This window comes from Paramisgurnus dabryanus, chromosome 16 (genome assembly GCF_030506205.2).
Source record: "Paramisgurnus dabryanus chromosome 16, PD_genome_1.1, whole genome shotgun sequence".
In the NCBI taxonomy this organism is placed as follows: Eukaryota; Metazoa; Chordata; class Actinopteri; order Cypriniformes; family Cobitidae; genus Paramisgurnus; species Paramisgurnus dabryanus.
Window position 1 is genome coordinate 20,793,830 of NC_133352.1, and position 288,358 is coordinate 21,082,187.

Consider the following 288,358-nt stretch of genomic DNA (forward strand, 5'->3'; position numbering starts at 1 on the left):
GACTAGTACAGTTTAAACTAAGCTATGGTACATAAAAAAGAAAGTTAATGTTTTGAAAGGAGTTCAATGATTGAGAGTGTCGCATTGATTCCTTATTTAGTTATGCTAATAAACAGCTGGCATTTGATCTAGCACCAACAGGCAGCTGAGATTTTAAGAGAGCAGAATCAGCCATCATTACCACTGTGGTAGTTGCCATGACTACAGTTTAGCAGTGATGCAGTGACCCAAGCTCCCCTGGCTACCGGTCGCAGCCCTGAATATGAACCAAAAGAGCAATTCAAAAGTCTTGCACACACAAACAAACAAGTCAGTCGTACGTAACCAGACAACATCTGCTGCCAAACAATTAGCATGCTTCGCTTGGCTAGAGACTTACCACATTAAATGTGGCCCATTTGACACAGTCCATTTCTTCTCGAGTCAACATGATAAAGCCTAACACCAGCATAACTAAAACACAGTGATAGCATCGAAAAATGAGAAAAAAAAGTTTTACTTGTGGATAGCTGCCACTGTGCACTACAGGTTGCCAAAACAGTGAATGACTACTGCACATTGTACACAACGCTGTATTAGTGAACAAAAAGCAAGTGTTTGTAACCAAACGAAGCAAGAAACTGTTTGGCCAAAGTTTGAATCCTGTTTCCAACAGAAGGTTGAGAACTTAAAAACTGCCACCTTCTCAGAAGACCCCAAACACACATCAAAGTATAAAAAACACTGAACCAGGGGCGTAGCCACGGGTATGCCGGTGCCACCCACCTAAAAATTGATGCAGAATAATTTGTTATAGTCTCAATAATTTTTTTTTTACTAAACTTGGGCTATTGTTGTTTACTTAGAATATATATATATATAAATATTTATATTAAATTAACCCTTTTACGGCAAGTAATTGTCTTGTGGACAGAATAAAGTTTAAGATTAGCATTTCTTTTTACAACAAAACCCATCACAATGTTTTTATCCTTGAAGTGATCTTAGGCTACTGTATGATTACTAGTTGGACTGGATTGCCACCTTGAACTTGAAAGTGCAAAGCGCATCTCATCGATAGCGCACGTGCACAGCCAGAGGTTAAACGATTTTATGTTCGCGTCTTTTTGGCTAAAAATGCTCATATGCATAGATGTCTTAGTGATTTTCATAGTAAATAATTGGTTACTGCAGCCTATGTCTTAAACAAATAAATTTTTTATTGCACTCAGTCTTATAACCTCGTGAAATCTGTTATCAAAGTTAATTAAATATCAAAATAAAAGAAGAAAAGAGAATCACCCACTGCTCCTGACTGACTAACTTCTGTAACTTTGTAATATAGATTAATCCATATTTATGTTGAGCTCTGCTAGGTTATATGGTTATATGCTTATGGTTAAAGCAGTTTTCGCTCTTTGCTCCCCCTATAGGTTGGAAGCGGAATTGTCCGATACCACTAATTTAGCCTACTGCAGCAAAGCTGGCTCTGATTGGATTGTAGGTCTGCTGCAAAGCAAGTTTTTGTAGTTTTCACTCAAACTACAGGACCGCGACCCGACGGTTGGAAACTTCTTTGGTGCAGTTTTGGCCGATAGAGGGCTGCAAAGCGAATGTGAATGTGCCGTTCACCCTGTTTCGAGTGGATGAACGACTGAAACTTTTTTGAAAACGTTATTTTAAGGTAAAAAATACTCTTTGGTGTTGCTTTAATAAATTTGCACAGTAATATGACAATAAATGTGGCAAACCCAGAGTCTCTTTTCTGGCTACACTACTGCACTGAACCCAAACACTTTTTATACTCAAGTTACAACTAATCTCTAGCATATTTGTTCTTCAACTAGGAAATGATGTCAGGGTTTACTAGATGCTCTCTGGAAAACTTGACAGTGACATTCCGATGTTTGTTATTCCCAAACAACATCCTCCTAAAACTGATAACACAGCTTCATCCAGGTACGTAGATTATCCCTTGTGTATCCGAGTTTCGTATTTCTTTATAAAGACTCATGGTCTCCAGTTGATCCTACAAAAGTAGTACCTACAGCATGCATGTTACCTCCATATTAACTCATTGAGAAAGTATCTGATGTTTACACAGTCTCTATGATGAGAGATGTCCTTTTGTGAGAGACTGAGGAGGTGTTTAATGATCTTCACCACCCTCAGGTTTAGACAACCATTATAGCATCCGTCTGGAACATACACAAGCACTTCTCTTCTCCGCAGGATGCCGGGTTAAGCAATGACAGTTCTGGCTGAAGACCAAAGAGGGATTTTTCAGTAAATTACACTACCACCCAGAAGCCTAATACCATCCCAATGATAACAACTATAGGGTTGTTGACAAAGAGATGTTCTCGTGCATATAAAATGATCTGTTGTCTATACATATCTGTAGACTGTTAGTACTTCCTTTATTTGCTTTCTTCTGAGACACATGCATTCCTAAACACAGATATATGAGAAAACCAAACATGCATGAAAGACATCCGCCTGCATAAATGAATTAAAATCATCCTGCATGGAAATGAAACATTGGGTTTCTATTGCTTAGAAATCATTGTAGCCATCAATCATTCAGTATCCTTGTATGCTCTGATTGTTACGAATCTGACTATATACTGTAATCCTCGGCTAGGTTTAACAAGGTTAACGCCTTTGGCTCGCATCTTACGGTAAAACATGTGGGAAGTGTTTGCGCCGTTCAAAAACTGCAATTAACATTGTTTATGTCACAATTCCACATGCAAGTAATTCCCATAAAACATGCCATGAATCAACTCCATGACTTTAACAATGGCAAAATAATATCTGTTTTCAAACGCTCGCATGAAAACGATTAGGCACGTTGTCGATTCGTATTAGTACGCCACCGAAAGGCTTGGCAAGTTTGCAGGGTGAAACGTGCCCGCTGTGTTCTGTTGTTTTTCCTGCATTCTCCCTGTTATGAAGGTTTTTTATTGAGTATTTGGCTTTTGCTCCGGTACTTCTGCACCACATTTATCTTCTTCTGAGGCAGCTGCTGAACTGTGTCTGGCGGACAGCTCCTATTCGTTCGCTCTGATGATTAAATAGATTTTGATTTGACATGCTGCTGTGTAAACTTCCTGTGTGGCTAACCCTAAGGTCTGGCCTTGCCTGTGCAGTTACCATCCCTCCAAATTACCAAAGTAAAAAAAATGCCTGTTTAACCCTCTCATTTCTCCGAACTTCGTCTGGAACTGGCATCGGGGGTTCCTCTCATGTTCTCCATCCCTTTCTCGCACCAGCCAGATTCCAGCGACTTGTGAATATTAAACAGCAGTGACTGCAGGAATGGCTCCCAAATGGGCTGCAGATGTTGTTTGAAGGGGAGGTGAGATTGTTTTGTCTGCAAATGAAGTTGTAAGATATAGCTAGTCGACAACACTTTGCAGTGGGTTACCACTAAGGATAAGTTACCACAGCAATTCAGTGGTGTCGGATGAGGTTCACCAATACATAACCAGAGCCAAAGCTTTCAGCAAGTTTTTACAAAACCTTAGTTTGAGGGTAAGCATCTTTTCATCTGTTGGTAATCACGTTAAGCTCCATATGTTGTTGAGTTCACTTCCAACATTATCCTTGATCTTAATCCAAATATAGGGTCTGTGATAATCTCTTTAGTATACAGGATGTGTCTTGTGTCAGGTAACATTAACTACTAAAATAGTAGAGGGGTGCCAACTTATGCCAGCCACAATTTCGGAATACCAAGTCTAGTCTGTACAAGCTACATCCGCCTCCTGGTTACCTGTTTGACCTGCCAGCTTTGAGAAGAAACAGACCTGTATATGGAGTAAGATGAATGAGTAACTAGTGGAAAATCATTTCAGAGTCTGTTTAAAATCCAACGCCAGCCGTACCTCCGGGCAAATGCTGTATCAAACTCAGCGAGACATGAAAGAAAGGAAATGACTTTGAAAAATGAAGTAGGAGCATTCGAACGTTTTTTTTCCTGGGATTTAAACAATTCATGTCCTCTTTTCGCATCTACCTGTATATGATTCCATATAACGTTTCTGTTCTTACAGCATCTGTTTTTCACAACAAATTATCATTTTCAGTAAGGCTTGATTTATAGAGACCAAAAATGGAAAGATAGTTATAAATGATGTTGCCAGGCGGTTTAAAAGTACATATTTTTTATTTTTCTTGTCAAAAATGACAATCGTTTCGCTAGATAAGACCCTTATGCCTCGTTTGGGATCGTTTATAGACATTTGAAACTCCGTTGAAAAAAACTGTTAAGTGTTGAGTTAAGTATTAAATGTTGGGCTCTATTAAAGTCCATTAAAATGAGAAAAATCCTGCAATGTTTTCCTCAAAAAACATAATTTCTTCTCGACTGAACAAAGAAAGACATCAACATTATGGATGACATGGTGGTGAGTAAATTATCTGGATTTTTCTTTTAAGAAAATTGAATATTCCTTTAAGTACAAAATTAGTGTGTGAAAATAGTACATTTACAAGGTTTACTTAAACAACGTTTTCACCTGGGAAAATATGGGTAATGCATTACAGGTAAGAAAGAAAGGAAGCTGTCACTGGGGCGGTACCCTTTTATAAAATATACCTTTGTACCTAAAGAGTGCATATTAGTACATTTAATGTACATATTGGTACCAAATGTTTACATGCCTGTAGCTAAATGATAGATTTTGGGACATTTCTAAAGTGTACCCCAGTTTTGGGTGTGTGGGGTAATTTTGGACATGCTTGACTGCTATTTAGAGATCTTCATTCTGTTTATGATATGCTACAAACGTTAAGCCTTCCTTATTGTGAGTAACTGACAAGACAAAGTCCTTTCTGTAGATGGTTGCGACAGAATAAAACTACTGCCAGTTTACACTTGAATATGAGCCAAGTCTCTGTCTTAACTAAATCCATCCAGTGATTGATTCACTAGCTACACACAAAAATAAGCACTTTTTTACACTTAAGTATTTCATTTAGAATTGCCAAATCAATTCCTAAAGATATCTTTGAAGACAGATTAGGTATACTGTAGGCCACAACTCTTAAAAAACAACTTATCATTGAATAAAACACACGTTTATTAGTTTCACATGAAAATAAACTTAAATCTGGTATCGATCTCCAAATGACACAGTATAATGAATGCATCCCATAAAGTGTGTATCTTTAAAGAAGCACGCCCAGATTTTGGGAATTTAGCTTATTCACCGTATCCCCTAGAGTTAGATAAGTCCATACATAGCTTTTCTCATCTCTGTGCGTGCTGTAACTCTGTCTGACGCAGCCCCCGCTAGCTTAGCTTAGCACAAAGACTGGAAGTGAATGGCCTCAGCTAGCATACTGCTCCCAATAAGTGACAAAATAACGCGATCATTTTCCTATTTATGTGTTGTAAATCACTCCGCCCAGTAGTAGTGGTTCGCCTTCGGAGAATATAGTTCCCAGTATGTATACTGTTAAAAGATCGCTGTGTCTCATATCACCTTGTTATTTGTACACGGTGTGACTATACAAATATCACAACACATAAATAGGAAAAAGTTCGCGTTATTTTGTCACTTATTGGGAGCAGTATGCTAGCTGAGGCCATTCACTTCCAGTCTTTGTGCTAAGCTAAGCTAGCGGGGGCTGCGTCAGACAGAGTTACAGCACGCACGGAGATTAGAAAGGTATGTACTGGGCTAAATTCCCAAAATCTGGGCGTGTTCCTAATAATTTTTGGCATAATTTTGACCCATACAATGTATTGTTGGCTATTGTCGCAAATATACCCATGCTACTTATGACTGGTTTTGTGGTCCAGGGTCACAAATATAAATATTTACAAACAATAGCATGATGTTTGCTTCGTCAAAGTCTTGCTGTTAGTTTATAAGAAACCTCATTGACCTAGATGGGGTGAAAGAGTGATGGCTTCTTTCTTCAGTCTTCAACATCTTGCCGAATCCCAGCGGCCTCTGTTATTTATGTTTTCATTGTTTATTTCTTATCATGAAAAACCTTCTCAATTGACTCTCACTTTTGTATATTTACACAGTGGTTATTTTCTTTCTTTACACCCTCCCCATTTGTTTATTTGCTATAACAACACGCTCTGTCAAATTTTTAAGAAGCAGCAAACGTGAACTTTTAAAAATGAGTTTTCTCTTTGTTTATTGGTTTAGCGGGTTAGGCTGGGATGAAATGGCTGCGTGTGGCTATCAGGAGGTGATGGCCGAATTGAATCCTACAAGCTGCTCTTTAGTCAACATTACCTCAATTCCTAATCCAATTCTTCATGTCTGAGACAGTCTGACAGCCTGTTCTGTTTAGCTCAAATATCCAATAACTACCACTTTATTCAGGGTTGGATATCCATCCCCCAAGTTTGTAACAGTAAATGGGTAAACATGTCAAAAGCACCAATATGTTCAATACACATATGTTTTAATTACTTTTAAACATTTATTTTGAGGTTCTTGGACATTCTGTGTAGTCCAATAGTCGCAGGTGTGTAAACTTTTATTTGATTTTAGAATTAGCAAAGATAAAGAGAGACTTAAAATCGTTGTTTTTTTTAATAGATCTCCCTGCATTTTCACTTCTCATCAAGGACATCAGGATTAAGAGGCCAGGGGTGTCGCTGACCACTGACCTAAAACTCAGCTTTGATGAGTGACCCCACCGCCAAGTTGTCAAGGTCTGAAAGCTTGAAAGAAAGACTGACCTCTGACCTCTCAATGTCACTGCTGGCCGACAAGGGGTTAACAGCCCCTTAAAACTTCTTTAGGGTCCACTGGGGGACAAACGCACAGGATGAAAATCCCACACCAATACATCATGTCCAACACTGCCATCATCAACTAAATCATTCAGTTAATTTTTTAAAGAACAGTCGTTTCCATTGTAATCAGTTCCATTCAGCAGGTTTTTTAAATTAGGAAAATGCAAATAATGAATATACGGTGCCAAATAAAATTAACATAAAGTAGGGCGAATTGATTTAAAAATCCATTATGCATGTTTACGGATCGTTTTAATTTATCTAGTTTAATTGGTGCTATGTTCGTCATCATGCAGCAAACAATTTAGCCAATAACATCAACACAATTTTCCACACATTAGCGACGAAAGCAAGCTGGAATAACAGTCAGGACAGAGTGGAAAAACAATGAGCATCAAGCTATTCCAAAGTATCCCGCCTGACCTCCTGGGTAGGGTTGCACCAGTCGTTCGTAAGTTCTTACTTAAACTGGGACGTAAAGTCCAAACTAGAGGCTTAGTAACTACTAGCTAGTTTATAACTTACACTTTACTTAATTCGGTTGCACCACTTGTTCTTAAGGCAGAACGTAGCTAGTAGGTCGTAAGCTCTCCATAAAGTAATGCGTTGTCGCATAGAATGACGTTTATTTTCCTTAACCCAATCACAAGCCTTATAATGGGCAAGCAGGAAATAGTCTGAACAGTACGTAATTTCAAACTCATTCTTGTCTCGCCTAAACTGAAAGTTAAAAAAAGACGTTAAAGCATATGTTATCGAACTCAAAACATTACACTTTTAATTGAAAATATATATCCCACACATGGAAGAGAAAATAAACAGGAAGAAATTTTAAATCTTATTTTAATTGATGGATACACAGAAAATTAAACAGTTCTTGAAAAGTCGTTGACGAATTTGCGGCTCTTCATAATTAATACGAGCTCATCGATGTTATATAATCTGGATGACATCTTATTCCAAACGTTATTCATGGACAGGGGCTTCCGTAAATATTTAGTTACAACGTATTGTTACGTTTAAACTAAGTTTAATGGTGCAACGCAAAAACATTTAGTAGTGCGTAAGTTGTAACTTAGTGCCTATTTACGTCGTAACTAAGCTACGTTGTAACTTACGCACAGCTGGTGCAACCGGCCCCTGATCCCCTTGCTGATGTCAGTTCCCCCTTCCACTCCTCCATTGTCAAACCCCAGGAAGGGCCAGAAGCAAACCAAAAAACCTCACATGCCAGCAGCCCAGGCCCAGGGTCCCATACTTCATCAGAAGCACCCAGAAGGCTTTAGGTTGTGTGGGTAAGTATGTGTGTGTGTCAGGGGGGGTAAGGGTGATCTGGTGCCCTTGGGCAGCAAAGAATGACTAAGTACCTCAGTAGTGAAAATAAGGGCCCTGAAGACAAAGTGACTTCCTCTGGTGCTGCCCATGTTTCATGTCCACAGAATTAAAGGAGTCAGCTTGGCTGCACAGGTCACCAACACCACGGCCCTTATGGATGAGCTTCAACAGGAATTCAATGGTATGAGATAGTCATTTGTAATCTATTATTATCTTAAATGAACAGATAGGGTTATTAGCGCAGAGTACTCACATATGAGGTTCAGTATGAAGTGCATGCTGGGTAAAAATTCCACGGCACTCAACACAAGACTTCAAAGGTGCTGAAACGATACGACACCCGGCTGACAGAAGGACGATTGTGGTCTCTTTCAAGTCCATCTCCCACGAAAAGTGCAAGGCTGAACACGATGTGCGGAACATAAAGTAAAAAGACTGAATGATTTCAAAAGGCAAAGATTTATTGGTTGCATAGAAGAGACAACAAGAGTCAGTAAGCACAGTCAAACTGTTGAAGAAAAAATTAAGAAAGAAAGTGTGCAAAAAGCTAAATGAAAAGTCCATGAAAATAAAGTAAAACAATTGTTTTGAAATCTGTGCTTATCTGTAACTGAGAGCTCTTGGATGGCACATGAAATGTTGAAGGTAAAAAGTGTATCATCAGCTTGTATTTGCAGAGTGATAAGACTCGGAGAATGAACGGTCAGATTGAGAAAGGAGAGTTAATGTGTGTTTATGTATGCATGTGTATCATTGACAGGCCTATAAGCAAAATGAAACCCAATGTAGATGTGGAATTTATACATTTCCAACGCTCTTTTATGCAAAACAGGGCTGATGCTTGAAGACCTCCGGTTACCCATTGGTGACCCGTTATCAATGAGCTTGCACAAACTCCCAGATGTTTGTCTGTCAGTGAAGGTTTACATCTGCTCAGAGGGTTAAGTGTGTCCAACAGCTGTTTTCTTTTCTGATTTGTGTGGCTTATGGTTAAGGGTTGAACTGTATGTTGGTTTTAGTGTTTCTTTATGTTGGCTTCAGTCTAAAGGTGAGCATTCTCTCACTTCTTCTCTTAGATCTTACAGGCAGCTCAGTCTCTCCTCTTCTTCCACCACCAATCCCCTAAAGCAGGAGAAGAAAAATAATTAATTTAAGCTGCTTTTATTCCACCCAAAGAGTCGGATAGTTTACATGCTGGTCTTCACGCTTCATTTATTCATTCTTAAATCCAGCTTATAGAACAAAACCGAATCTAAATATCTTACTCAAATGAAGCCCTGATTTTACATTTATGCATTTTGCAGAGACTTTTATCCAAAGCGACTTACAATACATTAAAAGGTAAACATCATGGTTGCGGTTGGCAAAACAACCAACTATAGTGCCACCTATAGAGAGGCAGGGTAAAGCACAGTTCCTGTATGCCCTTTTTGTGTATGCATATCTAAGGCCCTGTCCCAAATGGCACACTCTGGACTTGTGGACTTTCTCAGAGTGATGACATCATGTAATGCAGATCTTAGGGACCCTTGACTAGAGTCGTATTTTGGGACAGACTCGAGCGTCACACTGGAAATAGGAAGAGAAGTTGCCCATCAGTGTGAACTCCTCCCATCCGTCATCTGATTGCTCTTTTGCAAGGACTTCTGTGTTGGTAAAGTGCGTGAAGCTTGCAGCAGTGTGGGCTTTGTCTGAGACTGCATCAAGGGTGCAAAGGGGGCACTGATGAGCACACTTCGTAGCGTAAAACTGACAGATGGGACACCCTACGGACTCGTAGACTTAAGGTACATTCACATTTTAAGCGACTTTGTCGCTGTGTGTCGCTCGTCTCTTTCAAAAGAATCGTTTCTAAATCTGATTGTCATAAACAAATGAGTACCGTCCACTCCAGTAACTGTAGAGAGACAAATGACGTGAACTCCACAGCTTCGTTCTAATTGGTAGTTGCACCCTAATGTCGCTCATAATTTGCATAAAGTTAAACATCTCTCAACTTTGTCGCCCGACTGGACACGCCCCATCCAGTCGCCAACGGTTACTGTCGCTCGTGTAGCCGAAAGTCGCCAAGCTTCCGTTGAAATCAATGAGATCGCGTCGCTCTGCTACTGCTGGTCGCTGCTAATGTGAATGCAGCTTAAGCGAGCATGTGCAATTTAAGGCGAAAGTCCACATGAAGTGCGCCATTTGGGACAGGGCCACAGACGCGCGCTTTACCCTGCCACTCCAAAAGTGGCACAAAGAGGCCAACCACAGTTTGCCAACCACCACAAGAAAAATATCACGCTAATGTTTAGTAGAGACACCACAAGACGCCAATATCTCACCAGGAGTCATATGGGTTCATAACTTTTGTATTGAATATATCTGCGGAACTCCGAAACCGTGTCCTTGCGTTATATGAATCACAGAGCATTGTGGTTTCTGCAAAATATCTTCTTTATTGATCTTCTGAAAATGTCACCAACATATCTGGCCTGAGGGTGAGTAGATAAACAGTAAATTTTCATTTTTGGGGTAAACTACTCCCTTATGATGATCTGGCACAGATGCTAAGATCTTAGGATGAGGTGTGTCTCGCTTTCAAAATGGTGCTGAATTTGACATTCAGAGCAGATCGTGGCAGGGACTAATTTAAAATCATCTTTCCTAGTCCATTGTTTGTAAGGAGCTGCTTGATCGCTTGACTGGACCTGTGGGGACCGGACCTTCAAAGGCATCTAAGGGAGCACCGTTGAGGTGGCATCCTGGATGCGTCATGCAACATAAATCAAGAAAAGTATTTTTCAATCCAGTGGTGCCATGAAAGGACACACTTAGGGAAACAGGAAATGACTTCACGTCTTCTGCAACTGTAAGGAGAATGCGTTTCCTGTGACACAGCTTGCCCTCAGGAATGAAGGTAGGCTACTATTTTTAGGAATGCCCTCATCTGTGCATTGTGTCACTTACGTGCTTTGAAATAACATCATTGTACACATCTGTCCTTTATAAACTGTGAAACGTATTCAAGGTGTAGAAGAGACAAAAGCACCTGAAGGTAGTGACCTTAAGTCTTTAAACTAGATAGATTTACATTAAACATCTGATGGTTTTATTCTGGTGTGAAACCTACTACTATTGCTTTACTAATAATTAAATGCACACCTCTATTTATTTATTTTCTCCAACATATTATGATATTCACCATATGTTCAGATTCAAAATATTGATAGTGCAGTATTTATTTTCCTTACATGTTTCTTTTTTATGTATGAGAAAGGTCATGGGTTTGATCTCCCGTTTGCGCAATAATAAAAGTAAGGCTTCCCTCAGGAAACTCTTAACTTATTTATCCCGGTTAGGGCTGTAACGATTATGAAATTTGGCTGACGGTTAATGTCTAATAATGTCTAATCATGAAATAATTTTCACACATTGTTGTGATTTATTCAAATTACATATTTTGCAAGGTTTACCTGGCAGTAAATACAGTATTAACACTCATAAATATAAAATAAAATATATATAAATATATTTAAATAAAAATACAAATCAAAATAAACAGAACATGCCTTAAATAATAGCCAATCCTACTAAGGTCATAGTTCAAAAATCAATTAATTACAGATCCTTAAGAATAGTATCCTTTACTTCCCTAAATTTGGAATTTGCATGTTTTACCTGGCAGTTTTTACTGCTTAGCAATGTTTTGCAGCATGTCTTTAAATGCTGTTTTTTCACTGTATTGAATGGCTTTGCAATGTATCACATTACACGGTTAGTTAAGGAGCGCCATCAGATACTGTCTCATTTATACAGGCGCTGCAGCTCCCCCTTGTGTTTTTTAGAGTGATGTGCAATAATTGCGGTGATCTGAAATCATAGCGATGAGGTCAAACAATTGCGATGAGACGATTATTTAATCAATGTGACAGCCCTAATCCCAGTACTAATTAATAAAGCTGATCATAAATCATATAATTAACATAGACACACGTACCTGTAAGCAGCAATCTCTATGTCCAGAGCCATCTTCTGTTTAAGCAGCTCTTCATTGTCTGCACTCTGCTCCTTCATCTGGAGATGCAGATCAGCCTCTTCCTCCTCAAGCTGAAAAATGTAACTCTGCCCAGAGACAGCAAACTGGTGAGATACAGTAAAGAAAGTTGCTTTCAGTGCAATATCATTTGATAGTATTTGTACCTCTAACTCGTCTATTTCCTCCAGGTATTTGGCTCTCTTGGTCTCGATTTCAGCCTCCAGCTCTTCCCCACACATCTCAAGCTCAGCCACCTCTTTCTGCAGCTCTGCAATCTTCAATGACACATATAAAGTACCAGTCAGAGGTATGGACAGATTTGACTGAATGCATGTTTTTGACATTTAAGAGCTCTTGATCAAAAGTCGACGCTTAAATGATTGTTTTTTGTTCTGAAATATAAAAAATATGTATTTATACAGCAGGTAAAATAAGTATTGAACATGTCACAATTTTTCTAAGTTAACACATTTCAAAGTGCTATTAACATGACATTTTTACCAGATGTTGGTAATAACCCATATGCAATCCACACATTCAAAGAACTCAAACAATAGATGTTCATAAATTGACACAAGTAAAAAGTATTGAACAAATGACAATCGTTTTGCTAGATAAGACCCTTATGCCTCGTTTGGGATAATTTAGAGTCCTTTGAAACTTTGTTGAAAAAAACTGTTAAGTGTTGAGTTAAGTAATAAATGTTGGGCTCTATTAAAGTCCATTAAAATGAGAAAAATCCTGCAATGTTTTCCTCAAAAAACATAATTTCTTCTCGACTGAACAAAGAAAGACATCAACATTTTGGATGACATGGTGGTGAGTAAATTATCTGGATTTTTCTTTTAAGAAAATTGACTATTCCTTTAACTTCCGGTTTATGTTTGTTTAATGGTTAAAACAGAACTCTTAAAGAAATACCTAATTGAAAATAACAAATGTTTTAGTTTCCTAAAGACGAGGGAATAAGGCGAATATGGGTTACCACTATTTGATGGGAAGTTTGGCAGCCAATCTGTAGTTAAGATTTTATACATTACATAGTACAGATTTTACACAGTAACGTTAGCTAAGTGTAGTTTTTGATATGCTTTAGCTATGATTTGAACTAAGGTAATCTACTTGTTTTTTTGCTTGTTATCAGAAATAAACTACTTTAAAAGGACTTTAGTTGTTATTGATACTTTAAAACGAAAGTTTACGTTTTTATTGCTGAAACGTCTATTGAGCCCCTCTCTCACAGAATCGTCTTTATCGATTAATGATTGGTTCTTCTAACTGGAAGGCGGGACTTCTGTCATCAAAGCGGCCATATTGAGCATTGCATTGTCCCCCTATTGCAGTGCTCAATCTTATATCCAAAATCTTTGGCAGCACCTCATGAGGCTGGTTGAGAGTCTACAGAGCTGATATGTGGCTAATTTGTGAGAGCTAAATGAAAGATAGTTTTGATTTGTATAACATTTCTTTTTATTACACAATGTGGAAAAAATAAGTATATGTAGGTGTTTCCGAATCTTTGACTGGTACTGTACGTAAACAAAACCCATGGTGGAGATGCACAATAATAGCGCAAAGCCAATCATACACAACATGCTTGATTGTGTTGTGATTAATGGGTATTTTGCTTTTTAACTACCAATTTTGAAAACATGTCTGAAACAGTTGAGATATCATGTTGCATATTTCCCTAACAACAAACACAACACAGAGAACAGTCAGCCACACCTCTGTTCATGAGTTGCAGTGCTGTGAGTAATTACTATAATCAGGTAAGTTAAACAGTCGGCTGTCAGAGATGGATGAAGATCGTGTGCTCCTTTTCTCTTTCAGGTAGATCACGGGTGGCTCCGAGCTCTATTATTAACGTGCTGATGATACTTCAACGGATGAAAATGGTTGTCGCTGTGCTCTGGGTCTTTTGGGTGAGTTTGTGAAGTCCGCCCCCCTGGAGAAAACTAGCGTGTTCGTCTTGTAACGTACAGCGTGAGCTAAACACGACCCCCGATTTTACCACCAACAGTTTGTTTAGCGTAACTTTCATACAGAGCAACTAGATCACAAGCATCCGTCATTGAGAAAGCGACAGATAAATCAGCAAACACAGATTTAAGAGGTGAGACCTGGGAAATACTGAGAGATAGAAGCCATATGAAGCGGAGCAAGCTGTCCATCACTGATCAGGGAACAGGATCCTGTGTTATGAGAGTGGGCACTGAGTCAGTTTATTTTATTAGAGGGTCTATGACCACAACCACACTAATTAGAACCAAACCTCCCTATTTGTTATTTTAAATGAAATGGTGTCAGTTGTGGCCGTCCAACGATTTCTTTAATCTGCAGAATGTAAACTGTGGCCAGCAAACAATTTCCGAATCGCTTCTTCAAACGTAAATCCTGAACGATTTCTTTTTTTTACGTTGATGTGCCGTCCCTTTTTCCTTTCTGCCTCTTAAATAAAAATAAAAAAGTTTTGTCTTCCTCCTGGAGAGGGATGCTGACAGGTGAGATTTTATTACTACAACACAGTGCGGTTTGCCGTCTCCCGAGGCACTGCAGGAATGTGAGAAGTTTATGATTGGAGAGAAAGTGCGTTGGCAGACTGTGAAATGTATTGTTCATAATGGGAGACGGCGAAGAGAAATAAACACTATTAGAGACGATACACTCCTCACATCTCCCGGTGCTATCTGCTCAGAATAAACACCCCGGGCAGTAGGAGTTCTCTTACTTTATTCCTCAGCTGTCAGTCTGACTGAAGACTGACTTTGTATTGTGAAGCACCATCGCCCATGGAACACAATCAATAGCTGCGTTTCCATTAAAGATTTGCGCAAAACTTTAGCGTAAGTTTCTTTAGTGTTTACATTAACCGATGTTACGCTATTAAAAATTTATTTTGTTGTCTCGCAAAAAGCCGTTCCAAAAACCATGGTAGCCTTCATAAGTGCAGACCGACATACGGATGATATTAAAATACTCGCTGTAGTTTGATGTCATTCGCTTGTCGGTTCTTGTGACGCCAAATGAAGTCGAACACACCGCTTCTGTCTTATTCTTGAACCTAACATACCATATTAAAGGCTGATCATTTGACTTTTTCGCCTGACCTGTACCGTATTTTCCGGACTTTAAGTCGCACTTTTTTCATAGTTTGGCTGGTCCTGCGACTTATAGTCAGGTGCGACTTATATGTCAAAATTAATTCATACTGACTAACATGCACCAAAAACACTATATGTTGCTCCTGTAGCCTACCCCTGAAAAAAACTGTTTACTGAAACATTAACTTAAAGACAATGGAAAAAGACTTAACAAACAAAATGCCCCCAAAAAGAATAATCATTTTCTAAATAAATGTGACTTATAGTCCAGTGTGACTTATATATGTTTTTTCCTCTTCATGACACATTTTTTGACTGGTGCGACTTATACTCCGGAGCGACTTATAGTCCGGAAAATACAGTAAATGTGGAAAAACCATTGCAGTTTTGTGATATATTCCTTTTCCAAATTGTCTAAAAAAAAGACCTTACAAGCGTAAAAAACATTTTTGCGATATATGGGAGTATATACGCATTTTCTGCATTTTCATTGGCTGCATTTTCAATTCGCAATTTCAATTTGCGCAATTAGAAAGGTAATGGAAACACAGCTAGAAAGCCACAAGATTTTCAATTACAGATTTGTGCAAAATCAAACTGTAAAAAAATGCTATTTTTGTCAAATCAACATATATTTTTATGTTACTTTAACTTAATAGAATTAAGTTAAACAACTTCTACTTGTTTTTATAAGTTATGTCAACTTATCACAAGTCAAAACTGCGGGGTTTTTTTTACAGAGTATGCTATATTTTCTAAATGTTGATAAAAATCTTTTGTAAAAAATGACAGCATTTCCACTTATCGAGGACAAGAAACTAAAAACTTAGTTTTATTTATCACAATGAGTCATTTCAAACATCCACTGATGTTGGTAGGTTTACTAATATCGCTCACATCCACCTCATCAGCCATTATTTTTATCCAAGGAGACGTATGAGGGTTATCCAAACATTAATGCCAAGGAAAGCCCCTCATATTTAGAAGCGGCAACGTATGATGTGTTTCTTGGAGGTAACAGTACATTATTTTAAATTATAAGAGATGTAGGAGTGTTATCCAAACATAATTGGCAAGAAAAGCCTCTTATTCTAGGGAGCAGACATGTATGAGGTGTTTGTGGGAGGTTTTAGTATATACCGCATCATCTTCAAACAATGATAATGTGACTTATGCGAATAAACTGTTTCCATTGCAGTTTTGCAATATATTACTTTTTTGAAAGCATCTCACCTGAGCATTTGCAGTTTATGCAAAATTGCTGCGTTTCCATTGGGTGCATTTTCAATTTCAATTTGCACAAGGAGAAGGGTCATGGAAACGCAGCTAGAGAGACACAGGTATGCTGTAAATGTTTAAAGGAGACTGGCTTTAACTAACTGTTTAGTTCGGTTTAATACATGCTATGTAGATTCAATAGAAATATGATTGTCACTACCCGAAATTTGTCAAGATGTGAAATCACATTATTATCTGTAATAACTCTTTATATACAGAATGTGATTGAGCTCAGTATGGCATTTTGTTTTGTATTTGGATATGGATTGCTAATCTTACAAAATAATAGAAACATCTAACCCATTGTGTGAAAACCCAGCTAAAGCTGGATTTACTACATAAATCACAAAAAATCCTGTTTTCTACATAAAATCATTTTATAAAATGTAAAAATATAACCTTGATATTTACTTGTCACATATACAATTAATCAGATTTAAAATGCACGGGTTTAAAAACTAGCTATAACTCAATACTTTATAGCTGTACAGCACTAGCCATAGTTTACATTCACTTTAAATTAAACCTGGCATATACTCTTAGTGAGGTCTCGTGGTGGGTCAGAGCTCAAGTGTGTTGTTGAGAGTAAACTCACTCACCAGGTCCTTAAGAGCATTGACGTCCATCTCTTTGGAGACATCCTTTACTTTTCCTCCAGTCAGCTTAGCCAACTGTTTCTCCTTTCCTACAGCACCAATGGTCATGGCACTCGAGGCTCTGGATTCAAACTGAAATGCAGGAGATTCAGAGTTTCAGTTTTCTTGGAGCTACTACACAGAGAAACCCAAGCAGAGTTTGACAGAGAGCAGGCTGTAAAGATGAATCACTCATTATTTACAAAAAAAGAAGAAGAGTAAATGAAGACCCATTACAGAAGCAGGTGCAACAAGGCAAAAATCAGCCTCCAATTATTGTTTGTTCCTAATCTCAATCATTACCAATTGTGAGCAGAACAACTGAGCCTTCTGCAACACTAATGAAACAAAGAAATAGTTTTGGCTTGGGTTCACCTGATGAATAGAGACAAAACTGAATTAGTGTTCTTTCAAGAGCAAATCAGTTTTCAATAGATGGGTTTCTGTGTATGTGCACTAGTTCTAGGCGATGCTCTTGGCCTGCTTGTCTTACATCCATATACAAACACACACACACACACACACACACACACACACACACACACACACACACACACACACACACACACACACACACACACACACACACACACACACACACACACACACACACACGCACACGCACACGCACACGCACACGCACACGCGCACACGCACACGCACACACACACACACACACACACAGAGCTCTCCAGCATCCTGGTGAAAAAATGCTCTCTACTCTTCTCCGGACTAAATCTACATAGGAGCCTGGGAAGAGCTCCAGAGCTCCGATTACTGCTGCGAGCTCAGCAGGGAGCAGCCACTCCTGGGGCAAACAGGGTCAGAGGGCACTGGTGCTCTAGGATGACCTTAAAAATGCCCTCTCTCCTCAATTGACACCAAGGGGACAATAGCGCTCTGTGCTAGATGCAGACAGAGCTTTCAGGACCACAAAACTTTACAAGTGTAGTGTGAAAAGGAAGGAAAAGACATGTATACCGGACACACAGAGATGTGCTAAAGAGTAAGCTCACCCTCCAAAACAATCTGACATCACAGAAGAGAAACAATCATACAGGTTTCAAATTTTGAATTAAGCTTTTAACGCTGGGATATTAAGAGTGTGTTTGTGTAGAGGCCATTCTTAGTTGTGAAACTAAGAAAATATATATGAAGAGTTTTGTTCCAAAACGCAATAAATGGCATAAAAAAAAACGAGTTACCGCCAAAATCACTATTGTATCAGGTCAATATTAAAAAGTAAATTCTTAATTTTATGCAAAATCCTATATCCGCCGTGTTATTCTGTCATCTTTTCTCCCTTTTTTCCCAAAACGAGATAAACGCCAGTCCTCCTTCTCTGCAAAATGCAGTAAATCCGCTAAACAAATCACAGCGCACCATTCCACGCATTGTAAACAACAATGGCGGCATGTTGAATACACAGGGAATCCTAGTTTTCCTCATCTACTTTGTACTTCGTGATCAACAAACAAACAAAAACAAAATAATACTTTGAAGGCATTGATAAACCTGTGGTGGTTTTCGGTGACGGGAAAGAAACGTAAGCCATACACGAGACGCACTCAGGAGACGGAAAAATGCCGGCTGTTGCTTGTTCTCACACAACAGCATCAAGCTTCTGTCATGCTAACACATTGACCCCAGGGGATCTCATGAAAATTTTTCCATTATTTTACTCGAAGCCAACGAAAATCGAGCAGGACCAAAACATTTTAGAGCTGATCGCTGTCAAAAAAGTTCAGCGACAACGTCCCAAGGATGACAGCAGCAATGAAAGTGTTCTTAATATTACAAATTAAGTGTTTTGATTAATGACATTAATGTTTTTTTTAATCAGTGTATACCACTAGTCAACTAAATGAATATAACACGGCAAAGATGAACGCACGTTTATATATTGATTAAATACATTTATAGCATTTTGAAAAAAAAAAAAACTTGTCATGGATTTATTGCATTTTGTGGAAAAATAATCGGTTTTTAAAATAAAGCTTCAAAAAAATCTAATTATGTATTGGAATTTTTTATGTTATTATAACCTAAAGATGCTATGTGAAACTTTTTAACAGAAAATAGTGGTTTTCATCTTGTCACTTTCTTGGTATAGGAAATACGCTTTTACCGAAATTAGTCAAAATAGATTTATTGTGTTTTGGAACCAAACTCTTCATTAATAGAGGAGTCCCTAAACTTAAAGGTGCAGTGTGTAGATTTTTAAGCAGCATAGCGGTGCGATTGTGAATTGCAAGCAGCGGCTCAGCCCACCGCTCATTCCTCGCTTTTCAAACACAAAAAGAAGCTTGGACAAACATGTCATTGTCTGAGAAAACATAGTGATGAAACACGCTCTGTAGATCCGTTTAAATCTACTGAAGAAACATGTCGGCCCAAAATGGTGACTTTCATGTAAGGGGAGTCACGGTGTATGTAGATAGAAATGGCTTATTCTAAAGTAATTAAATATATATATTTATTTATTTGTTAACATCATTCCAGCATCTATGGCTATAATAATGATGAGAACCGGTTAATCTATACACAAGTTGATCTATATACAAGTTGTGGAAGGACAGTTTGGCATCACATTGAACTGTGGGAGGAGACCGGAGTACCTGGAACATTTATGTATTAAATTTGAAAATACAAGAGCAATTCAGTGGACCTACAGTACTGTAAACTTGTGTATGATGTAAACCAAGTTTGTGAGAAACATCTGATAGCACAGGGAAAATCAGAGGTCAGTTTCATGCCTGTATGTACCTTTAAGCTCTTGGCCAGCTCACTGTAGTACTCCTTAATGTCCACGATAGCAGGAGTGATATCAACAGAGGGAAATTGCAGAGATACAATAGGAAAACTTTCATCTTGAGTCCTGGGCTCACTCAGGTTCTCCACCCTCTGTGGAGAAAACACAACATTTGACCTTTTGTTTTCCTCGGGTAACAATATATGCCTCTGTTAGATGGGGAAACTTTTCAAAATGAAGTTTTCATGAAAAGGGGGTGAGTGTCTCAGTTTGTTCTTTTTAACGTGAGTAATGAGAGAGCCGGAGATGTACTGATGGAGCATAAGGTCTGCAGAAAACACTGATAATTATAGCAGTCAATAAAACAAGAGGAACTTCTGTTTTCATTTCATGTGCCTGTGAGTTATGCCGCACATCCCAGGGGGAGTGTGTTAAAAATGGTACGGATTAGAGATCAGGAAAGAGAAAACGCAGGCCGGCCGAGATTTTTCTGTTTCCAGCGCTTGCGTACCCCCATATGGGAGATTCCTACATTCTTTCGCTCTGTAATTTGAGGAACTGTGTTTCCTGTTAGTCTCCATTCCCATAAACGAGTTTTCTTTATGATCTTAATTGGCAAAAGCCTCCGTTTGCCTCTTGCAAGACTGTGCCAGAACTTTTAGATACAAATTTGAGGTTATTGTCATCAATTCCCGCGTAGCCTTACCAATTTGTGCTGCCTCTCCATAGCGTCCAGCTGCTCCTCATAGATGGCCACTTGCTCTCGAAGGGCCAGGCAGTCAGTGGTAATTGCATCCACCTCCTGTGGGGGGCAGCGGAAATAAAGGTCAGTTCAAACACAAGCGCTTACCCTTCGCATCTTCCATCACAAACATCACCGGTGACATCAGGCTATCCTGATTGGGCCCACAATGCAGGGAAGATGAGATCCACACACACACACACACAACCCGTCCTCCCCCATTCAGACAAAGCAGGGCTTTATTCGGTTCATCTGGGTATCTTAAGTGCCTGATTAATTGGCGATGAATTCAATTACACAGAATGAAAGCATTTGCATTTGAATGCTGCAGTGTGATGGTGGGTCTGGGCAGCAGAGGACGCACAGAACATGCACACACACACTTCCACAGAGCCCAGAACTGGCACGGTGGCCACTGTTCCCGTTATCTCAGCGGGAACACAAGGCCGGTACTGAAGTCTAGACATTGTTTTGATGCCGATTTGCTGCATCACAAGCCGAAAGGCAGAGCTTCGCCATGGTACCCTTCTCTGAAAAGACTGCATTCCATCTGAAAGAAGTGCCATACTTTCTTACAGTATGCTATCAACCACCATCATTACAATAAGAAAATGCCACTGGCAGATGCTGTGAATAAAAAAACTAAATGATTTGGGTTTGTACTGTATAGACAAAGATGATGGGATGTTGCCATCTTAATTTACACGAATTATCCATAGGACTGCAGCTCAACTGTAACTTCATATTAACCTTCTTGACTCTATTATAAATGTACCTCCTATGTTTCTTTCTGTCTCTCAAATCCTTTCACATCATAGCTAAGCCCTTCTCCGTATTGCATCTGGGAGATATGAGAGGCTGAATGAGTGAATTATTAGGCACGGTGAAAGCTTTCCCACATCTGCTCTTTTACTGGAGACGTGCTCTGACATCTGTGTGGGGTAACAGGGTGGTTTATACAAAAAGTGGCTCGGGTTTCAGAGCGGTCGCTGGGCGGGAGTCAGCAGGGCCCGTAATCAGGACTCTCCAGAGCGGATCTGGGAGCAGCAGCTGTGTTGTGCCACTCTAGAGACTTATGGATAGCTCCACTACACCCCACCTCAACCAAAACACAAGCTAACACTGCCATCTAGTGGTAGAACATTCTTGTATGTAGACATTACGGGGCAGAATCGCAGATAGGGTTTAGCTTCTTTCAGGACTAGGCCTTAGTTATATTAGGACATTTAGCATTTTTTACAAAACATACCTTTAAAAAAAGAATACCGGTGTGCATCTCCAGTCAAAACAATGGAACTGATAAATGTTAAGCTATGTCAGTGCAAGGTGTTTTTTAATTAATGCATTTTAGTCTGTGACTAGGATAAACCCTGTCTGGGAAACTACCCCTATACAAGTTGATTTTGTTGCACAAATGCAAAGATTTATATTATAGATGGTCACATGATCGGACACATGGTTACGCGCCAGTCCAGAAGTTAACTTCCGGTTTGTGGATGTTTATCAGTCTGGTAAGTGGCTAAAGTGACCTTTGGAACAAATACCTTGCCGAAAATAAAAATGTTCCACTGTGTGAAAAGAGGTTGGGCAGCCAGGCAAGAATTTAGGGGGGGTCAACAGTATTTCAAGCATTCTGACTTATTAACACAGTTTAAGAGTTGTTTCCTCATGCTAAACATAGGCAAAGTGTCAAAAAAGCAGTTGGATGTGTTAGGGGCCAGTCACACCAATAGCGTTTATGGCAGTTGCAGGCGCCTTTTTTGAATGATATTCTATGGGCAGGGCGCGTTTGCGCGCTGTTTATGCGCGCCGAGCGCCTTGCGGTTTTTTGCCGCCTGCCGCGGACGCGTTTTTGAAGGAGCGCTGAGAGCGGAGAAGCGCCCGACGTCATTCGTGTCTTTCCATTGTCCAATCGAATGAGGGGAGAGGCGGGCCTTACGTTGTGGCGAGGGAAGTTTACAGTTGCTTTGAAGAACCGGACTCCACTCGCTCACTCTCTCCTGCGTGTTTGTGCACCTCTCATCCTTAAACAAGGTCAGAGCAAGCGTCCTCTTTTTAAAGTTTCTGCTGATATGACAGTTAACAGCAAAAGAGCGCTCACGCTTCAATATTTGATTGACAAGACAGCTGACTCGGTGGTTGCTTAGCAATATGAAAAGCCGCGTCGCACTGCTCTTTTTTTAAAAAAAGGCAGTGCGTCGCGCCTTGCGTTTGCAAGCGTTTAAAGCGCTTTTGGTGTGACTGAAGCCTTACAGAGTATTTCTGTGCCGAATGCACTTCACCAGGGTTTGTACAAGTTTCTGAAAGTTTCTTTTTTATTACAGGAACTGCTGACATTTCAGGGGTACACTTCCCCCAGAAAACCACGCCCACACGTCAATCAGCGGGAATGCGAGAGCTGAGTCACAGGCCAAGTTACAGGCATCACTTCACTCGACAGCTTTGTTTTATATAAAACTCAACAATGGCACGAAAGAAGAAGTGTGTTTTTGGATGTAAGGTGAAGAAAGCCAGCATTGGAAACAATTGTTTATCTGGGGTAGCAACTGAGTTTTGCATGTGTGTCTGTTTAACACTGGATTTCATTGAAAAGTCCCAACCGGGTCATGAGTTGCATGTAGCAAGAAAGACCCCGTTCACACTGCAAGTCTTAATGCTCAATTCGGATATTTTGCTCTGATCTGATTTTTTTGTTTGGCTGTTCACATTACCTTTTAAAATGTGCTTATAACAGATGTGACTCGCATGCGCAAACGAACAATAACAATGAGGTCACACTCAGCATGTAGTTGCGCTAAAGCTGCCGATGTTATGGAGGAAGTAAGCATTTTAGCTTTTCTTTTAAAATGTTTGTGTAATGACAGCCGTAACATTATTGAGCAGGTGCTGAGGACGAGAAGAATGAAGAGAAAGAGAGCAAAACTAGCTATTTTGGCCTTTTGCGGGTTTATGGCTGCCAATTTACTACAGAGGTCTGTGTGGATGTGCAGACGAAGCCAAGAGTAGTGGGAATGTGACGGTAGACTGACATAAAAGTCTCATCAAATCCACCTTGGTTGTTCACATTGAAAAAAAAAACTGATTTGGGTCTGATTCAGGACCACATATGGAAGTGGTCTAAATTGGATTTGAAAAAAATCAGATCTGGGCAAGGTTTGAGTGTTCACACTACTCCTGAAGAAGTCTGACGTGGTCACGAAGCATTTTAAAAGGGTATTGAAAAAGTGGTTGATGAAAGATACTGTATGACCAATGTGTTAATGTTTGCAGTGTTATTGTATATGATGTAAAGTGGACTTAGGAGAAACGTTTGTAGTCTCTGTCATCTGTGGGGTTTTGCATTATTTTTGCTAATTGCCTGTATGCTTTGATTTACAGCGAGGACCACAATGGAAATAAGCCTTAGGCTTTTTTGTGTCTATATCCTCGGCAGTTTTTTTAAGTGTATGGGATAATTGTTATTTTATCAATTTTTATGAAATTCTGTCAAATAAATTTCAATTCAATTCAATTCACTTGACCCCAAAGAAAATCAGATTTAGGCCACTTTTGCCTGCAGTCTGAACAGGGTCTAAGACTTCTGTGTTATGTTAGACATAAGCGTCTAAGTGCATATTATATAAACAACACGAACATGTAGTGAACCATAAGTTAAACTGTCAGTATTTTATAAAGTGTTGACTCGTGACTCGCTCCTCCCGCAGTTCGTAACTCCTCCTTCCAATTTTTTTCGTACGTTATCGGAAAGAATCTGTAAAGCTAATCCGTCTTTTATAAATCTGATAAAACTAAAGACTCTTCGAGATATGAAGGATGTAATACTATTCTATAGGTACTCTAGATTATCATCAGATACGCAGAAATAGTGTGCGTTATGGACACTTTAAGGATCTGTAGCTAACATTGTATAAAATCATTTGACAGTAAAGTTAGCTCAGTATAATAGTTGATACGCTTTAGCAATGGTTTGAACAAAGGTAATTTACTTGTTGTTTATTTAGCTTGCTATCAGGAATAATCTACTCTACAAGGACTCTGATTTTATAAATATTTTTGGCTTATTTTCCAGAAAGAGAAATTACATTATTTTAAAAGGCGTTTATCTGCTGTATATGTATTTTATAGGGCAGCATTAAATAAAAATGGCTTCAAAGCTCTCTTCAAACCCCACAAAACTCTCATTGTTATTTCATGGTTTTTTTTAACAACAGCCAACAACAAATTATATGGGGCAAAATGTTCAACGTTTCTTTTATGCCAAAATCATTAGGATATTATGTTAAAGGGATAGTTCAACCAAAAATGAAAATTCTGTCATCATTTTCTCATCCTCATGTTGTTCTAAACCTGTATTTTTTATTTTTTTTTGAAGAACACAAAAGAAGATATTTTGATAAATGATGGTAAGCACCAGTGGTGTAGTCTACGTGATACGCAGGACTACGCCGTATACCCACTAGAAATTGTCAAGGATTTCCGTATACCCACTAAAGATAGCGTGAGGATGCGTAACAGCATGGTTTTGTGACATTTCAAACTTTTAGTCATAATTTAGATGTGAAGCACTAACCATTATGCTACACTTGCTACTTTAGCGGGTTTAAATGGATATACATAAGCTATATATTTGATGACTTCCTGCCGAACTGCGCGATCCGATCGGCGTATGAAATCAAATTACTAGCGGCGCTAGAGTGACTGGGGCGCAGACTGCTGTGGCGCCACAAGAACCCACAGGAGAGTGACAACAAAGTAGCGCGAGAACGATTACAGTTATCATATGGAGAAATCTGCTTTGAATCGCTCTCGCAATACTTTGACATCACCAAGAGGTCTGCTTAGCGCCAAATGAAGTCGAACCTGCAGTGTAGCTGCTGACTCGCTGCTGACTTGTTTACTCACTGTAAACAAACAGTCCGTTGAGAAGTGAACGAGAGTTATCCGGAGAGTTAACAACGCACATGTGAGTAAACAACATTTAAATCATCAGTCCAGTTTAATACTTTATCTGGAGGTAAGGTTTCAAGTGCAATAAAATAAGCCCGTTTATGTCCTGATGGTTTCAGCATGCTTGTGCTTCACAGTGTTAAACTTCCCTTCTCTGTGTTCATTTATATCTACGTTCAGGATGTATATGATCTTAAACTTCTGTGAGGAAATTCATGTCTGCGTTGATGTTCAGTTCAGACTTGCAAATTAAATATCATTTTCTTCACTTGGTTTTGGTGTCTAATATTAGGGTACATGATGGTCTTGTAATAATAATTAAGTAAAAGCCTATTTTCATTTTTAGACAATGCTTGTATTATATGCAAAAAATAAGCTTTTTATATCAATGACTATGCAAATTTAATTATTAGAATTTGCTGTATTAGAGTTAATTCATGGTCATTTTAAATGTGTATTAATTAAAAACATTTACACCATTAAATTACACATGGTAATGTTATCAATAGTTATGCATGTGTTAGCCACGGATTGAAGATTGTTAACAGTTTATTTAATTTTAATTAACAGTTGAGTAAGTTTTGGCCCCGAGTTAGATGTTGATTAACACTAAACCAGTCTAAAAATCAGTCCAGTTTCCCCAGCTGTAAACCCATTGGCTGTTAAACTCTTTTTTTTCTTATAATAAACTGACATGTTGATAACACATTCAGTTTATGTGTTTATGAGTACACTTTCAGAATGCTCTGTTACATGAAGATCCATACTGTATGCATCTGTGAGTGTGGTGGTGCGTTGCGCTGGGACGAGTGAGCATAAGACTACACCACTGGTAAGCACACAGCTTTTTGTAACCATTGACTTTCATAGTAGGAATAAAAATATATGATGGAATTCAATGGGTACATCATCTGTGTACTTACCATCATTTATCAAAATATTATCTTCATCATTTATCACAATACTTCCAAACACTTCCTACTATGGAAGTCAATGGTTACAAAAAGCTGTGTGCTTACCATCATTTATCAAAATATCTTCTTTTGTGTTCATCAAAATAAAAAATTCATGTTTAGAACAACATGGGGGTGAGTAAATGATGACAGAATTTTCATTTTTGGGTGAACTATCCCTTTAAGGTCATGTTCCATGAAGATATTTTGTACATTTGCGATCATAAATATATCGAAACTTGATTTTTGTGAGTTAATAAAGTTGTCCAAATTAAATCCTTAGCAACTGCAAAGGCAATTTTCTCAATAGTTTGATTGTTTTGCACCTTCAGAATCTAGATTTTTAAATATTGCCAAATATTATACTATTTTAACAAACCATACATTAATTAAAACCTTTAATTTGGCTTTTAGATTATGTATAAATCTCAATTTCAAAATACAGTTCTGATTGTTTATTTTGTGGTTTAGGGTCACAAATAACAACTCCAGTGTTTATGCATTACCAATGAGACATCTTCCTGTTCAAGCTGGAGGAGAGTCCTTTGCTCAACAACCTCATCATATTTCATCTGCAGACACTGCAGCTCGCCCGTCAACTCCTCTGTGTCATGTAAAATCACCTCCTGATCAAAAACAGAACAGCAGGTCAAAATACACATTCAAAATTCCTGTGTTAATCAACACCGCATCAGTCGGCACGTGTAGTAGGCTACCTTTTCTTTGCGTAGTCTCTCTATCACAGCCTCCAAACTGTAGTCTCCGGGGCCTCTGATGCAGACAGCGGTGAACCTCGTCTCTGATTCCAGCCTTTTCTCAAGCCTGATGATCTGAGCTTCCAGACATTCATTCTCCTCCTCAAGACTCCGAACCTACCGCACATCACACATGCAACAGGAATACACTATATATAAATGTAGTTGTGAAATGTGGAAATTGCGAAACTTTGTGAAACGGTTGCATGGCATTACATTAAGCAGTAAAGGGCATTGCGACTGAGGACCAAGCAATTTCATGGCCTTAATAGGATTTTCTTCAAACCCTCAGGCAAATAACTGACCCCGTTAAACATTATGGAGATATGATAATTGGGCCACACACAAAGAGACCATTAGTTTCAGTATGAGCTCAACTGTAGCTTGTGTATGAGTGTGAAAATGTGACATGCGAGGAAGTTTAAGTCTCACCACATCGATAAGGACAGCCAGGCGATCATTAAGGGCGGCGATGACGGAGCGCTCGCTGACAAATCGGGCCGCACCCTCCTTGTTTAGAGTTCGAAATGCAGCAAAATCTGGCCCGGAGCATTCGCTCAATGAAACGCCAGCCCTGTCAAACATACTGAAAGCTCAATGATTATAATGGCTTGACTTTTATTTTTAAGTAAATATAAGCAAACAATGTTACAGAAAATGGGAAATGCCCTTACATGAAAGAGCTTAACTATTAACACATTCGCACATTCCAATCTGCAAGTGCAAAATGTTTAAAGTTCGAAGCAAGAAAAAATAATGAGATCATTGTTTTACATAATTCAAATGTTAATAAACAAAGCAGTGCTTATCCAAGGTTGTTCTAGTGTTTGATTTTTAACGGTCTTGCAACTATAATGTTGGTTTTACTGCAAATGAGCAATAACATTACGAACATTATGTAATCCAAAAGATTAAATGGACAAATGCTGTAAATCGGCAAAATAACTCCAGTACATCAATTCACTATCTAGACCCCCCTTTTAAAAAAAAAATTGTGGCACTGACCTGACAGCAGAGTGGGCCTGGACTCCACATCGCCCTGCAGTCTGGTTCCACTTCTGATCCTCAAACAGCTTACGGTATGAAGACACTCTTAGCATGGCCATGGCGACAACAGGGAACAGCAGGAAAGATGTGAACCACACAAGCAAGGGGTCTTTATAGATGCTGGTAATGGGAATGTCGCACACGGTTGTGGGATCTCTCACTGAACGAAAGGTTGACTAACTAGAGGAGCAGTGTCAGAAGATAAACCTTTCACATGGAGTAGAGACAATTCAGCCACAGGAACAATATCTGCGACACTCCTTTACAGAACAATGAGCACAGACAAGGAAAATACTTTGGATGAACTTTAACTTGCAATAATAAAAAAAAAAGAGTTGATGTTTTAAAAACCATGACTCTTATTTTACAAGTAACATCTTCATCAAAACACAACACATTTTCAATTAACATAAAATAGAAAAACATTACCATGGTAAAGTGTGAGAGCTCCTGTGCTTACTGTGCCCATGTCTCTGGTGGTGACATACTGTAACTTGGACCATTACTAAGGAAAACACACTAGAAAGATACAAAGCAATATGTATAGCAAGAAATAAAAGGCAAATACCTACATAGGAGGATTAGGGCAAAGCTTACATTTTTTTTTTATAAAAACATCTTGAGATTAAAGTCATAATAATGGGATATTTAACTAGTTGTTTTTGAGAAAAAAAGTCAAAATAGATAAAATGATGTGTACATGTATAATGTTATAATAATATTTTGAGAACAAAGTATAAAAAGAAAGTCGTAATATTTTGAGAATAATGCAATATTTTACATTACCATGTTTGAAGTGATGTAATCAAGCAGATCTGCAAAGCAGATACTTAATTACATACCTGCACTCAAAACAATATAAGGAAGATGTGCATTCTCGTTATATTGACATTATTCTCAAAATATTATGACTTTATTCTAGCTATATTGACTTAAAGGGATACTTCACTTTAAAATGAAAATTCTGTCATCATTTTCTCATCATCATGTTGATCTGAACCTGTATGAATTTCTTTTTGCTGATGAACACAAAAGAAGGTATTTTGATAAATGATGGTAAACACAAAGACTTCCATATTAGGGATAAAATAATATGATGGAATTTAATGGGTACCGTCAACTGTGTGCTTACCATCATATACAGTATCACAATACTTCCAAAAAAATTTTTTCTACTATGGAAGTCAGGTTATGGCTGTTTTGGTGGCAAAAGGGGTCCTACACAATATTAGACAGGTGGTCATAATGTTATGGCTGATCAGTGTATAAATTATACACATGTACATTTTCATTGATTTTATAAAAAAAATTCTTTTGTTAGTTGAAATCTTCTAAATCAGTGGTTCTCAAACTTTTTCAGCAAGCTGCCCCCCTTGTGTACGGTGCATTCCTTCACGCCCCCAAAGAAAAATTATGACACATTTATTTTAAAACGTAAAATTTTAATTAAACAAAACGTAGTAAATTATACAAAGTAGTGCTGTCGGTTAGTAGCCTTATTTTTTAAGGTTCAATTACACAGAATTCATGATGAATTAAAGTATTTTATAAAATGTCATAAAACTGGGGCCCCCCTGGCACCATCTCACGGCCCCCAGTTTGAGAACCACTGTTCTAAATCACATAGAATAGTCTTAAAGGGCACCGATTATGCAAAATCCACTTTTACAAGGTGTTTGGACATAATGTGTGCTGGCAGTGTGTGAAAATAACCACCCTACGATGAAATGGTAATCCACCCTCTCCTTGTTTTTTCTCCAGTCTCATTAGACATGTCGTTTTGATTATTTTATCAATGCGAGGTCACATTGATAAAAGCCCCACCCACTTAGAGTCCTGCAGTACCATAGTTTCCACCCTCAGTGAATTGTACTCTTTCCACTAGATATTATTGTCTCAGACTGTATTAATCAGATCTAATTTAACTGAAAGTGTTCACTGTCTGTTTGTAAGAGAGTGAGGAGCTGTAGCTCATTTGCATTTAAAGGTACAGACATTAAAAACCCAAATAGGGTCATTTTGGACATGCTATAATACATTTTCTATGGGGTATTTTGAGATGAAACTTCAGAGACACATTCAGGGCACACTTGAGACTTATATAACATCTTGTAAAAAAAAAACATAATAGGTGCCCTTTAAACATTTCTTTCACTGTCACTTCTCAACAAACCACATCATTTGAGATATTATATGTCTGTAGTGCAAATGATGTGGGATCAGATGCAAACCACATTTGACAAACTCAGTGTTAGTCACAATAGTAACTGCAACAGCAAGCATCCCTACTAAATAATCAGAGATATCGCAAAAAACATGGTCATACTGTCTTTATTCCATTGAATAAATTAAATTCCCATTTCCCCACAAATAAAACAAAGTATGTGCAAGTACCCAGCTGCAAAGTACCAGAAACAGAGAGTTCATTACAAAAAATGAATGTGCTTTACAGAAAGATGGGACAGAAAAACAAACGAACAGGCAGGGTGGGTCGTAATAACGGCACACTAGAAAACTGGCAAGAAACACAGCCATCTGAGTTTCGCCTTCAATGAGGTCTATTCCTTCCAGAAATTCCTTTCGTCATCTACTGGCATTGTATGGTGAGTGATTTCAGCCTGGAAAAGACAGCCTAGCTGAGGAATTTATTACGGCCTTTCCATATAGGAGCTTGTAAACATGATGAAAATTTAGGTAGGTCTCATTTAAGAAAGCACATAATAGGGGGCCTTAGTGGGCATGGAGCCAGGAGTGCACACAGAATGTCATTACTTAAGCGTATTTAAAAAACATGGGATAGGACATTTCCTGTCACTTTTTTGTCTCTTTTTCCTCCCAGTGTTCCAAGTGCACAGCAAAAACGTTTCCTGTTAGTTTTTGAGCATATTGCTAAATGTACTCGGGCAAGATGTCACATGAATTATGCTGAGAAATGGCTTTGGTGGTTTGTATTCTAATAACTTTTTATCTTTGGGGCGGTGATTAATATGAGTAACAGAACAAATGCGACTTCCTGTTTGTACACACTGCAGAATATAACTGCACTGGCTGGGTAACGCTAAGCCTCTGCGGTATCCAAATTCACTTTAAAGAGAAAGTTTTTTTAAAAGGAAACTTTAGCAGAATATACGGGTACTCAAGTAAGACTCCCAATGTGTACTATAGTATGAATTGAACAGGAATATTTAAATACCGGTATGTCACGAAAGTGTAAATATAGCCCGACACAAAACACCGGAAAAGGACACAAAGACTTTAAACAGACAAGCAAATTTTCCTAGTAAAAGTCAGTATGACAAGATACACTTAAATACAGTATGAAGGACCACGATTACATCATTACAAAACAAGACCGAACATTTAAAAAGTTTAAACACTCAGTTAAATGGTTTGTCTTTGTAGCACAACTTGACTAAGAAGACCTATAAAAGTCTTCAAGGAATAAAATGATCAATTTCAGTGCAGATGGCATATTTCTGATCTAAGGATGACCAAATCGAAAGAAATCTTTTTATCTAAAGATGAAACATCTAAAGATGAAAAGGACTGTGGGTTGGTAAATGGTGTTTACGGCATCAAAACGGTCTAAAAAGGAGCAAGGAAGTGATTCTAGAAAACCATTCATTATGTGACTTGTCTATTATTCTAAGGAGCACAATGTTGTATACGAGACCTATAGACATATAAATAACAACAAGTGCACACTACAACTTACAGAGTCGACTTATGATTCAGATACAACTGTAAAGATTACAAAGCAGCTGCTGTCCCAGACCTCTTCAACCGATTTGATTGTCTAAATCACCTTGAACACTTTCTTCCCTCTTTTGTAGGTCAGCTCTACATAATTATTCCTATACCTATTGTGTAAAGATGGAAAAATGACAAACAGGCATGTGGCCTGAAGCAAAGACGATTCAGTCACTGAGAGAGTGTTTTAGCTGGAAGCCAGTCTCCTTAAAATGGCTTTCTTTTAGTGTAATAAGCAAGTCTTTGAGTGTCCTTGGGTTCAGATACACATATACATATATCTGAGTCATATAAGGTAAGAAATATTAGATTTGGCATTACAGCACTCCACTCCAGTAGTCAAAACAGACAAGGTAGGGTCACATGTGGCATACATAATGCTACAGTCAAAAAGATGAGGTTCCTCTGAGTCAAAGGGTGGGTATTAATACTCACAGAGCCACACAGCCAGAACGGAGATACGTTGACACAAATCTATTCTTCTAAGGAACAGAACAGTGTAAATGTAACCGGTAGGCAGTATCTGTTGCAATTCCCAACAGTAGCCAACTTTGTGCAAGGGTGGTCCAAATACCTCAGCCATCCAGTTCAAGTCTATTTACACCAGAACCACCTGAAGACCGCTGAGAGGAGGGCGTGACACCTTAACCTCTGACCCCTTTTGTGCAATCAGCTTAGTCTTCATCACCTCCCATCAGAAACCCCAGGATGAAGTCGCTGGCTTTCTGTCGGTCGTTCGATGTCTGTCTGCTGGCAACATTTGGTGGTGGGCGAATGAGGAGGCTCGCAAAGAGTGTAGCTACATAGAGGTACAATGGAAGATCAATTAGATACTTTAGAAATGTTTTTGCAATCTGATGTCAATATAGACCCAGACTCACCTAGGAGGTTGGCGTTCAGGTTGTTGTCAATAGAGTGTTTGATTAATTCTCTCAAGAAAGCCATCAGGTAACGGAAAACGTTGCGATGGGCCCGTGGGAGCTGAGATATTAGCTGTTGTTCAGAGGGAAACAAACATTAAACCTGATGGAAATACTGCAAGTCTGTTCCACATCTCTAAAAAAGATTGATTATGGACCTAAAACTGTAAAATCTTAAATGTTATGATAATCAATGATTTTTATTATTTAAAATCTAAATGTTCTGTTAATTGCAATTTGCTTCAGCTTGGATAGGAAATAGTTCTGTCCAACTTTGACAGTTACTTGAATAGTTACTAGCCTGGCGTATAGTTCGTTTTATATGTGTACGCAGGCGTACACGCACTGTCAACGCACAGCCTTGCAAAGCATAGTTTATTTGACAGAGATGATTGACACATGCACATCGTGACAAATCGTATACCTCTCCTGGCCTACATGCTACCTACTCCTGTATGCGCATGCATGACCTACACAAAAAGTATGTGCGGTTACAAAAACCCAGCGTGGCGTGTAAAGTAGGGCTGTGAAGATTAATCGTGCAAATGCGCGTGTGCTCAGTGCATATTTTTTATTTTTCGTGTCAAAAATGACAATCGTTTCGCTAGATAAGACCATTATGCCTTGTTTGAGATCGTTAAGAGTCCTTTGAAACTCCATTGAAAAAACTGTTAAGTGTTGGGTTCCATTAAAGTTCATTAAAATTAGAAAAATCCTGAGTGTTTTCCTCAAAAAACATAATTTCCTCTCGACTGAACAAAGAAAGACATCAACATTTTGAATGACATGGTGGTAAGTAAATTATCTAGATTTTTTCCCTTTTTGAGTGGGGGGGGGGGGGTGAAAAGGTGATGTACACCTTCAAATTAATATATCTTTTGGTCTAGAAGCCTAATTTTGGTCTTGTTTTAAAGAAGACACTTTTTTTCGGAAGTTTCTGGAGGTGAAAATGTTAAAGAAATAATTTTTTTATAGCAGTTTAAATTTATTGTAATAAATAAAAATAATGCAATATAGTATTATACTCATCACAAATTAATAAATTACAGTCACTGCATTATTATTACTGCAAAAAGGGTTTAAAAAATATAAAAACAACATTCTTAGACCTTTCCAACAATATATAGTTTGTCGTGACAGATTATCATTTACACGCAAAATATTATTGTAAAAACTAACAAAAATTTCCTTTGGATTTTTAAAGGTGACATAGAATGATTGAACGGAGTATTTATCCTTGTTCTATGATGTGACATGTAGACAAAACATTTTTTGTTTGGGTCTGTAATGCCTTATAAGCTTCCTAAAAACCTCTCTCAGATAGCTCTATTAGGGTGGGGGATTTTAAACAAGTGGTTTTGCACCTATTTGGCTCCCCCTACTGGCTTAACTTGCAATCTCATTACTGATTAGCTGACTTTGCTGCCACTCAAAAAATGTAGCCAATTATTTTAAAGTGGAGGGGCAGTTAGATGCCTGTGATGTCATAAGCATCAGTTTTTCAGATTGGGCCGTTTTCTGGCTGACATTTCTAAAAGAGGAATTTCTATGAGACTGAGATGTTTAGCATGTTTAGCACTTTTTGTATGTTTGTGGGTAGACTACCATTATTCAACAAAGACAAGGTAAAAATGGTTTTCATTCTCTGTCCCCTTTAAAAAACATACACATGACAACTGTCAAAAAAAGATGTCAAGAAGATCTGCTTTGCAAAAATCTTAGAAAACAAACAAAAAGATGAATTGTAGTATGCATGCCAGGTCAGCATGATGGCATGTTACATTGCAAAGAAAAATTTCATGGCTGTTCACATAATCATTAATCTATAACAACAATAAATAAAAACGATTAAGATGGAAAAAGCATTAAGTATTCTGTTTAGACGAACAATGAGGTCAGTGACCCTGGACTATAAAATAAACATTGTTTAAATATTGTTGGAAAGTATTACAAACACCATCCTGTAGGTCATCGTTGTTGTTTTGGTTATATTCGCATATGTCTATAGACTAAGTTAATGCGCATGACGTCAGTGTTATGACAGATTCGCGTTTTTCGTAGTTTACACAGAGACAGCAAGGTGTCACTTTCAAAAAGCTTGTACTTTGAAATCCATCTTTAAAAAATCCCAAGACACTGTTGTTGTGTAAACAAACAGACAAATGCATAAAAAACTCCCAGTTTTGGTGTAAACTGCTTTTTTCCTTATATTTATTGTTTTAATCATATCAACAGATTTCTTAACTCCATACCAAACAAAGCAATTTTCTCTTTACTACCCCAATATTTTTAGAAGGCGGTGCACAGTATATTTGTGACACTACCAGTGCAGTAAGAGCTGTGTGTGTACCTGTTTGCAAAGGCGGCTGTCATGAGAACAATCAAGACAGCGCTGATAGAGCTCATAACACAGCACAGGCTCGGGCAAAGCCTCCAAGAAGATCAGCAGAGCTTCGGCAACTGAGTGATTACAGCCAGCTAACAAGCAGTCAAGGAGAACCATTGTGATGAGTGGGAATGCACATTTGAGCGACAGGAAGAAAAAGCATGTCAGTAAGAAAAAGGAAAAAAGGAAGGGAGGATAAGGAAAGTACTTTAATGATGTCTCCAGCACTATTACAGTTAAAAAAGAGGAACATTCTCAGTCTGTCAAGGGTTTCAGAGCACAGGGATGAATTGTGTGGGAGAGTCCAGCAAGCCAGAGTAATTTTTTAAATAGAGGCACTCGGTCACATTCAATAAACTGACAAACATTAGCATTTCTATGTGAAGTCTGAGAGGCTATACTTACAATCACACAGTAAAGGGGCACTCAAAATTCCAATGGTTGGGAAACCATGGTTGGTCTTTCTATATATAAAATATGTTTACATGTTTCTTTATGGGAAAGGATACGGATGGAATCAGGAATGGTGGTGTCCAAACAGTCAATAATACTTTGTAACTCGTCTTGAAGGCCAGGGGTTTGGAAAAGGTCCTCCTGTATAAAAGTTAAAAAACTAAATTAGCAGTTTTGTTGGTTAAATATTACAGAATTTAAATAAGCACTTACCTGCTGGCATGCCTTAGTGTAGAGGTGATTAACAAGCAACCAGACCTCTTTGGGAATCTTCAGAGGTTTATCGTCTGTACCACCAGTATCCAACAAGAAATTCATCCTGGATTTCTCCTAAAAAATTAAGAGCTTTGAAATATCACACTATAAAAATAATATTTTAGAAGATTATCCCACATTTACAGGGATTATTATTTAAGAAAAAACACTTTGTTTAAAGTGTTTTACATACATAACTAATCTATAAGCAGTGCTGGTTGGTGACTTCTTTTTGAAGGGCGCACGATGCGAAGTTCGTCAAAACATGTAGGTAGTCCGTCATGTCTGTGGTTCATCATTTCAAAATATGTGTTCGGCGCGTCAAATGAACATATGTGCATCATGTGTCTTGTCAAAATAAGTGCCTACTGCACACGTGTCTAAAGCAGTGGTTCTCAAACTGGGGGCCGCAAGATGGTGCCAGGGGGGCCCCAGTTTTATGAGATTTTATTAAATACATTCATTTATCATGAATTCTGTGTAATTAAACCAAAAAATAAGCCTACTAACCAACAACACTACTTTGTATAATTTAATATGTTTTGTGTAGTTAAAATGTTACATTTTAAAACTAGTTTTTGTCATTCATTTTCTTTGGGGGACCGTGAAGGAATGCACAGTACACAATGGGGGGCAGCACGCTGAAAAAGTTTGCGAACCACTGGTCTAAAGGGTTTATGATTAAAGAGACGCTCGCGTTTACCAGATACTCGCATAATCTCAGCATAATCAGAGTTAAAGGAATTTTCCATTTTCTTAAAAGAAAAATCCAGATAGTTTACTCACCACCATGTCATTCAAAATGTTGATGTCTTTCTTTGTTCAGTCCAGAAGAAATTATGTTTTTTGAGGAAAACATTCCAGGATTTTTCTCATTTTAATGGACTTTAAGAGAGCCCAACATTTAATACTTAACTCAACACTTAACAGTTTTTTCAACGGAGTTTCAAAGGACTCTAAACGATCCCAAACGAGGCATAAGGGTCTTATCTAGCAAAACGATTGTCATTTTTGACAATAAAAATAACAAATATACACTTTTAAAGCACAACTTCACGTCTAAATTCGGTCCAGCACGACCTAACGTAAATGCGTAGTGACGTAGGGAGGTCATGTGTTACATATATAAAACGCACATTTGCGGACCATTGTAAACAATAAACTGACACAAAGACATTAATTAGTATCAGTTGACATACAACAACGTAGGAACGGTCCTCGTTCTCAACACTTGTAAACACTGGGGCGGAGTTTCGCATTCGTCCTCTTTGACCTCTTGACGTCATGACGTAATGTGTGGGGTCACGTTGGGGCATCACGACCGGATTAAAACGAGAAGTTGTGCTTTAAAAGTGTATATTTGTTATATTTATTGTCAAAAATGACAATCGTTTTGCTAGATAAGACCCTTATGCCTCGTTTGGGATCATTTAGAGTCCTTTGAAACTCCGTTGAAAAAAACTGTTAAGTGTTGAGTTAAGTATTAAATGTTGGGCTCTATTAAAGTCCATTAAAATGAGAAAAATCCTGCAATGTTTTCCTCAAAAAACATAATTTCTTCTCGACTGAACAAAGAAAGACATCAACATTTTGGTGATTATCTTGCGAGTATTTCGTGAACGTGAGCGTCTCTTTTATCATAAACAGTTTCGACCCATGTGCAGCGAGCACTTATTTTGACAAGACACATGATGCACATGGTTCACATGATGCAACAAACACATATTTTGAAAACACAAGCAACACACATGACATTCCGAACGGATATTTTGAATTTGCGCCCCTCGGAAAAGCAGTCACCAGCCGCCACAGTCTACAAGATCTAAATTGAGCCACAAATAATTTCCCCAACAGTGCATGTCTCTTTCTCTCACATACCACCACAGAAATTTAAGTGGAGAAGTGAGTCATGCAATTAGTAGAAATGCAACTCAACTTTTTTAACTAATGCTGAGCTGAGCGTTTCACAGCCAAAAAGCACTCTAAATTGCAAACTTTTCTTATTTTATCATGCTGTGAGCTACTTCCTCTCTCTGGCAATCTAATATTGCTTGCTGGTTAACAGTGATCCTAGGCAGGTAAAAGAGAGGAAATTCAAGCTGTGAGATTCAAGACTCTGTGACTTTTATTAGCCTAAACTGTCAGAATGACTGAGCAATGCGGCAAGCTGAGCCGTGTGGCCAAGATTTCACCCAGTTCTGAACGACAAAGTGCTTAAGCATAGAGGAACTGGGACACACATTTAAAAACAGGACACGTCACCCTCACTCACACGGGTAGGGCTCAATAATACACCTGTCACGATGATTGATCTAATGTTTCTGTGGACAAAAGAGGGACGTTACCTTTTCCATGCAGCTATCCTCTCCCTGAGATTCATTCAGCACCAGAGTGATTGGTTGGAAGGGAACAGACAGATCAGAAAGGTGGATGGAGATGAGACAATAGAGAAACATTGCATAATCAATGAGAAGACAGAGCCAGTATTGCATAATCACATATAGGATGATTGGAATTGCAGAGTAGCAGAAAGATCAGAAAGTAACTACAGATGGTAGTTCTCTCTAAATGAAAACTATGGTAATCATGATTGAGAATATGGTGAAGAAAAGAGTTGACAGCACGGGCAGACTGAGAGTGGTTCGCATGATGACTAACTGATACTAAACAAGCTGTATCCCATAAAGACAGCCATTTAGATATTAACTTGATACTCCGCTTCCTCCTCTCTTAAAGGAGACATAATATGAGACTTTAAGATGTAAAATAAGTTTTTGGTGTCCCAAGAGTGCATATGTGAAGTTTTAGCTCAAAATACCCAACAGATAATTTATAATAGCATGTTAAAATTGCCACTTTGTAGGTAGGAGCAAAATGTGCCGTTTTGGGGGTGTGTACTTTTGACATCACAAGGGGAGCCAAATTTTAATGACCTATTTTTCCACATTCTTGCAGAGAATGGTTTACAAAAACTAAGTTACTGGGTTGTTCTTTATCACATTTTTATGTTAATAGAAGCACTGGGGACCCAATTATAGCACTTAAACATGGAAAATGTCAGATTTTCATGATGTGTCCTGTTTAGAGGGACATCCTCAAAATAGACACATGCTCAACCTGAAAGTCTTTTCTTATCTAAAATCAATTAGCCTAACCCCATTTATTTCTTAGGATCCAAACAGGGATGAATTTAGAAGCCAATTTTATTTTGTGCAACCATACTTACTCTTGTAACTACTCATTTAACAGTCTTTAAATAGGGAAAACATGTGTTTGGTGGCTTCTAAATTCATCCCTGTTTGGATCCTAAGGAATGAATGGGGCTAGGCTAAATGCTAACACATTCACGACGCACTGTACAAAGATTAAGTGCACGCATTGAAATAAGATAGGTATGTATTTGTCTAAGTTGAAGTAAGAACATAAAATATTGAAAAATTGTGGTGTTTTCCTTTAAGGGTATATAGCTAACATTAAAACTGTGTCATTTCGGTTATTATCTTGGTGAATATACAAAAAAAACTGTTATATAAAGAAAAAATAATTAAAAATGATCTCTGTAAATGTTTTACAGATTTTGCCGGGGGAATTACTGACGATGAATGTGCTGTAAACATGAGGACAACCGCCTATTCCCATGTGTCAATATTTTATCTAACCAACTGCAGCTGTGGCCTGGGCCTTACCAGATCGATGAGTTTGGTGATGGGGATTTCCCGAATGGGTTTCTTCATGCGGCACAGAGTCTCCAGAGATGTCCCGAAGCAACATGGCAGATAGTTGCCAGAGATAGTAATGAAGTAGTCCTTCCCTCGGTCCAGATGAAGCACCAGAATGTCCTCAATTATATCCTGACCGGAGTTTAGCATAGTCACAGAGTCTTTACTGACATACACTTCCAAGAAGATCTCCATTGCCTCAGCTGCAAGAAATGTGAAAATTAAAGGGATAGTTCACTTTAAAATAAAAATTCTGTCATCATTTTCTCATCCTCATGTTGTTCTAAACCTGTATGAATTTATTTTTTCTGATGAACACAAAAGATGATATTTTGAGAAATGATGGTAAACACACAGCAGATAGAGACCATTGACTTCCATAGTAGGAATAAAAAATATGATGGAATTTAATGGATACCGTCAACTGTGTGCTTACCATCATTTATCAAAATATTTTCTTCATCATTTATCACAATACTTCCAAAATATTTGTTTTCCTACTATGGATGTCAATGGTCACTATCTGCTGTGTGTTTACATCATTCCTCAAAATATCTTCTTTTGTGTTCATCAGAAAAAATAAATTCATACAGGTTTAGAACAACCCGAGTATGAGTAAATGATGACAGAATTTTCATTTTAAAGTGAACTATCCCAAAAAATACAAGGGTGAAAAGTCACATGACAGAAACACTTACTTGGGTCTAGTACCCCCTCGTTGGGTTCAGCGCGCAGCCAGGGCTTACAGTATTGAGCATCATTAAGTTTGGGTATGAAGCGGAAGGTGCACGGGACCTGCCCGTCATTAGTGATGAGAAAACTCTGACGCTGTAGCTGCCGGAATTTCACATTTTCGTAAGTGAACTACAAATGGAAAAAAAACAGGTTGACAAAAAGCTACTAACATACGAACCCATGTTGCAAATGTGTACCGATGAAATGTTGCTCTGTTTGGCTCCTTTCATTACTTACCTCTCGATGACTTAGGGACAGAGAAGGCAGGAAGTCATTTTCCATCCTGTCCATGTCTCGCACAATTTCTTCAAACACCTTCTTGTAGCGTGGATCATTTATCATCTTTACCTGCAGTACAGAGACAAAAAAATCATTAATTTGATCCTCTCAAACACTTTTACAGGAGCTTGACTGAGGTAGTGAACCTCACCCCAACACTGAAGAGGGAGCTGACAGGTTTGTGGTCACTGGTCTTTAGGTCCATGTGACTGCGGTAGTGAACCTGCTTGATATTATTCCCCCTCCACAGGATACGGTCACACCATGCAGGGATTCGACACTTTCCACTGTTTCCAAACACCAAATAAAGATAAATGCAAGGTCAATCGTATTTATTGACATTTATGCACCGAGCAAACATGTTTATCTTAAGCAACATACATTCACTCTATAATTATTTACGTATACTATACTATTTTATGAGTATGTGCATTTCTGTGAGAAACCCATGACTTTGGTGGCATTGTTAGCACCAACTGAGCTGTCACTTTAAATTAAGAATACTAATATTTACTTCAAAAAAACATATGTGACACTGGACCACAAAACCAGGGGGGGGGGGGGTTTAATGAATAAAAAAACTTTCTATTTAAAAAATCACCTTTAAAGTTGTTCAAGTGAAGACTTATCAACACACAATAATTTTTTTAATATATTTAGGGTAGGAAATAAAAAATATTTATGGAACATGATCTTTACCTAATATCCTAATGAATTTTTCTCATAAAAACATAATTTTGACCCATACAATATATTGATGGCTATTGCTACAAATATACCCTGCTTATGACTGGTTTTGTGGTCCAGGGTCCAGAATAGTTTTCAATATAGTTACACATTCTGCAGATTACTTTAAAGTTTACCTTGAGTCCCATTGATTTGATTTAGCATCATATTTGTAAGTTGGGATGAAATTAATCTCTCCTTCAATGAAATCGGTGAATGCACGTTTAGTCTTCCTCTGGATGTTAAGCTGGCAAGATGAAAAAATAGCAAAAGATGCTATAATGTGCACTTTCAAAGCAAAAAGAGAAAATAGTCTGTATTTGGCCGTCGTAAAATGTCGCTTCACATAAAAATAAAACAACGAACACAAAATATGTCTCTGTTTTGCATTTCTCTAATTTTATACTTAATTCATTTTATATTTAAATGATGATTTAGCAAAACATTTTAACAGTTTTTTATGAAAATATGGATTGAGATAGTGTTTTTCAACATGTTTTGCTCAATCTGGAATAATCTCCAAAGGTTTGTGCAAAACCTTATCAAATAATCTTGAAATCGTCCCAAGAAGCATCTTATGTGCTTAATGAAATACAGAAAATTATTTTTTTAACAGTTGACACATATATGTTTAAAATATGCTATTTCCTATCATTCCAGTGCATTTTACCCTATTAAAAGGCCCATACCTGATCATACTCCTGAAGCCTCCTTAGCTCATTGTCTGTAATAAGTCTTTTCACCTCCCCAGCATCAGGCAAACATAGCCTATAGTTGAGATCTCCAAGCCAAACCACCACACTTAAAGAAATGATAAGCATTAAATAGATTGAATATTAGCTGAGTAACACAAGTTACTGATACTGGGATGCACCGGATGACTCATTGGTCAATGACACTCACTCATGTTTGACTATACCGAAAGGTGGGTAATCCAGCAGGTGGAAGCTCATGCGGGCACAGATGTCTTTGTAGTCCTGGTTTCGACGTTCAAAGTCTTCCACATGTGCCGCCAGATGAGAGTTTACGAAGCAAAAGCTAGTATTATGAAACACAAAGCGCACAGCCACTCCTCCCTTATTCCCCTACAAAATATCAAATAACACAGGTTTTATATTACCGTATCAGTTAATATACTGTATAATGATCTAGAGAATTATTCAAATTGTGGTCATTTTGTGGTCAACAAAGACTTCCTTATATCTAAAACAAATACACGAAGAGATTTGCATCCTATAGTCAGAATGACCAGAGGCACTTCCTGATTTAAATAACAAGACACTTCCTGTTGTAACAAATATAAACACACCATTTTATTCATGAGGCCAGTTCCCACAGACTCTGCAGCCACCTCTCTTATGTGTTCCTTGTGCTGGTTTTGGACATACACCACCAGCATCATTCCCACCAGACGAATAATACGGACCTTGGGACAGAATGCAGAGCTTGATGAAAATTAAAGCGAGCATCTCGTATCTTGAAAGTCCGTTTCAGGATTATACAAGAATTACTAGAATATCGGTCTGGTTTTAGAAACAAAATTAATAACGTGTTGAATAAAAAAAACAGCACGTACCAGTCTGTATTTGGCTTTAGGGTGGAGGCTTCTCTCTACTGCATCAGCCCACAACTGTTCTTTTGATGAGTCCATATACAAAAAAGCCTCTGTGCTAAGGTCCAACTCCTGAAATCTGTCAAATAATAGTAGGGCTTGAGTACAGCAATACACTAAACACAATAAACCATAAATGGACACTCCACTATTTTTGAAAATATACTCATTTTCCAGCTCCCCTAGAGTTAAACATTTAATTTTTACCATTTTGGAATCCATTCAGCTGATCTCCGGGTCTGGTGGTACCACTTTTAGCATAGCTTAGCATAATCCATTGAATCTGATTAGACCATTAGCATCGCTCTTAAAAATAGCCAAAGAGATCCGATATTTTTCCCTTTTTAAAACTTGACTCATCTTTAGTTATATTATGTACTGAGACCGACGGAAAATTAAAAGTTGTGATTTTCTAGGCAGATATGGCTAGGAACTCTACTCTCATTCTGGCGTAATAATCAAGGACTTTGCTGACGTAACATGGCTGCAGGAGACGCAATGATATTACGAACTGCCCGAAAATAGTCCTCTTAGTTAAATTTTAATAATTTCAATTTTCCGTCCGGTTTATAATTTATTATAGCATGTTAAAATTGCCACTTCAGTAGGTGTGAGCAAAAATGTGCCATTTTTGGGTGTGTCCTTACAAATGCTAATGAGCTGATTTCTGTACGTAATGGCAGTGCCGTGGTTAGATAGTGCAGATTAAGGGGCGGTATTATCCCCTACTGACATCACAAGGGGAGCCAAATTTCAATGACCTATTTTTTCACATGCTTGCAGAGAATGGTTTAACAAAACTAAGTTACTGAGTTGTTCTTTCTCATATTTTCTAGGTTGATGAAAGAACTGGGGACCCAATTATAGCAGATGGAAAACGTCAGATTATCATGATATGTCCCCTTTAAAAAGACAAACTCATGCCAAACTCAACCCCAGACCCAAATGTAATTTTATTATTGTGAACCCAGGACAGAGAAGCTGAATGAAATGTCTCTTGTTTTGCCACTCACCCCAGTGCATATACATCTGGAGGTTCTGGGACACAACATAACCAGGGCTCAAGAGTGCTATCGGGGGACTGACCATTCACATTCCATGTGCCTGTGAAGATCCTGTAAAATACGGTGAATCAACTACTGTAAATGATTTGATTCAGTTTAACTGAAATCATAAACGTTTAGTTATCAGGCACGTGACACCTACCTGAAGTTCTGAATGTCCACATATTCTTTCTCCCTCTTGGTGAGGTGATACTTCAGCAGTCCTTCTCTTGAACCAGAGTAACTCCTCATCATGGTCTGCCTCTTGCTGTAGTTGGACGGGCTGACGAATTGATGGATGCAATATACTGTCACAAAAATGATACTAAACACAGAGACACTGTAGTTTAAGGATGTCTAATACTCACTCTGGTGGTGGCCTTTCTTTGGCAGCTGGGGCTGCTGGGAGATTAGTCGACGGTGGGTATGTGCTTTTTCGAGGTGGAAGAGGGGGCACTGGTGGAGGCTCTCGTTGCGCAACCATGCGGTTTTGTTGGTTCTTTTTTTCTTCCACTTTTAAACAATGGTTAAAATTTTCCTCAAAGCCAAAGTCTGTATCAAGCAAGAGGGAGTCTATAGACAGAACAGAGCGGCAGAATTGAATGTAGTATATCTTTCAACACCATTGATATATCTGGCAATGTTGGTAAACGTTAAAAACTGTGAATTTTTCTGCGATATGTGCGCTATATTTTTTCTTTACCTGCATTTAAGGGTTTTGCTAAAGTGCTGTTGCTGATGTTGTTTGAGGTGGATTTAGAGGTTCCTCTTTGAGGTGGGACAGGAACAGAGCCTTTGACTGGAGCAGGTACAACAGGTTCCATCTTCCTGGGCTGTGAACTTCCCTCAGCTAAAGGTAGAAAATAGGCATTCAAGAGTGATATTTCATAGAATTGGTGGCATATAGATAAAAAATTGCTAACAGATGACAAACATTCTTTACTAGCAGTGGTTTGATACAAAAACACATGGTGAGAAAGATTGCGTTTCTTACAAAACAAATGGGTATACTAATATCATATTGCAACAGGAAGTTTGCTCATAAAAGTATAGGTCCAACCACATGCCCTTATTCAAAGCAAGGTGGACATCAACTCTGTGAAATGCATTTGAATACGTATTAAAAACTGATAAGATCTTTTTTGTAAAGTTGTCCTGTAATGGGACTAGTGTTGTAGTTCTCGAGACCGGTCTCGGTATCAAGACCAATTTTAAAGGTCTTGGTCTCGTCTTGGAATCGACCACTTTTTTTACCCCGTCTCGTCTCGGTCTCAGACAAAGAGGACTCAGAATTTTATTTCAAGACCGGTCAAGACCACAACTGATGGCACATCACGAATGTATTTTTTGTCATTCATTTTATGCAGTTTATTCAGGTTTGGCATATGATGTTGCCATTGTTTAAGCATCGATTAAGTTTCTCCCAATGACAATTTTTCTAATTTTATTACTAAAAACACCTGCATTGTGTTGAGTGGATGGCAAGCCATGGAAAGACAGTTCAGATTAAATGGTCAAGTTGATTTCAGTGTTTGTTCACTTTTATTTCCTTATAGACAAAAATGAATTCCCACATATCTGCAATGCCTTTGATTATTTTATCAACATCTCTGATGACATACACACACACACACACACACACACACACACACACACACACACAGAGTGCCTAATCATATGCATATTCCACATTTTATTATAAGTGTTTTTAATGCAGTGACTTGCACTGGTCTTGGTCTCGGCCTGTCTTGGTCTTGGTCATGACTTGGTCTCGGTTTAGGTGGTCTTGGTCATGACTTGGTCTCGGTTTAGGTGGTCTTGACAACAACACTAAATGGGACTGTGGCACACTTTCATGAATGATACAATGGCCAAGTGTAATAACAACTACAAAGTTCTCTTACGACAGAACTAAAAAAAAAACTAACATAACCTAATTTAAAACAAATACTGTAGTGTGTTAAACAGTGAAAAATCAACTTGACCTCTGATTTGACTACTAAACTATGACTGTGGAAAAGTAAACCAACAGTAAGACTTGTAACACAAGATATGTGCCTGACATCAAAGTCAAATTCTTCCAGAATGAATTCATTACAGACCCTATAAATCTGGGTGTTGGTTACCCTGGTAGATAAAACACTGACTGGAGTAGTTAATTAATAACGAATGCACTTTGATGTTTGTGATTGTGTTGCTTAGGGATAATGAGATGTATCACCTTGCTGTTTGGCCTTCATGGCATGCTGAAAAAAGGTTTGAGTCTGCACATCATCTTGCAGCTCCAGCAGAAGCTCTGGAGTTTTCTCACCTCGCAGACGAAATCGTACCGTTGCTGCAGAAGAAAAGTGTACATTTTAATTAGATAGACAGACAGACAGACAAACTAACTAACTAACAAGACAGACAGACGAATTTCAACTTAACTGTGCTAACTTACCGTTAGCCGAAATGTCAATGAGAAGCGCTTCTTCAGCCTCTAAAATAAAAATTTAAAAACAGAAATAAAAGAAACAGTTAAGGCTTTAAATTGTGACAGGATTGTGAGAAAGCTGAACCAGGATACAAAAAAGACAGACTGCTGCTTCTTGGTGACAAATGCTTTTTAAATATTTGAACAAGCAAGAGCGAACACGTTTAACATTTACAAACAGAACGACTTTCCTGTTTTAGAGATCAAATGCAAGTTTGTACAAGCAGAGAAATATAACAGCAGGGGATAAATTGTATTCACACTGTTCAAATGTTCCTTAGATAAACTAGGGATGCACCAAAATGACAATTTCTGGCAAAAAAAAAACAAAAAAAACTAGGGCCTAAACTGAATTTTGAAACAGACCATGTTTAGAGCGACAAAACTAATTCTATTAATTTATATTCATTTTATGTATATTAACTAATATTAATTCTAATTTTGTATAAATTTAAAGATTCTGCATGTATTATTCAATCCAATATTTTAAAGAGCCCTTATTTTCTTTTTGTGATTTTACCATTCTTTTGGTGTGTTATGATTGGGGCACACATGATTTTCGTACATGATTATGAAGGTAATTTGATGATAACAACTGATCATGCCTAGTCTTTTCCAGTTGTGCTCAGTTTTTGTTTAAAATCACAGACAAAAATCATTAATGCAAGAAACACTCTTTATGTGTGTTGAGTCTAATCTTGGAATGGTTAAGCAAGTCCTTAGGTGTGTCCCTAGCTTAAGTGTGTGTGTGTTAGTTAATGTTAATGATCTGCAAAGTTACAAATCCCAAAGTATACGATGACGTTATCATTTCCAATTGAAATCTCTTTTCTTGGACTACAATGAAGGCAAGGATTGTAGGCAACAGTTTACTTCCTCAGCCTGTTGATGTGGACTCGATGCACTTTATCATAATTCTGCCTGTTTCTGACTCACAGCCTGTAAGTTTATAGCCTATGTTTTATAATTTTAAAGAATTTACTATTGACCAATCAAACCATCATTCAAACCTGAATTTTGAGCAGTGTAAACTAGAGCTTATCTCTACGATCATAAATGCAGACATGGTTTTATGTTTTAGTATCTCTTGAAATCCAACTTTGATTGATCATCATTAGATCATGAGACTTTAGCCTAAGTTTAACACACAGGATAAAACATAATCACTCTGTTGTGAAAATGTTTACGTAATGTAAAAGAAACAATTTCACAAGGTCTCAGTCGAAATTTCAGTGCATCCCTGCTACAACTACTGTACTTAACAGTCAATAAGGAGCTTACCTCGAACTATCTGAAAATGGTTATTGATGGGGATGGACAGCTGGGGGACTGGACTTAATACAATTGAATCAGGGTTTGCCAGAATATTCAACCTAAAAGCAAGAGATCCATTCACAAATTGTCACTTAAGAGCATACAACAATAACAAATCTTATTGTTCTATAACTTTTTATACAGCTTTATACTGTTGCTATTTCTAAAATTATTTACCACAGTATGATTGTCTTGTAGTGAGCCAGACATCTCTACTTTAATTCTGAACTTACAAGATTGCAAAACAGGTACAACCCCAATGGTCACGTAATGGGTTTAGCATATCCCAAAATAAGTATATTTTTTCACCATGGTCCAGCATAATCTTAAAAATTGTGGAATGCAAAGAAAGGAGAAATACTCATGGAAATGCAGCAGGCTAAATGCACACTGGTAATTGCAGACCATATTTCACTCCCAGTACCAACTCCAGGGCATCATGTTCCTTTCAAAATGGTGATACGTCCATTTCACTTCATGGAAAATTAGATTATAGTGGATTATTGGAAAAACCTTTATATTTTCCTTCCTAAGTGTGCTGTGCCAAACGTATGGAGGCAAGACTAGAACCCCTCTGTGCTGCCAGCAAGCCCGATCTCTCTCAGTCTTAAAAGACTATAATTGCTGTAATGGATGCTGTTGCCAGGAAACACAGCACTCATGAACGAGTGAAATTTGGCCTAGACTTACTAAGAAATCTCAAATTCAATTGATAAGAATAACAGCCCATTGTAGGGATGATGATTATAATCTGCTCATTCCAAGAATATCTCCTTGCTGAGGTCAAAATGCATTCATTGCCGCATTACGTTTCATAACACCTTAACACAGCGGTTAAAACCATTGTGTACTGTAGCTCAAGCACTCCACATTCCCCCTAAATACAGTATCTGTTTCACTTAATGAAATATTATACATATTGGTTGGCTTCCTATAGCTGTCATCAACTGATGAATATTTTTTTTCGAGACATTATAAACAAATTCTGCTCTTCTATTTTTTTGTTAAACATAATGTATCTGAATGCAGAAGATCACTCTTACAATAGTTCAAAAGAAAAACCGTTAAAGTACATCTAAAATAATTTTGAGAAAATCCTCTCTCATGCAGAGCAGGTTTACCAACCATATGCTTAAAAAGTATAGTTCACCCAAAAATGAAAACTCTTATTATGTCACTAACCTTTATAATTGTATTTGATCTGATGAACACAAAGCAAAATATTTGAGAAATGTTTGTAACCAAACCACTCAGAGGCCCTATTGACTTCCATAGTAGGTAAAAAGAATACTATGGAGGTGAATGGGGCTCATGATCGGTTACAAACATGACTCAAAATATCTCTCTTTGTAATCATCAGAAATAAAGACATGTATACAGGTTTGTAACAACATGAAAGTGATAAAATTATAACAGAATTTAAATATTATTGTGAACCATCCCTTTAACGCTTATTGTTCAAGGAAAACACCACAGTTTTTCAATATTTTACTATGTTCTTACCTCAACTTAGACAAATAAATACATACCTCTTTTTTTAATGCGTGCACTTAATCTTTGTACAGCGCATCCTAAATGTGTTAGCATTTAGCCTAGCCCCATTCATTCCTTGGGATCCAAACAGGGATGAATTTAAAAGCCACCAAACACTTCCATGTTTTCCCTATTTATAGACTGTTACATGAGTAGTTACACGTTTAAGTATGGTGGCACAAAATAAAACGTGGCGTTTTTTTTAAACGGATAAAAAATGAGAACTATATTGTATGGCGGAAGAGCACTTAGTTTGCATCACTTCGACCTTGGGCGCAGTAATATTAACGGAAGTTTGGGCGAGAGGAAGAGAAGTCGTGATGATGTTATTGCGCGCTGAGGTCGACGTGCTGCAAATAAGACCTTGTTCACACTGTCAGTCCAAGTCCGATTTTGGTGCATATCCGTTTGAAATCCAATCACATTTAGAATGTGTGAACGGCCAAAAACGGCATGAAATACGTTTTTTTCTAATACGTTTTAGGCTACATCCAGAGGTGGTTTAGAATCCATTTCAAATTGCATTTCCGGACATCCATTTTAGTCTGACCGCATTTGTGTAGCTTTTTGGTTACGTCACATAAACACAACCCCAGCGCAAACTTTAGAAAAGTCCATTTCTGACTAAAATGACAGGGGTGTTTGGGAAAGTCCATGTATTGGGGAATATATTTTCTACAACATCAAACATTGAGGCAGATTGTCGTGCCAGGACAACGTCATTGCCATAGAACAGATGTTAGTTAGAACAGTGCATAGTGCAGATAATCCGAAACATGGTAGAACGCTACAGGAGGCACAGATCAGATCTGAACAGTTGTGATACACAATATAGACAGTGAGTCTGTCAAAACGAATATGCACCGAATTTGGGCTGAAAGTGTGAACAAGTTATGAGTGCTCTTCCTCCATACAATATAGTTCTCACTTTTGATCCGCTTAAAAAAAAACATGTTTTATTTTGTGCCACCATACTTACTTGTATCTTAATCTGGCAAAATGCTAACACAGATTAGTGCATGCATTGAAAAAAGATAGGCATGTATTAACTCGTCTAAGCTGAGGTAATAACATAGTAAGATATTGAAAATGGGTGGCGTTTTCCTTTAAGAGACCCTTTCATTACATAAGGACTCGAATAATGCTTGTGATCTTTTTATAACCCCTGAGTGTTTCTGTGCTTCGAGCTAAGCTCAGTGTTTACATTTAAAGCAGTTTGTATGCTCATGTGATGCTTATTCGGCTCTAGGACACTCGTGTGGAATGCAAGATAATGTGCAGCGTGCTGGCATCCACCACAACTTCTCTAACACACACAGACTTTTCACATACACAAATGCGCACACACACAGAATAAGTCACACTGAATGCATGAATGCCTAAACATTATCTGATTACAGAGTCTTTCACAGAGCCTTCTCACATCTATAGCAACCAGCAGGCAATTTATAATAGTCATGACTTTAAAACACCCGGAGTGCTGTCGCATCTCAGGACCGGAACTGAGAATCGGATCAACATCAGATAGTAACAAAAGTATCGGTGAGAATGTGATCAGGTGGATCAAAGCATCATGTAAAATGTAGAAAATATCAGCCTGTTAAAAGGCAGCTGCACTCTTAAGACAGCAATGCTGCTTAGACAACTAGTCTATGCACTTGGGTTTGGCTGCTATTCATGTTGATAATCATCAAGGTAGCAACATAGCAGTTAACCACAATATTACAGACAAAAACTGCAATATGTTCAGTACTGTCCTACAAAGGCAAAAGCCCTTAACTCGCTACACCTTTGTAGGGCAGATAAGAGATTGGGAGTTGTGTTATTTTGACAACTAAATCACATTATTTGAAGGACTTAATTTGTGTAACTAATTATGCCCTATACATGATTAGCAAAGCAAAATAAAAGTGGTGTAGTATATCACATATTACCTACAATTCCTGGAAAATAAGTGCAGTGTCAATCATAGAAATAAGAGTATACAGTACTCACTTGAACTGTCCAGAACACTCTAACAGAGATAGGAGTCTTGCTTCTTTTTGTCCACCTCGAAGCTCATGCCCTTTAACAGTCTGAAAAATCACTGTCAAGGATTAAAATGAATAGCTAGAGGAAGAAAGAAGAGAAAAGGATGGCATTGGCACATCCTAAAGCGTCGCACCTCCCCTCTCTCTGTCGCCTCTCTCACACACACCAAAGTAACAGCTCTTTACAATTTCAAGAGAAAACCGGAAATAATTATGGTGCTGTAAGATAAAACCGAAATGTAGTTCAGTGTAAAGATCAATACTGTAGCTTTGTGCTATTTTCTGTATACCGTAATCTAATCTGCAACAGTTTCCGTAGCATCTGTCATACATAGTCTCTGTTTATACACATCATATCTATGGACTCACACGTCACATCATAACACACATGAGCGCACGCATAACTTCTAAGAAATCCCACAGCAACAACCCAGTCTGTTTGCATAACAAGCCTACGATGAGACTCAACAATACACGTATGTCTAAATTTACCTGAAAGCGGACTGAAAACACAGAGATAAACAGCAAACGTTAATTCTGTTCAGCCTCTTTAAAACACTGACATGCATTTACCCCTACAGCGATGCTAACAAGACGTTGCTAAATGGATTTTAAAAAGTCAACTACTGCTATGATGCCCTTCACAAAATTAAATTAACTCCCAAACTCCCAAAAGAAGGATACAGCCACACATTTGTCCTCAGAAATCCCGAGTGAAGACTCCATCATAAATTCTGTCAGGCGGCTAGCTAACAGGCTAAACTCAGTGTTTTCTTATGACAGACTCCACCCATTCACAGCGCGTGCTGGCCTTCCGGCAAGGTCGTGAGACAGACTGTTCTCCTCTCTTGTATAAATAACCGAGCGATGTTTGCGCTTTTTAGAACTGGATTACGAACGATAAATTTAATAAACGCTCACTAACGTCTTCGAAGTAGTGTCACGATGAAGAAGACAAATTAGGGGGCGAGCCGGTGTGGGTTCATTTAGCTCTAGAATGAGGTCATGGGTCCGTAAAAAAATGACAACTATCTAGTATGTGAATTTGTGGTTAAGCGGTGATTGTTGCTATGGTTTTTTCCCGTCGCGTCATGAAATTGGCGATAATATCTCAAACGGTATTCCGATATGTTGCGAAACATCACCGGCGGCCATGTATGCGTTTCGAGGTCATCATCAGTGCGCTTTTCAGTTCTGCCATGGACGTCAATGATGCGCAGCTTTTGCGCATACTCTATGTCAAGCAGCTTTGTAGTTGATCTGTGTCCTTTTATTATGCTGTCATTAGCTTATTTGTTCACCTGAGACATTTCTTTAAAGCGCCATTAAGATTGGAATGTTAAAAGAATGGCTTGATAAGTAGCTCAGTATATTTCCTTAACACATCTAAAGAATTAAAATACATTCCACTCCTTTAAAGGCGACTTTTTTAAGATGTAAAATAAATCACCCCACATAGGATTTATTATAACATGTAAATATTGCCACTTTGTAGGTGTGAGCAATTTTTTTTTTTAATTTTTGGGTGTGTCCTTTTAAATGCAAATAAAATTCTTATGAAATGCAAACACTGATCGCCATAATGGTGGTTTGTTGAAATGTAAACTTAATTGTGCTTTCACTTGTTTTCTTTCTCTCTGTACTCAATGGCAGTGCTGTGGTTGGACAGTGCTGATTAAGGTGCGGTATTATTATAATTTGACATCACAAGGGGAGCCAAATTTCAATGACCTATTTTTGCACGTGCTTGCAGCAAATGGTTTACCAAAACTATATAACTGGGTTGTTCTTTTTCAGATTTTCAAGGTTGATTGAAGCACTGGGAATGCAATTATTGCACTTAAACATGGAAAAAGTCAGATTTTCATGATTTGTCCCCTTTAATAATCATTACAATCACTGCATTGTGCATTAATCATGGATATATAGGTACACAAAGTCTCCTCAGAAAACATACAGCAAGTAACAAAGTATATTTGTACATATTGACAATTCTCAGTTCGCAGTTAAGATCTGGGAAATCAGATCACATTTTTTGTGATAGATTTGCTGCCATGCGTTTTACTCATGTTAAACAGTTATATTAATGTTTGTTTTAATAGGTTAATGAACACAATAATGCTATTCTTACACATACATAAACATCATTCAGATAAACAGAACAACTTCAAGAAGGGGACGATGTCTTGAGTTTGTGCATGGCATAAGGGCTGGAGTTGATGTGGGGCCAAATGTCTCCATTTGAAATATCTGGTTTCTCCTCTCTCCTGTCGTCCATGACCACCGTCATAACCATCTCTGGGTTAAACACATCTGCTGTTCTGTACGAATGTGTGAGGTGGCGAAAGGAAGAGGGCAGGGGGGCATCATCATCATCATAATCATCTATTAGTCCTCCTCTTGACCTGTGGGAGCGCTTGAGCTCATCCAGCTCAGAGACCAGATCCTTCAGATCCCTCATTAAGGTGGATTTGAGACCAAACAAACACAGCAAGAACAGCAAACCGGCACATATACCAGAGACAAAGTATAGAGCCACCTTCTCAGGCAGACCTAGGATGGAAAATATGAAAAATAAATCTTTCAATAGTGGACCATAAACATTTAAAATCAATCATACATTCTACAATAAAGAAAATAAAGGGTTAAATTAAAAAGCAATATACTACCATGATTAGTAAAATGGCTGTTGCTGACTGCTGATGTTAGCAAATCATGCAAATAATGATATTAGAACTGACATATCAGAAATATTCTCAATGCAGATTACACATCTAACATACCCTGGATCTGTGAAAAGATTTCCAGAGAGTTGGTGAAAATGTTTTGTGGCCTGTACACACCGGGGCCAGTGTACCACCCACCTGTGAAGTGGGAAGAGGGGCTTTGATCCAGCAGTCAGCAGGACCATTATCAATGATGAAACCAGTCAAAGGTTTGGACACACATAACTCTACTTATGCTTGTCAAGATCTTAAAATCTTTTATTTAAAAGCTTATGCATAAATAAAGAGGGACATGATTTGAAGTGAAGTGACAAACAGTGCCCAGCATGTAAGGGGAGTTCATGACAGGCACGGATTAACGCACGGGCCTACTGGGCACTTGCCCAGGGCACTGGGCCAGTAGGGGGCCCTGTCAAATTGACTGTGTCTATTATTTTCAAATAAATATTTTAATTTTAATTTTATGTAAAATTGTGTTAAATATTGAAGAATAATGTAGGTTTTTTTGCAGTTGCAAAGTATTAACTAGTAAATAAATCAAATAAATAATTTTAATGTATTGCTGCGCTGTTGAGAGAGACATATAGAGGCGAGTGAAAAGCATTGCGTAATATAAAAGTCACGCGTAGAAGATGGTTACTCAAAAACCAAAACAAAAATGAGTTTAAAACCACAACCAAGTGGATCAGTCATAAGAAAGCACAAAAGGACAGCTTTTCCTCACCCTGCCAGTCAGCAACTGTGAAGGAGAACGTTAATTTTCTCTAATGGCAAGAGTAAAAAACGGAACAAATGTGTCAAGGACGTATAAATTCACTGTCTTTAGGGGCTGGACACACAAAGCTTTTACGCCCGCGGCCAGCGTATGTTTTCAATTGATTCTTATGGAAACTCTGCGTTTTTCAAATAAGCAAGCAGCTAGCGGGTTTTTTCCGCGCTGAAAACCGGCACTCTTGTTTTTTTCCGCACTCAGCGCTGAGAGTTCAAAAATATTCAACTTTGAGTGAAATCTCCGCTCGTCAATGTCAGTTCTCACACGGCCGTCCAATTACAGCGGAGGAGGGGCGGGACATTATCACAGCAACCAACCGGCTTACAGCTGAAGTATCACAGCTACCAAAGCGCTCGGCTGAAAAACAGCTGGCATTCGGCGTCCTCAAGGCATTTTCAGCCGCGTTTAAAAGTTTTGGTGTTTCCAGCCCCTAAATGCCTGTGGTGAACGACTGTTACACATGAAATGTAATGAAATGTCTGCTAAATGTAGAAATGTAAAATATTTATGGAATCTTCTCTTGTGATATGATTTGGAGAGGTCAGAATCTTTTTGATTGAGTATGTTGTACAGTATGTTGTATGTTGACAGATACTGGTAAGATATAAATAAACCAATTTGTGGTGTGAAAGTACAGAATATTGTGTGCATTCTGTCCCCGTGTATTAGTGCCATTGTTAATCCTGTAAGATGGGGCATACAGGCAGAGGCGAACCAACACTTGAGCCCTGTGCATACAGGTGCAACGATGTTGCCCAAAAAATTGGTAAAGGGGGGCCTTTGAGACATCCGTGCCCAGGGCACATCATCGCCATAATCCGTCCCTGGTTCATGAAGTCCATTTTAATGACATTACGATATTCTAAAATGTGGAAAATTGTAGTAATAAAGAATACTAAAGTATGTGTGTCTAAATATTGACTGGAAGTGATCATATTTTCACATGTAAATATGGATACTCACACATTGAATAATAGGGGTGTGCATTGGCACTGTCCTCACAATTCAATTCAATTCAATTACGATTCACCAGGGAACGATTCAATTCAATTCGATTCTACGATGCATTGCGATGCATCAGAATTCTACTGTACACAACAAGGCAAATTTTTAATAAGTCAAGTAGTAAACTCAAGTGCAACTATTCTCAACAAAAAAGAAAGCTGACCAGGGCTCGCAAAATTTTAAAATCCCTGGTAGCCCTTTGGGCAGACAGTCTTTAATTTTTGGTAGCCTGAAATGAATATAAGTAGCCAGAATAAAAAAATACACTGTTTAATGTAGAATATTGATAAATCCTGGATTTCCATGTAAGCCAAATATTCCTGCCCATCCCAGCTAACAATTTGGTTCCCAAAACGTTCCCCTATTTTTCAAGGTTTTTGGTTAGCCAGGGATGTTTTCTTTAAGAACATAAACATTCCCCTAATGTTATTTTTAGGTTATTTTACTGTTCCCCTAACGTTAGAATAATTTAATTGTTATATTACTGAAATATTATATGAATGTATTATAATACAGGTTATTTTTTATAAAAAATACCACATCACACATTGTATTTAGATAACATGGTATTTTATCAAATATATAAACAACCAGTGACTTTAACACAATATAGAAGACTTAAAGCAGATATTTATTAAAAAGGAATAAACATAATTCCCTTTATGTTCCCCTAATGTTAGACTCTGAGGTAAAACGAAATGACAAACACACATTCTATTCACTTTAGGTAAACATATCTTACCACTGCTGTTTAGTCACCTATCAGCTTGTAACATCATACTCTCAATAGCCTAGACGTAAATCAATCAAACATATTTTCCTTCTCACATATTTAAGTTACTAACTGAAGAAAGAAAAAAAATACGATAAAACAATGTTAGTCTATGAGGTAAAAATGAAATGACGTTATTTTATTAAATGACTTGAGTTCGCGTAAGCAGGTGCTCGTGAAGAATCTAGCCGGTAGAAGCGCGTGCAGAGGGTCGCGCGCATATATCAGACGTGCACATTAGAGGATGAGTTTATTTATGCTTTCACTTCATTTCCTGACAGTTTCACTTGGTACGTGAGGATAATGACTGACAAGAGGACACCGAAATACATACACTATAATTACCAAACTAAATCTGAGACAAAGCAAAAACATTAAAATATTATTTCCTCCCCAAGATAGCCCGACGGGCAGGGTGAGATACATTTTGGTAGCCCGACAGGAATTCACAATAGAAACGAGACGTCGGCTAGCGATTTTGCGAGCCCTGCCCGAGATGAGAATTTTACACACAGCAAAATAGAATCCGAAATGTGCCCATAATGTCCACTTTCCATGGAAAAGGGTGCGTTTTTATTTACCCGTCTATCACGGTCATCTCCAGAAAATAAACAGTGACATAATCGATTATGGCATTTGCTGCATCGATGCTGAATCGTGCATGCGCGCATTGCGATGCATTGCCGAATCGATTATTGTTGACACCCCTATTGAATAAGGTGCAGTTATTTGGTTAAAGTGTTTTAAAAGACAATGAAAAGCAATGAAGAGGTTCTAGACCAAGAACACCTTTTCCTTACCATGTGTATAGTCAGAGATCAAGAAGGGATCTAGGTTTCCACGTCCAACATCTTCCAGTAGATACCTTGGTACTATGTGGACAAATTTTTGTATTATTTCTGGTAGATATTATCCTGGTGGTAACATATACCATTAAAAGATACTATCTCAGCATAAATGTATGTCTAGTTGTAGCATCTCTAAACATCTTAACTGACCACACGTAAAGGAGACACGCAGGTGCTTTCTGGTGCCAGGGAAGCAGGGGTCTCCAAAACTCTGAGCATCAGCAATCACAGAGCAGTTTGTCCTACCGTGACACTTCCTCGACACCCTTCTCAAAGCTGACGGGGACAAGCACTCTAACAAAAACAAGCGTTATGCCACATCAATTATTTTATACAAAAAATTATTGTTGCAGGCAAAATGTCAGATGGGGTAAAATCTTTGCGTGTGAGGGAGAGCTCCCTCACTACCTCCCACACTTTCGTGCGCCTCACGCGCTACCTCCCACACCTCACGCGCTACCTCACACACCTCACACGCTACCTCACACACCTCACACGCTACCTCCCACACCTCACACGCTACCTCCCACACCTCACGCGTTACCTCCCACACCTCACACGCTACCTCCCACACCTCACGCTCTACCTCCCACACCTCACGCTCTACCTCCCACACCTCACACGCTACGTCCCACACCTCACGCGCTACATCACACACCTCACACATCTCATGGGCTATCTCCCACATCTCCCGCGCTACCTCTTGCGAAAATTAACCATGGTTATATTGTGGTAAAAGTGTAGTAACCATGTTTTTTTGGTTTATTGATTACTATCAGCAAAACCATGGTTTTACTACACTAACTATGGTTTTACTATGGTTTTTAAAAAAAAAACATGATTGTCAAAACCATTGTTATTTTGGAGTTACTATGGTTTTACTACAGTAACCATGTTTTTTTGGTTTTAACTGTAGTAAAACCATGGTTAATTTTCGTACCTCCCACACCTCACGCGCTACATCACACACCTCACACATCTCATGGGCTATCTCCCACATCTCCCGCGCTACCTCTTGCGAAAATTAACCATGGTTATATTGTGGTAAAAGTGTAGTAACCATGTTTTTTTTTGGTGTATTTATTACTATCAGCAAAACCATGGTTTTACTACACTAAAAGATTTTAATTTTAACTGTAGTAAAACCATGGTTAATTTTCGTACCTCCCACACCTCAGGCGCTACCTCACACACCTCACACACCTCCCTCGCTTCCTCCCACACCTCACGCGCTACCTCTTACAAAAATTAACCATGGTTATATTGTGGTAAAAGTGTAGTAACCATGTTTTTTTGGTGTATTGATTACTATCAGCAAAACTATGGTTTTACTACACTAACTATGGTTTTACTATGGTTTTTAAAAAAACATGATTGTCAAAACCATTGTTATTTTGGAGTTACTATGGTTTTACTACAGTAACCATGTTCTTTTGGTTTTAACTGTAGTAAAACCATGGTTAATTTTCGTACCTCCCACACCTCACGCGCTACATCACACACCTCACACATCTCATGGGCTATCTCCCACATCTCCCGCGCTACCTCCCACACCTCACACACCTCCCTCAATACCTCCCACACCTCCCACGCTACCTCCCACACCTCCCACGCTACCTCACACGCTACCTCACGCGCTACCTCACACACCTCACACACCTCACACGCTACCTCCCACACCTCACGCGCTACATCACACACCTCACACACCTCCCTCGCTACCTCACACACCTCACGCGCTACCTCACACACCTCCCTCGCTACCTCCCACACATCACGCGCTACCTCACACACCTCACGCGCTACCTCACACACCTCACGCCCTACCTCACACACCTCCCACACCTCACACACTACCTAACACACCTCACACGCTACCTCACACACCTCACACACTCCCTCGCTACCTCCCACACCTCCCACACCTCACGTGCTACCTCACACACCTCCCACACCTCACACACTACCTCCCACACCTCACACGCTACCTCACACACCTCCCTCGCTACCTCCCACACCTCCCACGCTACCTCACACACCTCACACACCTCCCTCGCTACCTCACACACCTCCCTTGCTACCTCACACACCTTCCTCGCTACCTCCCACACCTCACGCGCTACCTCCCACACCTCACGCGCTACCTCACACACCTCACGCGCTACCTCACACACCTCCCACTCCTCACGTGCTACCTCTCACACCTCACGCGCTACCTCACACACCTCACACATATCATGGGCTACCTCCCACATCTCCCTCGCTACCTTACACACCTCCCACATATCATGGGCTATCTCCCACATCTCCCTCGCTACCTCACACACCTCCCACATCTCATGGGCTACCTCCCACACCTCCCACATCTCCCTCGCTACCTCACACACCTCCCACATATCATGGGCTATCTTCCACATCTCCCTCGCTACCTCACACACCTCCCACATCTCATGGGCTATCTCCCACATCTCCCTCGCTACCTACCACACCTCACGCACCACCTTCCACACTCTCACGCGCTTTCTCTGTGTGTTAAGTCGGTATTATTGATGGTTGTTAGGCTGTTTCTGTTGCATTCTGTCAAAAAAAAATTTTGCTCTTGATGTGAGGCTTGTTTTATTATTATTTATTCATGACTTATATTGGTTTATGAAAGTTCAGACACGCGTGCAACCAAGTATGTTAGAGATGGCCATTTGTAAATAATTTACAGAAGATAAATTGCATTTTGTTGTCCAAGTACTTGGGAGGCCACCTACCGGCAATACTTTAAGATTAGCGAGGTGTGGAGGCTTCCATGTTTCCAAATATTGTTTAACCCATTTGTGCCTGATTCTGCGCCCCGAAACATTACATTTAATGCTGGTGCACGCAGCATCAGATGCAAATGTGCTAAATGAATTAAAATTAAATGAATTAAAATAAAATATATTTTAGCCATAAGATACTTAGTCTACCCACTAAAATAAGATGAACCAAATAAAATGAGAAAATATTTATTTTATTTTATTCATAGCTCAAACAAATGTATAAATGGCGTATGACATCAAGCTTACGGTACTTTGATGTCACATGTAAGACGGCCTATAAGCAAAATGAACCCCATCTAAACACATATCATCACCCAGAACTGGGAAGAGAGCGGGCTTATTAGACATGAGAGAGACTAATTAATATGTTAGCTTGAATTGGAATAAGCAATGTCCACACCGCAATATCCTTTACATAATAATGTTCATTTAATGAAGAATTCGCAGGTTTACAAAGTTGAACTGCAGGGTAAAATAATGGCTATGGCTTTGAATACTTTTACAACTATGGTAAGAAACAAAGATCCTGTAAAATAAGTAAAATACTGAACCATCATATTTCTTCACAATCTGCTCCAGCAGAAAAAAATATATCATTATACTTATTCAACAGCCATCACAAAAAGCGCAAACAATAAATAATTGCTAACTAATGTAGTGCACAAATTATTTTTTATAGACCTTTTGCGTGTTTGCAAACAGAGATGACGTTTTTTGTGGCCGGAGCCCAACTGGTGACAGCTCCGCAATAGGGGTGTTTTAGCGTTAAACTGTTATTTTTATGGATCCTGTGTTCTGTAGGAGTATGTTTCCCCTATATTTCTCTTAAGTGTAATGTTTCTTATAACGTTTTCATCAAGTTACATTTATTTTTTAAATAAATTAAAAGTTTAAATGGCTTGGCTACTGATGTGTGCATGTATGTAATGTATATGTATTGTTCTTTATTGGTAAATCAATTATTTTTACAGTATGAATCGCTGAAGTACTTATAAGAGCAGTACTATCATGTATTCTGTATAATATCATTTATTAAATATTTCATCATTTCCTGTTTTCAATTTCTTCCTTATATGTTTAGCCTACGTGTTTGTTCTAAAACTATTATGTTTACATACAAATTAATTTGTATAGGCCTGTTTATATATTATTAACACTTTACATCGTGTGTGTGTGTGTGTGTGTGTGTGTGTGTGTGTGTGTGTGTGTGTGTGTGTGTGTGTGTGTGTGTGTGTGTGTACCTGGTAATTATCACGTTGCGGGGACCAATTGTCCCCACAAAGATAGGAATACCAGTGTTTTTGTGACCTTGTGGAGACATTTTGATGTCCCCATGAGGAAACTAGCTTATAAATCAAACAACATGATGTTTCTTGAAAATGTGAAGTAGCAGAAGGGTTTCTGTGATGGTTGGGGTTAGGGAATGGGGTAGGTAAGGGGAATAGACAATGGCGGAACTAGAATTTTTTTATTGGGGTGGCCAGGGGGTGGCCAAAGCTACTTTAGGGGGTCCATAGACCATAAAAGAAAATGACGTGTAACCATGTATCAAGAAAGCATAAATGATCGCATTAGATGTAAACATAATAAGGGTGAATTTTAAATTTTTCTACTGTATTTCTTACATCTGATTTACTGTCTGTTAAAGGGATTCACCCAAAAATGAAAATTCTGTCATTTACTCACCCTTATGTTGTTCTAAACCTGTATTTTATTTTAATTAATACAAAAGAAGATATTTTGATAAATGATGGTAAGCACACAATTAATGGTGTATATCCATTGAATTCCATCATGTTGTTTTTATTCCTACTATGGAAGTCAATGGTTACAGCTGTGTGCATACCATCATTTATCAAAATATCTTCTTTTGTGTTCATCAGAAAAAAATAAATTCGTACAGGTTTAGAACAACATAAGGATGTAAAAATTATGACAGAATTTTCATTTTGTGAACTATCACTTTAATGAAGCAAAAGATCAGGAAATCTAAACTCCATGATAAACCTTAAACTTACTTCAGATAGCAGAGCTCAACACAAAGGATGTTTGGATTAATCTTTATTTACGAAGATACAGAAGATGCAAAAGTTTTCTTTTTTCTTTTGATATTTAATTAACTTTAATGACAGAGAGACTTCAACAGGTTAGGCTAAGACCGAATGCAATAAAATGTTTATTCGTTTAAGACGTACAGTAACCAAATGTTTACTATGAAAATCACCAAGACAGCTATTTTGACATATGAGCATTTGTCCGTTTAAGCCAAAAAGACGCGAACATGAAGTCGTTTATGCTCTGCCTGTGCAGGCGCACTATCGGATATGCGCGTCGCGCTTTCAAGTTCAATGTGGCAATCCAGTCGAATTAACAATCATACAGTAGCATATACAGATCAAGTCAAGAATGAAAACATGGTGCTGGGTTTTGTTGTAATAAGAATTGGCAATCTTAGACTTTATTCAGTCCACAAGAAAATTACCACACTTCCAGCATATACAGTGAAATCATGTAGTATTAGCAATGTACGACTTCACTTACATCATTTTAAAGAGATTCCAAGCATTATGTAGACATGACATTTATCTTTTGATGGTATGAAAAGTATTCGTTAAGTTACAGTAATTTTTCTGACGCGTTTTTAAAAAGGCGTCACTGATGGAGAGATAACAGAATGCGCATTATGTATATTTTCTTAATTTTGTGAAAAGCACAACATGTTTTTATAGACACACAAAAAAATGACACTTTAACGTTTTAAATGATGTATAAATCATATCTGTATGTCCAAAATCAGCAGAGTAATCCAAGTCTCTTTGCGCAGTGATTGAAAAATAAAGAGTTTGCGCCGCGAACACAGGGAGGGTTAATATTCATAATGTTTGTTTTTAACATTGTGCTGCGCTGCCGCACGTCGAAAATAAACATAGCGATTAAGTGAAAGTAGCGCATTAAATTTGGGGTGGCACACGGGGGTGGCCAGTGACATGTCAAGGGTGTCTGCCACCCTGGACACCCCTCTGGCTCCGCCACTGGGAATAGAATATACAGTTTTTACAGTATAAAATGCATTACGTCTATGGAATGTCCCCACAAAACATGGAAACCAGAATGTGTGTGTGTGTGTGTGTGTGCGTGCGTGCGTGCGTGCGTGCGTGCGTGCGTGCGTGCGTGCGTGTGCTATGTTTATATATTTATTAGTAACGTTAAACATCATAATTTAGAACAAACAGGAAGAAGACATAGGCTAAGATAGAAGGTAAAAAGAAGTAATAGAAAACGAAAAAAATATGAAAACTTTAATAAATAGTAACATTATTGATATTATGGACTCATTCGAAACTTTAATCTTTCTAAATAAATTATAAACGTAACGTGATGAAAACGCTATAAGAGACAGAGGGAACAGACTTCGACAGAACAACAGATATCTTCTCTAATTATTTTCTATTCAAATTATTTAAAGATTTTCAGATGATTTCATCACTCCAGTCTGTCCGGTTGAGGGCTTATTGCAACCATAAACACCTACGTTTATCTTCAAATGGTGTCTTCGACGACGGTATACTATAAAAATGAAGGTCATCTTCCCGCGGACGGTCCGCGCGGTAGCCGACGACCGCGGTCCGCATACGCGAACATTTCTAGGCAACATGATCTCACAAAAATCCGTGAAATAGTCACGCATTATTTTGCTCAGTTTTGCGTGACATTGTCACGTATTTCCACCATATTACGTGCCCCTGACACGACTTGCTTTTCCGTGACAGTTTCACGTATTGGTTACTCAACTGTTTTTCCTATTTTTAAACAATTTTCGCTTCGGTTTGGGGTTAGATTTGCTGTTTGCATTAGGATGTCACTTAATGTATTGGTTTATAAAAAAAATTTGTATGCTTTTTAAACCATCGTCGCCTGACGTTGGGGTTAGAGTTGGGTTTGGGTAAGGATGTCATTTTATGTAACAGAAGGTTGTTCTAACCCCAAACCGAAGCTACAATTGTAAGAAAATAGGAAAAACAGTTGAGTAACCAATACGTGAAACTGTCACGGAAAAGAAGTCGTGTCAGGGGCACGTAATATGGTGGAAATACGTGACAATGTCACGCAAAACTGAGCAAAATAATGCGTGACTATTTCACGTATTTTGTGAGATCAGTATACCTATAGCGAGGGAGCTCCCCCTGACACGCGTGAGGTGTGGGAGGTAGCGAGGGAGATGTGAGAGGTAGCGAGTGAGCTTCCCCTGACACGCATAAGATGTGTGAGGTAGCGAGGGAGATATGGGAGAGGGCGCGTGAGGTGTGGGAGGTGTGTGAGGTAGCGTGTGAGGTGTGTGAGGTAGCGTGTGAGGTGTGGGAGGTAGCGTGTGAGGTGTGGGAGGTAGCGTGTGAGGTGTGTGAGGTAGCGTGTGAGGTGTGGGAGGTAGCGTGTGAGGTGTGGGAGGTAGCGTGTGAGGTGTGGGAGGTAGCGTGTGAGGTGTGGGAGGTAGCGCGTGAGGCGCACGAAAGTGTGGGAGGTAGTGAGGGAGCTCTCCCTCACACGCAAAGATTTAACCCGCTCTCCAAAATGTTGTGGCTCTGCTGTTGTAGCACACATTGTCCACCAGATGGAGGAAGTGTATTTAGTTTCAAACCTATGTCAGGCAGTGTGATGGCCTCTTGGGGGCACTCAATGTTGTTTTCATGCTCCAGGTGTCCAAAAATGGCTGAATAGATGGCCAGAACCGTGTTATTCTTACATGCCAGCTTCAGTCTCTCATTTTCACACACTGTTTTGGAACGATGATGCTCTTTAAAAAAAAAGAAAACACGTCTTTTTTATTTTTACACTTGTTACAGTATTATAAGACCCAAGCATAAATACAGTTCTCACCTGGCTTACACTTATAGGTGACAATAATATACTTGGTGGTTTCCGGGCAAGGATCTTCACCAAACACGGGGCTTACGACAGGTATCTGACACACCCTTTGATCCTGGCACTCAGACATCACCTTCTACACATAAACACACAGTCTGTCTGCTGAAATTCATAATAAACTTCATAATATAGATTATGTCTATCAGTGAGATACCTGAATGGCTGTGGTTGATGTACAGTCTGTACTTTCCACTGTCAGATTTGGGTTTGCATGTGGACATAGATACTGACTCGGAACACGGCGTCCATAAAATGCAGAGATGACAGCGATGGATGTTCTAGCAGGGCATCTGACGGACAGCGTGTCTCCATCACAAGCATGGGCAGTGTGGTTCTTCAGGATCTTGTGGAGGTAATCTAAACAGAACCGAAGATGATTTATGCAGACATCTCTCGTTTGCATAGTGCAACTAATTCAATACACTGCAATGCATTTGTAAATGACCAAACCAGCTTCATAAGTTATCTATCAAGGTCTGCTTTGCAACGCAGAAAGTTTCTTCCACATGTAGAAGAATCTTATGTTGCTAAATTTGTTTTGAGGCTCAACCTTGGCAAATACAAATCTGTTTTGTCAACATAAAAAATTAATCTATTGTTTAAAAGTAAGACCACTGAAAGTGAAACTATTATACACTTTTTTTGTTATATTTTTGTCATTTTATTAGACAAGTGCAGTAAGAGAAAAGAGTAGAGGTCAGGGACAGCCATGTAGTCAGAGGAAATGTCCCTAACAGGATCTGTGAGAAGTTTTCCTGTTTACATTACAAGGCAGATTTGGTATTGAAATCCTATGAAGTGGACATTTAATTCTCTTGAATATTCTTCACTTTACTTCCAAAACTGGTTTCTGTCCTGCTATGTTTTACCATGCACTACCGTCACTGTACAATATCCAATAAATACAATAAATGTGCACATTCAAAGGGAAAAAACTGGATCAGTAACAATTGTTATGTCAGGCCTTCCTCACCTCCACCCTCTCATAGGTTAGGCCATGCTGCATTTGTGTAGCTCTCTGTTAGGCAGTGCCAGGCACAGATACACACAACACAGACACAAACACAATGAGCTATTCTTACCTAATTTTGACATAAAGCAAAATAATAATATAATAATATAAATAATAAGCATGACTAAACCGAAAAGCCAGTATTCATAAGAGATATAGATTCAACATTACTGACTCTTTGCATAAAAACTTTACACTTTTAGAGCTTTAGCAGCATTGCTAAGAAATGTTTGTTTTTTGGCACAGAATAGGTTTATGTTCATAATAGCCTTGTATTTCCAAATGGTTTGTAATTGGACGATGGAGAAGGATGGCCAGTTTTTGACCCCAACAACTCTCTAGAGTTACATTAAAGGCAAAATTCCAAACAATTTCTTTCCTATGCTCCAAGACAGCAGTGCTACAAGCTGAATTTCCACATCACAACAACATGGAACAGAGGAAAACACTCACCGGAGAAATCTGGAGCAGATGAAACATAGTATGTGTTGACAGATATGACGAGAAAGAGGAAACACCAGGACAAACTAGAGCTCCATGGAGTCTGCATAGTGCACGACACACATTACAAACCGCGGTGATTTTATAACTAGGAGAGGTTGTTTGTTTACTGCCCTCTGACTTGTGAACAGGAGAAAGACTCAATAGTGACATTGTTTTGTGGAGAACAAGCCTTCTTTCATCAACACTGATACTGACGAACATTTGTGTCATTGCACTAATTAGATGGTTTAAATGGTTTACTATTTTTTTTCAAAGGTGAGAAAGTTCACACCTAAAAACAAACGGTGCTAAATAGCACTAAAAGTGGTTCTTGGCTCGTAATCATAGAGCAACCATTTTTAGTGCTATATAGCACCTATGAAGCACCTATGACGAACCATACATGGGTCATATAGCACCACTATAGCACCACAATATGGTTCTACATAGCACAATATGGTTCTACACAGGTGCTACGTAGGTATTTCATCTGTGATATATGGCACTTAAAGGGACATTACACTTTTTTGGAAATATGCAAATTTTCCAGCTCCACTCGAGTTAAACATTTCATTCTTACTGTTTTGGAATCCATTCAGCTGATCTCCAGGTCTGGCGCTAGCACTTTTAGCATAGCCTAGCACAATCCATTGAATCTGATTAGACCATTAGCATCACACCAAAGAACCAAAGAGTTTCAATATTTTCCCCAAAAATAGTCCCCTGCCATTGAAAGTAACCATGGGGACTACTTTTGGGCAGTGTGTAATATTACTACTCCTGCTGCAGCCATGCTACAGCAGCAAAGTCACTGATTATTACACCAGAATGAGAGTATAGTTCCTAGCCATATCAGTCTAGAAAAATCACAACTTTTACTTTTCTGTCGGTCTTAGTACACAATGTAACTACAGAAGAGTCAAGTTTTAAATAGGAAAAATATTGAAACTCTTTGGTTAATTTTAGCGCGATGCTAATGGTCTAATCAGATTCAATGGATTGTGCTAAGCTATGCTAAAAGTGCTAGCGCCAGACCCTGAGATCAGCTGAATGGATTTCAAAACGGTAAGAATCAAATGTTAAACTTCTGGGGGAGTTGGAAAATCAGCATATTTTCAAAAAAAGTGGAGTGTCCCTTTAATGTGGTTCCTCTATGATTATGAGCCAAGAACCAGTTTTAGTGCTGTTTAGCACCGTTTGTTTTTACAGTGTATATTTACCCTATAAGCAAAGAGGATGTTTTCATATTTTTATAGCTGTTGGTGGCAAAACAAGGTTTATATTTAATAACCAAACATATAAGTTGTGGAAAACAGTGTGTGTAAAATCAGTGGAGCTTTCTCCAAAGCCTGGATAATACTCACAGCAATACTCAGTAAATAAAAAAACAGGCACTATACGTTTTTCCTCCCGATTTTGCTCCATTCATGTTCAATTAGAAAAAGAATAAATTAATTTTGTTGACCCTTACAATTTTGTTTCCTTTGCTTGTGTCGAGGTACGATGACAGTGGTCAGCCCCTGGCCTATAGTCAACATTTAGGATCCTGTTTGTAGAGATAAAGCCAGGATTTTCCAAGCTGTGTTCCCAGCTGCTGAATGTCCTTTAGATAGCCTATCATCTTAAGATAAGTGTTTCCTCTCTTAGCGCGAGGAAAAGAGAGGTCACCGGTTTAAACTGAATCACATTTCCCAAAAAATTAGAAGAACTATGTTGTCATAGCGACTGAATATAGCTGGTATATATGGTGTCTGTTCACTAGCTGTACTAAGGAGAGTACGGTTTATTATCTGTGATAAGATGAAACCAAATCCAATATTAAGGATGCCTGGTGTAAATATGGAGGATACATTGTGCTTCTTAGTGTAGCTTTCTCAGCAGTTTGGCAACACAAACATCCTCCTTAAGTTTAGAAAAGATCCATTCTAATTTAAAACAGCTATACTACCAGATTTGGAGCTGGTTGTTATAAGGAATGCTTGGGAAACAAACTGAAGCAATACACTGGCATAGACAGACAAAATGCTATGGTAGTGATGGCCTTATTTGTTCTGTGGTTATGGTTGCCACATCAGATTGGCAGTAACTGCTTTTGTACAGCACATCACATCTCCATGGTGATTTTTTTATTCAGAGCTAGGTCTTGTGAGGTGGCGCAGTGTTGCTCAGTATTGCTGGCTATTATTTTAAAGAGAACGAGAAGCTAGTTTGTATTGAAAGACTGTGTGGACTGTGTTACTCATAGTATCCTGCTGGCTCAGGGAGGAGGGAGTACACAGTATAAACTGGCATTGCTTATTTCCTGTGTTGGCCGAAGTGGAACTCACTTAATTTCCAGGGTTTGTTAGGAGTTACTATTTTAAACGTTTTGTTTTGGAATCACTATCTCCTTCATAATGTTGAATAGACACTTTATAAAGTCATACGTAACGTACAGTCTCTATAGTTTATACGTTTGGCAGAATATGTGTTCTTTTTACGGTAACCATATAGTCATTTTGTAAATTCCCCAGCATGATGCAATAAATCCCCCTTAAAACAACATCTGCGTGTTTAGTGAGGAAATGAAACTCTTGGCCGTTAAAAAAAAAAAGGATGGAAAGAAATACAACAATTCACTGCTATTGTCATTTCTGTTTTAACATTGCAATTTGGTTTAATGTTTAATGTTGGTGAGTATTATGAATATTAAACGTTTCCATAGTAACATGTTTAATTATAACAATAAGCCATGATATGACATAATTGTTTCCCTGTGAGTCAAACAGTGACTGAACATGGAATGAGGGTAAGTAACTATTTGTTTAAAGATTATCAAGAATGACCACTTATCCACACCCTGATTTATTTTTCACAAACACACAACTACTCACACACACGAGATACATGGGATTTACTTTCCTACTCTCCCTCAACTAAAATCAAAAGTGATATCAGACTCGGGTGTTTTAGGAAGTCCCTTAAGTTCCAGTGAAGCTGATAAATTGAAAGAATAAAATGAGTCAGAATTTGAAACCCAACCTCTCAATTATAGCAAAGTACAAGAAGTATGTGATCTCAAATGTAAAGGCATTTGATATATTCCTGATAACAGAGAACATAGCGATTCATACAATGTCAAATGAAGATAAACAAGATTCCATGGTTTATATCGCCTCTCCCATTATGTCTGCATTGCCAAATGATGTTGGAAAGGAGCCCATTGTGATTGAACACATTAAACACAGGGAGGAAAGTTTGTGTGAGGTCATAAATATGAGCAGAGATTTACACACCTGTGTGTTAGTTGTAATAGTCGGAATGAATGGAATGTGGCCCCTGTTTTATGTATGCCATAACCCTGTGACGTTTCTCCCAAGTGGAAATAAGTGTTGGATAAAATGAAAAGCTATTTTGGAGCACCCTGTCACAGCTTGGCAGCACAGTTATATAGTCAGGGACCACGCCCATTTTCTGTAGCCTCCCTCCCTTCTCGCTTAAAGTCTGTTGCCTGAGGGAGACAGCAGACATCAGGGCTGAAACTAACTTTCATCAGGGACAACGTACGGACGTTACAGCTGTTTACATCCATTATTTGAGGAATCTCTTAGCCTTGTGGATTATTTTTCAAGAGATTTGGACTAACTTTAAAATAATGGCACTCAGGCAAGACTCAGATAGAGAAGCAAGCATTGAGCTCTTCATAAAGGTTAGTTGTTTAACTTTTAAAAGTTGAGATGGTCAGAAACATACATTAATTATGTCTAATAAGTAATTTTTGTAAATATTTTACTTCTGGAAGTGTTTTGCCTCTTATTTTAAAGTGTTTATATTTATTGTATAGTACAGTAATATAATATGTTAAAAAATGACAAATCTGTTTTTATTTTCAGTTTTTGTACTATTGAAAATAGCCAGTTAGTAAAAAGTAGATGTATAATTTGTGTGTTTAAAGGTGCTCTGAAAAAACCTTGAACAAGATTTACTCTGTAAAAAGTAAAAGTTGGAACAAAACAAACAAACAAAAAAATATTTAATTGGTAACGCCTAAAAATGTATGTTTTAAAAATTTTCTCACTTTAAGTGAAACATTTAAGTTGAATTTTTTTGATATTTTATGTAAACCAATTTAAAACTTTTAAAAACATTTTCACTATTAATTTCCCCTTAAAGTTTATAAAACTTAATTTTAAAAGTTTTTTAAGTAGAGCAGCTTTCACTTTTGCAGTGTATCACTGCTACCAAGAAAGCTCTGTTAAGGGCACCACAAATCAGAGGTTTACATGGGTGTCAAGTCAACTCAGTTAACACATTAAGTATTTAAGACCAAATAATACGGTTGATGTGTAACTGTGTCCCTCATACGCTGTTCTTTATCACAGTAAACACACAGACAGGACTGAGGCCATCTTATCAATACACATGCACACATACAAAACAAGACTGGGAGCTGTCGTCATACAAGCAAGGACACACGCAAGCCAGTTTTTTGTTTGCTTTAAACCACAAAAAAACATTCAGTGTACTTAAGCTGTACTTTCTATTAGTGTCCCGTGGGAATCGAACTTGATGTTGTCAGTGCTCTGCTTATTGAGCAACAGGAATTGTTTGAAAGAAATTAAAGTTGTTGACTTGGTCTTATATTAATTGCAGTTTGCTTTATCCCTTTTCTTTGGAACCTATACAAATCATCAAAGCTACGTAGGTGGTCACCAATTACTGGAGAAGTTATTTATGTTAGCTGTTTGTGTTCTTATTTAAAAAAGATGCTCATTATGGGCGGTGGAGACATTGTTTAGATCTGTTATCTCCCTGTTCAAGACAATTCCAGCTTTTCCTCTTTTTGGATCAAGCTCTCGAATCGCCCCGACCCCACACCCATACAACACATACAATCTATTTATATCCTTTTCTTTTTGAGGGGAGTGACACACTTAGTTAAAAATAAAAGATTTAATGTTATTGTAATAGACTTGAAAGAAATCCACAGTGTATGTTTTTATGTCCAGTGTCTGGTCTGTAATGATGACCACGTATTGCTCGTATTTGTCTCCAGGCCGGCCACGATGGTGAGAACGTGGGGAATTGTCCGTTTTGCCAGAGACTCTTCATGGTTCTTTGGCTGAAAGGAGTCAAGTTCACAGTAACCACAGTTGATATGAGGAAGTAAGTGCCCCCTCATGTTCTCTTATGACTTTTATCTGCTAAACCATGATTTTCACAATAAGGCTGCAATAGAAAGGAATTTCACAGAGAAGTGTAATCCTGTCTGTATAAACAAGGTTAAAGTCTCAATGAAATTATGAAATTGATTTCATATTGTTTTTAATCATTTACATGACCTTACTCAGTCAATAGTGGGACATTCCACTTTTTTTGAAAATATGCTTATTTTTCAGCTCCTGTAGAGTTAAACATTTGATTTTTACCGTTTTGAAATCCATTCAGCTGATTTCCGGGTCTGGCGCTAGCACTTTTAGCATAGCTTAGCACAATCCATTGAATCTGATTAGACCATTAGCATCGCGCTAAAAATTAACCAAAGAGTTTTGATATTTTTCCTGTTTAAAACTTGATTCTTCTGTAGTTACATTGTGTACTAAGACAGATGGAAAATTAAAAGCTGCGATGTTTTAGGGCAGATATGGCTATGAACTATCCTTTCCGAAAATAGTCCCCTGTTATTGATAAAAGGGGACTTTTTCAGGCAGTGCGTAATATCACTACGCCTGCTGCAGCCATGTTACATCAGCAAAGTCCTAGATTATTACGCCAGAATGAGAGTATAGTTCCTAGCCATATCTGCCTCGAAAATCACAACTTTTAAGTTTCCAATGGTCTTAGTACACAATGTAACTACAGAAGAGTCAAGTTTTAAATAGGAAAAATATCGAAACTCTTTGGTTATTTTTTTGCGCAATGCTAATGGTCTAATTAGGATTGTGCTAAGCTATGCTAAAATTGCTAGCGCCAGACCCGGAGATCAGCTGAATGGATTCCAAAACGGTAAGAATCAAATGTTTAACTATAGGGGAGCCGGAAAATGAGCCTATTTTCAAAAAAAGTTGAGTGTCCCTTTAAAGATATCAAGGTTATATTACATCATGTAAGTAAATTTTATGTAAATCACAAAATGACTTTCAAAGGCAGAGTCATAAATAGCATAACCTGTAAAACCCTGAGGCATGACTTTGATAGGACTCACTTTGATAATAAAAACTCTTCTGTTTAAACTCTTGCCAATGCAAAAACATCAACCCTTTAAACAACCAGACACTCCCATATCCGTGTGCTTTCCTAAATAAGTTTAATACATCATTAATCGCTGGAGGTCTCATTCAGAGACACTATATTGAATAAATGATTTCATATTTGACCAAGTCCACACCCTGTGGTTTACACTCCCTCTGTTCTGCTCCACCCTGTGTTGTTTAGGAAGCCAGAGGAGCTGAAGGATTTAGCTCCAGGTACCAATCCCCCTTTTCTCCTGTACAATGGCACACTGAAGACTGACTTTATTAAGATTGAAGAGTTCCTGGAGGCAACCCTCGCCCCTCCCCGGTACTGTATATGTTTTATGTTACCTCATATAATGCTATAACAAACATGACTTAACCTAAACCATAACTTTATATTTCAAAAGAACCTAATACTCTATTATTCTATTGTTCTGTCATGGCGGCAATCAACATAATGTTTCATTAACATCTGACACACTGAAATCCTTTGATATTGCTGTAATAAATCATTAATATCAACCTAAAAGATAAATTTTCTAATGCAAAATTAGTAATTAGTTTAACATATTTTAGAATAAGGCCACATTTTCATATAGCGGTAACAATATAAACAAACAGCTTTTGTGGACCAAACTTATCTTCAAGTAGACATCTGTATAGAGTCATTAACAACAACATAGATTATTTTTGAAAACAAGCTGAATAAATAACCAGTAAATTACCTAGTTTAAAACATAGCTGAAGCATATCAACCATTACACTGAGCTTACATTACTGTGTAAAATAAATGTATACAATGTAGATTCTTAAATTCTTGCCAGGCTGTCAAATCCACACAGCGGTGATCCATGATCACTGCCTGCCCTCTTCTTTTGGAAACCATAACATCTTTATTTTCCACACTAAGTATTTGTTTCAGAAGTCAGTTTAATCACTAGCCAGATGCATAACCTCGGCAACATGCGTGCATCCGATGAAACCGTTTATATAATGGGTCTCCAATCCTGTTCCTAGAAGGCACCTGTCCTGCAGATTACAGTTCTAACCTAAATCAAACACACCTGAACCTGCTATTCAAGTTGTTCAGGGCTATCTTAAAATTAGATGCAGGTGTGTTGGACAGGTGCCCTCCAGGAACAACGTTGGAGACCCATGGTTTATATGCTGTGCTGTATGATGTTATAATTTTAAGGCATTTTTTTAAAGGCCATTTTTTTCAGTACAATGTTGGATGTATGATTATTGGCTATAAACATTATTTTCATTCTCTTTTATTCAATCAGCTATCCTCATCTCAGCCCTCGCTACAAAGAGTCATTTGATGTTGGCGCTGACATTTTTGCCAAGTTCTCTGCATTCATCAAGAACAGTTCAAACAATGCTTGTGAGTTTCATTATCAATGCATGCTTTCACAAAAGAATTGTCTGAACAGCTAAATATTAAACAATGATGTGAAATGACATTGCCGCAGTAGTATTTGCTTATGTGATAATATTTGATTTTTTTATTTAATTTCTCAGTCCATGAAAAAGCTTTACTGAGAGAGTTTAAGCGACTGGATGATTATCTGAACACACCTCTTCAGGATGAACTGGACCAGAACATCTCTGTTTCCAAAAGAAAGTTCCTCGATGGAAACCGCTTGACGTTGGCAGACTGTAATCTGTTACCAAAGCTACATGTCATCAAGGTGGGACACAAATCTAAATAAGAAAAAAAGGCATCCGCACACTGAACTCACAAAAAATATATAGATTTATTAAATTGAAGTAACGTTTCGAGCTACCGCCCTTCTTCAGACTTCCAAACACAAATCTAAAACATCTTTGTAGTTTGTAAGCAGTGGGGTTGAGCTCATTTTGAACAGGACTGAACTGGTATTGTAATTTTAATTTAATTTCAGTCACTGTTATTATATTGACTTTGAACTGAGGTGCCAAACAGGAGGCTAAATTTTCATTTGAATTTAAATGTTATGAAGTAAAGATAAATTGAATGTTTTAAGACATTCACATAATTCACTTACTGCTGTAAGTAGACTTTTTCAAGAAAACAATCTGGTATACATTTTGTGATGATGTTGACTTAAAAAAAATGCTGGGTTATTTTCAACCCAGCTTTGGGTCAAAAAGGGACAAACCTAGTCGTTGCATTAAATTCTCCCAGGAAATGTAATATTTGACCCAACAATGGGTTGAAACATCTTACTGGGTTGAAAATTAACCAGCATTTTACAGAGTAAAATCTCCAGGTTTCGACAGTAATAAACTTCATAATCATTTTAAAAATCAGGCAAAATTTGTTTCCTCTATTTGTCATTCCAATTCATCATCCTGCAGGGTGTAGTCAACTTAAGCCAATACTAAAAGTCAGAAATTTGCCCAACCCTGGTGTACAAACACTCATACAAACATAAGTATATGTGATTAGAAGATATATATATATGGAAATGTATATGTGCAATAATAAAATCCTCTGTCTTTGTCTCTGCCTAGGTTGCAGCTAAAAAGTATCGTAACTTTGATATTCCTGCTCAGTTCACTGGAGTCTGGCGTTATCTGCAGAGCGCATATGAGAGAGAGGAGTTCAGTCAAACCTGCCCAGCTGACATTGAAATTGAGAAAACATATCTGACTGTGGCCAAGAGGACGTGAACTTCCAAACAGAATATTTAAAACACACACTTTTAACTACATTTAAACAAACATGAATCCCAGATTCATCTTATGGGCTTTGGAGGAGGCCATATAAAAATATTTAAATATTGTAAATAGTTTGTATATGGACAAGTGTATAGTCATTTGCATATAGATGAAAGAAACGGAAAGATTAAAAAAACATTACAATAAAATGCCCTATTCAAACAGGACTAGTTTTTTAAAAAGATTTTTGAGTTGCTGTTCTCAGTGTGTATCACTAATCTTTTCTACATCTGGGGCTTTCAGACAGGTGGTCATGAAGTCATTTCTTGATTTTTTTTATTTTTATTTATTTAAAGCTACTTTAAATTTACAAATTTAGCATGATCTTGTAGAACTGGAACTTACAATCTTTCTAACATTGTAAATAGAGAAACAAACCTGAAGCTGATAATAATACAGGGACCAATCTTAGCAGTTTACGTGATTTTGCTGCTGGTTTTATTTTTTAAACATTCATGCAGGAGACAGCCAAGAGACGAACAGGGTTAAAATCACCAAGTATTTCTGTGATAAACATATTTCTTTAACCTCTTTGGGATAACTAGTCCTGTCTAAATAGAGCTAATGATATCATACAGTTTAGCAATGCCTATGATCCCAAAACCCATTAGACAAAATATAGACTACTTTTGATTGACAGCTACTGTTCCTTTAAGTGTTTAAAGCTTTTTGGGTTATTTTTGCCTATTCACCTATTTGTATTTTTAATGGTGTATCATGTTTTGTGCATAATGTAAATATGTATTTTATATCCATAGGGTATCCATTCGGTTATCTGTAATGCATATCTAAAAATATGTATGTTGATCAGTGCAGTGGATAAGTCACACATACAGATTTCCACATTAATGGTTGTTTCATTTAAAGGGTTATAGTGTAATACGGATGCAAAATTGCAAAAGCTCACCATTTATTAAAGTATATGGTTGTTTAAGAAAGAGATTACACTGCTTTCTTTCAAATTTTAAATAAAATTGATATACTGCTACTATATTTGTTGTGTCGATGTTTTGAATGAAGAATGTGCAAGGTGATGACGAATCTACTGACACCATAAAAAATACACTGAACCCTTACAGATAGTCTGCCCTATCCAGACTGTATTTATTTTACAATTGCAGTTCTAGATCATTTTATGAGTTTCATTTAAGATAAAAAATACATTTGTATTCCAGTTTACATACTATATATAAACAATATACACAATTTCAAATGTCAGTTTCACAGAAATATTATGAGGGAATAAACATAGATTTTAGATGTTTGTACAGAAGGGCTATGGTAGGCTGGTCCTTTTTTCATCTGTGCGGGTAAAATCCTAGTTTGTTACACAATACTTCCAGAAACAGGCTGGAAAGAAAAAAAAGGACAAGCTATTGTTTCACTTTGACAGTTTATGCTGCTGAATACACATCTATATGCATTTTTGTTTTTTTGTTATTGGTAAAGCAGAAAGCTAGTTTTAGCAAAGGCGTAGGTTTGATTCTGAGAAAAAGACATAAACTGATCAAATGTATTCCTGAATACAGGTTTGGATATAAAGGTTTTCCAAGAAAATAAATGATAGAAAATCTCTTAGATGCTCACCTCTTTTATTGTTTTTGGGCAAGTTTTGTTGAGATCGTACAAAGCCTTGAGAACGCAGGTTATTGGCTGCTGCTAGTTTCAAGATGACAGCTTTAAAATCATCCACCTAAAGACACATTAACATTCCTTTGAGTCATAATATAGTTTTTGAAGATATTGAATATTGGATAATTTAATTCCAAAAATCATACATTTATTACAAAGAGTGAGATCCTACCATGTTATTAATTTTCTCTTGCTGTAAGCTTTCTTTTGCATCTGAAAAGAAAGAACAAAACATTTATTTGGCTGCCAGTAAGACTGAAAATTGTTGCCAAAACAAATGATGTAATTAACTACTTAAAGCCCAAGGGTCTTTTTACCTTGCTGCAGCAGGACCGGAAGAACATTTTTGATGTCTCTTTGTTCTGTTAAGTCATTACTCTGACCCACATCAACCTCTGCAACCAGTTTCTGAAGCAGATCTGCAAACAAAAAGAAAGAAAGAAACATTGCTTTTTCAAATCCTTCACATATTGCACTTTAACATCTTTAGAATTAGCAATAGAATGCTATTATGCAATCAACTCAACTGTTGACATTATTTCGAACAAAATATTAAAGTGTCATTTTTATACAATCATGATCATGTAAAAACACAATGTTTACCTTCATGCCCCGGCAGCGTGGCATCTGAGTAAAGAGGTAATGCATGAATTCTCCTTGCAGAGCAAACCACAGCCAAAACGTAGAGCAGTGCCAGTGACAACATGCTGACAGGTCCTTGGGTGTCTCAAATCTTGACTTGCTGTTCGCCGGCCAGGATCTTCACTTTTATATGTTCTGAGGCCATCTATCCTGAAGGGATCAATACTTCTCATGTCACCCCATCCCAGTGTTAATGGTTTTGACGTGATGGTACTCTCGTCATAGACACAATTAAGGTTGCGCTGTCAATTCAGTAAAAGCCTATCTCTGCTTGCACAGAGAGGCCTAACAAATGTTTACTCTTCACTACCCATCAGTGACAACTCCACAACCTCAGATTCTTTGTCACATAGCTCACATTGCACACTTCATTTGCCAAATGTTTTATTCATTTTGATCTGAAGATAGGTCTGATGTTATATTGTTTCCTTTTTTTTCAGTTAATTTAGCCAGTACACCTAATGTGCATTTTTGTGGCACATTGGTTCCTCTTTTGGATGGAACATGTAAACATCATTTATTTTTTAAGAGTTTTGTTAATATTCATGACAAATTAGCTTTTCTTTCTGAAGATACCAACATTCAAACCTGGTTAGACATTCAAAGGAGCTCATGAATAATTATGAAGGCTTCTTACGCACTAGATGACGTGCAACCTGGGACATTGCTATTGGTTTCTTTCTTTCTGCATTTATCAAAGTGAAAGGTGTATAATACGATAAAAGGTTTGGTGACAAATACTAAAAAAAAACAACACAGCCATGTGATGGATTATGTCGTCTCTGAGTTTCTGAAATTGCAGTTGGAAGTATTAGATCCTATGAGCATCTCTCATCTTCCAATCTTTGATGAAACATTGTGTCCAAAAAAGAATGAAACAGAAGAAGAACATAATTTCACTTTGTGTGCACTTTTGAGAAAAGCAAAGTTTGGCCGGTGTGCAATAGATGTGCAGTATATATAAAACATATTATGTTACTTATACTTTAAGATAGAACTCTTAATACATGTCACAATTACTTTATATTTTTAAAAAAGTGATATGTCTCCTAATAAATGTAAGAATACTAAATATCAGTTCCCAAATGAATAGCACTCCTGCCTATGTTTCCCATGTGATTTAAAATAAACTCTTGTCATTACAGAAAATGAAAGTTTTGTGTAACACTTTCATATTCCCTAGAGAGGAAGAATGCAAATAAACCACTAGACATGTGATATTGGGGATATTGCACAAACCTTCTTTTATTGCACTCAACAACTTACAAATATCATTAAGAATACTGACAGAACTTTAACAAATGATGAGCTAGTAATAATAAGTTGCGTAAATAGGATTTCTAAAATGAAAATAAAACATTAAATTATCCTCATAATAAGATTCAAACTCATTTAATATTTATTTCTCACACCAATTAAATCAACACATATTTTTTATTATAAATGGTTATGATGAAAAATATAATATGCATTAAATTGGACAATTTTGGTAAAAAGAAATGAAATGGGTTGGGTTTGCATTTATTAAAAAAATTGGAAATATGAGAGGATTATTGGTTCTGGACATCTATAATTCAATTTATGTTTAAAGTTTAATAAAAGAGTGAACATTTTTAATATGAAAATGTAGCAGAACCGAAACATAAGAATGTCTCAAAAAAAAAAAAAAAAAATCTCAAAGGTCAAACATAACTAAATGTAATGGTAACACTTTACAATAAGGTTCATTAGTTAACTACATTAGTTAACATGAACTAATAATGAATTGCACTTATACAGCATTTATTAATCTTTGTTAATGTTAATTTCAACAAAAACTAAAATCTTGTTAACATTAGTTAATGAACTAACATGAACAAACAATGGCAACACTTTACAATAAGGTTGCATTTGTTAACAACTAGTTAATGCATTAGCTAACATGAACTAACAGTGCAATAATACAGCATTTATTAATATTAGTTTATGTTAATTTTGGCATATACTTATACAAAATCATTGTAACCTTGTAACATTAATGAATGCACCATGTACTGACATAAATAATTGTATTGACACTAACATTAACAAGAATTCATACATGATGAAAAACTATATTGTTCATTGTTTGTTCAGGTTAGTTAATGCATTTGCTAATGTTAAGTTATACAACCTTATTGTAAAGTGTTACCAATAATAATAAGAACAAAACACTAATTTAGATTCAAATTAAATGTATAATATTTACTGGAAAGAGCAAGTGAAGTAAGATGAGTTTGTTTTGCAAGCACATTAGGTGTCATTTTGTGACATATTAAATAAAATATAAAGGCCTGTTTATAATAAACGTGTCATGAATAATGGACAGCAATATTTCTACATTACTAAAGAGCATGGGGCACAAAAATCAACATTGTTATAACTACATATCAAACTGTGTAAGACACTTCTAAGTGGCACTTTATATAAAACTATGTGTGTTTGATAAGTAAACACCTACCAAATACGATTGGTATTTTTGGTTAATCAGTAATACTAGAACAATTTTAACTTTAAAATACCAATATATTTTATTTTTTTAAGGAAAACACAAAAGAATGTCCAATTCCTCTTAAATAAACTCATCAAATCCTAAAGCACTACTTTTACAAACCTAAAGTCAAAAATAAATAAGGCAAAATAAAGTATATCGAGACAGCTCTGTGTCACAAGAGTTAACTCTTTTTTAAGTACTATTAACACTTTTGCAATATCATAATTTATGTTCATAACATGCTTGCAGTGACTTCAGAATAGAAATATGTCAAATGTGACTCAGGAAGTGTCCTGTGTGCTGTAAACATTGATTTCACCTTGTATAAATTCATCACATCTTGTATCTGAAATTGATTTTCAATCTCGGTAGGTTAAGTAGAAATGTTTCAGAGGTACAGTAAGCAACAGTCTCATTGGGTTTGGCAGCACTGTCAAGCAGATGATTGACTCAAAGCATAACTAACTTGCTTTTAACCCACCAGACTCAACTAAGTGGTCAATGTAATGTTCACCAGCCTTCCCTTATCCACAGCTGAAATAACTGCTACTAATAAGGCAGTGACTGGGGATTAAACATGTGGGTCTAGATCTATGCTACAATTGGCCAAAATAAAAAAGTGACATCTAGAGCCTCTCAAAGCAGATGGAGCAGAGCAGAAAGATGGAATACAGGAATATAAGCCCAAATCCTAACCTTCGGTCCAACCTCCAGTGGTTCAGATGTACGCTCAGTACCTGTACAGGTGTGGAGAGATAGACAACAGGCAACGTGAGAGGTTGTCCACAACATAAGCCAATGATAACCATACATGTCAAAATCTTATTTTAAAAATTTTAACTTACAGTGAGAAAAACAGAAGCAAGAAGTAAGATCACTGAGTATACCAACCCCTTACTGTTAATAAAGACCTGAGGGAAATATATTCAGATTTTATTGTCATTGTATGAACATTCAACAAAATTATAAGATAATATGCAATGGAAATTCAAATATGTAAGAATTTGCCATCCAAACAGTGTATATACAAAAATTCTATACAATCCATTAAAAAACAGAAATAAAGAAATTGCAAGTTAACTCACCATTGACCCATAATCAACCACTAATGTACGCAAAGCCCATGGAAAACCAAGGCCCAGCAGAATATCAAAGATGTTGCTACCAATAGAGTTGGACACGGCCATGTCTCCCATACCTGCACAAACAGACACACTTGTTCGTTTGACCAATCGAGAGTTTAGTATGCTGTTAAGACGATGACCAGTAACATGTATGTCAAGAAATCAAAAAGTGGGGTGTTTTGGGCACCTTGACGAGCAACTATGAGACTAGCCATGCAGTCTGGGACACTGGTGCCTGCTGCTAAAAATGTAATACCCATGACAACATCTGGAATGTCCAATGTAAAACTGATAATGGTGACCTGAAACAGGACAATTTATATAAGTTATGGAGTACGCAACTGCAATTGACAACTCCAATGTTGTGTAGATTATTGGCACGTGGCACTGATTCGGGTGAACTTACCATCCACACCATGAGGTAGGAGAAGACGGCAATCCAGAGTGTTGAGACCACAAAAGTAACCATGAACCAGCGCTCCCAGCGAGGCAAAGCGCAGTTGGGCACAGTGTAGTACAGCAGGAAGCCTAATGGCCATGAAAACAACCACTTCACTTGCTCCCAGCGCCCCTCTGTGGACAAATATACTGTATGTCATTACCTCATTTCATTCCATGTCCTTTATCACCATCTTATGGACAAAGGCAGTAAGACACACATACAAATGGCAAATTTCTATGCATTTTTTTGGCACCTTTAAGAATAAAAGGAACTGGATCAATTAAATGGGATGCTGAAAAGCAAAGATTCTGCAGGACCTGGTTTTTTTATGAAGATCAGTAAACAGATATGGCTTATACTGGGTACACAACAAAATATTTTTTACATCTTACGAGATTTTCAAAATGTGATAGACCACAAACATGAGGATAAAAAAATCCTAGATTTAACCGTTTAGCTCCTATAGTGTGTGGCGTGCCATGATGTGTCAAAGACAGTACACCAGTACAGATTTTCAACCAGAGTCTTGACTGTGAACACAGGAAAATTTTGCAAAACTTCACAATAAGCATGGCGGACAATATGCAGAAATTTCAATGATAGTGTTTGGGATGATTTTCACAAAAAGTTCAAGGAAATAAAGAAAAGGCTTTGGGTGAAGTCGGGGAGACAGCGGGAACATGGTCTGTACAAGTTCACTTTGCATCAGCTTCACTTTGTGCGCAATCTCGCTTTCTGATTGGATATCGTTTAGTTTTTAACGTGATAATCTCAAGAGCATGCGTGCGTTTGTCCTCGGGGTTCCCCTCACACAACAGGATTTCAGATCGTAAATATTAAACATGTTTATTATTTACGATTCGCAATCGCGGCGGCTGCAACTTTCTTCCGATCAGGTTCGGACACTCTTAAAGATACAATATGTATAATCCGCCACTAGATGGCGCCAGATCAAAATATTAACACTGACATCGATAAATGATGCTCTGAAGCAGCGTGGAATGATGGGATGTGTTGTCTTTAACTCAACTGCTGATGGCCATCAATCAGACGGGAACGAGAAGTCTTGTTAACGGCTGAGGTAAAGTAATCAAGTTTTGTAAATGTTGCATTTTATTTCATTATGTAAGGTTTCATGTAATGTTCAAAACAAAATTGTTAAGTCATAGATGTTACAGTATTAGTCCAATTTGATGCTGTGTTAACCCAGCACAGAATTAAGTGTTCAGATTACCAAAACAAGCGAGTAGCCTGACAGACGCATACTTCCACATTTGTCCACAACACTGTTGTCATGTGGTTTTTACGTCAGTAAAGGCGGTAACAAAGAGGCTGTTTACACTTGGCATTAACACGCGTTTTCGTCGATCGGATCACAAGTGGACGACGTTAATGCCAGGTGTAAACGGTGTTCAAAATGTTTTGAACGCGTCCACTTTCGACCACTTTCAACCACATCCAGAGGTAGTCAAAACCACTTTCGATCGGATCGCTTTGGAGCTGCGGAACGCAATGTGGTTGAATGTGTTCGAACAGCCACACGCGACCGCCTTCTCTCCGCCCATTTATCTAATCTGAGGTATTAAACACAAATTTTATGTCTTTTTTTACTTCTGGCGTGAACATACGGTGAACAGCGCTATTTTTAGCCTTTCATTGATAAAACTACTGCAGGTGTTCTTCGTAGTTTCATTTTGAAAGCGTGAAAGTTGCGCGATCCTATTTCATCAATTGCGCTGAAAATTCAGAGAAAGCTCTTACATACACACGTACAAAACTCTGTGCAGCATGTGTACTTGCTAAACAAGCAGTGGACTCCGACATAATATTAGTTTGCGTCCATATAAACTCATAATTACTCCCGCTCGCATTTGAATGACAGCAGAGAGACTCGCCCCCTCTCAGTGTTCAGGACAGAAGCGGTCGAAAGTGGACAAAAGAGACGGATTTAAATACCAGGTGTAAACGTAATGTGTCTCTCTCGTCCACTTGTGATCCGATCGATGAAACCACATCTTAATACCAAGTGTAAACAGCCCCAAAGGGTCACGTGGATATTAACGTCATTGACTGGCGACGGCACTGCCCCGTGTCACTGTTTAGAATGCAAATTTTCTCACGATTTACAAGTAGTTGAAAACATTATTGATATTGTTAGTATTCAGCTGGACAAAATATATAACACTGTACTAGTGGTTTTTGGGTATTTTACTGCAAATATCTTACAAATTGTACACCCCTCTTTACACCAAGGGAAAATCTGATAAGATAATCTGTAGAACCATCAAGATAATTGGGACATAGCTAGGATTGTCGTAAGGGGGGAAATCGGAAAAAAATCAGCCTGATTATCTTTTGGTGTTTGCCTAGCATCAGGACAAACAAGAAACCTCTTATTTGTCTCACGTGAAATAACTTGTTCAAGGTATGAATTGCCTAAATAAAAAATAAACGTATTTTTTAAAAGTCCTTTTAAAAGTCGTTGTATTGTTTTCCCCGTATTTTCAACTAAAAATATTTTATTATATCATGTGGGTCCTTGAATGTAAAAAACCAGCTTTAAATCCCCTTACAATGAACTTGCCAATGATTCTTGAACAAATACATTATGCAAATAAAAAGACATATGACATTTGTTTCATTTCTTTTAAACGTCCACTATGTTTCTTTAAAGCTTGCCAGATGTTCACTAACAGCAAATGATTTGGTTGCTCAGAAAGATGAAGGTTAATTTGATTGCAGGCTGGGAGAGTCAGAAGAGATTTGAGAGCACTCATCACTTTACTTTAATCATTACACTTTAGTGCATGAATATAAAACGCATGGCCCCATTATCTAGAAATGGCTCTCAGACTAATGGATAATGACTCTTAAGGGGCTAAATATTAGCACCATTCTTCCAACCAGGACATGGACAACAACAGAAGACCATGAACCGTAATAAACTCAAACAGTGGTGTTCTGAATATTCTTTCTTTCTCTCTTTATTCTTCACGCCATTCCAGCATATATTCATGGTGAGAACTGATGAATCCACACACAAATTGATCTGAATATTTAAAATAACAATTAAATACAATATTTTGGTATAAATATATCCACTAGAGGTGGGAATTCTGATTCTGTTACGAAATATGCCTGCTCTCACCTGAAAACTAAAAGTAAGCACGTTGTTGTCAGTGGCTGTGTGATTGAGCATGATCCACTTTTATATTGTGCTATAGTGCACATTTGTGTTGATATTAAGCATTTATTTCCTTAAGTAAATGATGAAGAGCGTGGTTTGGGTGTTTAAAGATTACGGACTGTTGAATGTATCATGTGCATGTATATGCAGATGTATATCAGACTGCATGACACTTATACGTAATACGCACATGCATTTGGCAGACACTTTTATCCAAAGGGACTTACAGTGCATTACATCTATGAATTTCTTTTTATCAGTATGTGTGTTCCCTGGGATCAAAGCACCAAATGTTGTCCTGACAATAAATAATACATTAGAAAAACGGAGTATGGATTTTTCTCAATCCAGAAACCTCTTATAAACCTAAAATAGTCATCATGCTTCACTAAATGAATTTCTCTACCCACCTGGAATTGTAAGAGGTCTGAAGGGCTGTTCTTCATCTACGTCCTCGTCCTCTTCCTCATCCTCTTTAGGCTGTGTGTCCTCTGTGTTCCCTATCCTCTCTAGTTCCCCTCCTGGACCTCTCTGCCTGGGTTCCTCAAGAGGCTGTGTTTCACTTTCAAGGGCCCCTCCATTCTCCAGACCCCAAGGAACCCCTTCTGTTCCTGGACCATCTAGTCCAGGTGTGTCTCCTGCTCCACTGCCACTGCTATCTCCAGGGCTCCTGTTTCTAATCAGCCTCTGCCTCTGTGGATGTGACAAATGTATAGTACTTTTGCATAGTCTTAGGCCACCATGCCACCAATAAATGTGTTGTTGTTTCTTTATTAGAATACAACCAGAAAATACAGGAACTTTTTATGCAGCATTAACTCTTTCCCCGCCAGCATTTTTAAGAAAGCTGCAAGCCAGCCCAGCTTTTTATATGATTTTCACAAAAGTTTAATGCCTTTCAGAAGGACTTTTTGTGAAGGACTTTTGATTGATTCAGAGGAATGATCAAAACATACACAGGGATCTTCCTATTTACTTTAAGGGGATACTTCTGTGTTTTATAAGCTGGGTAAAAGCACCACCTGGTGGATAATATTGGAAATACAGATTGCTGGAAAAACTAGTCATTGGCAGGGAAGCGTTTTCTCTTAATTGTTATTTTTTTATATAATTTGTTATAATAAAGTTTTGTTAACTCGTCAATGGCAGGGAAAGAGATAAGAGAAGTAGAATAAGTAGAAGAAAATTGTGTTTTTTTTACATTTTATGTAAATATTTCCTGTATTTTCTATTTGTATCTTAATAAAGAGAGTGGAAAATAAATATAGATGATCATTAAAACTGCATAAACAAAAAATCTGGTGGTGGCCCAAGACTTTTCCACAATACTGTACAGCTGAATGATGAGACCCACTGTAAAGCCCTTCAAACGTATGAGATTCGGTTAGTAGTGGATGAGAATTAAAGAGAAGTCAAGCTTGCTGAACATATTGCAAAAGCGCAGCTGATCAGAGTCCCTCAAACTGACATGCAAGAGCTGCATCAAGCCAACAAGCACGTCATGTGAATAATTTAAAATGACATAAAGCATTTGCCAAAACAAACAACAAAAAGCTAAAAGAAAAGAGGGTTTGTATTAAAAATTATATCAGCTGTAGTGTTTGAGGATGCCTAAACATTAAGCATAGATACACTAGATGTCACCTTGGGGTTCTAAGCATGCGTCAAAACCGCCGCCATCTTGGAACAGTGGTCTTATCATAGGAAGTAGCTACATGTAGGTGAAGCTGCTATCTCCACCTGTACTTCGAATTCATGGACGATGCTGGACTTTTGTGCTGCGTATGGATGTTAGGCCTACTAGCACTATGCATTATAGTTAGAAAAAGTAAATTTTCTTAATATTGAAACTTTAATTTTTTCTGGACTCAATGCTAAATACATGTCTGACTGTTGAAATGAACCAAAAGAAAACCAAGAAATTTGCGTTCATGACTATTTATGGTGATTTTATTTCCGTTACACCATTGCCTACAATGACACTGATATGGGGTTCCCCTGTTTCAAGATGGTGGCTCTAGTTGACGCATTCGGTCCAATGAACTGCCGTAGCCAAGGCGACATCTAGTGTACATATCTATGAATATTAAGAAGAAAAAAATAATTCTTTAGATCTGACAGAAAGCCATAAATGAGACCTTTAAAGGGACACTTCGCTTTTTTAAAAAATATGCTTATTTTCCAGCTCCCCTAGAGTTAAACTTTTGATTGTTACCTTTTTGGAATACATTCAGCCGATTTCTGGATCAGGCAGTACCGCTTTTAGCATAGCTTAGCATAATCTATTGAATCTAATTAGACCATTAGCATTGCGCTAAAAAAGAAGCATAATGAAGCTATGATAGACACCACAATACAAACACGTCATCTTCTGAGACAACGTAGTAACAAAACACACTCTATGAAACAGTGTGTCCATTTAGGGCTACTGTAGAAACATGGCGGTGACTGCCATGTAAGGGGACCCGTGGTGTACTGTATGTAGATAAAACGGCTAATTCTAAGGTAATAAAAACAATATAGTTAATTATGTAAGGTCTTTATGCACCACTAATAATACAGTTATGTATATTATATTGCATTTATGCCAAGAGATCCTTCTAAAAGTCCCACATTGCACCTTTAACAAATAGCATTTAATCTAATAAACTATGTTAATTCTGTCTTGCTAAAGAACTGTAGCCGTGTCCCATCCTGCCATGTGCAGAGCAGAAAGCGTGCGAGCATCCAGCCAGTACCTCAGTGATGAGCATGCGTCCGGCCATGCTAAGGCGAGTGCGGGGGGAGAAGTGGGGCGTGATCATGACACGGAGGCTTGCCTCTGAGAAAGAGAACTGGTGAGGGTGTAGACTCATCAACTCATCCACCATCACCACCGGGGAGTCCTGGCCACCCGCATTCTGACCTAAGAGAACCGTGTTAGTTTGTGAGGCCGTCGAACAACCACACCCTCCACCCACACAAGCATACCTTTCTTCAAGAGGATCATAGAGGTGTCACAGTGCGCGCTTGCCTCTCCTACCGACACATCTCTCCGGAGACTGCTTACCAAACATGGCTGACCCGGGATGCCAAATCGTTGCTCCACCCAGCCCCAAATCTGACTGTTAAACCTTTACACACATACATACGTACAAATATTAAAGAGTCATTAACTTTTCTGGCACATCTGATTGGTCACATTTAAAGTACTTACTTCATTATCAGGATGTAAACACCATACATTGATATGAGGAGTATTGTCTCCCACCTGCAACAGTGATGTTAAATGATAAGATAATACTGCTGTTATATGATCATAGTATTTTGTTTGGGATAATGTACAACCAGCCGGTTGATATTGCAGAATAAATCATAGTTTATTTGCACTAACAACAGTCTGGATGCACATTATCCTGATTATTACAAAACTGCCACATGAGTAGATTTACGGATATGAGATATTGATTTACAACATATCTTATTCGATCATTGTTAGACATGGAAATTAGATATTTTTAATGCATATTTATAATAATTACTTTATTTGTAAGTATTAAATTGCACCATAAAGATGACCGCTGTTAAATAAAATATGATAGTACTATATTACTTTTTGGATTTAGATTTTCGGCACACTTACCAGACTACTTTTTCATCATATATGATCTGAAAGTAAAAAGACAAACAGACAATTTCCATAACTAGCTGTCATTACAAATGCAAAATACAAACAATGGCATGCTGTTTTAAATTGGTGAATTCAATAAACAGAAGCATCTGGTGTTTTAGTTCAAATACATAAGTACCCATGTCAAATCTGCAACCAATTAAATCAGGTGCTATCTGCAGTGGAACAGCATTGCACCATATAAATACATTTTTAATATAAAATGCAACTTATTATAGACTGTACCTTGTTTTACAAAACTCTCCACTCTCCAAGCTCCACTTGCCTGGTGCAATATCAGTGTTGCCAACTTTGGCTTTGTAGCTGTAGTAAGATTTAAGTGTTTTTTTTTGTGTGTGTGGGGGGTACATTTCACCTGTAACTGTTATGATCACCCCATCATTGCTTTAATATACATTTTAATTTTGCTAATGTACAAATCTTTTCCAAGGATTTTCCAACTTGCCCCAAATTTGCTCGATGGGGATAAGATCCGGACATTGAGGAGATCAGTAAGGAAAATGACCTAAATCTCCTCGCCAACACTATATGCTTGGAATAGAGCCATCATAAGGAGATTTATGAACACCTTGTTGAAACAGCCACGAAGACTTAAGGTAGTTTTAAGAATTAAGAAAGCAGGCAAATAGGGTCCAACCCGGTACAGCCCGGTGCAAGGTATACCTAATAAAGTGGCAGGTAAGTGTGCATTGCACTATTAAAAGGTATAAAATGTTTGGTATAAATGCTGTTCATTCAGCACATTCATGTGTGTTTGCGATGTTAATTGATCTGCACAATTTCTAATTTGGCACAACAAAGAAAAAAAGTGTGTAGTTTGAATTTAGTCTTACCAGAATCAAGGCCAGCACAGAGAGGATGTAGTATATAGAGTCACGAAAGAGCGGCCACCAGGTCAGAGAAATTGTCTATGAAACAGAAACAATGAAAAATCAGAAGAAAATTTGGAATGAGGATGAAAGTTTTATGTATTTTATGTATTTATTTTGTATTTACTATACATAATGTTAAGGCTGTTTAAGTTAGAAAGCATATTACCTGTCCTGAAAATATGCCACATACACCAATAATGACCAGGATGTTGAAAACAGCTGACCCCACAATAGTTCCCAACCCGAGATCTCCCTTGGTAATGAACACACCTTAAATAGATGTAAAACCCATTATTGACCAATTACTGATAAAATACACTGCTAAAGGTAATTTACTAACCAATCAAAGATGTGAAAAGCTCGGGGGCGGAGCTGCCCGCGGCCATAAAGGTGGCACCAGCAACATCTTCACTAAGATGCAAGTTCTGCAAATACAAACAGTAGCTCAGAATACAGCCTGAAGAGTCTCAGTTTAAGTTAATTCCTGACATAAATAATGAGTTATCTCACCTCACTGATTTTTTCCAGAGAGGGTACAAAGTAGACATCACAGACAATAGCAAGAGCATAGAACATGTAAACTGCCTGTGTCACAAGAAACACATATGAGATAGTTTAATATCAGTGTCAAAACAGTATTTAACTTACCCAAAAGATAATCTGATGAACAATCAATCATCCTATCGTATATCATTATAAAAAGAGAGAATTGAGGAAATTACACCAATGAAAAAAATGAGAGTAGAAGAAATTGCACTCCTATTAAATGCACAACTAACAGTCATTTTAAATGTATGGAGTTTTAATATAATTTGATAATGCCAACTATATTTATCATACTCCCTACTTACACAAAACACATGCAGGAGAACTGCTCCATGTCTCCTCTGTGTCTTAGTGAAGATGTCTTGAGGAAATTCATTGATAGCTGGATGGATAAGTTTGCAGAGACAGGGTTAGAATAAATTTTCAAAAATACATGTAGGAATTATGCAATTTATAGAGGAAAAGCTAACAACAAGTGAAGCACACAGAAACCTATATTCAGGCCCGGATTAACAGAGTGAAGTGCCCCAGGGTGACCAAATTTCAAGTGCCCCCCTCCCAAAAAAATTATACATTTTATATATATATATATATATATATATATATATATATATATATGAACTCTAGTCATTCAGGGCTCCAGAATAACTTTTTTTATGAAAATGTTTGGAGTGCCAGCAGAAAATTTAGGGCACACCTTAAATCAGCCTGCAATGCAATTATTCACATTTTGTAACGCATAGTAACATAAAACGATATACGCGTCGCGCCATGCAAATGAGCGTTTAAAACCTGATTGCGCATTCCGTAGTTTTGTCACGGGTGCCGCACATGTGCGAGTACTTGTAAAAAAAAAAAACATTTTGGCCGCAGTCTGGAGCCCTTGGTGCCCCCCATTGCCTGGTGCCCCAGGGCACTCGTCCAATCCCGTCTATGGATAATCCGGCTCTGCCAATATTCATATGCAACATTAATAGTTCTGCTCATAGTGTCGGATCTATATTATACATTTTCCAATATTTTGATAATGCATTTGAGTGATATCATCAAACAGTCAGACATCTTTAATTTCTAAGCACTGTTGCACTTTAAACACTTTATTCTGTGCCCAAAACTTTATAAACTTCTCCGAACCAATACCAGTGTGCGCCGGATCCTTAGCATGACGAGTTTGGCGTTGTAACGCGTCTTTGTTTTTAAAGATGCAGATCATTTTCTTCAGTCCGAAGTAAAAACATAGCGGGCATCTTCCCTTAAACAGTAAATTACTGGTGATCCCGATTATTTTTAAAGTTTTAAATCTGCAGAAGCCTGCTCTGGCCCAAGGTATTTGGCTGTCCAGAAAAGCCAGGCCTTAAGCTCCAACAAAGCACCAGTGAAGCACGATCATGCCCGGAAGTGACAATGCAAACGCGACAGGCCTCGGCAGGCACTGGCACGCCCGCTTGAGGCCCGATAGTGCAAACACGGCTATTGGCCCCAAGTTGACACCTAGGGTGCCAAACCGTAGTGAGTGAAACCTAAGCAAAGCACTTTTTGTCATGCTTTTCACTTCATTGCCCGAGCACTTATATATAAATGTGCCCCATTTAACTCAGGGTTGTTAAGAGACTTTTGTCTTTGGTAACTAAGTGGCAATTGAATTGACTGGCCTAAAGCTAATCTGTTATAGTGCAGAGAGGCCAGGAAGAGTGAGTTTGGTTAAATCAGAAGACTGGTGATACTTCACTATACGGCTCTTTGAGATGCAATCAGCATCAATACTGCTTTAACTACAACGGCCCAAATGTATTAAAACAGCAATGAAATAAACCGACATTGGAGGAAATCACACCCCTTTATAAGCACAAATTAATAACAACATTTAAAAACCTGATCCCAGTAATCTTTTTATAATGTATAGAGTTTTATATAATTTGATAATGTCAAATTTTTTATGCAATTTTCCTAAATTATATACTTAATGGTTTTTGATTGTTCTGAGCTATAGTGGTACATTATTACATTATTAATGCATAACTGAAACAAACAGCTGCTGAGTAAGGTTTAAGATTAAATTTCCCATGGACTCGCTTATTGAATTTAACAAAACAAATCATAAGGATTTATAAAATGTATATATCATAAAAATATTATAAACAATAATATTAATCTTACACTCTAACTTCGGCTGGGTTAATAAATAAACCTATGCCGGGTTGTTTCAATGCAATGCTGAGTTGGTTGGGTTGTGAACTTATAGTTGGGTTAACAACAGCCCAGCATAGGTTTATTTATAACCCAACATGTGTTCAGTCCAATATTTACCCAGCATTTGGTTAAAAATAACCCAGAAGAATTAAGAATGTTATGATATGCCTCGAAAAGATAAAGATGATTGACCGGTAGGCTAATTTTTAGTACATGTTTGAGGAGAAAATAGGCATATGATGGATCTCCCTAAAGCACCACATTTTGAATGCCTAAAACAGACTATCAGCAGTTCTGAAATTAGGGATTCCGTTGCTTAGTAACACAAGCCTCAAAGGGGGCTTGACTATGAAGAGGGCACCTGTCTGCATCATTTCACAAAATGAAGAGGCAGGAAAATAGATGGCAAGATATGTGATGAGAGAGATTGAAAGGAACGAAACTGCTCAATTATACTCACCAGCTCTTGGTGTGCTTGATGTCTGATTCTCTTCTATGTTCTGCTGGGATAGCTTACGCCGAGCCCAGATAATGTCAGAGTCCTCTTTGGAATGAGCTGAAAAATGCATAACACAAAACACTGTTATCCAAATTAACATACAGTGCCTTTAAGCAATATTTTCACTGGGAATCAAACCCACAATGCTTTTCAACACTAATGCAATGCATTGACCAATCAAGCTTTATAGGCCTACTGTATATGCTAAATGCATTCATACAGCAGGCACATTTATCCAAAGTGTCTTCACAAGTGACTATTTTTGTGTTCCTTTTAATTCATATTAAACCACCATTAAAACATTGATCAAAATGTCATAGTTACACCATATAAATCTATCACACTTCAAACTATTTAAAAATAGGCACAAGATTGAGGCAATCAGAATGCTCCCTCCCCTTCATTCAAGTTCCCATGGAAACCTGATCTAAAAGCAGTGATTAATGAGTGGTGTGGAACTGGATGTGAGCCTGGAGAGGGTGTGGTTCACCCAAGTACCAAATGACAAAGATAGTTTGCATTTGCATATGCAAACTAATCAGTTCCAAATATAACTGCAATAGGGTGACTGCCTCCTTATTAGCATATGTTGACAAAGACTCTCTTTTTAAAGGCACAATATGTAAGATTTTTGCATTAAAATATCCAAAAACTACTGGCACCAGTCTTATATATTTTGCTCATATGTTGTGTACTTACAGTATCCCAAATGTTTTGAACAATGTTTGAATCTAGAGAATTTGCTGTTCTTTCCCAGGTTATACTTTTTTCATGCAGCTCTGCGCAAACCAATTGGCTTATGACATTATAGAATCGTGGGCAATCCGAAAGCAGTACTATCGAGTCGCTCTCAATAGTTGTCATACGCCGTATGCATAAGTATACTCGAAACATCCAGTGCGCCAATCTGTTGATATTTTTATCAAACCACCCTGTAAGCTTGCGTAAAAACATGTTGTTATTAGAGATGCACCGATATGAAATTTTCCACCAATATCGATAGCCGATTATTCAGACTGATATCTGCCGATACCGATAGTTTGGTAGCTATATTAACTTGCATTAAAGGAAGGGTGCATGATCTCTAAAAGCCAATGTTGACATTTGAAATCACCTAAACAAACACACCTCTAACCCAATAGAATCTGGACCTTATTTTGATAGACCCGCCCCACACAAACGCAAACCAGGCAACGATGTTGGTTAGTGGACACGCCCCTTACTGCTGATTGGCTACAAGTGTGTTTTGGTAGTCGGCCCGACTTCCTTTTCCAAAGTGTTTTTCAAAAATCAGGCAACCCGTCTTTAACTAAATTCTGAAAATTAAATGTATTAAATGTTATTCATTCATGTAATGACCATTAAACGAGTGATTTTCTTAACATTTTGTATACACAGAGTTTAAATTCATTGCATTTTTCTGTTCTCTTTGGATTGACAGGATATATTGGCCATGACTATTGGCTGTTGTTAAACTATCGGCCATAAAAATTGCTTTCATCAACTGATACTGATTATTGGCTAATATATCGGTGCATCTCTAAAACCTTAATTTCATTGCATCATCCTTGAACATGATTTGTGAGTTCCGTCAAACCAGCGATTTTTGCTTTGTATGGCAACCTCTAGTGGCCAAATCTACATATTGTGCTTTAAAGAAAATGAGAATGATAAAGCATTCTACAAAGCATAAATAAAAATCATGATCAAATATTTAATTTTTTCAACCTCTGTGCAAAGTGGCCTGTTGGAAAAATCTAAAACTGTAAAAGTGTTGTTCATCCCAGTTTTTACACAGAAACAGATCTCCATCCATGTCCTGCTGGCTTCTGAAACGTCTGTAGATATTTTTCTAAATCTGCATAATAATTGACATGCTGATGTTATTGAAGTAACTGAATTTACTAAAATTCACACTTCAGTTGTTGACTCCACTGGTACACTGTTTAAAATTCAGAGTCATCCTCCCAGAGGAACTCATTACTCACACAGGCAAAAGCTAGAGAAGTTAAAGGCACGGAGAAGAGATCAAATTATAACCAACAAACAAGAACAATGACACAAAAAATAGGGCACGTTGTCTGTTATTTTTTTAGCTTTAGCTTTTCAACAGAATGTTTGAGACATGTCAACTATATCAAAGTATATGCTGATATCATTCTAGATGCATGCCCTTATTACTTCACATCCTGCTCATTCAAGTGTCATAAAAAGCCATTTTAAGCCTTTAACTGCTCCACATAAGCTCCTAAAATACACTTAAAGGTTGGCATCTCTAAAAATGTAATACAACTACAGCAATATTCTCTGATGTCTGAGGAACTTTAAAACCCCTGCTGATCTCAACCCTTCAGACTGACGATGAGTAACAGTGAATGCCTGGGACACAAGTGTGGCGTCCAGGTAACAATGGTATTGGGGTTTTGACGAGGTCACAGTCGAATATGTCAGACTGAGGCTACTGTCACAGTGATGCCCTTTAGAGACAGGCAATTATGTGACTGACATGGTTGGCCACCCCCGTGGTTTATTTAGTCCCTGCTGCTCCATCAGTGCTGCTTTTTGTGTTTAAGTGTGAAGATCGAGGTGAGATGCAGAAGTTGAGCAATGATTGACATAAAGTTGAGTAATGATTGAGATTCAAAAGGTAATTAATGATTGAGATGGAGTTGAGCAATGAGATGGAGTGAGAAATTATTGAGATGAAACAGTTAGTTAATGATTGAGATGAAACAGTTAATTAATGATTGAGATGGATTTGAGTAATAATTGAGATGAAAAAGGTAATTAATGATTGGGATGGAATTGAGCAATGATTGAGATAAAGTTGAACAATGAATGAGATGGAGTGAGCAATGATTGAGATGAAACAGTTAATGATTGAGATGAAACAGTTAATTAATGATTGAGATGGAGTTGAGCAATGATTGATATAAAAATATTAAGGAATGATTTAAATAAATTGGCGCAATGATTGAGATAAAGTTGAGTAATAATTGAGATGAAAATATAATTAATGATTGTGATGGAGTTGAGCAATGATTGAGATAAAGTTGAGCAATGACTGAGATAAAGTTGAGCAATGATTGAGAGGGAGTGAGCTATGATAAAAAATATTAAAGGGGCCATGGCATGAAAATGAGACTTTTTCCATGTTTAAGTGCTATAATTGTGTCCCCAGTGCTTCTATCAACCTACGAAATGTGAAAAAGATCAACCCAGTAACTTAGTTTTGGTAAACCATTCTCTACAAGCACATACAAAAATAGGTCGTTGAAATTTGGCACTCTTTATGATGTCATAAGGAGCTCTTATTAGAATAATACTGCCCCCTTAATCTGCACCATCCAACCACAGCACTGCCATTTAGTGTAGAGAAAAAGAGAGAGAAAAAATTATTGACAGCACATTTGAGTTTCAATTGCAACAAACCACCATCATTGTGATCAGTGTTTGCACTTCATCAGCTCATTTGCATTTTAAAGGACACACCCAAAATGGCACATTTTTGCACACACCAACAACGTGTCAATTTTAACATGTTATAATAAATTATCTATATGGTATTTTGAGCTAAAACTTCACGTATGTGCTCTGGGGACACAAAAGATCTATTTGACATCTTAAAAAAGTGTTGTGCCATGGCCCCTTTAAGGAATGATTTAAATAAATTTGAGCAATGATTGAGATAAAGTTGAGTAATAATTAAGATGAAAAATGTAATTAAAGATTGTGATGGAGTTGAGCAATGATTGAGATAAAGTTGAGCAATGATTGAGATGGAGTGAGCAATGATTGAGATGAAACAGTTAGTTAATGATAGAGATGGAGTGGAGTAATAATTGAGATGAAAAAGGTAATTAATGATTGGGATGGAGTTGAGCAATGATTGAGATAAAGTTGAGCAATGATTGAGATAAAGTTGAGCAATGATTTAGATGGAGTGAGCAATGATTGAGATGAAACAGTTAGTTAATGATTGAGATGAAACAGTTAATTAATGATTGAGATGGAGTTGAGCAATGATTGATATAAAAAATATTAAGGAATGATTTAAATAAATTTGAGCAATGATTGAGATAAAGTTGAGTAATAATTGAGATGAAAATGTAATTAATTATTGTGATGGAGTTGAGCAATGATTGATATAAAGTTGAGCAATGATTGAGATAAAGTTGAGAAATGATTGAGAGGGAGTGAGCAATGATTGATATAAAGTGAGAAATGATTGAGATAAAGTTGAGCAATGATTGTGATGGAGTTGAGCAATGATTGAGATAAAGTTGGGCAATGATTGATATAAAAATATTAATGAATGATTGAAATAAAGTTTAGTAATGATTGAGATGAAGTTGAGTAATGATTGAGATAAAGTTTAGTAATGATTAAGATGGAACAGTTAATCAAATATTGGGATGAAAAAGTTAATTAATGATTGAGATGTAGTTGAGCAATGATTGAGATGAAACAGTTAATTAATTATTAAGATTGAGTTGAGCAATAATTGAGATCAATGGTTAATTAATGATCGAGATCGAACTGTTAATTAATGATTGAGATAGAGTTGAGCAATGATTGAGATAAAAAATTATTGAATGATTGAGATAAAGTTGAGCAATAGTTGAGATAAAGTTTAGTAATGACTAGATGGTGTGAGCAGTGATGGAGATGAAACGGTTAATTAAAGATTGGAATGAAAAAGTTATTTAATAATTGAGATGTAGTTGAGCAATGATTGAGCTCAAACAATGAATTAATTATTAAGATGAAACGGTTAATTAATGATTGAGATGGAGTTGAGCATGATTCAGATGAAAAAGTGAATAAATTATTGAGATGCAGTTGAATAAAGATTGAAATGGGGACTCTGATTAAAGATTGAGATTAACTAGTTGAACAGTAATTGATGTGAAGTTGAGGAATGACTGAGACTGACGTAAGTAATGAGATTAAATAGATTTTTACCGTAATTTCAGTTAGCGCATTAATATGAAATCAATCTCAATGACACAGACAGTGAAAATACACTCCATTAATAGAGCATTGATGTACATCATTTACCACGGTTATATGGTAAATAACGTACTAAGATATAAACATCGATGTACAAAATGTACAAAATGTGTGCAATACAGTTGAGCTCATGAATAAACACACCTGTTACATGAAGAATTTGAGTAAAGCCGTAGATTGCGATGAGCCCGACAGCACATATAAAGAGCCGATAGAAGAGCCGCTGCCGTCTGGTTGTCAACACCGCCTTCATCCCTCCACCACACACCTCTCAAAACATATCCAGAAGACCTCTTCTTTTGTTCACACCACCTTTATTCAGCGCTTTCTTTTCAACATACGGCGGCGTCGCTTGTTTGGATTCATCCATACGTTTATCGTCCGAGCATCCTATCGCTTCTTCATCAAACCCACGCTTCCATCTTTCACTTACAAATATTTACCGCATAAGCTACAACAAAAACCCCTTAAATTCTCGGCGAGCACGAATATAACAAATGTTTTCACATATTGTCCCAGTTAATAAGCATTCAGATCACATCCACCTCCATCTGTCTCTCTCTCTCTCCCTCTCTCCTCACGATGCTCGTCTCCGTCACCGAGGGTGTTTCCCAGACTCACTATTGCGCCCTCATGCAAGCTATACAGTAAACAAATTGACATTATAGCTGTGGATCTTAAACTTTTGACTTCAGCCCATTGTCCACAACAGTTCTTATGATCACTCACAATTTCAACCTAATTCGAATATTCTAGAAATCGGAAGAACTAGAAAGATGTATTCGTTTGTAACAACCAAACACTAAACACCTTGAAACATCTTTGTTGTCTTGTTTTGACTTATTTTAAGTTATTTTAAAGTACCCTTGAAGGCTTGTTGAGGGCACCAGACTCATATATAAATTAGCCAAGTTTAAAGTGTCTTCTGAAAAAGTAGCCTGCAAATATATTTGTACACTTAAGCTACGTCTAAAATGAAAATAAATGCTATTATATTGTATTATTGTATTAGATGGCAAGATATTCAAAAATCGCAGTTGTCATTTATCTGGTAGCCTTCTAAGCAGAATATTTCAAAACAAAACTTTCTTTAGGTTTTAAAGGTGCATTATGTAACTTTTAGGATCTCAATACAGAAGTGATTTAAACTGCAATTCATCGACTGGCCGCTAGAGACTGGCTTCAAAAGGGAGTCAATTACCATAGACCTCAATGTTAAAATACCCAACTTTACAGTAGAAAATAATATGTTTACAGCTTGGAACAATAATTGTTTTGGGTCTGTAAAGCTAATTTTGCCCTTCATGACAACTGTGAGGGGGGTGAATTTTTTGTAACCCATCCGTTTAAATTATATTAAGCCTTAAAGTTCTGCGTAATTAAGGGCGTGGACACTTGAGTGACTGTTGAACAGCCACTGCTGTCACTAGAGTCGAGCTAGGGGGGCGTGGTTTCAGCAACCTCAGCTCCAATTCACAATCTCACCACCAGATGCCACTAAAAATCTACACAATGGACCTTTGAATGTATACTTATAAAAGGGGAGGGGGCACCTATTATGCAAAATCCACAACATGTTTGGACATAAATGTGTGTTGGCAGTGTGTAACAACAACCCTACAATGGAAAAAATACACACATTCCTTTTTTTAACATATTGTAGCACTAATGCAGCTAAATATACAATTGTTTTCAGAGGAATCAGATTTATCCCAAACGCGCTTATCTTCTGTTGGTAAGGGAGTGAGAGCAATAGCTCATTAGCATTTAAAGGTACACACATGAAAACATGCAAATTCACTGTAAAAAGGGAAAAGTTGGATCAACTTAAAAAATTACCTCTATTGGTAACATAAATACATACACTAGATTTCGCCTTGGCTAGGGCAGTTCATTGAACCGAATGCATCAAATGGAGCTGCCATCTTGAAACAGGGGAGCCCTGCATCAGCGTCATTGTAGGCAAAGGTGTAACGGAAATAAAATCACCATATATCATCATGAATGCGATTTTCTAGGGTTTTTTTTTTTGTTCGTTCAAATGGTCAGACAAGTATTAAGCATTGAGTCCACAGAAAATGTAAAGTTTTTATATTAAGAAAATCTACTTTTTCTAAATATAATGCATAGTGCTAGTAAGCCTAACATCCATCCACAGCACTAAAGTCCAGCATTGTCCATGAATTCGAAGTACAGGTGGAGACAGCACCATTACCTAGCTAATTCCTATGATAAGACCACTGTTCCAAGATGGCGGCGGTTTTGACGCATCCATAGAATCCCAAGGGGACATCTTGTGTATATCTATGAATTGGTAACACCTAAAATTTTTTTACTTTTTTTTCTTAAATCTCACTTAAATTTTTTTGTTGTTACCAATTAAAAAAACTTTTTAAGTTGAACCAACTTTTCACTTTTTACAGTGTAGGGACATTTTGGACATGCTTTTGGACAATTGATCTGTGAGGTCATTTGAGCAGAAACTTTACAGACACATTCTAGGCACACTTGAGACATATATTACAGTTTGTAAAAATGGGCATAATATGTGTCCTTTAAAGAAAAAGTATTTCTGTTAGATTTACATAATCACAAATAATGTTGTTAACTTGCTTAACCCTGTGGTTAAAGGTCCCATTTTCCTGACCCCATTTTTCAAACTTTAGTCATTGTGTAATGTTGTTGTTAGAGCATAAATAATACCTACAAAATTATAAAGCTTAAAGTTCAATGCCAAGCAATACATTTTCTTTAACAGAATTACCTTTTCAAAGCCTACAGCGAACGGCCGGTTTGGACTATAGCCCTCTATTTCTAGGTTAAATGACGTCAAAATAAGAGTTTCTGACTAACCTCCGCCCACAGGAATACGTTATTTGCCAAAGCTCAAACGGCTCTGCTAAGCTTAGTTACTGTCAATTCACAACACATTAAAAAATACACCAGCCCGTTTTGAGGACAGTGAAAACAGCACCATAAGAGATAAGTAAATTATGTGAAAAATACTGTGTTTTTTTACACACGAAAGATGAACACATGTTATTTTGCGCACCATAAACACCATAAATAGCTTCAAAAACACAGAAAAAAAATGGACATTTTAAGGTAATTTCAACATTGCTAACAAAACAAATTTTTCTATTGGTTTTACATTTTTGAATCTATCAATTCAATATGAGGCTTTAGGGTTTATACCCTTTCCTTGATTGCATCTTATAAACAATTTTCCAGCCTACATTAAGCTTTTCCTGCATAGACATGAATGAAGTGTTCAAAATTAAATGAAACAAAGTGAGGTTACATATAAACATTTAAATAAAAACAATATTGTGTTTCAAAATTGAAATTAAATATTTTTAATTGTATAATCCATAGACAGCTTGGCATATAACATTCACATTTGTTTGAACATAGTATTTGGCACATGAACAACTGTTAAAAAAAAGAAAAAAAGAAAGAAAGCACATGGAGTGTAAAAAAGTGTAATTCAAAAATATTTGAAGTAAATATTTTTGTGGAACCATTGCAAAGATTGCACAAGTGAACATATTATAATTGCAGCACACATACTTTACATGAATCAAATCAAATTAACATCCATTAAAACCATTAAGACAGCAGAAGTAAGAAAAACTAGTGTGAAGTTAATATACAAATCCATTTAAAGTCCATTTTTTGCTGGTTTCATCAGATTGAAGGAGAGCTGGTAATTGTTTGATGGAAGCACAGCATGCAACCACTGCTTCACTCTCAACAACATGCCACCCATATCAGCTGGGCCAATAAATTCAAATGACAATAAGAAAATCAGTGCACGCTTTTTACTTCTTGGGCTCTACTGAACCAGTTAGCTCATAGTTTATGCCATCTCCAGGCAATGGGGAAGGAATCAACGGACAGAGCCAGCAGATGTACCAGTTTTTGCCCATGCATTCTCTGATGTTGGCCAGTATTCCCAGGCTGTAAGGCCGGCGTGTTGAATACCACTCACGTGTGGTCTGGCCCTTCAGCATCAGAATCACATGAAAGAAGAGGAAAGCAGCAACAAGTAGAAAGCCCACTACGCAAGTGTCGGCAATGAATGCAAAAGCAAAGGCCCGTGTTGTCACTTGTCCTGTAAAAGGAGAAATTAAGACATTTAGAGGCATTTGTGATTTTTTTTAAAGGGGTCATATTATTTAAAGGGGTCATATAAATATGACCACATAAGAGGATTAACAAATAATAATAACAGATAAAATTGTCCAGGATTTTCCCCAATCCTGGCCCTTGGGTACCCCCTGCCAGAATGTTTTGGATGTCTCCTTATTTAACACACCTTATTAACTCAACAGCTTGTTAGGAAAACATGTTAACGCAGTGGTCACCAACCCTGGCCCTGAAAATGTGGGCTGCGTCCGAAACCGGCTACTTCCATACTATAGTAGGTGAAAAGATGTAGGCGAGGTGAGTAGTATGTCCAAATGCATAATTTGTTAACTAGTTAACTACTAACTTGTTATGATATGCATCGACATATGTCGCGTGATGTATCAACATGGCAGGTGTACGTCCAAATTCATTCATACTATCCATATTCATACAATATAGAACACACTGTTTTAATGCTCGATGAGTCATCTCATTCAGTACCTACTGTACAGTATGCGATTTTGGACACAGCCCTACCCTCCTGCATACCGTTCTGAAAGGAGGCTGATGAGTTGAATCGGATGTTTTAAAGAAAAAGACATCTACTGGGAGGGGGAACTCGTGGACCAGGATTTGAAAGCACTGCCTTAAAGGGGACATTTCACAAGACTTTGTAAAATAAATCTTTCGTGTCCCCAGAGTACATATGTGAAGTTCTAGCTCAAAATACCATTAAGATAATTTATTATAACATGTTAAAATTGCCACTTTTTAGGTGTGTCCTTTTAAATGCAAATGGCCTGATCTATTCAATAAATAGCAGTGCAGTGATTGGACAGTGCAGATTAAGGGGTGGTATTATTATGATAAGATCCCCTTCTGATATCACAAGGGGAGCCAAATTTTAATGACCTACTTTTTCCACATGCTTGCAGAGAATAGATTACCAAAACTAAGTTACTGGGTTTATCCTTATCACATTTTTTATAATGCTTCCACACTGCCGAGATGTTTGCTGTATTAATAAAACATTCAGCAAACTATGAACCAGGGGGCGTATTACAGAAAAGTCCTAACTTTAAAATCTTATCTTAACTGTTTGGTAACCATGGTAATTTCAGTTAGGACCTCATTTAAGACAAAAGCTATTACAGAATGATGTTCCTAAATGCATTATCTTATCTTAACTGCAGATAGGAAAGTGGTATTACAGAAGCATCCTAACTTGACAAAAAATCCTAAAAACAGTCTTAACTTTAGGGTAACCTCACAGGTGTCCTAACTTAAAACTTTAATGAGAGCCAGCTGAAACAATCACATTATGATAGAGCTGCGGGAGAATGACATTACATTTTTAACAAAGTGGAGGATGAAAAACATCAATGTTTGTTTTTGGATTACTCTTTGAATGTTTTTTACCTTCACACATTCACATAATCACAATGTTTCCACTAGTTGAGCGATCTTTCAATTTCTGTCATCCCTCATTATTAAAAAACAGTTATCTTATCCGTGAACACTTGATGGGATTAAAGTGAATACAGTACACACTTGACTCAGAATCTATTTCTTGTCATGTCTCTATCAAATGTTGAAATGTACAATAGTATCCTAGCACTTAGGAAGAATAATTTTTTTAATTTTTGTAAGTCACATTAGCTTAATGTTTAAATTGAACGGTAACTGATAGATGATGTGCTAAAACACTAATACAAAAAACACAGACTATGATGACTATGAATTTAATAAAATGTATTTTTCTGGCCCATTGAAATTAAAAGGACAATTCTTTCGTTTACTGTAGCAGCAGCTCACGCATTGCTGGTTGCTTGGTAACAGACATGACAGTAGATAGCCGAACAGGATTAAGCGATTTGGGATTTCCTAACTAGAGATGAGATAAGATTTGGTGAAATAAGATGAGAATCCTAAATCAATTTAAGATTTGCTTCTGTAATATGAATTTGTGAAAAATCTTAACTTAACACATCATATCTTAAGTTAAGACCTAAGATAGAAAGTTTCTGTAATACCCCCCCTGGACCACAAAACCAGTCATAGGAGTACAATTTTAAATTTATACTCATCACTAATGCTGACAAAATATTGATGTATGGTTTGTTAGGATGGGACAATATTTGGCCAAGATACACATATATGAAAATCTAAAATCTGAGGGTGCAAAAAATCAAAATATTGAGAAAATCGCCTTTAAAGTTGTCAAAATGACATCCTTAGCAACACAGATTACTAATGATAATACATTCTTCATTCACTGAAACACAATTCTGCTTGTCCACATTCTTTGCGCACTGAAACGCAAATCTACACACCCACATACTTAAAGTCCTTAAACACACACAATTCTGTGCATTTATATTCACTAAAATTAATTAGCAACATACAGCCATGGAAAAATTAAGAGATCACATTATTTTTAGATCAGTTTATAGGTATGTGTTTAAGTTACACTACTGACAACATTTCTGACAAATTCCTAATAAAAATAATATTTTTATTTGCAGACTCGAACCGAACAAACTACCGAAAGTTGCAATGTTTTCAGATCTTGAGTTTATATTCATATTTAAACACCACAGTGCTAATATTTTACATCTTGCATGTGTCTTGACATGCTCTCGGTTTTTGGGTGGGTGATGTTGCGTCACTCCAGAGCTTTGCTTTTGTTGGATTGTTCAACAGACACTGGATTTGATGCAGAAATGATGGATGACTACAAGCAAAACTGGAGTGGTCTCTACATTTTCCATGGCTTTATATATATTAAAGCTAAATAATTAAAGGGCTCAGATTGTCGTATATGTATGTAGAGGGCACTAAGGAAAAATTTTGGGAAACCACTAGTTTGATCTAACCTGAGGAGGCATAAAAAGCTAATGTTCTACAAACTCCCTCCGATATCCCTTTGGGTCACTACTGCATAAATCAAATCAACATATGAACTATCACATCTTGTGAAAGGTAAAAAGTGTATTACATTTTAATAAAATACTTGCACTTTATATATGGTTTGGAAAAATAGTATTCCGTCATCATTTTTCAGCAAAAAATCAATTTAGAAATATGCTCGTGGTGGCCCTTATAATACCTACCAGCAGAGTAGATTTGATCTTTTAAATGAAATTTGTTTGTTGCACTTTGAAGACTCCTAACTAAATTCCCTCTTTGATCAATGACAATTCAATTTCTCCAGGGCAGACACAGGGCAGAGTACAGAATGGACATTTTCATTAAGAACCTGTTACTTACCAGAGACAAGCATCAGCCAAGGCACCAGCAAAAGCATGACACTGTGAAAGGTGACACCCTCCTTGAGGATAACAATGAAGACTTCAGCATTCATCACCACTGCATAGAGCAGCCCTGCCCACATGAAGAGCAAACAGGTCAGGAAATACCGGTAATTGCGGAAACCGACGCACTGGCCAAAAAACACGCAGTGGTGATCCCGGCGCAGAACACACACGTTGCAGTCATAGCAGTGTGAGCATCGTGGAGGAGTGTGCGTCTCGCAGGTATAACAGTACCTGTGGAAAAAAAAAAGAGTAAAATATAACTGATACTTGTTTATAGGGATGACAACATTTCACTTAGTGACTCACGTAGATTAAAGAACATACATATAAATGACAGGTCTCCAAGCAAAACAGACCAATTACCTCCACCCCTGACCCAAAACATCTCCTCCAAGAAACACTCCACGGATACTTGGATTAGTTTTCATGAATAAGGAAGCATTCCAGGATATATTTCCAAACATGAAGAGCTGGGCGAAGAGGTGCATGGCCTTCCATGTGGTGGACCAGTCAGTCTTCTCTTGAGTTTGTTCAAGGGGAGCCTCGACCAAAACCAGATAGCAGAGCTCCGCAGTGATGGAGAACACCAGGACAGCGTTCAAAAAGATAGGCAGACGGCTGCTGGCCGAATCCAACTTATTCCAAACTCTACTCATAAACCCAACCATGTTTTTACCTCTAACTCACCTGCTACAACCCGTTCAACCTGTACACTACCAGAAATTGAGGCACTCGATTCACGTTCGCTCGATTATAAAACAGAGAGATCGCCAACGGAGAGAAATTCTACGGAAGCCTGATAGTTAAACGACATTTATACAGACTGAAACTAATAGAATCCATATTCTACTGTAATCCATACGACACGGATAACAGTTACCACACGATACGAACGCGCAGGTACTATGACAGCAGCTATCGATTAGTAATTATAAAAGTACGTGATTTTATCTTTATTTGACAGCGACTTATCAGTCTATGGCTTGGTTTATATCTATATTAACGCACTCCTGCCTGCTTTTAACGAAGGACTGCTGGTGGCTATCATAACAACACTTGGCACGCGACACTTTTGTGTTGCACCTGAAACTGTCCCTCTGTCACAAGCGTCGAATTACAATGGTTCCATGTGGGATTACAATGGTTTTCGTTGGTATTATGTGCACGTTTACATTACTAGAAACGTGTCGGTGTTCAGATATCAAAAGAAAAAATAGTTTAGAGTATTAAAATGTCTGTATATAATGTTGCTTGAATTTGACTTGCCTTTTCAAAGATTTGACTGCTTGGGAATATTTTGCGTTCTGTAGGCTAATCTACCTTGTAAAATAATCAATGGTTGTATATACTGTCAAACTGTAGAAGCAATAAAGTGTTCTTTCAATATAATATCGATTTTCTTCTGGCCACCCTTTTTCTTTCTGAGTGCATTCTCAAACAATAATCCCTATAATCTCATAATCCACATTGGTGGTGGCTTCTGCATGTGAGAGTTTGCCTTTCAGAGCGATTTAACATGGCATCTTTTATAAAGAGCGAGGAGCAGCGCAGTGACTTTTATAAAATTTGGGCATACGAGAATCTACAATTCAAGTAAGTGCTCTTGTGATTATTTGTAGGCCTGCTTTCGCGAAATTGTTATTTGTCCTATGTTGCTTAGTTGAATTCACCTGTTTGCGCTATATTCCAAAGAACAGCTTAAGTTTAGTGATGGCGAGACTGCTTGCCGTTGACATGATATAGTAAATTGAATTGTAAGTGATCGATCAATAATGCTATTCATTTGTAGCTATTCCGATAAAGACCGGAAGAGGGCAGCATTTTCAAGCGTTGTCTAAATCAGTGGGTGAATTTTAAACCTGCATTTAAAATTTTTTTTTTTTAATGTTACAGTCCCCGAGTGAGGATGAAACTTCAGACTGATCTTCAGTCACAACAGCAAAATCATCGTCTGTAAGACTGGATACATTTTTTTCCTTCTATCTTTCTTTCTTTCTTTCTTTCTTTCTTTCTTTCTTTCTTTCTTTCTTTCTTTCTTTCTTTCTTTTTATACATTTCTTGAATTAAAATGTATTCAGGATGACATTGTGTTTAACAACAGTAATTGTTTGTTGGGATGTAGCAGTAGGGCTGCCTGGCTCCAGGCTCGCTGGTTGGAGATCAGTGAGCAGGAGCACTGGGCTCAACTCCACAACCAAAAGCTGATGCTGGATTTTCAAAGAGCACAAGACACACTGGATGACATGGTGGCCCGTACCGAAGCCATGAACACTATACGGGTCAGCAATTACACGACACTTTCCAGCAGTGCATTTGAGCAATACATATTTTTTATTCATACATGCATGACTGTAGTTTTGCAAGCCTCAGTTGACATACAGGAACAGTGTTATTATTGATGAATAAAATGTTCCTTTGCTCTTCAAAAGGTTCAGTATGAAAGGTATCTGAAAGAGAACTTCCCACGATGGCAACAAAAGCTAAAAGACACACACGTTTCTGAACATTCCAAGGTGCTTTTTAGTGAAAGGAAATATTTTTTTACAACGTATCATGGCTTTATAGTGTGAAGCTGACATCTAGGAACAAATTGTATAGAAAATTTAAAGGGATAGTTCACCTTAAAATGAAAATTTGTCATCATTTACTCATCTTCATGTTGTTCTAAACCTGTATGAATTTCTTATTTTCTGATGAACACAAAAGAAGATATTTTGAGAAATGATGGTAAAAACACAGCAGATAGTGACCATTGACTTCCATAGTAGGAAAAAATAGTTTGGAAGTATTGTGATAAATGATAAAGAAAATATTCAGATAAATGATGGTAAGCACACAGTTGACGGTACCCATTAAATTCCATCATATTTTTATTTTATTCCTACTATGGAAGTCAATGGTCATACTATCTGCTGTGTGTTTAACATCATTTCTCAAAATATCTTCTTTTGTGTTCATCAGAGAAAAAGAATTTCATTCAGGTTTGTAACAACATGTGGATGACTAAATTATGACAGAATTTTTATTTTAAGGTGAACTCTCCCTTATAGTTTGAAAATATGAAAATACTCTCATTCTGTATTCACTCTCATGTTGTAACAAACCTGTATAATTCTCTTTGTTGTGATGAACACGAAGGAAGATATTTTGAGGAAAGTTTGTAACCAAATTTACTTCCATAGTATTATTTTTCCTACTATGGAAGTGAATGGGGCTTATGATCGGTTTGGTTACGCACATTCCTCAAAATAGCTTCCTTCATGTTAATCAGAAAATATACGTTTTTACAGGTTTGAAACAACATGAGAGTGAGAAAATGAGAACATGTTTGGGTGAACTATCCCTTTAAGGTGTCTAACTTTTTTTTAAAGTTATATGTCTAAGCAACTAAAAACCTATGTTCAGCAGATTGAGGAAGACCAAGATATAAAGGCTGACATTTCATCCCACCCTGTCATCTCCAAATCTCCATACCAATCTCAGTTTCCTAGTCAAACTCACCAGATAGGTAAAGGTATGACCTTTAGTATTTCAAGTGTTTACCATTCTACGTTGTAATAATGTAATATCAGTTCATTTAGTATGTCACTGATCTGTTCCCTTTCTGTTTAGAAATCAGGCAAAATGCTGCAAAATGCAAACAAGACCATCTATACCTTCCTGCCACGTGGTTAACTGACCCACAGCCTTTAATTTCAGGACTCCAGCAAAGCAATATCCCAAAAGATCACAAAAACCTTCATAACATTAAAGCACTGAATCATCTTTTCACCTTTAGTTCTCCAAGTGATTCACACCATCAGTCGCACTCCCCAGTCCAGCAGAAGCCACCGTCCATAGATCATACATGGCAAAACCCATGGGTTGGTGTAAGGCAAGGGCTTACAGGTCACTTCACTCCTGCTGGTGCTTCCTGGCCACGACTTCCTGTGATAAACCCAGTGCCATGGGGAATGATGGATGTGCCCGATTCAGGTGGGGAAAAAATCCAGTGCAGTGAAACAGACCAGGAAAATCCAACAAAAGAAATGTTGAACCCACCAAAGGAGAGCAAGCAGAGACTAAAACACAAGAGGAGGGGAGGAGAGTGTGATCAGCCTCCTGAGCTGGACGGTAGACCAGGTTAGTTGTTTTGTTAAATGTAGTGACTTCAGATTGATAGTTTTAATTAAACAGTTGAGGAGTATTAGGTTTGCATAATGCATTTATCCAAAGCCGCTTATACTGAGTATACATTTTTATCAGTCCATGTATTTCCTAGGAATAAATTCCATGACTTTGGTGTTTTTACGTTAATGCTTTACCAATTGAGCTACAGAAATGTTGTATTGTATTTTGTTTAAAGGTCTGTTTGCTTTTTGCTCATCTACAGTACATCTGTTAAAAGACCACAAAGCCAGTGAAGACAGCTCTGTGTCCTTTGAAGCTCTCAAAGTCTCGGGTTGTGGGATAAAGCAAAGGAGAAAGAAAAGAAGAGATGGGACACAATCACACCTTGCAGCAAATGAGCAGGAATCACAGTGGTAAGACAGAGAAACCTAATAAAACTATCTTTTTGGACATTGCAGACAGAATATTTCATTTATATTTTACTGTATTTCTTGAGAAATGACAAATTATCTCTATTTCCCATCAATCTCTTTTAGTTCTTCCACTTTGTCACAAGATGCCCTCCTGTCAGCTCCGGGTGGCCATACTGACCCAAAAAGAAGTGTAAACCATCTGAAACCATCTGCGGGAGCTAAGATGGATACCAGCAAAGAATCCATTAATACAGGGACCGATATTGATGGAGTGATACAAGATGAAGAAGAAAAGGAAGAAAGTAGTAGCCAAGAAAAACCTGTAAGTCATCCAAGCTCAGACAAAACAGATGGAACTGAAGTACTCAACCAGAAACACAGCACAGAGGAAGAAGATACTGATGAATGTGCTAATGATGATCTCATCCTAGAAGAGAAAATTAGTGCAGATGAAAGTGAGGAAGAGGAAGGCAGTGAAGATGAGGAGGAACCAGGATTGGATGAAGCACAAGGAAGTGAAGAAGAGGGGAGTGAGAGAGTAGTAAGGAGCAGAGAGGATCTCAGTGATGAAGAAGAGAGAGAGAAAGAAGGAGATATTTCAAGCAACATACCAGATTCAGACAGTGAAGAGGGAGGAGAGAAAACTCAGGAAGAAATTGAAGAGAACAGTTCACAAGATCAGAATGAAAGTGAAGAAGAAGAGAGTGACAAAATTGTTCATGTTCAGATTCATAACAGCAGGTATCTGCCTACAGTACATCGATGCAGATAGCTTTACCATTCATATTACTGAATATTCATTCACTCATCAACGTACTGTTTTTCTCAGTCTTAAGGAGTTGCAGGCAGCTGATGAGACTGAAGAGGAAGAGGTTTACAATCAAGAAATTGAAGATGACGATGATGAAGATGATGAGACTAAGCAAGCATATCTCTGGTCAAAATACCCCTTAAATAATCAAACAAAATATCATGATGATGATGATGATGATGATGAAGATATTGAAAATGTTCTTAAGCCACAAGTCAACTCCCAAATACACCGGTATTTTTTTTGTTTGATTTCTTCATGCATGTCATTCTTAATAAATTGTATAAATATTGCTCATGATTGCTTTTATCTTATTTACTCATGTCATGTAGGGAGGATGATGTTGAGGAGACCAAGCAAACAAATGGACCAAATGGTAACTTTAATTTTTTAATTAAAAGGTGAATTGGACTGCAATAAGTAATTTGGCCTGCTTTTAATCATTGACATACCAAAATTCATCCTTGTTAAAGACCAACAAAGCTTAGTTGCTCGTTCATTACTGGTTAAGTAGGATTTCAATCTGACATATAATGAAAATTGTGTATTGTCTAGATCCGTTGGGTAATTTTTAACTCAATAATGTGACAAAATATTGATTCTCATTTGGTTTTGCATCAGCAGATTGGATGTTAAATCTCAACCCAATAGAGCACTCAAAGTAACTTAGATTTTCTTTAAACTTTATGTAATGGTTTTCAAGATGTCAGACATTTTCATAATTTAGCCAGATATAGAAAGCTTTGTATAAACAAACTCTCAGATTCTATTATTTCTTTCTATTTCTATTATTGTCTTTTTAAAAATCAGATACATATCTTTTTAATGTTACAGACAGTGTATGTTTCTGCACAGATTTACTATCTGATTCAAGTGAGGAAGATACACCAAAGAAGACTAAAAATGAGCCGGCGGATTCAGACGATGAGTTTGATCACTTCTACGATTAAACCAGAAACTAGAACATAAATGGGGAACAAAGTAACACAACCTTGAATGAATGCAGCAGACAGAAGCCGCAATCGTTCTGCGCTTTTAGAAAATGGGTAAGGTGCACACCCTAAACAACAGCCGCAAAGAGACGAGAGAGGCACAAGGCTGAGCAATGAATAGAGGAATCAGATTACAAAGGGATGAAAGAGGAAGAAAGGGATAAATAGATGCTGGGTGTCCCTCGTCTGTTTTTTTGTGTTATTTGCTGGTAGCTTATCTGACTGTCCTGAAAGAATCGTACCACTGTCACTGTGCAAACACAGGTGGATTGCCTCGCCTGATGGACGCAGAGATGAAGAGAGAATAATAGAGGAGATTAATAGAAAAGTGCGGAGGATGGCATTAAATGAATGGCTTCATATGAATAGCACGTTATGTATAGCTGAAATAGTGTCAGTTTAATTTAATTAAAAAATTATATTTTAAAGTTCGCCTTGAATTCAGCGGCATTCATTTAAATGTAGCATGAGTTTGAATGCTTTCTCATTCAGATAGGGAGCGTGGCCTAAAGGGAGGGGGGTGACTGGGGGTTCAGGCAAAGATGGGAAGCCAAGGGAAGGAGTACAGGCCTGTCACTGCCTCTGAGTGATGGCTATTTGAACAGGCATATTTACCCGAACCCTTGTGAAAGGAGATGGAGGGAGAGCAGCGGAGCCGTGCAGGCACAGACAGGCAATAAAAAGCTGGCTACTGTGTAAACAACATGGCCCGGTCTGTTCGGCCGCTGCCATGCCAACACGGCAACCTCCACTCTCTAACCAATCACACGCAGACTTTTTGACAAGTGGAACAAAACCCCCATCAGATGTGGCAGGTGGATGAAAAAAAACTAAGCTGTCTGACAAAATGTATGTAAAATATTTATTGTTGAAATGAAATGCGGGGTAGTCTTAAATTGTCTAAATCTAAAATTGCAATTTTCCTCATTTTGATTACTGTTGCTTTTATTATCTAAGCAAGAGACCACATTAAATAATAAAAGAATATGCATTAGTCATACTGCAGAATTGCAAAAACGTGAATAATGTTAAAACGGTACATGCCTTAAATATACATATTGCATTAATGAAAGAAAATAAATGCTTTTGGCGACAATAAATAATTGAGAAATAATTAAATGCAATTAAATTAGCATAAAGTCATCCTGTAAAATAGTTTATAGAGTAATAGACACAAACTTACTTTTCAATAACCACCACAGTGTCTGACACACACAGCTGGTCTACTGATGTTCCCAGACAGCATCTTCACACCCACACATTTCAATTTACACCCTCTTATTGCTTGGGACTGAATACACATTTACCATGACTCATATAGTTAAGGTCATGATTGCTCCTTTATACAAGTGAACCGCAGATTGGGTGTTTCAACCCATGACTGGGTAAAGTATGGACCAACCTTTGTGTTTAACATAACATATGCTGCGTTGTCCATGGCTTCAATCCATGCTTGGGTCAAATATGGACATTTATTTAATTAATTTAATCCAGCGTTTAAATTGTGTTTGTTTATATTTTACTCAACTACGGATGGATTGCAACAACCCAATACACTGACTTATACAGTAATATGTGCTATATATAACAAATCATATTGTTCCAGTCAGAACCCAAAAAGCTCATGAACTCCCCGCGTCTCACCTTCTCTCTGAATCTTGGACACACACTGAGGGGTCTATGGCTTCTGCTCAGATCGCTGTGGGTGTCCCTGTGTCCCATTGTGGAAAAGACACAGCTTTGTGGAGGTCCACCATTAAGACCAGTGTCTTCCTATTGTTCTCATACTCTCAAACACAATCCTGCTTACCCGGGAATCAAAGGTTAGGCTAGGAGGGATGGAGGGGGTCGCAACCTTTTCTACTGCTAACATTCATCCCAGTAAGACACGAACCATACCAAACAGTCACAATCTCAACTGGACACTATACCCTTCTGAAGAAAACAAGCTTGGTATCTTGGTCATGCATGTTTAGGGATGTATTTAAATGCATTTTAATATTTTTATTGTTTACAATGAGCCATATCTCACAATCTAGAGATTAGGAGCATTAAGCATTCACATTGATTTCAATCTTTCACATGACCGTACTCAGACAGTATGAAAGATATCAAGGTTATTTTCACATAATGTTTTTTTTACAATATGCAGTAATGATGATTTTATGTACAAAACAGTAAATCACAAAAAATACTCTATCTGTGTTTTCACTGGAGTTTTGTACTATTCTCTTATGTCAATTTTTATTGATGGTTCCTAAGGGTGATGTTAAACTAGTTTTCTGTGTGGTTGTCTTGTTCAGGTTAGTGTGAGGAATGTCAAGCCAGGAAGTGATGTTTATCTTTCACAATGTGAGCAGGACAATGCCTGATTCTTCTCTCTTGAGGAATTTAAGAAATAAATAAAACCACATTACACAAACGCAAACGTTTTTAGATATGTAAAATTTTACTTAAGATTTATAGCTTGAAAAAAGACAACATATTATAAGACCTCCAAATCAAAATTATCCAAAACATTTGAATAAAATGAAAGAAATTCTTTAGCATCATACTGTATAACAGATACTTGTCCAGCTACGGGACTTCCGTCAACTACTATATACAACAAAATAAAAGTATCTAAATGCAGGCAAAGCTTTTGCTGTTTATCAGCCTATAGCATTTAGTTTATCAGGTGGAACTCAGAAGAGGGGCAGGACACATACTAAATCCAGAGTAATACATAGAGTCTCCAACATATGAGGACTCCTCTCTTCCTCTGTAATAGCCGAGGTTGTGAGGATGGGAATTTGAGTAAACTGGATAACTCACAGGGGACTCACAGTACTGAAAGTCCATAAGTCGTGGGACAGTGATGGGATGTTGAATGGCTGCCTCGCTCTGCAAGCTGCTTTCCATAGAGTTAGAGGGCAATGGGCTGGAGGCGGGCATTGTTGGGAAAGGTACACTTAGAGGTGGCAGGTGTGTTGTGATCTCTGTAGGCTGGGGATGGAATGGCGTGTGTGATTGAGTTAGATGCTGAGGAAGATGAGGTGGAGAAGGTGCTTTGGGGACAGGATAGGAAGCTGGTACGCTTGAATGCAGTGGCGTGGAGTCGATCGGCGGTGCAGGCGACTTGCAGGAGGCTGATGACTTTGTTTCCACCTTCTTTCTCTTCCCTTCCTCTTTCGCAACTTCTCCGTCTGACTTCTTCAAAGCATTTTTGCCGGTTGTCGGTGATGTCGACTTCTGACACTTAAAGCGTTTCTGGCGACGCATATAGCAGCCGTTCTCAAACATGTTACCTGAATCTGGGTGTAGCGCCCAGTATGAGCCTTTTCCTGGTGAGTCTGGAGATCTTGGTACGCGCACGAAGCAGTCGTTGAACGAGAGGGAGTGACGGATGGAGTTCTGCCACCGCTGTTGATTTTGTCTATAATATGGAAAAAGTTGCCTTATCCAGTCGTAGATCTCATTCAGAGTCAGCCTTTTCGACGGTGACTGCTGGATAGCCATGCAAATAAGAGATATGTAGGAATAAGGAGGCTTGGCGTGGCTTAAGGTCCGCCTGTAAACTGATTTCAGGGCTGGAAACTCAGAGTCACTGGATTCGCCCTCATTATATCCTTTGGGGTTCGGCGGAGGCAGCATGCCGACGGGACTACCAAGCCTGCTTGTGTCTCCCCCAGCTGCTGAATCAGTCTGGGGACCATAACTCTGGAAGTGATGCTCTGGAGGGGCAAATCCTCTGGGCCTTAATGACAGGCTGTCCGACCCATAGTAAACCTGAAAAGATGAAAAATCATCTTTTAGTGAACAAGGTCAAGCTCATAAAAGGTGAACATGCATTTGTTTTTTTTATATAAGCTGATTCCTTCCGTGCAGCCCAGTCTCATGAAATTTCGTTTACGTGGCATTGTCACGTATTGGTTACTCAACTGTTATGTCCTATTTTCTTACCATTGTCGCTTCGGTTTAGGGTTAGATTTACAAAAAATTAGATCCTTACCCAAACCCAACTCTAACCTATAATGCCAGGCGACAATTGTTTAAAAATAAAAAAATATCAAAAAATAAATCCGATTTTTTTATAAACCAATACTTAAAGTGACATCCTAACGCAAACACCAAATCTAACCCTAAACCTAAGGGACAATGGTAAGCAAATAGGAAAAAGCAGTCGAGTAACCAATATGTGACAATGACATGTAAACAGAAATGCGTGCTACGATCACGAAAAAACACAGAAATTCATGACAATATAACAAAAAAAAGAATCAAAAAGTTATGTGATTATATCAGGGAATTTCGTGAGACTGGGTAGCAGTGTGCTAACTCTTATAAATTGGTGTACAGAATGGTATTCTGTAAATTCATCTTATGTAAAAAAAAAACTAGTATACTTTAGGATTTACTATGGTTAACTGTGGTAAATTGTACTATACTATATATTATAACAAGAGTTTTGTTAATATATACTGTAGCATTAGTATTAACTAGTGAAAGGATAAAAAGTACTTAATACTATTCGTAGACCTTAATAATAACTATGGTAAAACACTATAGAATCTATGATTTTTTAAATTATATTTTACTATAGTAAATTATAGTAATATATTTACTATATAATATGTAGTAAATACTAAAGAATACTTATTAAATTAATTTTTGTGTGGGGTGTAATGTGGGTCATGTAAGCACATGTAAAAAATAAGTACACTTCAATAAAGTATTTAAAGTGGTCTAGTTTCGCACACTAATTTTTATACTAAAAAATTCTTTGGTACTTCTTAAGATAATCTTGAGATTATCTAAGTGTACTCAACTGTGCTCTTTTGGGACACTATGAATATGAAATAAATGTATTTAAAAATGTATTTAGGTACCACTTGTTGAACTCATCGATCTTTGTATGAAAGATGAGTTCAAGTTTATTACAAGAAACTAATTTTTTTTTTTTAAATACAGAGATAGTATGTTAAAAGCACATTTTAGTTAATTATGGTGTTTTAAAAAAGCACAGATAAGTAGCATACACTTAGAAGAGTACTAAAGAGTTTTTAGTATATTAAGTACAAAATTAGTGCGTGAAAATAGAGCACTTTATCGAAATGTTGAAAGTATTTGATGACAGCCCAGATGAAAATAGACTGTAGCCTATAGCCTACCGTAGTAGTGCATTTTAGGCTACTATAGTATAGTATATTAATTATATTATAGTAAAATATAATTAGAATAGTATAGGCTACTACTGTAGTAATCTGTAAAATTAACTATAGTAAATTGATCAAATGTTGTAAGTGGCATACATTAATATTTAGCCTACAATTGAGGTTTAAAAGCACTACAGTATCCGTACATTTTACTAGGCTACAGTTTACTGAAGTAAATGCTAATGTTTTTTTATGTGGGATGCGCTCATTTCGTATTTTTTGGTATTAGCATTATTATTTAATAAATATAAATATTAACCCTAAAATATTATTATTATTTTTACTTAAAGCGTGCATCAGTTGAACTAAACATCGGCGTCGACAGCTCCTCTTTGATTCCTTTATTTCATCAGCAAACCTTGCCTTTGGGTAACGCCATGTAAATGTATTCTGACCACCCACCCAGCCGATAACCCCATTATCCGGCTAGTCCGGCTATTCTTCTCATCCTTGTTTTGTCTCTTTTTAAGTCACTCACCGTCCGCCTTTTCTCTATCTCATGGCAGAGGGTGTAACAGAGGGCTGTTTGGGGGCGCGACTGCTATTTCTCACACGATGGACATCGTTCATAATAATTCGACCCTTTCAAGTCGGAACCCCGCATTCGTGTATCAGAGGCCGAAACGCCCCTCTGGTTATGAGCCCGTGCTGGGCTGATAGTCAGTTATACATGAGTGTCAAAGTGCGAGACATACAACACAATCACAGAGTCAATCAATTAACTACCGACAGACCACACACAAATAAACGCGTGATACAGATTAAAGAGAGAGGTTTAAACCGATCATCCATTTCAAAGCTATACTATTTTACTCAAAATATTTGTTCTGTCATCACCTGCCTTGTTTTAGGTTCAGGAAGAAATAAGATTAGAAGTGAAACGAAGGGTTTGATTATTTTACTGTTAACCCTTGCGAAAATACGGTTTAGTCTACCAATTAAACTTGCAATTAAACTATAAAACCATAACATTTACCATCGTCTCACTGCAGTAAAAATAGTTGATGTGATATTTTTAGTTAAACGATTGTAATATATTATGAATCTGCCAATAGTTGCTACACTTAAACTCTAAATATTAATTTTCTTAAGGTAGCCTATACGTCCTTTACAGTACATAATAATTACGGTCTTATATTGAAGATCTTTAAAGAAAGTCACATTTAATCTATAAAGTTTTGTTCTAGGCCTATTTGGTATCTCTTTATGTATCATTTCTAGTCATTAATTATAATATAAATTAACAACAGTAAAATAAAATGTTTTTTTTAGTAACATACCTCATTGGAGTAATATGACATCCACTGATCGTTTCTCTCCCGTTTCACTTCGTCAATCATGTCTTCTGCTTCAGCTATAGACTATAAATATTCAATCCAAAATCAATTCCAGTGTTGATTGAATACTATTACAAGTTAACTAAATATGAGTGTTTGAAAGGCCAATAGCAGTGTGAAGGAAAAGCTTGTAAGTAAAGTTTGTAAAGTGTGCTGCAGCACACAGATTGAGTTACATATAATGTGTGTGTGTGTTGATCTCCCGCCCTCTGTCCAGCCTCCTGCCTGCCCACCTCCTGCCTTCTGCACATTACAACTAACACACTTTACAAAACTTCAATAAAACCATAATGGGTGACATTTTTACAAACTTTCAAATGCTTTCATTCCCCCAAAGTGTATTGTTGATTTCAAAACAAACTTAAAATATTAAACACAATAAGTAGGCCTACTTTTTTCTTATAATAAAAATAACAGTGTTTCAGTGGCTTGACATTTTATATTTTTGGGGACTATTACAATTCTTTCTTTCTTATATATGTTTAAAGCAAATTCATGACCTATATAATCTTATTTTTGTGCATTTCTTTTTTTGATGTATGTTGGCATTGTGTCTCATTCAAGGGTTATAGCTCATTTCTCTCTCTTTCATTCCTACCACATCTCCGTTCTCTCTATTGTGAGAGACAGCTGTTTGGCGGATTGGGGGTGTTGGGTGTCATTTTTATTGATGGAAAGCAAACATTTACTCTGTGTGCCATTTAAAAGCACCTCCCTCCTCTGCCTGTCCCGGACTATCAGCCATACATCCTGCTTAGCCAATCAGAGGCCTCAAGAAACACTCCTTGTATTTAAAGACAGAATTTTATGAGAGAATTATACTGATATGTTGCCAATAAAGTAACCTAAGTATTCATAATATCCAACTCAATGTGATACAAACAAAAGGAGGAATTACTTTTAACAAGCTTACTGTATGTTTAGCAGAGTTTCTTAATTTTCCAGCTGTGCCATCAATGCCAGGTGAAGGAAATGTTTATTTAGTGTTAAGTGCTGTCTGTTGCATTAGACGAACTGCTCTTAAACTCAAGACAATTAATTACATCCTATTCAGAAACTACAAGGTGAGAAAAAAGACAGGAACCTCCTGATTAAATCACCAATTGGGCATTAACACATTAGGATCTAAAGAAAAACTTTGAAACTAAAGATGAAATGATATTTGAAGCCAATGTAGAGGGATTTTTTTTCAAAATAATTCACCAAAAGAATGCATTTTAGTTAGGGTTAAACTTTAGTTTAAAAAAACTTAATATGAAACATAAAAACTTGAAGATGCACTTTTGTTGTATATATAAAATGTTTAACCGTTTAACATAAAAGCTTAATAAACTAATAAAATTATCAAGTTTTTAAACCAGGAAATTCAGTAAATCAGTCAATTGTAGTTAATCTTTTTTATTTCATGGAAATACAACATAATTATAATTCCTGTTCAGGACAATCTGTTGTACATTATTACTTTTCTCCTTTTGTTTTGTTTTTAACATGAACACTTGTACAACAATGTGAACAAAAAAAAATCCATGTCACAAATAGATCCATGATGACAATAAATTACACCTGTCATGCTTTGAGTTTTTAAAACAGCACTTTTTTAAATCTCAGAACATTTTTCAATCATTATTCCCATATTAACCCATTTCCAACAGCAAGAAAATCAACCTTTATGCATAAATAGATTACTGTAAAGTACCCCTTAAATTAAGCAGAATTTTAAAAACAGATTAAATCCAATCTTAAAACTCTAGGAAACAAAATAAAAGGTATAATAGAATAAAATGAGCAGTCATGAGGTTACATTTACAACAGCCACATAAATTACAAAACGTATAAGTGAACATTAGCCAATCTAACACTGCTGAAGCAAAAGGCTGGGTAAGATACATACTGAATTTAATTTAGAGGTTTTAAAAACTGATGGTGAGACATTGTTCCTTTTTCTCTTATTGTTGTTCAGTGTAATGCAGTATTACTGCGGTCTTTTACAACTAAAAAGTGAATAAACAGATCACATCACAATTCCAGTTATTAGTACTTTAGAATGGTGAACTGCTTCACGACTTTATGCACTAGTTTAGAAAATAGCCCAAACAGACTGAAAATGAACCAGCAGAAAAGTGAGGTTACTTTTCATTAGTTGAGGCAAATACTGGTACCAGTACATTACAGTAGAGAATAAAATAAGATTACACGCAATTTCCGTAAAATTTACAATGAAAAACGGACATTACAAATGCAAAGAACTGTAAACTAGTGCTGTAATACAATAAAGAGGAAAAACTGATTGCTGTAAACAATTCTGGGCGTAAAAAATTTAAAGAGGAAATAAGTATGGACATTATTACGTCCGTAAATGTACCATTCTATTTTTTTGGTAGGTTTACAATAAACAATATTATAGAATTTGGAGAGATGTGATTTGTGAGGAACATGCAAATCTTATTTAATAAAATGAAATGTATGGGCATGTAGTAAAAAAACTAAACTGACATTAAACATGTTTTCTCTTAATAGTTATTCATAATTAAAAGTAATTTATATATTTTTTTAAACTAGCACTTCAACGTTCCTCTGGTGAACTAGAAGAAATCTTGATAGTCCTAAATCTCTGAAACTGGTTCACTTCCAGTCTCTTCCAAACCTTAAAGGGAATGTTGAAACTGAAAATGGCAAAATAACATTCAGTAAAGACTGAGCAATCTACTTTTTTGTTTAACCATGGGTCAGGACTAGAGGTATGTCACCTATATAAATAAAGCAGTAAAGACCCTGCACACTACAATCGAGACAATATCACACCAGAGGAAGAATGGAACTGTTGGGGTCAAATAAAGTTTATTTAACATGTGGTGGCCAGAGACTGATGTATAGGAGGCTGAAAGCAGCGCACATGCTCCACAGTAGAACTGTCTGTCTCCACAGCCTTCATGTACTTGTTGAGGATGGCAAAGATCTCGTTGTTCAGTATCTGATACTTTCTGATGCGATCTGCCATCTTTTTCAGGGGCTGAGGGGTTTAAATATTACACATCACACATTAAACGCAAAGCTTAAAACCACATAAGACAATACAAAGCCTCACATACTGAATCAAAGTCTGTGTAACACCACAGAAAGAATGTTATTAACCACACAGCCAAATTTAAATGATGAAAAAACTGGCAAGATTCTGTGCACTCAAATGCTGGGGGCGGGTCAGTGCTGAAACCACGCCCACTTGCAGAAAACTCAATACCGCTGCAACCTGAATGGATGCTTGTAATTGTGTTAGGGGTGGGGATGGAGAAAAACTGTTAAACCATCAAACTACACATTTCAGTACTACATAGTTGTGTAATGTGTTTCAGCAGTACATTTCTAACATTCTCTGATGGTACATTACACAGACTTTAATAGTTTATGCGATTTTGGATGCATGCAGTCTTTAAATAGATAAAAAAAAAGATAATTACCACGTTCTTGATGATCTCATCCTTGCCGTCCTGCCTCTGGACTTTCAGGAGGTGGTAGCAGAAATCGAAGAGGTCAAAGCGGCGCTGCTGCCCTAACAGCACAATGATGGCACAGCCGGCCCAGTTCAGACCATCACCAAAGCACTGCCTGTACACAAACAGCCAAAATATTCCAGTGTTTATCTAGTAACACACAGACCTCTTCAGATATATACATAGATTTGTCTGTTTCTGTTAGATTGGCAGGTATAAGCTTGGCCATTATATCCCTAACCGCTGCACCACCACTGGTAGTTGGTCTATAACCACCATAATGGTACAGCATAAAACTGCTACCATTACAGCTCTATGGGCTATATTTGTTAGTAGTAAAAAGCCAAGCTGACGGTATGTTAGAATGATGTTAACATACTCTGCAGTGAACTCGTGTGTTCCAACAGGGATGCAGTACACAAACTGCATGGCGCTCCAGAGGCGATGAAACTCCATGCATTCGTCCACGTGCATGACGCCATTGGTTGGGGGAGGACCTCTCCACACGTTGTCTTGTAAGAAACTGCGAATGCGTGTCAGGATGACCTCAAACATGGACAGGCCGCAGCACAGCCGCTCTTTTGTCAACAGGTCTCCCTCCCGTGCGATAGCAATTTGCTAGGAAAAACATGTGATAAAAACAATGGATTTTTAATTAGGCTAATTCAACCTTTCTAACATTAACAAATAAATATTTATACTTGTTCCAGCTCCCCTAGAGTTAAACTTTAGATTTTTACTGTTTTGGAATTCATTCAGCCGATCTCCGGGTCTGACAGTACCACTTTTAGCATAGCTTAGCATAATCCATTGAATCTGATTAGACCATTAGCATCAGCTCAAAAATGACCAAAGAGTTCAAGGACTTTGCTGGCGTTCCATGGGTGCAGCAGGCACAATGATATTACGCAGCACCCGAAAATAGTCCCCTAGGTAACTTTCAAAAGCAGGGCACTATTTTCAGGCACTGCGTAATATCATTGCTCCTGCTGCACCTATGGTACAGCAGCAAAGTCCTTGATTATTACACCAGAATGAGAGTATAGTTCCTAGTCATATCTGTCTAGAAAATCACAACTTTACATTTTCCGTCGGGCTTACAGTAGTACACAATGTAACTACAGAAGAGACAAGTTTTAAATATGAAAAATATCAAACCTCTTTGGTAATATTTTAGCACGATGCTAATGGTCTAATCAGATTCAATGGATTGTGCTAAGCTATGCTAAAAGTGGTACCGCCACACGTGGAGATCAGCTGAATGAATTCCAAAACTGTAAAAATCAAATGATTATCTCTAGAGGAGGAATGTCCCTTTAAATGTCCCCAAAAAAAGTGGAATGTCCCTTTAAATGAACCAATCATGAGTGGCTTTTAAACATAGACTACATATTAGATACAATTATAGGATGCAAAAAGCTTGAAGTTAAAGAAATGAATAAAACGGACTTATATTACTTTATAAAAATGTATTTTAATATCCAGAGTCATGTGACATGTTTAATGCTCTTAATAACAAAACGACCATTAGGGGAGATTCAAAGTCTCACCTGTGGGGTTCCAAGTCTTTCAATGAGAGGCACCAGGTGTAGAGGAGCATATTTGGCCTCGAGCCTCTTCATTCTCACCTCCAGTCTCTCTCCCTCTGTAAAGTTCACACAGTACAGCAAGTTCAGCTATTACACGTTCTTCACCAGAAAGCACTTAAGAGAAGATTGGTGTATGTGTATGTATTTATTTGTGAATGTAAGTGTTTTTCACCCTTAATGTAGACACGGGGGAGGATGTTCTGGAACGGGGCAGCATGAAGCAAGTCACAAACTTCTTCCTGTGACTGTGTTTAAAACAAACAGCGTGAAAACATATTGAGCATTAAATGAATAACTTTCACACACTGCTAAATGAAATCTTTCACAAAACAAACACTTCACGAATCAGTGTGAAAATAAGTTAGTCGTAATACACTTAAATCGATTTTAGATGGGATTATATTTATGTGGAATGTATGTTAACTGAGATGCCTTAACTCAAATAGATAAACTAAATGTGTTATATATTGTATGTTGTTTATTAATTCTTAACCCTATTGCAGCCTCTATGGCTATTAATATGGCAAAAAACGATTAATCTACTGTATACAGGATTTGGGAAAGGACAATTTGGCATCTCCAAATTTACCAAACTGGTGTGTTTTTGGAGTGTGAGAGGAAACCGGAATACCCGGACTAAACCCACGCTGACACAGGGACAACTTGCAAACTTCACACAGTAAGGCCACCTGACCAAGCCAAGGCTCAAACCGGGGACCTTCTTGCTGTGAAGCAACAGTACTACGCCCCTGGGATATCCCCAAGAATGAATTGGGACCACTGATGGCTCTGATGCACTGCTTTAGCACCTAATTCACTATATGTAAACAAACATGTCCAAAAATAGCACTGAATGCTATTGCCGATCTACTTTTCTGGTAATGGACAGAATCGCTTCCCAATGACAATCTAGGCACATCATCTCTTTTTTTTAAAACACATCAAGTGCGCATGATAAATCCCTGCTTCTAGATACATCCAGTTATAAAGCTCTGATGGAAAATTGTATAAATAAAATACAATTTACAGCAACTGTGCTGAAAAATATCAATTAATAAAAAATCACAGCACAGAATTAGTGCATTTATCATCCGGCTACACTGAACTGCAAGTGGTTAGTGAATAAAAGAAGTTGTGTAGGAAATAAAATTGTGTTTTTGAAACTCTGGAACTTAGTATAAAATAAAATGAGAAAGTTGCTGAAAATGCAATTTAAAATTCAAACATCATATTTCAATGGCCTTCAAATCAATGCAGTACACAAAGAATAGCAAAAATCACATCATTCACAATAATAAAACAAGCACCAAACGACATCCAGAGAAGAATAAGATGACGACCAGAAGAGTTTCCTGACAGAAAAGATGTTAATGAGATCAGCGTGCAATGATCATCCGACACATTCACTATGTTTCAGATAGAGACCCATAAAGAAACACCGGTGAGAAACAGGCATCAGGAATAAAGTCAGAAGAAGAGAGGTGTATGAAAGCAGAAGTGCACCAGCACAGGACATCACAGGCAGCCAGAGAGAAGACGTGAATGCCATGAAAACAAGGAAGACAACGCTTTTAAAAGAAACAATTTGATTTAAAATGTAAAATATTGTCATCATTTACTCACTCTCAAGTCATTCCCAACCTGTAGGACTCCATGACTGAAGACTACTACTTTGGAAATGATGCGAGGGTGAATAAATAATTAAGAAAATTAAAAAAGAGCTCATAAAAACACAGTCCACCCAAAAATGAAAACTCTCTCAAATCAAATTGTGTTGTTTTTTGTGAAACTAAACTAAATACATAATGAACTAATTTTTATTTTGGGGGTGAACTGTTTGTTTAATATTAATGCAATGTGTGGATTCCAGCCATTGACAGCTTTTATTACTGAGTATTGAGATCTCAGTGAACACTAACATCCTTGAATCCATGGCAGAACACGGCAGAAAAGTGACTGAAGAAAAGTATAGAAACCAGGCGTTCAGTCGTTCTGTGGTTTGGTTATATGAATGAGGCCTAATTCCTTACCACCTGTTGTTGTTGCCAGCGTGTAATGAGAAATAAAGTTGCTTTTAGAGGGAAGATGGCAGCTGTGTACTTTACCAACACATTCATTACTATACAATCACACACATTTAACGCAATCACAGTCAGACACACATTTTTTTTAATGCAGCTGATTAGCAAAGCCAGGCTAAAGGTTCACCATGTTCACTTTCATGAAAAGCACAACATTTTTTTACTAATAGTATTATTTCATAAAAGCAATTCATTGAATAGAATTACCCAATGATTTACTCACCCTGAAGCAATCTGAGATACATATGTCCATCATCTTTCATACAAGCATTCTTCCGATCATTAATTAGAATGGCCAAGTCGCGTTTCATATTGACAGATGAATACGCTCAGTTTATTAAATAGCCTACGTCTTAGTTTATTAAATAAGCTTAGTTTATTTAATATTAATTATACATTTATTAAATGTCTCTTGCAAACTATGAAGGGACAATGAATCAATACACTGACATGGTAATGCTAGACAGATACTTTGTTTGCACAGTCCTACCGTAATTTTGTCACACCTGGACGTGCTGAGCTTCGATGAAACTTCACGAGACCAGCGAGATGCTTCCACAGGGCGGGAGATACGCGGCGTGATTGACAGCTTTGACACCAAATGGATATACGTACCAGATGACATGATTTCACAACTTTTCATTGGCCATTTAGATATGTAAAGCATACTGTATACGGAAATGAACCTGGACATTCAATCCGTCGAAAAATCTCAAAATACATGGATTCATCGGACAGCGACGATATGCATCTTGGATTGCTTAAGGGTCACTACATCATGGGGCTATTTTGATGTTTGTCTGTAGTACCACTTTAACTACACAAACACTTAATATACTAAGTCATATTAAGTAAGTCAGATACAGAGAGAGATAGATAAGAAAAGAAAGAAAGACAGACTGAAGAGAAAAAGAGGATTTTACCAGAGCTTGCTCGATGAGCAGACAGAAGAGGATGGCGTTTCCCACCTCCCTCAAACTCTGAAACACATCTGTCTTCAATTCAGCATATTCAATGATGTCCTTCAGCTGATGGTGAAAGAACTCCAAGATTCCTGCCGGAAAATTATTTAATATCAGACATAAATGTGACCCTGTCTGTGAAAACCAGACTAATGTCTCAAAAATGATTTTAACCATTTCAATCTTTGACATGACTTTACTCAGTCAATAATAAGATATCAAGGTTATATTTTCACAAAATGTTCTTTACATTATGAAGATGATTTTATGTAAAAAAACAGTAAATCATTAAGAGGCTGTTTACACCTGGTATTAAAGTGCCCGTATTATGAAAAACTAACTTTTTCTGGGTTTTGGGGTGTTATTTTGTGTCTCTGATGCTCCCACATGCATACAAACTTGGAAAAAAATCCATCCATGCTGTTTTGAGTGAGATACAGGTTTCTGAATGTCCTCTGCCTTGAGTCTCAGATTGCGCGAGTTAAAACTCAGCTCCGTTGTGACGTAACAAAAAGTTTCGTCACATTCAGTTTGAATTTTCCCGCCCACCACCCCACTCGCAGGTCTCCACCCACCAGGTAGCTAGAGAGCATAGAGCAGTCACTTGAATGAGACCCTCTGTGCTGTTATCATGTCTCACGGAAATAACAGCGCTATTTGGATATTATGGATTATACTCTCGCCTACTTTTAAAAACAAAGTTTTAACGCGTGATTATTGGAACCCGGAGTAATCTTATATACAGTGTGTTACGACGCAAACAGTCCTCAGATTGTAGGCGATAAGACCTTCATGCGAAATCTGATGTAAACAACAGACTATGTATCTATATTTCACGGATTATACGCATTTGTGGACAAAAATGGTAATTGGATGTATTTTATTGGACTTTCATGGATCATTCACACATCTGAAACAGACTGGATTCGATTCGCGATCGCGTTGTATCATCACAAAAGGTACGTTAAGTCACGTTATATTTTGTATGTTGTCATCTTCTGTCACAAAAAAATACTACATTTATGATGCTAGAGCTAAAAGCTTTTTGCCAAACTAACCGAGACCGTACGCCCCGGCTTTTCTGACGAGGCGAGCCTCTAATAACTTTACGTTCCGCAGAGATATATACACGGTCCGGACCTCCCGCTAGCTTCTAGCAATTAGCACGCGGTCCACAAGCAGTATACATCCCCCGCCGGGTCTTAATTTCTGTAATTTGCGAAAATAATGCGTTTGAAAATGTTTATAACGGGAATATGTTAGTATTGTCCAGGGAAAACGAGTGTATTGTTCAGACTGCTACATCACAATTTACGCTGGAATCTTTGTGTGTCATGATGAGTTTGACACACCGAGACCGGGCCTTACCGCCCCGGCTTTTCTGACGAGGCTAACCCCCGAACGGTCCGGACCTCCCGCTAGCTTCTAGCAATTAGCACGCGGTCCACAAGCAGTATACATCCCCCGCCGGGTCTTAATTTCTGTAATTTGCGAAAATAATGCGTTCTAAAATGTTTTATAATGGGAATATGTTAGCATTGTCCAGGGAAAACGAGTTTATTGTTGTGACTGCTAACGTAACATCACAATTTACTCTGGAATCATTGTGTGTCATGAGTTTCTTCTCCTGTAGTGTACTTATTAGTGAAACTTTTCTGCATGATTTGTCTGTTGGCAACATAAACCGTTAATAATAATAATATATAAAATAATAACACAGTATGGTCTGTACTGCTCACGATACCACTGAGCATGCGCACGGGCACATGACGTTAGTAGTGGGGCGTGATCAAAGGAGCAGCAGCTCATAAATATGTAAGACTAGCTCAAAACGGCACAATCTGAACTGCCCTGAAACAGAGGCTACTAGAGATGGGTAACAATCTTTTCCTACAAGCTATTTCGAGCAAACAACTTTTGAAACATGCTTTATGGAACTCATACACCTATATAACTTGTGGAAAAGCAGTCATAAGATGGGCACTTTAAAATGCGTTTTGGTCGATCGGATCACTTCATTGATAAAACTGAAACGGCTGCTTTTTTTATTTTGCAAGCGTGTGAAATTTGCTTGAGCTTATTGCATCAAGTGCTCAGAAATATCAGAGAAAGCTCTTAATATACATGTACAAAACTCTGTGCAGCATTTTTACTTACATCACAAGCAGCAGACTTTTACATAATATTAGTTTAAATCCATAATTTCTTCAGCTCGTGTTTAAACGAAAGCAGAGGGACTTGGTCACAGTCTCCACAGACCATCCCCTCAAAGTAATCAGGGCAGACACGATGGAAAGTGGACAAAAGATACGGATTAATATACCAGGGGTAAACGTGAATGTGTCTCTCCGTCCACTTGTGATTTGTTTAACATAAACGCATCTTAATACCAGGTGTGAACAGCTCCCAAAAAATTACTTTAGTTGGGTTTTCATAAGCAGGGTCACAAATATGCGACAAAAACAGTAGCAATTAGGGATGGGTCTGGATGGTCAACACATCGTGTGAAATGATAATGAAAAATGAAAGATTTAGTGACATTGAATGGTTGGCTGTTTGAAATAGGCTTATATCTGTGATGTGCAAATCTCACCTGGTGAGCCATACTCATGACGGGGGAGACGACAGATCTTGGGCATCACCTCTATAAGTGTCTTCACATACTGCAGGATGGTACCCTGCAACTGGACGGGGGTGAAAATGAGATACACATTGAAATGTATACCTGGAATACACAATGCAATTATATTTTATGGCAATGAGTTATTGTAGAGAGAGAGAGAAAAGGGGAAAATACCAAGCTCTTGACAATCTTGAGAAGTTCCTCCATCACTACAGCGATGCCCTGGTAACCCAGAAGACGACAGATTGTTTTGAAGTGTGGAGGGCCCACAAAGTTCCTGTAGGAACTGTAGATGTGGGAGTAAGCAATGTTCAGAGGCTGAAAAAGAAGAAAGGGTTTTTAATATACATAACTATGTACCATTATGTCTTCGGTTAAATATCTTAGGGTGTCGCTTACAGACCTTTGAGCCATACAAGTAGTAAGGCTGGACATTGGCCGGTTTGTCTCTCTGAGGCTCCTGGGTAAACGGAATGGCTGTCCGCACAAACCTGTTTCATGACGGACATTTTTACTGTTTGTCAAATCTATACAATAAACCACAAGTATCCTGCATCTGCAATACAAAGTGCACTGACCGGTTGGTGGAGCCGTTGTAACAGTAGTTTGGCAAGAAGTCAAAGTTCAGTTCCCAGAAGACGTGCAGCGTAATGCGTCCATATGGAGCGGACACATTGTGGTTTGCTTCACGGAACATGGCGTCAAAACTGTCCAGTGTCATGTGCTTACATAGTAGACGATGAGTCAACCTGTTGATTTCCAGCAGCCACTCAAGCTCCTGTAACACACAAACAAACCGAAACACAATGGGTCTCATTCAATAATTATTGCATACTTATACGCAAATTTGAACTTCTCATGGAAACAAGTTGAAAGCAATACATGATATTCTAACTGGATGGTAAGAAACCAAAGAAAAGTATCAGCATCTCACCACTATGGAGGTGAGGTCCTCGCTCTCGAAGCGGCTAATAGCCTGATCCAGAGATTTGTACATGGCTGCTGAGATCCTCTGAGTTATCAATCTGTTCAGGTCAATGGAGCGACCCAGGAGCTGTAACACACAAACAACAATCCAGATTTACAGCCTCCTAAACATTAAAAAAAGACAAATACATCACAGACTAAAATGAAATTTTCTAGTTTGTTGTGTTGATTTAGATTCTGATTGGTGGAGCTGTCACACCTGCACATGTCTCTGTTTGAGCAGTGTCTCATAGCGGTTTGATGGCGGGTACGGGATGATCACGCCATAGTTCTTACACTCAGCACGGAAGCGTTTGTCTAGGAGGACACTGTGAAACAGATACACATCCACACAATGAGATTTCTTTTCAGAGATTCACAAATATAACTAGCAAACTATTTCATTGTCTTGGCCTCTACAATTAAACTTAGATTCAGTATTGACTTTAAAGAGCATTGAGACAGGGATAATGTTACCTTCCAGCCATTGCTTTGTAGTAGGCAAATATCTGATCGGCTAATTTGTAGACAAACTGATCGAAACACAGGTTGACCTATATGAAAATGAGAGAAAAATTCAGTTTGGTTGTGAGTGAACAGCGTATTGCATTCGTAACGAGTGGATGAATCTGTGAAACTTTACCTCAGCCTCGATCTCATCATAGAGGAACTGCTTCTTAAACTTGGTGAGGGCATAATACCCACTGTCATTATAAAGGTCCAATGGATACAACACATATCTAAGGCAACAACAACACAAAAATCTGTCAGAAATTCTACAAGCTAACAAAACATGTAAAACATAGCCTGAGTATTAAAAAAAAATGCTTTAAAATAATACAAATATTTTATCCTTAAGTTACTCTGTCTACCTATTACAATATTAAAGGAATAGTCTACCCTTTTACCATATTAAACTATGTTATTATCTCAACCTAGACGAATGAATACATACCTATCTTTTTTCAATGCGTGCACTGTACAGCGTGTTGTGAATGTGTTAGCATTTAGCCTAGCCCCATTTATTTCTATGGTACCAAAAAAAAGTTTTAGTTTGTGGCACCATACTTACTGGTATAACTCCTCATGTAACAGTCTTTAAATAGGGAAAACACGGAAGTGTTTGGTGGCTTCCCTGTTTGGTACCAAAGGAATGAATGGGGCTAGGCTAAATGCTAACACATTCATAACACGCTGTACAGAGCACGCATTGAAAAAAGATAGGTATGTATTAATTCGTCTAAGTTGAGGTAATAACATAGTTTAATATGGCAAAAGGGTAGACTATTCCTTTAAGATAAGACAAATAAAATATGAATTCTTTATATATATATTTATATTATATTATATTATATTTCATTAATAGCTCAGACAAAATCATATTTGGCTCTGGTCTGTGGGGGCAGTGCCCCCCTGGTCACCCCCTTAAACTCCACCTATGTGAAAGACTCAATTAACCAACGTTCATTTTGGCATGAAGAGATAGTTCACCAAAAACTGAATATTCGGTTGTCATTTTTAAAAATTCTTGACTAATATAATTTTGTCTCATTCACTAATAACTGCGTACGTTTTTCGTATTTATACACACACTTGAACTTCTCATGAAAACTTATTCACGACACGTGCGTATGCACATGAATTTGTTCTTATACTTGTTCTTCCTTTAGTGAATTTGGAGTGTTTTACATAAGCGGCATCGTGCACAAGGTTGGTAATTTGCATAAAACATGCCCAAACAAGCTCCATATAAGGGCTTTCCGCAGCGCAAAAGAGCTCGAAAATAAATCCGTGATCATATTTAATATTGGTAAAGTTCCGTTTTGCTTTGCATTTTTTATTTGGGTTTTGCTGTCGCTGGATGAAGCCAATGCTGTCCACCGACCAGAGTAATATTAAATAAGTATTGGATGTGTTAACAAATATGGCATTTAATTAATATGACAAATGCATCTGTATCTAAAATAAAACTGACAGAAGATCAAGTGATTGACGTTTGGACTTCTCATTACATTTACATGACGTTTACATCAGGCATTAAGCAGACGCTTTCATATAGAGATTTAAAAAGTGAGGAAGGAAATCGTGACGATTTGTCATTTCGTGCATCTTCTTTATCTGTGTAGAAAAAAAGTAGGCTATAATAATATAATATATATAATAGGGGTGTAACGGTACGCAAAAATCACGGTTCGGTGCGAACCCCGGTTTTGAAGCCACGGTTCGGTTCATTTTCGGTACAGTAAGGGAAAAATGCAAACATTAAACTGCAGGTTGTTTATTACTATAAACTTTTTTTTACAATTTGTTTACACTTTTTTTTAAACAGTTTTTATTAAAATATAACATATAAAATATATATAAAATGAAAAAATAATAAATAAAATACTACTGCAAAGTTCTTTTTTACATTATTTTATAACAGAAGGTAACTCTTTTCTTAACCTTCTCTTAAACTTTTTGTACTAAAACCTTGAACTAACAAATTCAATTCCTGAATACATTAATGAACTATAAGCCTACATTTTTGCCACCAAAAATTTTCTGTTTTGATTTATTTTGGATTGTTTAACTCACAGTATTGATTTGGCTATGTACCATCTCTGTATAAAAAATAATATTACTGCTCTATGTGTAACTGCATAGCAAGCAACATGATGATATACTTATTATACACTCATTTTGAGATTAGTGAGCTGCATACATAGCCATCTTTGATCTTTTGCACGTTTATCCTAATCTTTGCTTGTGTCGTCAATGTAAGCTGCCTGTGACTTTACTAACGAACCCCTCCGTAGCTGAGTAACAGCTGAGTAAGCCCGGGTTACAGCTCTTCTCTGTCCCGACCAGCTGATCGCATTGTGACAATGATATGATTGACGTGATGTGCAGATGAAAAATCTGATCACGCATTCCTTATTCTCGCTGTCACAGAAAGCGCGTCTCATGAATGCGTAGCAACGAAAGACGTGCATCCTCTCACGCACTTTTGAAAGAACAAAGCAGCGCGTTGACACGCGTTTAACATGCGCTTTTAGATATGACACGTAAACGTTTACACCAATAATCAAACGGATATACAACTAAGTAAATAAAAATCTTTCTGCGGGCCGAATTATGTTATATGTTTGACAGAAGACTTGCGCTGAACGCGGAGACTTCCGCCACTTAATATGTTCGTGCGGAAACGCACGTATTATGTTCCGCACAGGCGCACACAAAATGCATTCGGCCTTTCGGTGCACGCGTGCACCGTGCCGAAAGCCCTGAACCGAAACGGTCCGGTTCGAATACACGTACCGTTACACCCCTAATATATAATAACAATAATATAGATCATGTATAATAATATATAATACAGAAAATATTATGTAAAATATAATCATGTACATTTTATATATCAACATTATTATAAACATTATAGCTATAGCCTAGTATTTGATTATAGCGTACGTGATTATTGTATTCGAGTGGTTTATGGTTTTCTTGAATTTTTGCGTAAATTTAAAGACATTTTGATACGAAAGTTTCTGTTGAATCGCGATTTGTTTATGAAAATATCCGAACGCACATCTCAAGCACTAATTTGTGCATACGCATGCTTAATAAATGAGACCTATTGTCTTCTATTGGCTTGACTAGACGTGATACACAATAGAAATACATAACGCACATACAGCACATGTTCACGCTGCTATGCTTTCCATACAATGAATGTGAATTAAGACATTAACTTTCTGCCTAACATCTCTTTTTGTGTTCCACTGAAGAAAGTTAAAACAACATGGGGGTATTTTTGGTGAACACTCCATTAATGTCTATTATAAGCTTTGCATTTGCATGGCACATACTCCATCATGGAGGGTTCTTTGGTCTCCAGAATATGGTCTGTGAGGATCCATGGCATGGACATCTCAATGGGGAACTGAATGCGACGGCCCATGGTAAGTTCTAAGAAAAACTCACGGAACCAGAGTTGGGACAAATCACAGCACTGCTGCAGGGCCTCTGACAGAAGAAATGAGGAAAAATGATGACATCATCTTTTATAGCAATAAAACTGAGAAAAAAAGCCTTTTAAATATGAAAATACTAATTATAGGATGAAAATTTATCTTACCACTGAAGTTTAGGAGATGTGTGAAGAAGAACGACTGCTTGTGGAAGTCTTCAATGGCCTGAACGATGGGGCCATCTAAACTGCTGCGAAGAGTTTTCTTAGAGCCACTTTTGTCAGCAATAAGGGACTCCAGCATGGTGCGAACCATGTACAGCTACAGGACAGAGGGGAGTCAAACAATAACACTTTAAAAACAAACTATGATTTTCAGCAATCAATATGTGAGTGGTCAAAATATTGCTTTCTGTTAAATAATATTGAATAAACAGAACAAAACTAACCTGTGTGCTTGAGGGGCCAACGGCACGGCGGGGTACTTTGATATCGAAGCCTCCTTTGGGGTCCTTCTCTCCCCTGAGACAGGGATCATTGGGCGGTTCTCTTGCCCCTTCCCAATCACAGATAGTTTTACGGATGGCCTGTAGAACACTAGGGGAAAATGAATGGAGATACAGTTAGTACCCCTAATGTCATAAAAATGTACATGGAGGACAGCAACAAGTTTTAAAATCTCCCCCTCTTTACATTACCTAATGAGGACGTTCTTTTTCTTGCGTACCGCCTGTCTAAGCGGTTCTCTCAGGGTCATTTGTGCAAAATCCTGCAGGGCGGAGTAGATGGTGTGCCTGATGGCCTGGTTAAACACGCTCTCCATCCGTCCCATCAGAACTTGAAGACCCTTGATCATAGCAATGACCTCCACCAAGGCAAACTTCTCCTCACTGGTGTAATTGTAGCGCGTAGCACGTTCATACTCTTCAGCTGTGCCAGGACAGTCTTTATTACAGAACTTATCGGTGGGATGGACCAGTTTCCAAGAATACTACAGAAAAAGGAAGAATGCTGAAGCGCGATCGAAGAAAGATGAAACTGAAGAATACAGCTCATACAACCTCACACGTACCACTTCCATGACGTGTGTGCTCCACTTGGACAGAAGTTGCAGACCCCTGAGTGCCAGGTCAAAGAGTTCCCTATATTCCTCATCAGACTTCTGACTGTCCAGCCCGGAGCCGGTCACCACCTCACTGTTGCTATAGCGTGCCAGCTCAGATATGAAGCGAATGTGGTCTTCTCTGATCTGCACCATCTGCTCACACAGGTTGTACTGAGGACTGATACTGCTTTGAGTGCAGGTCCACCTGAGAGATCAAAGACATATGCATCAAGTAAACTGATTTGAAGACAACACACTTTTGGCTACAAAGGTTTGTGGTTAATATGGATGCAAGCTCAAATGATTTATTTTTATTAACTCTTCAAGTAATGCTAACTAGAGAAACATAATCATCTGGAAATAAATATGCACGTGGTCACGTGAAGATTTATTTCCTCCTTTTTCCGACCTTTACTAGCGGATTTAATGATTTCTATAAAGTACTCACTTTGACTTGTTCTCCTCATAGTGTGCACTTGTTTCTATGTATCGTGAAAGTTCGATCTGCATGTCTCCGAACAGGGGCACAACCTGAAGCTTTGGGAAAACCCAAGCAAAGTTAAGAATTCAGAGATTATAACAGACACAAAAAACAATACTTTGCCGTCTGCACCTTAAAGAATTTGTCGATTTTGCTGAGGTTTATCCTTTTCTTTGCATCCAGCTTGTAGATGTTGCTGACATTTCCATCCATCAAGTACAGGCCAAAACCCATAACCTAAAGCAAAGATTCACAACTTTATTTTAAAGAAAGTCCTTTAGTTGAGTCGAAAGACCTTGAAGCTCACATACCTTTAGCAGCATGTGTTTCTCGCTGGGGGTTAGATACATTTTGTTCTCATAGTAATCCACACAGATGTTGACAATGTCAGCCAGCAGCTCCTCATATCCCGGGATAACCTCCAGCTGCTGGTGCAGACACTGGACAAACAACACGCAAAACATGACACGCGAATGTTCGAGCACGACACCAGTAAAGCAAAGGTGTAAAGGACACAATTTTTAAATACTTCACTGTGATTAAAGATTAACATACCTGCGTAATTCTGTTGTGGTTGGCTAAAAACATAGAAAGGTTTTGGGACTCCTGGATGGACTGTGGGTCAGCCATCTTTCTTAAGAATTGAGCGGCTCTGTAAAGAGGAAAGTATGTGATCACACAGTAGTTAAGTATGTATGTAAGACTGCTGCATTGCTTATTTTGATCAAGCAATACCTTTTGTAAGCAGAGTGGTCATTTTTAACACTGCACTTCATGTTTTTTAGTTCGTCCAGCACGGCAAACATGTTGATGAACTTTCCTAAAGTGAGCAGGTAGGCCTCGGACACAAAGTCCTTCCTGCGTTCGGCATGACACAGTCTCTTTACCTCGCTGCAGAAACGCTCGATGGCCTTGCGCTAGAAGAGAGCAATATAGCTGTTAACACTATGCACAAGGATTTTCAATTAATATTGTCAATATTAAAAAATTAATATTCAAATCAGTACTTTCTTTGAAATATTAGTCTTGTTCTATCATAGATTTAATCAGTCCCTCCAGTTTTTATTCACGTTTTGCAATCCTGCATAATTTATTTCATCTCAAAATATTAGCAAAAATTTTAAAGGTCTCATATTTTTAATATTAAATGATATAAAATTCTATCATTATACAAAGTAGACAACTTTTCTGGCTTTATTTTACTAAAGCACATTAACAATCTATCTCTTCAGAATGAGGCACCCCACGTCCCACAATTAACAGTCAATCACCATGTCTGAGTACATATCACTACATTATCTCTTCTTTAATTCTAAAGTTTCTAATTGTAAGCTAGTAAAATGTTAAGCTAATAAATGAATTATTTTCACGTAAAAAAAACTGTGTAAAAACCTGTGTGGCGCATCTGCCGTCTCACATAAATGCTAAAAACTGGGGGAGGCGATATCATCCTGTAAATGCATTACAATTTACAAATTTTTTTACTGCATTTGGTACTCCTTTCAGGCTTTGCACTGTAGTAAACCCACAGTTTAGGTAAAAAAAGAATGTTTTGGACTTTTGTGCATTACTGTAGGTCAATTAGTTTTAAACTTTTTAAAGAGCACCTATTTAATTGTTAAAAACAACATTATTTTGTGTATTTGGTATAATACAATGTGTTTGCGTGGTTTATGGTTAAAAAAAAACACATTATTTTTCAAACACTGCGCATTTTTGTAGCTCCAGATTTCACTCTCTTCCTAAAATGCGCGGATTTATAAAAGCTCTGTGTTCCTGATTGGCCAGCTAATCTGTACGTTGTGATTGGTCTGAATACCCTAGACCAGGGGTGGGGAACCCTGGTCCTGGAGGGCCACTGTCCTGCAGAGTTTAGCTCCAACCCTAATTAAACACACCTGAAGAATCTAATTAAAGTCTTCAGGATTAAATGAAAATGAAATTCAGCTGTGTTTGGTTAGGGTTGGAACTAAACTGTGCAGGACAGTAGCCCTCCAGGACCCAGGGTTCCCCACTCCTGCCCTAGACGTCAGCTGGAAATGTCAGTCTTTACTACATCACCAATCCCAGGAAGTAAACCTACAATTTATCAAGAAAAGAGATTTACGTTGGAAACAATAACTGGTGTGATCGTTTACTTTAGGTTATACCACAGTTTATTTTAGGTTATACCACAGGTCTGCTGAATGCTTGATACTGATTGGCTGAGAAATGTTCCATGGGTGTTGATTGTTTTTCAGTAAACCGCACACTTGACCTGTCAAATGTCTTAAGAATAGGCACCAGAGCAATGTTTGTGGTAACCGTGGTATAAGCGGAATAATTGACTCCGGTCCTTTGAATTATTCGAAAATAATGCACACCCGGGGTTTAACAATGTAGCATTACCACCTTGGGTGTGCATTACTTTATTATTATTCAATGGCCCGTCGTCTATTATTCCTTACGTTTGTACCTTTTGCATATCGTTAACATGTACTAATACACTTACACACCAAAGGAAATGTAAAATCAGTTTAAACAGCTGAAGAGGTTAATTATTTTAATAACATTTTTCTTAAATCATCATGCGACTCAGTTTTAAAAACAACTGTGTGACAGCTATACATGTCAATAATAAAAAAAAAACAACAACATAAAAATCTGCATCTTGAAGTTGTATTTATTTGTCATATTTTCATTTTGTTTCTCTGTTCTTATTTTATCACTGACTGTTTACTTAATTATTTAATTACTTGAGAACTTCCTAATATTAGGTAAGCATTGGTATCCATTATTTGAGTAAAAAAAATTCTCCCAAATTAGAAATTATTGCAAAAATCACAAAAAAGTCACAAAATCCTGGAGGGACTGCCTAATATTGCTATATCAATTATATTCAATTTATGAGTGATACCATGTACCAATTAATAGTTATTTGCTGAGGTGAAGTGTACATTAAAAATCAAAACTAAGGATTGTATTTTTTTTATTGATAATTTCTAATAGTTTTAATAATTAATTAAAGAGTCAGCTCATTCTTACCTGGAAGTACATGAACTTCATGAGCTTGGTGACTTCAGGCTCCAGCACCTCCACAGTCTTCTCATAAATCTCCACTCGGTTTGGCTGCTCATTGCACTTCACCTGAGATACACAAGAGGGCGTCAGCAAAAGCTCTGAATAATGCAACTGGATAATTTCCTTGTAGTAAATCTAATCATATTATTGTACAATGTACATGCCACTTTTACCAGTGTATATTAAAGAATAAACAGACCACTAAATCTGGTTAACATTCTCCTCAGAAATGAAGCAAATCAACTATTTATCTTATAAGATGACTTATACAGTTTTTGAAAATGACTTGAAATTCGATAAATCTATACATGTGTAACCCAAGAGACTTTAGCAAATCAAATTATGTTCTCATAGAGATCCTCTTCCACAAAATCTCATTTGCTATAACACAGTTACATTTCCTTACAATTATCATCTCAGACATGATAAATGCGTGTGTACCTGAGGAATAGCTCTGGAGCAGCTCCTCCAGGTGTAAAGCATGACAGCATATTCATGTCCCTCCTCCAGCATCTCATTCTGGGAAGACACAACATGTTGTAAACTTACAGTAACACTACAACACAACAACTACATGAATTATGTGAAACAGTGGCAGAAATACAATAGTATATGACTGTACGCAACCAGCAACCCATTAGAGGCTTATTCGCACAATTTTGCCATTACAACCACATTACTGACTTGCATTTTCTGAAGAATAAAAAGAATTTGAGAGGGAGGAAACACATCAAAGCTACATCCCATTTTAACTAACAAAGATATTACAACTGATAGGTATCAGGATACATGGGTTGCGGTGAAATGTGTTGCAATACTGTAAAATGGTGCGCTATATTGGGATATTTCCTATTTTAGTAATAGACTTGGATATACTTTTAGAAAAGCTGTCATTGAGAACACACTATCATATGCAAACCGTAGCAAAAAAATTGTGGTGCGCGCCTATGCTAGTACTTCCTGTCACTGTTTAAGTTCAGAGATAAGAAGATACAATGCTATCTAGTGGTCGTGATCTAATGGTCGTAAACACCAGATGAGACAACTGCAATGAATCTTGTATGATTTCATTTTAAACATATCGATACTGCATTTGATACAGTACTGACAAACAAAATATCATGATACTTACATATATCAATATTTTCGTATTCCTCTAATAAACACACACTTTTACTGTAGCATAAGGTGTAGCATACTAGTTTACTTCTATTTTAATGTGGCAAGATTACACGACAACTATAAATAGAGTTCAGTTAGCCTAGTGAATCATATTTAGGAAATGATACACTAGGCTAACCATAGACTATTTACAGTCTGTTTGCAGACAGAAGAATTGTTACATACTAGGTAAGGGGCATTTAGACTCACAGCATATCTAAACACTCCCTTACCTGAGGTAAAATACTGTAACTAATGCTTTAAGCACTTTAATTTATAATGAAATGTGAGTGTAAAACATTGATGTGCTTGCTAATGCTTCAACTGATGATAGCTGAAGCAAACAGGACCTGCTATCCATCAGGACTTCTCTATTTAACTGAGCAAAGTAAAGTTCTGTTTGACAGTCCGAGCACATGCCAACTGAGCTGTGTGAGGAAGAGGTGGAGGAACTGCCTGCAAAACCCCCACAGAAACAAAACAAAAAACCAACAAACATAAACAATGCTTTCTTTGTTAAAGGGGTGTTTGTCCTCTTGCCTGTACTAAAACAGAATTGAAACTTCTGATATGGAACCCAACAGCATGCCAGTTTCATAAAGCGACCCTTAAATATTAATTACACATTTTTGCTGTTTTTGATTATTGTAGTTATGGATCGACATTCAAGGTAATTCACACTAAAAGGATGCTTTTTTAAAATAATTAAAATGACTTAAATCTGAAAATGTACTTCCGCCCTCTTGTGGCGATCCTTCTTTGATGACATCAGCAAGATGGCTTGGGTGGAACATCTGTTAACCCCGCACCTTCCAACTGTCAGTCTGCTACGAGTTGCATTTCAGAATGAAACAGCTACTCTTCTATATCCAATCAAATCACAGTGGAAAACACACGCCACGCCCACAATTTTCCTTGTGCTATATTAAGTTTCACTTGGAAATACGTCACAACACGGAAGTTAATCGCGACTCGGTTCACGGGGACTTAAATGTCTTGAAAATTGTTCAGGAAAATTGAATAACATTGAATATATATATTTAATATTTATATATAATCAATGTATGTACTTGATTTTCAAAGAATTACATAGTATGCAAGAAAAAAACATGATTTTCCATAGTTCCATTTAAAACAAAAAACTAAAAAATGCATTGTATAAATTTGTATGCATTGTACAGTATGTAAAAGCTTTACCCCGAGAAAAAGAGTGCCTCCTATTGATAATTTAGACTTTGTGAGCTCATTTAAACATTGCTGTGAGTGACTGAATAAACCCCAGCAATCACAACAAATGACTGCCTCTCTGTGCTTCCCAGTGTCCTACTAAAGATTTCAGTAAGAACCATAAAGAGCAGTTTTGTTTCAATGTTATAATGCAACATCCTTTCATTATTGCGGCCGTGGTCACATGACCTCCTATCTAAATGTGCTTATTTACATAGTCATCCTTCTACTTACCATGCTGGAGTGCACAGTGGCCTGTTCAATGTAGCGGGCAATACCAGTGACAAACGCATTTCTGTCCTCAAAGTTGGTGTCAAAGTTTGCCTGGCAACAGAGAGAAGATCAGTGAATTTTACAACAAACAAGAACCCTACATCTTCAACTTCAAACATTAAAATCCATTACAGGAAAACAGCACAGTTTATCAATATTTTACTATGTTCTTACTTTAACTTAGACAAATTAATACATACCTCTTTTTTCAATGCGTCACTTTAATCTTTGTAAAGCGCCTTGTGAATGTCTTAGCATTTAGCCTAGCCCCATTAATTCCTATGGCTCCAAACAGGGATGAATTTAGAAGCCACCAAACACTTCAATATTTTCCCTATTTAAAGACGGTTACATGAGTATTTACACAAGTAAGTATGGTGGCACAAAATAAAACTTTTGTTTGGAGCCATAGGAATGAATGGGGCTAGGCTAAATGCTAACACATTCAAGAAGCGCTGTACAAAGATTAAAAGTGCACGCATTGAAAAAAGATAGGTATGTATTAATTCATCTAAGTTGAGGTAAGAACATAGTAAAATATTGATAAACCGTGGTGTTTTCCTTTAACTAAATGGGATAATGGGCTGTACCTGGTACATGATGGAAGAAGGTGGAGGTTCGATGCATGGCTGCTGGTCTGGGAGGGGTAGCTCCTCCAGCAGGTCCACATTGGACAGCGCATCCTCCAAGGTCACGTGGGTTGTCATGGCGACACAGGTTCACTCACAAAGCAGCCCAATCTGAAAGACACAGAGAAAGTTAACTTTCAGCCAAAATTACTGGATTTACCAAGATTAAGCGGTACTATAACTATGAATAGGGGACACTCCAGTAAAAAAACAACAACCATGAATCGATAAAGCAGTGGTTCTTAAACTTTTTTTGCGTGTAGCCCTCCTTGTTTCATCCCTTTTCAGCCCCCGAAGAAAATTCATGACATAACATATTCAACTATACAATTTAGAGCAGTTAGTTAGTAGCCTTATTTTTCAGGTGCCTGGAGGCACCATCTTGCAGCCCCCTGCCCCCAGATCGAGAACAATGCCCTAAAGAGACTTTGTTGGCCCCACCATCAAACCAGAATGATGCACTGGGCACATACAGTCATTCTATGAAACAACACACTTTGGCTGGCATTTGAAAAGGCAAATGTCATGACCTTAAAAATTTTTTTCTTGTTTAAGTCTTCTACTCATTCACTGGTGGGATTTAATTAATCTCAAAACGCTGATGTGACTGCCAGCATATACCAAGAAAAAGTAATTAAACCTTAAAAAATAATTTTTTATAAAAAAATATTTTAAATAATTACTTCAAAAATAAACACACATTTAATGTTTACTTAACTGCACGTTCAAACCGTCCAGAGCAGGTAGCATAAAATAAAATTAGCCTCTGCAGGCACTTTTCAGCCATCTGTCTAAGGAGGCGGCTGTATTACTTTAAAGCTTCACAAAGAAGCAGAGAAACATGCCGCCCATTAGACCATTACACCTGACACATACTAGAAGTCGTGGTCACTGTGTGGTTAAACAGTTCAAATTTTGAAACACATATACAAACTGGAAGTGTGTAACGTGTGAATGACATGAAGAAAAAAAATGACGACATACCATAAAGCCTATTCAATGTGCAAACAAAATGTTGACATCCTAGAAACATAACCAAAACCAATGTTATTTATGTAGCATCACACAAAAGCTTAAAAGTCGGAGGGTGGATATTCAATCTGGAATCGCATGATGGAATAACAGCCTCAGATCTCTCTGAGTAATGCAATGGACAAATGTGTTAAGGCAAATATTTAAAAAAAATAGTTCATACATGACACCCAATGGGCTTCATGTGCCGCCATATTTAAACCTATATTGTCTGTTTACATTACACGTGTCGTAACAAATCGCTTAAAGATCAAAATATGAATCTTTTTTTCACTAAGGAAGACATTTATTAACCCACTGGGTTATATGTAAATTACTTTAATGATGGATGGATGCACTCTAGGAGCTTTGAAATGTTGAAACCATGGAAGAGCCAGGCTATTATTTAATATAACTCTGGTTGCGTTTGGCTAAAGAAAGAAGACATAAACATTTTGGATGACATGGAGGTATGGGGTCACAGCTCAGTTGCATAAAAGCCCATAAGTTAAGAAAACCCTTATCTATCCACCCTATTGTTGATGTAAAAAATGTGGGCACCGCCATCTTTGAGCTCCATTGCCACTGCTTAATTTCATCCTCACCCTGGTTCAAACATCAGGTGTAGTAAATATTTACAATAACTGTATAAATCATTGTCTTATGTGTGCTCCCACTACACTAGGGTGACCATACATGCCATTCTTCCCGGACCCGTCCTGGCCAGGATTTCGGGTTCGTCTTCTGAAAGTTATATTTGTCGACGGCATACGATATAGAGGATTATTATTATTATATTACAGAAAAGCAACAGTTAAATTTTAAGGTAAGAATGAAACTACGATTGTTTGTCTTATGTTTTTAACTGAATGGCGTATGGGGTAAACAAATACGACTTCCGGAAGACGCACCGAAATCCTGGCCAGGACGCGTCCGGGAAGAATGGCACGTATGGTCACCCTAACTACACTGTTTTCTACTGGCTGGCTATTGAAACAGACGTCACGCACAAAGAAGGGAAATATGTCACATCACTTACTTTTGCGTTCGAAAATAAGGTGGATAAGGGTAAAGGGTACCCTTAATGAAACACAGGTTGCAAGAAAAAACCTAGGCTGTCAATAAGTAATAAGTATCAAGGGGCAACCTTCCGTTCGCTCTGATGAAGCCAATACGGAAGTGACTTAAACTGCAATTCATCGATTGGCTGCTAGAGGCTGGCTCCACAAGGGAGTAAATTCCCATAGACCTCCATGTTAAAATGCCCAATTTTACTGCAAAAAATAATATGTATACAGTCTGGTATTAAAAGTGTTTTTGGTCTATATAGCACATTTTTCCCTTCAAGACAATTGTGATGGCGTGAATTTTTTTTAAACGTATCTGTTTAAATTACATTAAGCCTTCTGCAAAATTAAGGGCGTGGCCACTTGAGTAACGGGTGAACTGCCTCTGCAGTCACTACTGTCAAACTAGGCGAGCGTGGTTTTAGTGTCCAGCCACTTCAGCTTTACCCACGTCCCGCCTCTTTACCCATTTTTGGATATCCATGAGTGATGCATGGTGACAAGATGGCGACAGCAAGCCCTGCCAACTATTGGCTTCAACAAAGCTCTTCACAAACCTATGGGTGATGTCAAGAATACTACGTCCATATTTTTTATTTACCCTTTAATGCTAAAGTATTCACTTAAGTTCTGTTATGTGTTGCTACAAAGCTCTAGTACCCACTTTACCTTAAAAAGTGGACCATAACAAATTGACTTCTAGTGGAAAAACATGTATGTTCATTTCTCTTGTCTACATGTCACTAACAAATGTATTCCTATACGCTCTGCAGCAATTTAACAAAACTGATCTGTCTATTATTATTGTACAAAGGGTGGGGTTTCCTGTCAGTTTTATTTATGTCATCCAATTATTTTCACTTAAGCAGAAGTAAATAAAACCCCAACAAGAAGCTTTGAAGAGAACAAGTTTTTTTTATTCACCCCACAAAAGTTATTAAGGTTTAGCCATGAAAGTAAAATTATACTGCCTCTCCTAAATTAAGGTACAGCCCACATGCAGGTCACTGTGCCTTATTAAACACAGAGAGCTTGCATCCGACCAATATAAATAAAGAGGATGTACTCTAAGCCCTGGGGTTTCTGTACATTTTAATGGGTGAAAGGACTCACCACGTGATTCACCCAGTATGGTGAAACATGTTCAGACTGATAAGCAATCTGAGCTGAATCATTGTCATTCAAAAGGGGGACTCGTCCATGACACCAGTATACTCCACGAAAGTCTGTGTGTAGTAAAGAAAACGAAAGAGTTGGAATGGATGGTGATGCTAAAGTAAATTTTCCCACATTAACTAATCCCCAGCACAAAGTGTGGTAGGTTAACTGATCACATTCCTGTATGTTAGCTGGGCATAATTAAAATGTAATCACCGTTGACATAAATGCCTGGGCAAACCTGGTTTTGTCCAGTAGTTCAAACATATTTTGAGATTGAAACTAGTGGTTAAATGTTTCTTTTTTATGGCGCTACAGATAATGAAGAAGCAGTGTGGCAGAAGTACTTGAAAAATATCTACATGTACTGTGGAAATGACACCTCACTAAATTATTTGAATAAAATCTTGCTGCACAACAGATGCAGTTGTGTGTAATTTTACTGTCTGGCTTTACATCAGAGTGTCTTTTCATTACAAACAAAACATTTAAGGAACAGAACTATTTATTGGTTGAGAAATATTACATATTATGCATGCTTAAATATTACAAATATCAGCCGTATACATATTGGTCTTTTTACTATTTGAAACTTTTATCAGTGACCAAGGCTAACGTTCAGTTATGTATCTTTATTTCTAGGGGGAAATGCAGACTCTCTGCATGCTGCTATTTTTTTCACGTCAAGAAACAGAAACAAGTCTGAGACATAACAATTTAAACAGCCTTTTGTTCCTAGAACATTACTGTAAAATTGTAATGTTGACAGTAAAATTGGCAGAAAGGATTGGCATGCTGTGTGAACAAGACACAGAAACAAATGCCGTAAGGGGTGTGCCATAGGACGCGCGTAATCGCAACATGAAGTTATGGTTCAGCTCTTTAAAACAATGGATTTCCATGCAGATTAATGTTCATGACAAGAAATGTCTGCAAACTGGACTGAAGCAGAGATCAGGGAGCTCGTCACTATTCATGCTGAAGCTGAGATCATTCAGCAGCATAAAAGAATAGCGCGTGTCATGAGTTTATCAAAAACACAAATGCACCCACGTCATCGCAACAAGAAATATCGTTCTTCAAACCAGGGGTTTTAACCCAGGAGAACCCAAGAAGATTTTGGGTAGCAGCAATTACAGGGCTCCAGACTAACTTTTTTCACTAGGAGCAGAGTGGCCCCCAACTGAACATTTTAGGGCGCAACCAGAAAATTTAGAGACACACACCGTAAATCAACATGCTAACCAAATATTCACATTTTTACTCATTTCCACTGTTTTCCTAATAAATACTTTCATGATAAATGCCGAAAGTACAATGTGCTGTTTCAAAATCAGTGTCACATCACAAAAAAAAGTTAAATTTACCGGTCGGCGGTCGCACATGGATGTAAAATTCAGTGGCACACTCTCAAATTTTAGTGGCAAAATGCCACCATTTGGTGGCAGTCTTTGGCACTGAATTAACATTGGCCAAATTTGACCCTATGGAATGTACATGCAAAATGTCTGCAAACTGGAATGAAGCAGAGATCTTGGAGCTTGTCAAATATCTAATAACTCTGAAGCTGAGATCATTCACCACTACTAGAACTCCTTCATAATCTTATCATAAACAAAAATACACTTGCGTGGTTTATGGAAAAAGAAATAACAGATAATAAGCGAACTTCAGACACTGCGGAGAAAAAACCTATCAAGTGCAGGACTTTAAACATGCCACGTGTCTTTACGGGATCTTTACAGCATCTGTGTGAATGCATGCACAGATTCCAGAAAATCATTGTCAGTGTGAATTAATCAAAAATCAAATCAATAAATTTTTCGTAATGTCTGTGAGAAAAGGGCTTAAGTGAGACATCTTACTCCACCCTCCCCTAAGCCTAGAGGGCTCATTATCATTGTGCGTAGGTCCTACGCCATAGCCTCGACACCGTAGGCTACGTGTCGGTTTTCATATATACTTCTGCGTCGTTGTCAGCGTCAACGTGCAGTTACACAAGTAGACCACTCGTAAGCAGTATCCACGCTTGTAACCCACAGTAGCAGTGCAACAGCCAAAGAAGAAGCAGCTTGGCAAGTTAACCCACAAACGAAGAAGAAAAAGCAGCTTGTTGTGTAAGATTTGAGAAGACCAGCAGTGATGGAGGTAAACAGACAGCGACTTTTGTTGCAGTTTGAGTTTAATCACTCCTCAACTTGGATGCCCATAAAGAAATGCGGCCCAGATTTTTTTACTTGATGAGAGGGGTTCTAGTGAACCAATCACAGCGCTTGCGGTCCTGTGCCAGGTAAAACATACATTTCCAAAACAGCAATTCCAAATTTATGCAAATGAAGGATGCTATTCTTCTGTAAGAATCTGAATTGATTTTTTGCAGCCAGTACATAATATGACCTTAGTAGGGTTGACTAATATTTAAAGGAACACGCCCACATTTTGGGAATTTAACTTATTCACTGTATCCCCCAGAGTAAGATAAGTCCATACATACCTTTCTCATCTCCGTGCGTGCTGTAACTCTGTCTGACCCAGTCCCCGCTAGCTTAGCTTAGCACAAAGACTGGAAGTGAATGGCTCCAGCTAGCACGCATGGAGAAGAGACTTATCTAACTCTGGGGGATATGGTAAATCAGCTAAATTCCCAAAATATGGGCGTGTTCCTTTAAAACCTGTTCAGGTATAGTCAGTTTTTTTTCAGACACTTTATTGTGTTTATTTCTTATGAAGAATTTTCATTTTTTTCAACAATATATTCATTAAATAATTAATTTTAAATATGTAGTTAGTATGTGTATTAATATTTACTGCCAAGTAACCTTGCACAAATTTAATTAAAATAATCACAGCAATGTGTGAAAATTATTTAATAACCAAACCAAAACAATTATGAGAATTACATTTCAAAGCAATAAAACAGACAATTAATCGCCATAATCGTCAAAGTCTTAAAACAGGCAAATAATCATCATAATCGTCACTATTTATTAGACAATTAACCGTCAGCCAAATTTTATAATCGTGACAGCGCTACTTAGAACAGACGCGTTGTTAAAATTTTGTTGAAGTGCGCGTTAAACTACACAGCTTTACACACAGCCTACAGTATGCATAACCAACAGCGTACTAGAATCTATGGATGACTATAAATTACAATGACCTACAATCATTAAACAGATAGCCGGGTCATGTGATCCTACAGCTCAGTTAGTGAAGCATTGCATTAGCAGTGTAAGAGTCGTGGGTTCGATTCCAAGGGAACATACATATTGAGTAAATGTATAGCCTAAAAGCCCTGAAAGTTGCTTTGGATAAAAGTGTCTGTCAAATGAATGTAAATGAATGAATGAATGTAACATGTAATTGATAACTTATTTGACTAAAAGAATCTCCTCTGCAACACTGTAAAGATGGCTCTGTAGTACATATACATCATTCATTTAAGAGTGATATGTAAAAAAACAGTTATGCATAATTATGCATGCATCATTTTTATCAGCAGTTGATCCACTCTCATTTTGTGCCTAAATACTGTGTTTTTTGTGTTATATTATTTGATACATTTACTAGCACAGACCACAGATATTGTTCTAAAACCTCTCAGTTGTATTCAGGAAACCAGTGGTTCCTTGTTCCTTTCAAAAGGTACAGGTGCACATTCACAGACTGGCTTTACGAGACTTGATACATGATGAAATGTTTTTTTTCTCTGTGGTTTAAAACAATAAATAAGGTTTACATACTACATACTAAACTGTACATTATCGTGGCCATTTTAACGAATGCTTCACATATTCTACAGCGTCAATGAGAACATGAGCAAAATTTTCCATGCATTAATGGAATAAATAAAACAAGTAATGTAATGTTTCACACACCCACAACAGTGCAACTATTTATTACCAGAAACGTCAAAAACGCTTCGGTCGGCTATAACCTAGCAACAGCCCACAATCACTGGACGACAGCACGCGCGACAGCTCGAAAAAATAGAGTGAAAAAATAAATACATAAAAATGACAAAAACCTATTTTCAAGTTGTAATTTGCATACCCATCAATGACATGACAAAATGCCCGTTAAGTGATATAATCACGCGCTAATGTAAACAAATGAAGATAATGCGCGTTGGATTACATAGGATGTGTGAGCGCATACTCGTCTCCCCCTCACCCCACCCATTTAACGGAGAGATGCTATAAACACCCTCCATCAAAAATACAACAAATTACAACGATAAGTGTAAAACGCTCACAAGGGCCGTTAGTTATAAACATATATGCACATCGTTTATTCGCTGTTGTCTGAGCATCACAATTCACGCGTAGGAAATAACGTTACACGCGCAGGTCCGTACCATCACCATCATCATCATCTCTCACACAGCGTCGAGCGAGCGCTCTTATCTCTGTAATTGACGGATAGATTCACATGTACTTGCCTGCTACTTGCATGTCCGCTCCTACAATAACGGACGGTCAAAGCAAAGCGAAACAACCCGTATGAAATAACGTTTGCTCGGTGTAGTAGAAATGATGCTGTAGGTTCGGTCTCTATCCGCTAATCCACCCCACACAAAGAGCAGAAAATGGCTGCAAGTGCATGTTCTTAAAGCGACAGGCACCCATTAAAATAACATCTATGAAGTGAATCATCCGTTCACATACTGCATTTCTATTATTGTTCGAGTCAATGAGTAATTTTAGTATGATTATGAACAAAGTGGTTTAGAATAGTATGCAGTTTAATGCGTATTATTCAGTGATGCATGATTAAAAATGGACATTTATTTACAGCTACAGTCTTGACACAGTGCATTGTGGTCGATTGAAATTATAATAGATGTTTATATATAGGATAAATCCTGGTTTGTTTCTATCAGTTTAAAAGGTCATCTTTAATTCTGTGGACACATTGACTACATATTAGGCTTTGGGTTGCTCACTGGCCCCAGGCTGGATATACATGCTGGAGTTTGTACATGTTGTCATAGTGACCAGTGAAGGCATTTGTGTTATTATGCAACAAAGTCCATACTGATGGGTTATACAGTCACTGCATCTGGCTAGTCTTTGATTGTAAATAAAAACTGTCTGTTTTGGTTGTTCTCTGAAATATTAATCAAACCAACAATTTAGATCAAATATACAATTGTGAGTTTATTAGTAACTTCATTAGTAACATTTAGTATTAAAAGTGCCTAAAATCGTGTGCAAAAATAAAAGTAGGCCTACTAATAGTCAAAAAAGTAATGTTTTGTTGAAAACACTTATAGCACTAAACAAACATTTTCAGATTTCTCATAAGCATGGCTCATGTGTGCCTCCTAAGGGCCAAATGTAATCAGAACAAGTTAAGCATGTGTGTGAACAGGAAATGTAGCATTCAGGGACAACCTAAAATGAAATAAGTGATTTAACAAAACAAATCTGAAAAATAAATAAATAAAATATGCAAATAAATACAATATGTTATTTGTACAATATACAATATTTTCATAGTTTCATAACAGGTAAAGATGAGCATGTGAATGGGATCGAGATTCTTATTCAAGGCAGGACAGCTGGTGCAGGAGAAGAGCGAAGGAGGGTCGATCCTCAGGTTTCTGTTAAACAAATATTTTTATGTTTATGTTGCTTGGGCAGAAATGACAGTAATGAGAAATGAATAAACAGATCAGGTAATAGAAACATCAGCTGCTGCGAGGAATTACAGGAGTAACTAAACAAGGAGTTGAAAGTTTATAAAATCAATAGCTCCTTTAACTATGATAATAAGATACACCAAAAACAAAAAAAATTAAAATACCTTAAACCAAAAAGCTTGTTATATCCTACACTATTAGTTGAAATTAACCTTAGGATCAGTTGTTTTGATACCCAAAGAAATCTATTTGGGCCGCTATAAATAACATCACATACTGTAAACATAAACCTATTCTAGAAAGATGACCACACTATCAGAAATAAGGTACCAAAAAGTTACAAAACTATTGGTGGGGTGGTACCCTCAAAGGTTAATTTTTGTACCTTTATGGGTATACAACACATTGAAATGTTGTACCTTTTGGGGTACAATATTATACCCTAAGGACCTATTGTATACTATAAGCAATAATTTTGTAGGCCTACTAGTTATATTTAGGGATACGAAACAGTTAACTGTACATTTAAAGGTACACAGTAGATCCTTAAGATAAAGTAATGTACCCAAGAAGGTACACCATTGTATTATGTTTAGTTTACCTGTAAAGGTACAAAACGGAGCCTTAGGGTACCACCCCAGCGACAGAAAAGGTACAGTTTTGTACTACCTTTTTTTCTGACAGTGCAGCATCCTTAAAGGAAAACACCACCATTTTTTATATTTTACTATGTTCTTACCTCAACTTAGACGAATTAATACATACCTATCTTTTATCAATGCATGCACTTAATCTTTGTTCAGCACTTCTCGAATGTGTTAGCATTTATCCTAGCCCCATTCATTCCTTAGGATCCAAACAGGGATGAATTTAAAAGCCACCTAACACTTCCATGTATTCACTATTTAAAGACTGTTACATGAGTAGTTACACGAGTAAGTAGGTGGCACAAAATAAAATGTGGCGATTTTGAAATGGATAAAAAATGAGAACTATATTGTATGGTGGAAGAGCACTTAGTTTGCAGCACTTTGACCTTGGTGCGCAGTAACATCATTACTCCTGACTACTTCCCCTCTCGTTCAAACTTCTGTCAACATTACTGCCCCGAGGTCGAAGTGCTGCAAACTAAGTGCTCTTCCGCCATACAATATAGGTTTTCATTTTTTATCCATCAAAATCGCCACGTTTTATTTTGTGTTACCATATTTACACGTGTAACTACTCATCTAACAGTCTTTAAATTGGGAAAACATGGAAGTGTTTGGTGGCTTCTAAATTCATCCCTGTTTGGATCCAAAGGAATGAATGGGGCTAGGCTAAATGCTAACCATTCACGACGTGCTGTACAAAGATTAAGGGCACGCATTGAAAATAAAAAGGTATGTTTTAATTTGTCTAAATTGAGGTAAGAACATAGTAAAATATTGCAAAATGGTGGTGTGTTCCTTTAAAACATTCTTCAGATTAGTATTTCTCAGTAAAACCACCTTTTTGGGTGATGACATATAGATATTATTCAGCAGTTATTACTCTTGCTCATAATAAACAATGCCACACAAGCAAGAGAGGTATATGAGTGACCACATATCAGCAGGGAAACCTGCGTTCTAGCAGTTTCAATGTGTTATGATGTCAAATCTATTTAGTCTATTTAGTGCTTACTCACCTCTTTCCAGCTCCACTCCATTAACTCGTAGACACTCTTTGGGCAGAGGCGGGGTCTCTGGAGCCGTAATCCTTTATTTAGGTCCTCTACGACCTCCGCATTGCTACGTTTATCATGAGGTGTACGTCCCTCACTGTACACCTCCCACATGAGCACACCTGGAACAAACAGACATGTGTCGATACATATTGGGTGTTTCCAACTGCTTGAGGTTTGTTTGGTTCTATTTTCAAAAATATGGACTCACCAAATGACCACACATCTGATTTGCTGCTATACTTGCTGAATCTAATCACCTCTGGAGCGGACCACTTGACTGGAAATTTGCTCCCATAAGAACTGGTGTATTGGTCATCTAAGACAAACCTGCAGATGGGAACGTTGGATTACAAGAAAGGTCCATAAAAGTAGGGAAATGCAATTTTCGGAAATGCACTATAATGTGTACCTGGTCATTCCGAAATCTGATATCTTCACTACATGATCTTCAGAAACCAGGCAGTTTCTTGCAGCCTATAATACATCAAGATTTTTTAACAAATGCCAAAAAAATGAAATAAAGCAATGTTTCGTTAAAGAAAAGGAAAAGTTACGTTTCACTTAAGCATATGCTTACCAAGTCTCTGTGGATGAAATTGGAGCCCTCCAGGTAAACCATGCCCTCACTTACGTCCAAACACATTTTCAGCAGGTCTTCCTGTGAAAGCTTGCCTTTTTTGGCACGCAGGAAGTCTGTCAAGCAGCCATTTTCCATGAATTCAAATACCAGATACAGAGGCTGTGCGACCACCCCGAACAACTGTACTAGTTTAGAATGAGACAATTGCCTGTGGAGGAAGTCCATGATAAAGCTATAAATTAATACTTTTACTGAAAATTATTTGTTGATAGCTTTTGAAATATTTTGCAGTAATGCGTTTGCCATTAATCAATTAAGACAACATCAGCACACCTGCAAAAACAACCTGTCCCTATGAAAAAGAGGTCAAACAAATCCGTTGAATCACATAAAAAGTTGCAATCACACTATCAATACTTCCCTTATTAAAAAATTACCTACGGTTCTTTTTTGTGCTAAGAGTGTAATAACCATGGTATGACCAATTTGGTGTATTGACTTCTGTTAGCAAAACCATGGTTATTTTGTGGTTTTACTACAGTAGCCATGTTTTTTTTTTTGTTTCAACTGTAGTAAAACCATAGTTAATTTTGGTAATTGTTGCTCAATATATTTATTTAGAAACACAAGCAACGTTTCAATCCACTGAACTTTATCAGGCATATGACGTGTTTGCAGATTCTCAGCATTCCACATGTTTTGACAAGGTCTTTGTATTACCAACAGCACGAGTTACTTACATCATAACATCCGCTTCCTCTTTAAATTCTTCCTCTGACATGAAACCCTCACGGACGGTCTTAACAGCCACCTGTCGTTCATTCCAGAAGCCCCTCCAAACCAAGCCAAACTGCCCGCTGCCCACCTCCTCACTTAAACTTAATTCATCTGGATGAATCTCCCACTTCTCTGTAAGACATGTATTGACATAGTACGTTTATCTAAATACTTCTGGAAAAATGATAGGATTCATTGTTCTAATGCGTATAGATCTACTGTACACTACCTGAATTCAACTCATTTGTTTTTGATGAGTTTTGAGCATTTCTGGAGACACAGTGCCTCAGTCTGCTTATCAAACCTGTCACATGAACATGAAAAACAGACTTGAATATAGCAATGTAGCAATTTAGGGCAGACAAAACGTAAGATCTATAACATCTTACCTGCTGCATTGTGTTGGTGATAGCGAATAAGCTCTGGTATATTTGAGAACAGATATTTCTCAGCTAAGTAATACTTGGTAATTTCACCGTCTTTCTTCACTCTGACCTGGTAGTGCTTAACCTGGGGGTATTTATTTCCATCTGACCTGTAGATGAGTGACGTTAATCAAAGGTGTCAGTGCAACAATATTAAAAGAGTTCATTTGGAAAAATATATGTGATGAAAGTGGTTATTGTAATATTAATTTTATTACCCTGCAACTCTGGCAAATATCGAGACTGTGTATCCTCCAGCGTGTTTAGAGTCACGAACAATGAATCCTCCATCCTTGTTCTAAAAAATATAATGTCATTATTATAAAACAAACATGTTTCATTTTGTTATAAGAGATAAACTACATTAGAGCATTTGCTGCTGTGGAAGACGCAATGCTGCTGTAAAGTGTAGCAAAGGTGAGACATTGACCTGACTCAAAGCTCTCACATGCACATCTGAGTTGACTTAAAACAACATGAAAGACAGTCATGACAGGAAACACAGCAGCCACATTCTGGTTTAAAGGCTGTAGATTTTAGTTTCAGCGTTTGCCTGCACATGTCTGCAAATGTGGCTCTTGCAGGTCTGCACAGAACCCAAACTTTCTGCAAGCCCAAAACTGTGAAAATGTATTAAACATGAAGGTTTTGACTAAGTGTTTGAGCCTTTTCAACTGACACAAACATTAATGAAGACGTAGTTTATGGTTAGCATAAAAACATATAATGCTTATATGAATCTGTGTTGCTGCACCTCTTCCAATAGTAAATTCTCAGCCTCTGTCCGAGTTATGTCCTTATCGTACCACCTGGATTACAAAACAAAGCATAAAAAACAGAAAAAAAACATTAATGTGTATTTTTGTAAATACAGAAAATATACATCATTTTATATATAATATAGTTCAGGGTATATGGAGGAGAACTTACTCAAATCTCTTAATATCGACCTTTTCTGCAATATATATGCAAGGTACTGACCCAACATTTCTATAATAGAAGAAAACATCAAGAACATTAAAAAAAAATAATTTCCATTTAGTTAAATGTTGCTATCATTTGTTTTTATTAATTTCTGTATAGTTTAGTGTGATCAAAATAATTGTTCCTATCTAACAATCACAGAGAAAAGATACAAAAGCTGTTACTGAGATGGTACCTTTAAAAAAAATTATTATTATGTACCATTTAGGTGCAGATACATACATTCGATACCAATATATACATTGGAGCTGCTTATAGGTATAACGGTGTAATTTTTGAAGGGGTACCGCCCTAGTGACAGCTTTAGTGCCATACTGAGAGTATAATGATTCTTTAATTCAGAAGCTTATCTCTGTATGATCTTAAAGCTGGTTTGACGTAACATCCACATAACATTTATGCATTTGGCAGGCGCTTATATACAAAGTGATGTACAGTGTATTCAAGCTATGCATTTTAGCAGTACTGTAAGTGTATTCCCTTGACCTGCTAATGCAATGCTATACCAATACCAACACTACAGAATCTCTACAGGGCAGGACCTCTGCATATGCGAGCTACAGTAAAATCCAATTTACATGTACAGTAACAATGTAGAATGTAAATTATGAGACACAAAATCACATAAAACGTATTCCGATGATTTATATCTAGCTGTATTTTTGGCCACATCAAATGTTAAGTTTCACCATGGAAAGATTCCTCACTTTTACAGGGAATCATGAATGCGAAAAATGTTTTCTGAGTTTTTACCCATTTTTGTCTCTTACAGTCCACCAGTTTGGTTCTGAGCTATCAACAATAATATACTCTTCATCTTTGTGAAGCGGGAGGTCTGTCTCTTCATCAGGGGTAAAATTCTTCAGAGCCACCACAATCCTTTCTTCTGAATCTGATGATCGTCTCTACGGTAAACACAGGCAGATCAACAGAGTATCTTACTAAAACACTGCATTCTAAATTAACATTCTTACTGTTCATGTTTCTTTAGCCTATAACAACAGCAAGATTTTAATTCAAAATCTTTCCGAAGTCTAACATCTAAGGCTAAAATTTTTCCAAAGTCTCACATCTAGGCCTAAAATATGAAACAAATCAAGTAAGAAAATAATAGTAAACATGACAGAATGACGTACCGCTGGATCTGGAGTTGGTGGAAGAGGTTTGGCTGTGGAATAAAATGCAATATGTTATAAGATGACAATACGAAAATTCATTTTATAAATGTTTTAGACACAGATTACACTAGACTAGACTCATTGCCACATTGCACTGTTCAAAAAAGTTATTTGTAGTAAAGAAAAAATCTTTAAAAGGTATTAAATAAATGTTTAGTCTAAGAACCTTTGACCGAGTGGTTATTTAAGGAACCAAAAATGTTTTTTCTATGGCATTGCCGTGAAGAACCTTTTGTGGCACCTTTACTTTTAAGAGTGCATAAAGGTTATATTTTAAAGAATGCACTTTAAAGAATGCAATATACATTATGTAGGACGATTTTATGTAGAAAATAGCAGATTACAAATGTATTACTTTTTTGTAAATTGTGTATATTGTGTATTATGTAAATACATTACATATCTGTATACTCATATTTCTGTACAACTGTACTTTTGTCTGTATACGTCTGTTCAATTTCCTTATCATTGCATTTTGAGTATTATGCTTTATACCAGTAGTTCTCAAACTTTTTCGGCGCGCGGACCCCCTTGTGAACGATGCATCCCCTCGCGCCCCCCAAAGAAAATGTTTGACATAAAACATTCTAAAACGTACAATTTTAATTTAACAAAACATATTAAATTATACATTGCTGTTGGTTAGTAGCCTTATTGTTCTAAGGTTTAATTATAGAGAATTCATGATAAATTAATGTATTATATAAAATGTCATAAAACTGGGACCATCTCGCGGCCCCCCAGGGGACCACCCGCCAGTTTGAGAACCACTGCTCCATTTTCTGTGAAAGTAAAAGAGTTTGCACCTCCATTTGGATAATATTCACAGCATCCCGCTGCCTGCTTTTCTGATTGATGACAACATCTCCATTTCCCTTCTACCCAGAAATCAGGATGGTACTTCATAAATAAGTTGTTATTCTGTGTCGCTTTATTGCATAAAGAAATAACATGATAAAATATTAATAATTTTACTTTGACACACGGACAACAAAATACAAATAACAAAATAAGACCATATTTTTACTTCCTACCAACAACAAAAAATGTACTTCTCTTTATTCTCTTTCTGTTCTCTTTTCATTTAAAATGTATTGCTTTCTATAACAGCTTCTCACCTTCTTTCAAAGCTCTGACCCATTTTAACCTGCAGTCATTATTTGGAGCAAACACATACAGATAATAGCTATCATGGGCGACCTGTCAAAACAAATGAATAAACAAACTGTGTTTGCGATATAAAAACATAGCACAAATACAACAAAAAAACTAATATGGTTGCATATTTTGTGTTTATAAGAAACACTGATTGATCTCACAATAATCACAATATAAAGAGTTTGGTTCCAAAACGAGATAACTCGAGATTGATAATATCAATCAAACTGCAGTTGGTTTGTTTTGATTTAAGCCTTCATAACTAAATAAATACAGCTAAGTAGCACCATAAAACACAACAAAAACATGATAACATAATAATAAACATGTTTTGACAAAAACAATTGTGAACCAAACTCTTCATATATCACTATCACAATATTGACAGACAGTTTTTTGTAGGAAAATGTTCGTTCTCACCTGGAAAGGGTACTTGTATTCACATGGTATGGGAACATCACTGCGTACAATCTCCACACACTTGATATGAGACAGCTCAATGCAACCTTTTTGAGTTAGCTTTTTCTAAGTGATTAGAGAAACACATGACATTTTCTTTTATTCTTTGACACATCACCGTTATATATTTTATTTAGTACTTTTTGCCTATAATAAAAAAGTTGACAAGTTTCAATACAGCTCAGGAAAAAGATTTCTACATGTATTGCAGTCATACAATTCCAGTGTCTGTTGAATAAGGTCAACAGCAGCATGCACGACTGACATAGCATCCCAAAATCAAAGTAAATTCTTTAAATATTCATTTTTGTACTCTTGTAAAACTTTTGAATTGTGTTCTTTCAAAATTAATATGAACTTGCTTTCTTTGCAGTATGAAAACATCTTTTATGCCCTTTTTTTACATGTCTGTCCAGTTTTCATTTTCCGCAAATAAATGCAAATGAAAAACAATATTTTTAATTGGAATTTGGGGGGAAATTTTGTAGTTTATAGAATGAAACACAAATTATAATTTTACAAATATACTTATAAATAGTAAATTGAGAAAACATTTAAATAATATTTTCCAAGAGCTTATACCTACCCCAGGACGTTGCTCGAAGTATGTCAGATCCTGTGTGTTTAACACAAAGATTCTTTCTTTGTAGTTGCATGGTGAAGTTCTTCTTTTTTGTTGTGATTTCTTGTACAAGGTTTCCTTTAGGATGACTCTTGGATACATGATAATATTTGGATATTTAACTACCACATGGATGGTTGACTCATGCCGAAGTTCATGATAGGTGACAATCACTAGTTATTCACCAGCAGAATTTACACTGCTGTATAAAGTACAGGTTTCCGGAGTTGATACATTGGGTAAACCACTTCCTGAGGTAGACTGCATAAAAACTATCATGCAATCACATGCGCGCGCACAGACACACACATTCAGACACACATAGACAGACACACACACACACACACACACACACGCACACATACTCTCTCTCTCTCTCTCTCTCTCTCTCTCTCTCTCTCTCTCTCTCTCTCTCTCTTTCACTTTCTTATTAAAATATTTTGCTTTATTAATTTAAATAAATTTCTTTCTGCAGATATTGCCAAAGCATTGCAAAAAATAAAACTAAATAAAATGCATGCCAATGTAATTCAAGATAACTTATTTCATAACAATAAAAATAATCATCATTATTAGGCTACATATCAGAAAGTTTTAACCAACAATATTTATATTTACATGGAAAGGAGAAATTCTGACCATTTCTTACAGTAAATTTCGCGAAAATCTGTAACTAATACAACCTGGAAAATTAATCCTATCAGAACTAAAATAATTTTTTTGGAGAAATATCTGTGGAGAGTAAAATTCGTTAACCACAAACATTAATAGAACAACCGCATTTATGTGATTATAAATGTCATATAAAAAGTAACCTAATTACTGTACACGCCTGCTTAAACATAGCAAACGAAAGTATTTGTTTTAGTCTTGCGTGGGGGTTGAAAGGAGTTGCGAAAATACGTCAAGAAAAATTACATTTTCCAACACATGTACACCCATTTTTTTTTTTTTTTTTGAGAAATCTTTGATTTGTTTCCTGCTTAAACTGCATTTTTAAGTGAAATGACGTCATATGATACGCGTTGTTTTGAACCCACCCTAATCTGTCTTTGGCCAATGACGGTCCTCGTTGTTAAGGGACTGTCTACCAATCAAATTCTTTCATCTTTTGACCTGAGTGAGATAGGATTCGAGACATGCAAGACGATTCGTTCGTCTTGCATATGTTTACTGAAAATCTTATAACGTAGCCCACATTACTTACTATTAATAAAGGTGGTCGTTTCGGTAGGTATTACTTTGTTAAATATTACAGGAAATACATCCGTATTGTCAAGCGTTTTGTGAATCTGTATCGTTACCTTACTTAACATTTAGCATATAGCTTTGTCGTGAATGCTGTCTGATACTTCTAAACAAAAATTGTTAATAAAGCAATTTTTATTTTAGCTTGATAACCGCGTGTCTATAGATTTTCACTATGTTTGATATACAGTTGCGCATTCCGGGAAAGTTATGTATTTACAGTTAGGTTTTCTAGTATTGTTTTACCAATTCACATTTTTTTTAAAGCACGTTATTTTTCCTACAAAGTTTTTGTGTTTTAGCTAGACTATCAATAGTAAATAATGTTGTTATCTAATAGATGATAACTTTTCTCCTTAGATATCAAAAATGGGGGAGCCACAGCAGGTCAGTGCTCTTCCACCTCCACCTATGCAGTACATCAAAGAGTACACTGATGAGAATGTGCGAAAAGGGCTGGCCCCCAAACCTCCACCTCCCATTCGAGACAGTTACATGATGTTTGGTAACCATTTCCAGTGTGATGATCTCATTATTCGACCTTTGGAGAGCCAGGGCATTGAGCGTCTACACCCAATGCAGTTTGACCATAAAAGAGAGCTGAAGAAATTAAACATGTCCATTTTGGTGAACTTTCTCGACCTTCTGGACATCCTCATCAAAAGCCCTGGCAGCATTAAACGAGAGGAAAAGCTTGAGGACATGAAACTTCTTTTTGTCCATATGCATCATCTCATTAACGAGTACCGGCCGCACCAGGCCAGGGAGACACTTCGGGTCATGATGGAGGTACAGAAGAGACAAAGGCTGGAGACAGCTGAGCGTTTCCAGAAGCACCTTGAGCGGGTGGTGGAGATGATCCAGGGGTGTCTTGCTTCACTGCCTGATGATTTGCCACAGCCAAACAGCTCTAGTGTGATGGAAGCTGGTGGTGCAGGCTCTGCTGGTGCATCTAGACTAAAAACCGAGCCTATGGATGTAGATGACGCAGGAGTTAGTTGCATGGTTGTGCAAACGGACAAAAATGTGCCCTCAAAGCGGGACAAAGTGTGTGATAAGGATGCTGCAATGTGCAGTATTATTGATGAAATGACTTGAGGTGTCTGGGGATATTTGTTTTGTTTGTTTTTATGGTCTTTGGGAAAATGCCAGTTCTTCTTTGTTACAAAACTAACTTTGCATAGGCAGCCCACAAAGACCAACCATGGACATTAGTACTGTTTACACAGTTGTAAGCTTATAGTCAAAGTAAATGTTAAATAAAGAAAAGTGTGACCTACTTTTTATTTTCATGTTTGTATCACTGTGCTATTTTATTTCATAAAATAAGTTAAGCATAAAGAGACATATTTTTGCTACATTTTTCATTAGGTCAGATTTTATGTATTTTTGTGGATAGTATGATCATATCAGAAAGAGTTCGGACATGATATGAACAAGTTATACATGTTAGGGTGTTCAGAAATAATGACATAGTACCAGCATTTAGGGAAATATAAAGGGGTTGCTTTAAGTTAAGTCAATATTTAAAATATAAAAAAATGTGGGAACAATGTGGGTCCCTGAGCGACTTTTAGTGTTGAATCTAGATGTCGTAGAATCAATTAAGACTTGTGGGGGCGGTTTCCCAGACAGGGAATAGAGTAGTCCTAGACTAAATTAAATGTAAGAGCTGTCCAAACTGAAAACAACTTGCACTGACTTATTTAAAAATACATCAGATCCCTTTGTTTTGCCTCAAAATGCACACATGTAATGTTTTTAGTAAGGCATGTTTGTTAAAACTAATTTAATTTCCTAATTAAACTACGGCCTAGTTCTGGCTTAAGCTAATCTCTGTCTGGTAAACCACCCCGTAAAGTTTGTTTTTACCATTGTTTCATTGAACACACTAAAAATATTTCATTAAAATTACTGGGACATACTTGCTTATAACTAGGTTATACAAATTGTTGATAATTTGCATGCCACACCTCTCCACAACCTGCAGGTTTTATATGACTCATCATTAAAACTGTTTTGTTATGTGACATTGTTATGTCACATTTTTTTCTGATGGAAATTAGTTAGAGGAAATGCAAACCTTATAAAACCTTTTCTGCTCTTACGAAACCGCTTGCTAGTGCACTTTAGCTTGTAACACATGTTGTATCCAAATGTACTTTTACATCCTTGTTATGTATATACTTATGTATACATGAAAGGGCAGCAGTCACAATGCCTCTCCATACACAATGTCATTGTCATGTGCCTTGCCCAGTGCATAAATCATTTTACACAACAGTATGTCGGTAAGGGTGGGGCTGATATCAAAAAGCGGTGTTACAAAACATAAGGAAGGGCAAAGGTAATTTAATGCACGTTTGCATAGAGTGAAATGTAATGCCTAATTTGAAAGCAAATCATGGTTGGAAATGAGTTACACGATTGTAGTCCCTAGTGTTTAGGGTAACTGCTGTAATAACAATGGCTTGGCCAAGGCTGTTAGTGAACAGTGGTCTAAAAGCTGAATAAAGTGAAATTAGACAAGGTCGTGCACTGGATGCATGCATTTTATAAAGCTGACCTCAAGAGCCTTCAAATACTGAAAAAAACAAAGCAAGATTTGTTTTCACTTAAATACTATATATAGATACTATTAAAGAACATTAAACTCCTATTAACACACGAAACGATTTGCTTTGTAGGCGTACAGCGTAATCTAAGTGCACAATATTCCTTGTTATGAAACGCAGCGTTCGCTGTTTCACAACAGGGTGGAGCGGCCAATGAGAAGCCTCTCTGCGTGTCACGTGCTTTTATTTATGTAACGCAATGGTGTCAGAAGCGAACCCAGTGTTATCCAATGCATGCAAAACCCAGTCTGAGATGTAGGTATTAAGAGAAGCAAAACAGATATATTGTCTGGTCTTTAAAACAGACCGGTCTTTTGTCTTTGCCCTTGCGTTAATGGAGTTTGGGGAAACCAGCACAGCCAAACCGACGGGAGACTAAAGCGGAGTGAACCATCCATCATGCACGAAAAGGGAAAACCTTACTCTCAAAACAAAGACTGAGACATGCTTGGCAATGGATTAACATAGATATTAAATTAATTGTCAGAGGGAATCGAAAAATATCGTTATCGGCATTATTTATAAAATATGTTAAATGAAAGAGCCGTCGCGTGATGTTAACTTTTGAAATCATGTCACTTTACACGTACAAAGATTAAAGCTATTTATTTCTTGAAAAACCGTCAACTTTCAGCAGGAAGCTGTCACCGCATAAAAACACAAGCATGGATCTGCTGGAGTGTCCCATTTGTCTGTTCCTTATGTGCGAGCCCGTGACCATGATTTGCGGTCACTCGTTCTGCAGGAGATGCACGGATGCGTTCCTGCCGTCACGATGTCCCACGTGCAAAGAGCGATTAAAACAAAAGGATGCGAAAAACATCAGAAACAACGTCCTGCTCTTCAGCGTCATTGAGAAATGTTGCCCAGAAGAAACCAAAGTGAAGTGCCACATCCAGGAGAAGTTGAAAACGAGCGAGTTTACGGAAGCGCTGCGCATCGCGGATGAAAGGATAGAGAATGGTAAGGATAAACACCTTACACAAACCCTTTGATGTCTGCCCGAAAAATATACATAGTGCTACTGGAACCGCGTTTTGTTTCAGCCACTGGACGCATATGCCCAGACTATGGTTGTGTCTTAGAACCTATGCGTTGCCTACATACTAGGCAGGATCTTGGGCATTGCTGGGGCTTGCTGACTAGGGAAGCCCATGTGATGCCCTTAAATGATGTCTGTGTAGGCAGCTCACCATAAGTTCTTGTTCTTATTTGCATGGAATGTTAACAACAACATCCCTTCATTTCGTTTGTACTCAGTTTCTGTTGAAACAGACTGTGAACATAAGTTAAAAGATTTGGTTAATTTTAACATTAACTCCTATGGTTTGAATTAAATAAGAATTAATTAAGTGCATGGGGTGTAGTTTAACTCATAAAAAAAATCACAGAAGAGATCTCAAATGGAAACTTTTGCTTAAGTCTTATATATTAGGCACCTCTCCTGAGAAAAAGACAAGACACAAAAGAGTCATGAGCTCAAGTCTTCAATCAAATTTTTTTATTGAATATATAACTGGAACACAGTTTACATTAATTTTACAGCTTCATACTCTTAATGCATTTTAACAACTGCCCCATTACTCTATTTTTGTTTCTTCCAAGCAATTTTATGAGAGACATTTAAGATTAAGTTTATACTTAAAGTAAACACAGCTGAGATCTCCATTAAACTTTCTGAGCTATCAAAGAGCAGTACTGTTTTCCTCTGGGAAGTGGCAAGTCAGTTCAGCATCTCACTGTGTAGGAAATGCATCAGAATGATGATGTAATAACACCAAATGCATGTTTTGAATTGAACCCCAAACCCTTTCTAACCTATAAACACATACTGGCACAGATAATAATAATGAAAACAAGCTCCTAGTGGCCAGCTTTAAAACCATATGGAGGGGAGAAGCTTGAGATCTGAAAGCAGTACTAGATGTTCCAGTACTAGTAGTAATTTACCAAAGCGTAGGCTTGTTGAAGACAGATATAGTTTTTGTGATCCACCTACTCAGACATCAGCTGTATCTGTTTGTGAAAGCAAGAGTGATTTCATAAGCTTAGGTCTGTTAAAGGGTTAATTAACAAAGAAAGTGGGTTAAAACATGTTGGGAGAAGATAGGCTAATACTTGAATTACGCTCAGATTTATTTAACAAAGATACATAAAGGACCCGCAGGGCAGACATTGGTGAAATAACAGGTCCCTCTATATACAAATGAGATTTTTAATTATATAAAGCACTGTAGGAAAATGTATGTATGTCAGTTGGAATTAATGTGTTCCCCCATTTTGATAACTGTTCTGCGTTTGTCTGATCTTGTTTTCTGTTTTTGCTAATACTGGGATTCTTCTCACAAACATATAGCATTGCTCTAAACAGTAATTTTGTCATTTTGTCCTTTGCTTATGTATCATTTTACACTCAATGAATGCGTGCCATTATCTGTCTTGTAAGATAAACATTCAGAGGCAGAACAGAGGCTTCTGTCAACTCCTTGAATTCAAGTAGAGGTGTACGCTGAGTGTTCTGCCCCAAATGCACCTTCCTGTCTTGTGTAACCAAGGATCTGACATAATCTGCTTTTATTGGCAATGGTCCTGGTCCTTATGTACCTTCTGAATTGCATAAATGCAAATTGTATCTGTTTATTCTTTCTAGGAATGTAACATTTCCAGTTACTGACTCACGTCTTTGTCCTCATGTTTGATTGATCGTATTCACCTCTTCCATTGTTTAACTATGCATAACTGTTTTGTTATGCACCAACCACATTATATAACAGTTAAGTATATGTTAATACTCTAGAATCGAGAGGTTGATAGAAGGTCTAATATTAACGTGCAGTAAAATAAATCACGTGAAAGTGATCGTGAAATTATATATTATTTATTAAAAATGATTATGTAATTTCTGTTGCTCCTTTTTTATGCTAAACACAGAAAATCTGTTTGAAATAAGTGGGGAAAAACACCTTTGTAATTGTACATATCTTGCCAGCCCCTGATGATGTGAGCCTGAAGGTATGGCGGGTCGAAGCCTGCATGGGCCTCCGCCGCTTTTCTGATGCCCTCCGTGACCTGGATGACCTCTGCTGTGTGCGACCTAACTGGACTGAGGTGAGGGATGTTTGTCTGACTGTGTGGTTCATTAATATTGTCTACAGCCAACACTGATTACTGTTACAGTGATCCAAATATGTGATCCTTGGATAAAGCGTCTGCCTAAATGTAAATGTTTAGGGTTGGTGTTGCCTGCACCTGCTATCTGCTCTCTGCTCTGTGTCAGTTTCACTTTTGCTTCCATTATGATTCATACTCATGTGATTCATGACTGACATATAGTTACATAGTAATGGTGTGTTGACTGGTATGGGCAGGGTACACTGTGATGTTTGCCATGGCTCCCAAAATAGGAGAAATACTCTTTAAATGTTTATTGCTTATAATTTTAAGAATTAAATGTCATGATTCTTTATGTCTGATAAGTCATAGTTGGTTTTCTAATTATATTGGTGCTTGAATAATCACTGTTTGTAATCTGTGTTTTTAGGGTTTCTTTCATAAAGGGAATGTGCTTCTTGAGATGGGCAGACAGACTGAAGCTCTCATCCAGTTTTACCATTGCCTGAAACAGCAACCTGACTTCACCCCTGCTAAACAACAGATTAAGACGGTGGGTCTTAGAAAGAGTTATCACACTTTATGTAGTCTCACTTTAAAATTGTTCTGCATGGCTCTGTGTCCCACTCACTTTTCTGTGATTGACAGCCTACTTTTTGCTAGCTTGCTACTACTGCAGTTTTAGCACAAATACAGCTGCTCAAGACGTTTAGGCACATAGTGTGTTTATTTATGTCACAGATACCCAAACAATCTCACAAGGACAACAATAAAAGTTTTTACCCATAAATGAAGCATATATAAATATATAACTAGCGAACACAGACATATCGTTCTCAGCTAGTACAAACAGCGCAATGTTTTTATTCTTTTAAACAGATAATTGCATGCTTAATAATGCACTTACTGCCACTTACGATAAACACAGATTATTAATAATTATTAATACAATACCTGCATCTTTCTAACTCATATGCTGTTGTGTATACTATATATAGTGTTATCAATACACATCCGTATTGCGCAAAGGAAAACACCACAGCTTTTTCAATATTTTACTCTGTTCTTACCTCAACTTAGACTAAATAATACTTACCTATCATTTTTCAATGCGTGCCCTTAATCTTTGTACAGCGCGTCTTGAATGTGTTAGCATTTAGCCTAGCACCATTCATTCCTTAGGATCCAAACAGGGATGACTTTAGAAGCCACCAAAACCTTACAGGTTTTCACGATTTATAGACTGTGACTTCAGTAATTACATGTGTAAGTATGGTGGCACAAAACGTGGGGATTTTATAAGCGGATAAAAATGAGAACTATATTGTATGGGGAAGGAGCACTTACAGTAGTTCTTAGTTCACATTTGACCTCGGCATGCAGTAACATCATCACTCCTGACTACTCCCCCTCTCGCTCGATTCTCCATCAATATTATTGCACCTGAGGTCGAAGTGATGCAAACTAAGTGCTCTTCCTTCATACAATATAGTTTTAATTTTTATCTGCTTAAAATGTGTGTAGTACAGTCTTTAAATAGGGAAAACATGGAAGTGTTTGGTGGCTTCTAAATTCATCCCTGTTTGGATCCTAAGGAATGAATGGGGCTAGGCTAAATGCTAACACATTTACAATGCGCTGTACAAAGATAAAGTGCATGCTTTGGAAAAAGATAGCTATGTATTAATTTGTCCAAGTTGAAAAACGGCGGTGTTTTCCTTTAAAAACTTGATGAATTGATCATAACCATTTGCAAAATAGTATTTAAATGAAACGCGTTACTTACAGTTTCCTGGTTGTGTTTAGTCTGTTAGCATATAGGTCAGTACGGATATGTAGATCCGTAAAAAAAAAAAAAATCCATTTCACAGTGACATCGGGATCCTTCAGAAGCATTGCAAAGATGCTCATTTTCCACAGCCAGCAATAGCACAATATTTGGCAGACATCGCAAACTTAATGTTATTACAATCTTATCATGATTGTACAACTACAACGACTCCTTCAGATCCCTTTGAGTTGCTCCTCTGACTGAACACCAGTGGTACATCTGTCAATGTACGTCACTAATCCAGCCATTTTTCTTTTTTTCCACATAGAACATTACATAAATGCTTTCACAATTAAAAAGGAAGGTGTTTAAATTGATAAAACTTGCAGGATGTACAGTATTAATGATACCAATACATGCTGTAAGTCAAAAGACCAAGGCACATTTGATCACTAATGTTATGATTCCTTTAATAATTTATAAATGATGTTTTACATAACTCCTTCATTAATCTATGTGCAGATCTTGGAAGCAGAAGGCATGGCTGTACCAGAAGAAGTTCCACGTATCCTGCATGTTGTGTCTGAGTACCTGCAAGAGCCCTGTCCTATCACCAGCTCTGTGAGCCCCTCATGCACAGATGGCCTGCGCTACCTCCACAACACCTCTGAAACTGATTCTGACCAAGTGAGATGTGGTTACAACACTAGTGCTATTGTCTTGAAAACTAGAGCACATTTGAAACGTTGAAAAACTGTGTTGAAATGATAAATAATTGGTATATGTTTTTGTTCACTGCCTATTCATTGTCCAGAATGCAACTAAATTAAAGCACGTCACCAGTGGTGAGTGCTGTCTGAGCCTGTGTCAGGCAGTGTCCTTCCTTCCTACTGCTGAGGATGATGAAGAGCTGATGATGAAGAGCGAGGAAAAACATAACACAGGCAATGCAATAAATGACATGTGCATTTAATGTTACTGTATACTTGATTTGTAATTATTATTATTATTGAATCTAATTATTATTTTAATTAATAATTATAAAAGCATATTGCGTAATATTACAATGACATAACTCAATACTATGTTTTCAAGTCGTAGACATAGTTTTAAAGTAAGTCATTATGAGCATGCATTTCTTCTCATACTTGTATTTTTTGTAGGCAAGTGCAGTGTGGATAGAGAGTCCTGCCTCAGTATTCTGACCATGGCTGATTTTGAGTGCCCTCTCTGCATCAGGTCTGTAGGAATTTAAAATATGTCCTGCTTTTTTACCCTTTTCATATTTGTGTGATATACATTGCAAGTAGTTTGACACATCATTTCCTAATTTTAAAATTGCCCTTATATCCCGCTAAATATCTTAAAGATTGTTCTATGAGCCAGTGACCACACCCTGTGGACACACCTTCTGCAAAAACTGCATAGAGAGAAGTCTGGACCATAACCTACGCTGTCCACTTTGCAAACAACCATTGCAAGAGGTACTTCTAAAACAAAGACATTGCGATTATCTCATTGCGATAACAGATCATTATTAAAGTTTACAGAAAAATTGCAAACATTAAAGTTGTATATCTCAACTTATCATTTCCTATTTACAGTATTTTAAGAACAGGAAATACAACCCCACGGTGCTTTTGCAGGAGATCACATCCCGCCTCTTCACTCAGCAACTTGCTGAGAGGAAACAGGTGCATGAGACCGAGATGGCAGAGCTCTCGAAGTATGCTACCCCTTGTCATTTTTAACAAACCAAATAAATGTTTTTACCATTGTACTGCAATTACAAAGCACCATTAGTAGGCACTATAATACAACATGTCCAAAGTGTTTTTCTGCTTTATAAAATTGCATACGGTATTCAAATAGAAACAGTAATTAAGAAGACATGTATAAAGTGTATAAGCAGGACTACTATTAATTTTGTACCTCTTATCTGTAGTTTGACCAAGGACATCCCAATCTTTGTGTGCACGGTGGCATATCCTGGCATACCATGTCCTCTGCACATCTTTGAGCCTCGATACCGTCTAATGATGCGTCGATGCATGGAGACGGGCACCAAGAAGTTTGGCATGTGCAGCTATGAGCATGGCAAAGGGTACATATTAAAAACTTCAGGGGTCAGGGGGTTATGCTTTCTAGTGTGCCATTACTGTCACACACTAAGTCGTACACTGTGCTTAAAGGCGGGGTGCATGATCCCTGAAAGCCAATGTTGACATTTGAAAGCACTTAAACAAACACGCCTCTACCCCAATAGAATCTGGACCTTCTTTTGATAGACCCGCCCCACAGATACGCAACCCAAGGAACGATGTCGTTTAGAAGACGTGCCACTTACTGCTGATTGGTGTGTTTTGGTTCTCGGCCCGACTCCCTTTTCCGAAGTGTTTCACAAAAAATCACGCACCCCGCCTTTAACTCTTGGATATCTTTGCTTTAAACATCACATTTAACTTAGATTTGTTATTTACTGTAGAAGAAGGGCTATCACCGCATTTTATCTAGTGATCCTAGACTATTAAGAAAATGAGTTACTCATATTTTAATGCCAGAAACTTTCACAGCTTTGCAGATTATGGCTGCATGTTAGAGATTCTGGATCTGGATCTGCTTCCTGATGGCCGCTCATATGTGGATACAGTGGGAAGGAGTCGCTTCCGGGTGCTCAGAAGAGGAAAAAGAGATGGATACCACACTGCAGATATAGAGTACATGGAGGACCATAAGGTCAGAGGTCACACACGGCTAAAATTCAAACTGAAATGTAAACATATGATCAATAACAGCAGATCTGAAGCTAAATATGGACGCAAGATATTCATGATGTAAAAAACAAGTCTTTGTTGTAATACAAAAGCAACCAAGACTATAAAGAGCTGCATGGATGACATATTTTTGTAGGCCAACCTAGAAGTGAGCTTCATATTGCTTCCCTCGACATAAAAAGTCAGTGGGATTTACGATTGGGTTTGGGATTGTCAAAAAAATAAGCTCTGTGATCAACGTTTTGTCCATCAAGATAACCTTAAAAATGTAACGAAATTTGAAGTCTAAATGCATTTACTACAAATTAAAAGTTAACCTAAACCTAACCGGGCATGGCGGAAGTGAGGTCTTTGGAATCCATGAATATAAGCTTGACGATTTACAGCAACAGCGACGAGAGGAAGGTTTCTGCAGAACAAAAAGTGGCGTTTCCCAATTTTGGGGCGTTTTCAAACTGAAATAGGTGTTAAAAAATAATGATGTATTGCTTTCAGGGCTTTCATACTTTTTTGATTGGATGGTTAAAATGTCTAATCCCAGTTTGAAAATGGCCCAAAATCGGGAAATGCCCCTTTTTTGTTTCGCAGAGACCTATACCTCACAGTGACTGTTGACAACTGAAAGTTGGGGCATGTTCAGCTACATGGCAAAGTTGAGAATAGTTCAACTTTATGCAAATTATGACTTTCGGGGGTGACAACCAATTAAGGTGAAGGAGTGGAGTTCACGTCATTCGTATTTTACTGAGAGGAGGCTTAAAGAGTAACTAACCCCCTGGTCAGAGCCTGACTCCACCCACTGCAATATTTGAAAAATGCAAGAAAAGTGAGCAGATCCCAACGGAGATAGAGGGGATGAACTAAGTGTGTGGTGAGATCGTAACAATGGCGTGGTGAGCTTGAACCTGCTTACGTCACGAGTTATTTCTTGGACCCAACATCCAATAGGAAAATTCAACTGCAGTAGCCACCGTTCAACCTGAAGAGGGCAGCACTTAGACGTTTTTACACCATATATTGTAGTATTGAAACACTTTATATCCAAATGTCAAAAAACTTACTAAAATCAATGAACAGCACTAATAAAGCATCATTCTTACAGATCATTAACTAAAAAAAGTTGGTTTAGCGTTTAGTTACTCTTTAAGGGCCGTTCACATTATAACCACAACTATAACGTTAACTATATTAGCCTCCACAATCCACATCACTGAACGATAACTTTTTGCTTATTCGCTCACGCACGCAACACTGGCAAATAATTACTTGCCTTTAATGGCATTAACTAATATTGCATATTTCTGGTAATAAAAACTTTTGCAATGGTTAACATGTCTCTGAATATGTCAATTTGCTGTTCTTGTTGCACTTACATAGCAGGTAACCAGCAGATGTCCTCAACACGCTGCGTTTCGCGTTACTCTATATAGTGAATCTAATTGTTGTGTAATCTAATATCTTACCTTTTGGCGTAGTCAATGTAGTAGAAAAAAAAGGATTATGTTGCTCAGAAAGTGATATCATTCATTGTATAATACATCATCCTTGCAACTCTCTATTGTCTATTTTGGCGATTGTTGTTACGATTACTCTTGAATATGGGTTACACCAGACGTATTTCATTCCAGTACTTAATTCCTGAGAACTTTATAAGATACAGTCATTAAAAAAGGTTCAGACAGTCATTGCAATTAAATTAGCATTAATGAACTATTAATGCTTTAGGCAAGTTGATCTAAGCAACGGTAGTTAATGTTAAAACATTTTAATTTTCTTCGTTTTCCCCTTTGGTTATCTGTCTTCCCCCTCAAAAAAAAAAAAAAAACGGTGTCAAGATAGAGCATTTAAAGAAAAGTGCGTTTGCATGATTCATGAGAGTGTTTATTATTGCCTTCACAAACTGAAGCCCATTTGTGTGATAGATTGCTCGTTTCATTATATTTGAAACCCTTTGTTAGTACTTTAAATTTTTGACGTCAACTAAACACTTAACGATCATTAGTGTTAATTATAAATGCATTCAGCAAACATTAGGAAGTCGAAAGTGTGATTAATCGCATGCAAGTAAACTGTTTATGCGAGCATTATTTGGTCCTCTGGTAATGCATGAGACAAAGTGGAGGAGGCAGAAGCTAAATCACAACTGTATGGGATCGTAAAACTTCAGACTGCATGTTTTTCCGCTTTAGGTGGAAGGTGCAGAGCTGGAATTACTGCAGCATCTCCATGACAGCGTGTATCAGCAAGCGAGGGAGTGGTACCACCGTCTCAACAGTCGCATTCAAGAGCAGATCAGCCACCAGTACGGCATGATGCCCGAGAAAGACGACGACATTCAGGTCGGGACACATGCACAGAATCTTACATTTATTATCAGTAAAACATCTACACATTCCGAATAGTAATATCCTTATGAATCTGAATGTGTTTTTGTTCATTGCAGGGGTCTGCAAATGGACCAGCCTGGTGCTGGTGGCTGCTGTCTGTGCTGCAATTAGATCCGTCCTATCAGACTACGGTTCTGTCTCTTAATTCCCTCAAGGACAGACTAGGTCATCTACGTATTGTACTAGAATACTTCTCTCAAGGCTAACACAGAGACATTATAGGCTCATATCGCTTTGTCATCACGTCCATGTGCAGTACCATGGAAGATATGAACTGGTTTTTACTGTAAGTTTTGTTTGAACTTGAAACCTCTCGCAACAAAACTTGATCACTGATCATAATACTTAAAATTTCTCATGCTTGGTTATGCAATACATTGCAAGACTATGGCGTGGCATCTAGTTATGGATAGTTTGGTATATAATGTAAATTAATGTATTTTTTATGGGCTGTACAGCTACTGAATTAGTCATCTTAACTAATTCCTGCTACTTGAGTTAAGAACCAACCAATCAAAGACAGAACAGCTGTTTATTGGTTCACGCTGTTTGGTTGATTAAATGTGACAATGGATGCCAAATACAGCAGCTGATGCAGTTCATACCAACAGCTAGTTTTGTTGAGGAATACATGTGAGATTTAAATGTGCCAGTGCTGTTAGGGCCCTGGCCAGAATTTTAAAACATGCAGCTCGCATTTGTGGCCGGAAGCCAAGCGGTTTACTACGCAAGATCGATGGACGAATAGGAGCTCTATGACTATGCATGAATGAAACGCTCTCACTACTCAATCGTGTCACGATTTCAGCCACGATCATTTGTTTCGGTAGACCTTGGAATTTGATGTCGATTATATAGCTAGCAATAATTATAACAGTATTTCTCAGTAATATAAGAAACTAATACCACAATAGAAATGAAAGAAAATAGACTTTTTGTTGCAATTTTGTAAATTAATTCATAATTCTGCTTTGTTTTTCTCAGTGTTAAATATGTTTTAAGCTTGCTGGCATGATATAGAATATAGGCAGAGAGGCAGAGATTAAAGCAGTAAGTTATTTGTTTAAAACCATAGATACATTAGTCTTATAAAACTGATTTTGATTTTGTTCTCTGAAGCAATGTTAAGGTTTAAGCTGGTGTGCATGTAAGTTAATAAGCCTCATGGTTAAACAGTGTATCTCTAAACTTCTCAATGCCAGTGATATTGGACTGTTTTTTGTGATTGTGCCTTGTGTTTAGCCTTAATCTGGTTTCAGATGCTTTCTTAAGGATTTGAGGATTCATGCTCTTCTTTTTTTCTCACTGTTTTAGTGCTGGATTATGATGGATGTTAATGCTATGATGTTACTCACTCCTATGTATCTTAGCTTAATACTCAATGTCCAACAAGGTTTAACAGGCATTCAACCACACTATTCATTCATTAATTCAAAAGTCTAATATTTGATTTTGTGTACTGTTCTGATTTTGTACTTGTTATATTGTTTTATTTTATTTGTTTTAAACCGGTCACTAATGACAGGAAGTTTATTTGCACCCATACTTTAAATTCAGTGTTGAAATGTTTATTAACATCTACTTTTGGTAGGAACAGCAATTAGCGCATTTACATACATTTAGAGATTCTCAGACCAATGGGTAAGGATTATATATTTTTCTTCACATTAGAGAATGCTGTGATACAGACAGATTTGTATGCAATTCATGTAAATCTTTATGAGAGGTACTCAGCTAAGATTCAGTAATTGAAACAATAGAAACTTCCTTTCATGCTCAGGATACAGGACTCCAAACTCACATACAATGGTTTCTTAGACATATAAGAACTGTTGCTGTTTTTGTCAATAGATGTTTCAAACATGTGTATTAGTTGCATAACTGACATCATGAAATGTCAGCTTAGGGAAAGATTGCAAATGTTGTTTTGTTGCTTTGCAATCTTGGAGAGAAACTTTATTCTTAAGTCTTATAAATAAGGAGGTGGGTGGTACTATAGCCACCGGTTGACCAGTCTAAGAATAGGCTATTAGGAGAAACTTAGGTTAGGTTTATTTGATAAATATAGATTAGTCAAATTAATATCCCAGGCTATACAATGTATTGTTAATGATTTATTTTTTTAAATTAAGAGGCAAAATACATTCTGTCCAATAAGTTTTGCTTGCACTTGAAATGAATGGTGAACTTTCATGAGAAGTATTTCTATTTTTCGGTCACTTATTTTTATAAAAACCGAGTTGTTGAAATGACGTCTAACTATTGACCCAATATAGTCTGGCTATGAGTAACCCACTTCTACAATAAATAACCTTGAATTTGGTTACATTTTTGCCTAAATAACTTGAAGATGTATGATATTCCAACATGTAACAAAGTCAACAGGTTGTCAAGGTGTTTGCTTTCATTTCTTTTACATGATTTAAATCATCTACACTGTAAAAAAAATCCGTAGAAATTGCAGCTGGGTTGCCGGTAATTTACCGTATATTTAAATGTATGTTATTTACTGGCAATATTTTGTTCAAAGTTGAATGAACATTTAACATTTACAAGTCTTTGTCTTTACAGAGTAAAACTAAAAAAACAGCATCAAGCAAAACGTTCTGGGAAACAAAATCTGAAGCAAAAAACAGAAAAAGGTTGATGATGACTTCTGGTTCCCAGAATGCTTTGCATGAGGCTGTTATTGTATAGTTTTATTCTGTAAAGATAAAGACTTGTTAATATTTAACATTTATTTAACTTTGAACTAACTCTTGCCAGTAAATAACATAAATTTAAATCTACGGTAAATTACCGGCAACCCAGCTGCAATAACATTGTAATTTCTACAGATTTTTTTTACAGTGTACTCTTGGGCCATGGTTAGACATCTATTAGACTTTCACTGGCAAATTTAGCCTTGTTTTAGCCAAAAATGCTTGCTGGATAATGTCATGTATTGCTGTGTTTGTATTTAGGGCAGGCATAGCCAAACTTTTTATAATTTTGCCACTTTTAATTTTTTTTTCTGCTTATAAACTATACAATAGAATAAAGGTGAACAATATATTACTAGAAGTATCTCTCAGTGCGTGTACCTACTTAACTGTGCGTGTATATTACAGGCAACCACTAGATGGCGTCATACAATCACCAAACATTGTGTTTTATGATATCATTTTAGCATACGCCAATAGATGTTTATTGGTATTTTTCTGAAACCGCTAAAATTGTGGTATTTTTTTCTTTAAATATCACAATGATTCAAGTGTAGAATCAAAATTAAACTTATAAGAATAAAATGGCATAACAAATTATGTTGTACATGTCTGCATGGTCTATACACTCACCTAAAGAATTATTAGGAACACCATACTAATACTGTGTTTGACCCCCCTTTCGCCTTCAGAACTGCCTTAATTCTACGTGGCATTGATTCAACAAGGTGCTGAAAGCATTCTTTAGAAATGTTGGCCCATATTGATAGGATAGCATCTTGCAGTTGTTGGAGATTTGTGGGATGCACATCCAGGGCACGAAGCTCCCGTTTTACCACATCCCAAAGATGCTCTATTGGGTTGAGATCTGGTGACTGTGGGGGGCATTTTATTACAGTAACTCATTGTCATGTTCAAGAAACCAATTTGAAATGATTCGAGCTTTGTGACATGGTGCATTATCCTGCTGGAAGTAGCCATCAGAGGATGGGTACATGGTGGTCTTAAAGTTATGGACATGGTCAGAAACAATGCTCAGGTAGGCCGTGGCATTTAAACGATGCCCAATTGGCACTAAGGGGCCTAAAGTGTGCCAAGAAAACATCCCCCACACCATTACACTACCACCAACAGCCTGCACAGTGGTAACAATGCATGATGGATCCATCTTCTCATTCTGTTTACGCCAAATTCTGACTCTACCATCTGAATGACTCAACAGAATCGAGACCAGGCAACATTTTTCCAGTCTTCAACTCTCCAATTTTGGTGAGCTCGTGCAAATTGTACACTGTCAGAAATAAAGGTACAAAACTGTACCTTTTCTGTCACTGGGGCTGTACCCTAAGTTTCCGTTTGGTATCTTTACAGGAATACAAAACAGAATGCAATTTTGGGTAGATTACCGTACATTAAGGACCCTACATTGTTAGAAAAAAGTCAAAATATGTACCCTAACTGGGGCAGCACCCTTTAAAAAGGCAATTGTATGGACCATTAGGTACAGATACGGTAAAAATTTAGCATCAATATGTACTTTTGAGATACTGATATGAATTTTTCAGGTACTAATAAGCTTTCTTTGGTCCCAGAATGTACTTCTGAGGTAATTAAATGAAATCCTTATGTGCAAAGCTGTACTTTTTGAAAGGGTACAGCCCCAGTGACAGAAAAGGTACAGTTTCGTACCTTTATTTCTGAGAGCTTCTTTTTCCTATTTGTAGTGGAGATGAGTGGTACCCGGTGGGGTCTTCTGCTGTTGTAGCCCATCCGCCTCAAGGTTGTGCGTGTTATAGCTTCACAAATGCTTTGCTGCATACCTCGGTTGTAACGAGTGGTTATTTCAGTCAAAGTTGCTCTTCTATCAGCTTGAATCAGTCGGCCCATTCTCCTCTGACCTCTAGCATCAACAAGGCATTTTCGCCCACAGGACTGCCGCATACTGGATGTTTTCCCTTTTCACACCATTCTTTGTAAACCCTAGAAATGGTTGTGCGTGTAAATCCCAGTAACTGAGCAGATTGTGAAATACTCAGACCGGCCCGTCTGGCACCAACAACTATCCCAATTAAAATTGGTTAAATCACCTTTCTTTCCCATTCTGACATTCAGTTTTGAGTTCAGGAGATTGTCTTGACCAGGACCGCACCCCTAAATGCATTGAAGCAACTGCCATGTGATTGGTTGATTAGATCATTGCATTAATGAGAAATTGAACAGGTGTTCCTAATAATCCTTTAGGTGAGTGTATATAAAATACAGTAGTAACTAAAAGGAGAACATTGAACTCATTTCTGGAGTCCCATTTACCTGGAAAAAAGAAGATTTAGGATTGAAAAGATTCACTGTAAAACAAAAGTTTTGCACAATTGCGGAATCCATGCCAGATGGAGTAAATAGTGTCATTAAAGTAAATAAATAGGCTACTGAAGTCCATGTTACTTTGGCTTTAAACTCAATTGGGAAAAAGTATTTCATAATTAATAGATATCAGACTCCCTACACTGTTTTGATTGCATGCATTAATAGTTGTAAAGTATGCCCTTTACTGCTGTTATATCATGATCACTTCATAATTATAACTTTTGCATATAGGCCTACATTTTTTTCTGAACTTTGTGCTTACAAGTTTAGCTGAGGCAACTGTAAGTCATAATTTATTAATCATATCAGTAAGCCAGCTACACGGGTCTTATGCAAATACGTTTAAATGTCGAAGTGACTTGAAGTGTATGAATCGCTCAATGTGAACATCAAAGCCCATTACAAATACATGCAGGAAAGCAGAACGCTAAGCTAAACTGATCCATCACCCAACTTCAACACTCCTACTTATTGCATATTGTGAGTGAGGATGACAGGACAGCTATTTTGCCGTTATAAAAAACCTGCTGCATGCGCGTGCTATCCTGAAAACGTGAATCAAACAAATACCAAAGCAAGATAATTGAGGATTAAATATATAAATTGCGTGCTGTTGGACCGATGTGTTTGTAAGGCACTTCATAGGCACCACAGGGACATGAAAGAAGTTGTGGGTTAGTTTTGGTCTGCTTCAGGCATGGTTCTGGTATCCTTTAGGCTAGCAGCTTAATGCTGGGTACACACCAAAATATTTTTTAATCTTATAAGATTTTCAAAATGTGATGGACCACAAACATGAGGATAAAAAAATCCTAGATTTAACCGTTTTGCTTCTATAGTGTGTGGTGTGCTATGATGTGTTAAAGATTGGGAATTGTTTCATTTCAAGTGATAATTTCAAGAGCATGTGCGCATTTATCCTCGGGGTTCCCCCACACATCAGGATTTCTGATTGTAAATATTAAACATGTTTAATATTTACGATTCGCGATCCAACGTTCTTCCGATCAGGATCTTTTGGTGTGTCCCCAGCTTAAGGGCCATTGAGGGGTGGTGTTCGTGGCGGTATGTGGGCCTGAATTCAACCAGATAAGGCCTATAACCAATTTGCTATCTGTGTTCCCTACTGCAACACTTACTTAATAAAATCTTGTAATCGTGTTAAATAACCGTGATTAAGATTTTTACAAAAATAACCGTGATTAAGATTTTTACAAAAATAACCGTGATTATGATTTTGCCCATAACCGAGCAGCCCTTTCGCTATGTGCGGATGAAATCCACATGATGTGATATGTGGTAAGTTGGAGTGCTTTTTTAAAATAGTGGCAATTAGTTTAGAATTACAATGTTATTTTCAGACTGTAATTTTCTTTATCAGGTCACAGGGATTATGCCCATGCCACTAATCGCCTTTCAAACAAATGCCTTTGTGTTACCATAGAAACCACCCCCGAGAAGAGGAAGCGGCAAAATATGATTTATTTTAGGTTTTACATAAAGGCTGCTTTCAAAATCTCGGAAATTTCTGAAATTCTGCTTTTGGATGCAGCATTCCAAGGCAGGAAGGCTTCAAGGCACGTCCAAATCCAATGTTTGCTTTACTTCCTGACACCTGAGATACCTTCATCCAGTGGTGTAGTGCAGGGTATACGCAGGTATAAGGAGTATACCCACTTCTTTATTAGATGGCATGCCCACTTCTAAATTCTAAAGATTAATGAATAATATTATTTTCACAATTATCCTTATGCTGAGGAGTCAAGCAGAAGAAGTTTAGTGACAGTACTGACCTATTTTAAAGTTTACTTAATATGCAAGACTAGTAACTGTTTATAACACAGGGCATTCAACCTTAGCTGGGTCGCTTAAAAAAATTGGTATTATAAATAAAGGGTTGCATTTTTGATTGCACTTTAAGCGAGAATTTTGTATTGTAGTTTTCAAATATAATTTTGACACATTATAATCCATAAACAAGACAATAATCACTTACTGTATATATCAGAACATGTATAACACTTTGCTTTACTTCCTGGAATTTGATGAGAATCTAAAGTGTAGAATGATGTCACGAAATCATGAGTGACTGTAAGTTTTTAATGCTCATATATCTAATTAAATTTTGGAGCACACATATGAATATCACTAAGGCTATCATATCAAAAACTTACATTTTGTTATTGCACTATAAAAGGATATCATATCTACTTATATTTTTGTTACTTTAACAAATTAAGTTAAGCAATTTCAACTTGTTTTCCTAAGTTAAGTCAACTTCTCACAACTTTAGGAAGTAGGTTGAATTGACTTTAAAAAAACTTTTACAAAAAACTTGCATTTGCTTACAGTCAGTGATTCACAATGTCGAATGCAAATACTTAGAGAGATAAATGGAAAAATATGAGAAGTTTCCAAACATGTCTATTTGTCTCCTCTCTTTCGTGGCTCCCTTTGTAGGGATTATTGAACGTATTGTAGAGCTGGGGCTGATAAAGCAACCTTGTTTCAAACCAACCTAATCCCCCTTTGTAAATAGACAGATAACGCCAAAAACGGTGCATTGCAAAAGAGTAAAAGTAAACATATCAGAGGTACTTCAAGTCTCACGGCGCATTCCGTAACGAGTGAACGCAAACAGCACGCGTCCGCAGAGACACAGATTACTGTGAGAAGTGACACGAGGAGACAGTAATCCTTAACCTCTCAAGCCTCTTGTGCTGGAAACAGCTAATACATCAGAAACATGTACTAAAGAAACATGTTCTTGGCATTTAATGAAATGCCAAGTGATTGCTTGCGGTGTTATAAACCTCATCAGTCCTGAGAAAGGAACTTTATAAATAAATAATGTATTAATATATTAATTGCTGCACATTAAATAATAAAAATGTCTCTTTTCTTTAAAGATCAGCTAATATTGACTGTACGCTTGATTTAAGTATATGTGATATGCAATATTCTATTACACTGTATTTCAGATCATATTTGCTGTTTAATGCATGAACTGCAACAAGATTTATATAGACACTATCAGTGGCGTAGCAAGTCAGTGCCAGGCCCATATGCAAAACAAATTTTACTGGCCCCCTTAAGCCAAAGCCCCCCCCTACCTTGCCCATTGGCACTGTTTACTGTGGCGCGCAGGTCTGTTAACAACATATACTTTTAATAAGGTAGTCAAATATTTTTACTTTACTTTTTTACTTTAAAGGGTAGATTTAAATAAAGAAAAACAAAACGTTTTGGGTAGTTTTTGACTCGTGACTAACCTCTCTGCCTTCTCTTTTCTCTATAAGGCCCCACTTTTATGTTTATATTTGTCCATCCTTAATGTTCATGTAGATAGCCGCTGTAGTAACCTCTCACACTGTGTGTTCATTTTTTTGGCACGCCGATGCGTCATGTAAAAAATGATGGCGTAGTGGTCTACGGTAGCAGCGGAGTGTAAAAAAAAATTATAAACGCAAACAAGAAATGACGGAGAAATTAGACATTACGGAGTAAGAAATCACTACACATGATATGCATACAAAAATATATTTATTGCGGCCACAAATAAAATGTAAATTGAAAAAAAAAATGTTTTATTAAAAGCTGGGGGGGGGCCCAGGGCCGGGCCTCCTGTTGGCCTGGGCCCATTTGCACGTGCATACCCATGCCCAGACGCTATGCCACTGGACACTATACTATACTTGTAATAAGACACTATACTATACTGTGATCCAAAAGCCTAGCAATCCAACGGCCCTGATTGTGTGAATACAAAAACACAATGTTAAATACATTCAGAGTTCTTAACCCTCCACTTCATGTTGGCAAAAGACGATTTGGTATGAGCAAGTGACACCAGTCACCATTTAAACCAACTCCAGCAAAGCATTCAGGTAGAATGGGAAAACCCAGATGATAACATTCACATTCAGCTCAGATAAAAAGTCCACCTCATTTCATTACAGACATGACCCTTGATCTTTATTATTAAAGCTCTAGCACAATTATAGCACCTTTCTGCAATAATAGCTCTACTGCAACACAAATGCCTTAGTTTGAGCCAGAGAAAATCATACAAAAGAAAGTCAACCTTCCTAGTATAGTAGAGATTTTCCTTCTCCGGCTTTATAAACTTCAATACTTTGAACACACTGTATTCTTTTTGACAGGTATTAAGAGTGAATGTGGTTGATAAGGATGATGTTCACGTTCTGCCTTTATTCTCCACAACCCTGCAGATCAGCAGTCTCTTGGCCTCCCCAGCTTGTGCACAGAGATCTGAGTCTCAGAAAAGAAGCCAGGTATCAGCAGCTAATAAAAAAAATATTGACTGTCATAAAAGCCTCTCTTTTGAAATCCGTCCCCCGCTTACAACATAGTACACGCTGAGGTCTCTATTATATATTATGCCAAGTGTTCTTGAGATTCCTTATATTGGGTTACTGTAACTCGGAGAATGAAAGGAAATTAGTTTTGTTAGATGATGTGGAATTGTATTGGGTTATTGGAAAGTCTCATGATGTCTTTGCATTATGATTAATTCTACTCAACAAAAGTACATTTAAGAAATGTGTCATATAAGGAAGCCTTTTTGAGTATCTCTGTTTTAACAGTAAAAATAAATTACCTTGTTTCTCATTCACTGAGTGTGCAGTAGACATGTGCACTTTTGCCTGCGAAAGAGGGGTATTGTTATGTACAGTATGTTATGAGTTATGAATGGCGTTTAGTGTTGTGCAATAAATCATTATTCCACAAAATATTGTTACAAATAAATAAATAAATTGTCCTAGTGTTGTAGTAATACAGACCGGTCTTAAGACCATTTTTGATGCAACTGGCAGTTTTTACTTAAAGACCCCAATGTTAAAATGCCCCACTTTATAGCAGAAATTAATATGTTTACAGCCTGGTACAAAGAGTATTGTTGGTCTATATAGCTAATTTTGCACTTCATGACAACTGTGAGGGGGTGATTTTTTGTAACTCATCCGTTTAAATTATATTAAGCCTTAAAGTTCTGCATAATTAGGGGCGTGGCCACTTGAGTGGCGGGTGAACTGCAACTGCTGCCACTAGAGTCAAGCTTAGCGGGTGTAGTTTCAGCTTCACCCACCCCACCTTTTTACCCATTTTTGGTTATCCATTGGTGATGCGGGGCCAATACTGGCTTCAAAAAAGCTCTTCACAAACCTATGGGTGACGGCACGGACACTACATATGTTTAAAATTCATCAATGCATCTTTGAGCATCATACTAGCATATAGAAACGTTTACCTGTCAAAGTATGCTGTAGCATTAAACAGCTTGATTGCAACTCTACACCATTACCTCATTTAAAATACGAGGATCTATGAATATGCGCATTAGTCCCCGCCTCCACTTTTTCACACCACCTTGAACGAATGAGCAGATGGATCCATCATGCCTTGTTACCACTGTGCAGGCTGCTGCTGGTGGTGTAATGGTGTGGGAGATGTTTTATTTGCACACTTTAGGCCCCTTAGTGCCAATTGAGCATTGTTTAAATGCCACTGCCTACCTGAGCATTGTTTCTGACCATGTCCATCACTTTATGACCATCATGTACCCATGCTCTGATGGCTACTTCCAGCAGGATAATGCACCATGTCACAAAGCTTGAATCATTTCAAATTGGTTTCTTGAACATGACAATGAGTTCACTGTACTAAAATGGCCCCCACAGTCACCAGATCTCAACCCAATAGAGCATCTTTAGGAAATGGTGGAACGAGAGCTTCGTGCCCTGGATGTGTATCCCACAAATCTCCATCAACTGCAAGTTGCTATCCTATCCAAATGGCCAACATTTCTAAAGAATGGTTTCAGCACCTTGTTGAATCAATGCCACGTAGAATTAAGGCAGTTCTGAAGGCAAAAGGGGGGTCAAACACAGTATTAGTATGGTGTTCCTAATAATCCTTTAGGTGAGTGTATAAACAACAATAAATACATGTTTTTCCCCACTTAATAATGTCTATTAAGTTCATGCGTAAAGTATTAAAACTAATATTCATACAAATTTAAGCAATAATGAGAACATAAACAAGAAAAAATTAGAGACAGGACTGACCAAAAAGATTAAATTAAGAATCACAAACCTATTTCAAGTCCAATATAACAACACTATCAGCCAGTGCAACTTAAACAAAAAATACTGTAAAAATTAAAATGACTACTATAAATATGCAAGATATCTTAATTCTTTTCGCTGGACACACACATATGACCAGATTGATATATCACACCTGGCAGCGAGTGAGAACAGAAGCTGATAAACACTCTCATTTGGCTGAAAGCCCGAGTGGCCTTTTTGCTCTGACTGATGAAAACATGCTCGTCTATTCTCATCAGTGCCCCAATGAGCTCCCGATATTCTTTTGACTGAGTATCGTCATGGAGACAGACCTGCCAGCATCCACTGGGTTTCAATGTAAGTGGTATGCAGTCATCATTCCCTAAACAGATTACTCTCATCAGTCAAACATGTTTGCTTTGTTTCCACCAGAATTGGAAAAGCTACCTAAAACACAGCAAATGGAGCTATTCATGCTGTCTGATATTACCAGATAGATACAGAATGTGTTGTTGTAAATACTGTCATGGGTAATGAAACACAAAGCTGTAAATGTACAGTTGTCTCACCATTATCATGCCACTGTCTGACATTGTGGTCATGCTGTCAGCACACTGAACTTTTAACATTCACTGAATCTTTCAAAGACTCTTCTTTGTATGCCATCCTTCCTAAAAACCCCTTTCAACACCTTCATTTTTAAAAGTGTATGTGATCTCACAGATTCTCTGCATCTAAAGATGTGAACAGCACTGGGACATTGCAGAAACGCATACAGTATGAGGCTTCTCTGTGTGAACAGATCCATAAATAATGCATACAGCAAGACATCTGTGGAATTGCTCAGATGAACAGTCTTTTTTAGTATGCAGGATACATCATTTTATCTACAGTATGTCGCAAGGACATATGCATGCATTTTTGTATTTTATATGCATAATTAGGAGTGTCATGTTAGTGTGTTTAGTGTTACGCATATGCATGCTTCTGCCTCTGCGTGCTTCCAGAGAAAATTCTCATCTGCAAAGCCCCAGGCTGATGTGTCTCCCTGATACTTTGCATACTGTCCCATGCTGTGCATGTGAGACTGAGAAAAAACCTCATTGGCTGCTGAACTGCTGAAAGATTGATCCACTGCTATGATTCCATACGAGTAGCAAATCTGCACAGGAAGACCAACAGCATTAACAGATTGTAACAGATGTAATTTAGTAATAATGGGACTTATAGATTTGTGCACCATACAGAGTCACAACTGCCGGTGGTGATCTATTTTAATGCATATTATTTACATACATTTATCCTGTTTTTCGTTCCACTGAAGTGCCTTGATCTCTTAAGTTAGGGAGCGGTCCAAAAAAGCTATACACAAAGCTTTATGTGCTTAATCTGTGGAACAACATAACCGCAAAACACCTTTTTGATGTTCCATATTCATGACAATTTGTCAGAGTGCACTGTATGTGGTGGGAAAACAGCTCCAAGCTGTGTCTGAGTGCTGCGTCTTTGGCTCACAAATCTGCTAAAGGATGCACTACATAAGCATTTTCACTGATATTAGCATGGATTGTTGCAAAAACAGATTTGATTGACATTGATTTATCTGGATCATACCTAACTTCTAGATGAGAGCCTGTTTGAAAGTCATTTGATTGACGTCTTCGCCTTTTGCTGCACTGTGATTGACATATTTAACTCTTCTTGCACTGTTCTTGGTGCACTGTGAATGGCTTTTTAAACTCTTTAAATAGGGACATTTTACAAAACGTTTTTTAAGATGTCAAATAAATCTTTAGTGTCCCCAGAGTACGTATATGAAGTTTTAGATCAAAATACCCCACATATAATTTATTATAACATGTTAAAATTATGTGAGCAAAAACATGTGCATTTTTTGGGTGTGTCTTAATGAGTTAATCTCTGCAAAAAATGAAAGTGCTGTGGTTTTGTAGTGCAGATTAAAGGGTGGTATTATCTCCTTCTGACATCACAAGGGGGGCCAAATTTCAATGACCTATTTTTCACATGCTTGCATAGAAGTTTTTCATTTTCACATTTTCTAGGTTGATAGAAGCACTGGGTACCCAATTTTAGCACTTAAACATGGAAAAATATTTTGTGTGAAAAGAATTTATGTCCCCTTTAACTGCTTTCAAATTGCTCTCGTGGTACTTCGATGTCATCCACCTGTCTGTTCTTGTTTTTAATGCCCTTTAAAATCTATAAAGCAATTAATTAAAACAAGAATAATCTTGAAAACAAGTATAAACTGTTTCATTGGACGAATGCACATTATCATGGTATGGTTACGCGCCTGGACTGAAGTGAACTTTTGTTCTGCATTTATTTATTTTTGTTTATTTATTGGTCTGGCTAGTGGCTAAACTGGTCTCTGAAACAAATACCTTTTCAAAAATAAAGTGTTTGAGTTTGCTAAAGACAAAGGGAAACGACGAACATGGATCACAACTGCGTGGAGAGGTTTGGCAGTCAGGCAAGAATTCAAGGACTTGTAGCTAATATTGTTATACATTATAAATATTGTATTTAATATTACACAGTAACGTTATCTCAGTATAATAGTTGATACACATTAGATATGATAACGAATGTGATTTATCTGTCATTTATTTCCCTTGTTATCAAAAATAAACTACTGTTAAAGGACTCTTGTTACTGAATCTATGTGGAAGTCTACCAGAAGTTGCATTTAGTCCACAAAGCCTTTTGTTTATGATGTTGCTGCTGAAACTAGTCTAGTTAAATCAGTATACTGAACATAGCCTATGTTTTGTAAATTACAAGATTCTGAGTAAAAAAACATTTTATTATTTAACTGATGAAAATAAATTACATTAAAAACACACAAATTTCCCAATTTTATAAGAAAACTTGAAGGTGTATTAAAGCTGGTGGCCTGTGATTACCTTTTAATGAGAAAATGACTGGGGGAGAGCGATAAGGAAAGTTCAAGCTAAGAAGTCCTTGGTGGGATTAGAATAATCATCAAAAATGCCATGTCTTTAAAAAAAATCACAATAATACATAGCAGCCCGGTACACATTCGCTCTCTGCAGCCGGGCCATTTGCATTCCAGTGCAATGGTCCAGTGGATGCCTGTGAATATAAAATGTGTTCTTTTTTAAAGAGCCACCGGGCAATAAATTGAGGTAGGGAAAAGAATAATGTACCTGCAAAGAGCGCTATAGTGACAAGAAATAAGCTAGATTTAAATGTCAAAAATGTCCAACAAGACTAATTATGTGTTTGGTTATAACTACATTTAGTTTAAAGGGGACATATCATGAAAATGTGACTTTTTCCTTGTTTAAGTGCTATTATTGGGGCCCCAGTGCTTTTATCAACCTATAAAATGTGATAAAAAATCAACCCAGTGACTTAATTTTGGTAAACTATTCTCTGCAAGCATGTGAAAAAATAGGACAATGAAATTTGGTTCTCCTTGTGATGTCAGAAGGGGATAATACCGCCCCTTAATCTGCACTATCTAACCACGACACTGCCATTTAGTACAGAGATCAGCTCATTTGCATTTAAAAGGACACATTTTTGCTCACACCTACAAAGTGGCAATTTTAACATGCTATAATAAATTATCTATATGATATTTTGAGCTAAAACTTAACATACGTACTCTGGATACACCAAAGAATTATTTAACATATTAAAAAAGTCTTGTGAAATGTCCCCTTTAACTCTGGGATGTGTTAATTTACTTTACATTTGTAGAATGTTGTGCCAAAATATAAAACTCTGAAACATCAAATTAAAAACATGTTCTGTGGCAATGAAAAAGGAGTCTCTTATAAAGTATAGTGAAAAAAAACTATAACTTTCCATGTTCAGCAAAGACATTTAGACATCGTATCAAACTTAACTGATGATAAAAAATTAGGTGAACTTTGGAGTTCAAGTCAGGTCTGAATCAGGCGGCTGGGTTTGATCCCATGAGCAGTGATCTGTGTAGTGCAGGAGTAGCCAATGGTGCAGTGCTGTCTTGCTAAACATGTGCTTGATTCTCATTGCTGCTTGGTGTTTTTAGAGATCAGGAAGTGGAAAAGCTTGTTCTGCTGTGTCCCACTCAAAACCCTTAGAGGAAATCAGATTGTTGCTTCTTGTGAAAAGCTTTCCTGAGAACTTTTTAATGGAACCTTAACCTGCAAGTCCAATTCCAGGACTACTAGTAGATCAGCTGAATGACTTACTTTTCTACCTAAATGTATCCCAATGCATTAAAGAAAAACATATCTATTCAACCACATTTTCTCATTGTTCATTTCTGCCAAACAGCAGAAATTTTTCTAAGACCATTTTAACGGTGTTTTGGAGCACATCTAACATGACAAGCCCAACCTACACAGAGATCAGATTATGTGTCTGTGCCATAAAGAATCATGACATTCAGAATATTATTAAACTTCAATAGACTCACATCAAGGTTCACCGATCACTCTTGCCAGTGCTGAATCCATTATTCAAGGTTAGGAATGCTGTTTACAGAAATGAAAATGTGTGCATGTATAATACATTCACATTACAGTCAAAGTACAAAGTACGCTTTGAGAATATCAGGAAGGTACCAATAAATTATATATGAGATAGGCCTTTACTACGATTAGACACATTTCTTTCAACATGCCAATTATAAAACATTTTTAAAAACAGATTTTCAGTAATGTGTCCCCCACCCCCTCCAGATTTTGTAAAATTACACAACTGTGTGAGTCAGTCAATGCATTGGATGGTCATGCATGTATAGAGATGTGGCATAAAGGAAGCAAGTAGACAGACTAGACTAAATCAGCTAGATTCCAATGAAATCAAGTCACAATAAAAAAAAAAAGCTTTTTTTTAGCTTTTTGTGAATCTGTGAGCATTAAAGTTATGTATGAACCGAAACTTAGTTACTGGTAACTGGTGTCATGAACATGAAGGAGATGTTATGTTTGCGTTAGGATGTCGCTTTAAGTATTTGTTCATACCTTTTTTTCATTATTTATGTATTATATTTTATGATTTTTAAACCATTGTTTCCTGGCGTTAGGGTTAGAGTTGGGTTTGGGTAAGGATGTAATTTTACGTAAATCTAACACTAAATGGTAAGAAAATAGGACAAAACAAAAAAAAGGGCGGAAAACCGTGTCAGTGTCAAGCAAAAGACTTACAAATTTATGTGACTATAGGTACGTCATTTTGTGATACTAGGTTGGTTCATGACACGTGTCATGTCATGATTATAAAGTTGTCATGCCAGTCATATGCAAACCACTTCAAGTAAAGTGTTAACCTCTTACTTTTGCTAATACGGATCAGCAATTTTTGACATCATTCTGAATTCCAAACTATGAGGAAATCTAAACACTATTGGTTATTTTAAAAGGGGGAGGAGCCCAGCAATACATCCCCCAACTTCCTGTTGCTATATGCATTTCAAGGCACTACAACAGGTCTTTATTGTGTTACTTATAGAGTTACTATATAATTATACATATTACTTATAAAAGAGAAGTGCCTATGGGGAAAGAAAAAATATTGTGTGTGTTTGTGTGTGTAATGTATGTGCAATGTATGTGCTTGCATATGTCTTCTGCAGTGTGTGCTGTATGGTTTTACTTATAAGCATTGTCAAAGTTGTATTCTTATCAAAACATCACAACTGCTGGCACCCTGAATAGGTGACTGGTTTGACTATTGAAGTGTCATGAAAAAATGCCCAAAAGTCAGAAAATATGCACTTATTAATTAAGTTGTGAAATCTTGAAAGCAACCCAAGTCTAAAAGTCTTACCCAAACAAAAATTGCATAGTGGCATGCTTAAAAGTTTTAATTAAGGAACAAAACATGAGAAATATCAAGCTCCATAAAGTGCAGCAAACAAAAACCTGCCTTCAAGTGGGAGGCCTTCACAGATGTTATTTCCTTGTGATGTCCTCAGTCGCTTTTGTAACAGACTGTAGGTCAGGTTAAGCTGTCCAGCTTGGCTGTTTCCTGTTTCTCTCTCAACGGTGACAAGCAAGGCTCTGCTGTGACTCTGTAATCCATTCATCCGTCATTCCGTCTCACTGCATGTGCGCCGCCATACATCTCCCCGCTCCCTGCGTTGCTCATTTAACTTCACCATCCATCTTACCCCTGTGACTTTCCGCTTTATACACAATAGCAACACTTCACCCATGGTGGACGAGCTCGCAGAGAGAGAAAGAGACAGTGTGCCTTCATTTTAACTTTGGGTTCACAGCCTAGCGTTTCATTCATTTATTTCCCTTTAGAGAGGAAATGTGGATGAGATCAAAAGCTGTCCTTTAACATAGTTGCAATGAAACAGCCAAGGGCATCATTGAAGGACAGAATTGAAATCTTGAGTGCTTCAGTGTGGTTCCTATGCATTAGTGGTGTTGCAGAAGGATAAAGGAAGGGGATCTGTTTATGTCATTGAGCCTGATTAACGGGATTTACTTCTCTGCACAGACCGCAGAACAGTGGGAGCCGCTAATGTGCCAACAGAAAAATTTACATCTCTCTTTTTTATCTATGTGTGTGTGTGTACAGTAAGCCTTTTATTTAAGTAATGTCTAAATATAAAATATTAAGTTCAAACTTGTACAGCCAATTTAAATGTAAACTTTAAGATTAAACTGCATTAACCTCCTAAGACCTGGTGGGTCCACATACGTGGACATCATATTTTTTTGTTGTTTGCACCATAATACTTAATTCTGTGGATAACACTTTACTTGAAGGGGTGTTCATAAGACTGACATGACACCTTCATAATCATGACATGACACGTGTCATGAACATGAAGAAGATTTTATGCACGTTTATGACAACTGTCATTAAGTGTCATTCGTTTAATTATGTAATTTTTAATGCAACGATGAACCAATACATCATAACTTGTCATAACAACATGACATTACCAAGACAACATAACTGACCACTTTTTACCAGTGATACAAATTAATAAGTGTTTATTAACAGTGTTAATACTCTGTCAATTAGTTTTATTGCAGCGTCATGAATATTTTTCTTGACCTCAACTACAGTGGTACAAATATAATTTGTCATTAAAATGTCATTAAGTGTTAATACTCTGTCAAATAGTTTTATAACAGCGTCATGAATATTTTCAGTTCATAATGTTTCCTCCAGATGTAAGAGAAATAAAATTAATAAGAATGAATATTATATTAAAATATAATAATAATATTAGTAATAATAATAATTAAAATTGATAAAATTATATTTTATTGCATTTCAAGACTGATTAACCTAAAATTAAATGAAAACAGTACAATAATGGGTTAATACATGCAGCATTGGGTCCATAGCGCTGCAAAAACAGTTAATAACATTAAATTATTTCATTAAATTTTCCGTTCGCTTTTTCTTTTATGTCAGAAAATTTCAGAAGCCTTTGTGTGAGGAAGAACAAGTTCTGTTAGTTGTCAGTTTTTTATATATTGTGCAAATACATAAAGTTAAGTATAATCTTTTGACATGTCTGTTGCATTTTGTTAAGGTATTTAAAATTATTTGACATAGTATTGCTACCCAGTCTCATGAAATTACGTAACTACACTCACATCATTTTTTTATTCTTTTTTGTGATACTGTCACGAATTTCAGCATTTTTTTTGTGATCATATCACAAATTTCTGTTTATGTGTCATTGTCAAGTAATGTCAACTGCTTTTTCCTATTTTCAAACCATTATTGCTTCGGTTTAGGGTTAGATTTGGTGTTTGCATAGGGTGTCACTTTAAGTATTGGTATATAATATTTTTTTCTGATTTTTTTTTATATTTTTGGATTTTTAAACCATTGTCAACTGGCGTAAGGGTTAGTGATGGGTATGCACTCTAAAAAATGCTGAGTTGTTTTTAACCCAGGTCTGGGTCACTATTTGACAGAACAGATTGCTGGGTTAAAATAACCCAACTGCTGGGTTGTTGTCAATCAGCAACAACCCAGCAGGTTGTTTCAACAATGATGTCATTTTATGTAAATGTAACCCTTAACCGAAGCGACAATGGTAAGAAAATAGGAAAAAACAGTTGAGTAACCAATAGGTGACAATGATAAACAGAAATTTGTGATATGATCATGAAAAAATGCGAAATTTGTGACAGTCTCACAAAAAAGAATAAAAAAATTATGTGACTATAGGTACGTAATTTCGTGAGACTGGCTGATTTAAATTTTTTAATTTTTTTGGTTATTACATTTATTGGTTCTTCCTAACTCCAAATAGCTGGAAGAAATCTAAAATGCAAGCCAAACCAAAGCTAGGTCTTAGGTGGTTAAAATTTAAAGAAGCAGTCTCACCCCATGGCGTCAATATTTGACGACACTTGACCATGCGTCATATGTTGACGCGGAGGGTATACCTTTCGCGTCATTTTTTGACGAACTGGGGACTTCAATACTATTAAGTCCGTTGCATTCTCTTTCCTATTTTCTTACCATTTTCGCGTCGGTTTAGGGTTAGATTTACATAATGACATCCCTACCCAAACCTAACTCTAACCCCAATGCCAGGTGACAACTGTTTAATTTCGTGTACCTAACTCTAACCCCAACGCCAGGTGACAACTGTTTAATTTCGCGTACACTGTTTAATTTTGCGTAATCTAACCCTAAATCGACGCGAAAATGGTAAGAAAATAGGAAAGAGAATGCAACGGACGTAATAGTATTGAAGTCCCCAGTTCGTCAAAAAATGACGCGAAAGGTATACCCTCCGCGTCAACATATTGTCGCATGGTCAAGTGTCGTCAAATATTGACGCCATGGGGTGAGACTGTGTTACTTTTTTACAGTGTACCTTGATACACCTGTTTGTTCTTTAGGACCCATAGAATTGCAGATTGTGGATCTCTTCCTTATTTAACAAACCTAATACAATCATTAATTAATCAGCAGAGAGCTCTACAATCCCTTTATAGTTGTAAGGGAAACAACGCTGTGATGTGTTGCCACAAATCGGAAGTTGGGCTGGATACAGGAGGTACTGGGACCTCTGCTTTGATAGAAACAGCTGTGATTGAGGGGGTTATGATATGATTGTGCAGCCTGAAGATCAACAGGCTGATGGGAAATAATTCAATACACAGGGAGGAGTGGCAGAAGAATAGCAAAGAAAGAGCGTAGGTTTGTGGCAAACAGTGGCAGGTGTCACGGATCCTCTTATGCCGTCACGCGCCCACATCTTGTCTTCATTATGTATGCTGCTCAGGCCCACACAATCACATCACACATTACAATGCAATAGTCATAGTGTGAGCAATCAAACAGAGTAGACATACTGCTTTTTTACACAGATTCAAAATGGAGACTGTCTTATACTTTGCCTGCCTGCAGACCCACACTTTTAAAATAGGGCAAGTGCTCAGATGAAGAATATATGTTATTCTTTACCATGTTTTTTTATGCATAGCAGGAAACAACTTTACTTTTGCCAGCAGCATTAACACAACATTATAAATGTTTTCAGAGGCCTAAAGGAAAAATCTTATAGAAAGGACTGATGTTCTGTGAAGATCAAAGAGTGTAAACAGGTTAATTTTCCCCTGTGAAATGGTGGATAACCACAATGCTGGAAATGTCACATCTGACACTTCAGAGCATGCCAGCTTACTTAACTCCTAATGATTATCCTTACGGAAAAAAAAGGAAAAAAGTTACAATAGGGATTTTGGCACTTACTGTAGATGTTTATATAAATGATATCAGATATATCCGTCTGTATTGGTAGTTTCTTTCTGACAGATGTATCATCTGTTTAATGTAGTAATAATTTGTTTGGCATCAGGCCGAACAAAAAAATGAGAAAATAAACACCTGTTTCTTGTTTCCACATTTTGTTAACCTCCATAATTACAACCACAGGGCATCCCAATTAAATCTTTCCATTGTCGCTGCAGGAATGCTTAAATTGACAAAGATTAAAGAATTATTATTTCCTAAAATCAACAGGGTTTGAGGCAACATTAGCTGACTAAAATCTGTGTATTTTTGTGCGAGATGCACATAGGTTATAAAAAAACTCAGTCTCACTGAGTTGCGTATAAATAATTGTGAAATACATACGGCAAATTCCAATTTGGCGTGCATATGATACGCCAGTCGTTCCCATTCACTTAAACGGCGCAACTTTTTTGTTGTTTTATTTATTGGTTTATTTTTTTGCTATTTTTTACCATTTTCGCTTGGGTTTACTGTTTCTTATATAAAAATGACATCCTAACCCAATTCTAAGCCCAACTCCAAGCGACCATGGCTAAATATAGACAAACACATGGAGAAACCTGTATATTAAAAAACCTCCTTAAGCAAACCTGAAATCTAACCCTAAACCCAAGCGAAAATGGTTTAAAAACATAAAAAATTTGAGAAACCAATAAATAAAACGACCAAAAAAGATGCGCAAATTGGAATTTGGCATACGTATTGCACAATTTTCACACTTTGTGCTATTTATATGCACCTACATGAGACTGGGTATAAAAATACAACAAATCAAGCTCTGGAAGTGTACGGTTGGAAACACCAATAAAGAGATGGCCTTTTGTTAAGTAATAACTATTAACTAATAATTAGGGGTACTGCAAGGTGGTGGTGAAAAAGCAACATGATCTCATGGAAAGTCATGTAATTGTCATACATTTTTTTATGAATTTATTTGTGTCCATGGCACGTAATTCAGCTTTTTTTGTGCTTTGAGCATGAATGTCTTTTTCGTTTCACTAGCACGAATTTCGGTCACACTTTATTTTACAGCATCACCGTTACAGTGTAATTATACATTTAAGTACTAAGTAATAATCATTAACAACATGTAAGGGTTGGGGTTAGGATTAGGGTTTGGTTTAGGGTTAACTATGCCTAATTAACTGTTATTACTATGATAATTACATGTAACATGTATAACAAAGACACTGTAAAATAAAGTGTTACCCAAATTTCTATAAATAGATTTTCGTGTCCGTGGCACGACTTTCTTTTTCGCGTCATTTTATGTATAGTTTTCTCCTTTTCTTTCCTATTTTTAAATCATTGTTGCTTGGGATTGGGGTTAGATTTGGGGTTTGGGTTAGGATGTACTTTTATGTATTGGTTTCTATATGTTTTTATTCAGCTTTTAAAACCATTCTCGCCTGGAGTTGGGGTTAGGATGTCTAAAAATGTAACAGAAAGTGATTCTAACCCCAACCCCAAGTGACAATGGTAAAAAAAAAGGAAAAACTATGAGAAAACAATACATAAAATGACACAAAAAAAGAAAGTCGTGGCACGGACACAAAAAACATTTATAGAAATTTGTGCAAGTGACACGATAAATACATCCGTGCTCAAAGCACATAAAAAAGCTGAATTTTGTGCCATGGACATGAATAAAATAATCAAATTTTTCTGAACTATAACATGATTTCTGTGAAATCAGTCTGTGAAAAAGTCAAGGCACAATGATGATAAAAATATATATTACTTTTACTAGAAACTTAAACACAGGTACATACACAGAAGAATAGCATAACAACACAACACAACATTAATGTAACAAGCACTGACAAAGGAATAGAAATAAGGAAGGGGTAAAAATACAGAAATAATGAGTGAACTAAACAAGACACAGCTGTGAAACAATAAAAAACATGGAAAAAGGGGAATGAGAAAGATAATCAACACGATAAACTAGACACAAGAAACTAAAGCTAAACTGTGACAGCTACACTGTCAGAAATAAATGGTGAAAAATAGTTCCTATAGCTGTCACTGTGGCAGTACCCTTTAAAAAGAACTTAATTATGCAAAATGTAATTTTTGCTATAATTTAGAAAAACAAATTGAAATGGTTAAACTTAATTTGTTAAGAGTAACATAAAAATATATGTATATATTATAAAATTTTGTACAGTTTAATGTATCCTTGTACAGATATGTATACATTTGGTACTAATATGTACCTCTGGGGTACTAAAATGAACATTTTAGGTGCAAAGGTGTAGTTTTTGAAAGGGTACCGCCCACTTGACAGCTAGGGACAATATTTTCTTACAGTGTATATATAATGTGATTAACAATTAAAGCAAAAACCGAGCTCTACTGTATATTACAGTGGTTAAAAAAAGTTTTATTTTGTTTATTCATTATTGACTGAACATATTTTCCAATATTTTTTTTCAATCACATCTCCCTTATCAACAGAAAAACCCTAAAGTAAAACGAACCAACAAAAAAGTCCCAAATTAAACAGTCAAGACTGTACTTGTCAAGAAGTAGATGAGTACAAATAATAAACTCTGCATTAAAAGATTCCCAAAATAAGACATATTGTACTAACATTGTTATAGCAGAAACACAAAACCCCCCCAACCAGATTTCTCTCTCCAAACAAAAAAATCGACATCCTTATCAGAGTGAATATCCATGTCACGTTACATTGCCTCAGCATGTGTAAAACACAGATTCAATCAACTCTTCAAAATCTCACAGCGGTATAAATGTTGAACGTCCCACTTGAACTTTACAAATCTTTTACTGCTTATAAAATACTGCTCTCACACGAGTTCATAAATGACTGCCATGGTCTGTGCCTAATAAAACGTGTTGTGAAACTGTAAAGGAAAGTCAGAGAAATATGGCGACTTGTGTTGAGTTTGTGAGTAACAATGGCAGTGTGCAGAAGAAGGCTGAATAGACAGAGCTGGAAGCCATGTTTTGAAAGCCAGCAGTGATAAAGTCTAGAGCTCGAAAGGTCAACTTTACCCCAGGAACCGATCAATGATATCTCCACAAACATCATCTCATGAAGAACTATGCTGCACAGTGTGTATACAGGACAGACAAGCTTATATTTCACCAGTATTTATATTCTGTAGTCATTCTGTTCTGAAAACGTATATTTAAGTATCACACAGAACCTTCACATTTTGTTTTTACACAGAAATCAGCTGGATGTATAGTGTTAAACAGCTAAACAGTCCTATTGGTAGCCTCATTAGCAAATGATCAAAATAATTTTGAATACAGAAATATGTAAATTGTGTGTACCAGCCAAACACGGGCAGATCCATAAACCATGTAAACGAATCATCATTGTAACAATATTAAAGAATATCTTCTCAAAATGTATTCACAATGGCTTTACTTCAGAGTTCTGGTGCTTTGTGCTGGGGACAAACTACTAAATAAAATACATATAACTAAGGCGCCCATAATGGAGGGTAAATCTGAGGCGTCCTCCCTGGGAGAGCTCCCAATGAAGTGATCAAACGGGTGGTGGATTACTCCCAAATCTCCGATTTCAGATGAGGTATGATGCCTGAAACGAGGCGTAGCAGCTATGCAAGGTCTTTGAGGTGGGAAATCACAGAGCAAGATAACTAAGTTCAGCTATGCTCTACTGATCGACAACAAATCAAACTTATCCCTCACGCAGATTCAGATTTACATCAGAGTATTTACACTATCAACAGATTGTTAAATGAGCTGATATGTTACTTGAAATATTCAGTATGCAGAGTGATAGGTTTTAAAGGTAGAATTCACCCAAAAATCTGTTAACTTTTTGCTTTTGAAGAATAATAAAATGTGTTTCTTACACAATGCTATTATATGGCTTCACAATGCAAATAGGTTTTATGCACAGCTGCACTTCTTCCTGAACTTCAGCCAGCTCATTGTTTCCTGTCTGCCATTATTGTACAAACTGATTAATCCAGGTGTGCCTGACCTCAGTAGTCACAACAACAATAATCAGACACACCTGGATTAATCAGTTTGTCCAATAATGGCAGACAGGAAACAAGGAGCTGGCTGAAGTTCAGGAAGTAGTGCAGCTGGGCATAAAGCCTATTATATTATGCAAATTACATGGATCATGTGACATTTGTGTTAATTTAGTAACAGGCCTTTTTCACAGTCATTAAATTCTTCAAAAATGTTTTGATTTGGGGTGAGTAAATTGTGACAGAATTTAAATTTTTGGGTGAACATTTCCTTTAAAGTTGTCTTTCGGTATGGACACTGGATCTATAAAAATTAATAAAATTTTACCAATTTGCAAAAAACTAATTAGCTTATTTAAACGCTTTTTTAGCGAGCACGGAAATTATATATTTGTCATTTTATTTGTGCAAAAACATCTCTGTGCGATCTAATCTTTGTGAAGAAAATCAAGTAAGAGACAACATTGCTGAACACTGATATAAACTGAAATATTGCACACTCAGACAGAAGTAAACAGGTTTATAATATTGGCACGGCTCAAGCGAGTGTCAAATCAGACACAAGACTTGTCATTTTGTCTTTTTTTAAATTTATGACACAAACGAACATCTTTTTTTCCAAAAAAGTCCCACGGGCTTGTTATTGCAGCACATCTTTTTCCCTTTTTTAATGTTTTGTTTTTTTAAAAAAGAGTTTTATTGGTGGCTGTCCACTAAGAAGTCTTATAGAGTGCATTTTGGCAGTACTGTGCGTCTGTTGCGGGCAGACAGACATGAGGGCAGACGGCAGGTGAACGGGAGGTCCATGCGTTACATGTGACGCGTGGCGCTCTGTCGAGCCGGTCACATGCCAGAGGCTCCCAGGCCCATGCTGGCCGCGTGGCTCATGCACGGCAGCGTCTGCACAGCTTTGGGGAAGTCATGTGTGACGATCCGCCCGTTCTCCCCCCCGCTGCCGTTCCCGCTCATCCTGGTCAGGGTGGAGCAGCGCATGGCGTCGTTGATGGATTGCTGGGATGGAGACACAACAGTGTTAGACAGAATATGGAAATATGTGCAGAAGAGTTTAACAGATACTTAGTTTTAGTAGAAGACATTAAAAGATGATTTAAGCATCTACCTAATGGAGTATGCACATATAATGATTTGTTATGTTATGACTGGATAATTAGTTTTAGAAAAAGCTTTGTTATTTATCCTTTATGCTGAGTTTGTACAACTTTTATGTGCCTTGGCTACATAATGTATTTGTATTGGTACGGTTCTACTGGGTTACAACATAGCAGTTTACAAAGCCAATAAAGGTAAACAACACGTAATAGCTTGGATAAATATTAGTTTTTGCGTGAAAAAGGTTTTTTAGATTATAAAAATGTGAACTGCAAAGAGCCTTTTGTAGTATACTATTATTTTTAAATGTATGCTTGTCTGACTTGTTAGTCTATTTGGTGCACTTTAATAATACATTTCTAAAAATGATGCAACTCTGGAAACTATTCGATACTAACTAGTATTATGAAACAACAACACCATTTAGTGCAATGTTAGCTCACTATTGCAATTAAAAAAGCCTAACCACTTGAATGCCATATTAACCATAATTTTTTATGCATTTTGTTTAAAAACGACTTGTTAATTAAAATCAATTTTACATTAAAGCTTCTGTATTTTAGTCACATGCTGTTGTGTTGTCAACTTTAATTGCTCTGCTGAAGCTGTTGTGTTGCGCCCTGCAGGACCACCATATTAAGGCCCTCAAAACCGAGCTGACACTGTAAAGCATCTCTGACACGTGGGGAGACAATAAACTGATTTGATAAGCATGTAACACAAGATTAATTTTCTCTGGCGGCGTGGAAGTCCAGAGAGAAATGTCACTGTTTAATTGCATCTATTGTGAAGAGTACCTCACTATTGTAGTCACACCCCGTGGATTTGATTTCAGGGCTAATGACATACCCCTTTTAATCGCTTTTTCCAATCTGGGAACAATTTCATTGAGGATACACATTAATGCGCTGGGAGGTTATAGGGAGGTAGACTACTTGTCTAAGCTGTAAGCAAATCTATCTTAATCTGTACCGTTACATGGTTAACTTCTCCCCGTGCTGCAACCTTGTCGTGGTGGAGAGGCTAGCGTGCTTCTATGATCCTGAGAGCTATGCTGGAGGGAGCCTACGGCTCCTGGTAGGTTCAACCATGCCAGACTGGTTTTGGGTGAGGAGTGAGACGAAAGGCAGCACCTGGCCCTCCAAGTTGGGGGTTGGGCGTGGCGCTAACAACGCCACCTCGTAAAAAAACCTACTGTTACAGAAACTACAATGAGCAATCCTACTAACATCAGGCCCATAGTAGTCCCTGGCCACCCAAACTTTTCGGATGGCAGTATGACCACCCCTGATGAAATCCCAAGGGAAGTCAGGAGTGCGAAAGAGGGCCTACTAGGGCCTAAAACCAAGATCCGCATTGGAGCATGGAATGTCCGAACCATGTGGGAGACCAGCAAGACAGCACAAGTCCTCAGTGAGATGAAAAGATACCACCTGGACATCTTGGGGATAAGCGAGAGTCACTGGATAGGCTCTGGTCGTCAAGTCCTACATGAAGGGTCTGTCATCCTCCATTCTGGCCACGAGAACACCCATACACATGGTGTAGCCATCCTAATCTCCAAGGAAAAGGCCAAAACCCTGCTAGAGTGGGAACCAGTAAGTGAAAGACTGATACGAGTACGCCTCAACTCAAAGTTCTGTAAACTCACCATCTTACAATGCTATGCTCCAACCAATGAGGCAGAGGAAGAGGTCAAAGTAGATTGGTATGAACAATTGCAAACGGCGGTTTCAAAAGTACCCCAACATGACGTTCTTCTCCTAACTGGTGACATGAATGCCAAAGTGGGAACCAACAATTTCAACAATGAGAGGGCAATGGGTAGACATGGATGTGGCGATAGAAACAACAATGGAGAACGTCTTGTTGATTTCTGCATGAGCAACAACCTGGTCATCGGCGGCACCATCTTCCCACACAAAAACATCCATAAGCTCACATGGCAGTCACCTGATGGTAGGACCACCAACCAAATTGACCACATCATCATTAATGGTAAATGGCGCCGGTCACTGCAAGATGTTAGAGCTTACCGGGGTGCAGATGCCTATAGCGACCACCACCTAATCGCTGCCACTATTAAACTCAAGTTGAAGAAGCCAAACCCACAAGGCCATCAGCAGAGGAAACTGGACATTTCAAAACTTCAGTACCCAAAGGAAAATAAGGAGTTTGTGTTGCAACTTAGAAACCGCTTCAGCACGTTAGAGGTTCCCTCTGAAATGGAAGAAGAACCCACCATAAACAGCAAATGGAATGCTATCCAAACCATATACTTTGAAACAGCACAAAAAGTATTGGGCTATAAGCAGAAAGGGGCCAAAGAATGGATCTCCGCTAACACTTGGCTGAAAGTCGAAGAGAGGAAACAGCTGAAGGCAAAGATGCTAAACACCAAGTCCCAACGACTCCTCGAGAAAACCAACATGTCCTATAAAAACAAGGACAGAGAGGTGAAGAGGAGTGCCAGAAAAGACAAAAGGGTCTTTGTTGAACACCTGGCAAATGAAGCCGAGAAAGCTGCAACCAATGGAAACCTGCGCACTGTATACAAAATCACAAAGCGACTCTGCGGCAGATGCACAAACCAAACTACCCATGTCTGGGACAAAAATGGGAACATCTGTACATCAGAGAGTGAACAAGCAGCCAGATGGGTTCAACACTTTCAGGAAATACTCAACCTCCCTGAGCCTGAACAATCAGCCAATATCACAACAACAGAAGAAATCTTGGAAATCAACACCAACCCCCCTGACTCTGCTGAGGTTAAAGCTGCCATCCAAACCCTGAAGAACGGCAAGGCATGTGGAATAGATGCTATTCATGCTGAGATGCTCAAGGCTGACATTTCAACATCAACACGAGTGCTGACGGACCTATTCCAAAACATCTGGAACAGTAACACCATCCCTGAAGACTGGTCCAAAGGTCTTATTGTCAAAATCCCTAAGAAAGGCAACATTAAGAACTGCCACAACTGGCGTGGAATCACTCTTCTATCTATCCCAAGCAAGGTGTTCTGCAGAGTCCTTTTTAACCGGATGGAGACAGCCATTGACAACAGGATTAGACAGGAGCAAGCAGGCTTCAGGAAGGGAAGAGGATGTATGGACCAGATATTTACTCTGCGTAACATCATAGAGCAGTGCTTGGAATGGAATACACCCCTTTATATCAACTTCGTGGACTTCAGGAAGGCCTTCGACAGTGTCCACCGAAACACCCTCTGGGAGATACTGCACTCCTATGGAATCCCATCAAAGATCATCTCAGTCATAAAAACATTCTATGAACATTTTAAGTGTAGTGTCATTATGGGAAATGACCTCTCTGAGTGGTTTTCCGTGCAGTCCGGAGTGAGACAGGGGTGCATAATCTCCCCTATCCTCTTCCTAATCGCCATAGACTGGATTACAACCAACACCATAGCAGACAGACCCAGAGGCATCCAGTGGACTCTATTCTCCCAGCTAGAAGATCTTGACTTTGCTGATGATCTTGCTCTCCTATCAACCAACCAATACAACATGCAGGCCAAAACTGATAGGTTAAACCACTTTGCCAGGCAAGTTGGGCTCAGTATTAACACCTCCAAAACAAAAGTGATGTGCGTCAATTCCATCCCCACAGCACCCATCCTTGTTAATGAGGAACCACTTGAGTTTGTGGAAGAGTTCACCTATCTGGGCAGTCTCATCAGCAAGGACAGCGGGGCATCCAATGATATTAAAGCAAGGCTGGGGAAGGCTCAGGGTGCCTTCTCCCAACTCCGATCTATATGGAGATCAAAACAATATAGCCTTAAAACGAAGATGCTCCTATATAACTGCAATGTAAAGTCTGTTCTGCTGTATGGTTCAGAGAGTTGGCAAGTTATCAAAGCTGATATGAGGAGAATTGAAGTGTTCCACAATGGATGCCTTCGGCGAATATGCCAGATATTTTGGCCTAATAAGATCTCCAACAACGATCTGTACAAGAAAACGGGAAGCCAGAGCATCACCAAGGAGATTACACACAGACGCCTAAGATGGCTAGGACATGTGTTGAGGATGGAGCAGGACAGCATCCCAAAAATTGCCCTAAGATGGACACCATCTGGCAAAAGAAAACCTGGGAGACCCAAAACCACCTGGCGCAGAACTGTGACAAAAGAGCTAGAACACATGAACCTGTCATGGGGAAAGGCTCAACATGCTGCCAGGGATCGAATGCAATGGAGAGGGCTCATTGAAGCCTTATGTCCCATAGGGGACGAAGAGAAATGATGATGATGATGACATGGTTAACTGGTTACAAAGCGTGCTTTTGGCTAACTGGCTGTGATAATGATCACAAGAATAATGACATATATCTGGTCAGATATATTTTATAAGATGTATTGTTACGTGACACTTTAAATTAATAACATATTAGCAAAAGTACATTAGGTAAGGAGTGACACTGGCCATATTTTATCAAGCAGATGAGTTGACTGATGGTGTGTTAGCATCAGTCTAGACAGACTATTTTTGGAGTTATGGTGAAAAACAGAGACCTGCAGTGTCTCGGGGGAACACTTGCTCTGCCTTATGAATGAACAGAGAGACGATGTGTGTAAAGAAAACTCTAGTTTGTGGACAGAGCAGCTGAGAGAGAGAGAGAGAGAGAGAGAGAGAGAGAGAGAGAGAGAGAGAGAGAGAGAGAGAGAGAGAGAGAGAGAGAGAGAGAGAGAGAGAGAGAGAGAGAGAGAGAGAGAGAGAGAGAGAGAGAGAGAGAGAGAGAGAGAGAGAGAGAGACATGGGCATCGCTAGGCCATTTTTTGGGGAGCTTTAGCCTTCTACTCAGCCACCCTAAATGTTTTGCTATTACTGTAGCTTAATATACTGTACACAAATCTGTGATCTCTCCAGTCCCCTTTAAATTTCATATTTCAAATGTCATTTCATGTACCCAGGGTGTGATTTGTGAAAAGATGGGGGGTTCAAATATTTGTATTTATGGAAAAAAATATTCTTGTAACTGTTGAAATAAAATATGTATGTAAGCAGTCCTAATCACACCCGCCCTGAACAAGATTCAAACCGCTGTGATCTGGCATGAAAGTTGGACGCTCTAACAAGAAGGTTAAAGGCCATGAGCTCTAACGTCTGTCTCTCGAGCACTTTTTGAGGTTGGGAAGTGAGGTTTACTTTTACTGCACTGACTATCTTCCTTCTTTATGCTTTGCATCAAACATGCAAAAACACTTGTTTTTAATTGTATTATTTAATATAAAAAAATGCAATGCACAATGTACTCTCATTATAACAATAAATATGCTATACAACAGCAGAAGCAGAAGCGCTAATAGTAATACTCCATTCCTAATTTTACTGTTGTTGGCACTATTGCGTGGCAGCCTTTTTTTCTTTATTTTAGACCATTTATATGTCCGTTTGATGACCATTAATCATGGGGGAGCGAAATATAAAGGGATATAAAGACCAGGGATGGGGATAATCCCTGCCATCCCCCCAGAAAATCACACCCTGGTTGTACCCATCTATGCAATACAGTGGAATACTCCAATAATGCTTGTATATAACCCTACACTAGTAGTCAATCTATTTTTACTATAAAAAAGGGGGCTGAGCTCCCAAAAATGAAATCCTAGAATCGCCCCTGGAGAGAGAATTATAGTGGAAGAGAGATAAGGGCTTTTCATACTTCAGTACACTTAACCCTGGGTTCATTTAAAAGGAAGTTAGTTTATGAAAATTATAAAATTTTTGTGAACTACAAAAATGCAAATTTGTGTAAATGGTGATTTCATGTGCATGCATGACACGTGTTCAGACTTAATCCCGCATTACGTGTACCCATGGCCCTAAGCAGCACTGCTGCCCCTGGGTTAAGGATTTCAGTATTAAAAGCTCAAAACAGAAAAGGAGAAAAGAACGATAGTAAGAGTAAAGAATTAAAGAGAGAAAATCGCTGACAGTGGGCAGCAAGCTTTGGGTCTGTGGCAACGGTTAGATGGGGGGCAGGTTAGGCTGCTACGCGAGCGAGATGTGGCCTAGCTCTTGCGCTACTTGAGGCTCCTACCCTAGAGTGCTTTATATCTTAACAGTGTCGGCCCCGTACAGGCCGTAACTCTGCAGCTCAGTGTAGCTGCTGTCTAACGCAGGGCAGTAAAAGGCCTGAGCGGCCCGCGCGGACACCTTCATTCTGCGGGACTCTGTTCTCGACTTGTAGCAAAACTCCACCAGCGCCACCAGCATGGCCAGACCCAGACCACCGATCAGAATGTAGAAGACCCCAGCCACATTGCTGAGGCTAAGAGCACTGGTCTTGTCCTGTGGAAGGAGAAGCAATGATAAGACTTTAGTGGACAGGTAGACAAAAACGCACCATTTTTATATACATGAAATCATATACAGTAGGCGTATGAATAAACAGTTAATATATTAAAAGCAAAACTGTCTTGCTGAAAGTTTTAAATGGCAAAAAGTTTGAGCTTGGTGTGTAGCATTCATAATTATTTGCTAAAATCGATACCCAAAACTTAAAATTCATGTATAATTTACTCATACTCATGTTGTTTAAATCCTGTATGAATTCCTATGGAACACAAAAGGAGAAGAACTGATTGTTTTTATCATGAAATAAAAGTGATTATGAATGGTGACTAGCTGTCAGGATCCTGTCTTGTCATAGTTTCTAGCTCCTTGTGACAGGGTTCTGGCAGTACCATGTTTTATGTTAAGGCACTTGGCTTTGTTTATCTGACCATGTGCCTTGCCTGTCTTGTCTAACCCCGCCCCCTTGTCTCCTTGTTAATCACCTAATGATTGTTTGATTCATGTCACCTGTTCCCTCTTGATTTGCTCCCCCATTTAAGGCCCTTGTGTTTGCTGTCCTGTGCTCGTTCGTTTTGTACTTATCCTGTGTGTTGATTCTTATTAAATCTAGTCTAGTATTCTGTCAAGTAAGTGCACTTCCTTGTGAAGTTTATTGTTTAGTCTAGTTTTTTTGGTGTTTTGTTTCCCTAGTGTGTTTTGCCCCCTCGTGGGTTTTGTTTTCTCATTTCTGTTATAATAAAGGTTTCTGTTCTACTGTCTGCGCCTGGGTTCGTCTCCTGTTCCTGATAGAACGAACGAGCCACTAAGAACCCAGCAGACAGTATGGACCCAGCTGAGCGAGCCGCCACGCTTACCGCTTATTCGGTCTCCGCCAGAGGGAGGCCGATGTTTTGCGGAGGATTTCAGGCAGGCAGCGAAAGACACTCTCTTCACCCAGGATGAGCTAAAGGTCATCCTCAATCGATCGGCGCCCCCTGTCTCGGCTGTCCAGCCCGCTGCGGCGCCCCCTGTCTCGGCTGTCTAGCCCGCTGCGGCGCCCCCTGTCTTGGCTGTCCAGCCCGCTGCGGCGCCCCCTGTCTCGCCTCCATTGTCTATTGCTGCATCTCCTGCACCCTCATCACCCTGCCACTCAACCTGGTCCTCAGCTTCTATGTCCTCCCTGAACTCTCTTCCCTACCCATTCAGCCCTGGACTTCCCCTGCCTGTTTCTTCTCCGACTCCTCCTCTGCCCTGGAACCCCGCCTTGTTTCCTTCCATTCCCCCCATCATTTCAGGTCCTGCCCTACCACAACCTGCTATCCCTGTCATGCCCTGGCCCCAGATGGTGGCCCCCCCTGAGACTATCCCATCTCGTTTACCCTCCACCAAGCCTGCCCGGACTCCTCGCCTCAAGCCCTCAACACCCCCTGGACCTAAGACTGTCCCGCCCATTCCCACCCTGTCTGGACCTCCCCCCATGAACTCTGTTCCCCCCCCCTCCCCTGTTTGTTGTTTTTATGTAACTCCAACCCATTTGTTCTGTTGTATTGTTTACCATTGTTGTTAGTTGTCATGTTTTGTTGGTTCTTGTCTCTGTCTCAATCTTGTCTTATGTCTAGGGTGTTCCCTTGAGGGACGCCAGGTGTCGTCCCTTGGGGGACGCCAGGTGTCGTCCCTTGGGGGACGCCAGGTGTCGTCCCTTGGGGGAGGGGTACTGTCAGGATCCTGTCTTGTCATAGTTTCTAGCTCCTTGTGACAGGGTTCTGGCAGTACCATGTTTTATGTTAAGGCACTTGGCTTTGTTTATCTGGCCATGTGCCTTGCCTGTCTTGTCTAACCCCGCCCCCTTGTCTCCTTGTTAATCACCTAATGATTGTTTGATTCATGTCACCTGTTCCCTCTTGATTTGCTCCCCCATTTAAGGCCCTTGTGTTTGCTGTCCTGTGCTCGTTCGTTTTGTACTTATCCTGTGTGTTGATTCTTATTAAATCTAGTCTCGTATTCTGTCAAGTAAGTGTAGTTCCTTGTGAAGTTTATTGTTTAGTCTAGTTTGTTTGGTGTTTTGTTTCCCTAGTGTGTTTTGCCCCCTCGTGGGTTTTGTTTTCTCATTTCTGTTATAATAAAGGTTTCTGTTATACTGTCTGCGCCTGGGTTCGTCTCCTGTTCCTGACACTAGCTGTCAGAGTCTGGAATGGGGTCCTCTTATTTGGCAAAACATGAGTGTAAGTAAATAATAACACAATTTCAATTTTTTTATTTATTCTATGATTTATATTTCTCAAACATGGCCTCTAAGTACAGTATAATTTCATTTAAGTTTTAATAACAATTTAAAATGTAAAATTCGGATAAAATTATATTCATAAAACAACAGTGATAATCTATGATCTACTTCGAATGCCACCCAATTATTCATGGTAATTTTAGAAATAAAATGTATCACACCTTTAAACTTAGGAACATGCATTGGTGCACTAACACAAGCAGACACTCTGACTGACTATGTATTTAACCCGTTAATTCAAGTTACTACATCACAAGATGTTTAAACAACTGCGGTCCAAAATCTATATTAGTGATTGGCAATCATGTGGACCATGGCATGAATTTAAAGAATTTTGGATTTGTAGTACTTTGTACTCAAGCCTCATTCAGATAGCCAGCGACTTTCTCGCTGTGTGTCGCCCATCTCTTTCAAATGAGGCGTTTCTAAATCTGGTAGACATAAACAAATGAGTACCGTCCACTCCAGTAACTGACAAGAGAATGATGAGGTGAACTCCACTGCTTCGCTCCCATTGGTAATTCGCTTATCATTTGCATAAAGTTAAACTTTTCTTAACTTTCTCGGGTCGCTGGACACGCCCATACAGTCGCCAACTGTCACTTTAGCTTGTGTCACCGGAAGTCGTGTAGCTTCCATTCAAATGAATGAGATCGTGTCGCCCTGCTACTGCTCGTCGCTGGCTGTCTGAATATGTGTGTTACAAATACCGAACCGAATCGCTGGGTTACAAATTACTCAATGCTAGGTTGTTTCAACCCAACTGCTGGGTTCTTACTTTAACTCTAGTATAGTAAAGGACTGGAATTTGCAAGTTGTCTAGGACACAGAATCACTAAAATGTTTCACAGTGTCTTATAGTGTGCAACATTACGGGATGGTTTCCCGAACAGGGCATATATTGTATTTTTTGTAAAAACTACTTAAATGTCCTAATATAACTTAAGGCCTAGTCCTGGATTAATCTAAACCCTGTCCAGGAAACCACCCCTACATGTTTTTAAAATTATTCAAAGCTTTCCCTAAGAATCAGACTGTACTACTTGGCATCTTGGCATACACCCTGGCTCACCTTGATGTTAATGAAATAAATAATTCATGAATAAATGATTCTTTTGTCTCAGAGCTCTTCAGTGAATGGCCGGTCTTCAGAATTTCTTAAGTGTGTTCCATGGAAGTTCACGTAAACAAGGACATAATTTATTTATAAATTTTTTGCTTAGCTATTTCTTTTATTTTATTAAGAGGGTATAAAAACAGGGTGCCTAAACTGATAAGATGGTTCTCTTTGAAAAGGCAAATGGTCATTGTCTATTAGTGCCAGGTGGGTTTAGTGTTTTGGGGTGTGGCGGCCAGGGCATATGACAGTACAGTCAGCTGTCCACTGGGTTTGCATCCAAATACATGCACACTCCAAAGGCAGACAGGAGGGAGAACACAGAGGCTGAGGACCAAGAGAAGGGCTGCTCTCTTACTGACAGTCAAAACAATGTGACCAATCTCTCTCCAGAGTTTCATTTGTACTACCAGGCTATTTTAAAGTGTGAGGAAGTGTATCATGGAGCGAGTCATTCAACCTCAAAGAGTTTTTATCCTGGTGCCAGCCATAATACTATTTACACTATTAAAAAAATAAAAGCATATAAAAGCATGAAATAATTATGAAATAAAATATGCAAAAATTTAAAAATCAGGTACACACGACAATATTACCACTATTCATGATACTATCGTATTTATACACTTACCAGTACACTCTCAGAAAAAAGTACCTTTTCAAAAAGTAGACTTTTGTACGTAAGAGGTTCATATAGGGACCTCTTAGGTAGACTTGCTGTAACATACCTGTACCTAAATATTAAGACCTTTTTAAAAGGTACCGTCCCAGTGACAACTTTTGTAAGTTTTAGAAGAAAGTGTACAATAAACTTCTGTGTATTTCTGCACCTGTGACACCGCAACAACGAGTGCCAATGTTTGAAATAGCATACTTATATATAATACTATCATAAAATAATAATTAAAATGTATAATATTTAAAATATTAATATTGATTCTAATTCATAATAATAAAAATATTTATCAATTTTTCTAATATAATTATAAATATGATTAAATGCAATTTTTACAGTATGTACACCGTTCATATGCCCTTTATGATTATCTGACAATTGTGTGGCAGTTATTTAAAGATCACGTTCTTTCTGATCCCATTTTTTAAACCCTAGTTAGTGTGTAATGTTGCTATAATAGCATAAATAATACCTGTAAAATGATAAAGCTCAAAGTTCCCTGCCAGGCGATATATTTTCTTTAACAGAATTAGCCTTTCAAAGCCTACAGCGAACGGACGGTTTGGACTACAGCCCTCTACTTCCTGCTTTAATGACGTCACTAGAACAGTTTTCTGACTAAACTCCGCCCACAGGAATACGTCAGTCGCCAGCTAAGCTAACGGCAAGCTAAGCTGCTATCGAATAACAACACACTAAACAAACTACACAATCAGAACTCGTATTTCTGAAGGAGGCACTTCACAGAACAAGGAAGACATCAGCCCGTGTTTAGGACAGTGAAAACAGCGCTATACAAATAAGTAAATTGTGTGAAAAATACTGCGTTTTTAACACATTAAACATAAACACGTTATATTGCGCACTGTAAACACAAGCAAAGCTTCAAAACACAGAAAGAACGGGAGCTTTAAACTATCTTTTAGGTAGGACATTTCAAGTGTGCTATCAAAACGAAAATCATCAGCCTTAAGAAATTCATTAAATGAAATCATCTATATAAATGATCTACAAACATCCATTAATGGATCTCAATCAGGCAGATCTATTGCCTTATAAAGTGCAATGAGATGGAAATAAAGCCCTGGAGAGAGAGTAAGAGTTGCCCGTATAGGACGTCTAACTAAACCTACTGTAAGGGTGCTGGGGAGACTAAACTGAGGGGAACAGAACAGGACCAAATGTGTGAACTGACCTTTCTTCCGGAGTCCTTGCTTCCACACTCCCCCTTATCGTACCACCATTTGTTTTTCAGTTTGTCTAAGACGGCTTGCTCATTGAGCTTCAACACCGCTAGGTTAACTGGGATTCTTCAACCAGGGAAATAACATAAATAACATTATCAATGTTATTTTATGTTATTCATGCACATTAAATACATTCCCATTAATATCAACTCAACTGTTCTGTTTCTTTGCTTTAATTGACTACACAAACACACACACATCAGAAACATGTTGGTAGTTCATTGTAAAAGTGATATAGATTAATACTCCATCTAGCGATGCTGCCTTGCTCCCTGCTGCGAGATGTGTATTATTATCACTTTGGGTAACCGGCAGGCCGCAAGCACTCCACTCAAAATAACGTAAACAGGAAAAAAAACATAATTTGCATAATTTGATAAAAACTTTTGGGACATTTACAGACCAAATATAACACCAGATTGTTTTTGATCTAATTCATTTAGAGTTTGTCTGGAGTGTTTGGTCAGCTTGAGTTGCCGGTTACCCCCCATGGTAGAGATGGTTTTACCCGTTGGGTTTGTCACATTGGGGCTGACCTTGGAATCACCTCCTCCGCTGCCACACTCTCCTTTGTCGTACCACCATTTGTTTTTCAATTTGTCCAACAGGCCTTGCTCATTCAGTTTTAACACTGCCAGGTTTACTGGGTTTCTTGAAACGATAACGAAATAGTTTGGTCAGTGTCGGCCCGGATAGGCCGTTTGAGAGACAGCGTGATGGGAGAACAGACTCAGACGGATTTAAACACAACACCCACTGCTTTATGTAGGCTGGAATGTTAAATGCATGATGCAGTGGTTTCGATCTGAGTCTGAGTCATTGGTTCAGTATGTTAATATGTTTTAATGGAGAGCGATGCTTTTGTTAGTGGCTTTTGTGAAAGGCAGGTTTTATAAAGCCAGTAGCGGGACCCCTACAGATAAGAGGAAGATGACCTTAGATGTGTTTCTGCTTCATCTCTTTAGGGATGATGTCACAAGGGTCACTCTATAGAACAGGTGCCTTTATGTTTAAACAATGACTTTAACACTGAATAGTTGATGTTAGCCTTTGGCTTGAGTTTATAAATGTTTTTTTCTGTGTTTACTGTCTCTATATTTATGCTGCCAGAAATATCAACATTACATTTTCTATCTAGAAAAAAACTTGCAGTTGCATGACCTTGAGCATGAGGCTTGTAATGGGAATATAATAACCCTGTTACTTTTACCCTGTTAAATTCTTGTCTCAATATATATTGAAATGTAGTAATTTAGAAATGTAATACACCTGATAAAATACTAAGTAGTACATTTTTGCACCGAGCAAGGTCATTTTAGTACCTATTGTACCAGATGTAAGTTGAACATATTAGGACTTTTTAAAAGGTAATGCAAGTTTTATATATTGTTAGCAACACATATCATACATGCCTAGTAATATCTAATAGCAAAAAGCACATCTGAAGCATCTCTCTTTCTATCTCAGGTCTTGCACGCCGTGTAAAGTTCACAGGCACAAACGCACATTTCCCCACGACGGATACTATCGGCATCGTGAGCAAATGCCGTCTGATGCTCTGCACGTGTAGAGAGCGATTGACTGGCTTGATAAAATCCCAGAATTCTTTCTAATCCCAGAAGTTCCAGACAGAAAGAAATCAGAGAGTATTTCAGGAATGAGGAACAGACGATTACATTCAGTTTGATGAACATTTTCTTCAGGAGGTGGCAGTGCTTTTGGTGAGATGATTTTATTGACTAAACACAGATGGAAAGAGATAAAAGGGCAGAGACATCAATCTTGAGGGCCGTTGCATCATGACTGCAAAACAAACTGATTTAAGGTATCAGCCCGAGATAAGACAAGGCAAATGTGGAGAAGCTGTCAAAATGCACCGAAACAACCTAATTATTTTGCAAGTCAGTTAAATGAACCTACACATCACAAAGACAGAAGTAAAAAGCTCAATTAACATCTTTAGTCTATTAAAGTTCATTAAAGTTCATTAAAGCAAAATGAGGCTAGCAGACCATAACGTCCTGAGCTCTTAAAATCATCTGTATTATAGACTTTAATCAGAATCACTTAAAGGGATAGTTCACCCAAAATGAAATTTGATGATAAATATTAACTGTGTGCTTACTATCATTTATCAAAATATCTTCTTTTGAGGTTTAGAACAACATGAGGTTGAGTAAATGATGACAAAATTGTCATTTATTTGGGTGAACTATCCCTTTAAGGGGCGTTCACACTATGGACGATAACTATAACTATAGTTTTAAAAATTGTTCTTATTAATCGTCACTGTAAATGCAAAAAACCCCCCAGCATATTTACATTTCAATAACATGTAAACAATTGGAGGCACATGATAATTAACAAAATTTTAACTTAATCATTTGGTGGTGTGGGTGCCAATATAGACAGTTAGCGTTATGGTTAACTCTTTCCTCGCCACTGACGACTTATCTCGTCAATTAAGAGAAAACATTTGCATAAAAACGTGTTCCTGATGAGGTTTTATGTTAATCTGTAATACTGTGATTATCCACTAAAAGGGACACTTATCCAATTTATAAAAAACTGAAGCAAATTTTTTTTATTAATTTGATAATCATTCTGAATCTGATTTCTAACAAAATTCTCAAACAAAAATGCAATTATTTCAGCTTTTTGATGTGTTTTTTTAAGAAACTCTTAAATTCCCATATTTAAGAGTTTTTAAGCAGAGAATAAAATATAAATATGAAAAAAAATATTTTGTTTGTTTGTTTATTGTTTGTTTGAAAGCAGAGGGTCTGTTCTTTCATTTGATATGTTTGTATGTTTATATATTTTTAGAAGAACATTTTCCTGAAAGGCATTTCGTGAAACTATTGTGAAAATCACAAAAAATGCTGGCGGGCAACTTTTAAAAAAATGGCTGGTTGGGAAGGAGTTAAAGTGTGAACGGCCCTTTAGATTTCAAATTTATTGATGACAGATAAGGATGTTATTGTTCATTTTGACAACTGCACCATGTTCAACATCATAACCAGAGTATACAGTATATATACATACAATAATATGAATGTAAGTGACTGATTCTTAAAGCAAAGACTCCCTTAATGTTTTACAGTATTTCCACGTACTGCATTTATAGATTAAGTTACTGCTAATGCACATATATTTGGTTTTACAGACACTTACGCTGTAAAATGTACTTAAAAAGCTGCAATGCGTGTGAAGTTGAAATCACTTTTGTTAATTGCATTAAAAGTACACATATTTGTTCGAAAACAAAAAGGTATCACTTCATCTTGAAATCGATGAACATCTTAGAGGAGCAGCACATCACAGTTATTTCTTCTGTATCAAGCTGTGGATTCCCACAACCCTATGTTAAACTTTCACTACATGTAAATGCAGGCCAATAAGGGAGTCGCTTGCTCTCAAAATCATTTTGAAATGAGGGCCCAGCAAAGTGAATATTGGCTACCCAGTTGGCGACTCGACAGAAAGCGAAAACAAATTTGCAAATTCATTTGCAATTCTCCTTAACTCTCGCTGTCACAGCGATGGCTACCTGGTATGGAATTTAATTCGAGCCCTAGGTGGCAAGATTGAAGTCAGTCACATACATCATGTATGCGATGTCTCTCTCCAACTCCTTCCATGCTCCCCGTGTTCGCTTTGCTATAAGGTGACCCAAAAAAAAACGACAATTGCTATGAGGTCGTTTCCCCAAGGAGCTTATCTTATTAGAGGGAGATGGAGTTATTGAGGTTATTTCAACAGCTCCAAATTGCCCTTGCGAGGCCCTTTTCATCGCAATGAATGTAATTCCATGAGGGCTGTGGTGTATGAGCCAGATGGGTACAGTACGTTTAAGTGCAATAAATGTGACATTAATGATGGTAGCATACAATAGAAATAAAACCATTCACCATATATCGCAAAGATCATAGAAGGAACAGGTTAATGTCGACATTCATCTCAGAAGTGGCTTGCATGAGAATAACAACTGATTGGCCAATTTCTGTCACGTATAAGTCACTTGGGAAGAAGCTTTTGTAATTCATAAGGAAGATGGGGGTAAAATTAGTACCCAGTAAGCCTATATCTTCAAAAAGCCTGGAGTGAATGATGTCTGCACCGTCTCAATAGGTTGTGCTAAGCAGCAGTTCTGTTTTAATGAAAGGACCGCAACACGTGCGTACCCTAGAGAGCTTCTGAAGAGGACACGTCATTTTAATGCTATTTCTTATGCAAGCACTTCTGTTGGAGTGTGCTAAAAACCCCTTCAAGCGACATGAGGTACACAGGACGTTCAACAGTTTCACACACGCCATGTACACCTACACACCAGCAGGTTCGGTTACAACAGAAGCTAACTAATGCAGTACGCTTACCCTCGCCCTGGATATTATGACTTGCATTATGTGCAAAAACTGAAATCTTTTGATTATTTTTCTTAAAGGAATAGTCAGCTAAAAAAAGTCAGATTCTTTTGTGGTCTAGTTCCTGTAGCGCAATTGGTATAACGTGAGTCACTTTGGATAAAAGTGTGCCAAATGCATATGTAAATGTTGTAGCAATAGATGTCCCCTTTCATTATATATATATGGAAAGCAGCTTGGATATTTTATGGAAACATCTATTGTTGTGTCCTGAGACAGATTATGGGTTTGGAAAAGATTGTGTAAACACCGCCAGAATTACATTTTTGGAAGAGGCACCCTTTTAACTAAAAGATTTTACACTTATGCATTTGGCAGACGCTTTGTCTAAAGAGACTTACAGTTGGTATATTCTTGGGATTGATCCCATTAACTTTTACATAATGCTCTACAGGAACACTGTAGCTCAAATTAGATAAAATCATATTTTTAGTTATCCAAGGTATTGTACTGTTATTAGCCTCTACCACCACTAAACCATCATCAGAACTGAGCAGTGCTGAATTCACACAGGCAGCATGCATTGGACAGCTGTCTTTACCTAAGCGGAGATCCTTTGGGGGTGGCGATGCCGTAGCCCTTGGAATCCAAGTTCCCTCCGACCTTCATGGTGTCGCAGGGTTTGCGCTGCTCGATGTACTCGTTCATGGTTGACTCCAGCAGGTAGGCGTACTTGCCCTTGGACTTCCTCACTCGGATCACTCCCTCATCTGTGGTTTTCACAAATACTGAGGGGTCTGCTGACTTCATGTAGGACCACATCTTCTCAAACACGGCAATCTTTGACCTCTAAAATGGAGAAAGTAATTAAGTATCTTGCATTTACAAAGTATTAATAACATTAAACATAACTTTTAGTTCCCTTTAAATAACAAAATAAATATTGCGCCATTGATTTTATACTTTACACCAGGTTTTCGTTGGTCAATGGTGTAGTCTATTTTAGTTGCCTCAACGTGCCAACAAAGTGCATCCAAACAAACCAAATTTTTTATAACAGCACGCCCATGGGCACAAAAATGGTTACAAATGCATTTGCTATTTAAATAACTTGGCACAGGACTTGAAAGTGATAACTGTGTCGGGCTGAGCAAAAAACATGTGCCTCGCGCCTTGCGCTGCATTTCGCCAAGTGTATGCTAGGGCCCTAAGAGTCTAAATAGGACTTATCCTGAACATTCTGACATCATGTCGATTCAAGCCTACAGTATATGGCTTTCTGTGGAACTCAAAAGCAATTAATAGATAAGTTGATGCTTTCAATGCAGTTGCAATAAATGCTTCTGAAGCTTTCAAGCTAAAAAAATTTGAACATTCATTAAGTTCATTAAACTTTTGAGGTATATTTAGATTTCTATTTAAAGTTTTTTATGCTTAAATTGTTTTTCTTTAAAGCTGCTTTGGAAACATGCAAAATTGAAATAAATACATTTTTAAACTTTTATTTTTCGGCTATGCTTTTAAGGATTTATATCACGCATATCACAACAAATTTTACAACACATGTTTTTTCTCTTGAAATTTGTATGTTTACAGACATTTTTTGAAAACATGTTTTATCAATATTTTGACAAAATATTTTGACCGGCTCTTCATCGGTGGTCCTATATCGTACAGTGAGAAATGTTCAAAGATGGCCTTTTCCCGGTCTTGCATCCAAAGATAGCCTATGATAGTTTTCTGACAGTGTCAGAAATTCTGCATTATCAACACACAGTGTGTTTGCTGCTACAACCTGTGCACTTGTATTTGTTTACCACTAGCGCATGCGGTCGACGTTGTGCTAACGTTTGACGCAGGCGCTGAAGCTTCCGTGTCATCATTGTACAGTCTACATGCTTGTCGTACCAAACTTTAAATAATCCATGTGGCAAAGTGTGTTAAATTAATGATCTCATAGGAGTGCAAAAATCCTGCAGTGTATTCCGAGCTTTGGTGCACTTGCGCTGTGATCTTTACATATTTAAAATACTATATAATATATAAAATAAATATAATAGACTCAACGTTATCTTAAAATATCATAAAACATTAAATCTCCTAATTTCCCCTCATTCATGCCTTCTCTTACCCTGAAAAACTCTTTGGTGGAACCAGCGTCTAGAGTACCATAAGCAATCTCAGTCTGTTTAGCCAGATCCTCTGCGCTCTCAATGGGTGACACCATTCTTTCTACTGTCAGAAAAGCTGCTAGGTTGGCAGTGTATGAGGAGATGATGATTAAGGTGAAGAACCACCACACGCCACCCACGATACGGCCGGAGAGAGACCTGTGAAACAAAAACATGCAGGTGTAAATGCCCACACATACAGTAAGTGATGCATGACTAGAAGTATGTTGACACCCCCTGCTAATAACCAAGCTGAGCTACGGCCTATAAATCTAGTAAACACAAAGCTGAATGCTATGTCATATAGATTTTACAGAAATACGTGCTTTCAATTTCTGAACCCAGATCTGAACACCTTTGGGATGAATTAGTATGCCAACTGTGAGCCAGACCCCATGATCTCGCCGATGCTCCTGCATCTGAATAGGAACAATTCTCCAAATCCCCAAAGCTATGTTCCAACATCAAGTGGAAAGCATTCCCAGTAGGGAGAGCCGTTTTATTATTAATGCAAATGTTTTTAAAATAAAATGCATGTGGATGTGCTTTTTGATGCCAGTGCACACATACTTTTAGTCATGTATTGCATTGGCAAATGCAGTGAATAATGCAAATCCATGATGCTAATATATTCCAGAGAAACGAATGAAAATCATATAAACCCCGACATGCTCAAATGAAGATCTTTTATGAGCTTATCAAGTGTAACCTTTAACAAAACACTCTCACTCACACACAGACGATCACTCAACATTTCCTAACCACATTATGAATGCAGGACTGTGTTGTGCTTCTCCATGCACGCATTGATGCTTACAGTGGTCTGAGGTCTGGTGCGTCTCCATTTCGCCTGTAACTCTTACAAATGTGCAGAGAGGAGATAAGAGCCATGACAATGCAACTCAGCAGTAGTGCATTAATCTCCCGTTTAGAAAGTTGCCAGTTTGTTCAATGAACATATGCATATTAAATGCTTGGGATTAATGGTGATGAGTGCACTCTGTAATTGCACCTTACAAAAATGTAAAAAATCCCCCAAGGATACGTCTCATTTAAGTGAACCCAAGCAATACACAATCCAAAACAATGTTTGCGAGATAGTAGCTGTTCAGTCTGTGCGGTGACACAGGCAATGCTGCTCTGTAAAAACACATGAATAAAACAAACAATAATCGTTTAAGCTGCGAGGGAGGTGATGAAAGTATGACAGGGTCGCAACAAACAGAAATAATAAAAGGTGTGAACTTGAGAAGACTTTGAATGTGCAGAGATTGTCAAAGGGAAAAATGTATACGTTTAAGAGAAAATTAGATTTCATTCCTCCGAGGTTGCACCGAGATATCTCTGGTCACAAATTCCAATTTCACAAGGTTATAAAAAGGAAACATAACTCTACCCCTGGCCCGAACATCACGTGAGAAGAATATTTTTCAGACAGCCAGACCTTTGGGATAGTCCCTAATCCTGTGGCCTAAATGCAGCTCAGACAAGCATATGAGATGAGTTTAAGGTCTCTCAGGTGGTCCTGTACAGGATCTACCTGGAGGACTACAAGCATAAACAAAACCAATGCCGCTCTCCACTGAGTTCCTGGCAGCCGGGTGTTTAATCCTATCTCTCTGCTGGTATAAGGGCCGGGGTTAATTACAGTATGTATGTGGCAAATCCACTTTGATGTGGAGCAAGGCCAGGATAACAAACAGGAGATTCATTCAAAAACCTGTTGACGAATAAGAAACATTCTCATTTGTTTTGTTTAAAGTTTTTTATATTCATAATGTATTTGTATGTACTTTCATTGGCTTAAATGTGTTTCTTGATGGTCCAGCGCGTATGCCTACTGGCTTTGTACAAATCTCTGTAATAGCTATGTAAGCACCTAATGAAGGATGGAAAATGTATTTGCTGAATGGTTTAATGCACAGCGGTATTATAATCTAATGATCCTGGTAAATCAATATCCAGTGTGAGCAAAGCAACATCATAAAAATGATTTACAATGGGACTTGTGCTGTGCATTGTGTTGTGTTAATGCTAAATTCATATGATAAAGATGCTGAAAATGGACCGTGTCTCTTTTGAGAAGTATCATAATTCATGGTAGTTAAGTATTGTACACTTTAAATACACTACACACATTCAGCAAAAATAACATTCAAACAGTCAATATATATATGGTTGTTAAAAAATTATAGTAATTATTATTGCAATAAAATTGACTATATTTTTTGTAGCATTTACAATTGTATATATTTTATTGTTTATATTTGTCTGTTTGATGATAATTATTTGTAAGCTATTTTGCTAAATAACAATGAACACCAAAACACCCAAATAAATTCCAACCAATGCTCTAGTAAAATACAAAAATTGTAACGCCAAGTTTAAGGAAATAATCTAACTATCTATAACTCATTTTATTCATTTAAGGGAAAGCTTATATAAAATTAACCATGTCGACTTTTTCCTAAGTAGCTTACATCGTAGTTAACTTTTATTGACAGATATTGGTTGACCTGTATATTAAAATCCCTGGCAAAATGTGTGCAAGTGGCTCAGGTGGCAGGAATCTCAAGGGATCGCCGCTCAGTGAGCTGATATTGTTTGACAGCTTTTGCTTGGCACCGCTTGAGCTGTGTGAATCTGACACAGTGATCCCATTTCTGTTCGCATGTCTAAATCTCCCCATCTACAAATCTGTGCTGCTGCTCTCACTAACTCAAAAATCGATATTTTTTACATTCTACATGCAATCTTAAAAATTAAGGTGCTTTACGATGCCATTAAATAATATTTTCTGTCTGAATGGTTCTTTAAAGCACCAACATCAGAAGAACCTTTCACAAAAGGTTCTTTAAGGTGAAAATTGTTCTTCAGATTATAAAAATGTATAAAGAAATGATTCTTTAAAGAACTTTTGACTTAATTGTTCTTTGTGGAACCCAAAAAAAAAGGTTCTTCTATGGCATTGCTGTGAAGAACCATTCAAACAACTTTATTTTTAAGAGTGTATATGGAATGAGACGCTTACACAGATGCTATTTTTATAAATGACTGCAGTTAAATACTATTTAAAACCTGTGAAAAATGTCACTTATGTCAGCACTATTTTTCATGCATACAATCGAGAAATTGTTTGGAGTTGTGTATAGTTGGATTTATGTATAATTAAAATATCATAAATCTTACAATTTCACGGACACATGCTCAGCACAGTCTCTTATTCAGGGATATATTGCTGAAACAGAACAACAATCATCTTGCATTGTATAACTTAAAGGCATCATCTGTCTTCTCCATTGCGCTGTTCAAGATTCACTACTGAAGGTGGCCCAGATATCTTTGACTACTATTGGCCCTTCCTGCAAACACGCACGCACGCACACACGCGCGCGCGCACACACGCGCGCGCGCACACACACACACACACCCTAACCCTGACCATCACAGAATCCTTTCTGCTACTACATTTTCAATAAACATCATTCTGTTTGATTTATAAGCTTGTTTCCTCATTGGGACCTCAAAATGTCCCCACAAGGTCACAAAAACACTGGTATTCCTATCTTTGTGGGGACAATTGGTTCCCACAATGTGATAATTACCAGGAACACACACACACACACACACACACACACACACACACACACACACACACACACACACACACACACACACACATTATGCGATATCTAATGTTCAAAAAACATGATAACACCCTTTAATAAATCTTGGCAACCAATCACTGAAATGACATTTATGCATTAATTTGTTATATAAAAAGGTTGTGAGACACTAAACACTGTAAGGAAAAATAAACCGGTAAGACACACGCACACACACACATGCATGCACACACACACAAGCTGATGATGATGGCACTCAGTCAGCAGTGCTCTCACACTGTGAACTGTGCCACTCTAGAGGAAACACCCATGTCTTTTAGCGTTGCCATGGCAGCACACTGCTCTCAGAACAGGCGACTGAGATGGATTTTGTCACCATCACTTCTCTGTCGCCTCTGAACTGTCTGAATCCAGCATTCCAACACAGTTTTCTCTTTTAATCTGTCTATGTTATTGCATTTCTGATTCCCCTCCTGTTACGTGTGACAAAATAAGACGCCAGAGAGTCGCTCATGCTTCTCAATCACCTGGTTCTCTTTACTAATCAAAAGGTGCAACCGGAAATCCTTTTTACCATCACCATGACATACGTTATCTACAAACACTTCCGGTGGTCACAATACATAATTAAATCACATATCACAACATCCTTCTTTTTTTTTTTTTTTAATTAACACATCACAATTTCATCAATATTTAACATTAATAAAGTCACAACATTTCAAACAATCCAGTATCACTAATCAATCACCAATATGCAAATAACAAAACTACATTTCAGCAATAAGTCTTTGTGGCTTTGCAACAATTCTACCACTTCGAGTTTTGAATTGACCAGTACATGAACTTGCAGTCTCTTTATCATCCAACACAGCCCTTGTCTCATGGCAGTCATTAATTAAACTCTGATCCACATCCTCAGTCTTTGCTTTGTATTCTCCTGTCTTGGACATTAGATATTTCCTATTCCTTCTATACAATTGTCCATCAGGTGTCTCCACAACATAAGACCTTGGTTGCTCAGCCAGAGCAGTAACTTGTGCTGGATTCCACACACCATTTTGCCATACTCTGACATTTTCTCCTACTGTTAGTTTTTGCAGCTGTTTTGTTCCAAAGTCAAACTTTTTCTTCTGCTTTTTCTGACGATTTTCCAATGACTCTTTCACTGAAGCTGTAACTGTTTTAGGATTAAGTAATACAGTTGGTGCTGGTAACCTAGTTCTCACTCTCCGACCCATTAGCAATTGTGCAGGGGAGACTCCTATGGTTTCCAAAGGTGTGTTTCTCAGATTTAACAATGAAATGTATGGATCTCTCTCATCTGCTTCAGTCTTTTTTAACATCCGTTTCACAGTTTGTACAGCCCTTTCAACCATTCCATTTGATTGAGCATGATAAGGGCTTGTTGTTTTATGCTGAAACTCCCATTCTTTAGAGAACATGCGAAACTCTTGTGAAGCAAATTGTGGTCCATTATCAGAAATTAATACCTCAGGAATCCCATACCTTGCAAACTGTGACTTCAGCAATTTGATGACAGTCAGACTTCTGGTATCATTCTTGAGCAAATCAACTTCAATAAACTTTGAGAAATAATCCACCATGATCAAATACTCTTTCTTATTATATGTGAATAAATCAACTCCAATCTTCTGCCAAGGCCTATCTGGCACACTATGAGGCTGTAGTGGCTCTTTAGTCTGAAACCTTCTATGCGCACTGCATACTTCACAATGACTTACCATGTCTTCAATACTCTTAGACATTCCAGGCCAAAAGAGTACCTCTCTTGCTCTTCTTCTACAACTTTCGATACCTAAATGACTTTCATGGATCCGATGTAACATGTCAGTTCTCATTGAAGCAGGAACAATAATTTGCTCTCCCTTGAAAAGAATACCATCAACAGCAGAAATTTCTTCTCTGTAATTCCAGTAATTTTGAATTTCTCTAGGGACTTTCTTCATTTTGCTTGGCCAACCATTCTGTACAACTCTCAACAACTTCATCAATGTGGCATCCTTTTCTGTTTCTCTCTGAAATTCTGTTAACTTCTTTTCAGACACAGACACATTTGTGAGCAGCATATGTACCTGAGCTTCTGTGATGTCCTCTTTCTCTGAAGTTTCAGTTTCTGCCAAACATGCTCTTGACAGAGCATCAGCGACATGCATTTCCTTTCCCGGACGGAACTTAACATTCAACTGATACTTTTGCAGTCTCATGAGTAGTCTTTGGATTCTAGCTGGTGCTCTGTTAAGTGGTTTCTTCATTATTATCTCAAGTGGCTTGTGATCTGTCTGAACTTCAATCTCTCGGCCATAAACAAATTGATGAAATCGTTCTACACCAAACACTATTGCAAGCATTTCTTTTTCAATTTGAGCATAGCGTTGTTCTGTCACAGTCAATGCACGAGAAGCATATGCTACAGGCTTATCCTCTTGAAGCAAGACTGCTCCTAGACCACTTTTAGAGGCATCTACAGAAACAATTACTGGTAGACTCACATCATAATAGCGGAGTACTGGAGTTTCTGTTAACATCAATTTTAACTTCTCAAATGCCTGTTGATGTTCATCTTTCCACTGCCACTCAACTTCATCTCTTAAAAGATCACGTAGAACAGTCGTATGCTGTGACAAATTTGGTACAAATTTTGCAAGAAATGTCACCATCCCAAGAAACCGAGACACATCTTTTTTACACTCTGGAACTGGCATTTTTCTTACTGCTTCTAGTTTAGCCATATCAGGTTTCAGTCCATCCTTTGTTATAATATGACCTAGATACTTTATTTCATCCAGACAAATCTTGCATTTGTCCTTGTTTAGTCTGAAATTCTTGACACGTGCTCTTTCTAACACTTGTCTTAGCCTGTCGTCATGCTGCTCTTTTGTTTCAGCCCACACAAGGATGTCATCAATATACGTTTCAACTCCATCAATACCTTCAAATAACTGCTGTACCTTTTTGTGGAACACTTCTGAAGCTGAGTTAATTCCAAAAGGAAGACGAAGGAAACGATAACGTCCAAATGGTGTATTAAAAGTACAAAGACGAGAGCTAGCATCATCCAGTTTAATTTGCCAAAAGCCTGAGCTTGCGTCAAGCACTGAAAAATATTTAGCTTTGGGCAATCTACATGTGATCTCATCAACAGTTGGCAATTGATAATGCTCTCTCATCACTGCTGCATTAAGGTCACGAGGGTCTAAACAGATCCGCAGACTGCCATTAGGCTTCTCCACTATCACAAAAGGATTCACCCATTTCGTGGGCTCTTCAACTTTCTTTATCACTTTCATTCTTTCCATTCTTTCAAGCTCAGCTTTAAGCCTTTCTCTCATGGCAACTGGTATTTTTCTTGGTGGGTGTACCTTTGGAGTAACGTTTTCATCCACTCTGATAGAATGTTCTCCTTCTAAACACCCCATGCCTTCAAACACGTCTGCATACTCTGTGAATATGTCCATGTCATTAATCATCATTACTCTCTGTACAAGATTTAATTCTTCACATGTTTGAATCCCCAATACTGGCTTTACTTCTCTCTTTGTCACAACAAATCTGACAACCAGTGGCATAGTCTTATATTTCACTGCCAAGTCACACTGACCTTTCACTGAGATCTTCTCTCCTGTGTATGTAGACAGTTTAACATTTGAGTTCCTTAACATTCTTCTTTTGCCCATTTTTTCTAACAGGCTATAGGGAATGACATTTGCTTGTGCACCTGTATCAAGCTTAAAATTCACACAGGTTTTTTCTATTTCTAAATCAGTTGTCCATTCTTCTTTAAGTGATGCTTTTGTGTGCTTCAGTGACTGTGCTTGTACTATTCCCACAAATAAGTCATCACATAATTCTGTGACGTTTCCTGCAACAGCATGCACTTTCTTAGACCTGCACATCTTTGCAAAATGATTCATTTTGTCACAATTTCTACACTGTTTGCCAAACGCAGGACAACTACGTGGTAAATGTTCTATTCCACATCTTTTACATTTAAAACTTGCTTTCTCTGTTTTGGCCTTTGTTTTCCACTCATTCTTACACGATTGTTTTTTGCTTCACTGCATCAATGTGTCTGCTCTCAGTCATAGTGAGTTGCGCTTTTTTCTCCTCATGCATTTGTTGCATCTGTGCTTTCGTCGTTTCCGACGCGATACATATTTGCACACACTTTTCAAGAGTTGCTTCACTTTCTCTTAAAAGTCTCTCTCTTAAAGAGTCTAAGTTAATTCCACAGACAAGCCTGTCTCTTATAAGAGATTCCTCCAACTCTCCAAACTCACATGATTTAGCTTTTCTCCTCAGCTCTGTTACATATTGACTGATCGACATTTCTCCTTGTACACACGTAAAAAACTTGTATCTCTCATATGTAATGTTCTTTTTTGGATTACAGTATGTCTCAAACTGCTCCATTATTTTCACCAAGTTATATCTCTCATCATCATTTTCAAAAGTAAAAGTGTTATAAACTTCAACTGCATCTTCACCCGCAACATGAAGAAAAAGGGATGATTGCACTTTTGTAGTTCTCGTGGCATAGCCACTTGCCACTGAATATAATTCAAACCTTTGTCGAAATCTTCTCCAGTTTTCTGATAGGTTCCCTTGACGCAAATCAAGTCCTGCAGGAGGTTTTAATCCATCCATAATGCGAATTTTAAATCCGTCTTTTACTCTTCCACTTCTGACACCATGTTACGTGTGACAAAATAAGACGCCAGAGAGTCGCTCATGCTTCTCAATCACCTGGTTCTCTTTACTAATCAAAAGGTGCAACCGGAAATCCTTTTTACCATCACCATGACATACGTTATCTACAAACACTTCCGGTGGTCACAATACATAATTAAATCACATATCACAACACCTCCTAAACTTCCTCTGAACTGTCTTTACTCATCCATGTCACTCTCATTGTTCAAACTTTCTCATTTCCCACATATCTGGTCTTTCAACTTCACTTTTTGGTAGTCCATTCTGTGTAACTTTGATATAGTATATCATGCATTATGCAGTCATATTGCCATCATAACATAATCAGTTTTATGTTCTCATACAAAAAAAATACAAGGACGATTGTACTACACTACTGTATACTTAGACACTACCGATGCATGCTGATCTGACATACTTCATCACTGTGACTCCTGAGTCGGCTCTTTAAAATACCAAAAGTGCACTCGACAACAACATGCATCCGGATATGTGCCCATTTATAACACTCTTATCCATCATTTGATGAATAATGGCTGCCATGATCCATATTCTTGCCATGAATAGATGTGTAAGAATAAGTAAACATCTTTCTTAGGTTAAATTCCATCCTCATTTACACATTTTGCAAACAAGGCGCATTGTATTGTGTCGAAAAAATTTACAAAAATGCAAACCTATAACAAAGTAAAAGCACAGTTCAGTTGGTAAAGCCTTGCATTAGCAATGCAAAAGTTGTGGGTCTGATTCCAAAAGTGGACGTGTACTGATGACTGAACCCAGCTAGGAATTTTGCCTTCGAAAGACGTCCAAACACAGCCCAGACATCTAGGCTAAAATAAGGCAAAATTTGGGCTGACAGTGAAAATTCAATAGACGTCTAACCATAACTCCCCAAATGAAATATAATAAATAAATAAATAAATGTAACCAAACACCTCATAATCACTGTTGACTTAAAATATGGAATATTATAAACCTTGCAAGTAATTTTGGCTTAAAAAGACGTGTAATCAAATTCAAGTTTATTTTGTCTGTACAGTGGGTTACTCATAGCCAGACTATGTCTGGTCTATAGTTAACTTAGATGGTGAAATGACAGCTATTGCTTGCCAGGAATGTACAGCGAGTGGCTTTTGTTAAAAATATCGGCTTAATGCATACAATATATGCTAAAGTCATAATGTCTGTAAACATGGTATCGAATATATAATCATTTGAATATCTAAAACAAACAAACAAACAAACAAACAAACAAACAAGAACAGGAATACAGAATTGCTCATTTCATGTGATAAGTAGTGTTTGTTTAGCAAACCGAAATGTGAGAAAGATCATGAATGCTTAACTAAATATCCAGACACTGGACACCGACTCAGGCAGTTTCTCCAAACACACAATCACTGTAGAAGCCCACAGAGAAAACACAGAGAGGATTGCAAAACAAAGTGTAAGTGGAGACCTCGAGGGACCGTTTCACGAAAGATAATTTAAATGAAAACTGTTGCTGCTTGCATTTCTATGCTAATTTTTTACTTTAAAAGGCTGGCTGCACAAAGCAATAAGAGAACACAAAAGTTATATTCCATCCAAAAGATGTGAGCTAAATGACATAAAAGAAGTAAACAGATTTAGAAAGACAAAGAAAAATTTGAAACGTCATAGAAAGCAAGCAAGTGCCTGAACCTTACAACTTAAATTGCATGCTGAGTTTAAAACATCCATCTAAATTTGCCACACAACTGTTGCCACGACAGGTATAATGCAGGGAAAAATGTCATTTCTCCAACATAGCCTGAGTTATAATATATGACAGCACCTAATTTATTACAGAATTTTGATTGTTGTGCTGTAAAATTGTTGCACATGTCAAACGTGATTTATTTCTGCCTAGCAGTGTTTTGTAGTGTGCTACAGTTCGCTAGAACATAACACTCACACAAAAACACAAATGTGTCAAAAACACAAAACCATCTGAAACTGACAAGCAGAGCATTTTTTATCCTCTTCATAAGTTAATAACTGGAGTAGGTGTGCGGTGGGCTGCCAAAGTACTTGTGTGTGCGTTGAGGTACACTAATGATAGTAGATAACTTCTGATATACCATTGTGGGAAGGGCACTGGGGGAGAAATGGACAAGATCCCTTTTCTGTGAGAGCCATTATTAGTATAACAGCCATGAGATGCAGAACAGGAACATGCTCCATCAACCACTCAACAACTTGACGAGTTCTGCTTTTAGCAAAGATCAGGTTAACCCACTCGCTGTGTGACTCAGGATTTAATGTAGCTTGGGTCGAACTGTCTTTTACCTAGCACAGTTTTGTGGTTTCCATTTCAAGGGCATGAAAGGGAGCCTGTCCATATTGGGGATAATGGCTTGAATTTAAGCGAGCTTCTAAGAAGAAAAGCCCTGTGCACACCAAAACAATATTGATAATTGTGTTACTGTGTTAGCTGATAAATGATAAAACAATGACAGCCAAACAAATTCAAAGGACTCGCACATTTAAAATGTAAAACTGCAGCATGTGAACATACAATAAACAATTGCAATACAACTAAGAAATAATGTTACAATAACTTACGATTGAGTTATTGTTCATTGGTGTGGTAATCGCTACAGTTATCGTTTTTAAAGTCCGATATTATTTGTGTGGAAAAAATATATTAACCACACAAATTTGAATGATTAAAAAATGCTAAATAAATAAAATAAGTTAATCAAATAAAAGGCAGGATTCTCTGCTCTCAAACAATGGGGTGTGTCCGCTGTCAGTGCTTAAACCACACCCACTCGCTGGAAAGCTGCCACCTCAACTTTCAAATACCGCTGCAACTTGAATGGATGCTTACAATTGTGTTAGAGGCGAGTCCATTCTCGGTGGCTCCACTGCATCATCAAGCCACCGCTTTAGCCCCACCCAAATAATCCTAAACATAGAAATTTGGAAACATTTTTAATGATCTAACTTCACACTGCCGCAGGCAAGTGGCCGGAAGTCACTTATTTTCAATGAGAGCCGGCAGGGAGATCTGGCGAGCCTCATCACAAGGAATACATATCATTTCTATTTATAATGTGTTTAAAAACAATTCTCTGTAATGAATTTACAAAGACATTAAAGTCCCTCCCTGTAAAGTCAAATATAACAAATTGATCTGAGTTTGTCACACCGCAAAAAATGTGTTATTAACCACCCAGCCAAATTTGAATGCTGGAAAAAAACGGCAGGTAAATAAAATAAGTTATCAAAATCTTGAAAAAAATAGGCAGTGTTCTCTGCTTTCAAGTGATGGGGGCGTGTCCGCTGTCAGCGCTTAAACCACGCCCACTCATGAAATAGCTGATGTCCCTCTTAAAAACTTTTTAATATAGCTACAACCTAAATGAATGCTTGCGATTGTGTTAGGGGCCGGGCCAAGTGCGGTGGCTCAAGTGCGCAACTGATGTAATGCCCAAATAGTAATGAACACAGAAAGGATAAAAAAACTGTTTATTCATCTAACTTCACACTGCCGACCAAAGGGGGTCAAAGTTGCCGGAAGTAACTTATTTTAAATGAGCACCAGCACGGCGCGTCTTGGACGGTGAGAGCGTCAAGGAAATTTGAAATCAGGTTAACTTTATGGTAATGAGCTGTGGCACGGTTTTGCGGTCAAGAGCATCCACTAAACTTTTTCAATAGCGTCGTTGGTAGGGCAGCCAGAGCGTTTTTTGATGTGAACGTACAGTAACTCTAAAATTCAGTACTTCATAGTTTATAGTCTTTTTGCCGTGTTTCAGCAATACATTTCTAACATTTATAATGTGTTTAGAAATCATTTTCAAGATTGTCTTTACAGAGACTTTAGTAAATTAATTTATGTCAAATACAGGAACAATTACGAAATAAATGAATTCCATTCGCGAGTCAAAAAAGATGAGACAAAATGGGATTAGAATAGAAGAATAGCCGATATGAAATTCACAGGGCCCACCTGTGTGAGGTGATAAACATTATCTAGAGTGGCTTGCATAAATTAGGCCTGATGGGGAGGTTTGAGTGACAGGTCTGACATTTGAGCAGGGCTTTTTCCCAAGAATAAATAGCACATAAAGGGCCAAACCACAGTCTGAATGTTGCCATACAGAGGGAATACCGGTTACAATTTAGCCTATCAGTGTTCATTGGGTAGGAAGGGGCAAGCGTGTAAATTCATGTGCAGATAATAACAAATAGATGGGAGTCTGAGATGTGTACGATAAAGAAGTAAAACATTATTACTGCTACTGCTCTCTCTCTCTCTCTCTCTCTCTCTCTCTCTCTCTCTCTCTCTCTCTCTCCTATTCACTAATTAATTTATATTACACAGGCAGCCAGTGTGCTCTATCCAGTCAACAGAAACATGTTTGGTCATACTGCAGTGCACATAAGGTGACGTGTTATACACAGTAATACAAGTTCACCCGCAATGCGGACATGTCATCTACAACCCGTCCTTACTTGTTTATGAAACAAGGTATAATCACTACAAGATTGTGGATTCGGCTCTGCAGAGTCTGAGTCACAGAGAGACATGACAGAAAGAAATGACACTGTCTAATTAAAATACTCTGAAGTTTCTCCGTACCTCATCACAGGAAACCACTGGCGCTCTCATTCACACTATTGACATTTCAGCTATCACTGGTTAGACAGAACCATCAATTCATACAGGAACTCAAATACATTCAGGGAAAGACACATAGACAGATCTAGACATGAGCACAAAAAAGGTGTTGAGATATATAACCTATGATTGGCTCATCACATTTCATATTCGTAATGAATCCCTGCCAACATGCTCATTTGAAATTATGCTTTTGGTTGTAATTGTCCTTTCCGAAAAAAGAAAGGGTGCAATTATTGCTTTGTTGATAGAATAAAATGACACCAGAAAGCTGTGGTGCAAATTTACTGTTGCGTCTAAATTATTACTGCCTACATAGGCAGCTGCCTTCTTAGAATCTAAACCAGGGGTCTCCAAACTTTTTGTGAACAAGGGATACCACAATGGATAAAACAATCTGGAGGGCTACTTTTTTGATAGTCTACTCAAAACTTAATTTATTTTACTTGTTGATATGTTTTATCATTGTTTAAACTGTTAACATATAAAAAGATTTAATAAATAAACATTAAAATTGAGGATTTAATATAATGTGCTTTGGCGGGCAACTCACAGACTGTCAGGTCCCTGCGGGCACCATGGAGATCACGCCTACTTTTCAAGATCTAATCAATTCGCAGTGGAAAAACACAAGACTCTATTTTTCTCATTAAGTATTTTGTTTCACTTGGAAATAATCAGTGGCAACTCGTGACTTCTCATCCAAGGGGCGCAAATTCAAAATATGTGTTCGGAGTGTCATGTGTGTTTCTCGTGTTTTCAAAATATGTGTTTGTTGCGTCATGTGATCCATGTGCATCACGTGTTTTGTCAAAATAAGTGCCTGCTGCATACGCGTCAAAACCGTTTATGATAAAAGACACAGGCACGTTCACAAAATACACGCAAGACACTCCCTTAACAGTAAACTCTGATTAGGCATGAGATTATGCAAGTATCTGGCAAACGCGAGCGTCTCTTTTATCATAAAAGACTTGAATATGAGTCTGAAGTTTCATTTAATACTGTAGCAAAACCAAAAATCTGGATATCCATCTCAGGGTTCCCACACCTTACTTAACTTCAAATTCAAGTACTTTTCAAGGACTTTCCAGGTCCAATACCCTCAAATTCAAGGACTAAATATGGGGACACATTTCAAGTGAGAGCAAGGTTACATTGTGTTATCTTTTAAGATACATTGTTACAGTTCCCTTTTGAGGGAACTCATGCTGCGTCACTGCGGTGACACTTTCAATATGCCTCCAAGGGTAAGTGCGTCTAAATGTGTATATCAAATTCAACCAATGGTGAGGCTTAATATCAAAGACAGGGTGACGCGGGAGCCAGGAAGTATAACGTTATCTAAAATATATTGCCAAAGAGGGTGTAACAGGGAAGCAGGAAGTATGGCAAGGGAGACGCAGCATCTCGTTCCCTTCTCAGGGAACAAAAGACGTTTTCATGTGTCAAACACAACTATGCAAAAAAGCATTTTGGTATGAATCAACATTCGCATACAGAAGATATAAGCATTTAAAGCGAACATTTTAGCATGTGTGCTTAAAAAGTCTAGAATTTTTATGATAATAACCTACACTACACAGGGAATAATAGTTTTTTTTCCAGAAAACTACTTGCATAAAATAGATTCAAGCACTTTCAATGACCTGTATCTTTGTACGTATATTTTCAAAAACTTCCCAGGGCCTTGAATTTTTTTCTCCAGATTCACAAACTATCAAGGATTTCAAGGACCCGTGGCAACCCTGCCATCTGTAGCTTGAAGCACCTGCTTTTAGTTTGACATCATCCAGCTCAAAAGTCTTAGAAATGTCAAGCATCTGTAAAATAATGTTGTAGCTCAACCGAGATGCGGTAGTTCCCACAGGTGAGGGGATGGTCAGGTGTTGACATTTTTCTGCACTACTCCTCTGCCTGTGCCCTTGGACCCACAACTATTCACCTCATGTTGCCAACAGACACCCTGCCCCATTAATTAGGTTTAAAATTGGTGACCTTTGAGAGTCCAGCAGCGGTGTAGAGAGACACTTCATCTCTGCCTCTGTGCACCAGCGCTGAGTGGAAGACTCCAATGTAGCATTCACGCAAACTTAATCAGATTTCCGAAGAGCTGCACATGAGAAATTACCAAACTAAATCAGTAATCTCCAGAGCGCTACATAACAGCAGTACTGCTGAGAAATCACTAGACCCTGAGCATTTAAGAAAGATTTTGAGATCTTGAGCAAGAGAATCTATATAATGAATTGAAGTGATCTGAGTATTTGTAGTGATGAATAGAAAGAAAAAATCTGTGTGCGAAAGTACGAAATCCTGTACACTTTGGTATGAAAACCCAACCTCAAAATGTTCATTGGAATAAATAATAACAGTATGCTCTTTCTTCAACTGGTGTCACTGAAATAAAGTCTAGGCTTCAACAATACAGTATATACAGAGTGCAATTATGCATGTGTCAGTGTTGTTCAATTTAATATGACACAAATTTGCAATGCAAATTGGAATTGCGTCTGGGGTTTTTAGCTAAACTCCTTTCATACACACAAACACATGCACACACATTTCAACATCTTCCCCTTCAATATATCATCCATCAAAATCCAGTGTTCACATTAAATCTAATTAATCCTGGATCATTTCAAGTGCACGTCACATTTTTTCCAAGTCAATCATGCTAATGCAGGATATTACATGTCATACTGTTTTCAAGAGTTTTCTTTAAACTTCATGGAACAATGGGGGACCATCATCTACTGGCACATCATTAGGCAACTAATTTTAGGCAACACAGCATTCCAATCCTTAAAGGTCACGTTCTTTCTGATCCCATTTTTTAAACCCTAGTTAGTGTGCAATGTTGGTATAATAGCATAAATAATATCTGTAAAATGATAAAGCTCAAAGTTCACTGCCAGGCGATATATTTTCTTTAACAGAATTCGCCTTTCAAAGCCTGCAGCGAACGGCCGGTTTGGACTACAGTCCTCTACTTCCTGCTTTAATGACATCACTAGAATAGTTTTGACTAAACTCCGCCCACAGGAATACGTCAGTCGCCAGCTAAGCTAACGGCAAGCTAAGCTGCTATCAAATCACAACACACTAAACAAACTACACAATCAGAATTCTATACATATTTCTGAAGGAGGGATTCATAGAACAAGGAGGACATCAGCCAGTTTTGAGAACAGTGAAAACAGCGCTTTTTACATGAAACATCAACACATGTTATATTGGCAACTGTAAACACAATCAAAGCTTCAAAAACACAAAAAGAACAGGACCTTTAAACATTTTAAACACAAAGCGCCATCTTACCTGGGGGAGATATCACAGCCCTGCTGCATGAACGCTCCCAATGAGAACCACAGACTGTTAAAGATGCCAAACTCATTGGTCTGCTCCTGACTCTGCTGGTTCTGGTTCTGTTGACTCTGACCAGGTTGGGCAGACGATGACGATGGCTGGTTAGGGTTCTGCTCAGCACTTTCCTCATAGTCCTCCGCGTGCCACTCGTATGGACTAAAGCGGCTGACCAGGAAGAGCACCACGCTCACGCCGATGTAGGCAAACACAATACACATCCAGATCTCATAGGCCAGAGGGTCCAGGAAGGAGAATACACCAGGCTTGGACTTGGTAGGCTTCTTGATCATAATGGAGATGCCCAGACTCATGAATGGCTTGGAGAAGTCAATAACTTCCTCTCGTACCAGGGTAATGGTAAGGGGAGCCACAGCTACATCAGCTTTCTACGGGGAGACATTTGATTTTATATAAAACCTTGTGCATAGTATTAGCAACTCCAAGATCATGGGTTCAATATGCTGTAAACGCAGTGTATCATCTAACATATTTTTAAAGTTTGCATAAAAGCATGCAAAAGAATAAATAAGGTTAAACAAAAAATGTTGCATATATTACATTTTTTTTCTAATTTGCACACTAATACTTTCTATGTGGACAACGGAAATGGTTTTGAGCGGGTAAAATTGTTTTTGTGAGAATGTACAATAAATACATTGTGGATTTATTGTGGAAACTTCTTTTGACTTGCATTTTTATTGAGATAGATATAAAGCCTTCTGGTCACAATTATTAGACCTCCACATCATTTTAAATTAGGTTTGTTTATTCTGTATGTTACATTTCAGCAGTAGGAGGCTGATAAATATACAAACAAGCCTTAAGCATGTAGTTAACAAAAACCTATAGAGTTCTTATAGCATTCCCCCAAATGCAGTCATATCTCACGTAACAAACAAATAATATGTAGCACTTACGCCATAGACAAGCTCTCCCACCATCCCATTCCACATCTTGGTGTCAGGATCTCTGGCTCCATATTTTCCATCAGCCACTATCTTGAGTTTGTATTGGTATCCTACGTGCTTGGCGATCTCTGCTGCCAGCTCCACACAGTAACCTTCATACTTTTCATTTCCGTTAAACTGCTCGTGGTTCTTCTTAAGCATAACATAAGGTGATTCCTAGGCAGAACACACAGATCGGCAGGTTACAGTGGGCATGTGATGCACAATGCATAGGCTATTAATTAAAAATGCTTTATTCTGATTGGTTGAGAAATGTTCCACAGGTGTTGATTATTTGTCTATAAAACGCACACCTAACCTGTCAAATTAAAAACACTGTGTCGTGCCCCATTACCACCTTGGGTGTAAATTACTTTCGAATAATTCGTTTAGTCATCTTAACTAATAATTTAGTTATATTAACTGACTAAATGTTCTTTATTCTGAGAAAAGTTTAAGTAAATGTGCGATAGTGTCATGTATATACTATATGCATGCTATATGCTTAAGTTTATATTTAGTTTATAATTAAATTTATTTTTTTCTTTCTGTGATTTCTTTTTTTCATCTAAAAGTGCTTTGAAACAATGTGACGTTGTAAAAAAGCGGTATACAGTATACTGTAAATAAATTTGATGAATTTCAGGTGGTAATACAATTTACTCATATAATGATATAATTCTTACAGTATTGCAACACATCGCATATGAATATGCTTAGAAAGAAATGATCCAAACAGACCAGAAACATTACAAACTGGCTTGAATTTAACACTATTAAATTATTTAAATAACATTATGAAATGATTACTAATCACATTCATAGTTTGTATTTGAATTTATTGAAAGGATAGCCCCTTGCGATGTAACATCTCATTTTCAAGGGGGTTCCAAAAACACAAATAGACTAATACAACACAAAACACAACAACCTTACAAAACAAACACACACTACATATGTACAAAACAATAATAATGAAATAAAAATGCTCAACCTGTCCCCCACACCCAGAAACCAGGGTTGACAAAAACTTTGCATCATACGTCAGTAACATCAACATAAGACAGATTTATGACAAAAAATCCTGGAATCATCATAATAAATAAATAAATAATATTATATAAATAATAATAATAATAATAAATAGATAAATAAATAAATAAACAAATCAAAAACACAAACAAGTTATTTTAAGATAAGAAAATAACAAAAGCCTAAAGCTAACCTAAAGTTAAAAACAATCATACAGACCATTATATTTGCATTTATTTTAGATAGATGGAATAATGGAAATGGCTTGTGTATATTTGCAGCATGTCAAAAATAGAATACGTCAACTGAAGGCGCATGCCAGTGTGACATGACAATATAACCTTCCAGTGACGACAGTTTCAATGTATATAACGTCATAGTCTTGATTTGCCTTGATTTTAACTGTCATGCACATCTACTATACTGATGATGTGAAGATTCAGCTGACTTAAATCACTTTTCAAGACATTGAGAGCTGGGTAAGAAATGTTTGATGAAGCAGAAAGGAAATAGCGGTTTGTTACTAAGAACACTGTGAACTTGACAGGTTTATTTCTAGATGGCTTTTTTGCGCATCATGGACAGACAGGCAATCAATTGGGTAGAAAGTGTTGGGTGATTGTATTCGTGGATGGTCTGTAATATGAGTTAGACGTTGAATTGTGATATTTCAGAAAGATTGGACATCCTGAGAAGATTACTGCACACACGGCACCTGAGGCCCTGCTGACAACATAAGACTTCTTTTACAATGAGCGCACAATGAACAAATAACATAAAAGCGTAGAGAGCAGGGAAAGAGGAAAAACGGCGAAGCACTAATTAAAAAATAAATGCAGATTTCCATAAAGTACAATAGACTGTTGTACTTTTCTAGACAGTTTTACTGTGTCATATCTGCAAATGCACAACATTGGCTGCAGTTCATCTTAAAAACAAGCCCGAGCTGTATATACCGCACTTTCTGCTAACACAGACCTCCGAGATGGCCGACATGCTGTTTTTCTGAGAAATCATTCTTTAGAGCACCTGTGGTTATGTGACTATTCCCTGCTTTTTTGATAAACAGTCTACGTAGGACAAACAACACAGTCCAGACTATTTCCTGCAATCCATCCCTCTCCCTTGAGAGCGCTTAGCCCCTAACCCACACCGTCGATCCATTACAGGCTCTTTTCTATCACCCATTCCCCCCACGTCGCTCCATCAGGAGCCCGTCCACACACTCTGCCCTTTCTACGACTGGGAAAGAGAAGGGCATTGCACATATCAAAGGTTAATAAATCCCCTCTGAAGCCTAACTTGCGACAGAATTTATAAAACGCATGCTAAGCCCAAGGATCTCTGCTAAACGAGGGTAGGGAGAAAAGTGAAATTAATCTTTTGTCCACCGCTGGCAATTCAATCCCAGGTTTCTCTTTAAGTAGATGAAACACAGTGGCTAGAGGAGCAGAAACGTCTCATTGACAGAGCACAAGAAAGCTGTTGTGCATTTATCCGCAAACTATAGGATTAACTTGATGAACACATGGAGGTGATGTATCAGTCGACTGAGGACGTTCAAACAAAACAAACCAAAAAAGCAGCAGCTTCATTTTTCTGTTTTAATGAGATGCTGGAAACCTGGGTTGTGTTTGTACTCTTGTACTTTTTATAGTACCTTGTACAGCATGTAACTTTACATCTAAATTTAAAAAGGAAAAGAAAGAGCTCTTTAAATTCTCAATTTGATAAAGTCATTTTTAACATCTGATAAATAAAGCATGCAGACGTGTAGTATAAACACATTTCTGGACATACTATATCCATCAACCTGTGATTTCCACAATCTATGAAATAGCATTCATAAAATAATGAAAGGGATAGTTCACCCAAAAATGAAAATTCTGTCATCATTTTCTCATCCTCGTGTTGATCTAAACCTGTATGAATTTCTTTTTTCTGATAAACACAAAAGAAGGTAATTTGATAAATGATGGTAAGTACACAGATGCCGTATCCATTGACTTCCATAATAGGAAAACAAATATTATGGAAGTATTGTGGTAAATGATGAAAAATATAATTTAATAAATGATGGTAAGCAAACAGTTGACAGTAACCGCTGAATTCCATCGTATTTGTTTTTCCTACTATGGAAGTCAATGGTTACGATCAGTTGTGTGCTTACCATCATTTATCAAAATATCTTCTTTTGTGTTCATCAGAAAAAAGAAACTCCTACAGGTTTAGATCAACATGAGGATGAGAAAATGATGACCTATGAATGATCCCTTTTAAGTGACGTTACTTAGCCTGCTAGCTAACAAAGTCTTTTGGCAGCAAGTATACTCAAATACAGCAAGTAATCTCATATTATAGCCTCCCTAAGATGAATTGCTTTATTGTTTTCCTCACAATAAAGTTGCTTTAGCGTCCGCTAAATGCCTAAATGTAATGTAAATGTTAGACACCATCTAATTTGATGTACTGCTTTGTGCATACTGTGTAGCAGGAAAGAATACACATTCAGATGAAACAAACCAGTAACCAGCATGAATTATGTAAGGAAGACATACCAATATAGTGGTTACAATATATGTGCGGTTCTGCAGTCCGTAAGTCTCATTACTGCCGGGCATGAAGGCTGCCGTGCTCACAAATTTCTCATCCTCGTTCCAGTAACCCACCTGAGAATAGATGAAATCAGGAATCTGAGAACCACCAAACACCTTCTGAGATAATTCCCCAGTAGATGTAACACAAGATACGGTGCCAATTTAGTTAGCTTAAAAGTAGATTGGATTGATAAAGTGATGGCTATACTAGAACATCTAATAGCCTCGGTTTCCTACGTGGAAAAACTAAGCCATCACATAATCTCGGTTAAACGAGTGGATCATTAGTTCGAGCCATACTGTAGATATCTATACTGTAGATGAAGCATAGAAACGATCGCTGCACAGCTACATATGCATTGTGAAACTGGACTTAGCAGCTATGTGTCTGAAACTGTTGAATGTGATTTCTATTTACATAAATATCTATTGTCCGAGCTGGTGTGATAGAGTAGACATGGGGGCTAATTTGCATATTCATAGGTCCGCATATACTAAATAAGGAAAGAGTGACATTCAAGCTGTTTTAAAGCATAAAGAAATTACTTTCATAGAAAAACACTTTTACATTATTATGACTACTCAAAGTTTTAAGTGATAAAATTAGCGACTACAGGGGGGGACTGTAAGTACTTACTTTTTTTGGTCCTGTTGATCTGAGTTCCATCACGCTGACAGTGTAGTTTGTCCGTCGTCCTTTCTCATTAAATTGAATGTGTCCGGTTAAACCTTCGATCCGAACCTAGGTTAAAAGCACCATGAAGATGTCTTTATTCACACAAACAAGTGACAAAGTCCATGAACTGTTTCATAGCAAAAGTCCCTGAAATCAACAGGTCATATGATGCCTTTTCATGTTTTGTTTTGAATTTTTAACAATGTAAAATAAATATTTTATGACCCCAGAGTACGTATGTGATTTTTTTAGCTTTAAATACCATAAAGATAATTTATTATAACAAGTTAAAATTGCCACTTTGTAGGTGTGGGCAAAAACGTGCTGTTTTAGGGTGTGTCTTTTTAAATGCAAATGAGTTTATCTCTGCACTAAATGGCAGTGCCGTGGTTGTATAGTGCAGGTTAAGGGGTAGTATTATCCCCTTCTGACATCACAAGGGGAGCCAGATTTCAATTACCTATTTTTTCACAAGGTTGCAGAGAATGGTTTATCAAAAGTTGCTGGATTGGTCTTTTTCTAGGTTGATAGAAGCACTGGGGACCCAATTATAGCACTTAAACGTGGGAAAAGTCAGATTTTCATGAAATTTCCCATTTCAAAGTTGTTTGTGCATATTCATGAATATCAGTCATGTGACCTTTTACATCATCCGCTCTTTTTCCAGCTTCCTGCCGCCATCTTGAGTACCTACCGAGTACCAGTAGGCTACTGACAAGCGTTAGCTAGTTTGCTACGATTTACGGATTTCTTTTCTTTTAATGTCTATGATTCTTACGTATAGAGTAAATGGCTACGAAAGACAACATTTCGCATCACGACTGTCATAAAAAGAAATGCTACTTTAAAAAATATCATTGTTCGGGTGTGATTCCTACTCGAACCCTGATGCATTCTTCCAGCCGCTGTCCGCTGCTACCGAATCACCACTATTTTTACAACACTAAGAAGGCGCGACACAACATGACACTTTGCTCGAAGTATCACCTGGATCACCTAAAAAAACATTCGGAGATCGATACATCTTAACTGGCAAGATGGCGGCGAGCGGACACCAAAACAGCCAAAGTCAGTTGTTCAAAACCTTCTTTTTAGTAAACTCTGTGTACACAAACAATGTTCTCAATACTCAAGTTCTCATGTAGAGACACAGGTGATATTTCGAGCAAAGTTTCATGTTGTGTCGAGCCTTTTTAGTGTTGTAAAAATAGCGATTTTGATGCTCACAACATACTGAAGGCATTGCTTCTAGTTCTTTTGCGACCACTTCAGGTACTCAAAATGGCGGAAGACACGTTTGAGATGTGAGTGACGTCAGCTGATATTCATGAATAGAAGATCCATAAAGATGCAAAAATGAAAGTCTCAAACCCAAAGATATATTCTTTGGCATATGATGAACTTTGTAAAAATCGATGCGTTTTAGAAAAAGGCGGGGGATAGAGGAGCAACAATGTGCGTTGTGTGGAAAATAACATATTTTGAACCTTAAACTGCGTAAACACATTGCATTACACCAAAACACACAAAATAAAATTCATTTTTTAAGCAACATCATATGACCCCTTTAAAGAAACACTATGTAGTTTCCATGTAAAAATGACTTACAGCTCCCCCGTGTGGTTGAAAAGCGCAACAGTGCCTGTTATCAGACACTCTTCTGCAGGCAGGGGGAGGGGCTGTGTGCTCTACCCTCCACCGCCACTTTCAGAGTGTGCTTGTAGCAGCTAGGAGGCTGCTCAGGTTGCAGCAATAGTACAATTTGTCCAGTTAAAAGTTGTTCTATCACTGAAATAATTTTAGAGACATTATTTAAAGGTAAAAAAACTACATAGTGTTGCTTTAAAGTCAGGGTGCTATGTTCTATGTCAGCAATAGGCTTGCATATTAACCTTATATGTACATAGAAAAATGCTATCTTTCTTTCTTTCTTTCCTATTTTCTTTCTTTCGCCTTAAGGACTGCTCCTCAGGGGGTTGTGTGTCTCTCACAGTGCCTCTTCTGTGTGTACAGTACTGGATGTCTCCCAGGCCGAATGACAGAGTTAATTGACCGAGTTGAACATCAATCTCCACGGCCTCCCTGCAGATGGACCAAATTCCCTCAGTCCAGCGCGCATCAGACTCTCATCAGACGCAGCCGTAAGCAATTGTGAGAGATTCTGCTTCTGCGAGCGGAACACTATACAGCTTAATGCATTGGCACCTCACACTTTTAATTAAGTTTTTTATGGAAGGAATTGGAATGCATGATCTGAATTTGCGTAGGCTTCACAAACAGAGTGCGTTTCTACAGATTTCCAATAAGTCACATTAGCTTTGCGCTAACAAATACCTTCTCTACCTCGCCTGCCAAGTTGGATCTTCTACGCTTATTCGTACACAGGGCAAACACCTTCCTGAGGGTAAGGCAACAAAGCCAGGTGTTCTTTTCTTCATGTATCGCTTTGTAAATATAACTTGTCATGTGCTGTTATGACCAGCATAAATGTTTATTGCCAACTGGCTTGGTTTATTATCTCCCGTGTCACATTTGATTGTGATGGTCTCTTTGGTGAATCAATGTGAACTTTAGGAGACATAAAGATGTAATTTGCTTATTGGCCTTTCATCAAAACAGATTAGAAGCAACGTCAGTCTTGCAGAAAAAGAAGTTTATACTCGTGAACATAAGTGTGTTTGTTGAAAAATGTGTGTGTCTTTGTGCGATCCCTAAAGGGTAGGTTACCTGCTGAAGTGCTCTCTGGATATCAATGCCTTGTCCCCAAGGTGCCGGCGGGTTGGCCAGACATTCACCAGCATTTCCACGGCGAGAAATGTCTATCCTCTGCCTGCGGAGATTCTGGAAGGCTGTGGACATCACTTTGACACCATCGTATGTAAGCGCTCCAGTGTACTGCACAATGAAAGCAAAGTGGATGCACAGAGATAAATGACAAGCTATATTATACAGTATATTTTGTGTGTTTGTCTAAATGAAAACTCATAAGCCGACTAAATAGAGTACCTCAGACAGAGAAGAACAAGCTTTTTGTATATTAGATTTTGAGGTAATTCAATTGCGCTCCTGGCAAATGTTGTAGTGATTTATTGTACAACTACCTAATTGCATATAGTTGTTAAATGGCTTCACTGAATTCTTTCTTTTAGGAATTTCCTTACACGATTAGTGAATGATTTAATGTAGTGCATTGAGTTTCTCACCTTCAATCCTCGCTTGGGAATTTTAGCGTCTTTGTTATCAAAGTCCATCCATTGCTGCACTATCCTACTGACGTTTGGATTGGCATAATTCACCAACTGAAATCCTGTTACATTAGCCTCACCTTTCTTGAACTCTGTCAGCTCAATATCTAGAAATCCCTAAAGGACCACAGAGAACAAGTTAGTTAGTAGAAGTGACATGCTGGGTATCATTCACTTATCATTGCAGCAAAGTGAACAGCTGCATATGAATCTGTATGAATCTAAATAATAACTAACTAACTAACACTGTACACGTACAGAACAACATCATACTTTTAACCACACTTACTGTATGAGCATGCACGCATGTTGTGTTTACATGGTAAGAAGAAATGATTTTAACCAAATGGTAGTCATTATAGTCAAGCCACCAACTTAAACGCTAGAGATAATATATGGTAATAAATTCTCAAACAGTAAATGGAGGTTGAATTTTCCGCAAAGGGAGTAATTTTTACATTAATGGTCAGCTGCAGTGAGAAGCGCATGAGGTCAGGTCTGAAGAGTGCCGGCAAATGTAATGCAGGATTTTAAACTATAACAGAAAGAATGGTTGGCACAATCACTTAATAAAAAGGCTAATCCTATCATCCTCTGAGACTCCATATCCAAAGGAAATCGGCTGTTATCCGATGTGAGGACGAGAAATGGAGAGACTGGAGCATAAAAACAGAAGCGGATCTTGAGAAGTTTGTAGTTTTGTCTTTGATCTTGAAAGCTCAATTTACTGTAGCAACCCACAATGGATTTAGCTGAGGAAAGATGCATTTAGATGCTTTTAAAGTGACTTATAGCGCATTCAAGCTATACATTTTTCCTGTATGTGCCTTCCCTGAGAAACAAACCTATGACCTTTTGTGCTGTTAATGCAATACTCTACCAACTGAGCTAGTACAGAAACTACTTTAGATGCTCTTAAGTGTGCAGGAGCCCACCCAAGCCGTGCACCTGACAACACTGCAGACACAATTACATCTGTGAAAGCACGGAAAATGAATGTGAATGTTTCATTTATGATTTCATCTTCATTTTGTGTTTTTCTCACCTAGTAAAAATTTAATAAACATGTGAGGGTGCTGAAGGTTTGCCTGTGAATGACAAAGTATGTATGCCTGTGCACTTGGGAATTTAGTGTAACAGCCTTTGTCAGGTTGTTAGTGTCTTTGATACTTTATTTTTAACATGCTTGGTCCCACAGCGACTGTAACGTGTGTCTGTGTCTCTTTAAGAACATCTGCTCCATAGGGCCAAAAAACTTTTTAAGAGGCGTTTTTTTATCTATGTAGCAATGTTAATTAATACAGACTTATTAAAGGTAGGGTAACACATTTTGAAAAATGCTAACGGTAGCCGCCTAGCAATGAAATCCCGATCCCACCCTCAAGTCAAATCGCTCTCCAAAGTCACGCCTCTTTCCAAACACATGAACACGCACAGATCAGACGGTCACGTCTCATGTCTCATTCACCAGTGAGAAAACTTTGCAGTACAAAGTGAATAACACTTCCAAAATAACCAACATAAACAACTGGTTTACATCAGAATTAGTTTAAGCACACATTCGATTGTGTAGACGTAGTAACTATATCGTTATGCTAATCCGGAAAACGAACACAAATTTCATAAGCAACACAACGTTTCATCAAAGTAGAATATCTGAATCCATCTCAATACAAACATATCGCGTACCTACCTTACCAAAATAAACAGTGCAACGACCCTTTCAGACCCTTTGCCTCCTGTAGCTGTTTGCATCTCGTGGTAAAGCAGTAAAGTTACAGATGTTAATTTGGGTTTTTGCTCTTGCTGATCCAGGCAGTTTTTGCTGTTGTTGTTATAAAAGATGCATTTAGTTTTGTTGCTCCTGTGTAGGTTGTCAATTCAGCAGAAAAGTTTGCTGTTCTCGCTGTTTACAGACAGAGCGCACGTGAACGCGCCGATGACGTATGGTATCTGCGTGGACTCGCTGCGCGGTGGGAATTCAAATTACTCTTACGTATGAGGGACATAAAAGGAAACGTCCGTTCGGACCGAAATCTATGATTTGTTGAACATTTTTTGGTCCTACGCCTTTCACAGATGACATACATTTTTACAAATACATTTAAACAACTTAACACAGTGATTGCTATCAGAATGTGAGGAGACTTTTAACCAGCATAACTAAAAATGTTTCAGGATCAAATCTGTTACCCTACCTTTAATACAATATAAAAATATAAATATAGAAACCAATTTGAAATGATTCGAGCTTTGTGACATGGTGCATTATGCTGTTGGAAATAGCAATCAGAGGAGGGGTACATGGTGGTCATAAAGGGATGGACATGGTCAGAAACAATGCTCAGGTAGGCCGTGGCATTTAAAGGGGCCTAAAGTGTGCCGAGAAAACATCCCCACACCACATCACCACCACCAGCCTGCACAGTGGTAACAAGGCATGATGGATTCATGTTTTCATTCTGTTTATGCCAAATTCTGGCTCTACCATCTGAAAGTCTCAACAGAAATCGAGACTCATCAGACCAGGCAACATTTTTCCTGTCTTCAACTGTCCGATTTTGGTGAGCTTGTGCAAATTGTAGCCTATTTTTCCTATTTGTAGTGGAGATGAGTGGTCTTCTGCTGATGTAGCCCATCCGCCTCAAGGTTGTGCGTGTTGTGGCTTCACAAATGCTTTGCTGCATACCTCGAGTGGTTATTTCACTCAAAGTTGCTCTTTAATAAATGGTTATGCTTGAAAATGCCAGTGACTGAGCAGATTAATTAACCTTTCTTTCCCATTCTGACATTCAGTTTGGAGTTCAGGAGATTGTCTTGACCAGGACCACACCCCTAAATGCATTGAAGCAACTGCCATGTGATTGGATGATTAGATAATTGCATTATTGAGAAATTTAACAGGTGTTCCTAATAATCCTTTAGGTGAGTGTATATATAGATTATATTTGGGTTTCCTGGGTTTTCCGACTGACTGAAACTCTTTCAGTCTTAAAGTCCAGCTTGGTCACCTAAGTATACTTAATTACTAATGATAAATTATTTTAAATGTGTTCCTTTAGTTCCTGAGCATTGTGTAAGGAGCACAAAAAGTCATGTGTTTGAACCCAGGCAACACACATACTGATAAAATACACTTTGGATGAAATGTTTTTAAATCTGATGACGACCTTTGGTTGCTTCTGAAGTATAACAAAGCTTTCTGATCGTAAGTGTGACCCAGTCCTTCTGATTCATTGCCGCTGACCTCATCCACACACCCTGTGAATGAGCAATGCTGCACCAGAACCAATCTTGTAAAATGAACCCTGGCAGAGTGATCATACCGAAGGGCTTCATTCTGTTTTCGGCTAACTACATTATACAGCTCATCACATGGTTACTTACAAAGTAAGTAAATAGACAGGAAATATTGATTTGAGTTGATGTTCTTTCATCATGTGAGAAAAAAAGTCCTCAGATCGCTGACAGAGACATGAGCTAGCACACTGTGAGATAATGGTTGCCAGGGACAATAATCAATATATGGTTTAGCAGTCATCATCTATCTACCAATATCTGATCAAAGGATGGCATGTTTAGACCAATCAGAATCAAATATTCCAATACAATCTAATGGCAATTCAAACATAATTCATGAATTGGCTAAAATTCATACAACCACATTCGTGCGTTTTTGTATGATTTGCTTTCGTCCCTGTGACATTGGAATTAGGGGTGGGGTTTTAGCAACATGATCTCATGGAAATCCGTGTTACAGTCATGGAAAATTTGATCAATTTATCTTTGTCCATGTCACGGAATTCAGCTTTTTTCCATGATGGGAGCACAAATGTCTTTTCCGTGTCACTTCCATGGACTTCTCTTGTCATTTCATGTATTGTTTTCTCATAGTTTTTTCCTATTTTCAAATCATTGTTACTTGGGGTTAGATTTGGGATTAGGATGTACTTTTATGAATTGGTTTCTACATGTTTTTCTTCCGCTTTTAAAACTATTTTCGCCTGGAGTAAGGGTTAGAGTTTGGGTTAGGATGTCTAAAAATTTAACAGAAAGTGATTCTAACCCCAACGCTAAGCGACAATGGTAAGAAAATAGGAAAAAACTATGAGAAAACAATACATAAAATGTCACGAGAAATCCGTGGGAGTGACATGGAAAAAAACACCCGTGCTCCCGTCACAGAAAAAAGCTGAATTCAATGACATGGACACGGATAGTGATCAAACACGGATTTTCGTGAGATCAGGTTGGGTTTATTATTGTTTTTAAAAAATTTTTTTTTACATATTTGTACAACTTATTCCATACAAATTCATTCAGTTAGCCAACTCGTAAAATACGTAAAAATTAATGTGAGGTCCAGTTGCAATTTTTACAGAAATACAGCAGCCTATTTAATACAAATACAATATCAAGACAATTCATAAATATTGGTGGCTAGAATAATTTGTATTTTACTTTTGTTTGGATTTACTTTTGTCCCAGTGACAATTTTGTACGATTCACTTCCAGTCATTCCAGAAAAGCATAGTTTTTTTTAATTCTTGATCTTACGGCATGTTTTCTTAAAAAATGTGATGCACTTTTTGCGGAACTTGCAAAAATTGCGGGAACTTGCAAAAACTCTTAGCAGCTTTTGCAGCTTTTCAATGATGTTCACGTCACATAATCATGTCACTTCATAACGTTCCCATGGCAACAGGGGAAATGGCTGCGCTTGTGTGAGATAAATGCAAAAAATGTTAACTTTCTGCTAAGATATGTGATTTTTGCTACGAAAATGTGAGGATTATGAAATCCTATTTTCCACACGGAAATCTGAAATTTATGCTGCGAAAGTGCGGCGTATTTGAAAAAATGCACCCCCCACATAAATATGCAGACTTTGGCTGATTATGCGTTAAATCATGTGATCGTAAAATACTTCAAATTTCCTGTGAGATCAGGTTGACAATAATGTCCATAATTTAACCACAAAAATAGCTCAACGTCTCCTGTAATGTTAAACGAATGCTGCTGTAACTGTAGGTGAAACCCTATCACATGACAGGCCTCTAGGCTAAAGTGTCAATTCACAACATCATCACTCTTTATGGTGAGAGGGAACAATGCAATCAGAGATACTTAAGACTTTCTGCATCACTGCATGCACATAAATACCCAGTGCAACTAAATGTCATGATGTGAGTGCCATGGGAATCTCTCTGTAATCCACATTTTTCTTTCATTGAAGATTACTACAGCCTTTGAAAGCAATCAAGAGCTCATTCAACAAACAAAAGAGCTTTTATATAAAATTAAAGGAAAATGTACAAGAAAGTACAAAATACAGAAAAAAAGCTTTCACTGATTTTGAAAAGCAAAACGGTTCTAAAGGCACTAATCAGATTCTCATATCAGAAACATAAAGCGTCTATAAACAAATAAAAATAATGATAGACTCTGTTAAATGTTTTCATCCATCATTTTTGACCAAATGGAACTTCTGAATCTGGAAATATAAGCCCAGATTCAAATTCAAAACCTTCATATCGTCACCATCGCTCAATATTATGGATCACATGGACTAACCACTAGCCTCATTTCAAAACTCACCGCCAATGGTGTGCTAGGGTGTGTGGGTTTTTAAATGCTTCACTTCATCTGCATCACTGATCTGAAATTGAACTGGGGTCTGCATAGCAGGGAAACACAGATAAAGTAGCCCAGTAAACAGTGCAGCCGAAGACATGTCTGTCTGATTTAGGAATCTAACCAACAGAGAGAGAAACGGGCCAACAGACAGTCATGTCAGATGCCTCTGATTACAGTGGCTGATTTCTGAAGCACGTCTAGGACTGATTGGCTGAATAGTCATACTTTTTTGGTCAAAAGTGTGGTATTTTGGCATTGCTACCCATGTAGATTTTCTGCTCTCATAGCAACAGTGACATCCTTGGAAATGTCTTGGCAATGCTTCACTGATAATGCCTTTAATTTGTATGTGCCTTATGGTGTTGTTTATGGGATTTTGACAGATTTGGTGCTTTAAATCTAATCTGAGGGATTTTGACCCTTGTAAACCATATCATTTATATTACAATTTAGGTAAAGACACCAGGACATTCTTAAATGACATCAGTCAAGCACAAGGCTTGTGAACTGGTGTCAAAGTAGGAGTAGGGCGTATGCAATATGTTTCCCAGAAAACCGTAGTGTTAAATCATTTCATTTTCCTTTCGATTCTTTCCTAAAGATGAAAGTTCCCTGTCATCTACCGTATTTTCCGGACTATAATCCGGGGTTTTTTATAATTTGGCTGGTGCTGCGTCTTATAGTCAGGTGCGCCTTGTAAGTCAGTATGAATTAATTTTGACATTTATGAGGCAAGAGACAACAGCCCTGTCTACAGCCGCGAGAGTCCGCTATATGCTGCTCCTGTATTTATATAATTCAATAAATTCAGTGATGTGGAATGACGAGTGTGCGAACTTCATGCTTGTATGCGACATGTAGTACACTGTGACAAATATGTTATTTCGTCTCAATGACACACTCCGGAAAATATGGTATATCAGAAACATTTTCCTCTCAAAATGTCTTATACTATACATTGCCCATCCAAAAAAAGTCACCACCTGGATTTATCTAAGCAAATAGATAAGAGCCGCCCTGTATCCTGCAGTTGGTCAGGTCTAGGTTTAGCAACGTTATGTGCCCAAATAATGAGGTCAGCTAAATACCTGAATATATTGAATGATGAGGTTATTCCATAAATAGATTTTTTGCTTCCCTAAAGGCACGGGAATATTCCAAGATGACAATGCCAGGATTCATCGGGCTCAAATTATGAGTGGTTCAGGGAACACAAGACATAATTTTCACACATGAATTACCCACCACAGAGTCCAGACCTCAACCTCATTGAGAATCTTTGGAATATGCTGGGAAAGACTTTGCGCAGCGGTCCGACTCTCCCATTATCAATACAAAATCTTGGCGGAAATAAATGTTGTGAGATTGCAGAAGCTTATCGAAACGATGCCACGGCAAATACGTGCCGCAATCAAAGCTAAAGGCGGTCCAATGAATTATTACAGTGTGTGCTTTTTTGGGACAGGCAGTGTATTTACTCCAGAAGTTCAAATGTGCTATTAATATGAAATATAAGTAACAGATAAGTAAAATAGCACCACAATTCTGATGTTAAATAATGTTTACAATATAACATCTTATATCTGCAGCTTTCAACTAAAGTAGAGAGTCAATATGTTAACACCCAATGGTCGTTTAAAACACCGGTGGCTATCGTGAGGTGAGAAAGAAAGCTCCTAATGTATCTGCTCTAGCAGGTGCCCATATCTCTTGACCGAGTGGATAGAGTTGTATCTTTTTACGCTCTGTGTCCCTGTAAATGTGGTGCAGTGAGCTGATGTTACTATAGAAACTAGCCTTCACTCAAAAGCCTTGGACACAGAGGAAGAAAGCTGACACAGACATTCGTTTAGAAACGCGTGCACACGTGTTCGCACATGCGGCGTAAATAAAATTGAGACCCGGTGGTAGGACACTGGCAGTAATTTGCTCACAGTTCCTAAAATCCGGCCATTATGGAAATAGCAAACAGTTGCAAATCTTTATTGCTTTGCAAGCTTTATCATTTATCATTTACAATTACATCTAACAAACCGACCAGACTGCTTTCATTTAAAATCCTCTGCAGTGCACCATCCGCAAGCACACCTCAGAATATTAATGCTGCGATTATCATCATTTCTGTTTAAATCAATTCGTCTTTCTGTTCTCATACTTACAGTGTACCAACAGACAGAAACTGCAGGAATCATTTGTAGTTAATCACAATCTGTTCACCAGGAAGCATTTATATATCATCTAATCGCTAGTTTGTAACTTATTATTACACAGTGGTGAAAAAATGCCCTGTAATATCATAAGTAGTTGTGACATTTACAAATCTAATTCTTCATTCATGCAATCTAACATATCATGGTGTTTTACTATAGTGATGTTTGGTTTAGCTTACCAAGTTGGCTAGGATGTAATGGTAACTCTTCACATTCTTGCCCTGCTCAACAATCTGGAACAGAAAGAAGAAAAGGCGACATTAGATGAAAAAAGAAACTTCTTCATACCATGTTTTATATTCATTGAAACATTTATCACATATCCTGAAATAAAGATCTGAATCTGACTTTGATCAATCTTCAAGTTCATTTTGGTGTAATGCGAGAGGGTGTCGATTTTTTTACAATGTGCATGGCGGTAGTTTTTTTTAAAGAAAAGTTAAAAAAGGTGAAGGAAAAGACACTTTAAACTTGCTACTCTACAGGTTAACTTAGCAGTCAAATGGTTCTGAATTAAATTTCTCAAATATTGGGCCAGTAAATACATTTAAAGACTTTTCTGACACTTCTGATGATCTTCAAACGGTCTTTCTTCTGCTCTGACAGAAATGTGCACCCTGTCACTTCTTATGTCCATCACGTTCCATAATAAACAAATAGAAAAATGCACAAAACTTGGGATATGGGTTAAAAAAAAATTACTGGAGTCAGCAATTCTTTACATTTACGCATTTCTCAGAAGAAGTGAATTATATTGCATTCACGCTATAAATTTGATCAGTGTGTGTTCCTTAGAAAATCAAACCCAAAATATTTTGGGCACTAACGCAATGATCTATCAGTTGAGCTATAGGAACACAATTATCTTGAACATAAAATTGACAAATTTATAAATGACAAATAAATGGAATGTAGAAAACAAGTCCAAACAAAAATACCAGAGCAAGTAATAAAAATGTAACACAATAAAAAAACATTTGCTGTAAAAAATTCAAAAGCTTTCTTTAAACCTAGAATGATTGTTATAATCTTCTAAGTGGAACAAAAAAGTTCCCTTAAAGGGATAGTTCACCCCAAAATTCTGTCATTATTACTCACCTTTGATAATTGACGGTACCCATTGCATTCCATAGTCGGTAAAACAAATACTATAAAAGTCAATAGGTACCGTCAACTGCGTGCCTACCATGGTATATCGAAATATCGTCTTTCAAAATATCATCTTACAAACTCATACAGGTTTAGAACAGCATGAGGGTAAATAAATGATTTTGGGGTGAACTATCCCTTCTTACCGCAAAATAATCACACACATATTTGAGCTTAATGATGCAACGCAGCAAAGGTATTACATCTAAAAGCATTAATAATATCAAAAAGAAAATATAGAATATTACTATTAAAGACAAAAAAATGCACACAGTACATATAAAGAAAACTCATATAGTACAATGTTGTGTTGTACTCCCATGTTACAATATTCAGACAAACAATCTTCATATTCATAATGAGCTGATTGCCTAAAACAAAACATTACATGTTTGTTTATTTTTCATATGACAAAACAAAACAATTTCAACACATGTATTGTGAAAAAAATGTGTAATGGGGGTTCCTGACAATTCCCACCTGCATTTATTTCAGAATAGTGTAAACTTTCACAGCAATCATCAATTAAATCAGCAGGCTGATAGTGTGTATCAGTGTGTGTTTGTGTGTTGTGTTGGCAGAAGGATGGGTGTGGGGAAAAATGAGACACGCTGAGGCTGGTGAAAGATTAAAATGCTGTCTTTGGGGAAACCCTAATGCAGTGGTCTCCAACATGGTGCACTAGATTGCCCGGTGGGTTGAGTCACCCACCAAAGCACATTCTACAGCTTTATTTTAATATTTATTTGTATATGTTACTTTTCTGTATGTTAACACTTTAAACAATGCTAAAACAAATCAACAAATAAAATAAAGAAGTAAAAGTAAATTAGACTATAGCAGAAAAGTAGACTACCTGTATATCAAAAAAGTAGCCCTTGCTCACAAAAAGGTTGGAGACCCCTCCTGCTCTAATGACTACTGAACCAACATCATAATAAAACCAACCAAAGACACTAAATATCAATATCATATTTACATTCCCTCATCTTTCAGCACCATTTAGAATCAAAATGGCTATGTTTATGCAGCAAGACAGAGAGAAGAATGAAGATCTATGATGTGGGTTTCTTTTTGTGTTTATATAGAGATAACAAAGCTTTTTTAGCTGCAGAGAGGACAACCGTGGTGAAAAATAATGACTCATATGCTGATGGCGGAGGAACACATTAGCACTCTTCTAAGTAAGGGTGGGCGATAATGGCAAAACAATCCGATAACGATAACAGACGGTATTTTGAATCCTGTGTTTGTGAAAGACTTATATTGTTCTTGCTCCCTCTAACATTTTTAATAGGATTAATGTTGATAGGTTAATAGGTTAATGTTAAAAGAGGAAAACAAAAGGGAAACTGGTCTTTATTATTAACTGAAGCATTCAGGTAAAACATTACAAAGCACAGCTCTGCTATAAAGTAAAACATGCACCATACAAGAACAAAAATATGACATTGTAATACAAGTTAGCAAATGCAAACCTCTGTCAAAAACAGCAAGCACGGCTTCACATAAGTTGAGTTTGTCTATCAGCAAGGCTAAACTTCAAACTTCAAACTTTTTGCTTTTTCCGATGAAACTTTAAAACGTTAAATGTTTTCTGAGAAAATTTTAGCTGTAAATATTACAAAACAAAATCTAAAATAATGACTTCTATGAAATGAATTCTATACAAAATCTTGCACAACCCTACGTCTCTTTAACCTGTGTGGATGAATATAAGCAAGCATGTGTGTGTGTGTAGTGTCAATGGGTGCCCAAGCTATTATGTCTTCCCTGGGTTCATTTATATTAATGTGTATATTTGTGTACAAGTATTGAATGCAAACTTTACTGTAGCATGTGGACATGACAGACAGTAGCTTTATTTATTAATGGTGCCACCGAAGGGTTCTCCTCAGGCAGGACAGCCACAGGCAGGAACATTTGTGGCAAGGACAAAACATGGCCTTCTTTTTTATTACAAACGTTATACTGCAGAAAAGTTGAAGACTCCATAAAAAGGTCCATGTGTTATGGCTTGGAGGTCATTTGTATGCTAATGTACTTCCAGAAGTTGATAACATAAACTTCCAACAGATAAGCGAACAGATAATGCTGACTGACAGACCTTAATGCACTGCAATGGTAGGAAACACATCCACATAGAAGAAACAACAGCATGCGCTGTAAATAACAGACACCAGATGCAGAAACGTGATGCAAATACTAACAACACTATCAAATATAGAAACTCACTGCAAATACTCAACACAACCATATGCAATGCACTTACAACATTAGTAAATACAGAAACATGCTGCAAATATTCACAACATAACCGAATGCAGACAACAGAAGTATATCTCCTTATTTACAAAACTATTTTAAGCTATTTGCCTAGAACACAATTATTACAGCCCACAGATAGCAAGTGGTATAGGGGGAAATTTGTTTAAAAGAGCTTGTGTACTTTTCTAGCTATCATAACAGCAGTAATTCATCAAATGATGGAGAGGATATATAATCAAGAAAACATCCAGACATACATTGTACTGTAGACAATCACACTTAATGCATTTTAAAGAGCTTATTTCAGTGTCTGTACAGAGTCTTTAAAGTCACAGTAGTCTGCTGTATCTAGCACTAATTTTGTAAGTGCGCTTACCTTAATTAACCTGGCACAAGAAAAAATGCAGACAGCGTATGCAAATAACCAGCAACCACTCATTCTTAGTGAATGTCGCTCTTTTATATTTGATCTTATCTCATTAATCATCTGCATAGCCACTGGTTGTAAATGAGCATGAAAGTGGGGGAGATTTCGACAGTGTTCTTTTATGGCGCATTTGGTGAACGCATGGTGATGGATGATTGCTTTCAGAGAGGAAAACTTAGCGTAGACATTCATTGCAAATTGCCAAAAAAACTGCAGGCACCACGCTATCAATAACACCACACAACTTGTCGAGGGTCTTCCATTTAGGCCAAGACATAGAGAAAAAAGAGTTGAACATTAATTACAGTTGCGAAGTGATTCCTCCTGCAGGCAGTGGAGACAGGAAAAGCGGTGCGTCTCCATGGCGCTGATGCCAACTCCAAATGTCAACCCAATGTTATTTATCTGCTCTGTCCTTGGAGCTCTGTGCACAAGAAAGCTGTACTGGGGTCTGTCGCACTGGCCACTCCATCTGATAAGGGTGGCCGAAGGCGGCGTCTGGCCGTTCAGGACCTGAATTGCATTTTAAGTTGTTTTCTCGGCCTGCTGGTGTTTACCAGTAAATTTTCATAATGGCATGGATATTAGCAGAATTAAATATGACTAACACACTAGCTGTTTGCCTTAAGTAAAAGACACATTTTGGTCATTTTAGGAGACTGAAGGGGAGAACATTTGGAATATAAAATATGGCACATTTGACAGCTTGCAGGACCATAATAAGAAAGATGAGAGGCAATTACCTTTTTCAATATGGAGGTGAGTCTCTCCAGTTCACAGTCGATGATGATTTGGCCCTCCTTCCTTTTGTCCAGGTCCTGGAACACTTTGAGGAAAGATGCCTCTGTCATTGTCTCCACATTCACAGAGGTCACCAGCCAGTTACGCTCGGCTGCTGTGTCCAAAACCTTCTGCAGAACTGACAGTCCTTGAATACAAATGTGAAAAATGCAAAAACATTTCATTACAGGAACGCTATAACATTCCAGGACACACATGTGAAGGTAATGATGCAATAAATGAAAATTTGTTGGACAAATATCTGGAAATTACTAGCTTGTAAAATGCTTACTCTTATTTTTTTTAGTATTTACACTTGTTATTCTTCCATTTACATTCATACTAGCCTTGAAAAACCAAACCATTACAAAATTAAATAAATATTATGGGGCGTTTTCCCAGACAGGGTTTACGTTAATCCAGCGGTCTTATTTATATTAGGTAATTTAAAAAGAATTTACAAACATACCTTAAAAAAACACTACAGGTGTGCATCTTGAGACAAAACAATGTCACCGATATATATCGAAATGAGTCAGTACAAGTTTTTTTTTTATTAAAGCAGCTCAAACATGCATTTTGGTCTGAGACTAGGATAAGCCTTCCCCTATTGTATAAATTACAGTGCAATTACTGTAAAAAGCCTACAGTTATCTGGTAAATAAAACAAATATGGCTAAAAAACTGCAATGCATCCATATGTAAAAGTAATGTATTCCAATAACAGAGTATAAGGACAAAAACTGGTATGTAAAAGCTACAATAGTTCATTAAGAATTAACAACACACAACAGAATCCAAACAGTGTTAAGGACTAAAGTATTGACGCTCTGTTATCTCCATCCACCTCTGACCATCTGAATGTCACTTTATTGGCTGTGAATTCAGAAAAACCTGCCTGAAAGATACCGAACAGTAGACAAAGAGTGAGATTCATCAACATTGCTTGCAAACAGGAAATGGGTTTCGATTAGTAAAGGCATTGATCTTAGCATCATGGTAGATGTGCACAACCCCAAAAGACCAATCAGTGAATTCCCTCAGACTCCAATTCAAATCACTTAAGATAAAAAAACATGCTCTTAGTATCATCTTGAGCATCAATAGCTTAGGTTTACTAAGCCCTGTTGAAATGCATTCTGGGATTGCCTAGTACAACTGCTTTAGAATATGCTGAAAAGAATATGAAAAATTCATTTATGAATCCCAAGTAACTAATGCCGATCTGAGAGCAGAAAACAGATTATGACAGAGTTTATTTGTTATTCCTGAAACATTAAACGTGCCGGCTGAAAACAATATATTCACAATGTAGAAGCCTCACCCCAGTTTACGACAATGAAATGAAGAGTTTGTTTCCAAATACGCCTTTGTTTTAAGTAGTTATCACCGAAATCATTATTGTATCAGGTCAGTATTTAAAAGTAAATTCTTAATTTTACGCAAAATCCGATATCTGCTGTGTTATTCTGTTATATTTTCCCCTTTTTCCCAAAACGCGATAAACGCCAGTCCTCCTTCTCTGCAGAATGCAATAAATCCACTCAACAAATCACAGCGCACCATTCCAAGCATTGTAGACAATAATGGCAGCGCATTGAATACACACGGAATCCTAGTTTTCCTCATTTACTTTGTACTTCACGATCAACAAACAAACAAAAACAAAATAATACTTTGATGGCATTGTGGTGGTTTTCTGTGGCGGTGAAGAAACGTAAGCTATCAAAATCGAATAATTTATGTGAGAGGCACTCGGGTGAAGGAAAAGTGCTGACTGTTGCTCGTTCTCAGACGGCAGGATCAAACTTCAGTCATGTTAACAAATTGACCCCAGGGGATCTCATGAAAACCTTCTATTATTTTACGCAAAGTCAGCTGATCGCTGTCAAAAAAGTGTCGACGTCCCAAGATGACAGCAGCAATGATTAATGCCGTTTTTTTTTAAATCAGTGTACCACTAGTCAACTAAATGAATATAACATGGCAAAGATGACTGCACATTTATATATTGATTCAATAGATTTATTGCATTTTGCAGAATTTTTTTTTATAATAAATCTTTGAATGTTAATGTTTAATGTAATGTTATTATAACCTAAAGATGCTATGTGAACGTTTGTAACAGAAAATAGTGGTTTTCATCTTGTCACTTTCTTGGTATAGAAAACACATTTTTACCAAAATTTGTTTTAATTTATTTCGTTTTGGAACCAAACTCTTCATATTTAACCCAGCCAAGAAGAGGAACCTCTTATTGAGACTTAACTTTAACCTTTAATTTGTGGCTTGAAAAGCAAAATAAAAGTTGAAAAACTGTAGTAAAAATGTTTGATATTAGTGTTTTTAAACCACAAAATTTACTACAATTTATCAGTGGTGAAAAGTCTGTGCACAACAACGTAGGTTGGTAAACTTTTGAAACAGAGCGACAGTGTCTAGATAACACCATATTCAACTTTTCTCTCACATAAAAAGCAAATAGTTTTGAAGGATCCTACTGTATGATACCATGACATGATAACAGTTGAGAGCACAAGCGTGCATGATTGCACTTGTTATGTTGCCAGTGAGAGCAGCTTATACTCCTTGTGTTCTCAGTGTATCAGCACCATTGCCAGCTCCTTCAAAGTCATCAGAACCCCTCTAAACACTCCACTGCTTTTAACGGCAATCTATGCTTTTTGCTATGCGAGTGCTTCGCTGAACAATTTAGCCTAAGTTTATCCAGTAACTTCACAAAGCCGAACTTCTGCTTTTTATGTGCACAGTCAACACCCCATCAAACACTAACAGTGGGAGTCTATTGCCTCCTGGAATCAGATCCGACAACCAAAGCTCGACGGGCTCCACAAAAATACATAAATAACTCCCCGGTGAGCATTTATATGGCGAATTGTTGATGAAATGTTTAATGGACTTATTCGGGTTTGTTTTATGTGAAATATAAAAGCGCACTTGAATTTTACTGCCTTTTTTGGAAGCAACACCACCCAGCTGTTGCATGAGCTGCAATTAAAAGAGAGCAACAACAAGGATACATGTTTTATAAGTTATAAAGATGTTGAGTCATACAGCAGAGATAACAAGAATACATATTTGATTTATGTGCTGGGATGGACAACAAAATACATCACTAAGAGCTGGACCATTGCCAGAACTGCAATATATATCAGCGACTGCACACTTACAGTAGAAAGTTTAATAAGTAAGTCCAACTGGACATACATATTGAAAATAAGATATTAAGAGCACTCTGTACCTGGGTGTTTCTTCAAAGCAGGACATTTTGCCATCTCTACAGTAAATATACATTCTTACAAAACAACGTTTGGCTATGTATACTGTGTTAAACTTGATAAGACTATTTTCAGTGCATTTATGTATTGCTGTTCTTGTGTTGCTATACTTGCTTCTATTGTTTATCTCATTTGTAAGTCGCTTTGGACAAAAGCGTCTGTTAAATGACTAAATGTACAAACCTATATACATTTATCTGTTTTTGATGAACATGAAGAAAAATATTTTGAAGAATGTTTTGTAACTAAACCGTTTGTGAGCCCCATTTACTTTCATAGTATTCTTTTTCCTACTATGGAAGTGAATATGGTTCACAAACGATTTGGTTACAAAAACTCCTCAAAATATCTTCCTTTGTGTTTATCAGTACAAAGAAATTTACACAAGTTTGTAACAACATGAGAGTGAGTAAATGATGACATTTTTCTTTAATGTGAGTTACTGACATGAGCCTCATGAGATGTGCTGTGAAACAGCCAATAAGAGCAGAGCTCAACATTATTATTCATGACCTTTCCAAGTAAGGTAATAATAGACCATTTAATTCTGGGGACCAATTCTAGGGTTGTATGTGGACATATAAAACCGTTTCTGGATCATTTTTGCAATTAACCCATTCCCCGCCAGTGTTTTTTAAGCACTTTGTGGTGATGTGAAGTTCCTTTCAGAAAGTTCTCTTCTATAAATATTAGGGCTGTCAAAAGATTAATCGTGATTAATCACATACAAATTAAAAGTTGTATGTGCACACACATAAATTATGCAAAAAACCCTTTTATTTTGTATGCAATTAATTGTGATTAATCTTTTTATAGCCCTAATAAATATATAAGCATACAATATATCAAATGAAAGAACAGACCCTCTGCTTTCAAACAAACGAAAAACATTTCATCCTATCTTTATTTGTTGTCTTTTTATCACCTCTCAAATATGGGTAGATTTCTTAAAATACATTTTTGAGCAAGAAGCTGAAATAATAGCATTTTTATAATACATTTTGTTAGAGATCAGATTAAAAAATGATCAAAACATACACAGAGTTTTAACTATTTTTGAAATAGCTGATGCTGTCGCTTTTGGGTAAGTCGGTAAGCGGATAATAGCGGAATTATATATTACTGTAAAAACTCGTCAGGGAAGCATCATTGGCAGGAAAACGTTTTCTCTTAATTGACAAGATATCTCGTCAATGGCGGGGAAAGAGTTAATGAACTCTACTGTACCTACTATGTAGATATCAGAGAACATATTAAAATATTGAATTAGTGCATACTTTGGCACGTTTATGACTAAATGACAGTTTTTGAAATAACATTTTTGAACACTGACAAAATGAATGATTGATTGGACATGACACACAACTGTTATATTTAAATCACAAATTATATTTACTTTTATAAAATAAGACAAAAATGTATGACTTTGTATAGTTTGACATTAAAAGAATGAGTTCAGGGCAAATATGTAAAGAATCCTTTCATAAAAGACATAAACAAATTATAAAGACATGAAAAACAATTTTAGTATTAATGTGACCTTCAAATAACAAAAACCTATTTATTTAAAATTAAAATGAACCATGGGACCCAAAAAGTACACCTACCTAAAATAATCAATTCAAATATAGCTGGATTTCAAAGTAAAGGAAGAAAATATTGATGACGGTGTTGAGGAGGAATATTGATTTCCACCTCTGCTTGGGTGCCTCCATTTTGAACACTTGACCTTTGACCCCTCTGCATCTGAGCTAGTTTTGCTTCATGTTTGACTTAATGTGTGTACAGCTGGACCACTTTATGACTGCAGGGTGATTTGACATTAAGAAGCTCACATTCTCAGCATGCTGAACAAATGGCTCACGATGCACACTGAGAACAGAGCCAGCGGGGAAGGTCGCCTCTTTTTAGCCCCATTCTTACTCGTCTGGGGTGGTATGATGCCAACGGAGTACTACGCTAAAATGAAAAACAGCAAGATGCATTAAAAATCAAGTCATGAGGTAATGGGGACAATTCTATTTTTATGGGAAGCTCGCGGTGAGCCATCGGTGTGGACGGGTTCACATATAGGCTACATGCGCTCTCATACAGTACGTACCCTTAAAAGGCTTAAAATAACCCCATAGACAGTGCCGAGCTGTATCTAGGCAACAAGAGGCTGGTGATATGGATTCCTGCAGTTTGGTTCCTCTCAGTCACAGAGTTAATGATCCTACAATCTAAACCCAGAGCCCTCAGCACTTCCACATGATAAAACCATCAGCATGACACCCGTGGCACGCATATAGGCATGCATCAAACCTGTTGTGTGCGCAGACCAATGACAGAACTGGCAAGCGCAATGAAAAAGGAGAGGCGGAAAAAGAAAAGAAATAGGACAGGTGATGCCCAAAGCATTGTGGGTAACTGCATTCCACCAAATGACTTAAATAACCTGTAATATTCAGATTGCATCATGTTTCCATCACGGTTGAGACGAACGTCTGTGACAGATGGTGACACATTATGAGGATATTGCATGCAGTCAGGAAGAATAGCACACCTGGTGGAGACAGGTGTGCCAGATTCTGCCTGCCTGGAAAGCAGCATAGGTTGCCCATGACTATGAGTAGATCTTGGATATTCAGGCACACATTAACAGATCAGTTGTTTTTTGTTTTTTTATAGAAATGTAGTTTATCATTACAGTACTCCGATTTATTCACATCTCCTCCAAATGTTTATTAAGTGGCTTAAAATTCATTTTGCTGTACAGCCAGATTTACACTTTCTAAATGACGGCAAAACAAAAATATTCATGGTTTGCACTGGTTACAACAGCCTCATTTTGGCAGATTTCCATGAAGAAATATGCACAAATGAGCTTCCAAGTGCAAAGAGAAATGCATCTACTCAGATGACAACAGCTCAGCCTAGTGACACACAACCAGTCAGCCCTCTCATGAGTCACATCTATATCTGTCACTGCACACCAACAAGTTCGCAAACAGACTGAGAACAAAAGCTGACACAATCCGCACACCAGCAACGTGGGGTAAACACTGAGATTTTCGAAACCAACTAAACATAATCAAAATGGAATTAAAAGACTTCACGGCTAAGATCATGAAAAGCGAGTCTCACCAGAGTCTGAGCTGTACATGTAGACGAACGTGGTCCACTTGTAGTACTCAATAACACCCACCAAGGCGTCTTGCAGTTCGGGTCTCAGCTGGATGACGAACTGGTTGGAGTTTTCCATGGGGAAACTGGGCGTCACAAAGCAGACGTGCAGCGCGCCACAGAACGACATCAGCATGTTTACGGTCTTCCTGTCATACACACCGATGATAGCATAGACTCCTTTGGCGAACTGTGAACAGACTGGAGAAGAAAACAAGACTTACAATACAATAAAGGGTCTGATTCATAAATCATCAGTAAGTTTGCACTTAAATTTTGACTTAAATTGGGCGCACATTCTCCCTTTTGCAGACCAACATCAATATTAAGCAAAACAAAACAGAATAAATGTATGTGTGTAGGCACCGGTTTCATGCAAGGACCTTTTCTGCAAATACAGTACATGTAATAATGCTTGTATTAAATTATAAGTGATTGAGACAGACTTGGTGTTACTTTTATAACTTGTTGCCAAGCTGTTATTATTTCCGTACCTATCAATGGACAGAAAATGGTCACAGACAGACTTTGTGAAGGTACAGATAATCGATGAATACAAAGTCTCGCTGACATTTACCAAACAGCGGGGCACTTTTCAATTTCTCGTTCCCTGCACATTGAATATCTTTTATTTCTCCTGTTCTCCCTCTCCTTTGGTGGTAAAATGGCCCCCATCTGTTTTGAACTGGGTTTCAAAGGCAGGTTTCCCTGTTTATTTATTTCAATGGTGCATCACACTCTGTTGTGCTATCTTTGCCCTGGCCGAGATCTTTTTTTACTGCAGCTTTGGGCCTTACGTTTCAATGCTGCAGCTAAACAGATTGAAGTTGCAGTCTGTTCACTGCCCAAGGCCCAAATCCCAGCAGGGGCAGCCTGAGGGGTGCAGGGGAGCATGAGCGATAGGCATGGCCATCACCCAAACTGCCTGTCCCACTACGCAACAGCCAACAAGTAGCGGAGAGTGCCAGCTCCTCAAGAGTGTGTGGGTCTATGTATGACCGCTGGCCTATACATGCACAGTGACAAGTTTTTTGTGGATGTTCGTGTCTCAAATATGATAACCAAGAGGATTTTTTTTTGCTTAGATGTTGCCCAGGAGATTTTTATGGAGTTTAGTTCAGATTAGTACCAATTAGTTAGATATTAATAAAAATAGAAACAAATGAGACAATTAATAAAAAACATAAAGAGTATGGATGTTATATATTGGTAAAACAATCTGGATTTGGGTAAAATTGATGAAAAATGTTAAGTTTATTAAAATCTTCAAAAATTTTGACATTTGAGTGCAGACTTGCAAATCTTAGATTGTAGTATTGCTAAGTTCTCTTCTGAAACTAATGGAGACATTTGTGAGATTTCTGTAAGGTTGGATCAGTGGCCTCCAGCCAGACCTTAAATCTTTTGTGAAAGCATGTACGGCTTTATTTAGTAGTTTAAAATATAAATGTTTCTTTACAAAACCCATCGCATTATCTCAAAAGACATGTTATAACTTTATGGATTAGTTTTTGATGGATGGATGCACTTTCGGAGCATTAACACTATCTGATATTGCCATTATAAAGCTGAAAAGATCAACAGTAGGATGTTATTAAAAATAACATCTCAATGTTTGGCTGAAAGAAGAAAGACATATAACCCTAGGACGGCTTGAGGGTGAGTAAAATTTGGGCAAATTTTGATGTTTTAGGTAACCACATATTTTATTACTTTAAGCAAAAGTATCAATTTGCTCACCATTTGATGTCTAGGAACTTGTTCACACCCAATATTTAGATGCATTTTGGCGATCAGATCACAAGTGGACGACGCTACATACAGGTATTAATGACCACATTCAGAGGTAATCGAAAGCGCATTCAACCAGATTGCTTTTTGTTCGAGCATCCACAAAAGGCCGCCTACTCTCTGCCTATTATATTACAGCCCAGTCTCACGGAATTTTGTTGTATAGTCACATAATTTTTTTTTCTTTTTTCGTGATATCATCACGAATTTCCGCGTAACTATAAACTATAAAATAAAAAATTACGTGACTATATCACAAAACCTCCTGAGACTGGGTAGCAGCCTATGTGTACTGAGCAAAATGTTTTTAAATCGGACATAACTTTTAGCGCAAACCCACGGTGTTCAACGTGATCTTTAGGCTTTCATTGATACAACTCAAGGGGCTGCTCTCTACCTCTTCCAGTTTGGCAAGTTGTGCAAGCTTATTTGATCAATTGCTCTGAAATATCAGAGTAAGCTCTTACATAGCAGTGGACTATATTGACCGAATATTAGTGCGTGTCAATTTAAACCCGTCATTTCTCCCGCTTGCATTTAAACGAAATTAGAGGGTCTCGCCCACAGACCACCCCTCAAAGTAATCAGGACAGAAGAGGTTGAACAAAGACAAAAGAGACGGATTAAAGCACCAGGTGTAAACGTGAAAGTGCCTCTCTAGATCAAAAATAGGCTATTCTCTCGGTTTAAACAGCCCTAGAAGAAATAATATAGAGCTATCTGTGAGTTTTCTTTCTTATGGAAACATAAGTGTTTATCCAGCTGGTAGAGCATGGTGCTTGCAAGGTCATGGGTTTGATTTCAAAATAATACACAAACTAATAAAATGTACCTTATATAGACTTTACAGTAAGTAGCTTTGGAAAGTGTCAAATCTAAACATGAATCTACCTAGACATATTATAAGAATCAACAACCTGTTTCCATCTTATAACGTTTCTTAATATAACTAGAACATTGTGTAATATCCAGACTGACACGCTAATTTAAAGTGTTCTCTCTGCACTGTACAGAGGAAATTCACAGACTCTGTGCTAAGCAATAATGAATACGACACTTCTAACAGGCGCTGCAGTGAGCTCTGAGGTAATATTGGGGATGTTCTTATCACACAGCTCTGGTTTCTGTGTGACTGATGACTTGCACATTAATTCTGTCTGGGCTGAGCTTTGTGGACCCAGGGAGACAGAAAGACAGAAAGAGGAGTGAACGTGGGGGACAGCATCCCTCTGTGTTAGCTATTACCGAAGACATATGGCGCATTGAATCAAGCTCCTCAAAGTACCATATGTGCTTGTCTTAAATGGTTTCACATAGTTTACCTTTTTGGCAATACGTACCATGTTAATAATCAAAGCTTGTTTAGCTACAACGCATTATTGAACTTTAAAGCTCGGTACCAGACATTAGAGAAACATTAATTAACTTTATTTTATATAGTTTAGCACATGCCTTCATGACTTACAGTTAAGGTAATATTTGTTACATCTATATTTTTAGTATGAGACTGAATACAGCCTTATTACATTTCTCAATGCAAAAAAATTATCATGTAGCTCCGCCCACAGACACTTCTCAGTTCAAAATCCCAATGTACTGTATAGGACACATCAGCGATTTTCTGAATGTAACACAGCATTTTCATATTCAGTGTGGACAAACAAACTGCTTATTGCTGTATTCACATCTGGTCAGAACACTACATGACAAATCCTTTTCACACACATACTGTTAGTGTTTATGTTTATTTCCCTCTGTGTTAATATGATCAGTTTTAAAATGTATGTTATGGTTTGTCAAATTTTAGGCATGTTTTTATCTAAAATAAAAGTACACTCAAAGGTCACATTAGTATCTTATAGTCCTTTTCCATTGCATTGTACCCCACGGTGTGGTTTAGCTTACTTTTGGGGGCTTTTTTACGTAGTACCCGATACTTTTTTTAGTACCACCTCGGTTGGGGTGCCACCCGAGCCGAGCTAATACCAAACGTGACGTAAAAACACTGTTGACCACTAATTGGTCTGAGAGAATTGTCACTACTAGGCCTGCACGATGTGAGGAAAAGTTGCGATGTGCGATGACATTGTTTAATGTTGCGATGACGATGTGAGTTGCAATAAATATTTTATATTTTTTCATGTTTTAGGGGCCATTCACACGTCGCGCCTAAAAATGCGTAGGTTATTGTCACATGACCTGCACGCTGCGCTTGTGTCATTCTGAAAAGTTAAAATGTTTTTGAAATACCTGGAAATAACGAGCGCGTCGCACCGCGTGCAAGTCGCATACATTTGAAATAATGAACTTGAGCGTGCAGTAGACGCAATATGTGAATCACCGCTTCCACAGTACCTGTGTTTGCAGCGTCATCTCTCCTAAATCCAAAATAATTCCATGATATAGTTCCATGAAGTGCTGTTCCTTTTCACCACAAGGTCTTCGTCTGACAACACATTTTCCTCACTCTTCTCTCCTTTCTCGCCATCGTTTTTGCTAACAGGCACAGCGACACAACTGACACCTCACAAATCAATCTGAGCGTAGCTGACTTGGGGGTTCCCCTGATTGGCCTAATAGCATGAACGCGCAAACCATCCATGAGTCCCAAACTGCCTACTTCCATACTATATAGTATGCAAAGAGTACGAGAAGTAGTGCTTTTCGCCTACTATATAGTATGGAAGTATGCGGTTTGGGACGCAGGGCATGTCTTCAGGACTAAACGTGATAGGTCAAACGTTTATAACATGCGCTTACCGTTTTCCCTTCATTCAGCGCGTCAAGGCTGTCTGTTGCGATGTGTTTATCGCGTGAGTTCATATCGTGATGACGATGAAAAATCGATGTATCGTTCAGCTCTAGTCACTACCAGCGTCATCACTATAATGTAAAAGATTAGCTTTACCTTCATGCTAGCTTGCGCTGTCTCGAGCAAACATGTTGTCATCTTTACTCTGCTATAAGTTCCCAAACTCCCTTTAGAGATGAAAATATCAACGGGTTCAGAATCAGGAACACCATACCAATTTTATCCAGACTTGCAGTTTGTGGAGGCACATTCGCGACGCGCACGTCTGTATATATGCCTAAATGCAACTTAAATGAGGCTCAGCGGAGCGCGTCGACTGACGCCACCGGTGTTTGTACAAAAACGCCAATGTGCAAACATCTATTTGTGGTGATTAATTTTAAATTTGTGGCAGACTGAGAAATAAATGAATGAATGGGAATGTACAACAACACTCTCACATGATGTCACAGCAGTGGGCAGCGCAAATATAAAGACACGCCTATAATCCCTCCCACTCCGAAGTGTTACTAAGCTCAGTGGAAAAGCTAACCAAGCCAAAGTGTAGGTGAGCTGACCCGACCTAACCCAAACCAAACCGTGGGGTACTATGCAATGGAAAAGCGCTATTAGAGGTACATATCTGTACCAAATTAAGCCCTTTATATACCATCCCAGTGACAACTTTTGCACCTTTATTTCTGTATGACACAGAAATGAGCATTGGGACTTTTCACGGTTATTTCAATTACCTTGTCAAATACACTTCACCTTGACTAATCTGAGCAAAGCTAATCAGAGCCAAAATAGCAAAATGACAAGCAAATTGGTTTTTAATCAGTAACTCATTTGCAAAACATTTTAATGGAAATTATTTGCCACACGGCTGCCGCTGCTTTCCCTGTGTGTAATAATGTGGCAGCAGATTGGAGCGTGTAACTCTCTCTCGCTCACATCTGCTTCCCTGTTTTGAGAAGTTCCTCCTGACAGGGAGCACATGGTCATGTCACCCGGCACTCTAATGACAGGAACACACTGGTCGCCTGCAGTGGTTTGTGTTACCCTGAGTGGAGACGTAAAAGCGATCCTGCCACCTCTGGCCGACCTGTGCTCTCCGGCCGTACTAAAGATCCTGACAGCATCTGTCCTTCCTGGCACAATCTCACAAACAGATCTCGGTGGGCCTTACAAAACCAGGATATTAAGGTAGGGAAGACTGACGAACTTGTTGCAGTGAATGTTCAGGGTGAGCGGCTAAACTGATGTAATTAAATGCTGTGAAAGGGTTAGTATGAAAAAGATTTTTTAACTCTATAGAGGGTATTGTTACATTTTCACTGTCACGCTGTCTGTAGCTGAAACTATCCATCAGTGGCGGGGGCGCTAATTCAAAATAAGTGTTCGGAGTGTCATGTGAACCATGTGCTTCACGTGTTTAGTCAAAAGTGCCTGCTGCACACGCGTCAAAACCGTTTATGATAAAGAGACGCTCCCGTAACAGTAAACTCTGATTACGCATGAGATTCTGCAAGTATCTGGCAAATGCGAGCGTCTCTTTTATAAAAAACCTTTAGCAGGCACTTATTTTGACAAGACACGTGATGCACATAGGATCACTCGACGCGCAGTACACATATTTTGAAATTACGAACCACACACATGACGGTCTACATACATGTTGTGACGAACTTCGCTTCGGGCGCCCTCGAATAAAGAAGTCACCGGCCGCCACTGCTATCCATCCATTTGGATTGTTATACTGTAAACTTTAAAGAATGCTTTCAATTGTTTCAAAACATATTTGGGTAAAATATGGACAAACCCAGCCTTTGGGTTATAAATAACCCTATGCAGACCTCGTTGTGTGATTGGTTGGATTACATGACAATGTTTCTCCTGAATTTAAATAAACGTATAAATAAAATAAAAAATCCCACAACAATTAAAATATTCTCTCGCATTTTTCCAATCAAAAGATTTGCTTTCAAACATTTAAATTTGACATGAGAGGAATTTTTCACTTTCAAATTCTGAAGGCAACAATAGGATTGACATGTATACATAACTAGGGGGTGAAGAACCAGGGGAAATCCTTTGAAGCAGGACTACTCGTTTTTCTTTCCAGTGTCTCTGTATGTGCTCAGCCAAAAATTACATCAGTTCCACCTAATATGTGTGAGACTAGTCTATTTAAATGACGGCGTGTCTGAGAGATTTCTTGCCAGGCGGTGCTACAGAGTAAACCCCCTTTAAACTGCAGTCTGAGAGCAGGTAGACTCCCTCAGGAGCATTGCGGACTCTAAATAGCCATTTCCTTCTCAATCTGTTTCGTTCACTCTCTTTCTCTCTCCCTTTTTCCCAGTCCTCAAATCAACCTGAGGATTATCTAGAGCCATGTGCTGTTGATGCCGACAGCATGTCTGCATATGGAAAAACTGAACAGTCGTGCAGTGAAGTGGATTTTAAAGGACAGTGGAGCTCCACCTCTACCATCCACAGCCTTGGCTTTAATGAGCTGTTCTGCTCTCTTCTTCGGCCTGTAGAGCTCTGTTTGAACACACATGCACATCATACCCTTAGGCACACTCTGACGTAAACACAAGCTACATGCTTCAGTTAAAATACAAAACACGCACATACACACTTAAAACAATTCGGCTACTACACAGTCCGCTCTCATGCACTGCTACACACAAGCAAATGTACAACTGCAAGAGTAATTACACACAGACAAGCTAAATAAGACCTTGTCTCACTGCCTCACTCTCTCTTTTTTGTCTGACACACCAAACCCGTCCATACTCATTGCTGGGAGTTACACATCATTACCCTACACACTGGAGCGTATGGCTGTTGATGCTTAAGGGGAGATGCTGTAATAATCACTCCTGTATTCTGCTGTATCTGTACCTTAAGAGGACAGTTTCAGGTCAGCTATACATAATGTGTTATTTCCAAGAAATTCAACCTTTTTTAAATGTAAGCATAATGCAGTAGCCAAGATAAAGCCTTTCATTTGTTGCATCTTAATATCTCATACTAATTTCATGTAACTGTCTGATTGTTTACTAAATAGCACTGAAAAGAACTAGACATTGCTTCATCTTTAATCTAGAGTGTGCCAACCTGATCTCACGAATTTCCGTGGCATAGTGACGGAATTTTTTGCTCATTCTTCTGTGGCATTTTCACGGATCTCCACATTTTTCCGTGACCCTGCCACAGACTTTCTTTTCCGTGGCATTCTCACGGATTGGTTACTCAACTGTTTTGTGTCCTATTTTCTTACCATTTTCGCTTTGGTTTAGGGTTAGATTTACATAAAATGACATCCCTACCCAAACCCAACTCTAACCCCAACGCCAGGCGACAATTGTTAAAGTTTAGAAAATATAAAAGAATACATCAGAAAAAAATAGTAAAAACCAATACTTTAAGTGACATACTAATGCAAACACCAAATCTAACCCTAAACCAAAGCGACAATGGTTTGAAAATAGGAAAAAGCAGTTGAGTAACCAATCCGTGAGAATGCCACGGAAAAGAAAGTCAGAAAAATGTGGGGATCCTTGAGAATGCCACGGTAAAATGGGCAAAAAATTCTGTAACTATCCCACGGGACTTTGTGAGATCACGTTGGTGTGCCACAATGGTCAAATCAACAACTAGCTAGTTGATTACAAAGACTAATTAATCTCAATTTGTTGTTATATGGTACTGTGCCAAAGTCTTATGCTGGATTCAGACTAAACATGAATGGAGCGCCAAATTCGCCTCTACCGCGTCTAGTTTGTCGCTTGAACATTCTGAATGCATTCGCGCGTCTAGAGCGAAATAGACGCACGTAAAAAGCAAGCGTTTAAAGCAAAATTGACACAAAATATCAGTCGTTCCCCCATGTTGAATGAATGATTCCGGGTGGGCCTGCAGCCACAGCAGCAAGCAGGCTCCTGATTGGTTGACGCCAAAGTTCAAATTTTTTGGGCGTCAGATGGCAATTCGCGTAATTTGCCTGTCAATTCGCATCATTTGCACGAACTAGATGCGCGAAAGAGGCAAATTCGTGTCTACCAGGCCTCGCTAAATGCCCTTACTGTGGGTTCACACCAGATGCGAGTTCAACGATTTGCGCAAGTAGATTACATACAAAGTCAATGCAAAGACGCGTTCAGAGGCGTCCTTGCGATGCGATTGACGCGATATAGGCGGTGTGTTTGCCGCAAAAACACACGCTATTCACCTCAAACGCGTCTTCGCCCAAGTTGAAAATATTCACACAAAATATTCACACAAAGTTAAATCCTGCAAGTAATCTAGATCGAGTAATGCGATGCCCAGTATTTGGTGTGTATGTAGCATTATTCATACCCTTATTCGTACCTTTAGACGTGACTTACCATTGAAATTATTTGCGTTTGGTGTAAACGCAGCATTAGGCTTCCATGCCACGATTAGATTTGCTGTTTATGCAGTAATGACCGTATATAATTTTTTTTTGGCACTTTATTAGATTACAACCAAAAATGACAATACATATGTATGCAGTATTAAAGAAAGAACAAAATTATAAGCTTAAGTGTCAAGTATTTGTGACCACCCATTACACTTGAAAAAACACGTAGGCTATTTTAAACCTAAATAAAATTAAAGCTTTATTTCTAATTGTAATTCTTAAAAGAGTTGTCTTAGTGCCAGGAGAGGTCAATACTGACTTTTGCCTGAAGAAGCCATGTTGTCATTTAATTTTTTTTTTACATTTTATGTACATATTTCCTGTATTTTCTGTGTGTATCTTAATAAAGCGAGCAAAAATTAAATATGTATGATCATTAAAACGTTGCTAAAACAAGAAAGCTAGTGGTGGCCCAAGGCACTTGCACAATACTGTACAGTATATTGTTTGACAGGTTTTTTTAAAGATATTTTAAGCAGTGTTAAATTACTGTGCAGCATAGCTGTTAGACATTTCATACAATAAAATCCTTGCAGAAGTGTTATGTCTGTAAATATATCCCCGCACTGCTACAGACACACATATTCATCTTGAAACACCTGCATACTTCTCTATTCCACAGCACACTTTCTTGCTGTTTAAGAATGAAAGAATGCTGCCTTAGTAAACAACCTTTAACAAAAGTGTCCAATTTGGGTCAGGCGAAACTACATTAACTCTAATTATAGGGCTTCTGGTTAAGACCAATTACTCCACAAATCATTAAATTAAACCAAGCTAGTCGATTTTAAAATATGTAATTTTTAGACTTAAACTATAATATAAGTACAATTAAGCAACAGGAAATGCAAGGCTGTACTACAGTATATTATGAATATAGTCACGACTAATAGGCAAAGTTAATATCATGAGGTCAAATGAACGTTGTTTTTATTTTCACAAAGATCATTTAATCCTTACATTTGAAGAAGTGTTCTTGACATCAACGGCAACAAGAGTAATAAAGTACACATAAGTGTGATTTATAATAAATTATACACAACTGCTGACTTAACAGCATCTCAAACCAGAACAACCATCGATTTTACAGAATAATCTCTAGTTTAACATACATATTTGTCATAACAAAATAACACCTTCTATTTGGCATGTGCAAAACAGCATGGTGAAAAATCTTTCCATTGTGTTTAACAGTCATGTTTTAAGCCTGTATCCTGACAAGCCTTTCAGGGCAGAAATGACTGTTATCATTCCTACACCAGGAGAACAAACCAATTTAGTAAAAGCCAGAGGCTACCTCAGAAAAATGTTCCTGTTTCTATTACCCAAACGCAACAAATAGCCCGAGTACCGCATCTCATTTTGCCCATCATGTCTGTTGCAATAAAAGCACATAACATATGGACAGTTTAAGCTTTTGTGTGATGTTTGTGTCACTTTATGAAAACAACTAAATTGGCCTGCCTCGTGGCTGACATTAGGAGTTACTGCTGTGGTCCTAAAGCTCTATTTAAAAGCCGCATGAACATTTGAACTACTGAATTGCTAAGCTGTCTGTAACAGTCATCTCTTTTCATGTCTATGAATCAAACTTTGCATAGTACCTATCCATCTAGATTTAGCTTTGTTTAATATGGCGTGACAAGCTATGCCTCTCCCTGTGGCTGAAGGGAATAGTTAAAGCTCATTAAATAAGCTCGAAATATTAATCATTATCTGTATAAGCGTATATTTTGCTTCAAAAGATACAGTATATAAATCACAGGATTTGGATTACTTTAATGATGGATGGATGATGATATCATATTTTCGTTTGTGTTCAACTGATTCAGAAAGTCGTTTATCCAGGATGTGAGTAAATCATGAGAGATTTTTCATATTTGTATGAACTATTCCTTTAATGATAATGATATACAGAGCTATGAGTACTTGATACTGAAGACCATAAATATGTCTCACTGCAGTAAAAGTGATTCAGCGTTGGGTGGGCAGAGGCCCTCAGGTGCACAGAGTGCTACTATGTCCAAATGAGGATTCAATCCTTCAGAATGACTCATTCTCACAACCTGAGTGTAAGAGCGCAACATGGATAAATATAGAAGAAGAATAAACGCCACCTCAATGGTCACACATGCTGGCTGGCACAACTGTGTGCTCACACCACAACATATCCAACACAAACCCATTCACATGTGTGCTTAATGTGATGTTTTCGGATCAGCATTCTTTGCTGCTTGTGAAAAATAGTCATAGGGCCCTATTTTAACGATCTGAAACGCAAGTGCGAAGCGCAAAGCGCATGTGACTTTGTGGGCGGATCTTGGGCTGTTGCTATTTTCCCGGCGGGAGAAATAACTCTTGCGCCAGGCGCAAATCAATAAGGGGTTGGTCTGAAGTTGGTTCATTATTCATAGGTGTGGTTTGGGCGTAACGTCAAATAAACCAATCAGAACGCTATCCAACATTCCCTTTAAATGCAAGGGCACAAGTTCCATGGCGGGTTGCTATTATTATGACGGATTAACCAGGCACACGCCAGGAGCGGTTCACAGCCAAGGCGACCGACGTTCTTGTAAGAGCAGTCAAAGACAGAGAAGATGTTTTGTATGGGGATGGGAGAAACCCACCCAAATCAGCGTCGATTAAACAGGCGTCAGAGGAAATAGCCACAATTGTCTCATCAGCTGGCATCCCCATCGTTGCGCCAAGCGCTACAATGATGTCAGGAGACGGGGGAATCCCAAGCTTGCCAGCATAAATCGGGCACGCCGTGTAACGGGAGGTGGATCTGCCTCTACACAGAACCTGACGCCAGCAGAGGACATCGCTGCGTCCACCCTCACCGCTGAAAGGGTTTGGGGGCTTTGAAATCGGACCCAAGAAACGCAAGCAAGGTTCACCCCCAAAGTATACTTACAAATCAAGTTCATATACATTAAGGTTTCTTATGAAAACATTTTAATTATTCTTTACATAAAATAAACGCAATACAGCCACACATCAAACTTATGAAAATATTTTAATCGTTATTTGCATGAGAATTTTTTAACGCAGCCACACAATAAATAAAAACTATCACCACAATGCTCACCACTATGATTCCCCTTATCTCATGTGTTAATATTTTTTATTGTAACAATTTATGATTTGCAAAAATAACTGTTGCATCTGTGTAGATTAGATAAGCAAAGTGTGTGCGCGTTGTGCACGCTATACATTATGGTCAAGCATGCGTCCTTAAAATAGCATAATGAACCACGCGCAACGTGCCACTGACTTTAGACTAGTTTTTTTTTGGTCAGTGGCGCAATTGTTTTTTGAAACTGCAAAATAGCATCAGGGATGGTTTGCGCCGCAACACGCCTCCTTTTTTGTGCTGAACCGCCCAGGGAGCGCAAGTTCATTCCCTAGTTTGCCGACGTGCGTATGTGGAGGGAAAAACCCGCTGTGCGCCGGTGCAAAATACGAATGATACATGCGTCACTGACAAAGTCAATTGCGCTGGGTGCAACATAGGGCCCATAATGTTAGTCTTACAAAATGGTAACAAAGATAGCTTATAAACCAAAAAATTTTATTATCCTGCAGATTTTCCAGCTAAATTAAAAATGTTTACAGTGCTTATAGGAGGTCTGGAGGATAAAAGGTGCACAGGTGTTCCTGCAGCTCAGTTGGTTGAGCATTGCATTAGCAGTGCAAAGGTCAAGGGTACATATTCATAAAATGCAAAGATTGCACTGTAACTCGTTTTGGATTGAAGTGATTATGCATAAATGTAAATAAAAGAAACAATATCTGCAGTAACAAACCTACTAGACCACATATGCATGTCTTTACGCACACCACCTTATTGCATGTGTAAGAACAAATCATGGTGGATTTCCCAAATGATATCACTCTTCCTCTTCAACTGAATTCTATTAGACTCAATCCAAAGGTCAGATCTTTAAGTAGAGCAGAGTATAAGGGCAGGTGGAAACTCAAGACTCGGGTTGTGGTGTGTAGGGTCTGAAGGTCACACTTCCAAACAGTGCTAATAGTGCTGTGAGGTTGTGGCTGCTTTTCTCTGCATGTGTCCTCATCCAGACAGAGAAAGGACAAAGCCTCGTCCTAGTCCTAGACATCAGTGACCCACATTTGTTTAAGTTATGCTGGTAAGGAAAACAGAGCCAGACATCAGGTGAAGTGGAACGAGGCTGACCTTTTTCATTATTTCGCACTCTTTGTTTCGGTAGTGTAACAGAAACAATGGCGTCTTTGTGTCTAATTAAAGAAGAATAGAAAAAAATCATCCCATAATTGACCAACCCTCATACCACCCTAGGTGTATATAATATTCTTTCTTCACACAATCAGAGTTATATTAAATATTATTATGTCTCTTCCCAGCTTCGTAATGCATTGCATTGTGCCCATCTCTTTTAGAGAAATCATGACAACATATTGTGCCTCCATGATTATAGTTCTTTACATATTGACCATCAACCAACACACAAAGTGAAAAATCACTAAATAAGCTCAGATATGTTTACAAACTAAATAATGAACGGGTGTGCTTTTTGGACAAAATTCAATGCATAACAAAACGGGAAAGATCTAGCATTTTTGATTGTGTTCTCTTGAAGAAAGAAAGAGTGCCATGAGGGTGAGCAAATTATGGGATCATTTTCATAATTGATAAACTCAGACCCTATCCAGTCCATCGACAAGCCATCCCTTGAAACGGCATGCCCACCCTGCTGTCTACCTAATGTAAAACCATGCCTCCTCTCTGAGGCTGTTTATACCTGGTATTAGGATGCTTTTTTGTAGATCGAATCACAAGATCAAAACGCATCTTAATACCAGATGTAATTAGCCTCTCTGACTCTCTTTGTACACTTCCTTTTTCATTTTTTGGAGGGGGGAGCCGCAGCCTAGTGGTTAGAGAGTCGGCTTGTAACCAAATGGTTGTCAGTTTGAGTCTCATGGTGGCAGCTTGGGACTGAGGTGCACTTGAGCAAGGCCCTTAAACCCCAGTTGCATCCTGGGTTATAAATGGCTGCTTAATGATTAGTAATTATGAAAAAGCACGTAGATGTGTTGTCTGTTGTTTATTATCTTTGTGTTCATTTCCAGCAACATTTTTTTTTCTTTTATACAATTCTTATCTCTTATATTTATTAAGCAAGCTCAAAACATTATGAATTAGTGACTAAATTAATGCCAACTACACCAGCTGTCATTGAAATTAATTAGTCTTAACATTTTTTTAGATCCTTATCTTATACTTCAACCATTTATCATACCTACTGTATACTTTCCTTACCATACTATATTATTTTTAAGGGTGTCATGATTTCGATTTTAAATCGAAATCGATCGAAATTAGGTCACAGCCTCGAACTTCGAATTAAAAAATGGGATCGTCGATGCTGCCACACCCACATGTCATGTCCGGTCGGGTTGCCAAGCGGGGAAAAACTATCAGAGATTTATATTTTAAACACGAGGGATGTATTGCTACAACTTCCTTGAAATGCATATCATAAACAGGATTACTACCTAGTGATCTGACTTCGGGCAGAGCGCAGCTCTATGCACGTGCACGAGAGTGAGAGAGGCGCCAAGATGCAGCGGGTTATATTTAAACAAAAGGGATAGTTTGCCTCAGCTCGCATGAAACGCATAAAACTGAACAAATACGTAAGTATTACTACTTTAGTTTATGTTTAGACTTCGAACAGATGCGAGAGCGCGTGCACGTGAGACAGAGAGAAGCGCAGCTGCTTATGACGTGCTGGATTTATTTCAGATGTTAGGAGTCCAAGATGCGCATTAAGTCCATGTCTTGCGTAAAGTGAAGCCCACAAACCCCCATGCGAGGAAAAGCACGTAATGTGCATGTTAATGTGAAACTATAATAATAATAAAAATAATAAATAAATAATAATAACATAGCATTTTTATCTTTCAAAAAAAGGGAAAAAACATCGAGAATCAAATTGAATCAAATGGTTGTCTTAGAATCAAAAATGTAATCGAATTGAGAATTTGGAGAATCGTGACACCCCTAATTATATTTCAACATGGGTAATAGACTCGAGTCCATCGTTACAATACATCTTCAGAAGCAAAAGTATCTGAAGGGGTTTTAATAAATTAAAAAAATGTGGTAATGGGAGCCAAAACAGAGGCAAGTGTCCTCATTAAGATGGGAAGCTCAGGCTAATATGGGACATACGCCCAATGAAGCATATTGGACTGCTTCCACAATTACTATGGTACTATATGATGCTGTTGGGGACATTTTAAACTATATTACAATATAAACACAATGCTTTATCAGCCGTGTTTCTTTTACAATCCATGACTTTGTTATTTCAATTCAATAATCAAAGAACAAACGTTTTACCACCTATATTCTCTTTGTTCAAGTTGAACAAAACAGTACTGTAATACACAGTTGTCATGTCTTTAAGAATGAACAGACAAGAAGAGACGATATGCCGTCTTTGTCTCTCATTAACGCAAAGGACTGGGCGAGATGAGAGAGTCTTCGTTTGTCTCTCAGACTGAACATGACAGCTCCTCTCTTATCCTCTATTCTGCAGAAGTACAGCCCTCACCGGATCCTTTCGTTCAATCCACACCAGCACCGGCAGCTACAATACACCAGAGATCAGAACCCAGAATTGACAAACCACCACACGTTCACGGTTCACCTATCAGCCCGATTCACCTCTCGAACTACAAAGTTGCTAGTTTGTGGAGCTGGCATGAGATAATGTTAAAAGACGGATCTGTGTTTTCTACATGGCCTCGGTCACCAATTAGCAGACGGTGGCACATCTTTGTTGATTATAATAGGATCCATTTATGTGTGAGGTGTGGACATGATGTAATTGAACGTTGTTTGTGGTTCCTAAGCAACAGATGTGCATATCCTAGCATGTCACAAAAGCTTTAAGTGTGGTTCATTCAGAATTTGTACAGTAACCTTATACTTAAATGTTACATGCGAATCCTACATGTTCAGAATTTTGTGTAACTGGACCTCACTTGAACTGAACATCCCCACTCATTTAGATGAGTGCTTGTTCTCCAATTGTGCCGAATATGGCGTGGAGACCCTCAATAAAACAAGCTGTTCTGGGCGCATTATAAAGCTGTGAAAGCTGAGGGTTATCCCTTCCCCCTCAGTCTCCTGTTACACAATAATATGAAGCCAACTCTCCCCACACACAATCCAATGAAGGGAACACTACCGTCGTGCTGCCTGTACACATTTTACTGTGACTGCATTACATGCAGGAAGACATGGTGCAGAGGTTATTATTTTCTTCTCAATGCCAAGCTCTGAAAGACATCAGAGGTTTATGACAGAAACGGCTGCCGTTTTCTGAATCTCTCTAATGCGTGTTTACAGCTTTTCTCCTTTGCTTCATATCAGATGCAAAAGTGCAAACTTAAAAAAAAATTTGACTCTTCAATGGTAGCAGAGCTCATGTTTCATTTACAAACTGCATTTAGAAACTTTACTCCATATAGATCAAACAAATGCAACTGTAAATACTCTTTTAATACTTTTTTAGTTCTTTATATTTAAGTGTGCTAATATTCTTTTGGCTTGGAGGTTATATGGTTGTATAAGAACACACACTTTTCTTCTTAAGATCTTTAAGCAGGCTCTTGAGAGTCTTTGCATGAAGGAATCGGTGAGCATCTCGTATTGATTGTGGAGCCTTTGCATGGGGTCTTTCTATTGATCAGCTTCTAATTCTCAGGGATCAAATAAAGGAGTCCACCATTAGCTGTGGGGACTTCAAATGCCAGCCAGACGCTTGGGGGTCACTGAATAAATTGCAGTTCTACACAAAACACCTTCAAATAGGCACATTCTTTTGAAATTGAAAGTGAATAAAAAAACGTGTCTAAATATATAAATAAAATAAAATGTGCTGGTGTGATTTGGATTAAACCTTCTTTTAAAGGTGACACAGAATGATTGAACGGGGTATTTATCCTTGTTCTGTGATGTGAACTCAATTTTGGTTGGGTCTGTAATGCCTTAGAAGCTTCTTGAAAACCTCTCTAAGAAAGCTTTATTAGGGTGGGGGACTTTAAACGCATGGTTATACACCTATTTAGTGACCCTTCGGGCTTAACTGGCAACCTTATTATGAAATGCAACCACTTGACGCTGATTGGCTGCCTTTGCTGCCACTAAAAAGAATGTAAACTTATTTTACAGATAGAAGATCACACCTTGGATTGCCTTGAACTTCGCGACCACTGTGACAATTTACTTCCCATTGAAGGCGAGAGGCCGGATGTATGCAAATTATTTTGAAGGAGAGGGAATTGAATGAGAGTGGGGGGTGAGATGCATTTTACGTAATATGTATCTGTTGTTCAGAGTGGGCCATTTTCTGGTCTACATTTCTAAAGGAGAAATTTCTATGAATCGGAGATGTTCAGAATGTCTAGCACTTTTCGTATGTTTGTGAATGCCGAAACGTTTTTTCATTCTCTGTCACCTTAAGATAAATGTATGAGGCAAGAAAATAAACAATACTGTTGTACATCCTGAGATAAAACAATGGCACTAATAAATGTTTAAGAGCACCAATGGTCGATTTACGATTTTACATTTCCTTTGGTGAGTAAGTGTATTAGTACTTGTTTACAATATGCAAAAGGTACAAACCTTTGTGTAAATCTCTTTTCTTGGACTACACCAAACGCACATATTGTAGGCGACAGTTTACTTCCTGGGATTGGTTACATAATAAAGACCGACATCATAATTCTCATAATTCCTCCCGCTTGGACTCACAAGCCTGTAAGTTAACTCCTGTTAGCAACTGAATCTTTCAAACATGGTAAGGAGCTTTACATTTCCTCTGGCTGACGTCAGAGGTATTCAGGCCAATCACAACGTACAGATTAGTTGGCCAATCAGGGACAGTTTTGTACAAAATTCGTGCTTTTCAGGAAGTCAGGGAAATCTGGAGCTACAACAATGTCCAGTATGTGGAAAATAATTTGTTTTTTGAACCATAAACTAAGCGAACACATTGTAATATACCAAAAACACAAAATAACGTTGTTTTTAGCAATGAAATAGGTGCTCTTTAAGATATGTCAGTGTACAGTAAAATGTTAATAAATTAAGCCCCATACTAAACATTAAATCATCAATTCAATCAAACTTACTGGGGCAATTCACTAAACAATTGCTCTAGTTACATGTACTAATGTCTAAGCATATAAGCTTTTTGATGCAAAACATTAAAGCTTTTATATAACGGTTACTATAAAATGCATATTATTTGCAAACATCTGCAAGATTTGCATGGAGTAGCCCATGTCTATTTACAGAAAAGAGGCAGTAATCTGAATTTCACTTACAAGAAATGTTTGCATTCATTTTTTATTTAGCAAGTCAGCAGTTATTCATCAAATGCATTATAATCAGGCATATATTTAGTGGAGCAAACTTGCTGCATTAAAAATAGCTAATTCTGATGCTAGGATTGCAGTGCCTTGGATTGAGAGCTGCTGTACATTCCCAGCCAAAAATGCCAATTGTGTGAAAACGGCACTGTTATGTGCAAATTCAGTATAATACAGAATTATTGATGTACTGGAGTAATCACCACATTTACATTTCTTTAGTAAATCAGCTGCCATCATCATGAGATAAACTAAGCAATCGTCAGGTGCAATTTATTCTTTCAAAACACATATAATTGTTAACAACAGCAGCACACACTATATTCTACGCTTTCCAATCTTCATTAAAAAAAATTCTGCTTTCCTAGGTGCCACATCTCATTTATTTAACCTTTGCACCACACATCCCCCACTGGTTTGCCCTAGCAGGTGCCGATGAGGATGGTTGCTTTAAGGATTGAGGCCACACAAGAGGGGAAACAGCTGAGGGTAAGTTTCCTCAGGCGTCTCCGGACACACATTCAGTTTCTGGCACAAGAGGCCATTCAGCATTAGACAGAGTCAGGGCCTTCACAGCACTACTCTCACAGCTCACTGCGCAAGGGCCGCCCATTCACCACGCAACAAATCAGAGCAAGTCAAGACACTTTCGATTAACCAGGACACGCTGCTGCCTCATTTAAATATATCTGAGCTTCACAATGGGTTAGTGAATAACAAATTTCATATCTAGAGAGAAACGGAAAAGGAAGTGAGAAAAATGCCATCGTAGGATAATGAGCATGTTGAGAGAATAACATACAATTGATAGGAATTGAAAATGTGCATGCCCTCCAGTAAAATCTCATGGCAACACTCCAGCCCTTACAAAATCAGTGGATGTAGTTTAATTATTGTTGGAAAAATTCCACAATTTATGCTTGTATCTGGATGATAACATTCATTTTGATTCTTCAATTGTTTTCAGCTTGATTGATCTGCCTTAGGGCTGGGAAGTTGGGAACGCATGATGCACTGATGGATGAACAGTCTGTCCTGACAAACCATCAATGAATACTTCGAGCTGGATGAGACAGAGTTTTATGCATAACTCAAAATGTACAACTGAGGAAAAAGAAATGTTGGTGTGCATTTCTTTGATGTGCTCTCTCAGTGGTATTAAAGTATAAATACGCTCAAGTGTCTAGTTGGTGTCTGTTTGAATAATTGAAATAGTCTTTGTTACCCTGTCAAACTAAGAGTACGTGAAAAAGGGGGAGAAATCATACACTAAAAACAACGCAATATAAATCTTGTTGTTTTAAACAAAACCAAAGACTCAAAAACGTGCTTTTATTCTAAGGTTTTGATGTTGTGTTCTTTCTAATGAAAACATGCTGCCATGATTTGCGCTTTTAACCTGCGCGCTCATCTGAACTGCGCTTTCAGACTAAAACGTAAATGTACCCTCGTTAACCGTGCCTAAAACCCCAAAAGGCGCAACATTTTGCACATCTCCCGGAAAACTCGATAGTACTGAATAATACATAATCAGCAATGTGAAGACAACAGAAGCGGTCTCGTGATTAATAGCGCGCATTCGCTACGACATACAATAGCGCGCAATTAGGTCTGTAACGATTTCACATATATAAAAAGACGTACGACGTTAAGATGACAATTAGGTTATTTTCCTCGGATCGGTCACATTCAAGAATATTCCGGACACACTGAGCGTTCACCTCTGAGGAAGATGATGATTCAGACGAAGGCTTCTGATTCAATTTGTTAATATAACCTCCGGAGAAGCGCTTCACTTTCAAAACTAATTTAATAGTGGCTTTATTAGCCCTTCAATAAAAGATAGGCGACACAATTCAATTTAAAATAGCCCATAAGATTACCTCGATGTATGCGCAACAGGAAGATAGAAACTTTCACATCCAGACTTCTTTACTCATTTATTTCTTATGTGCATAAAAGCAACAGTAATCCATAGAGGATGCGTACGTACGTTCCTACACTGTAAAATGAACTGTACTTACAGGCATATGTCATGGAAAAGCTATTGCCCAGTTTGACCATATCCACTTGAGGAACCAGTTTAGGGATTTCCTGGTGATGCGAGAGCGCAAACCGAAACACCTCATATTCATGTGATTCGGTTGGGAATAACCCTCCTGTGGGAAAAGAAAAATCCCACAATCCATTAATTACCTCACTGGGTTTTCTGGTCAAACAGGTAAATATATACTAAAAATCTAAAACAATACTCATTCACATAAATTTGAATCACATTCGCTTTTCCCGAACGCAACACTGTGGACATCTTCCTTGACTTTGTCGTTCACTCACCTATGTTGATATTACTTGGGAAACTGGACGCAAGGCACAATCCCAGGAAACTGGTGCAGAGCAATGTGAGGCTTCGCTGCATATTTCCTTTTGCATGAGCGAAGAACAAGAAAACCAAATCCCAAGCATGGGTATACGCGTAGTTTATAATACGTCTTCTTTCTTCTGCTGGATGCTCTCACACTATCAGTACATCGGCGAGTGAGCGGTGTGGATTACAGGTGCACCTCTTTGCGCGTGCTGTCCTCGCTGGCGCTGCGTCCTCGTGTGTTGTGTTCAGATCGGCTCCTGCACGCGCTCCACTTCCTCTATGATCCGCGAGAGCGAGTGAGGGACTCCGTAACTGCATTCACTCAGCGAAGGCTGCTACACCATCACGTTCGCCACTAGACAATTACATGGCACGATCAGACAGCAGTATGTTTCATACTCTAACAGTGCGTCATGCGATGACGAAACCCGTAACAAACACAAGAGTAGCTATAGCAGAAAACTTTACTAATCGATACTGTGGATTATCAACTTTATCACCTACTCTTTAGTATAGAATATATTTTATTGTCCCATTTTTATTTGTCTTGAACTCACACAATACAACAATACACAAAAAGATAAGAAATCACTACAAATTAATTTCATTATTTAATGCTTTAGGCTACAAAACAAAACAAAATGTCTCAAAGTCTGCCTGTATACAAGTCAATGAAAAGTGAATGTGCATAACTTTAAAATATAAAGATTTTCAATTTGGTGACTTGTGCCGGATTAATCCTGAAAGCTTGTGGTCAAATCACAGCTTTTGCACCTTTTCTGACCGTGCATTTTAGACACACACTGAATTTAAATGGTAAAATGTAAACATACAGCAGAAAAACTGCCATACTCTGCACTTGGTAAACCATTTTCAATGGGCAATTTGATTTGGTTTACTAAAATCTATAAACTTGGTGTTAAAATTATGGCAGGGTCAGACAATGAAAATAATCTTTTAAGATGTTGCAGGGAAATCACTACCACTTACAGCTACACAGACACTTAGAGAGGGAGAGACAGTGAGATAGAAAGAGAGAGAGAGAGAGAGAGAGAGAAAGAGAGAGAGAGAGAGAGCAATGACAAGTTTAGTGCTCTCGGCTGATTCAGAACAACAGTGGGTTATTTATAATCCACTGCACTTTTAGTGTGATAAAGATTACCTGCCGGAAACCACTGCGGGAAACAACATGCCAGTCACTGTCACCGAATAACCACAGTAATTCTTAAACATGAGCACTTCAAATCTCTATATAGATAGAAGTTTTATAGCCTACATTGCTCTTTCAGGTGAAATTATTACATGTCTGAGGCTACAGCGATATTTTGGTATTAAAAAAATACTGCCATACACACCTCATTGTAGTGTACCAACTTTTTTTGTCTTAAAATTGTGTCTGTAACAATAATAAACTGGTCTTTTGTCTTTCTTGTTGATAAGCTCTATGACAAAACCCCTCATTGGTTTTTGCAGCAAACCTATCTCTGAATCAGGAATTTGACATGGTTCAGTAAACCTCTCATTTGTAGGCGGGCTTAAATGCCAACCACGTTATTGTAGAGTCTCTTTGTAAAGTTCCATGCTTGTTTATGAAAAGGGTAAAGTAAATCCCGCCTTTAACACAATTAGGATTAAGGATAAGCTCATTTATCAGACCCAGGCAATTTCTCTTGTCTGGATAAGGTAAAATTAGCTTTTTTGCATTTTGGTCTCAAACAGAGGACCCTATTAGCATATTTTCACTGACAATAACATTTAGGCAATTAAATGGGTGAGGGGGTGAGAAATAAGTGTTTTTCTACTGTCTTTAATTTAACACACACACGGTACACAAAAGTACACAAAAAAAATGATAAATATCCTCCACCTTTGCCACCTTTAAATTGAGAGAAATCTTCTGAGACATCAATATCACAAAATTAAAGAGAATGTTGAAGAACCTACCATCATTTACAAAATGTGAATAAGAGGGGATCATTTATTATGAACTGAGTTCAAGAGGAAGACCCACATACAAATGAGTTGAGATGAAACATGTGGGCTGCAATCAGCCAACTTCTTACAATGAAGCTCAATTACTCATTTGAAAGTGAAAAGGTGAGAAAGCCTTTCTCATTAAACCTGTATCATATTCAACCCAAAGACCTCTATTAGACATCAAGGCAAAAGGAGTAAGTATTAGAGACTCAGGAAATGAGTAGCACACATTACGTAAGATGTTTTGATTGTTGCACACACTGCTGGTTTTCTCTGTAAATAATGCACTCTCCACGTTTCACTCTTGCCCACATAATTAATGATTTGCATTATAGTGCCTGCTGTCAAAGATCTCAAATGGTTAATTCCAGCATATGTTTCCTCCATATGCATTATGAACAGGATACTGATTCTTGGAATCATCTTCCATTTACATATTTTACCTCAGTCTGTAATACTGTATCTTGTTTCACAGTTAGATTTGCATTAGCGAATAAACAACATGCCCATACCACTAATCATGTAAATATGCATATGTAGGATAACACAAAGACAAAAAATATATGCTCCTATGCCAGTCATTATCTTTATACAGTAGCTCTCATTGTTGTAAAAAATGGTAAAAAAAAAGGTCCCTATCGGTCACTGGGGCAGTACCATTTATAAGGTCCTAATATGTACCATTCAGGTACATTTGGTACCAATATGTGCCTGAAGTACTAAAATGAAATCTTTAGGTGCAAAGGTATACTAGCTAGGGACCATTATTTGACATTTTTTTCAGACAGTGCATGTGGATATTTACATGAACACTTTAGCAGACACAAATTTTTCAGGGTAGACGAGAACTGGGACAAAAGTAACAATGCGATTACATTTGCATTCCAAACTATGACAGCATCTTTTGAATGCAACCCTTGACAGAGCTGACAAATATCACATTATTTCGTCATCGTACTCTCAGAAGTAAAGGTACAAAACTGTACCTTTTCTGTCACTGTGGCTGTACCCTTTCAAAAAGTACAGCTTTGCACCTAAGGATTTCATTTTAGTACCTCAGAAGTACATGCTGGGACAAAAGAGAGCTTATTAGTACCTGAAAAATACATATTAGTATCTCAAAGGTACATATTACTAAATGTTTACATATATGTACTTTATGGTCCATACAATTACCTTTTAAAGGGTGCTGCCCCACTGACAGCTAGGGTACATATTTTGACTTTTTTCTAACTATGTAGGTCCTTAAGTTAAGGTAGTCTACCCAAAATTGTATTCTGTTTTGTATTCATGAAAAGGTACCAAACGGAAACTTAGGGTACAGCCCTGACAGAAAAGGTACAGTTTTGTACCTCTATTTCTGACAGTGTAGCTGTTGTGTCTTTCGTTACAATATTGATCAATCTAGAGGTTATTTAGTGCTCTAACACATCCTGACTTCTCTGAGTTGTTCAAAATAAAAGTAAATCGGGTTTACATGGCAGGAGTTTCACTTTTTACTTTTGTCCCGCTGCTAACACTGTTGCATTATTTTGAATATGTATATTATTTCAATTTGATTCAATTTAAATTTAATAGTGCTCATACTGTTGTAACATTTTTTTATTCTCAAAAGTTCAAGTTTGTACTTTCGGGTTGCTTATGAAACATTTGATGAAACTGAAATTTAAAATAAAAATGTGATTTTTTGGCAAAGATAAACGACAATATATGTTTGCAGTTACATATTAAAAAGGTCATAGTGGTGTATATTTACTAAAATAAGTAACATACTTCTGTTGTGTTCTGCATATTTTCTGTGTGAAAAGGGGTTTGAGTCAAGTGTTAAAGAGCTAGGCTGGCCTACCTAAAGCCAAATGGCCTACTTGCATGACTTCTAATGTCCCTCAAATTGATCTGGATGTATTGCAAATGACAATCACAGTGGACACTTAACAGTGCCAACATCTGGTCAGAAACGCATGTCTAGTTGAATTTCACACCTGTAGACAGTTTGTTAATTGACTGCTAAGGAGCTCTTTTTGACATAGTGTTGTTACAGACATGGACCAACGTCTTGATGCTAAAAATCAATGTAAACCAGGGAAGCATGCTTAACTTACAGTAATTGGTCTATGTGATTGATTAGTGGGCTTTTTTAAAGATAAAGAAAAAGATGGTTTTACAGAAAAAAACATTTCCATCTGGTCAGTCTCTGATACCCATATGAAGAGATGGTCAGGCAGAGATGTATGCTTTATGGCAGGTTCTGTTAGAATTGTTATGATAATAGTGTTTTGATTGAATTAATTATCCAATTTGTTTGACCGGAGAGAAATGCCTTATCTGAGATTATTTCCATTTCATTATCTTAAAACCTTTGGATTGTATGTGGCAACATAGTTTTTCAGTTTCCGCATAATCTAAGCCTCTGGGGAGAAATTACATAGTAAGAACTACTATTGACACCAATTGATGAAACGGCAGAAAACAAGTCAGTAAGTGCTTGCTATTTTTTAAAAGCCTATAGGTCCCTCACCTCTCTCTCTCTCTCTCTCTCTCTCTCTCTCTCTCTCTCTCTCTCTCTCTCTCTCTCTCTCTCTCTCTCTCTCTCTCTCTCTCTCTCTCTCTCTCCATGCTCCCAGTATAATTGTCTTTCCATTCCACTGCCTGCTGCTGGATGTAGGGCTTTCAGAACGTTACAACGGTAATACTGATTGATGGAGTCGATACCTTGCCAGGTTCCAGAACATCGAGCATCCCCGCACAAAGACATGACAAATTTCAAGGAACAAATTATAATCACTCAACCCATGATGAATTCCCCATAGGGAAAGCAGAAATATTGTGAATACTTATGAACTTTGCCTGTCACATGGCCATTCATTTGGCTCATGTGGAAATCACGACAGAGGAAAATATAAAGACAAGGTAAAGAGGCGGAAACTCTCTTTGAAAAGGTCTGTCAACCATCCATTAGTAAGAGGCAGAGAGATCATTTTCTGTGATATTCAGCCAGGGTGGGTTTATAGCATTTTAAAGGAGGTCAGTCCACTATGCTGACATTTTTACAATGGCCCCAGGCAGCTTTTTACAGTTATGCATGCACAATGTCTACTGCAAATACTTAAACTAAGACCGAAATCTAGAAAAAAAATATATGCGAAAACTTATTGGGGTGGGCTGAAATAATATATTTCAAAACAAGAATAAAAGTTTTTACTGCTTAAGTCACAGAAAAAACTGTATATTTTTAAGTTTGTCCTAATGTCTTAATGTCTTACTTCCACTACCATATTGAACTCTGAAGTGTCTCCATAAAAACGTGATTGACTCTGTAAACCTCCAGGTTCGCTCATATTGAGCGATTGCTCTTTTAATAAATATACACTGTACAGAATATTTCAGGGGAAATCATTGCCAATAATAAAAGGAGCCTGTAAAAAGGACATTAATGTGATTTAATAGGGGGATGCGTGGGTTAAAGGAAGACAGTGACAGCGCAAGATTTGCATCACTCCAAATGTGACCAGTAGACAAGCATTAAAAATCAATCAAAACTAATTAACGGCTGACAGTAATAGCTGGGTTTTGCTAAATTGGTTTGGACTTGGTTGCAAAGCAGTCACAATGAGTGCCAGTCATCACCACTGCCAATCACTCTCTATCGTTGTCACCCATGTGACCTCGGCTGAGGACATTAATGGAACCAAGATATCAGAAGACAAAAACTGGACACATGTGACATTTCAATTCAAAAACGTGTATGTGTGATGAAAGATAACATATTGTGTGATAGTTACTGCCTTCAAACTCAATACTATATGTGACCTTGGACCACCAAACCAGTCATACTGTAAGTAGCACGAGTATATTTGTAGCAATAGCCAACAATGCATTGCATTGATTAAAACTTAAAATTGTTCTATTTTTATGACAAAAATCATTGGGATATTAGGTAAAAATCATTCCATGAAGACATTTTGTAAATTTCCTACTGTAAATACATACGATTTTATTTATCAATATTAATATGTGTTATATTGGACTTCGTTTTGACAACTTTAAATGCGATTTTCTCCAATATTTTGAGGTTTTTTGCACCTTCAGAAGATTCCAGATTTTCAAATAGTTGTATCTCGGCCAAATATTGTATTGTGCTTTTCTAACAAACCATACATCAAGGGAAAGCTTATTTAATCATCTTTCAGCATACATGTTGTGGTCCAGGGTCACATAAAGTATGTAAATTAAACACATGTAAATAAGAATATACATGCCTCTAACTTATTAAAAGAAAAATATAATATCAAAATATATGGATTATTTAAAGATTTGCAGCTGATTTTGATGTTTTTATAAGACATATCAAAGGTAATATCAAAGTTAGCCTTCATCCTGAATGTCCTTGTTCCATCTGTCAAAATGTATTATGTTAATTTAATGTACTGTACATTAGGTCTTATTAAAATGGAAATACACTAGAAAAAAACAAAATGGCTTCAGTATTAAATATAAAAGGCAAAACATGCATTCTGCATTATCAATCACATGGTCAATAAGATTACGTTTCTTATAAAGAGTGAGCTGGTAAAAAAAATTTGAACACTACATTTATCAATATTCACAATCAATATTCGACAGAACATGAAAAATGATAGTAATCTATAGAACATGGATCCAGCATATTTCCTTGGTACATAACATATATTTTTACACTGTAAAAAATGCTGTAAAAAACATGTTTGGGTAAAATGTGGTCATTGTCTGCATCTATTTTTATATACAGTGCATGCCCTCCATAAGTATTGAGACAGTAAAGACAAAATGT

The 288,358-nt window shown here is 37.7% G+C and overlaps 14 protein-coding genes across 29 annotated transcripts; 4 read left to right on the forward strand and 10 right to left on the reverse strand.

Moving 5' to 3' along the window:
• Nucleotides 1–8,526: 8,526 nt before the first annotated feature.
• Nucleotides 8,527–29,110, reverse strand: vimr2 (vimentin-related 2). Its single transcript, XM_065271966.2, has 10 exons — nt 28,279–29,110; nt 27,706–27,847; nt 27,235–27,390; nt 27,025–27,144; nt 20,583–20,678; nt 19,891–20,028; nt 17,089–17,217; nt 12,272–12,382; nt 12,069–12,193; nt 8,527–9,208 (listed from the first exon to the last, which is right to left on the reverse strand). The coding sequence occupies exons 1-10, from the start codon at nt 28,377–28,379 to the stop codon at nt 9,166–9,168; spliced, it is 1,161 nt and encodes a 386-aa protein (XP_065128038.2). The 5' UTR covers nt 28,380–29,110; the 3' UTR covers nt 8,527–9,165.
• A 1,525-nt stretch (nt 29,111–30,635) lies between these two features.
• Nucleotides 30,636–52,997, reverse strand: ocrl (OCRL inositol polyphosphate-5-phosphatase). Of its 2 annotated transcripts, XM_065271967.2 has the most exons (24): nt 52,233–52,996; nt 51,514–51,593; nt 47,953–48,044; nt 46,639–46,677; nt 46,420–46,533; nt 44,902–45,048; nt 44,567–44,771; nt 44,362–44,481; nt 44,169–44,270; nt 43,120–43,234; nt 42,853–42,969; nt 42,447–42,628; nt 42,233–42,344; nt 41,681–41,790; nt 40,969–41,104; nt 40,776–40,886; nt 40,502–40,667; nt 39,771–40,006; nt 38,430–38,453; nt 36,043–36,159; nt 35,886–35,970; nt 35,341–35,468; nt 32,952–33,063; nt 30,636–32,869 (listed from the first exon to the last, which is right to left on the reverse strand). In XM_065271967.2, exons 1-24 carry the CDS (start codon nt 52,275–52,277, stop codon nt 32,745–32,747), a joined length of 2,820 nt encoding a protein of 939 aa, XP_065128039.2. In that variant the 5' UTR covers nt 52,278–52,996; the 3' UTR covers nt 30,636–32,744. The 2 variants fall into 2 exon arrangements, with proteins under 2 accessions (XP_065128039.2, XP_065128040.2); XM_065271968.2 differs by lacking the exon at nt 38,430–38,453 and having other exon boundaries at nt 52,233–52,997.
• Nucleotides 52,998–53,404: 407 nt separating this feature from the next.
• Nucleotides 53,405–67,056, reverse strand: LOC135757376 (protein eva-1 homolog C). 3 transcript variants are annotated; one of them, XM_065271972.2, is made up of 8 exons: nt 66,870–67,056; nt 65,559–65,761; nt 65,357–65,480; nt 65,118–65,189; nt 57,822–57,965; nt 57,624–57,695; nt 54,332–54,412; nt 53,405–54,101 (listed from the first exon to the last, which is right to left on the reverse strand). In XM_065271972.2, the coding sequence occupies exons 1-8, from the start codon at nt 66,964–66,966 to the stop codon at nt 53,716–53,718; spliced, it is 1,179 nt and encodes a 392-aa protein (XP_065128044.2). In that variant the 5' UTR covers nt 66,967–67,056; the 3' UTR covers nt 53,405–53,715. The 3 variants fall into 3 exon arrangements, with proteins under 3 accessions (XP_065128044.2, XP_065128042.2, XP_065128043.2); XM_065271970.2 differs by having other exon boundaries at nt 65,118–65,273; nt 66,870–67,055; XM_065271971.2 differs by lacking the exon at nt 54,332–54,412 and having other exon boundaries at nt 65,118–65,273; nt 66,870–67,054.
• Nucleotides 67,057–70,397: 3,341 nt separating this feature from the next.
• On the forward strand, nt 70,398–76,813 carry clic2 (chloride intracellular channel 2). The gene is made up of 6 exons (XM_065271973.2): nt 70,398–70,587; nt 71,935–72,044; nt 73,314–73,439; nt 74,401–74,501; nt 74,639–74,808; nt 75,614–76,813. Exons 1-6 carry the CDS (start codon nt 70,534–70,536, stop codon nt 75,770–75,772), a joined length of 720 nt encoding a protein of 239 aa, XP_065128045.2. The 5' UTR covers nt 70,398–70,533; the 3' UTR covers nt 75,773–76,813.
• Nucleotides 76,814–76,898: 85 nt separating this feature from the next.
• On the reverse strand, nt 76,899–78,208 carry urp1 (urotensin-related peptide 1). The gene is made up of 5 exons (XM_065271974.2): nt 78,056–78,208; nt 77,770–77,871; nt 77,625–77,665; nt 77,408–77,513; nt 76,899–77,170 (listed from the first exon to the last, which is right to left on the reverse strand). The coding sequence occupies exons 1-5, from the start codon at nt 78,156–78,158 to the stop codon at nt 77,139–77,141; spliced, it is 384 nt and encodes a 127-aa protein (XP_065128046.2). The 5' UTR covers nt 78,159–78,208; the 3' UTR covers nt 76,899–77,138.
• Nucleotides 78,209–79,312: 1,104 nt separating this feature from the next.
• Nucleotides 79,313–98,755, reverse strand: slc24a6a (solute carrier family 24 member 6a). Of its 2 annotated transcripts, none has more exons than XM_065271983.2 (17): nt 98,294–98,755; nt 93,098–93,193; nt 90,753–90,829; nt 90,412–90,486; nt 90,242–90,326; nt 90,068–90,171; nt 89,863–89,937; nt 88,982–89,007; nt 88,556–88,609; nt 88,330–88,472; nt 88,179–88,264; nt 85,770–86,052; nt 82,137–82,303; nt 81,918–82,032; nt 81,692–81,804; nt 81,452–81,517; nt 79,313–81,343 (listed from the first exon to the last, which is right to left on the reverse strand). In XM_065271983.2, exons 1-17 carry the CDS (start codon nt 98,400–98,402, stop codon nt 81,233–81,235), a joined length of 1,785 nt encoding a protein of 594 aa, XP_065128055.2. In that variant the 5' UTR covers nt 98,403–98,755; the 3' UTR covers nt 79,313–81,232. The 2 variants fall into 2 exon arrangements, with proteins under 2 accessions (XP_065128055.2, XP_065128048.2); XM_065271976.2 differs by having other exon boundaries at nt 88,098–88,264; nt 98,294–98,754.
• Nucleotides 98,756–101,489: 2,734 nt separating this feature from the next.
• On the reverse strand, nt 101,490–106,701 carry zdhhc24 (zDHHC palmitoyltransferase 24). Its single transcript, XM_065271993.2, has 3 exons — nt 105,961–106,701; nt 105,551–105,828; nt 101,490–102,263 (listed from the first exon to the last, which is right to left on the reverse strand). Exons 1-3 carry the CDS (start codon nt 106,263–106,265, stop codon nt 101,971–101,973), a joined length of 876 nt encoding a protein of 291 aa, XP_065128065.1. The 5' UTR covers nt 106,266–106,701; the 3' UTR covers nt 101,490–101,970.
• Nucleotides 106,702–107,493: 792 nt separating this feature from the next.
• Nucleotides 107,494–112,803, forward strand: LOC135751904 (uncharacterized). Its single transcript, XM_073812168.1, has 10 exons — nt 107,494–107,550; nt 107,720–107,876; nt 108,027–108,110; nt 109,003–109,111; nt 109,210–109,719; nt 109,970–110,120; nt 110,244–110,861; nt 110,950–111,165; nt 111,264–111,307; nt 111,766–112,803. Exons 1-10 carry the CDS (start codon nt 107,504–107,506, stop codon nt 111,879–111,881), a joined length of 2,052 nt encoding a protein of 683 aa, XP_073668269.1. The 5' UTR covers nt 107,494–107,503; the 3' UTR covers nt 111,882–112,803.
• A 1,221-nt stretch (nt 112,804–114,024) lies between these two features.
• foxa (forkhead box A sequence) lies at nt 114,025–118,584 on the reverse strand. Its single transcript, XM_065270199.2, has 2 exons — nt 118,399–118,584; nt 114,025–115,691 (listed from the first exon to the last, which is right to left on the reverse strand). The coding sequence occupies exons 1-2, from the start codon at nt 118,456–118,458 to the stop codon at nt 114,597–114,599; spliced, it is 1,155 nt and encodes a 384-aa protein (XP_065126271.2). The 5' UTR covers nt 118,459–118,584; the 3' UTR covers nt 114,025–114,596.
• Nucleotides 118,585–119,837: 1,253 nt separating this feature from the next.
• On the reverse strand, nt 119,838–149,887 carry cyfip2 (cytoplasmic FMR1 interacting protein 2). 3 transcript variants are annotated; one of them, XM_065272015.2, is made up of 29 exons: nt 149,730–149,887; nt 142,014–142,163; nt 141,385–141,474; nt 139,204–139,281; nt 138,727–138,828; nt 136,438–136,619; nt 136,258–136,354; nt 136,014–136,142; nt 135,835–135,939; nt 135,670–135,752; nt 135,189–135,426; nt 134,815–135,107; nt 134,566–134,713; nt 134,285–134,438; nt 134,016–134,172; nt 130,808–130,904; nt 130,642–130,718; nt 130,385–130,493; nt 130,133–130,252; nt 129,777–129,976; nt 129,602–129,689; nt 129,373–129,516; nt 129,169–129,259; nt 126,535–126,667; nt 123,705–123,778; nt 123,494–123,588; nt 122,323–122,561; nt 121,911–122,058; nt 119,838–121,465 (listed from the first exon to the last, which is right to left on the reverse strand). In XM_065272015.2, exons 2-29 carry the CDS (start codon nt 142,128–142,130, stop codon nt 121,298–121,300), a joined length of 3,756 nt encoding a protein of 1,251 aa, XP_065128087.1. In that variant the 5' UTR covers nt 142,131–142,163; nt 149,730–149,887; the 3' UTR covers nt 119,838–121,297. The 3 variants fall into 3 exon arrangements, with proteins under 3 accessions (XP_065128087.1, XP_065128077.1, XP_065128093.1); XM_065272005.2 differs by having other exon boundaries at nt 123,705–123,777; nt 126,537–126,667; nt 135,670–135,758; XM_065272021.2 differs by lacking the exons at nt 119,838–121,465; nt 121,911–122,058; nt 122,323–122,561; nt 123,494–123,588; nt 123,705–123,778 and adding an exon at nt 124,701–125,565 and having other exon boundaries at nt 126,537–126,667; nt 135,670–135,758.
• A 534-nt stretch (nt 149,888–150,421) lies between these two features.
• itk (IL2 inducible T cell kinase) lies at nt 150,422–159,072 on the reverse strand. Its single transcript, XM_065272027.2, has 17 exons — nt 158,788–159,072; nt 158,163–158,267; nt 157,703–157,784; nt 157,391–157,513; nt 156,543–156,574; nt 156,160–156,311; nt 155,353–155,412; nt 155,177–155,231; nt 154,641–154,720; nt 154,387–154,532; nt 154,227–154,301; nt 153,961–154,129; nt 153,218–153,428; nt 153,050–153,114; nt 152,849–152,967; nt 152,602–152,759; nt 150,422–150,893 (listed from the first exon to the last, which is right to left on the reverse strand). Exons 1-17 carry the CDS (start codon nt 158,923–158,925, stop codon nt 150,834–150,836), a joined length of 1,830 nt encoding a protein of 609 aa, XP_065128099.1. The 5' UTR covers nt 158,926–159,072; the 3' UTR covers nt 150,422–150,833.
• An 848-nt stretch (nt 159,073–159,920) lies between these two features.
• Nucleotides 159,921–161,363, forward strand: med7 (mediator complex subunit 7). The gene is made up of 2 exons (XM_065272032.2): nt 159,921–160,053; nt 160,432–161,363. Exon 2 carries the CDS (start codon nt 160,441–160,443, stop codon nt 161,167–161,169), a length of 729 nt encoding a protein of 242 aa, XP_065128104.2. The 5' UTR covers nt 159,921–160,053; nt 160,432–160,440; the 3' UTR covers nt 161,170–161,363.
• A 1,498-nt stretch (nt 161,364–162,861) lies between these two features.
• lonrf4 (LON peptidase N-terminal domain and ring finger 4) lies at nt 162,862–174,931 on the forward strand. 2 transcript variants are annotated; one of them, XR_012335183.1, is made up of 13 exons: nt 162,862–163,649; nt 165,676–165,794; nt 166,228–166,350; nt 168,091–168,255; nt 168,383–168,512; nt 168,732–168,807; nt 168,938–169,052; nt 169,173–169,294; nt 169,514–169,672; nt 170,142–170,304; nt 172,532–172,681; nt 172,786–174,061; nt 174,100–174,931. XR_012335183.1 is itself a non-coding variant. In XM_065272035.2 (12 exons), exons 1-12 carry the CDS (start codon nt 163,352–163,354, stop codon nt 172,933–172,935), a joined length of 1,770 nt encoding a protein of 589 aa, XP_065128107.2. In that variant the 5' UTR covers nt 162,862–163,351; the 3' UTR covers nt 172,936–174,931. The 2 variants fall into 2 exon arrangements, 1 of the variants encoding a protein (XP_065128107.2); XM_065272035.2 differs by having other exon boundaries at nt 172,786–174,931.
• A 22,786-nt stretch (nt 174,932–197,717) lies between these two features.
• gria1a (glutamate receptor, ionotropic, AMPA 1a) lies at nt 197,718–281,919 on the reverse strand. Of its 9 annotated transcripts, none has more exons than XM_065272048.2 (16): nt 281,541–281,919; nt 281,231–281,365; nt 260,695–260,934; nt 254,233–254,417; nt 249,825–249,878; nt 241,757–241,915; nt 241,281–241,448; nt 238,515–238,619; nt 237,839–237,949; nt 234,219–234,425; nt 233,254–233,687; nt 216,879–217,077; nt 215,349–215,596; nt 210,332–210,446; nt 204,940–205,074; nt 197,718–198,652 (listed from the first exon to the last, which is right to left on the reverse strand). In XM_065272048.2, exons 1-16 carry the CDS (start codon nt 281,620–281,622, stop codon nt 198,485–198,487), a joined length of 2,745 nt encoding a protein of 914 aa, XP_065128120.2. In that variant the 5' UTR covers nt 281,623–281,919; the 3' UTR covers nt 197,718–198,484. The 9 variants fall into 9 exon arrangements, 5 of the variants coding, with proteins under 5 accessions (XP_065128120.2, XP_065128114.2, XP_065128134.2 ...); XM_065272042.2 differs by lacking the exon at nt 210,332–210,446 and adding an exon at nt 210,920–211,034; XR_010536289.2 differs by lacking the exon at nt 210,332–210,446 and adding an exon at nt 210,892–211,034 and having other exon boundaries at nt 198,515–198,652.
• Nucleotides 281,920–288,358: the final 6,439 nt, after the last annotated feature.

Coding starts and splice junctions, on each gene's coding strand:
- vimr2 (XM_065271966.2), bottom strand. CDS start 28,379: ATGGCCATGCTAAGAGTGTCTTCATACCGTAAGCTGTTTGAGGATCAG. Junction 27,145..27,234: donor AGAGACTACGCAAAGAAAAG/GTAGCCTACTAC, acceptor GTTTTTGATCAG/GAGGTGATTTTACATGACAC. Junction 17,218..19,890: donor AGCTGGCCAAGAGCTTAAAG/GTACATACAGGC, acceptor CCTGCATTTCAG/TTTGAATCCAGAGCCTCGAG.
- ocrl (XM_065271967.2), bottom strand. CDS start 52,277: ATGATGGAGTCTTCACTCGGGATTTCTGAGGACAAATGTGTGGCT. Junction 43,235..44,168: donor CCAGATGTATATGCACTGGG/GTGAGTGGCAAA, acceptor ATTATTTGACAG/ATTTCAGGAGTTGGACCTTA. Junction 42,345..42,446: donor TTCGGTATAGTCAAACATGA/GTGAGTGTCATT, acceptor CATTTCTTTAAG/TGTGGTGGTTTGGCTTGGAG.
- LOC135757376 (XM_065271970.2), bottom strand. CDS start 66,966: ATGCAGACTCCATGGAGCTCTAGTTTGTCCTGGTGTTTCCTCTTTCTC. Junction 57,696..57,821: donor GCGTGTCTCCTTTACGTGTG/GTCAGTTAAGAT, acceptor TTGTCCACATAG/TACCAAGGTATCTACTGGAA. Junction 54,102..54,331: donor AATCTTTTCACAGATCCAGG/GTATGTTAGATG, acceptor TTTCCATCCTAG/GTCTGCCTGAGAAGGTGGCT.
- clic2 (XM_065271973.2), top strand. CDS start 70,534: ATGGCACTCAGGCAAGACTCAGATAGAGAAGCAAGCATTGAGCTCTTC. Junction 74,502..74,638: donor GAACAGTTCAAACAATGCTT/GTGAGTTTCATT, acceptor TTAATTTCTCAG/TCCATGAAAAAGCTTTACTG. Junction 74,809..75,613: donor CAAAGCTACATGTCATCAAG/GTGGGACACAAA, acceptor GTCTCTGCCTAG/GTTGCAGCTAAAAAGTATCG.
- urp1 (XM_065271974.2), bottom strand. CDS start 78,158: ATGTTGTCACTGGCACTGCTCTACGTTTTGGCTGTGGTTTGCTCTGCA. Junction 77,666..77,769: donor TCCGGTCCTGCTGCAGCAAG/GTAAAAAGACCC, acceptor CTTTCTTTTCAG/ATGCAAAAGAAAGCTTACAG. Junction 77,171..77,407: donor GCCCAAAAACAATAAAAGAG/GTGAGCATCTAA, acceptor TTTTCTTTCCAG/CCTGTTTCTGGAAGTATTGT.
- slc24a6a (XM_065271976.2), bottom strand. CDS start 98,402: ATGAAGGCGGTGTTGACAACCAGACGGCAGCGGCTCTTCTATCGGCTC. Junction 93,194..98,293: donor TCAAATTCTTCATGTAACAG/GTGTGTTTATTC, acceptor TGCATTTTTCAG/CTCATTCCAAAGAGGACTCT. Junction 90,830..93,097: donor ATCAAGCACACCAAGAGCTG/GTGAGTATAATT, acceptor TTATCCATCCAG/CTATCAATGAATTTCCTCAA.
- zdhhc24 (XM_065271993.2), bottom strand. CDS start 106,265: ATGGTTGGGTTTATGAGTAGAGTTTGGAATAAGTTGGATTCGGCCAGC. Junction 105,829..105,960: donor GTTTTGGGTCAGGGGTGGAG/GTAATTGGTCTG, acceptor TTTTTTCCACAG/GTACTGTTATACCTGCGAGA. Junction 102,264..105,550: donor TTGGCTGATGCTTGTCTCTG/GTAAGTAACAGG, acceptor CTCCTTTTACAG/GACAAGTGACAACACGGGCC.
- LOC135751904 (XM_073812168.1), top strand. CDS start 107,504: ATGAAACTTCAGACTGATCTTCAGTCACAACAGCAAAATCATCGTCT. Junction 108,111..109,002: donor ACGTTTCTGAACATTCCAAG/GTGCTTTTTAGT, acceptor ACCTATGTTCAG/CAGATTGAGGAAGACCAAGA. Junction 110,862..110,949: donor GTTCAGATTCATAACAGCAG/GTATCTGCCTAC, acceptor TGTTTTTCTCAG/TCTTAAGGAGTTGCAGGCAG.
- foxa (XM_065270199.2), bottom strand. CDS start 118,458: ATGATTGACGAAGTGAAACGGGAGAGAAACGATCAGTGGATGTCATAT. Junction 115,692..118,398: donor TGTCATATTACTCCAATGAG/GTATGTTACTAA, acceptor TCATCTTTTCAG/GTTTACTATGGGTCGGACAG.
- cyfip2 (XM_065272005.2), bottom strand. CDS start 142,130: ATGACAACCCACGTGACCTTGGAGGATGCGCTGTCCAATGTGGACCTG. Junction 135,427..135,669: donor TATGAGGAGAACAAGTCAAA/GTGAGTACTTTA, acceptor TTGATCTCTCAG/GTGGACCTGCACTCAAAGCA. Junction 130,905..134,015: donor AAAGAACCCTCCATGATGGA/GTATGTGCCATG, acceptor TTGTTGCCTTAG/ATATGTGTTGTATCCATTGG.
- itk (XM_065272027.2), bottom strand. CDS start 158,925: ATGTATCCAAGAGTCATCCTAAAGGAAACCTTGTACAAGAAATCACAA. Junction 155,232..155,352: donor GTCGATATTAAGAGATTTGA/GTAAGTTCTCCT, acceptor TTTGTAATCCAG/GTGGTACGATAAGGACATAA. Junction 152,760..152,848: donor ATCAGATGTGTGGTCATTTG/GTGAGTCCATAT, acceptor TGTTTGTTCCAG/GTGTGCTCATGTGGGAGGTG.
- med7 (XM_065272032.2), top strand. CDS start 160,441: ATGGGGGAGCCACAGCAGGTCAGTGCTCTTCCACCTCCACCTATGCAG.
- lonrf4 (XM_065272035.2), top strand. CDS start 163,352: ATGGATCTGCTGGAGTGTCCCATTTGTCTGTTCCTTATGTGCGAGCCC. Junction 168,256..168,382: donor CTGAAACTGATTCTGACCAA/GTGAGATGTGGT, acceptor TTCATTGTCCAG/AATGCAACTAAATTAAAGCA. Junction 170,305..172,531: donor AGTACATGGAGGACCATAAG/GTCAGAGGTCAC, acceptor TTTCCGCTTTAG/GTGGAAGGTGCAGAGCTGGA.
- gria1a (XM_065272048.2), bottom strand. CDS start 281,622: ATGCAGCGAAGCCTCACATTGCTCTGCACCAGTTTCCTGGGATTGTGC. Junction 249,879..254,232: donor TCACCTCCATATTGAAAAAG/GTAATTGCCTCT, acceptor TTTCTGTTCCAG/ATTGTTGAGCAGGGCAAGAA. Junction 215,597..216,878: donor CCACCAAAGAGTTTTTCAGG/GTAAGAGAAGGC, acceptor TCTCCATTTTAG/AGGTCAAAGATTGCCGTGTT.